The sequence below is a fragment of the Fusarium falciforme genome, chromosome 2, assembly GCF_026873545.1.
Source record: "Fusarium falciforme chromosome 2, complete sequence".
Classification (NCBI taxonomy): Eukaryota; Fungi; Ascomycota; class Sordariomycetes; order Hypocreales; family Nectriaceae; genus Fusarium; species Fusarium falciforme.
In genome coordinates this window covers 67490-305272 of record NC_070545.1, presented here as the reverse complement: position 1 = coordinate 305272, position 237783 = coordinate 67490, and the positions used below count along the sequence as shown (strand labels likewise).

At 49.6% G+C, this 237783-nt stretch overlaps 58 protein-coding genes and 3 pseudogenes across 61 annotated transcripts, besides 3 other annotated features; 32 read left to right on the top strand and 29 right to left on the bottom strand.

Moving 5' to 3' along the window:
* Positions 1-2077: 2077 nt before the first annotated feature.
* Positions 2078-6791, top strand: NCS54_00201400 (Hypothetical protein; the record flags this gene model as incomplete). The annotated part of the gene is made up of 4 exons (XM_053147623.1): positions 2078-2437; positions 2494-4123; positions 4184-4920; positions 4983-6791. 4 exons carry the CDS (start codon positions 2078-2080, stop codon positions 6789-6791), a joined length of 4536 nt encoding a protein of 1511 aa, XP_053003598.1.
* Positions 6792-6895: 104 nt separating this feature from the next.
* On the bottom strand, positions 6896-8920 carry NCS54_00201300 (Hypothetical protein; the record flags this gene model as incomplete). The annotated part of the gene is made up of 6 exons (XM_053147622.1): positions 6896-7514; positions 7582-7704; positions 7763-8015; positions 8072-8550; positions 8597-8818; positions 8877-8920. The coding sequence occupies 6 exons, from the start codon at positions 8918-8920 to the stop codon at positions 6896-6898; spliced, it is 1740 nt and encodes a 579-aa protein (XP_053003597.1).
* A 2747-nt stretch (positions 8921-11667) lies between these two features.
* Positions 11668-13713, bottom strand: NCS54_00201200 (Amidase; the record flags this gene model as incomplete). The annotated part of the gene is made up of 7 exons (XM_053147621.1): positions 11668-11795; positions 11850-11984; positions 12034-12108; positions 12160-12361; positions 12425-12472; positions 12534-13376; positions 13429-13713. 7 exons carry the CDS (start codon positions 13711-13713, stop codon positions 11668-11670), a joined length of 1716 nt encoding a protein of 571 aa, XP_053003596.1.
* A 1856-nt stretch (positions 13714-15569) lies between these two features.
* Positions 15570-16259, top strand: NCS54_00201100 (Hypothetical protein; the record flags this gene model as incomplete). The annotated part of the gene is made up of 2 exons (XM_053147620.1): positions 15570-15965; positions 16014-16259. Exons 1-2 carry the CDS (start codon positions 15681-15683, stop codon positions 16257-16259), a joined length of 531 nt encoding a protein of 176 aa, XP_053003595.1. The 5' UTR covers positions 15570-15680.
* Positions 16260-17083: 824 nt separating this feature from the next.
* NCS54_00201000 lies at positions 17084-18323 on the top strand (annotated as a pseudogene). Its single transcript has 2 exons — positions 17084-17247; positions 17294-18323.
* Positions 17084-18323: a sequence feature.
* A 2080-nt stretch (positions 18324-20403) lies between these two features.
* Positions 20404-21726, top strand: NCS54_00200900 (Hypothetical protein; the record flags this gene model as incomplete). The annotated part of the gene is made up of 1 exon (XM_053147619.1): positions 20404-21726. The coding sequence occupies one exon, from the start codon at positions 20404-20406 to the stop codon at positions 21724-21726; it is 1323 nt and encodes a 440-aa protein (XP_053003594.1).
* A 1358-nt stretch (positions 21727-23084) lies between these two features.
* Positions 23085-25229, bottom strand: NCS54_00200800 (Zn(2)-C6 fungal-type domain-containing protein; the record flags this gene model as incomplete). Its single annotated transcript, XM_053147618.1, has 2 exons — positions 23085-24978; positions 25066-25229. 2 exons carry the CDS (start codon positions 25227-25229, stop codon positions 23085-23087), a joined length of 2058 nt encoding a protein of 685 aa, XP_053003593.1.
* A 244-nt stretch (positions 25230-25473) lies between these two features.
* On the bottom strand, positions 25474-27859 carry NCS54_00200700 (Hypothetical protein; the record flags this gene model as incomplete). Its single annotated transcript, XM_053147617.1, has 2 exons — positions 25474-27634; positions 27681-27859. 2 exons carry the CDS (start codon positions 27857-27859, stop codon positions 25474-25476), a joined length of 2340 nt encoding a protein of 779 aa, XP_053003592.1.
* An 825-nt stretch (positions 27860-28684) lies between these two features.
* Positions 28685-30920, top strand: NCS54_00200600 (HET domain-containing protein; the record flags this gene model as incomplete). Its single annotated transcript, XM_053147616.1, has 4 exons — positions 28685-28862; positions 28914-29075; positions 29153-30643; positions 30700-30920. 4 exons carry the CDS (start codon positions 28685-28687, stop codon positions 30918-30920), a joined length of 2052 nt encoding a protein of 683 aa, XP_053003591.1.
* Positions 30921-31508: 588 nt separating this feature from the next.
* On the top strand, positions 31509-32789 carry NCS54_00200500 (Hypothetical protein; the record flags this gene model as incomplete). Its single annotated transcript, XM_053147615.1, has 1 exon — positions 31509-32789. The coding sequence occupies one exon, from the start codon at positions 31509-31511 to the stop codon at positions 32787-32789; it is 1281 nt and encodes a 426-aa protein (XP_053003590.1).
* Positions 32790-33007: 218 nt separating this feature from the next.
* NCS54_00200400 (HET domain-containing protein) lies at positions 33008-34258 on the bottom strand (the record flags this gene model as incomplete). The annotated part of the gene is made up of 2 exons (XM_053147614.1): positions 33008-33602; positions 33768-34258. 2 exons carry the CDS (start codon positions 34256-34258, stop codon positions 33008-33010), a joined length of 1086 nt encoding a protein of 361 aa, XP_053003589.1.
* A 2074-nt stretch (positions 34259-36332) lies between these two features.
* On the top strand, positions 36333-38633 carry NCS54_00200300 (annotated as a pseudogene). The gene is made up of 4 exons: positions 36333-36493; positions 36546-36721; positions 36771-37252; positions 37305-38633.
* Positions 36333-38633: a sequence feature.
* Positions 38634-39051: 418 nt separating this feature from the next.
* NCS54_00200200 (F-box domain-containing protein) lies at positions 39052-40557 on the top strand (the record flags this gene model as incomplete). Its single annotated transcript, XM_053147613.1, has 2 exons — positions 39052-39763; positions 39836-40557. The coding sequence occupies 2 exons, from the start codon at positions 39052-39054 to the stop codon at positions 40555-40557; spliced, it is 1434 nt and encodes a 477-aa protein (XP_053003588.1).
* A 3973-nt stretch (positions 40558-44530) lies between these two features.
* Positions 44531-50652, top strand: NCS54_00200100 (Chitinase; the record flags this gene model as incomplete). The annotated part of the gene is made up of 17 exons (XM_053147612.1): positions 44531-44607; positions 44660-45236; positions 45288-46110; positions 46166-46410; positions 46464-46996; positions 47048-47139; positions 47212-47271; positions 47332-47748; positions 47807-48277; positions 48330-48438; positions 48490-48546; positions 48598-49785; positions 49839-49983; positions 50041-50102; positions 50163-50196; positions 50251-50356; positions 50423-50652. The coding sequence occupies 17 exons, from the start codon at positions 44531-44533 to the stop codon at positions 50650-50652; spliced, it is 5226 nt and encodes a 1741-aa protein (XP_053003587.1).
* A 1748-nt stretch (positions 50653-52400) lies between these two features.
* On the top strand, positions 52401-53598 carry NCS54_00200000 (PKS-ER domain-containing protein; the record flags this gene model as incomplete). The annotated part of the gene is made up of 3 exons (XM_053147611.1): positions 52401-52930; positions 52982-53438; positions 53491-53598. 3 exons carry the CDS (start codon positions 52401-52403, stop codon positions 53596-53598), a joined length of 1095 nt encoding a protein of 364 aa, XP_053003586.1.
* Positions 53599-54570: 972 nt separating this feature from the next.
* On the bottom strand, positions 54571-58124 carry NCS54_00199900 (Phosphoinositide phospholipase C; the record flags this gene model as incomplete). The annotated part of the gene is made up of 2 exons (XM_053147610.1): positions 54571-56442; positions 56493-58124. The coding sequence occupies 2 exons, from the start codon at positions 58122-58124 to the stop codon at positions 54571-54573; spliced, it is 3504 nt and encodes a 1167-aa protein (XP_053003585.1).
* Positions 58125-58894: 770 nt separating this feature from the next.
* NCS54_00199800 (Hypothetical protein) lies at positions 58895-63523 on the bottom strand (the record flags this gene model as incomplete). The annotated part of the gene is made up of 2 exons (XM_053147609.1): positions 58895-59658; positions 59710-63523. 2 exons carry the CDS (start codon positions 63521-63523, stop codon positions 58895-58897), a joined length of 4578 nt encoding a protein of 1525 aa, XP_053003584.1.
* A 963-nt stretch (positions 63524-64486) lies between these two features.
* Positions 64487-67060, top strand: NCS54_00199700 (Hypothetical protein; the record flags this gene model as incomplete). The annotated part of the gene is made up of 1 exon (XM_053147608.1): positions 64487-67060. One exon carries the CDS (start codon positions 64487-64489, stop codon positions 67058-67060), a length of 2574 nt encoding a protein of 857 aa, XP_053003583.1.
* A 484-nt stretch (positions 67061-67544) lies between these two features.
* NCS54_00199600 (Hypothetical protein) lies at positions 67545-68266 on the top strand (the record flags this gene model as incomplete). Its single annotated transcript, XM_053147607.1, has 2 exons — positions 67545-67621; positions 67675-68266. The coding sequence occupies 2 exons, from the start codon at positions 67545-67547 to the stop codon at positions 68264-68266; spliced, it is 669 nt and encodes a 222-aa protein (XP_053003582.1).
* A 2143-nt stretch (positions 68267-70409) lies between these two features.
* Positions 70410-72098, bottom strand: NCS54_00199500 (MFS domain-containing protein; the record flags this gene model as incomplete). Its single annotated transcript, XM_053147606.1, has 1 exon — positions 70410-72098. One exon carries the CDS (start codon positions 72096-72098, stop codon positions 70410-70412), a length of 1689 nt encoding a protein of 562 aa, XP_053003581.1.
* A 793-nt stretch (positions 72099-72891) lies between these two features.
* On the top strand, positions 72892-73722 carry NCS54_00199400 (Hypothetical protein; the record flags this gene model as incomplete). Its single annotated transcript, XM_053147605.1, has 1 exon — positions 72892-73722. One exon carries the CDS (start codon positions 72892-72894, stop codon positions 73720-73722), a length of 831 nt encoding a protein of 276 aa, XP_053003580.1.
* Positions 73723-75208: 1486 nt separating this feature from the next.
* Positions 75209-76459, top strand: NCS54_00199300 (LDB19 domain-containing protein; the record flags this gene model as incomplete). The annotated part of the gene is made up of 2 exons (XM_053147604.1): positions 75209-76320; positions 76441-76459. 2 exons carry the CDS (start codon positions 75209-75211, stop codon positions 76457-76459), a joined length of 1131 nt encoding a protein of 376 aa, XP_053003579.1.
* An 8927-nt stretch (positions 76460-85386) lies between these two features.
* Positions 85387-87165, top strand: NCS54_00199200 (Hypothetical protein; the record flags this gene model as incomplete). Its single annotated transcript, XM_053147603.1, has 1 exon — positions 85387-87165. One exon carries the CDS (start codon positions 85387-85389, stop codon positions 87163-87165), a length of 1779 nt encoding a protein of 592 aa, XP_053003578.1.
* Positions 87166-87372: 207 nt separating this feature from the next.
* On the bottom strand, positions 87373-90744 carry NCS54_00199100 (annotated as a pseudogene). The gene is made up of 5 exons: positions 90484-90744; positions 89691-90436; positions 88625-89642; positions 87885-88571; positions 87373-87834 (listed from the first exon to the last, which is right to left on the bottom strand).
* Positions 87373-90744: a sequence feature.
* Positions 90745-91420: 676 nt separating this feature from the next.
* Positions 91421-93083, top strand: NCS54_00199000 (MFS domain-containing protein; the record flags this gene model as incomplete). Its single annotated transcript, XM_053147602.1, has 5 exons — positions 91421-91606; positions 91658-91794; positions 91841-91984; positions 92038-92267; positions 92314-93083. The coding sequence occupies 5 exons, from the start codon at positions 91421-91423 to the stop codon at positions 93081-93083; spliced, it is 1467 nt and encodes a 488-aa protein (XP_053003577.1).
* Positions 93084-93652: 569 nt separating this feature from the next.
* On the bottom strand, positions 93653-95288 carry NCS54_00198900 (Hypothetical protein; the record flags this gene model as incomplete). Its single annotated transcript, XM_053147601.1, has 4 exons — positions 93653-94236; positions 94286-94664; positions 94724-94996; positions 95130-95288. The coding sequence occupies 4 exons, from the start codon at positions 95286-95288 to the stop codon at positions 93653-93655; spliced, it is 1395 nt and encodes a 464-aa protein (XP_053003576.1).
* A 1416-nt stretch (positions 95289-96704) lies between these two features.
* Positions 96705-97762, top strand: NCS54_00198800 (Hypothetical protein; the record flags this gene model as incomplete). Its single annotated transcript, XM_053147600.1, has 6 exons — positions 96705-96822; positions 96875-97033; positions 97087-97224; positions 97276-97389; positions 97440-97577; positions 97626-97762. 6 exons carry the CDS (start codon positions 96705-96707, stop codon positions 97760-97762), a joined length of 804 nt encoding a protein of 267 aa, XP_053003575.1.
* A 1688-nt stretch (positions 97763-99450) lies between these two features.
* NCS54_00198700 (Hypothetical protein) lies at positions 99451-101511 on the top strand (the record flags this gene model as incomplete). Its single annotated transcript, XM_053147599.1, has 9 exons — positions 99451-99644; positions 99691-99804; positions 99854-100009; positions 100058-100165; positions 100215-100322; positions 100370-100497; positions 100544-100656; positions 100702-100954; positions 101000-101511. The coding sequence occupies 9 exons, from the start codon at positions 99451-99453 to the stop codon at positions 101509-101511; spliced, it is 1686 nt and encodes a 561-aa protein (XP_053003574.1).
* A 192-nt stretch (positions 101512-101703) lies between these two features.
* On the bottom strand, positions 101704-102746 carry NCS54_00198600 (Hypothetical protein; the record flags this gene model as incomplete). The annotated part of the gene is made up of 4 exons (XM_053147598.1): positions 101704-102337; positions 102385-102553; positions 102604-102656; positions 102712-102746. The coding sequence occupies 4 exons, from the start codon at positions 102744-102746 to the stop codon at positions 101704-101706; spliced, it is 891 nt and encodes a 296-aa protein (XP_053003573.1).
* A 1837-nt stretch (positions 102747-104583) lies between these two features.
* On the bottom strand, positions 104584-105471 carry NCS54_00198500 (Hypothetical protein; the record flags this gene model as incomplete). The annotated part of the gene is made up of 1 exon (XM_053147597.1): positions 104584-105471. The coding sequence occupies one exon, from the start codon at positions 105469-105471 to the stop codon at positions 104584-104586; it is 888 nt and encodes a 295-aa protein (XP_053003572.1).
* Positions 105472-106779: 1308 nt separating this feature from the next.
* NCS54_00198400 (M20-dimer domain-containing protein) lies at positions 106780-109535 on the bottom strand (the record flags this gene model as incomplete). Its single annotated transcript, XM_053147596.1, has 2 exons — positions 106780-108450; positions 108501-109535. The coding sequence occupies 2 exons, from the start codon at positions 109533-109535 to the stop codon at positions 106780-106782; spliced, it is 2706 nt and encodes a 901-aa protein (XP_053003571.1).
* A 3428-nt stretch (positions 109536-112963) lies between these two features.
* NCS54_00198300 (Hypothetical protein) lies at positions 112964-113749 on the bottom strand (the record flags this gene model as incomplete). The annotated part of the gene is made up of 1 exon (XM_053147595.1): positions 112964-113749. The coding sequence occupies one exon, from the start codon at positions 113747-113749 to the stop codon at positions 112964-112966; it is 786 nt and encodes a 261-aa protein (XP_053003570.1).
* Positions 113750-114013: 264 nt separating this feature from the next.
* On the bottom strand, positions 114014-117295 carry NCS54_00198200 (Hypothetical protein; the record flags this gene model as incomplete). The annotated part of the gene is made up of 8 exons (XM_053147594.1): positions 114014-114763; positions 114809-114927; positions 114978-116098; positions 116147-116505; positions 116552-116641; positions 116691-116771; positions 116822-117106; positions 117158-117295. The coding sequence occupies 8 exons, from the start codon at positions 117293-117295 to the stop codon at positions 114014-114016; spliced, it is 2943 nt and encodes a 980-aa protein (XP_053003569.1).
* A 1510-nt stretch (positions 117296-118805) lies between these two features.
* Positions 118806-120857, top strand: NCS54_00198100 (Hypothetical protein; the record flags this gene model as incomplete). The annotated part of the gene is made up of 1 exon (XM_053147593.1): positions 118806-120857. The coding sequence occupies one exon, from the start codon at positions 118806-118808 to the stop codon at positions 120855-120857; it is 2052 nt and encodes a 683-aa protein (XP_053003568.1).
* A 663-nt stretch (positions 120858-121520) lies between these two features.
* Positions 121521-123490, top strand: NCS54_00198000 (Hypothetical protein; the record flags this gene model as incomplete). The annotated part of the gene is made up of 2 exons (XM_053147592.1): positions 121521-121927; positions 122041-123490. The coding sequence occupies 2 exons, from the start codon at positions 121521-121523 to the stop codon at positions 123488-123490; spliced, it is 1857 nt and encodes a 618-aa protein (XP_053003567.1).
* Positions 123491-123679: 189 nt separating this feature from the next.
* Positions 123680-124137, bottom strand: NCS54_00197900 (Cytochrome c oxidase-assembly factor COX23, mitochondrial; the record flags this gene model as incomplete). Its single annotated transcript, XM_053147591.1, has 4 exons — positions 123680-123718; positions 123790-123817; positions 123866-123973; positions 124031-124137. The coding sequence occupies 4 exons, from the start codon at positions 124135-124137 to the stop codon at positions 123680-123682; spliced, it is 282 nt and encodes a 93-aa protein (XP_053003566.1).
* A 7549-nt stretch (positions 124138-131686) lies between these two features.
* Positions 131687-137138, bottom strand: NCS54_00197800 (Hypothetical protein; the record flags this gene model as incomplete). The annotated part of the gene is made up of 2 exons (XM_053147590.1): positions 131687-131767; positions 131817-137138. 2 exons carry the CDS (start codon positions 137136-137138, stop codon positions 131687-131689), a joined length of 5403 nt encoding a protein of 1800 aa, XP_053003565.1.
* A 4814-nt stretch (positions 137139-141952) lies between these two features.
* On the bottom strand, positions 141953-143443 carry NCS54_00197700 (Hypothetical protein; the record flags this gene model as incomplete). Its single annotated transcript, XM_053147589.1, has 2 exons — positions 141953-142368; positions 142420-143443. The coding sequence occupies 2 exons, from the start codon at positions 143441-143443 to the stop codon at positions 141953-141955; spliced, it is 1440 nt and encodes a 479-aa protein (XP_053003564.1).
* A 3656-nt stretch (positions 143444-147099) lies between these two features.
* NCS54_00197600 (Hypothetical protein) lies at positions 147100-149233 on the bottom strand (the record flags this gene model as incomplete). Its single annotated transcript, XM_053147588.1, has 3 exons — positions 147100-148593; positions 148646-148936; positions 149012-149233. 3 exons carry the CDS (start codon positions 149231-149233, stop codon positions 147100-147102), a joined length of 2007 nt encoding a protein of 668 aa, XP_053003563.1.
* A 921-nt stretch (positions 149234-150154) lies between these two features.
* Positions 150155-151339, bottom strand: NCS54_00197500 (Hypothetical protein; the record flags this gene model as incomplete). The annotated part of the gene is made up of 1 exon (XM_053147587.1): positions 150155-151339. Exon 1 carries the CDS (start codon positions 151262-151264, stop codon positions 150155-150157), a length of 1110 nt encoding a protein of 369 aa, XP_053003562.1. The 5' UTR covers positions 151265-151339.
* Positions 151340-152508: 1169 nt separating this feature from the next.
* NCS54_00197400 (Rab-GAP TBC domain-containing protein) lies at positions 152509-154688 on the bottom strand (the record flags this gene model as incomplete). The annotated part of the gene is made up of 2 exons (XM_053147586.1): positions 152509-153012; positions 153066-154688. The coding sequence occupies 2 exons, from the start codon at positions 154686-154688 to the stop codon at positions 152509-152511; spliced, it is 2127 nt and encodes a 708-aa protein (XP_053003561.1).
* Positions 154689-156406: 1718 nt separating this feature from the next.
* NCS54_00197300 (Hypothetical protein) lies at positions 156407-158566 on the bottom strand (the record flags this gene model as incomplete). Its single annotated transcript, XM_053147585.1, has 3 exons — positions 156407-157275; positions 157327-157471; positions 157532-158566. 3 exons carry the CDS (start codon positions 158564-158566, stop codon positions 156407-156409), a joined length of 2049 nt encoding a protein of 682 aa, XP_053003560.1.
* A 66-nt stretch (positions 158567-158632) lies between these two features.
* NCS54_00197200 (Hypothetical protein) lies at positions 158633-159332 on the bottom strand (the record flags this gene model as incomplete). The annotated part of the gene is made up of 2 exons (XM_053147584.1): positions 158633-159162; positions 159221-159332. 2 exons carry the CDS (start codon positions 159330-159332, stop codon positions 158633-158635), a joined length of 642 nt encoding a protein of 213 aa, XP_053003559.1.
* Positions 159333-160093: 761 nt separating this feature from the next.
* Positions 160094-161867, bottom strand: NCS54_00197100 (CCT-beta; the record flags this gene model as incomplete). The annotated part of the gene is made up of 4 exons (XM_053147583.1): positions 160094-160153; positions 160208-161579; positions 161631-161782; positions 161865-161867. The coding sequence occupies 4 exons, from the start codon at positions 161865-161867 to the stop codon at positions 160094-160096; spliced, it is 1587 nt and encodes a 528-aa protein (XP_053003558.1).
* A 532-nt stretch (positions 161868-162399) lies between these two features.
* NCS54_00197000 (Eukaryotic translation initiation factor 3 subunit B) lies at positions 162400-164754 on the top strand (the record flags this gene model as incomplete). The annotated part of the gene is made up of 3 exons (XM_053147582.1): positions 162400-162671; positions 162733-164266; positions 164320-164754. The coding sequence occupies 3 exons, from the start codon at positions 162400-162402 to the stop codon at positions 164752-164754; spliced, it is 2241 nt and encodes a 746-aa protein (XP_053003557.1).
* A 1609-nt stretch (positions 164755-166363) lies between these two features.
* On the bottom strand, positions 166364-167298 carry NCS54_00196900 (Hypothetical protein; the record flags this gene model as incomplete). Its single annotated transcript, XM_053147581.1, has 2 exons — positions 166364-166865; positions 166919-167298. The coding sequence occupies 2 exons, from the start codon at positions 167296-167298 to the stop codon at positions 166364-166366; spliced, it is 882 nt and encodes a 293-aa protein (XP_053003556.1).
* Positions 167264-169424, top strand: NCS54_00196800 (FAD-binding PCMH-type domain-containing protein; the record flags this gene model as incomplete). The annotated part of the gene is made up of 6 exons (XM_053147580.1): positions 167264-167277; positions 167462-167639; positions 167700-167716; positions 167768-168173; positions 168227-168407; positions 168460-169424. 6 exons carry the CDS (start codon positions 167264-167266, stop codon positions 169422-169424), a joined length of 1761 nt encoding a protein of 586 aa, XP_053003555.1.
* Positions 169425-172357: 2933 nt separating this feature from the next.
* On the top strand, positions 172358-176207 carry NCS54_00196700 (Non-specific serine/threonine protein kinase; the record flags this gene model as incomplete). Its single annotated transcript, XM_053147579.1, has 2 exons — positions 172358-175019; positions 175066-176207. 2 exons carry the CDS (start codon positions 172358-172360, stop codon positions 176205-176207), a joined length of 3804 nt encoding a protein of 1267 aa, XP_053003554.1.
* A 405-nt stretch (positions 176208-176612) lies between these two features.
* Positions 176613-178998, bottom strand: NCS54_00196600 (RING-type E3 ubiquitin transferase; the record flags this gene model as incomplete). Its single annotated transcript, XM_053147578.1, has 2 exons — positions 176613-178550; positions 178606-178998. 2 exons carry the CDS (start codon positions 178996-178998, stop codon positions 176613-176615), a joined length of 2331 nt encoding a protein of 776 aa, XP_053003553.1.
* A 1335-nt stretch (positions 178999-180333) lies between these two features.
* On the bottom strand, positions 180334-181352 carry NCS54_00196500 (SWIB/MDM2 domain-containing protein; the record flags this gene model as incomplete). Its single annotated transcript, XM_053147577.1, has 4 exons — positions 180334-180522; positions 180589-181038; positions 181128-181267; positions 181340-181352. The coding sequence occupies 4 exons, from the start codon at positions 181350-181352 to the stop codon at positions 180334-180336; spliced, it is 792 nt and encodes a 263-aa protein (XP_053003552.1).
* Positions 181353-182617: 1265 nt separating this feature from the next.
* NCS54_00196400 (Hypothetical protein) lies at positions 182618-183709 on the top strand (the record flags this gene model as incomplete). The annotated part of the gene is made up of 3 exons (XM_053147576.1): positions 182618-183316; positions 183364-183526; positions 183576-183709. The coding sequence occupies 3 exons, from the start codon at positions 182618-182620 to the stop codon at positions 183707-183709; spliced, it is 996 nt and encodes a 331-aa protein (XP_053003551.1).
* Positions 183710-188813: 5104 nt separating this feature from the next.
* Positions 188814-190295, top strand: NCS54_00196300 (Hypothetical protein; the record flags this gene model as incomplete). The annotated part of the gene is made up of 1 exon (XM_053147575.1): positions 188814-190295. One exon carries the CDS (start codon positions 188814-188816, stop codon positions 190293-190295), a length of 1482 nt encoding a protein of 493 aa, XP_053003550.1.
* A 370-nt stretch (positions 190296-190665) lies between these two features.
* NCS54_00196200 (Hypothetical protein) lies at positions 190666-191982 on the top strand (the record flags this gene model as incomplete). Its single annotated transcript, XM_053147574.1, has 4 exons — positions 190666-190767; positions 190820-190982; positions 191034-191554; positions 191605-191982. The coding sequence occupies 4 exons, from the start codon at positions 190666-190668 to the stop codon at positions 191980-191982; spliced, it is 1164 nt and encodes a 387-aa protein (XP_053003549.1).
* A 2224-nt stretch (positions 191983-194206) lies between these two features.
* NCS54_00196100 (Fungal-trans domain-containing protein) lies at positions 194207-195880 on the top strand (the record flags this gene model as incomplete). Its single annotated transcript, XM_053147573.1, has 1 exon — positions 194207-195880. One exon carries the CDS (start codon positions 194207-194209, stop codon positions 195878-195880), a length of 1674 nt encoding a protein of 557 aa, XP_053003548.1.
* A 1642-nt stretch (positions 195881-197522) lies between these two features.
* NCS54_00196000 (Class II aldolase adducin domain protein) lies at positions 197523-198575 on the bottom strand (the record flags this gene model as incomplete). Its single annotated transcript, XM_053147572.1, has 4 exons — positions 197523-198022; positions 198107-198245; positions 198299-198323; positions 198400-198575. 4 exons carry the CDS (start codon positions 198573-198575, stop codon positions 197523-197525), a joined length of 840 nt encoding a protein of 279 aa, XP_053003547.1.
* Positions 198576-199405: 830 nt separating this feature from the next.
* NCS54_00195900 (Hypothetical protein) lies at positions 199406-201337 on the top strand (the record flags this gene model as incomplete). The annotated part of the gene is made up of 2 exons (XM_053147571.1): positions 199406-200216; positions 200292-201337. 2 exons carry the CDS (start codon positions 199406-199408, stop codon positions 201335-201337), a joined length of 1857 nt encoding a protein of 618 aa, XP_053003546.1.
* A 676-nt stretch (positions 201338-202013) lies between these two features.
* Positions 202014-203104, top strand: NCS54_00195800 (NADPH-dependent 1-acyldihydroxyacetone phosphate reductase; the record flags this gene model as incomplete). Its single annotated transcript, XM_053147570.1, has 4 exons — positions 202014-202054; positions 202120-202151; positions 202247-202415; positions 202471-203104. The coding sequence occupies 4 exons, from the start codon at positions 202014-202016 to the stop codon at positions 203102-203104; spliced, it is 876 nt and encodes a 291-aa protein (XP_053003545.1).
* A 3179-nt stretch (positions 203105-206283) lies between these two features.
* NCS54_00195700 (Fungal specific transcription factor domain-containing protein) lies at positions 206284-207869 on the top strand (the record flags this gene model as incomplete). Its single annotated transcript, XM_053147569.1, has 2 exons — positions 206284-206802; positions 206940-207869. Exons 1-2 carry the CDS (start codon positions 206512-206514, stop codon positions 207867-207869), a joined length of 1221 nt encoding a protein of 406 aa, XP_053003544.1. The 5' UTR covers positions 206284-206511.
* A 9215-nt stretch (positions 207870-217084) lies between these two features.
* Positions 217085-218362, bottom strand: NCS54_00195600 (Beta-phenylalanine transaminase; the record flags this gene model as incomplete). Its single annotated transcript, XM_053147568.1, has 1 exon — positions 217085-218362. The coding sequence occupies one exon, from the start codon at positions 218360-218362 to the stop codon at positions 217085-217087; it is 1278 nt and encodes a 425-aa protein (XP_053003543.1).
* A 1250-nt stretch (positions 218363-219612) lies between these two features.
* Positions 219613-224324, top strand: NCS54_00195500 (HET domain-containing protein; the record flags this gene model as incomplete). Its single annotated transcript, XM_053147567.1, has 9 exons — positions 219613-219749; positions 219813-220590; positions 220645-222281; positions 222334-222966; positions 223051-223190; positions 223482-223655; positions 223712-223770; positions 223842-224144; positions 224202-224324. The coding sequence occupies 9 exons, from the start codon at positions 219613-219615 to the stop codon at positions 224322-224324; spliced, it is 3984 nt and encodes a 1327-aa protein (XP_053003542.1).
* Positions 224325-224954: 630 nt separating this feature from the next.
* Positions 224955-226805, top strand: NCS54_00195400 (HET domain-containing protein; the record flags this gene model as incomplete). Its single annotated transcript, XM_053147566.1, has 1 exon — positions 224955-226805. One exon carries the CDS (start codon positions 224955-224957, stop codon positions 226803-226805), a length of 1851 nt encoding a protein of 616 aa, XP_053003541.1.
* Between the last annotated feature and the right edge of the window lie 10978 nt (positions 226806-237783).

Here is a 237783-nt window from a genome sequence, read left to right as displayed (position 1 = left end):
CTCCGATGCCGTAAGCACAAGGTTGGCTGTGACCGCCAATCACCATGCAGCCGATGCGTCAAGATGGGCAAGGTGGGAGAGTGCATCATCCCTGGAAAGGATACTCCAACCAAGTCACTCGACATTACTTCCGCATCGTTTGATAGAGGGTGGAACCAAGAGCGTTACCGGAACGGAGCGCACTGGGTTAAGTTACTTGACGAAGTAGGTTAACCGTGGTTTGACTCTAGCACACGCTGATTGAAGTGAAAAGGTTAGCAAGCATGTGGCACCGCCGGCCCCGATCTATGAGCCGATCGTTCGTGATCCGTGTATGCGATCGACACCCAACAAGTCTCGGTCCATGAACTACCCTTTTGGCGATGATACCCAGGTCTTCACCTCAAGGGATGTGCTCCTCGCCAGCTTCCCGTCGAGACAGGCCCAGATGGTCTACGTTGAGCACTACATGGACGCGATCGAAGCAGCGTACTGCTTGTTTGACAAGGTCTCGCTTCACGACGAAGTCTCGGCCTTCTGGGACAAAGCCTCAGAGACACCTGACGATTGGCTGGCGCAGTACTGCACAGTCCTGTACCTTGGCTGCCAAGCTCACAATTTCGTATCCCAGTGCGGCCCCGAGGAAAAGATGCCGGGCCAACTCTTGCAAGCCGCCGAGGCTTTTCTCCGACGGTCTCCGTTTCTGTTCCGGCCTACACCGGCCACCATCCGTGCGCTGTGCCTCATGGTCATCGCCAAACAGGTGTACGCCATGTCTTGTCACGAAGCCGACACGTGTTGGCCCCTGACGGGCATGACACTGCGGCTGGCCATGGGCATGGGCCTGCACCTTGGCCAAGAGGATGCGCAGCGGAGGCTCTGGGCTGCAGTCGTCTACTTTGAGATGAGACAGACACTTGTGTGCGGTATGCCCTGTATGCTGCGGAGCGTAGACCTGGCCTCTTCAAAGAGCTATGGAGGTATTGCAGATATTGTTCTGGGTAATTTTGGCCAGCTCCTGCTCCGTGCTGTCTACATGGCTACCTCAGACGAGGACACATTCACTTACGACGAGGTGGTCCAGCTTGACTTTGACATCCGTCAGCATCTACGAGGTAACGCAAACCAAGTAGTACAGGCTGACATGCTGATCCGACAGACTCTCATGGCCCTCCACTCAACCTTTGCGCTGCGTCCATCTGCGCCGACAGAGTACCCAGTATCTCACGTCTCGCTGTTCGAGAGCGCCCTATCAACGCTCTCGCACCAGCGAGCTCTCTGCGAAGGCCCATCATCGGCGTCGCCGAGGGCGTGGTTTGCGGGCTTCTTTCGGCACGAGTTCTTTACCGCCGCCATGTCTGTGTGCTCGCAGCTCGTGAACGGGGGCCTACCGAGGGACGATACGTCTATACATGACTCACATGGCATTATGCTCGATGCGCTGCGGTCGTGCAGAGATGTGTGGAGCAAGGAAAGATGTGCGTCTGTGTGTAACGCGAATGCGTGGGCTATTGTGGACAAGCTGGTGCGCCTTCTCGAAGATTAGCCATGGGCGGTGTTGGTGTCTATCATAGATTTTCTCAATCGTTGTGTCTTGACTTGCTGGAGATGTCAAGATGAAGGGTTATAGCTGAAGCCCGGCCCTCGATGTGATAACTGAACTAGAAGACCCTCTTGTTCATGCAAGACTGACGAAACGGAGGCGATTCATCTACAACTTCCACGATAAAATTAGGGTAGGGATTATCCTGCAATCTCAAGATGGCTCTCCATGTCAAGTACCAGAGAGCAGCATGGTCCCTTGCAGCATCACCACGTCATCCCCACACCACGCCAAGGCCTCTATCTCCGCGCTAGCTATATCAAGAGCTGCCTTCAGGGTTCTACCTATGAACCATGGGACATCTCATCTGTCCTTTGCATGCCCATCAGCCGCCTTTCCTTGTCCGATCATCGGAAGTGGATGACCTTCAACATCCTACTTGGAGAGGCTACCTACGTCCAGTATGAGTAAGATTATCTTTTACACTCGAGGCCTATTGTTTTTGCACGCCATAGTCTCTTCTCTCACTACCTGTGTTTCACTTTATTTCCGACCATGCTTGTCTCAATCTTACCAGAACCGAAGCACGTTGCCATGTTGACATGCCTTGCTCTCAGTGTCCTCTTGACCTTTCCAGCTTTGCACAACCTGTACTGCCGCTTACGGAATCATCGAAGATCGTGTCCAAGGGCACACGGCGCTTTGTACCTTGACGACGACGACGCCGACGACGACGACAACGACGACGGAACAAGCTCGCCCAGGGCTCAAGATCAGTGCCAGAGTTCAATAAAGCACCATATCCAGCTCTTCTGGGTATTCTGCGGGTTTTGTCTTTCCATCGCCACCGCAGTCCTTTCACTATCGTCCGTTCCTCGGTCGCCAGTGACAGCCCAATGGCAGCCTGTATCATGGGTAAGACTGTTCTGTCCCCATAACTCGCGTTAATATCGTACTAAACGAATTCTTAGCTCTGTCTGCTCATACAATCTATGGCATGCGCACTGGAGCAGCACCATCCCCACCGATTCGCCTTAGCCATGTTTGTTGGCACGTCTACGACACTTGTTGCGGTTTGCATCTCCTTGGATATGACCCTCCCGACGCATACGCAACGACCGAGAGCGCAGCACATTCTGTTGGTGTGTCAGATTGTTCTGGCTACTGCTACTGCAATTACATGTGCTCTCATGCCTCGTCGTCCACTAGACTTCCATTCCAGCAAAGCTGTCGACCGACAATACACTGTATCATTGTTAGAGCGTATATCTTTCTCCTGGGCTGGACCTGTGATGGAGTCAATAATCAGCAACCCGGATATTGGGGACAATGAGCTTCCCCGTCTCCATCATACGGCCCAGTCTGCCACGCTTGGCGAGCGATTTCGCATATTTGCAAGCCAAAAGTCCTTGCCCGCAGCGTTGGCTCGAATACACGTGTACGGAATATTACAGACAGTGGTGTTCCTCTTGTTATTTGCCGCCCTTTCGTTTACACCGCAGCTTGTGTTTTTCATGCTGTTGCGGTCACTGGAAGCACGAGAAGGCCATTTGGACGCCCATGACTATACCTCCTGGGGATGGGTGCCGACTCTGGGACTCTGTATATTACTGTCCTCAACCGTCGAGACCTGGTTGAACTGGATCTCTGCGTCTAAGCTCAGCATCCCGCTGAGTGCTCAGCTGTCTACAGCCATCTTCAGCAAGGTTACCCGAATGTCCATCACAGCCAATGATGCTGCCCTGAACACAACCCAGAATGGAAGCTCTTCTCCGAAAGCCGGGATACCAGATGCAGATACTGGCAGCAGTAGCAGTGCAACTCTCATTGCTTACGATGTGCAGCGAATACCCGACTTTGCAGCTATAGCTCCCATGCTGCCGTTGACGATTCTCAAGTCCATCATGGCGTGCATTCTCTTGAACTATCTCATCGGTTGGAAGAGTATGCTGGCTGGGGTGGGGACATTCCTCGTCACCTTTCCAGCCAACATCATCATGTCAGGCAGATATGCCGCGGTGCAGATGAAACTGATGGCGTTGCGAGATAGCAGGACAGCAACCACGACTGAATTTCTACATGGCATTCAACAGATCAAGCTCTCTGCGCTAGAAGTCCATTGGAAGACCGCCATCGCGCACGCTCGCAACCTTGAGCTGGCAAGTCAATGGGTCGTGTTTCTCTGGGAGACCAGCTTGATCTTTGTCTGGGTGCTGGCTCCAGTCATGCTGTCGGCTGTCTCACTAGCGACTTATGCCCTGACTCATGGGCCACTTCCGCCGTCGATTGCATTTACGGCTCTGGCAGTCCTCGGCGAGCTCGAGATCTGGACTGCTCTTCTCCCTATACTGTCGGTTCAGCTACTTCAATCCAAGGCGAGTATAGATCGCATTGAAGCCTTTTTGAAAGAGCCAGAGATGAGCAAGCTAGATGACGACACCGAGGATATTTGCTTCCGTAAAGCGGCCTTGGCTTGGCCGTCAAGGAGAGGTATCGAGCATCGAGAATCCATCCTTTCGGATATCACTCTACGGATCAAGCCTGGCGAATTGGTCGTGATTGCTGGAGGGACTGGGTCAGGCAAAAGTTTGATCCTTCAAGGTATTCTCGGCGAGTGTCATGTTGTTGAAGGCGCGATCTAACGACCGCATGCAATCCAAGATACGACTGGAACTCCGGCTCAAGATAATTGCTGGCTACTGAAAAACACCACGGCTTTCGTGTCACAGAACCCCTGGATTGAGGCTGGTGCACTGCGCGAAAACATCCTGTTTGGTTTGCCTTACAACGAGGGCAGATATCACCAAGTCTTGTATGCCTGCGCGCTGCTGCCAGACCTCAAAGCGCTGTCAGATGGCGACCTGACAAACCTGGGTTCCAACCGGGTGAATCTCAGCGGCGGCCAAAAGATTCGTGTCGCTCTGGCCCGAGCCCTGTACTCGCGTGCTGACATTTTGGTCCTCGACGATATCCTTGGGGGTGTTGACGTTGGTACGAGACATCATCTGGTGCACTTTGCTCTGACGGGGGGCCTTTCCCGAGGAAGAACGCGTGTTCTGGCTACGCATCACTCAGGGGATTGCCTGCATTTTACGGACCATGTCTATCGTGTAGAGAACGGCCGCGTGTATGAGGAGGACAAACAGCAGCTCCTGAAGGGATTTGGCAAGCAGGTTACGAGGGAGCATCCCAGTTCGCGACCACAGCCTGAACAAGATACACATGAAGACGATATTAGAGGCGCAGAAGAACAAGTTATCGCGGTCGATGAGGAACGATCGAGTGGGCCCTTCAAACTTGGAGCACTGACCAAATTCGTGCAGGCTGGAACCGGCATTGTGCTGATCACCATGATTGTGGCTACCTCAGGAGCATACCTGGCACTATTCCTTGGAAGGGTATGTATTGTTCGAACGGCGCTGCTACTGTGTGATGGATGTTCGCTAATATATCGTTTCAGGGGCTATGGATTGCTTCTTGGACAAGGACCGCTCAGGGACCGCCCACAAAGCTTGACCTCGTCGTCAATACATACGTGCAGCATGGTACGGACCAGCCTCACGATAACATGTTCCATCTCCAAGTCTATCTCGCTATCTCTCTCGGCATGTGTTTAGTGTCTACAGTTAGATACTTCGTCCTCCTCAAGGCCAACCTCAACGCCTCGCGCTACTTGTTCGATCGGATGCTTGAGGCAGTCATCAGCGTCCCCCTGGCCTGGTTCGATACGGTGCCTATTGGACGCATCATAAACAGGTTCACTGCAGATTTCCAGTCTATTGATTCAAATCTCGGAAAGAACCTTGGCTCTGCAACATCTGGAGTACTGCAAATCTTTGGCATCGTCCTGGCTGCCACGCTAGCGCTGCCCGTCATGTTTTTACCCGCCTTGGCTTTGCTGGCCGTCTCGGTGGCCGTCTGCTATCGGTATCTGAAGGCAGCACGCGAGATAAAGCGCTTGGAAGCGGTAGCGAGGAGTCCGGTGTTGGACCTTCTGTTATCCGTGAGCGAAGGCCTTGCCACGATCCGTGGATTCGGTCGAGTTGCGTGTTATGTAGACAAGATGCACCAGGCGGTAGACCGGCGTACACGCGCCCTCTGGCATCTCTCGCTCTTCAACGCCTGGCTCAGCTTCCGGCTGAACATGATCGGGGCCACATTTGCCACGCTGGCCGCGCTTCTCATCGTGCGGACCCGAAACCTTGATGCATCCGTCGCCGGGTTTGCTCTAAGTTTCGTGCTTCAATTCACCGCCGCCACCGACTTTGCCCTACGACGCTATGCCAGCTTGGAACTTGACATGAATGCTCTCGAGAGGGTTCTAGAGTTTACCCACGTCGAGACTGAGGCTGAGACCGAGACTGGAGGTATCGTGCCCGCCACCTGGCCCACTCAGGGGCTCGTGCAGGTGTGCAATATCACGGCAAGATATAAACCGACCGGCCCGGACGTGCTGAGGAATGTCAGCTTAACACTTCAGCCGGGCCAACGTGTTGGTATCGTTGGTCGCACGGGAGCAGGCAAATCATCGTTGATTCTTGCTCTGTTTCGCCTGTTGCATTTGTCGGCCGGCAGCATCCTGGTTGATGGTGTAGACATCTCAACAATCCACCCGCGCATCCTGCGGAGTCGGCTGGCTATCGTACCACAAGACCCGATGCTTTTTTCCGGTACGATACGTTATAATCTCGACCCGGACGACCAGTTTGAAGATTCAGAACTGCTGGATCTGCTGCGTTGGGTATGGCACAGTACATCACAACTTCAGAGTAGCAGACCTGATGGTTACGACGACGCTCCGATTCCCTCACTGGACACCCCTGTTAGCCACGGGGGTGCAAATTTCTCCCAAGGCGAGCGCCAGCTCCTCCATCTCGTTCGAGCTCTCATCCAGCGGCCGAAAGTTCTCGTTCTCGACGAGGCCACTTCCGCTCTTGACTTGCACACTGATGAGCACATTCGGCGCATTCTTCATCCAGAATCCATCCGTCGATATCTGGGAGGTCTGGAGATGGGTGTGCTTGTCGTAGCGCATAGGCTTCGCACAGTGGCCGGCTTTGATCAGGTCGTTGTTTTGCAAGACGGCGAGGTGGTCGAGACGGGGAGGCCGAGGGAGTTGCTGGGGGACATGATCAAGGACCAGAAGCAACAGACTTCTGCAGGCCGACGTGGAACGGGGACACAGAGACGAGGGTACTTTAGACAGTTGGTTCAAGAGAGCGGGGACCAGCAAGTTATTAAGCGTATTGCTGAAGGGGAAACTATGTAATACTAGATGAGTTGGAGGGCTGTGACTAGGCTGAACTTGGTCAACGAGCACTACTTAGGTGTTTCTTGCCCCCCCTCCAGTCTGGATACTGATTTACTCTCTCCCTACTTTTCCGAGATAGCCGCAGTATCACCCCTGGTTTGATGGGATTGCTCCAGCTCCGACTCTTCCTCTTTGGCATCCCGATCGCCAGCAGTGATATCGCGCATCATCAGAGCACCGACCCAAGAGACCACGGACGTCGCAGTGGCGACAATCATCAGGATTCTAAACACGCCCCTGTATGAGCGGATGATAGCATCCCTCACAGGGGTTCCAACGTCGTAGGACAATTGGACAATCAGGGAGCCGTAGATGGAGGTTTCTTCCTGAGAGGTCAGCCCCAAACCCGCAAGGTTAGACGCTAGTCGCCCCGGCAATGTATTAGTCCAGATGGCGCCCGAGATGGCGAGCGCGATGGAGGAGCCAATCATGCTGGACAAATAGACGAGTGCGAGCCGCATGGAGAGGGTGGACTGTGAAGCTCCGTCCAAGGCGCCAATGTTTGCGCCGACAGCGTGAATGCCCGCTGAAAGGGAGATGAGCACTTGGGACGCGATGATGCCTCCTAGGGCTGATGGTGACCCGGACGAAGTGAACTGGATCATCATCCCGGTGCCGAGAGTGTAGATAGTCAAGGCTGCCAGAGTAGTCGTCCGCGCGCGACCAAGATAGCGCATACAACTAAGAGGCGAGCGGCCATTGATTAGTATCAAACTCAGCTGCAAAGAAACCAATGAATTACACTTACATTCCAGCCACGACGGCTGCCACTCCCGTACCAACGTAGTTTGTGTTGGCCAAGTAGCCCGCCTCACCAATGCCCATATTGTGGACAACCTGGAGGTGAGACGTGAAATACGAGAACCAACAGCTGGCCGTCTAGTTAGTCACGTAGCGCCAGATAGCTTATTCCTCAAGAAAACACTCACAACAAACTTGTGTAAACTCCACAGACGCTGAGGCATGCACCCCATACAACTCGGTCTCTTAACAACTCAAACGGAAGAAACTTGGTGGGCGCGATAAAAGACTCGTATAGTACCAGCAGCACCAAGAGAGTCAATCCCACCAAGATCATGGAGATGATGGTTGCACTCCCCCAACCGTTCAATCCGGTTGCTGCAAGGTTAAACGGGAGGAGGAAGAGTGTCAGACCGACACACGCGAGGGAGATGCCGACAACTGCAATTTTGTATGAGTGAAACTCTCAGATGCGTGTTTCTTTTGATCAAGCTCACCATCAAAGTCCTTCAGGTAGCGGAGCAAGGTGCCAAAGAAGCCGCTCTTCACCTGCTGATTGTGTGATTCCAGAAACGAAGATGTGGCGCTCATCTTGGATTGGTTGTACAGGAGAATACAGAAAAGTGGCCCTGCAATCGAAGGCAGAATAATGGCAAAAGAACCAAAAGCCCATTTCGTCAGACCGCGGTTATAGAAGGCCTCTGCGGCCCTAGGCCCGGCAAAGGTGGTTGCGATGTAGGGGACCTTGGTGAAAGCAATTGCGAGGGGACGGTATTTGAACTTTGCGTTCTGCGTCACAAAGACAAGAAGAGTATAGAGGATGCCGCCGTAACCAATTTCATGGATAACCTGGGAGGAAAAGATGAGCGTTGGAAGCCAATCAAGGATAAGGCAATCTGAGGGGCTACTCACCACGGCTGCCGTATACATTTCTATGTTCCGGCAGAACATCATAAGCAGTAAACCTGAGAACCAACTGTTAGCTCACTCATGTCTTCTTTGGCTATGTCGTCGTCTTCTACGCACCTAAAATGGTGGCCAGAACCATGAGACCGAAACCTTGGGCCAGCCCCCATAAATCAACAAGTCGGGACACGGCCAGCGAGACAATGCCCAGAATGATAAAGGCCATCTGGGAGATGACCGGGATCAACGAATGGGAGGAGAAGCCACTAGTGATGTAAGGAGTCATGGCCATTACCACATGTTGCTGCATTGCCACGACGAAGAGAGTCAGATAGGCTCTGTAACTCTAGTCAGCTCACGTTCCTCTAGATGAAGCAACAACGGAGGATAACGAACCCTGTGTATGCAACACCAAGTAGCCATTTTGACGTAAACCCCATGCTGGTGTGTGTAAAGGCAGATATATAGAAGAGGAGGCGAGCTTGTGCTCTATTCGGAACGATCTGATAACCCAGCGCGAGAACGAGACCTTTTTATACACCAGACCAGGGCTCATGGCGGCTCAGAAGTCCTCCCGCGCACACATGGCCCGACTTGAACCACGGGCCGCAGGGATCTAGTCCACGAGCTGCCCTCCCAAACAGCACCGCCAATCAACTAGGATGTCCCCCATATGCTGGTGTTCCAGGATGTTGATCTTATCTCCGCGCTAGCCTGAGACGGCTAGTTCATCTTCAGCCACCCACGGGGTCAGGAACTCCAATCCTCGCTACCTTGCCCGACGTCGCAGACCATCTTTCAGCATCACTTTTACTGAAACATCTTTTCCGCCTGGCTTTTTTTAATCGAAATTTGGGGTATACTACTAATACACACACGCCCATCAATACCACTAACAAAGGGACAAGTCAGCCAATATGGCTTCGGCCGGCGTCTTAAAGTTCCAGGCCCCCCGGTCACAGAGCCGTTCTCGACCGAAAGCCGTCCAGCGGCGGCGTCGGACGTTGAACTGCATTCAGTGCAGGAGTCTCAAAGTCTCGTGTGACCGGAAACTACCCTGCAGTCGCTGCAAGTGGCGTGGGAAGAGCCATGTATGCTCCTATGTTGAGTTCCCAAACCAAGCCAGCCAAAGGGACGGCGAGTCTACCACGGGTTGTGGCCGTTGCGACACACAAGCCCTTTATTGTGCTGACGTCACATGTCCCATCACTTCTGTCTTTGACCATGATAACTCGGGACATGTCGACCTAGTCAACAGCCACTCTCTATTGCCGCAGCTGACTCTTGATTGGCGGCTGGCAAAGACCCTAACTGGGTTGTACAAACAGCTGTCTTCTGTCCTAGAGTTCCTGAATAACCCATTGGAACCACCCATCCTAGTCCAAAGAGGCCAGACTCATTGGCAAGCGGTTCTAGATCAGGTAACATACATCTTCTTACTCCTACTCCTGTCGATACAGTTGATTGACTTTTGCGGTCCCGAATAGTGCGCGACCAGCATTCCGACCCTCCTTGATGATCTGACAAATTCTTATTCCAAACCGAGCGGCTCATGCCCATCTACCTTTAGTCCCATAAGGTTCCCCAGCTTTCCATTTGAAATCGATCTTGACGGCCTGCCAGCTACCAAGTCCCAAATCATTGCTCGCTATCTTCCGTTGAAAGAAATCACCAAGACGCTGGTCAGGGCATATCTTGACACGATCGAGGGAGTCAACCGCCTCTTCCATGTTCCGACGTTTGAGCTAGAATTGGAATGCTACTGGTTGAATCCTTCTTCTGCCAGTTACGACTGGCTCGCTCAGCTTCTCACGATACTCGCGCTTGGTACTAGAATCACTCAAGAGAGGATGGGCCATGAGCTCGCCGCACTGAATCTCCCGTGTTCTATCGAAAGGTACCTCAGAGGGGCGAGTTCATGCCTCGCTCAACTCTCATACCCTTTCCACGCCAGCTTAGAGACGGTGCGGACTCTATGCCTTATGGCAACGGCGAAAAAGGCAAGCCTCTTCTCATGTCATGAGAGGGATGCCTGTGGCCCGTTGCTGGATACCGCACTCCACATGTGTCTGACACTTGGTCTCGATCAGAGGATGCGTGACGGAAACCTCACTCGGCAGGACTGGCTACGCACCGTCAAGGAGAATCGTGTGTGGACAACGGTGAGATACATGTATCTGCACCATTCAATGCATGCTGGCACGTCGGTGCTACTTTCGCCTTCCATCATGCAGCCAGGCATTCCCATCAATGCCAACGACGTCGAGATTGATTCGACGTGGACAGCAAATGACGACATTCACGACGTCGGCGAATGGACAGGCTCGTCAGCAGAGCTTCTGATTTCTAGATCGCTGCCGTTGGTCTCTGCAATCATCTCCCTAGCAAATCCGCCGCCTGCCACAGAACCCCAACGTGTGAACCTCATCGTGGGCGACGCTCTGATCAGGGACCTATTACGAGAGATAGAAATGGTTTTTGCAGAACCTGGTAGCACGTGGAAGTGCCTTCAAAGATGCATGCTTATCGTCTACTTCCGCCGTGTGCTGCTTACCATCTATCACTTGGGTTCTCGGTGCAACACCCCCAAGTCGGTCGTGGACACTACACGAGTTGCAGCATTTTCCCCGTTGGCCGAGACAGAATGCGCCATTTCAATCTTGGTGCAGCAGAGATGCATGCTTGAAGATGCAGGATTCAGCCGGGATGCAGGCCGTGTGGTTGCCGAACTGTACAAGGAGGACTTTTTGATAGCCGCCCTCGTAATTGGGGGCCAGTGGATGCGAACCACATGCTTCTTGTCGTCGTTGAGCGTGGCCAACCACTCTTCCGACAACTTGTCATCTCCCAAGTGTTGCCCCTCTGGAGAGGCACCCACGGTACTTGAGGGATTGCACTGGTGTCGGGAGCTATGGGCTCGAGATGTCGAGCATTCGATATGTAACTTTGCGGCACACTCGATCCTAGGGAGATTGTTGGATGTTCTAGGAGACAGTAAGGTATATCTGATCGGGGGTTAGCCCTGACTTCTGACCCCAGGCCGGAGAAGAGATATCCGCCGTAGATGGGGCACGTAGGTAAGCAGCACGCGCTGGGGCGGGCAGGCATGTCTCCTATGCGGCAGAGTAAAATTTCCTCAACATTAGCTATTAGAGCCAACAGGCGTAAGACTGGAATAAGAACCATGTCAAAAGGCATCGGTGCTCTGAATAGCAGTGTATACAATTCTAGCGATCGCCAGGGCCTTCTCCTCCTCAAACTTTCTCGCCACAACCTGGACACCGACAGGTGCCCCATGATAGACGGCTGGGGCATCTAAAGAACAAAGTTACTTCAAGTCTAACAAAGAGAAAGGTATCAGTTGCTTACAGGATTGCCAGTTGAGCTTGTCCATATCTCCCACTGGCTCGTAAGAATCGTCAAAGACGTCAATCCTCTCGTCAGCTTGCATCACAGGGATCACCGCGGCCGAATAGTTCATCAGATTTATTGCCTCGGTGTATGCTATCTCACCCATTAGCTTTCGTTAATTTCTCATTTGGATGCGACCGACCGGTATGGTAGTATTTTCCCGGAATCACGGCTGCATGGGGAGCAACAGGCATAATCACCACGTCAACTTCTTGGCCTGGCCATGGCAGTGTTAGACATGCACTTCGGTCGAGGGAAGAGAACTCACCATCTGCATCTGCAGTAGAATTCCAGTAGTCAGAGTACTCGCGCTCGTAGGCAAGGCCTTGGAGGGTTAAATCTTGGTACTCCAGCAGTCCAATTGGTTGCCGAAGCTGAAAGGACTGCCTTAGGTCCGGAATCAAGGGCTCTCCTGACAGGTCGAGATGTTGATGGATGTCGTAGGCACCATCAGCCATGAGAAAAGATACCTGTAGATGCTTTTTAGCTGGTTTCATCCATCAAACAGATAAGCACGAAGGGTTCAAGCTTACATGAACTCTCTTGGCTGTCGCTTGTGATGGTGGTTCCCAATCTACTACCTACACAACGGCGTTAGTGAGAGCGCTATCAGATATCGCCAAAACTGTGAGGGGAGAATACCTTGTGGCCAAGGTTCTTGAGGGCATCGTGAACAATTCGCAGACCTCGGAGAACAGGGGGGTGGGGTCCAACAACACCGTCTGTCCACAAGAAACCTATCTTTAAAGGCTTTGCAGTTGACTTGACATGGCCTCGCTCGTCTACCCGAGATGAGTACGAGTCAATCACTTCCTGGCGAAAAGGAATCGGCACCACCGAAGGGTCACGCTCCCATGGTTTCTTGCTGAGAACGGATTTCAAGAGAAGCTCCAGCGCATCTAGCGACGTTCCAAGGAATCCAACAGTCGAACGGTAAGTATTTTGACCAGGGTTTGTATTCGCCACGTCGCGGTACGATAGGCGCTCCGGGGTCGGCTTGATGGAAAAGACGCCGCAAAAGCCAGCAGGGATACGAACCGAGCCCCCAATGTCGGTGCCGACTCCGAGAGAACTCCCGCGGAGAGCCATCAGTGCACCTTCGCCTCCAGAAGAGCCCCCACAGGAAAGGTTCTGGTTGTGAGGATTCAGTGTCTGTCCGATGAGGTTGTTCTTGGTCTCGCCGAAGAGAAGTGTCTGGGGGAGGCTGGTCTTGCAGAACAAGACTGCTCCCAATGATAGTAACTCCGTGACAATCTGGCTCTCGACTTTGTGGATCTGCTTTGGCTCTGAGATGCCGAGATTGCTTCCGACCCAACCTACATAGCCCATCGTAGTGTCGACGCCCTTGACATGGAACTGGTCTTTGAGGCTGATAGGGAGGCCATGAAGTGGCCCAACCGTCTTGTTGTTTTTGGCGTAGTAGTCGTCCAAGTACTTGGCTCGATCGAGCGCTGCGTCAAAGAAGATTTCGTGGAGGCAATTGTTCTAGAAAATTTAATAAGTCGCGGGGTGGCAGCTGGAACATACTGGGACATACGATTTGATGGGCAACGGCCGCCGTCTTGCAGAAGGCAGTTATAACCTCGACCGCAGACAGCTTTCCACTGCTGATGGACTCGAGTATCGGTAAGCTATCCAAAGATGTGATGGAAACAGTCTGCGTGTCCAGGAGCCCGTTGATGAAGGAGCCGGTAAGGTCGCGCTGCCCGCTGGCTCGCTCCAAGTCTTCGGGCGCAAGTCTCCACGGCGGCGGGATCTTTGCGAGGGTCGCAGCTCGCTTCGCAGCAGCGCGAGCCTCCCACGACGATTGATGCGTTCTCATTGCGGTGGAGATGCGCCGAGAAGGTGCAACATCTCGTTGTTTGAAGCTGAGAGCGGGGAAAAGACACCAGTTGCGAAAGTTGGGCTGCGAAACACAGACAGATAAAACTGTGTGCAGAACATGTGACTTTTCTTACGAAGGGTCATGATTGGGCGATGGCGACAACAACATTTTAAGGGTTCTTAGTAGAGAGTTGAGAAAAGTCCTTAGGGGAACGGAGACTATGTTTAGGATAGGATTACACCAGGAAGGTTGAAGTCATCATCTAAGCCTTGGGATTAACTTGGATGCACTAGTTCTGTGGTGAATTTTGAGCTCCACAAGGATCCCCCAAGGTGTCGCTCAGTGGAGAACTACTCCTCCAGTCAAAGCTCAGGCTTCTTCTCAAGAATTATTCCCAGGTTGCTGAGTAGCTCAGGAAGGAGGACGGCGTTTGAAGTGTGCAGTCCCTGGTGGGTGTTGCGACCATTCCGTTAACATCAGGAGGTACGTATTATTCGCCTTCATCCCCAAGGCACCAGATGTCACCTTGTTAAGCTGGTGATGTCCATACCACTTTGAGCCGAGGGACGCAGGGGTAGGGAACAATCAGGCGATTCGTTATTTTTAGCTGATTCATGAAAATTCTCTCCCCGCCTAGCCAAGGAGCTACCCTGCACCTCAATGCAGTGCTGACATTTCTACTGGGAAATGGGAATAGGAGGTCTTTACGAGTTGTAGGTCGTTTGCGGCAAGCCCGAATATGCATGATAACGTTGTAGTTTCGTCAAATGAGTCTCGAGTTGATCTCGTTCGGCGCGAGCGCATCATCGCCGATAACATTTGACTCCCCTTTCACTGCGAGTTCATGATGATATGACGGAGAAAAGGCTCATTTCGAGCAATATGAAACAAAAAGCAATATGAATATCACGTGCTTGGCGTCACCCGTATCATTCATGCCAAGTGCGCAAACAGAGGGCGGAAAGTTCAACGCCGTATCAATTGCGATGCTCCGCCGAGATGCGGAGCTGATAAGCGATGCGGGGACAAGGCAGTTTCCCGTCACCAACCTCAAATCATCCATATCCATGACGATCGCGGAATGAAGAGATGCCAGCTCGGAAATAGCGTCACAAGGCTCCTTCACCTTGTGCCGCAGTCCCGAAACAATCTCCTCTGTTTTCTAGACGTCAAATTTTTTTTTTCATCTCCACCAGGGGTCGAGGCAGCCTTGCCAGAGATGAGAAAACAGCCATCTGGTGCTTGGACTTGAGCCCAAGGCATATGCCGTTTACCCTAATTTACCATTGTCGAAATTGCCCTGCCGGTTATCTGCCAGCCCGGCTGTGTCAGGTTTATGGGTCCTCTTCCCCAAGCTGCATGAAGCCAGGAAACAAACAGTCTAGCCTCTCCCAATGGATGGGTGACATGAACCCACGAGTGCGTGGCTCACCTTTGGGCTCCTGCAAGTGAAAGGAGCAAAAAGCTTTCTATTTTCTCCAAGCTAACCCGTGTCTAGAAACTGCCGGTTTCATCAGGGACGCCTTGTGAGTGCGGCTGACGGGTAGCGCATGCGTTAGTCTAATTTCACGGCTGTTGTTAAATTGGGTGGCGCCTCAGCTTCACGGCAGACGGTCAAATCAGCTTCTGCCAGCGGGTCACAGGGCTGAACAGGCTCCAATTACACTGTGGTCTCCAAGCCTCGCATCCGTGCTGTAATCTTGTAATAGTCGGGCGAACAAAACGCCTTGCTTACTAGCATCGTGCCTCGTCGGACTAGATTCACCTTGGGCTGCGAACCGTCGAGTGCCACTGAATCTTCTGCGAGGTTCATAAGGCCAAGGACGTCCTGCTGTCAGTAGCATTCCTTTCACCCATCAACCGACTCTCCTTGGCTCTCATTCTATCTCCTCTTCACTTCAACAACCTTGCCCAGCGCATTTTCGTCACTCTTTCAACTTCTCTTCAAACAAATACCTTTCACAATGGCCACCCCTGCTCAGAACGCCAACAACAACGGTCCCATTGACCACAACGACCTCAACGAGTGGAAGGACCGCTTCAACGACGTCCTCGCCCGCCCCAGCGAGCATGTCAACTCCAAGTCTCCCGAGTCTTCCCAGCCCTGGCACAACGCCTTCTTTGGCTGCTTCGCTCCTATCGATACCTGCCTGATCACCTGCTGTGTCCCCTGTGTCACCTTTGGCAAGACCCATCACCGTCTCCGCAAGAACGGTAACCTCGATGGCTATGAGCCCATCAACACCTCTGTATGTCACGCTCTTGAACATCGCGTTGTCCCTCACTAACACACATAGTGCCTGATGTTCTGGGGCTCCTCCTGCTTCGGTCTCCACTTCATCCCCCTCGCCCTCCAGCGTGCCAACCTCCGTGAGAAGCACAACCTCCAGGGCAGCTGCCTCGTCGACATTGCCACCGCCTGCTGCTGCGGCTGCTGCGACCTGATCCAGCAGGACAAGGAGGCCGAGTACCGCGAGGCCCAGGCCTCCGGCGCCCAGGGCTACAAGGCCAACGAGGGCATGTCCTATCCCGCCAGCAACTAAAGGGTTTGACATGTCTTTGACGGTGTTTGGATCTAGTCGAGTTTTGCGACGCTTTTGTATTGCCATCGATACCCCTTTGAGGTTATAACATGAGCGGTGGTCGAAATACCCTGTTCTTGTGTGTCTCATGTCCAAGTCTATATCTCTTTGAATGGAACATCAATGTCTAATGGAAAATATTGTCAACTGTTGCTTGCATCAATTGAGCGAACCTCCAACCTGCCTATTTTCAGCCCCAGCTACAAGCAGTATTTAACCTTGCTGCTGGCATGTGATTATTTCTCCAACGTCGCATTGCTGCAGCACAATCTGTACCCTTCTTGACTTTCGTGGCCTCTGCCTTTTTGTAGAGTTCATCCCACAAACGTTATTGCCCTTGCATAAAAGAACACATGGCGGCGTTTGACTCAAAAGAAATGGCGGCGCCTCCATGCTTTTCATTCCAAGACAAAACCCACTGACAACCCATCAAATTGCCATCCACAGTCCAAACGTGGAACACTTCTAGAAGTTCTTCCCGATACATCCCCCGGAGGCCCGACTTACGGAGAATTGTTTAAACGGCGGGGAAACTAATTCACGGCCAACCTCCTGAAATAGTAGTTCGGAGCATTGGCATCGCAGGCTTCCCCTGTCAAAAGGTCGTATCCGTCTAAACCTCCGCCGTGCTTGTTTCGTCATTGGTGGAGTAATAGTAGTTGTCCGCGAACAGGTGGGGATGGGACCCTTGAACAGGGGGATTAAGGTTGTCTCCTGGCCTGATGGCTCTGGACTATAAAATATCAAGATTACCTCGATAGAAACTTGGGGTTCTTCATCGCAGCTCTATACTGTGGACTGTAGATAAGATGCAGCTTACCTTGTTGCCTCTCGTTGCGCTCCTCGCGGGCCCGGCCGTTGCCCAGGTCAAGGGTACCCCTTCTGGTTTTGCCGCTGGGACTACCGGAGGTGGCACTGCTAAGCCCCAGTATCCCTCCAGTCTTAACGAGTAGGTTCTATGATCGTCAGTACTGGGACATTCTAACTTGATGCAGGCTCAAGACTTGGTTGACGGATAGCACTCCCCGAGTCATTATGATTGACAGGACCTGGGACTTCCGCAACTCGGAGGGCACCACCAAGACGCGATGCTGCAGTGACAAGTCGACCACTGTGTGCTCTGGAGGCTCTTCCAAGGGCCAGCTCTGGATCCAGGACACCTGCAACTCACCCAGCACCTGGGCCGACTGCACCTACGATAATGCAGCCAGAAAGCCAATTGACCTGGGAAGCAACAAGAGTATCGTCGGCGTTGGAAACAAGGGAGTCATCGTTGGCAAGGGCTTCCGTATCCGGGGGGGAGCAAAGAACGTCATCATCCAGAACATCCACATCACCAACCTGAACCCTCAGTACGTCTGGGGTGGCGATGCCATCACCCTCGACGGCGCCGACAAGGTCTGGATCGACCACAACAAGTTCTCCCTCATCGGTCGACAGATGCTCGTCTCTGGCTGGGGAGCCGCGGGACACGTCACCATCTCCAACAACGAGTTTGACGGAAAGACGACGTGGTCTTCTGGCTGCAATGGAAAGCACTACTGGACCATGCTGTTCATCGGTGAGAAGGATTACTACACCTTCTCTGGCAATTGGGTTCACGATGTTTCTGGTCGTGCTCCTCATGTTGGAACTGACGCCACCAAGAGCGAGATTCTCTTCCATGCCGTCAACAACTACTTCCAAAACGTTGGCGGTCACGCTTTTGATGTTGATACCAACGTCTGGGCTCTTCTGGAGGGCAACTACTTTGACAAGGTCACTACGCCCATGACCTCTGGATCCAGCACCAAGGGCGCCCAGATCTACGACGTCATCACCGTTGACGATGCTTCGGGCTGCACCAAGTCTCTGGGGTACATCTGCGAGTGGAATCGTCTGTCTGGATCTGGCACTCTGCCTACCCTTAAGAGCTCTGCTGCGCTCTCGAAGCTTGGGCAGTACAAGAGCAACCTGGTTAAGCATATTGGTGTGGCTGATGTCCCTGCTTCCGTCACCAAGAATGCCGGTATTGGCCGTATTTAGATGAGGTTGGATTTTAGATAGCTGAGATAAAACGGGTATTGGGTTGAGACGCGTAACATGAGTAGTGAAGTCTGTGGAGCTGTGATAAATTCAAACAATGTTAGTTGATGCAGATCTCTAGTATTCCTTGCATGCGTGACGATCAGAATAGTACCTTCTCAGAAACCCAAACCTCTGATCCACCGGCTTACGACGCTCTCAGACAGAGAGATGTCTCAAATGTCAAAGACTATGTCTGGGGCTGTGTTTAATTGAAGAAGGATTAGTCGCGGTAGATCTCTAAGGGTTCCTCGGCTATATGGTGATCAAAATAGAATATTTTGAGACAAAAGAGATTCTGAGACGGAAAATTACGTCGTTATCAGTTTTGAATGGAGATGTTTCGAATACGGGAGTGAATGCTGTGGAGCAGTTGATTCATGCAAGATTAATCGAGGTAAATCTTTCAGGTCTCTCCGTTGCATGACGATCAAAATAGCATCATTTCAAAAAATCTTTCCAGAAAGAAGATATCCCGATATCATAGCTTACGCCATTATCATTAAAATGAGCACGTTGTATTGGCTATCCATTAAACGTACGCGTGTTCGCACGTGGCTTTGACCAACGTCTATGCTGCTCAGCCTTCACCTCGGTGAATCTCTGAAGGTTATTATCTACACCAGACGATGAAAAAAAAAAGGAGCTTCCAGGGTAAGGCACCCACCTGGACGAATTATCAGACAGAATAAAGGCATGGCACTGAAGATGATACCAGGGGCTTTATCTATGCTCATTAAATCTCGACAGATCAAGATGACGAACTTGATTATCAAGGCCCACAATGTTTAAGAAAATTCTTCACTTTGGGCGTCGATTGTAAAAAAACCATCGCGATTCAGGCATCTAGAAAAAGATCAGTGCACGATATCCCTTGAATAATTATGCGGCCGTTGCCGGGGCTTCAGAGACGAAACTGGCGATTGCTGTATCGGATCCACAGAATTACTCGGCATTTTAATTTCGACAAAGAGGTTGGAATCCTTGTTTTTGTTAGACGTACCATGTCCCGTTGGGCGGCGAAGCGGAATCGCCGCCGATGCTGGGAGAGTATCCACTTTCAACCTTTTTTCACCTTCGGTGAAAAGTCTGTTTTGACCGAGAGTCGCGGTGAGGGCCGTGATGCTTTTTTCAGAAAGATATACTACGTACCAAGGTGAAACATCCATGGCGCTCTCTGCAAATCTTCATGCCACGTGATGGCCTTGTCTGTTCATAAACAGCAATTGCCAACGCATCAGGTTCAAATACGACAAGAGGCCTCACGCAAAAGACGCGCCTTATCAACGAGAGTCGAGCACAGCCTTTGTGGCGAACCCTCCTTGGGCACATCATTCAATTTTGAGGCTCGGTCTTATCTGCCCTCCCCTGGCTGTGTGTGCATTGGCCCGACCACTTGGGACCGGGCCCGGCGGCCCGGAACACGACCCGCGCAGCCACTCCATCACGTTGATGCTGCCGGCATTGCCTGTCAGTAGGGTGATGCTCACCCATCCAAATCCCGGACCCGAAAACGGGTGGGGGCACTCTCTCAGGGGTAGGGGTGATCCCCCCTTGTCAACCACCCAGGTCCATGGCGCGCCGATGAGCCTCAAACCAACGGCATTTGGAGCACGACATTTCCCTAAACAAGACGATACGTCGAGTTTAACCTTTGTAATTGGGGGCCGGGGCCCGCTTCGGGCACGCATCATTATTCCTGCCAAGATCTGACTTTTGTTCCGAGTCACGGCTTGCGTATCGCCTTATCACGAGATTTTGCCATATCATGATTCGTACCTATCGTAATCACCCCTTTAGGCGAGGCAGGATGATCCGACTGGGTCGAGGGGCCTTGTCAATGAACAACCTCACCTTAACAATTGCTCCCTTTTTAGGTTCTATAAAGGGTGCCTGATATCCCTTGGATTTAGGGTTTTGCTTCATTGTACATTAGACTCGGATCAACACTGATGATTGAGCATCAGCATTCACTATTAGCTTCGGCACTCTACATTCGCTGAACCTTTCTCCCTGACAGAAACAACAAACAACAACAACAATGGCACATCTAATCCGAGACCTCGACATCTCGTGGAGCGACTCCAACGCCCCCACAAGGCGAAATTCGACTGCATCTCTTCCCGCCATGACGATTTCGCCCCCGGAAAACGACTCCAAGGCCATTTTCGACGACACAGTAGTCAAGGGGAACGATGTCTCCAAGGACATTCCCTCGATGCTCGAAAAGGGCTGCAAGAACCCGTCCTCCGAGGAGAGCCTCGATGACTCTCAACGCAAGCTCCCCATTCGAGAACGGTTGCACTACTTTACCTGGTCGTGGTTTACACTTCCAATGAGTTCTGGTGGTCTTGCTTTGCTCATCCACGTGCAGCCGCATCAATTCACCGGCCTTCGAATCATTGGCACCGTGATATACGCTGCCAACCTGGCCATCTTCACAATCTGCTGCCTCGCGATTTTGTTTCGCTTCTTGTTCAATCCTGGTGATTTGACCAAGTCGGTGACACATCATCGAGAGACGATGCTCTTCCCTACATTTTTCTTGGCTGTCGCTACACTCATCACCAGCACTCAGCGATATGCGATTCCCCTCAATGATGCTTCGTACGCTTGGGCTACGCAGACTATCTTTTGGGTTTACGTCGTTGTCACTTTTGTACTTGCTGTCTGGCAGTATTCATTCCTCTTTGCTGCTCACAGCTACGACCTCCAGACCATGATGCCTGGATGGCTGCTGCCCATCTTCCCAGTCATGCTGGCGGGTACTGTCGCCTCTGTCATCCTCGAGACACAAACACACATCAACCCCCTCCCCATCATTTTTGCCGGCCTAACCTGCCAAGGTCTAGGTTTCTGCGTCTCAATGATGATGTATGCACACATGATTGGTCGTCTCATGCAGTCTGGTTTTCCAGATCGGGAGCATCGCACAGCACTTTTCATGAACGTTGGCCCTCCCGCTTTCACAGCTCTCGCCCTCATCGGCATGGCCAACGCCCTCCCCAATACCATCTCAGGAGCTGACCACCTCGCCCTTAATGTCGACACCGTCCGCGCCGTAGCTCTGCTAAGCGCCGTGTTCCTCTGGGCTCTCAGCCTCTGGTGGTTCCTCATCGCCGTCGTCGCAATCGTCGCCTCACCACCAAAGGAGTTTCATCTCGGCTGGTGGCCCCTCGTCTTCCCCAACACAGGCTTCACACTGGCCACTATTTCCATCGGCAACGAATTCAAGTGTGAGGGTCTCCTCTGGGCTGCAAGCGGCATGACAATTATTCTCATCATTACTTTTTCTACCGTCTTCTTTTTCAATATGCGGGCCGTCTTTACACGGAACCTGGTGTATCCCGGCAAGGAGTTTTAGAGAAACAGCCAACCACTTGAGGCATGCAGTAATGTAATTTTTATTAGGATAGATACCACGGGATACAGGAACTGGCATAGACAAAAAACGGGATACGATAGCGAATGGCTATCTGGATAAAACAGGTTTTTTTCGCATTTCACAAAAAAGCATTCCAACATCTTGTCTCCTATTGTGCCATGGAATTTCCCGGACACGTCAGTCCGGTTCCAGCCGGGCCAGAAGGTTCGGCGCCGCAACGTGGTTACGTCAAGGATGGCACTGGCCATCAGCTTACAGGGGCGAAAAAACAGGGATTGTTTCCTATATCGGCCCAGATTCCACGATCCCAGGGATCGTATTAAATGCCTGACAAGGGATGTTCTCGGGCGGCCTTGTACCTCCGTTAGCAGACTCTGAGAGATTCTCCCCTATTCCATAAGCGAGTGACTCTCATCGTGTCCGATACTCGGGGGCTTCCGCCAAGATCCGTGTGCTGTCGAGTTTGGCAAGTACAAGTCCGGTCACCCAACTTATCGGTCCGGGGAATTTTTTAAAGAGAAGCTTCTGGTCTCTCGCTCCTGTTTCGGCCCAGGCGTCTGGCGATTGAGGCCCTTTAGCGATATCATTTTTCGACTTTTTTTTTCCTTTGTTATTTCCAGGACCGGTGAGTCAAGAATGGCACCATGTTTCGTGGAATGCTGTTTCAGTCGCTGACTGTCAGCCAACTTCTTTCGCTTGACTTGAGATGCTGTCACTGTATTGGTTGCCATGGGCCAGTTTCTTTTCTTTTGGGCCGCGCTGCGTTATCTCTTTATCAATGTGGAATGTCAAGGATGATTTCGTCAGAGCTTTTCTGAGGACAACTAATTCTGGAACAAAGTGCAACTGGCCTTTTGCATCTGAGTGAGAGAAGAGAAAAGTACACGTTTAGTGCATCCAGACAACATCACAATTATCCTTCATAGGCTACTCTAAACACCGAGTTTTAGTCTAACTGGCACAATATAGAAACAGGAATACCTTTGCACGTGCTAAAGAAATCCTTCATAGATTAAATGCAAGATTCTGCACCTGACGCCTTCCGTCATGTGACTCGACTTACAGCAAGCCCATGTCGGATTGCGACCCCTTGCGATGCACTCGAACCAGGTTAGAGTTGCATGATCTTCGCCCCTCTTCAAGCGAAAACGGGACCATCTGAACATCTCGGCAAGCAAACTGTTTTGGCCGCTGCATTCTTACACCGCTACCCTTGTGTATGCCGATAGTTCACCGCGTAAGAAGACACTGAGAAAGACTTGACACTCCAGCAAAGTCGCCTAGTTGATTATGAATTACATAGATAGCTCTCTGATACGAATTAACCAAAGAGACGGCTACAATAAGTCCGCCCAGCTGCTGATATTCATCCAGTCCTGATCCGAAGCAAAGTTTGTAAACGGCTGCAGTCCTTCGCCTCCTAGCAACCTATTCCAATCCGGCGGACTCTCTGGAACCATGACCTGCTCGCCCTGCAGATGTTGAGTCACAAGCGTCTGATATTCGCGGTGAAGTTCCTCAAACACGCTATGCACGGCTTCTGCATTGGGCCAGTATTGTGCCAGGAGCATGGCCGACCTGAGTAGCCGAGCTAATCTTTCCAGGGCATTGATGGCGACTAAAAAGGTTTGCGAAGCGACCGCTGCACGGATCTCGGCTGCAAATTGTATGCCTGCTGCTGTTACGGCCCCCACGGCAGTGAAGTGACATTGGCGGAGCTCGTCGCGGGAACTTAGCTGTTCCAAAGACGTGACGATGGCTTGGGCAGCAGCTGAACAGATGGACTGGCTGCTTAGCTCGTATAGGTTTCGGTGAAGGTGTAAGAGAATGAGGTTATAGTGCATGCGGAGATGACAGGCCCAGGCATCATCGTCGTCGGCAACTGAAGAGATACCAGAGTGCAGAGACCAAAGGCCAAGCCTGGCGTCGATCGAGTTGACATCTATGTGACGGTCTTTTGAAGGTGAATTGAGAGAGATGATGTCCAGACCGATATAAGCCAACTCAACAAGGCGGTTGAGAAAATCAGGGCGGACCTCGGGGGGATCAGTCGACGACATGGCCGTACCCGGAGTGTCGGTTATATCGTCGTCGCAAAGAGGCTGCTGATCTATATCCTCGGCTCGAACTGCACACGGTCTTCCAGTCTCCAGTGCTGAAAAGACCTCGCATACAAATACCGACCACCAACACCGTCTAAACTGCGACATTTCTATAGCCGGAAGCTGGGAACTCCGTCGATGAGCGCCAAGACCGCATCCAATGCGCACCGCGATGCCTGACCAGTACCATGGTCCGCCAGCAACAGTGTCTCCATCTCCGACGTGCCAAGTGAATAGGGCGGCGGCTTGTAGAAGATGTATTCTATCCGTTTCGTGCCTCATGTGGTATAGCATACTGGCCCGTCGGAACAGAATATGTTTGACTGCATGACGATTATTGGCCACAAGCGGATGAGAGCATGCATGTGCTCCAGCCATGAGAACGGCCTGGAAGAGTAGCAATGGTGGAGGCTTGTCTGGTGTGCGGTAGCTGGCTATGAACTCGGGCATCGAGACGATGGGAAGAAAAGGGTGGATGTGTTCAAAGTAGGCCAACACAAGAGCATCTCGGACCTGTTGTGCGGGAAAGGATGCCACCTCGGTTGCCAGATCTTGCGTTGTCGTCCCCCAGATATCCGCTGAGGGCTTCCATGACTTGATCTGTCGGATCGGGGGATATGGATAGTGAAGAGGTTTTCCACCACCCCACTGGTCACTGGCAGAGCTTCCCTCTTGGGGCGGTCCTTCGAGTGAGGTATTCGTTTCAGGCCCGGTGTTTTCTGAGAGCGGTCGATTTCCGCCTCCGCGGATTGAAGAATATGGTTGACGGAATGAACGGTGTAGATCTACCAGGTGGACGAGGTTGGACACCGCTGTACCCACATATGCTATGCGGAAGCTCTTTGTGGAGGCAAAGACAGCCCAGGCGGCAGCGCCAATACCATGCTTGAAGAAGCGTGCAAGACCCTCACGGGCAAGCTGCTCCTGACCATTGGAATTGGCTGCATCCTCAGAATTCTTGCCTTGTGTCGGCGAGGGACCCCCGGGTCCGAGAAGCGAGAGATGATTGTCTGTGGATTCATCGGCTCCGAGTTCCGGTTCCGGCAGAGATGCCTGGGGAGAGCTGCCTTCGCGAGTACGTCTCGGAGCAGTAGATCCACGACGGGGTGTTGCCCATTTCGCCGTTGAACTAATTTTTTGTTAGTTTATTGAGAAGTGCATAAAACTGAAGAGCTCAGGTGTTGTTGGGAGTCAGTGCTGGAAAAAGACCACTTACCGACACTCCAAGCCTGACTTTTCACAGACGGAGCAGGGGCCTTCGGGACGTAGCACAATGTCGCATCGGACCTTGCGACGACGGCAGACATCGCAGGCCTTGCGTTGTTGACGTCGCCGGGGCAGGCCCTGGTGATCTTGCTGCTGCTGCTGGTTGGACTCCATGCTGTGAGTGGATGAGGAGGGATCGGAGCCGGTGATTGAGAGGGGGTGTCTTTTCTTGTCACTGTCGGAGCGTCGGCTCTCGGGAGCGGGGGAGCCGAGATGCGGAGATAACGTGGATATAATGATGCGCAGATACAGTACATTTCGGCATCAGTTGCGTTCACACCGAAGAGGACGACGAAGAGTATAGGTAAGTTGTATGTCCTCTACTAAAATCAATTGAATGGATGTATGGTCTATCCTTCTAGTTGAAACTGCACAGCTTAACACCCTCGTTCACGGCCTCGCCTTCCTTAACATTCGACTCAAACTTGCCATCCTTGGAAGCAGCAATAGTAATCTCCATCTTCATACTCTCAATAATCATGACAATCTCCCCCGTCTTGACTTCATCTCCCGCCTTTTTCAACACCTGAAGAACCTTGCAAGGCATCGGGGCGTTGATACTACCAGTGCTGGCTGGTCCTCCGGCGATGGCGACGCGCTGGCTTTCGTAGTATGACAGGACCGAGTAACAGTGGTACTCGAGAGGTGTTCCGATGGCGGGGAAGTGGCAGAAGATTCTTGTAAAGTCTCCGGTGTCTGACTCGCTGGAGATGTGATTGCCTGTTGCGACGAAGCCTAGGATCTTGTTCCTGCCGATGGTCACTTCAATGCGACCCATTTCACAACCTGAACCGTTCCCAAAATCGAGTCGTCGAGTTTGGAGGGAATGAATCTTGATAGAGAAAGTCTCAGAATTGGGGAGAGTCTCGGCTCGGAGAGATGCACTCAGTGCATTATAGGTCTTCGTGACAACTGCTGCACCATTTGCGTCCTCTTCAGCCTCAAGAGCCGCTGAGGGAACAGGCGCAGTCTCGACAATGAAATCATTTGATGCGGCCTTGGAAGAAAAGAGAAGGCGAGAAACCCGTGCATCTACAGTCGTTCCCTTGACAGCATCAAATCTTGTCACAACATCACAGGGTGTGTTAATCTTGTCGAATCGCTGATTTCGAAAACCCAGCCGGACGTTTCTAAAAGTGCTCCGTGATTTGTGCTCATCTCGAAGTTTTCGTAAAAACAGACTCGGGATGATGGAGTAGAGGTCCATTGGGACCTGTCCGTTGACGGAAGTAGGACTCTTGAGTAGCGACTCGAGATTGGTTGGGATGAACGAAGTGGTGTAATCTACCCGTCGGAACCCTTCGTGGAGAAGACAGGCCTGAAGAAAGTGTTGGTTTGTTGAGACTCCCATGCATACCGTGTCTGATAGAATGCGTGCCATTCTTTGGATAGCCATAGATCGTGTAGGAGCCCAGACCACGACCTTGGCTATCATCGAGTCAAAGTAGATGGAAACTCTGGCTCCACTCTCAATGGCCGTCTCGAAGCGCACATTCTCCCGGCTCTCAATTGTTGAAGGAGCCCAAACTCGGATAAGACCGTGTTGGGGGGCAAAGTCGCGCTGAGGATCTTCTGCGCAGAGCCTGCACTCGATGGCATGTCCGTTTTGAGGAATGGTTTGCAGATGGGGTACGCTCTCCAAGCTTCCACCAGAAGCTACAAAGAGTTGGAGGGAAACGAGATCGAGGCCGGTGCATTCTTCTGTGATGGGATGCTCGACTTGAAGACGTGCGTTGACCTCGAGGAAGTAAAAATTTCCAGTCGCAACATCGAGAATAAACTCGACGGTCCCGGCTCCTTCGTATTTCAACAGTTCTCCAATCTTGACAGCTTCAGCGCACATGGCTTCCCTCTGCGACTGATTGAGCCAAGCACATGGTGACTCCTCAACAACTTTTTGGTGCCTGCGCTGGACCGAGCAGTCGCGTTCCCACAGTGAGATGACCTTTCCATGGCTGTCGCCCATGATCTGGACTTCGACGTGTTTTCCTGCTTCGATGTACTTTTCCATGATGCAGTCGCTCAAGCCGAATGATCGTTGCGCCTCGGACTGGGCTCTGTTGAACTCGGATTCCAGGGCCGACATGTCCCGGACGATTCGTAGTCCTTTTCCACCACCTCCAGCTGAAGCCTTGATCATGACAGGAAGACCAATTCTCTCAGCCTGAACTTGCAAGTCTTCGAGCTGGATTCCACTAGAGGAGCCGGTGAACCCGGGAATCAAAGGGACGCTCGGCTCATGCTGGCTGAGGTACTCCTTGGCTTCTCGCTTATCGCCCAAGGTGTTAATGGCGGATGAACTGGGCCCGATAAAGATGAGGCCAGCAGCTCGAACTGCGTCGGCGAATCGGGAATTCTCACTCAAGTATCCGTATCCGGGGTGAATGGCGTCGGCTCCAGCGTTGAGGGCGATATCGACGAGGAGTTGAATATTCAAGAAGGGGTTGCCATCGGGATTGTCCATGGAGCCAAGGTTAATGGCTTCGTCAGCTTCTGACACGTGCCTGGAGACGGCATCTCTGGGAAATGGTTAGACACGGGCGCTGATGCGAAAGTTAGACTTACTCGTCGGCATAAATGGCAATCGACTTGATCTGGAGTTTGCGACAGGTGGCAATGACCCGACAAGCAATCTCACCCCGATTGGCAATAAGAACGCTGTTGATTCGTCTGGTGCCGTCCTGTTGGAGAGGCAGAGGAGCTACCCACAGAGGGCTTCTTGTTGGATATGCGCTAGTCTCCATGGCGATGTGTAGGCTCGAGTTGTTGGAGAACGAGTGTTTCTTAGCAAATCAGAGGTGATTGAGCTTTTAAGAAAGGAGGTAGTTACTCTACCGGCATTCGGCTTGGACATTTCTCGATCGGAGCGGCTTTCAAGGTCCGCTCTGCTCTCGCACCGGCGCGGACCGAAAGTGGGGCCGTTCCCGAGGAGGCCGGTTGGATAAACCAAGAGCTCCGGAGAATAGTGGTCAGTGATTCTCGATGGGAGAAATATGAAGCCGAAAGACTTATAAAGTCTTCTCAATCACTCCGGTATCTTCAACTATAGTTCGATGTCGATTGGAGATAGTCCCATTGATTTGTCTGAAGCTGCATAGGTTAACTGGAAGCCTGGTGCAGGTGCGTGCCCCGCAGCTCGGTCCGCATGCCGAGGCCGGCGAAAGAACCAAGTATCATGGGAGACAGACCGAGGCAGATTGAACAACTTTCACATTATCTCATGTTCCAAGCAGAAAGCACCTACACAGCCATGGCTCACTGAATCAGTGGCTCTCGTGTAGTAGATCACTTGGGACTCTCGGCTTCCGTCGCCTGTTGAATCGGGTCGTGGAGGGCACAGCCAAACCATGGTATTCCCTCCTGGTTATTCTTTTTATTTTCCCATAACTTCATACCAGAAAGAATAAAATATCGATAATGGACGAGCATGGAAGAGAAAAGTGGGCAGAGATGTGCCCTTCATTGGTCGATTACCCCTCATCAACCTGCGTGTTTTAGCTCTGCACGAGCGATCTGACGCGGCATCTTACGACCATCACACTTCAACACCAGCTAGTAAATAGCCCGTCATGCTGTGCGAGAGATGCGACCAGCTTAGACTGGGCAACCTCGAAAAGACCCATGCGTCGTACTCATCCGAGGGTGGCAAGAGAGTTGTGGATTATCGCGCAGTTCAGGACTTTGCCTATTCCTTTGTGGACAGAGCTCCTGGCTTTCCATCCCTTGAGGCATCTGAGAAAGTAGGATGTGAGCTTTGTGCCTTGCTAAGATCAGAGCTTGCGACAAGCCGTCTGAAAGACTACGATGGGGAGGTCAACGTCCGCTACAGATATCTGTTGCAGGATGCCTATATCCAGGGACCAAAATACCCTGGGGCGTTGGTAGTCAACGTTGAGCCTGATGACCCGTCTCAACAGGAACTTGGAAACGTATACGTGTTTTCAATCCATAGTCACCAAGGTTGGTATCTTTTCCAGATATATGACGTCTGGGTCGCAAGCACTACTGGAATGGTTGGCTGATTGTTGCTTGTGTAGAATGCGTCCAAGAATGGCTTCAAACCATTCCATGGCCCGAACGGGACGCGTTGTCGGAAAAGTCTCTCGAGTTCATCAATGAATGCCTGGAGACTCCACTTCGCTCCGAACCCGAGACCGACAAGGACTTTAACCCTACCCGCCTTCTCGACCTTGGGGAAGGGGAGAATCCGATCATCCGTCTCATCATCACTAAAGACATTAAGACGCAGTTAAAGTATGCGGCTTTGAGTTATTGCTGGGGCCCTCCCGAGATCGCGAAACATCAGTCCATTACTACGGCTGAGTCCCTGAGTGGCAGGTTAAAGCACATTTCGCTAGAAGAGCTTTCGCCGGTGATCCAGGATACCGTCAGATTCTGCAGAGGGATTCGAGATCCCATACGTTACCTCTGGGTTGATGCACTCTGCATTATCCAGCGCGACGGTCAAGATTGGCAGACTGAGAGTGGACTCATGAGTCTCATCTACAAGAACGCTTTTGTTACGCTCTGTTCCCTCGGCTCATCTTCATGCAAGCAGAGCTTCCTCTCAAGGCGACTGCCCACCGTAACTGTCGACTATCAATCTCCGTCCGAGCCCAATATCAAAGGCTCTTGCAGCATGGTCTTAAGGGGCGAGGTCAAACTCCCAACAGCCGTTGAGATGATTGATGATGGCATCCGATGCGCCAATCTCTTTCAGGATCTCGACATTTTCACGGCCTCGTGGCTGACAAGAGGCTGGACGTTTCAAGAGTTCCACCTGTCTAAAAGGAGACTCTTTATCGGTCGAGCCGGCACGCACTTTTCGTGGAATGGCGACAGCAACACTTCAACACAGAGCGAAGACGGCATCTCAACCATTGGTCCGGGTCTTGTCTCGTTTGTGATAGACAAGGATGAGTGGAAAGCCACACTGGAAAAACTTGGAGAATTCTGGCACAAGGTCCTTTATGAGTATCGTCAGCGCCAGTTGACGAACGAATCAGATCATCTCCCTGCACTCGCAGGTCTTGCGAGATGGGTAGCAGACTCGAGTGGTGCACGCTATCTTGCTGGTATCTGGGATACTCACTTGAGAACTGGTCTCATGTGGAGTTGCACGTTGGACAGTCCTGAAAAAGATGTCGATCAAGAACGACCGAGCTTATCTCATCTCCTCCACAATCTGCGGACAAAGTCTTTGGCGCCTTCTTGGAGTCCCCTTTCCCTGAGAGATGGTAGAAACGATTTCTTGCCTTGGTCCTTAGCCATACCGATGGATGATGGGGATGCGCAATTCGAGCTGCTTGATGTCGGTATAGATGTCGTCGATAAAGTCCGCAACCCATTCGGCGCTGTACGCTCTGGATTTCTCAGACTCGACGGATTCTTCATGTCTCTGGATGGTACTGTCTTTTCACGTGGAGGTTCTAACAATGATAACACGAGGAGATGGAACGTTCGGACTGAATCGGATGGCGATTATGTGGCGCACGCTTTGCTGGATTTTACCCCGACCAAGGAGAAGGGTATGCAACGCAGCTCTTGGGTGTCTGGATATTACAATGCTGACTTTGGTCAACAGTTAAGATGGAGAAACTCGGCTTGCTGCTAACTTCAAGTACCCGGCCAGAAACTGCATGGGTACAGAAAGAAGGCCTGATCATATATCCTGCAGAAGGCACAGGAGATAGCGCGTACAGACGAGTGGGTGTTTTCGTTATTAGCGGCTCGGATACAAAGGCGGAGAAGAAATGTGTTGATATTGTTGAGCGATCTGAGAGGAGGACTTTGACACTGATTTGAATTTCGAGCGGGTAAACCAGGTCATCGTGTTCGCTTTGGCTTGGACATGTCGCCGTTCTAGATCATATCAAGAACACGAGGTTTCTACTCCCATATTTCCTAGACTTCTTGTCGGTTGAATGAGAAGTACTGATCTCTCCATCTTATGAACCCTGCTCCTGGTCGAACCATATGTTGTGTCCCCTTTCCAGTGTTTGCACCACCTCGGGCCGTCCCGAAACAATAAGTTTCACATCCTTGATGTTTTGGATATTCTCTTCGGCAGTGACGCGTCCTTTTTGGCCGCTTTAAGTTGAGGCTAAGCATAGCTTACGCAAAAGCTACTGATTCGTCGGGATGTGGGTTGGGTCGACACAAGCCTTGTGGCACGATGCGGGTGGGGATATCGTCGCTATATGCGAACCTACTATTGCAAGAACATGCCTAGCTATAACTGCGAACGCGCGTGCCAATAGGATGGAAAGGCTATAAAGAAGACGTTCCCCAGGCCATCTCTGCTGTTCATCTCAAGCTCAGTTTACACAATAACTCTTACAACTCTTCACATCTATCTCACCTATACATCTTTGTTCTACCTGAAACAGCAACATGCGCGCTCTCGTCAAAGCAGGCCTTGGACTTATGGTTGGCGCTGTCACCGCCCAAACCTCCGCACCATCACCACCTCCTGGCGGCAGCCCCCCTGGAGGCAATGGAGGATCCTCCACCGTCAACAGTGGCAAGGGTCTTTACGACCTGACCAATGGCCAAGTAGTTGAAGGAGGCACCTACTCCTGCAGCGATAACGACACCAGCGTCTTTGTTGCCAACAACACCGTCAGCGCTTCCCTGGTCGACGTTACCGTCATCAAGTCTGGCAACACCTCCAACGATGATGCCAGTAGCTTTTACGGTCTCAACGCAGCCGTTCTGGCTGTTGGAAACTCAGTTCTCAATATCACCGGTGGCTCTGTCGACGACGTTGGCCAGGGATCTGACGGCGTCTTTGCCTACGGCAACGCCACTATCTACATCAGCGGCACCAAGATCAATGTTGAGGGCGGAAACTCGGGTGGTATTGAAGTTGCTGGCGGTGGTACCATGTACGCCTCAGACTTGACTATTGACTCTAACAACAAGGCCGCTATTCGCAGCGACCGTGGAGGTGGCAAATTGGTTGTTGACGGGGGTGTTTATCGCACCTCGGGTCCCCAGGGTGCACCCGCTGTTTACTCGACGGCCAACCTGACCGTCAGCAACGCCATTTTGAAGGCCTCTGGATCCGAGGCACTCGTCATCGAAGGACTCAACGAGCTGACCATCAACAACTGCACTGTCTCCGGAAATATGGGCGTGTCAGGAACTCAGGAGCTGCACAACGTAATGCTATACCAGAGCATGTCGGGCGATGCTGAGGAGGGACTTGCCGAGTTCGTGATGAACGGTGGCTCTATGGAGGGCTTTAGTGGTTGCATGTTCTACGTCACCAACACGGCTGCCTCTGTCACCCTCATTGGTGCTGAGCTTACCTTGAGCAGTGACAGCAACTATCTCTTCAACGTTTCTGGCAACGATGCTTCCAACGGCTGGGGAAGCGTTGGCTCAAATGGCGGCAACGCCACCCTGAACCTCTCTGAGCAGACCGTCACCGGCGACATCTATGCCGACCCCATTTCCACCCTGGCGGTTAACCTGGCCAAGAACTCCCAGCTCACCGGCGCCATCAATCCGGACGGAACGACTGCTGCTGGTCTTGCTGTTGCTATCGATTCTTCCAGTACCTGGACCCTCAGCGGCGACAGCTATATCACTTCTTTCAGTGGTAGCTTGACCAACGTCGAGCAGGGATCGTACACGCTCTATGTCAACGGAACTGCAGCTTCTGCTTAACCCCTATATGTTGAATCATAACTGTTTGCGTTTTGAAAAGGAGCACGGTTCCGGAAGACACACTGGTTCTTAGAAAGACCGCAAAACTTAGTACACCGTGTTATATAGTCAAGTCACTTTTATCATAGCATTTACTCAAGAACGAGAATACAATTATTCATTCTCCCGCAAAGAGTTATTCCAACAGTCTGTAACATTTCGCAATCAATACAGCCTCCCTAAAATATGCGGATAATTTGTTTCTCTTTCTCACGTATATCAAAGTCAGAAGTTGCGGTCTTGAAATAGACGGTAGCATTGCCTAATCTTTCATACCCCGCATTATCTGACAAAGAGCCCAATAAGAGACACCAAGTTATAGTTTGATTAAGGTTGAAGCCTTCAGTAAACAATGGCATGAAATGAATAGGAGTGTCGATGAAGGCCTCCTCTCCGGGCTGATGCCCACCCGGTGTTGTGGGAAACTGCCGAAGAGTAGAAATCAAGTCGTCCTTTTGGGCGATACGCTTGATAAGGCCGTCTACCTCTACCGTAATATAGCGGACGTTTGGGATGCAGTCAATATGCAGCTCGAAGCCTTGGCCGCCCCTCACGTTAGAAAGGCGGGCTGGAAGCAAAACAGCTTTTAAATCAATGTAGGCCTCAGAGGCACCACCGAAAGTGTCATCGGTTCGATGAACGATGTCCTGTAATACCGGACAAGCAAGCCAGTGCGGCTCTGGTCCGAGGCTGTATGTCTTGTATCTCACTGGGCCGACCACTGATACCCATGAGAAACTGGGCGCGATATAAGTTGTTGGAAAATAGGTGTCTCTGTGAGGCTTGTTAGCAAACACAGTCCAGCACATCCCCTTAACCAATGAATTACTCCAGAGGCCCGCGAAATGCTCCGAATCAATTGACGTCGACACTAGCCTTGCGATCGCTGACAGCGCAGGAAGCCTATCTTTCACCATTGTAAGGCTACGCTTCGTGTACCCGGCCAGGAAGATCTCCCACGCCATGTTGGGGTCCCAACCTGGGTTCGCCTTGGAAAGCTGCTCTCTGATGATCTCGGAGATGGTTTTCTCTGATGGAAGACCGCATTCGCATGTCTTGGAAGTTCGGCACTGCCACTGTACCTCGGCCCCGGTGAAGACGACGGCCCGGTTGGAAAGGACGCGTTCTTGCAGCGTCCATGCTCGATCGTCGATAGGATCAACTTCTTCGCCGTATGACTCGTTGAACCGAAGATAATGGCCTCGTGCTGCTGTTCTGAGCGCTTTGATGCAAACATCTCCAGGACCACTCTTTGCCAAGGCAACAGAGCCTTGTCGCATGCTGCTTAGGAAACTTTCGTGGCAAGAATGCGTTGATGCCGAAATGATGGTAACAAAAGCATTCTGATACACGTCCCCCATTTTCTGAGATTCCTTGTCCCAGACGTTCGCATCATCTTGTATGATGCACAGGGAATCAATCCATAGCATGTTTATTCCAAGGCGTGAGCAGACAGCAGCAGCATCCCTCAGAGTTGATGGTAATTATGAGACGTCGATTCCTCTCCGCATCTGGTCAAGGCTCTTCTTTGTAGTAGTCAACGGCGGGCGGGCTAGAGTATGGCCCCAGGAATAGCTAAGCTCTGCGTATTCCAGGGGTGTTGAGGAGTTTAGATCGACGAGACGGACCATTGTCGCTTTTCCATCCGATGTGAGTTGTAGAACTCTAGAGGGCAATACGAGCGTGGCATCGGAGGGCTTCTGATTGCAACCAGGGTGATTTGAAACACAATCTGCTATACAGCGAGATATAAAATCCCATGTTTCTGGGCATTCTGCCATCTGCGGCACTTCTGGGAGAGTCTTGATATCTCGAAGGAAGCTGTATACTTGCGGCAAAGACGCGAAGAGGCTCGGATCCGAGCGATTTTCTTCATCTGGATTCTCGTCAGACAACTGTTGCGAGTAGAGAGGGTATGATACGAACTGCTTAGCAAGTAAAAGTCTACCCCCTCACACGGAGGAATATCGAGAGTGGATAGAGTAACGTGAGGCCGATGGCTTTCCTTGGCGGGCGCGAGAAAATAACGCTCCGAGTCAAGTTCGATCTTGTCGTGGATCTTGCGGTTTATGGATTCAAGCAAAATTCCACAAAAGCCGCACCCTCTCGCATGGGAATGTTTGAATTCCGAGATGCTGAAACTAAAAGGATCCCGTCTTCGTTGCGCCTGTGTTGGATCGGGCAGAGGACTGTGACATATCGGGCAATCTGAAGATGCCTCGTCATCCATGTTGGAGCTTCGTCCGGATTGAATTGGGAATCTGTTGTGTTGCCAATCGATGCCCAACATAAAACCTCAGGCTGGTTGAAAGATACGGCCGCCGCTCGTCACGTGGAGCACATGCACGCGATCTGCAGGAGATACATTTAAGCATTGGTAAGAAAGTCGCACAACGGTTCGAGTTTTGCCGATTTACTTGTGGTAGAGGCTCCCTTTCACTACGAAATCCATCCGATGGGCCTGGGAACTGTAGAAAGTTCAAGCGCTAGTCGCCCTCCTAGAAATACGTGTTCTAGTCTCAGCAAATTATTGAACTGCCTTCGATCACGATCTCGTGACTCAGTTAACCCATCAAGGGCCGGGCTTCAACTATAATAAAGGACACATTGTCAACACATCATAGCATCATATCCCAATGCTAACACAGTGACAACGACGTGCAAAGAGCCTTTAGAAACCACGGCAGAATGGACTTCGGAGCTGATTGCTGCAACTTGGATTCCCGCATTAGCCTTGGTTCATAAGGATTCGGATATAAAGAAAGCAAAGGGTAGCGATAGTGCTAAGGAGACTGAGAAGACTGACGAAGGAGAGAAGAAAGACGACAGTGGGGCATTTAGGAAAGACGCAGGGTCCATATTTGCAGTAGCGGTGGGAATACTCGCTGGTGCGGGCATGTTGTTATCATGGTGATGGGAGAGGTGATCCGCGTAGCATTCGCGGATCCTACCTACTGTTTCTAGGCATTGGTGATAGACACGAGCGATTGATATGAGCAAGCAATACCCCTGAATTCGTCAACTTGCTGCTAACCCGAGTATAGATCTGGTTTATCGATGGGCTGAGGCTATTAGGCTTGTGGTTTCTGCTCTTTGTACGCATTTCTCGGCCAGATTTCACCAACTCAAAGAAGAAGAAAAATAGAGTCCATTTCTCAACTTGTGATGAATGCTGCAGTCCTTTTCTTCACCTACTTCTCTGTGGTGAACTTTACTTGAATCGGCCAATCAGCGCCCTCCATGGGTTTCGGCATTTGAATAGCCGGACTCGGTCCGAGTCAAGCCCGTTCGGTGCCGAGTAACCGGCCCCACACCCGCCGGGAGCCGGTCCGCCTTTAGCATCGGAGCCTTAAGAGTAGAGAGGAGAAGATGACCTTATCGGCCAGATAACCCCAGGTTTTTTGGGCACACTGGTATTCATTACCCACACTCAAACATCTTGTCCCTTCGACTGACGCAATGGACGGTGGCAATCCAGAATCGAATCCCGAGTCTCCATCATGGCAGACAGAGCCACGACAAAGAAACAACAGGCGCCGAGCCCGTCGAGCTTGCCTTTCCTGTCGATCTCGCAAGGTTAGGTGTGACGTTGTTGAAAGGTTTCCATGTGGAAATTGCAGATGGGATAATAACGAATGCGTCGTTGTGAGCCGACGTGGTGGAAGGTAGATCAACAGAAGTTCTTCTAAGAACATCAGACTAACCTTACCTTGGCAGATGCATCAGAGTACACCCTCCGGCAAGCGCAACTGAAGATTCCAGCGACCGAAGAAATACCATTCAAGAGGCGGACACAGATCCATCAGCAAACGACTCGAGACCGACCAACCCTGCGGCCCCATGTTCAACTCCAACAGACCACTACGGCGTCGGCGAAGACATCGAGTACACGAGTAAGCTTTTATGGTGATCGTTTATACACCTGGCTGACTGGAAGAGCAGCTCAGATGCTACGTCTTGTGTCTGGCTACACTGGTGACCCTGGTATGAACCTCGGAGCTGCCTGGCCAGAGCCCGACAAAGTCGTACAAACGGCCAATTCTTATGCCTCGAGCAATGGTACCACAGATTCCGAACAATCTAATAGATTACCTGGTTTTATTAAACCACTATCATCGTGCATTGACAGAGACGACATCGCCTACCTACGGTCTAAAGGAGCCCTGTCGGCGCCAAACGTGCACCTCCAAAACGCCCTTCTCTGGTCCTTCTTCGAATACGTATATCCTTTCATACCCGTGGTAGATGTCGAAGAATTCCTCGGGTCGGTGCACGACCGAGACGGTAACTCTGGTCAAGTCAGCCTCCTCCTGTACCAGGCCGTCTTGTTTGCAGGGACAGCACACGTCAGCATGGATCTTCTCAAGAAGTCTGGCTTCAACACCCGCAGAGAGGCGCGCAAGGCCTTCTTCCACAGAGTTAGAGTAAGTCTGATCCTATAGTATCTTATGTAGCTGTTATTGACTTTGGACTTAGCTTCTCTACGACTTCAACGCTGAGCCAGATCGGGTCGTCATCATCCAAGCGCTTCTACTCATGACGCTCTGGTACGAGACCCCGAACGAACACCGAAACACATGGCACTGGATCGACGTCGCAATATCACAGGCATTTGCCGCTGGCTTACATCGAGACCCGCCGTTCCTCAGCTCTCCACCTCTGATCCGCATCCAAAGACTCCGTCGGCGGATATGGTGGACCTGTCTTATGCGCGACCGTCTGGTGTCTTTGGGCATGAAGCGACCACCGCGGATCAACGATGAAGATTATTGCGTCACCATGCTCGAGGAGGCTGATTTTGGATCTGCCGACTTGCCAGAAACAGAGCGCGGCCAATTACGAGACATGTGCTCCTACATCCAAGACAGCCATAAAAGAATGGCCCTGGCTCGGCTTTGTATCGCCAAGGCAAATCTCTGCCGTCGTTTGAGATACTATCTCAGGTCACGATATTCTGTTTTCGCCGAAAACGCCGGCGACGAAGCCGCTGAAGCTTTCACCATTTCAAGACCAGACGACAAAGCTGCATATGTCTCGTGCAGCGAGGATCTAGTTGCCTGGCAGAAAGCGTTATCGAATGACTGCAAGTATCGGACCCTTTCGAGTGATCTCGTGGCGCACGAGGATAGGACTGTTGCTCTTCACCGCACAATCCTCCACATGATCTACTACGCTTCAATATCTGGGATCCACCGGTCTAGGTTTACTCTGCTCTTGCATGATAAAGAGTCTTCACTATTCGATCAAGAAGTTTCAAAGATTTGGATGCAGCATGCAGCTATCCGGGTGTCGGACATGGCTGGGGAGATTCATCAGCATGGTCTTGATGGGTTTTTACCGACTTTGGGCTTGAGTGTTGTTGTTTCGGCTGCTTCGGTTCATCTACTCGAGATAAGAGGGGTCATTGATGCTGAGAGAAAGAGAGCATACGAGGGATACCGAAGATGTATGGTGGTGCTCGACTCACTAGCGGACATGTATGTGGCTGCAGACCTGGCAAAAGATGCCATGGAATGGGCTTTTGTCCAACCGTCTGCCAGAGCATCCGAGCCAAGTGACGAGGTCGAATCAATGGTGCAGTCCTCTCAAAGCCCTACGGCTGTAGATGCTCCCGTTGATATCGACAGCCTGATAAATGGCAATCGTCAGGGGTGTTCGACGCCGAGAGAGAGTGTTGAGCTGGACCATGATGATATGGGCTTGGGCGCCCCGGGAGCTGATTTTGAGGATGTGTGGATGGATTATCCAATGGGAGAGATGGACAAATTTGAAAATAGTGTTATGTTTAGTGACATTGACTTGTAAGGACTTGATGGGTTGAAGAGAGGGGTGGGTGTATGGAAACAAACTTCAGCGGCTACCTATGGAGATATCACTTGGTGAATCTCGGGGATGAACGATAATATAATATTCTTTTTAATAATACGTGCCATATTCATTTCATACTTGGCCCCAAAATATAGCCGGTTCAGGATGACCGTCGTACAACACAAGTCAACTCAGGCAGACAGGCAGCACAGACCTGTCGCCTCGTTTACTCAGGGCAGGCTTGGGTAGGATGCCGGGTCTCCACTCGGGCAGTGGGCTCAGGCTGCGTGAAGAATGCTCACGTGACTGGTGTATATATCAAACATCTGTTGGTCGACGCTTCCAGCCATCGTCTTTTCCCTCAACCAATTCAAATCTCTTGGTTGTTTATTTTGGCATAAGCCAAGTCATGACGATGGATAAACTTCCTCCCGAACTACTGCGCAGGATTCTTTTATATCTGATCACAGAATGGGGTTTGATCCATGAGATCCACCACCGTGTTCCCAAAACTTCGCTGGCTGCATACGCAGCCATCTCTCGCAAATGGCAGAGTATCGTGGAGACTTTTACGTTCCAACACTTATTCCTAACTCCTATGAGACTTGGTGTAGCTGAAGCCTACAACTATCTCACGCCACCTCGTCTTGCCCATCTCCGCCACGTCCGCTTCGAGATCGAGTTCCCCGCTCATGACCTTCACGTATCCACCAACCCCGAAGATTACGACGACCAAGCCGTGTTCAACAAGGCCATCACGCAGATTTTTGCCCTTGTCGCACGGGTTCCACGCCGCCAAACACCCCTCATCAGCCTGACACTCTTGACGTGGCCCTCGAGGGAGCACTGTATTCCTTGGGATGGCTACAGGAAATCAGAAAAGCGAAAGGTTTTCTCAGGTGAGCTCCGGAAAACATACCTGGAGCTTTCTGCGGACTGGGATAGAAACATTCGAGACCTTTCCGAGGTATCTTTTTTCCGGGTAGAGTTGCATTCACGAGCCCTTGTTTTCGCTCCAGCCTCGATCAATCTTATGGCCAGTAAGATGACGCGCTTAAGAAAGGTTGAGTGGCGGCTTTGCGACGCGGAGAAGATAGATGCTGAACTCCGGATCCGTCAGAGAACCGGTACGTATAGCAAATCGGGATGCCCCCCTCGGCTTCCTCCCGATTCTGGGCATTGCTCACAGGTTTTGATAGAGTTTGCGCACACATTGGGGATTCTACCAAGATCAATAGAGAGTTTAACGCTCGAATATATCCGGGAGCCTCCCACAGACAGGACGTTCCAGCCTCCAAGTATTGTGCCGCCTGATGCTACGAGCGATATTCTAAGCCAGGAACTGCGACACTTCTCCCAAAGGGATGGCCTGCAACAGTTTTTGGTCGATGCCAGCGTCGATAGCAACATTCTATGGCCCGAATCTCAGGATCCTGAGAGCAAACTGCCGACCTGGCCCAACCTGTCCGTGTTTCACGTGGAACTAAACGCCGTCTTGCCCTCAGGCGAGTGGATCCAGATGCGACACCCTGAGGCTGAAGAAGACGAATTTGACGGCAACTTTGATTGGGACGATGCCCCATACAGCGAAATTCCCGGCGAGGAGTACGAGAAGCGGTTCGACTGTACGTACAACCCGATACACTTTGAGCGATTCGCCCTGGCCACCGCAAGAGCTGCGAGCAGGATGCCAAAGATAAAGGAGCTGTATGTCACCCACCACAGCATGGCTGCAATGGGTGTCGGGTTCGTCACTAGGGGTCTCGAGGAGTCTTGTTGTCTGGAATTTACGGGAGACCCACACCCAGAGCCCAGCGAGGAGATATTGGATGCTTGGCGAAAGGTCGTTGACCTCCACGGCATGGAATGGAACGTGCATTTTGCATATGGCTCGGATGCATACTATCTCGATACTATCTAGACCATAGGGGCGTAAAGCTAGACAAGGTGTGCTCAGAGATTGTATAGTTGACCGAAATTGAAAGTCATGTGCTTCCAGTGTGTGTTGTGGGCTCGACACACAACAATGCTACGTACTACCTGCATGCCACACGTGGTCCAAGTGACTTGCTCAACTCGACGTATCATATCTTGCCGGCAGAGACGCAATACGCCTCTTTGACCCAAAGGTTCTTACAGTCGGCTAGGAGGGGACTGGTTAGCTGGTTGACGGCGTGAAGGGGACCAGTAGGCAGGGGCGGATGGATCCGCCACAGTACTGAAGCAGAGAATGGAGAACTTACTTCCAACTGCTGGATTCCACTCGTAGAATTGCTTCAGAGTGATCTTGAACCGATCCGCAATGGCCTGGCACCCATCACCCTTCTCGGCAACGTACCACTCCTGACAGTTCTCGACGATTCCGGACTGAGTGGGGGCGGGAGGTCCTGGGGCGGTCTTGGTCGCCGTGTTCTTGGCAGCAGTCTCGGCCGTGTCCTTCGCGGTGGAGGCTGTAGACTCCTTGGAAGTTGGTGTTGTTGCAGAAACCTCCTTGGTAGCTGTACTTGTGGAGGTGGTCTTTGGGGCCTGAGTAGCATATATGTCTATAGTCTGCCATCCTGGGCCCGCAACACAGTACGCAGCATCGACCTGCATCTTCTCACAATTGGGGCCGACGCTTGGATTCCATTCGTGAAGAGCCCACATCGGTATCTTGTTGTCCTCAAGAACCTCCTCACACGTCTCACCCTTGCTAACCACGTACCAGTACTCACATAACTTGGTGGCGTTTGCGGTGGCACCAGTTGGTACAGGCTCGTACTTGTCCGGCTTTGCAGGCTGCACCTTAAGGGGATCCCAAGCGATAGCGCAGTATTGGGTATTGTTCTCCAGGGTGCAGTTGTCAGGGACATAGTGGTCCGAGCCACCCAAGACGCTGGGGTTCCACCTCAGCCAGTAGTAGAGGTCAATGCCGTAGGCTCTGGCCGCGACCTCGCAGGGAATATTGCCATAGTCGTTGTTGAACTTGACCTTGCAGCCCTGGACTGATCCACTGGCCAGTGGAAACCCCGTCGATGTCGTGGTAGCTGACCATGGGATGTGAGTAGCTTCTGGCAGATCATTCAGGTTGATGGTCTTGGTCTTGGCCTTCTTGGTGGTGGTTGCAGTAGCAGTGTTTCCACCGTAACTGGCATACGTGCTGATATATCCAACCGCCTTGACGCAGTACATGGTGTCTGGCAAACTCATCAGTGGGGTTTCAGAATCTTTTGGAATATAGCATAAACTTACCGGCCCACATGTTAGAACAATTTGCATTGATCTGAGGGTTGAGGAAGTGAAAGTCATTAAGAGTGATGCCATTGCCGTTGGCCAGCTCGGCACATCCTGGAAACATTAGCACCTTGTTCGCTACTTTGAGGTATCTCGACGTACCTTGGCCTTTCTGGGGCATATACCACTTTCCGCAGTTCTTGTTCGACTCGGGTTGGGCATTGGTGGGTAATGGAGCTGCCGTGGTGACTATACCGGCTCCGGCTCCGGCTCCTGGAATCTTCACCTTGGGAGGCTTGTAGCCAGAGGGATCGCTGACGCAAATGACGTGACCAATCTGCTGTTCCCAGTTCTTGCAGTATGGGTCGATGAAGTAGTTCCATCGCAGCATCTGAGTTTGAGTGATGCCGTGTGCCCTTGCTACCTTGGCGCAAGTATCTCCCTTCTTAACCCTGTAGGGTTCGCAGTTCCCCTCAATGCAAAGCTCAGGAGACTCTCCAGGCCAGTCGACACAGCCGCCGATGAGGTGATTGATTGAGAGCAGCCGACTTGTGCTAATGTTGTGCGCAAAAGCAAAGTCATCGCAGGACTGTTTATCCGGAACAGCCACGGATGAGCCTGAGCAGGTGGCCGTTGGCTGGTCCTTTGTGGTACTAAGAATAAGTCAGAAACTAGACAAAGAGGGACATGACTATGAAACCAAATGCTTGCCTCATGTCATCGATAAAGACCGGAGATGGTGTCGTCACGGGGGCGGCTGTTGTCTTGCAAGACGTAATCAAGGAAGAGTACTCGCTGAGAAGCTCTTCGTCAAAGGTTGCCGCATCTTCGAGGTGTATGCGCATAGCTCCAAGATTGCACGAACTGCAGTCGTCGAGCGTCGAATTGGCCCCGTTTCCGGTTTCAGAAAAGCAAAAGGTCTTGGATTCACTGAAGGAGCACCGATCTGGTTAGTATAGGTTTATCTACCTCAATGCCAATCAAGACAGCAAGACATACTCATCTTTGAGGCAAATGCCCTTGTAGTTGACAAAGTAATAGTCTGCTAGGGCGATGGGCCTAACTGGGGCGCCCCTGGCGTTGTAGATGTCATTTGGGGTATTTGTGCCGGGCACATATCCCTCAGTGTTGACTTCAGGGTCTGTGTAAACATCGTTGGCACAAACCTTGATCACCTTGGAGCGGTAGCTCTCAATAGACTTGGAGCATGTGGAGGTGCATAGACGAACAAGAGTCTGGTCCGATAACCCGTCCCAAGTGTCGAGCATGTCGTCGTCCAAGATGTAGCCAGAACACTCGAGTGGTGCTGCCAAAGCGGCGATGCAGGCTTTGGATAGGGACGTGTCCGCCAAGGTGGTGACATTGAACAAGGTGATTGAGCCATAGTCCGCCCTTTTCTGGGAGTGATTGTGGAGGACATGGTGCCGCGGATGAGGGCTCGCAGCCACGAACAGAGTGAGAGTGGAATACTTGAGAAGCAAAAGGGACACCAGGCGATGAAGCATGGGCGCCATGTTTAGTGATTGAAAAGGTTGGGTTTGTTCAGCGACAAAGTAAAAGAGAAAAAGGCTGGAGCGGGTTTGCACAGCGCAGTTTTGAACAAACTCTTAAGGAGTAGTTGGCTCGAGACGTAAAGTCCATCCAGATCAATCAGTAGATTTTAGTTGCGTGTTGCCCTGTGACCGGTCTTGTGACGATTACGCGGAGAAGGATGAAACGCTGTTGTGGATGGATATCAGTCCTCCCCAGGGACAGTCAATTATGTTGGCATGGTCAATGTTCTCGTATTAATATAAACTCAAACCACAGCCATTTATGCGACGTTTCAACTAAGCCGGACCGAATTTGAGGTATTTTGCAACCAACAAGCTTCAAATGTCAGTGTGTCATAGGCCCTGGAAAAGGGTGGTTGTTGGTTGTGCGGTCGAGTGGCCCGATAGGCGAAAAGGTTGTTGGTTGGGATGTATGGGCGACGGCTGCGCCCGACGACGACAGCAGGGAGATCCTTGTCATGTACAAGAAGACATGCTCTTGTTGTGAAAAGAAAAAAAAAAGAATGAAAAAAAAAAGTGTTTTTGTTGATGTGACCAGGCTGTCTCCCTTACAGGACTGGTAACGAGGTAAAAGAAAAAGAAAATATTAAGACATGGTAGTTACTTAGACTACTTTAGAGTTTGATAATCACTTACGGAGTAGCCAGCATTCATACCGCAATACAGTAACTTGTCAGCCTCGGCTCCCCCTCGGCCTCAGTGGCGGTAATCTTAGCCTAGATACGCACGAGTGAAGCTGCCTGCTCGGACTGTATACAGGCTTTCTGATCATGACTGTTGGCTTGGCATGTTGCCTTGAATCTAAATAACATCTGCATGTTTCGCCAGGGTCCTCAACCTTGCCTATCAACCCGGGGTGACCCTCGCCAAGGACAGTCGAACCCAGGGTCAGTCCCAACTTTGTTCAGGCGAAATGGCTTCGGGGTAGACTTAGAGTCCGAGGGTATATCTGAGAGGTTACTCTCTGTATCAGGATCTGTAAAAAAAACCACCGATCTTTTCAACATACTGTCTTTTTGTAGCAAACCACCCTCCTTTTCTGCCAACTGTCGCTCTTTTCTACCAAACAGTTCTTATTTTGTTTCGATCCTTTCTGAGCCCTTGACGGACCACAGTATTGCGGTCATCATGACTCCAGTATATCTCCGATATCCCTTTCTTTTATCATGTATCGTTCTTACACTCTCTCTCTTCTTCATCTCTAAGTATGAACTCGTTGTCTGTTTCCTACGGCCACTGTTGACTGTGGGTTTCTAGGGATGCATCTGTTGTCCAATTTGCAACTTCTCTCCAGGAGAAGCTACCATGGCCGTGGGCAGACATGTCTCGGCGTGCCGACGACGAGACCCCTTCTGGCGACAACCCCATCGACCAAAGTGGACCAGACAACGGCAACTCGGTCCAGGAAAGTGAACCGGATTTTACTTGTTCCAAGGATAGGAAATGCTCCAACGGCGCTTGTTGCGGTAAGGATAACTGGTGCGGCTACGGACCAACCTACTGTGGCAAGGGCTGCCAGTCCAACTGTGATGCTTTTGCCGAGTGCGGCCAGTACGCCAAGAAGCCCGGCCAGACATGTCCACTCAATGTGTGCTGTTCTGAGTTTGGATACTGCGGCACGCAAACCAACTATTGCAACAACAAATGCCAGTCCAACTGCGGTGCCCCAACTCGACCCAAGGGCAAAGGTGGCGACGTCCGGAAGCATATCATTGGCTACTATGAGAGTTGGAAGTCGTCTGGGGAGAATTGCGGAGAAATGACCCCGTACCAGATCCCGGCTGAGCATCTTGATGCTGTCAACCTCGCCTTTGCATACATTACACCCAAGAATGTAAGTCGAAGCTCCCATGGCCAGTCGGAAACATGACCTAACAGACCTCAGTACGACATCGTTCCAATGGAGAACCAGTCCGAGTCCATCTTCCAGCAGGTGGCAGACGTCAAAAAGCGCAGCCCAAGTACTGAGATTTGGCTCTCAGTGGGTGGGTGGACGTTCAACGACAACCACACCGCTACCCAGCCCATCTTTGGCGAACTTGCTGCTGATAGTGCCAAAGCAAAGGGCTTTGCGCATAAGCTTGTAGCCATGATGAACCACTACGGCTTCGACGGAGTTGATCTCGACTGGGAGTACCCTGGCGCCACAGACCGAGGCGGCAAGAAGGAGACGGAGCTGAAGAACTTCCCAACCCTTCTGAAGAATATCCGGGAAGTACTTGACCAACAACTCCAGCGGCCCAAGATTTCTATCACCGTCCCGACATCCTACTGGTACCTTCGTTGGTTTGATCTCCCAGAGCTGGCCAAGCACCTCGACTTCTTCAATGTCATGAGCTACGATCTTCACGGCACCTGGGATTCTTCCAACCCGATTGGTCCATATGTCTATGCCCATACCAATCTTACCGAGATCAAGCTCGCCCTTGACTTATTTTGGAGAGAGGACATTAGCCCAGACATTATCAACTTGGGTTTGGCTTTCTATGGACGATCCTTCAAGCTGAAGGACCCTTCCTGCTCTGACCCTGGCTGCGGCTTTGAGGGCCCAGGTGAGGAAGGCCGATGTACTAAAACCGCTGGTATCCTATCCTACCGGGAAATCAACGAGCTTCGGGGGCCAGCAAGCACATACAAAGGTTCATATACTGTTCATGACAAGGAAGCTGGGGTCAATTACATGGTGTATGGCGAAAACCTGGAGAACTGTGAGTCTACTGATACACAACTGGGATGCGACTTCTGACTAATAGCTTCATTTAGGGATCTCCTTTGATACGAAGGAGACTTTCGAGCAGAAGATTGACTACGCAAACGAGCTTGGTCTTCGCGGTCTCTTGATCTGGGCCATTGATCAAGACGATGATCGATACACGGCACTCAAGGCTGTAACTGGAGATGAAATCAGCCCCAGAGTGGAAGAGAGCGAGGTAATTGGGCATTGGGATGTCAACAAGTGTTACGTGACCGAATGCAAGGTGGATTGTCGGGATGGGTTCACCAAGATGGTAAGAGGGAATCCGGGCCTGGAAGCAAGTTTGCTAATATGGCTGGCCTCCAGACAAACTTGAACGATGACGCCAAGACCAAGAAAGGATGTGGAGGCAACCACAAGCGACGAACTCTGTGCTGTCCGTCCTGGGGCGCTCCGGATCCCTCGACATGTTCGTGGAAGGACTGTCGGGGGACATGCGATGCAGGCGACATTTTATTCGCCACGGACCATTACGGAAACGGAGGCCGTCAATGCTGGAGTGGCACGAAGAAGTTCTGCTGTCCGGCAAACAATGGCAACAGAGCCGTGGCATCCTGCAGCTGGTTCAGCAAGGACTCGTGCCCCAAGGAGCGGCCCCAGAAGCTCTACAGCTATACCGAAGGCCAGCAGCTTGACAGCGAGACTGTCTTTAGTTCGCGAACTTTTTGCTGCCCCGAGAAACCGAAGTTCGAAAACTGCAAGTGGTATGGCGATGTGGGCTCGTGTAACAACAACTTCTGCCCCAAGGACAAGATCCAGGTTGCGGGCAGCAGTACTCGCCCCGGGGGAAGGTGTAGCTATGGCCGCAAAGCCGTCATGTGCTGTGATCCTCCAATTGGGTAAGCAACGTACGGTAGAGTTTAGGTGTGGATGGCTAACTGGAATCCCAGGGACGATCCTATCCTTCCCGTGGCTCTGGAAGATCTCTTTCCCTACATCATTCCTGAGGACAGCGAGCCAGTCTATTATGAGTCCATCGACAGTGAGTTCCCCACCGACCACCATCGCAGCAGGAACACACGATGTTGTGATGGCATGCTTATCTTAATTTTAGGCACTTCTGACTCCGTTCCAAACACCGACGACCTGGAAGACCCCAATGAACAACCCTTTGGTAGGATTGAACAAACACAGTCCCTATCGCTACTTTTGGACTTGCTGACACTGTGAGCAGCATGGATTATCATGGTTGGCGATGAAGAGGATGTGCAGTCCCTCCGCAAGCGCGACGGGTCCCATCTCGAGCTCTTCGAATGTCCCAACCCAACACAAGACGACTATCAAGTCCAGAAGCTCAAAGCGGTCTGTATGTCGGAGGGAGAGGGAAGCAACTGCGAACATCTCAAGCTTGGTGGTGCTCACGGGACAATCGCGCGTCTCCCAGAGCACTGTGGGCCTGATGAATGGGTTCGCGTCGTCTCGTTTGAGCCAGTTGAGGATCACCCGATGCCGTCTCACCTACAAAAGCGTGCTCCCCAAGGTGCTAAGATCTATCAGTTGGAGTATGACTACAACTTTCACGAACGCCGGGAAGACGGCGGAGAGGTATTCGTCCGCATTGACGGCTCTACTCATCCGGGCTACTGGGATCGTAAGCCGCCTAGTCCACAGACCCGAAGGAAGACCAAGCATGCTAACTATTGATACAGAGATCGTAGCCTCTAAGACAGGCCAGGGAATCACTCGCCGGAGCCCAGAAAACTGGCGACAAGACGAAATGGCCTGGTTTGCTGAACGCGGATTTGTCCACAACCAAACAGAGACGACGAAACGTGGTGAATCGCCATCAACGGGATGGTGGGTGAAGCAGTTCAAGACTCTGCTGGACGAACACAGCGACTATGGTGTCCACAAGAAGTTTAACTACAAACAGGTCCTGTACAACGCGAACAAGACTTGTCGGTGGACAGGGGGACTGGGCCAGGCTTCTCTCGAGGCCAGGCTAGAGGGCTCACTCGAGACGACTTTCGACTACGGCATCTCGCTCATCGGCACTTTGAAGCAGTTCAACTTCGACCAAGCTTATGCCTACTTCCACGTAAGCAATTTTGACATGGAAGCCGTGAGCGTTGTGGATGCATATGCCGGGATTCAGATGCAGACCAGAAAGTCGCCTATTCGTAAGCACCTCTGCTGGATATCAACATCTTTCCAAGGCTAACAGACAGACAGTGGGCTGGCTGGACCTTTTCGGTGCAAACTTCAATGTGAAAGGTCTCGTTGAAGTTGGGCCATTCTTTGATATCCAGGCGCAGCTGCGCGCGGCGCTCAAGTTATCAGGGTGGGTTTCGGCCGTGCTGGCTGCTTGATTCCCTGACTGACTAGATGCTAGCGAAGCCCGTGCTGGCCTGACATTCAAGTCTAGGGCTATCACTTGGATGTATCCGCAGTAAGTTCTTCCATATACAATGCTCAAGCCTTGACTAACGTGTGTTGTAAGGGCCATGGACGAATGGCCAGACACGAACGCATTCACCACCCACGAACCAGACATTGGACTCCGCCCTAAGAGAGAGATCAGCGTCAGGGCCAGTGGCGACCTCACTGTTGCTATCAATCCAGCTCTCGGCTTCCAGGTCAAGCTCACCTGGCTCGGCAAGCAGCTTGTCAATCAGGACATCCGCCTCAACTTCCAGACTGACTACACCTTCTCTGTTACTGCGCAGAAAGGTGGAAAGTCGACCTGTGATGGGCTGCTGATGGGTGTTGACCTGCGATATGGACTCACCATCGACATGTCCAAGCCACTCCCAGGTTGGGGAGGTACAGGACTCCATCACACGGTTGTCGCGCCGAGATCCATTCAGCTCGCAGAGACCCAGTGCAAGAAGTGGGAGACCCCTGAACTCGACCCAACCGATGGCGATGGCAAAAGAGCAGTCAATTCCAGACATCTCTTCTCTCGCGTTGATGATATTGAGGATGACGCACTCTTTCCAGACACAGCAGGCGCATCACTCAGGTGCCTGGAGGACTTCAACACGCCTACTGGGGACTGTCAAGACCGTACCGCCGACGATGATGAGCCAGAGAGTGAGTCTCTGGTGAAAAGAAACCTCTTCAAGAGAAGTTCCAAGGACATTTTCTCCATTTGCGACGGCGTCAAGAAAATCAGTATCAACGGCGTGACCTTTCCATCTTCTGGTGTCATGACCAAGACAACCGGCAAGTATAAGGACACGGAATTCGAGACCTGGGGACCAGAGGACAAGACAGACTGCGACGACTACTCCTTCGAGAAATCCGACAAACCCCCACCCGGCGAGTCCAAGTACTACGAATCGGAGCATGTGCTGGAATGGCAGACTCTTACGGGCTTTCTAGAGCATATGGGCGATATCAAGGACACTCCGGGCAGCACGCCACACGTGGCCAAGAGCCCATTCAAAGGCTGGGACACCAAGAATCCAGTGCCCTTAGAAGTCCGCGAGGGAAACAAAAAGTACGCACAGACCGAAAAAATCAACTTTTGTCACTACGTTTGGCTCTGGTGGTCGCAACGGAAGTTCCAGTACAAGGGCTATAACAAGCCCGCCTTCGACCATCTCGTCATGGCGATCCCCAACAACGCTTTCTACACGGATGAGCTGCAGCTTCTCTGGAAAGGATCCAATAACATTAAACAAAGGTATGTCGAAAGGGCGTATTGCCTAAGAACAAGGCTGATATTAGTGGTTCAAGTTTGTGGCAGCCCGCCGAGACATACGACATCCGTTCGCCCGAAACAATGGAGGCTTACTTGCGAGGCGACAAGGTGAATGGAAAGAAGAAAGATGTCAATGATGCCATAAATGTCCTCCGGAATCTCATGTTTGCCGTTCGATATGTAAGCGGCTTCATATGGCGTTGTGGCTATCTGGGCGAGGCTAACATCATGGGACAGATGGCAAAGCCAGATGTGAAGAGGGTCATGTTCAACCAGGCTGACCGAATCTACAAGAGACTGTGAGAGGCTCGCGGATGCCCAACAAAGAAGATACTCCCACTGACTGACCAACTTTGCAGGAATGAGTTTGAAGACATGTTTGTTGCAGAAGGAGTAAGTAGCCCGGATCCCAAACCTTGAAGCCCTCCTGACATCTCTTTCTACTAGAAAATTGAAGGATTCAGCGAGTACGTTTACGAGAAGCTCGACCTCGGTGAGAAATGGCAGAAGTGGTGCAAGGACTCATACACAACGGCGAATATGAGGCAAAAGGGTAACAAGACATAGACACCGAGTTCTCGTTGATTTGGACGACAAGGCTAATGATACATCACACCAGACTTTTTCGAGCTATGGATTCCGAGACTGAAGACGGATTACCTGGGCGATAAAGACGAGGGCAGCGATGGAGATGATGAGGATTCGGGCAGCGAGAATGCAGGGTCCGACGCGGGGTCTAAGGGAGGGACTGAGACCAACCAGGAGATCATAAAGCGAGTGCAAAAGCTGGTTGATGCGTACGAAGAGTTCAAGCAGAATCCATGGACCAACCCATTCGACTGGGATTAGGAGCTGGGCGAGGTTGTCGGGGACATAGTCATACAGCCCTTGCTTGTCATACTGGCTGCTATTGATTGAATAAAACTAGATGGATGACATGTTACAACATGATCAATAGATGCAGCTTCGAGAAATGTAGACAAAAAAGCCAGCGTGTCCCCAGCGCACATTCGTATCATGACTACACATGATTTTCAGCTCATCGTCACAGCTTTGCACCCAACCAACAGCATTTTTCGTAAACCCCTCGCAGTGACCAGGTTTCAGAGTCTCATCAACTCCACCGATAAGCCAAATGATCCCTCCAGCGCGGTGGATATCGCGAGTTGCCTATTGAGAAGGTCTTGTGTTTATATCAGGTCATATTTTGTCCCACGGCCCATAAAAACAACGATTTGTGCGGCTGCTGCAACGTTGACGCCAGGCACAGCAGGGTAGGGATGTCAATTGCCTCACTGAATCTCAAGTGCGGACCACGACATGCTGTGCACTGACTGATGCCAGCGCTGCTGCCCTTATGCGAACAGCCTCCCTGAGTAGATCACCCAGTCAAATAGGTAAATCGGCTCCGGAGATTAGTGGGGGGCTTTGGCTCGGACCTCTTTGCCGAGGGGCCATCCTGAGCTATCAATGCAAGCGGCTTGCGTGTCGACCACGTGGACGAGCTGTCAAGAGTCCTACCCGACAAGCCCCCTTTTCTCAATGAAACGTCCATACACGTGGTTAACCGAAAACAAGTCGCGGAAAAGCGAGTCCGGGTCGCGGGAAGCTAAACCCCAGTCCCCAGCTTTCTCCGCACCAAAAAGATCCACCAAAATCCCTGTCTCGTTGCAAAGTGAGATCATCTGCCTTTTGCCCGAAACAAGCGCCCGCTGTGGACACACGTCGTGCCATGAGCATCCACCGACAGCTGGGGGATCCTGGGGTTTAACCTTAGAAACTGGCATGATCGGATGCTGCGGACCGGATCCGTTGCGGGCCGTGACGGGGGGTTTCATGAGTCGTGCTCTCTTTTGTAGGCAGTCCTCCCTCTTGAGCCTGCTTGATCCTTGGCCGCGTTGGCGATTGTGCAGGTTCCCTGCAGTGTAGCATCTTGCATCCCTCGTCGTAAACACCTGAATCAGTAGGCTTGAATCCTTTCGACAATGACTCGAGATGTGCTGATGCCTAGAGTCTAGAAACACTGTGAATGTCGTGATACCCTCGTTTATCAATGCCTCTTATCAAGGACCTCCCCAGTAAACCCACAAATTCAAAAGTGCCCCCCCTCCTTGAGGCTCTGACAGATCACGTTTCCCTTCTCTCTTCCCCGCGTTTTGCAGCCGTGCGTTCCTCGGACGTGCGTTCCTCGGTCCACTAACGTTAGAACATGTAGATCAAGGGGGAGGGGTATTTGGCGGCTGCGCCTTCGGTTCAAGGAGGGGGTTGCCAGCTTCTACCAACGATATTCAAGCATGAAGCGAGTTGTTGCAAGTTGACCCACTGCGTGCTTCCATCGCTGCCGCTAGCTTCGTGGAGGTTCAGGTGGCATGGTTGTTTTGTTCCCTGTTCGCATAGAGCTGGCATGCCAAGGAAACCCGCGGACCGAAGATGAAGCTGAAAATCGGCAGGGCCACCGGTAGTGGTCTGATTGTAGAAGCTGGAGTTGGAGGTATAAATCTGGGCTTTGTCCTGACAATAGACCTATTCTTCTACTCATACAATCCATATCACTTCTATACATCCGTCTCCTTCCCGCACACTTCACTCTACACACAATGGCTTCCCTCGAGGTTCCCGCTCAGCAGCGTGCTGCCATCCGCCAAGGCGTCGGCCCCGAGTCAACCACCTCCATCGAGACCATCGATGTCCCCAAGCCTGGCCCCGGCCAGATTCTGGTCAAGGTCAACTGGTCTGGTCTCTGCGGCTCAGACAAGTCTCTTCTGCACAACGAGTGGAAGGACTTTGGCCTCAGCATGATGGACGTTACCAAGGGCATTGCCGGCCACGAAGGAGCTGGTCCCGTCGTTGCTGTTGGTGAGGGTATGGAGAAGCGGTGGAAGGTTGGTGACCGTGCTGGTGTCAAGTGGATTGCCAGCACCTGCGGCGAGTGCGAGTTCTGCCTCAATGGTGTGGACGAGGTGCACTGCCCCAACCAGACAAACAGTGGTTTCTCTGTTCCTGGAACATTCCAGGAGTACGTCATCGCCGATGGTCGGTATACTACCAAGCTCCCCGACGGTGTCCTTGATGAGGAGGCTGGTCCCATCATGTGCGGAGGAGTCACAGCTTACAGCGCCTGCAAGCGGTTAGTACTCGTGAAAATCAAAGAAAGCTACAAAGTACTAATTGTTCTTAGATCCAATGTCAAGCCTGGCCAGTGGATTGTCCTTCCCGGCGCTGGCGGTGGTCTCGGCCACTTTGCTGTCCAGTACGCCAAGGCCATGGGCATGCGAGTCATTGCCATCGATGGCGGAGACCACAAGCGCGAGCTGTGCACGAAGCTCGGCGCCGAGGTCTTTATCGACTTCAAGGAGACCAAGGACATCACAGCCGAGATTATGAAGATCACAAAGTACGGAGCCCATGGTGTGATCGTCACAGCCGCCACCCGAGCAGCCTACGAGTCTGCTCCCGGATTCCTCCGCCCCAACGGCACTGTTGTTGCTGTCGGTCTTCCTCAGGACAGCACCATCATTGCTGGCTGTGCCCCTATGACCATGGTTCTTCGACGGTTGAACGTTGTCGGAAGTGTCGTTGGTAACCTTAAGGACGTCGAAGAGGCTCTCGACTTTACCGCCCGAGGTCTCGTCCGCGTAAGTCTAACCCCACAACATCTCAGAATTTCAAATACTAACCCATAAATAGCCTATTCTATCAAAGGGCAAGCTTGAGGACCTCGATGACTGGGTCCACAAGCTGGCCACTGGTCAAGTTGCTGGACGCTGTGTGCTTGAAGTCACCGCCCAGGCTTAAGAGACGTGTTAAATGTATAAGTAGAAAGTGATTTGGCGTAGCGAGTGGAATTAAGCATATGAGAAAGCGAGCGTTGTGGTGTAAAGAAGCAGCCTGTGGGATTTGACATGCTAAAGCGAAATACGGGCAAGATATAGTCAAAAGACTGGATGAATAAGGAAATCATCATGACCAAGACCTAATCAAACATTGATCCCATTTTATTAGAAGCCCGGAGGTCCCAATCTACTTGTTTACTGAAGCTTGGTGTTTATCTCGCTATGCTGATATTATGCAACGGCCTATGGTGCAACCGCGGCGAGATTTCACAGTTCCCAAAGGTAGCGCCATAATTCTGCTTCTCTTTGTGTAGAAAGTATTTGAGATACTTACCAGGGCCCCGAACTACATTTAATGAATTACACGCCAGGGAAGGAGCGTCAGAAGAGCAAATCAGTGCCCAAATCCAGAAGAGTAAATGATTCTCCCATGAAGGGATGCCTCACAACCGCCGAGGAGAATATGTTACATCGTATGCACACCCCACCTCCCTTTTATCTTGCTTTCAAAAACAAGGAGGAATTCTCCTGCCAAGAACTGACATGAGATTTAGGTTTCAATCGATCGGCCAAGCCCCATCTGAGGTACCATCCTTCTGGAACACCTTGATGGTTGCCAACCGCCTGATGCAGATCTTGGGTAGCAGCCAACCCTGGCTAGCCCACAGCAGAAAGGAACCAACAAAGCCAAACAGCCCGACCTATAATGTCCAGGGTGCATTGTTAAGTGGTTGCAGCTAATAGTGTGCCACAATACGCCACCTAGGTTAATGTTGACGACATCTGCCCACGAATAGCCAGGAACCGAGTTGTTGACTACAATCCCGCTAACAAAGTGTATTTTCACGTTTACGAAGATAGATTAATATGTTTCATTCAGTCATTCGAGTTTCTACAAATACATGATACAATGCAATCGCTAATTGGGCCTGCTTCAAACCAGAGTGTCTCGTTTTCCAACACCTTGACTTCCTGCACCATCCTGATCGCAGAAAGATTTATCCAGCTTACAGATCAAGTAACCGCAGCCCTCCTCGTCTTGAAAAGACTTCTTCAAAGGCAAAAGCCGGTAACCTTGCTTGAGATTCTCAAGCTTGGCCATCCCCGAGGCTAGTGTAGATTGACGGGGGTAACCCTGAGTGTCTGAGGACAGCTTGACAGACCATTTCAGAAAGACGAGGCTTGGATACTGAGTCTTGACTTGAAAGCCAAGACGAGAATCGAGTATCACGTCGTGTCGCTGAAGAGGGATGCTCCTGGTCCGAAGTTTTGTCTGGGATGCATCCTGTTTGTGTGCATCGGCTACCAGAAGCTTGATCTGGACGTATGTCGAGGCATTTTCTGAAGTTGTCTCTGGCCAGCAGAGATCTTTTGTCATTAGTACATCGATGGAGAACCGTAGCTCCTGGACGTGGTCTGGGATGAGCTCTGGAGGCTGACGCAGTCTCTCGGGCTTCAACACGTAACCAGAATTATCAGTGCCGCCATTAAACATGGCCTGATTAAGTCCCATATTCAGGTCGTTTGTTTGGTAGTTCAAGGCTGCCATCTGCACGCCGTATCGCCAATATTGAAGAGGGCTCAGGTTAGATGAGTCTATCCGACTCGCGTCTGGATAGACTCGCACCATGTGTTTGGCGTTAAGGAAACCAAGTGAGCTTTCGCCGTGCTTCTGTTTCAGGTAGGACTTGAAATTGGCCTCTGAGACGGAGTAGATGAAGTTTCCAGTTGCTTCGACTTTGCTCGGGCGGGGTAGCCGTTTGCCTGGTCCGTAGACCGCTAGCTCCTCCAAGGGATCGTTCGCAGGAGGTTGTGGTTGAGAGATTTGGCTACAGGCCTCCTGATTGATAGTAGAAGAGTCGATAGTGGACGTCGAGTCAGTGCTTTCTGCCTCTGTCAGGCTGCCGTGATCCTGCGACGATCTCGTCGAGGCGGGAATGTCATTCGATACTCGGGGTTCTTGACTAGACTCGACGCCTTTTGCAACTTTTGCCTTGATCAAGATTCTCCCTCGCAGCTGTGAAGGGGATGGAAGCGGTCCCAAGAGGTCAGACAGAGGCTCTGTTACCAGTTTCGACCCGAAGGTGTCCCTCATTATCTGAGCCATGATGCTTTTCTGACGAGGGCTGCAATGCACCTCCAGTGAAATCCAAAGAGGAAAGTCTGAGGCTAGAAAGGCGTATTGGTTGATGGTATCTATCACATCTTGAAAACTGATGGACGCTGTCAAGCTGTAGCCGTGCTTAACAATCGGCTGTCCATCTCGTCCGTCCCAACAGTCAACCTCGATAGATCGACATCCCTGAGAAAGTACAGAGATGTATCCTTGGACTGTTGAACGTGTGAGAACCTGGCGACCCATAAGGTATGTGTTGTGCGAGCTGCAGATAAAATACTCGTTGATCGGTCGGTCAAGATCATATTGACGTAGCGTTTTTCTGATGGCCAGGTTCTGCTTTGACAAGAAAAGCTCACTGATCCCACTGATAGATATTTTGGGGGATTTTGAGGATACTTGAGCTTCCAGGCTGTTTAAGTCGGGGACAGAATCCGAGCTAAAGAATGATGACAGTAGTGAGGACGTCTCAAGCTCCAGATCTTCGCCCTGGACATTCTTCATGAACTTCAAGAAGTCGGTAACAGAAACTCCATCGCTGAGGCTGTGGGAAGAGGCGCGTAATTCTCGACTTAGAATTATGTCGGCCAGATACTGGCTATGGCTGTGTGTCCCTGCAGCGGAGAACAAAAAACCTGCAGGGCCCTTTGTAGAGCGGTCGGATTTAGAGGAAGAAGAGACACGCATGGCCTGATACCGGATAAGCTGGGATCACAACACAGGGTGCAACGTATACTTACAGGAGCCGTCTTCTCAGGGTCCGTGACGCCAGCTTTTGATGTCCAACCTGCAAGGCTTCGGTGCACAAGTTCCAGAAATATGGGAATGAGAAAAATGCCAATGAGAACAGCCAAGTGCCATGAAAGAATGATGTACCCGAGTAGGATCTTGGAGGGAAGGTCAGTGACTCCTGGGAGAAATGCCGTATGCAGTGAAAAGAGGACCAGTCTCGATCCGTATAAAACTCCCGAGAGCGAAAGCAAAGAAGAAACTCCACTCCAATACGCCGTGCATATCAAGTGTAGAAGTTCGAGCCCGAGCAGATTGCCAAATTGGGTGTGAGTATGCTCTTGTAGACCTCCAATGATGATGCCACGGAGTAGCATCAAAGAAAAGATGTTCAATGCGTGGTATTTGCGTGTCCGCTCCTTCGAGGCTTGACCGCGAAGACGGGTCTCTCCTTGAATAACGAAAAGCCCAATGTCTGCCGAAGAATTGGCATGGGTCCAGGTCCACCAGAAAGAAGACAGTAGGAGCACGAGGGCAAGGATGGCGACAGCTGAGTTCTGCAGGATCATGCGATTGGAGAGTTGATATGTAGACCAGGCGCTCAAGGGGAGCAGAAAGAGACTAAGAAACAGTCTCGAAACGGCCCAAGATCGTTCTTTAAAGCGTGACAAAGGCTTTTGACTGGTGTTTGTCAAGTTGGGGCAGCCTTGTTCGCGAAGCAGCTCCCGGACATGAATAGAGACAAAGAAGAACAACAGAACAATAAGTGCAAAGACGATGGTGTTGAACCAATTCATTGACATGCCTGGAGAGCTCGTGATCTGCGATAATATCACAAAGCCTGGCGCACCAGTAAGTGTCCCATTGGTCTCGTAGATACCATCTCTGACACCGACGTATCGCGATTGGTCCGAGACCGGGCCTGCGGGTAACATTAAGGTCGACCAGCTGCTGAAGCCGATTAGGGGTTGAAGGAAGCCGGGATATCGGAGGCTGAGTGCGCCAGAGAAGTAGATGAACTGGATGTATGCCAGCATCTCGGAAGCTCTGGCCATGCGGTGGTTATTCCTGTCTTGGGCATCCGAGAAGACAGCGTGGTGTTCAGTTTGCTGCAAAGGCCAAGAGGCAACCAGAGAGGCCACGGAAAAGAAGAGCACGGGAAGCCAGAAACTGAGGAGTTGTGTCCAGGGTCGAACTTCGGGTGTCAGGTTGGCCTCGACACACAGCAAAGGAGTGCCATCGTGTGTCATTAAACCGAGTGTGATCTCGAAGGTGTCGAGTAAGGTAGACCGGTTAAAAGTTGAAGTGATCTCAAGTCTCAGCCTGGCCTCTAACGGACCGTACTTGGCGCAAGACGTGTTGACAATTTGTCCGGGGTATTGATGGGCGCCATTATAGTCGACCACCGTGAATATCGGCACAAGATCCAGAGGAGACGTGGAGTCACATTCGGTGCCGTTGGCATAGTTTGCAACTAGGTGAAAATCGGTGTCGAAAGTATCGCGGCTAGCGTTGACGGAAGCTCGAAGACCCTCAGGGATTAACCTAAAGTCGGCAGTATCGGTGGAACAGTCCCGAGATTGAACATATGCCGCATGGCTCGTTGTAGCCAGCAGCGCCCAAAGGGCAACGCTTGGAAGCATTGGAATTGAACCAACGCAAGCGCTGGTTGAGCAAAGCTGCCGTGCTACCTTGAATACATGGAAAAAGCGGTGATGTATAACAACGAAACCCTTTGAGGAAGAATTTCCCCATGCCGATGGAACCGATCCATTACTCAGCAGGTATGATGAAACAAACTAGCCCCAGGTTGTCCAATGAAAAGAAGATGCCAAGGTTCGTATTCCCAAGTGCTCTTTAGCTTGTGCTATAATTGGGTCTGACTAGACGAGTCATGGGTCCCTGTAGTCCCTTCTTGGACCCTGTATCCTCGGTTGCCTCTCGATGGGTCGATCATGATAGCATTTACTCGTATACTTGCTGTTTGAGAACAGCTGGGAGATTCTCCAGCCAATGAAGTTTATGAAGCTGAAAGCCGAGACGCAAGGATAGGGCTTATTGATAATGCGCACTCCCGAGAATGTATCCAAGCTCTATCGGGTAAGGAGAGGAGCAAAATCTTGTAAGAAGTCATGAACACCAGGGTGCCAAACAGAAGAGGTGAAAGGTAAGAAAGGAGGATGGGGGCCCTTCTCGAGGTGGGCTGGTCATCCTTATTAGCTGGTCATTTGGACTGCTTTGCGGTTAATGCCTGCAGACACTACCACCTGCGTGGAAGAGTTTGACGATGACAGTACATAGAAAAATATCATTTGTGACGACTAGGTATACTCTCTTTCCGTCCCTGAATCCAAATACGCCTCGCCGAGAAAACAACCGTCAATTCATATCACACATCAATCTCCCACTTCCTTCAAGTCAACCCCTGTCCCGTCAAACACTTGAGCAGCTTCTTCTTCTGCTTATCTCCAACCTCAATAAACTCCTCCACATACTCACAAGGTGAGTAATGCAGCCCTGTCCTATCAGTATACAGATACGTCTTGTCCTTATCCGCCTCATGACGGATGTCCAACGCGTCGAGCATGGCCTTTGTCACCTCGGGTCCATTCTCTAGTGCAATGTGGAGGACCAGCTTTTCTCTGTACCGCCACGTCTTTCGCGTCTTGGCGATGAGGATCTTCATAGTTTCTCGAAGGCGGAGGTTCCAGTCGGATTCTTCATTGGCGATCTTGCACCAAGGGAATGGCTTGGAGAAACACGCCAGACCCAAAGGTACCATGAAGCCAAAGTTCTCCTCCTCATAGTTGGCGTCATGCGTCTCCAAAAGCCAGGTCACAAAGTCGGGAAGGGCCAAAAGCGAAGCCAAGTGGAGTGTTCCATCGTCTGGGGTGCCCTCACCCGCGAGCAGCTTGAAGGCATCAATGTTACCCAGGAAAAGAGCAGCCTCCCGGGGAGAGATCTCATCCTCCTCTTCAAAAAGGGACTGGAATTGGGCCTTGGGCTGCTTGGGGTAGCAAGCAATCTTGCTAAAGTCTGATCCTGAAACTGTGCTGTTGAACATATCCCCTGGCGCGAGCTCGAGAAGGGCTTTCAGCACAGGGGTTCGCGACTTGTCGAGTAGACAAAGAAAGACCGCCGACATCTGCGACTGCGGTGTCACATAAGTGGGTAGAGCTGTTGAACTATTAGCACAAAAGTATGGATAGGTTGTTGAATGTGACTCACCTGCATCCTCCATCTGCAGCAGCCGGAGGATAACGGCGTTATGGATCTTTAGAGAAGACGATATAGCCCACATCAGAGCTGTACATTCCTCCGGCTCCCACATTGGTCGGAGGTTGTAGATGATCTTGGCTGCAGCAGGCGCTCCGTGGTCAAGCAGAAATCCCAGGACAAGAGTCCCCTGTGGGAACTTGCGCATGCACTTGAACAATAGCTCATCCTCCTGAACTTTTGTTCCGGCGGGCTGTTCTTCAAAGAGAAGAATGAGCCAGTTCATGACTTCCAACTCCTCCTTGACGTGGTCCAGAAGAGCAGGGAGAACTGCAGCTAGGTCTGCGTGCTTGCTGAGAGCTCTAAACTCGTCTCGCGAGTTTTTCTTGCACGCCAGAACGAAGCAGTTAGCCTCTTCGGCGTTGGGGTCCGCACCATGCTCCACGAGCATGCTCACGATGGCGGTGTTGGTAGCAGCGCTCTCCAAAGCGCCGACGAGAGCCTTATTCAGAGACTCCTTACTGATGCTGAACTCTAGCAAGCAGCTGTAAATCTCGAGTCGAACATCTGAGTCGAACGAGGAGTTGTTTGACACGTAGTCGAATGCGAGAGTCGCGGCGCTTTCATCGGCCTTGACGAGATGTCGACTCAATGTCCGCACGAGGTTGAGGTTGCTAGACTCAAAGGCCATGGTAAAAGCTGCTCCATCTTTGTAGTTTACAATAGCTCCATGCTCGAGCAACAGATTAGGAGTATCCAAGTTGTCAGGATCAGACTTGATAGAATCAAGAAGAGCCTCAGAAACCTCATCGGTGTCGATATCTTTGTCGACGAGAGACTGATAAGCAATGAACCTCCTCTCGGAGTCGATGTCTGAGTTTCTAATGTGCCGAAATAGTTCCTTCGCCATTGCCGGTTCCGAGATGGTTCGCGATAGTGACAGGAACATGTCGACGGGAGATGATTCTAGCGCCATCTTGAGGGTGTCGATTTCGACCTTGCCATGATAAGACAGTAGCAGCTTGGCCAGAATAATGTCATCGGGATGCTTGGAGACGCTCTCAGTAAGAGACTTGGATACAGCATCCACTGATACTTGGTCCGTTCGGAGCAAGTGTCCCAAGATGACAGCTTTCGTATGGGAGGCCACGGAGGATGAACTACCAACTATGAATGCCTTCTCAATGGTCAAAGCGGTAGGGTTGGCAGCGAGGAGCGTCTTCAAAACCTCAGGTGCGCCTTCTGCTGCCGCTTCCTGGAGGGCCCGTCCACCTTGGACATCGACCGATGCCTTGTGGTTGAGCAGAAGCTCAAGTCCAACCATGTCACCAGACAATGCGGTCTTTGTCTCTTGGGGAAGATATTCAGACTGTCCAATCTCTGCTGAGGCAGCGGCCTCCAGGAGAAGCTTCATAATCTCCAGTTTGACATCTCTAGGGTCGACGGTGATGGCTTCTTGGAATGCAGCAGCCAAAGACGCTGTTTGAGGTTTCGAGGAAACGAGCGTGTTAAGAAGAGCGACATCCATGTCGTGGACGGCACTGCAGAGCAGCATTCCATTTCCAGTATCAACGCTGAGACCATGTCGTACCAGGCAAGGGACGACCTCGGCCAGGTTCGGATGTCCTCTCAGAACGCCTTCGATACTTGCAGGGGCCTGAAGTAGATGAGATGAAGGCGCAGAGTCCAGCAGGAACTCGATTGTTTTCAAGTTGTAGTATTCTGGCCTCATTGCTGTATGAAAGACGACGCTGAGACTCTGAGGGCTTGGAGGACATCCTGAACACAATATTTCCAATAGCTCAAAGTTTCCTCTCTCAATTACGTTGGTGTATGCGACACCAGAAGCGTAGTTTGCGTTGGCGCGGTGCTCAACTAGAACACGAACCATGTCCAGTCGAGTATCCTTTGACGACGCTTCCAGTAGCGTCTGATCAACGGCTTTACCGTTGGCTCCTTTTTGAAGGAGTAGTGTGATCATGGCCAGAGCACTGTCGTAGCCAAACTTCTCCATGGCTTTGAAAGCAATAGGAACGGCAACAGACAAGGTTTCGGTTCTCGGTCCTCCAGTGCAGAGCATCTGAAGGACTGAAACGTTGCCTCGTCGTGCCGCCACCAAAACGGGGTTTCCATCAGCCGTGTTGGATAAGTCCACAGGAGCGTGATACTCAAGGAACAGCTGAATGAGGTCCGAGTCGATATCTCCATCCTCAGACACCACTTGTTGTAGAGGAACGCCGAGAACCTGGCTGTGGACTCCCTTCTGCAGAATAGACTTCATAGCCCGCAGCCGACTGTCCCTCGGTGAGATGCCCATTGCAGCTGGGATAGCGGCCGAGAGAATCTCTGGCGAGCATTTTCGCTGCAGAAGCGCCTTGAGCATATCAAAGTCCACAGCTTCCAGGGCGGCCTGAATCGCAGAGGCTTGTTCATACTCGACAGAGGCTCCGCAACGCACTAGGGTCTCAACAAGCCTCAGGTGCTTGTTCCGTACAGCGCGGACCAAGTGAGCGTCGAGATATTCACCAGATACTCCCATGGGACCGAAAATGTCCATGAGATGGATCAAATCTGGCTCTGAGGTTGACTCCGGCACGTAGCTCAGTGCAAGTGAAACAGGTGAAGAGAAAGCGCCGTTTTTGAGCAACTCCATCATGACAAAGTCCATTTGCGAGACGGCCCATTGCAGGGCGTTGTGTGGAGGGATATCAACACTAACGCCGGCTCCGACTAGAAGTTTGGCCAGGGGTATCTGATGAGCTTTGACGCTCTTGACCAATTCCTCGCGGAGGACGGGATAATCTCCAACGAGCCCAGCTTCGGCGAGCAACGTGAAGAAGGGAAGCTTTTGAGTTGAATCTGGTACCAAAGTGGCCAGTTCACAAGCGCTCTCTCGTACGCCAAAGAACTTTTCGTTGGAACTCGCATAAGCCAGAAGCACAGCCAAAGCGTGTAGGCTCTGCGCGCGAAGAGTCGCGAGGAGCAACGAGTCGCAGACGAGATCTCGTCGATTCGCAACGCACAGCAAGAGAATTTCGAGGGAGAATCCTGTTCCTGCTATCACACGAGCAAGGTCCTTCTCAAGGCACTCGAGCCAGGCTCCAGTCGTCATGGCCGTTGGAGCCGACAACAAGAGGCTCACCAAGGCAAGATCGCCAATCCTGATGTGTTGGGTGACGGCGTCTGGATAGGAGGATGCGGCGGCACCGTAGCTCAAGAGAAGTTTCATGGCGTCGGCTGAAGCTTTTGACAAGGAGATGCCGAATGCTCGAGTCAGAGCCTCTTGGCTGACTCGAGTTTGACACAAGAGATGGATGTAGTTAATGTTGTCGTGAGAAGCAGCCTTGTCCAGCCATGTGATTCCTGGAGGGAAAGAATCTGCCATTGTTGAAGACAACCGATTCCTCTTCATCCTCTTCTCGAGCTTTGGGTCGTGTAGGTGACCCCATAGCTCGTCCAGCGACGTCAAGGTCGTATACAGCAGCAAAGCCTGAGCAACACCAGCAGCTGCCAAAGGCTCAGTAGAAAGAAGCAGATCAAACGCCCTCGCGACTTCATGCTTGGTAAAAGTCCAGCTGGCATGATTAACCGCCTCCTCCTTCTGGTGCTTGGTCCTGAAGAGGTTGCGCTTCTGCTCTGAAGGCGGCCGGTAGCTGGGATCAGCCATCCGCTGCTGGACGAGAAGCTGACGAGCTGCATCTCGGTTGGCTTTGACGAACGGCTCATAGTCCTGAGCTGGAGGTTCCACCAGGCTTGGGATCTGCTGTGGTGGCGGGAGAAGTCCAGCTCTGCCAAGAAACCACTCTATCCGACGACTGTCGGCCATTATGGTTTGATGTCTCTAATGATTTGAAATGTGATAGTAGACGAGGAATAATTGAGGGGATAAAGATTGGGGAATGGCTTCAGCTGCCATACTCCAAACGCGACAGAAAGAGTACCGAAATGAGGAACTTCCCCTCCCACCTCTGCAAGATTCGGCTGAAAGGCACACATTATGTACGTCTTGAGCCATCGGACGAGGGCCCCAATAAGAAGCGGCATAGATACCGGACAGGGGAGTGTGCTGGCAGCCTCGTGACTTGGGATGGCGCAACGCAAGGCAGATTGTGTGTGAAAGTCTGCATACCCCGCGTTAGGCACCACGGGCGAACCATCCGATGGACGTGAGATGACTGTCTGAGCTTCCTGTTTCTAAGTAAGTGGGCGATTATGGAGTAAGGAGGCTGTGCTGGAGTAGCACCATTCTTGGATAGCCTGTATTTGTTAGTAAACAAGATGAAATACCACCAAACCAAAAACATCACCGAGATCAGGCTGTATCGATAACAAAGAAACATGAGACATTTCCCTCATCAAAGTCAGCCTCAATCAGGCAGACACCCACGCCAGAAACTCGTACAGTTTTCCAAACCTTCCATGATTGGCTTGGCATCGCAAGGATCGGCACTACCGCAACTGCAAGCACGCCCTTTTGCCAAACCAAAGCCCCTCGTGATTGGCTTATCCCCTATCACAGCTACTGCGGAGTCTGCTGGCACCAGTTGCCCGGCTTGTGTGACACGGCATGGCTGTGATTATCGATGCGCCTCGCGAGGTAGATACTGTTTTTTGGCCGATTGAGCCGCTATCTAAATGCCTTACACCAGCTGCGTGAAAGGTCATGTTTGAAGCATATTGTGTTCTTGTGATTTACGCCCATTCTCGAATATACGTGCAATTCATTATATAAAGTTACACTTGCTGCCATTCGTTTGACATCTCCAGAGTCACATCGTCAACTTCAAACATGGCTGCTCCTCCACCCTATTCGCCTCCGGCGTCTATTTCCAGACATCGCACGGGATCGGACGACGTCCATTCCCTCGCCGATGCATTGCTTCGTACCTCTGTCTCCTCGGATAGTGCTACTTCGACATCTACCACATCCACTATCCTTCCACCCTATCCAACCTCAAGGGAACGCTCCATCGCATCGAGTTCTTCCCCCTCGTCCGGTCGTAGCGATGATTATACAAGCGGATCTTTGCCTGGCCACCTCCACAGGCTGAGGTCTCCGGGCTCAGCCAGTACCTCGGGGACCACTTCAGGGACCCGAGAGCGGCTCCGCCAGATAGAGATGGAGCGAGACGAGCTTCGGCGTGCCATGGACGGTGAACGCGCCCAGGCTGCTGAGATGCGTCGTCTGGCAGAGCAAGAACGTGCCATCTCCGAGCGTCTCAGGATGGAGGCTGCTCTATCTGGCCCATCTGCTGCCGATGCTAGGCGTCGTGTCCAAGAGCTCAAGCGTGAGGCACTTGCAGCGCGCTCCGAGAAACCTAAGCGATCCAATGATGGCATGTTCAAGAAGGCCTACGCGACCGATCTTCTCTTCCTCATGGACACCACGGGTTCTATGTACAGCTACATCAAGGCTGCCAGAGACCAGGTCAAGAGGATCATGGACGACATCACAAAGGCCTTCTTCAACGAAGCTGAAGTGCGCATCGCCGTCGTGGGGTACAAGGACCACGCCGACAAGCCCAACATCCAATTCCTAGACTTTACAACCTCCATTGACGACGTTCGGTCGTTCATCGACAAGTTCACGGCCTCAGGCGGAGGCGATGCCCCTGAAGATGTCCTCGGAGGCATTGACCAAGCCATCAACGCCACATGGAAGAACCAGACGCGATGCATCATACACATCGCCGATGCTCCAGCCCATGGTCGCATCTTTCATGACTTTTCCGACTCGGCGGATGACTACCCCGAGCCTGGGAGCGAGCCGCATCGTCTTACTTACCAGCCCTTGTTCAAGAAGATGATTGACATGAACATCAACTATGCTCTACTGCGCATCAAGAATGCTACAGACCGCATGGCGTTGACCTTTATGAAAGAGTACGCCGCCATTTCGTCCGACTGCAAGCTCCTCGTGAGCAACCAGTACTATGACGAAGGCCTCAAGGCAACCCTAGCTCTCCGTGGTGCCAGCAGCTCCAAGGGCACCGCCAAGGGCGATCTAGTCTTTGAGGAAGCCGAACTAGGCACCTCTTACAGCGCGCTGCGACATTTAGTCGTCAGGAGTGTCACCACTTCAGCCTCTCGCACAGCAGTTCGCATGTCAACGTCGAGTTCTCGAACTGGCGGCAAGGGAGGCACCAAGAACCCCTTGACCACCCAACTCCAAGCCATTGAAGAAGATGAAGACAAGGTCGAAGAAGCCAGCGAAATGTCACTTGAAAAGGTTCCACCACAGTGGGATACTCCTGGCTGGCTCAACGAGAAGCTCATCCTCGAGGGCTTCTCCCCTGATACTGTGGTGCACGGCGCAGACACACTCAACGCCATGATGGCGCATGACGATAACATCAGGCTGAGCATCATGGAGCTCACTATCAACAAGCGGTCGCGACCATTCTCCCAAGGTGCCCTTCGTCTCACGGCGTATGCTCGTACAGCTGCCTCGACAAACCGCTACGTCGTCAAGTCGTTTAAGCGTGACGGTAAGCGTCTCGCCCATTTGGCAGAGGACATGAGATGCCAAGCTCTCTGCAAGGCATTTGCCCTAGAGTTCAACGCCTTGGTCGGTGATAAGCACGCAATCGATTTCATCGTCACGACATGTCTCAGGGGCAAGACAACCACTTCAGGCACTGACTGCATGTCCCTCGAGCCATACATCGAGGGCGAGTACGTCAAGTACAACAACAACTGCAGCTACGTCAATGATGATAACCCCAAGGATGAGTTCAACCAGGCCGCGCAGGCCTTTTCGCACTTTACCTTTGAGCGGTCCTGGGGCAGCTTCCTGGTATGTGATCTGCAGGGCGTAGGCCACGTCCTCACAGATCCCGCCATTCACACACTCGACCCAGAGCGATTTAAGCTGGCCGACACAAATCTCGGCAAAGATGGCTTCAAGTTCTTCTTCGCCACGCACGCATGCAACGAAATCTGCGAAAAGCTCGAGCTCAGGAGCACAGCAGCAGGCATCGCAAGCAACAACTGCGAGTTTAGAGAGTTGTGGCCTAGCATCGACAACACCGTCTGCTGCTCCAACAAGCTCTGTGGCAAGATCGTGCGCGTTTCCAGTGCAAAGAAGTCAGAAGAGTACCCCGGTTGTCACTGGTGCGATGTCTGCTGGCCACAGTTGAGCTCATCCAAGGTCAAGTGGATGTGCGTGGCTCCAGGGCCTCACCATGAATTTGATGTCTCCAAGTTCTACTACGAGTCCCAGGGACAGATTCCGCCTCGGAAATGTCCTGATCATCGTGAGCGAGACACAACTGTTTCCAGGACAGCTGTCATGGGTGGAAGCTTCTTTTCTAGGCTGAAGGGTGCTAATAAGCAAAAGAACATCTCTGGGAAGGCTTGGTAAGGGGTTTATTGGGTTACTTGTGTTGCTGTTCTTTTTGGCCGGGCGTTCATCTTTTCAGTGTCTTTGTTCGAATATCCAGTGGCCATCCTAGGCTTGAGCTCGAGGGACCCGAATAGCGACCTACGCAAGGGCGCTCTAAATGTCCACGATTTAGCAAAGTAAACGCCGAATTTGTCTTGACTACACCTACTGATGGCTCAATGCTTATGTCCGTTGTTAATACTACAGAAGGGCCCTCGTTCTGTTCATGTCGTGTCCGACAAAGGCATAAAAACGTGCAATACACTACGTCACTCCGATTCTTCCTTAATCTGCCCAAATAGTAATAATGTTAGCAGGCGTTAATCTGCAAGTGCCCCAACCAAAAGGCCTATGATAAAGGGCATGCGGGTCAGCTGAAGCTGAGTCAGGTTGCATGCAGAACCAGCCACCATTTGTTTTTCTTGGTCGCCAGCCGTCGCGTCCTCTCGACAACAGCATCAACATGTGCCCAGTCGACACATACTGTGCCCTCTGCGGTGTCCTCATCAGCCATAAAGGCTTTGAGTTTGAATCTGATGGGTACAACCAGGCACGACTTGCAGAGAGCATGGAGAGTCTACACGATCTCGCAGATTCTATTGGGACCCAGCTCCTCCGCAGAGACGGTTCCGGGAGGCCAGCATGGCATACGGGCGTGGAGTCAAGTACATTGACGAGAGTGGTATCCTCGGGACCTTCCCGGATAAGGCGACCATTATCTCCTGGCTAGACTGCGAGGGCCTTCTGAACTCCATCCGAGCCACCTTCCGCCAGGACACCAAATCTTCACAATTTCCTCTAGTATCGCTATCGCTCACATTTGCGAATTCACACATTTCCACAGTCGGGCCCTCAGAGTTTCACCCAGCCGACGACAACGAGCAAGACGGAGGGTCGGGCTACACGCACGATACCTGGGAGATTCAAGGATCACGGCTCAAGACTTTGCGTCTGTGGACAGATGAGTGGCAGACTCTAACAGGGCTACAGTTTTTGGAGCAGAACGGGGCTCAAAGTCCAAGATGGGGAGATTGCAAGACGGAAGGTCCTGTCGAGCTGGATCTGCAAAGCAGCACTGGGGGATGGGCCAAAGGACTGAAGGTGTTTATTGACCCGGATGACTCTGTGGTTGTGAGGGTTCAGTTGATAGAGATCGAGAGTCCACGTCGGGGCTCAATTCAGTAAGTCGGGTCGTCACGTGACCCGTAGTCATGTCGTCTGGTCACGTGCGCCGTCCCTCGGGTCGGGGGTAATTTCAACAGCGGCTGCGATGGCGCAAAGGGCACAACATCACTAATGACCCCGTTTCTGCGCAAGTACAAATAAGCGCCTTTCTTTATCATTCTGTGAGCGCCGCCCTTCTCCTATCCCATATTGGAGCCTAGCCATGAGTACAAGGCCGGGAGCATGCCACAACTGTAGGCGCAGCCGCTTGAAATGTGACCGATCCCTTCCGCACTGCCTGAAATGCACCAATAGGGGCCAAAGTTGTCTAGGCTATGGCATTCTGTTGCGGTGGGAGAAAGGTATGGCGAGTCGTGGGAAATTGACTGGCGTTACATCCGACGACATGAACAAGATCCAGAAGGGAGATACGACCTCGACTCTACAAGCGCCATGGCCTTCTATCGTGTCTACAAGGCAGCCCCCATTCGCAGGTTCTAAGCCGAGCTCTCCTCAATCGTTACCTCGTTCGTTAATAGACCCGCTTGCGCGAGATCTAGACTATCGATCGAGGAGATATCTGGACTATTGTAGGCTACCTTCGTCCGCTTGACTGCTCTTCATACTAATATTCTTTGGTAAAAGTTGCCAGTGATGTTTGCAGAGACCTCGTGCTCTATGACATCCCCCAACATAATCCATTCCGCGAGCTGGTTCCGATGGCATACCAGCACCCCATGTTGTTGCAGGCGATCATCGCCAGTTCAGCTTTGCACATGTCAAACGCTTGCCAACGGTCATCAAGTTCTTCCAGTATCTTTACAACGACAGCCTCAACTCAGAGCAGCACAAGCTTAGTGAGCTCTCTATCGATCGTTCCATATATGACATCTCGCCCGGAGACTTTCCATGACGCACTCAGGGCCAAGCAGCAGGCACTTTGTCTGCTGAAGTCTGCTCTCGAAGACATGGCTTCAGCGGATGTTGATGTGATTCTCGCGGCGGTTCTTCTCCTCATTGGGTTCGAACTCATTGACTCTGGGCGAGGCAGCTGGATATTTCACATCAATGGCGCGAGAACGATCATTGACAAGCTGATCGCATCCGGCCCGGGGATGGAGACTGCTTTGACCCCGCTTCGCAGCTGGTTGGTGTCAAATTGCTTGGTGTAAGTCGTCCTGTCCAGTAATTGATGGCTCCTGACTTAACACGTACTAGGTATGATCTTCTTGGGTCAACATTCGCAAATTCTTATCTACCGCACAGTGGTGGGCTATCGACGACTACCATGTCACTGCTTCAAGATGCAGAAGGCAACCATTGCTCGTCATTTCCGGCAGCCCTCCTTCCTTTGATACAGGCAGGGTCTCAACTATTAAAGATGAACGACGTTTCCGCGTTTCAGGATACCTTGATCGATTCAGGACAGCACGATGCGCTTCATCTCTTACACGCTGCGAGGTCATTCGACCCGGCTGTCTGGGCCATTAATTTACAGCCACGCTCACCGGCTGATGATCTCCTCCATCGGACTATAATTGCATCTGCACACAGGGCAGCTGTATGTGTCTATCTCTCGCGCATTATTCTTGCTCTATGGCCCAGCACAGTATTGCCAGATGATCTGGAAATCCTAGCAGCCGAAATCATCACCCACCTTTCAAATATGAACCCCGGAGATGCATTATTCACAGCAACAGCGTGGCCAGCTTTCATTGCTGGCCTGGAAACGGCTGACCTTACGAATCGTGCTTGGGTAGTGAGACGATTCCAAGAGCTCTGGGAAATGGAGCCTTGGGGACTTAACAGAGAGGCTCTCGAAGCATTGAGGACAATATGGGATGGGAGGAAGAATGAGGATGCCGTAACGAGCGGCAATGACCGACTCTACAAACAGGAAGAGAATTGGAATTGGATCGAGAAGCTAAAGAACATAGGCACCGACTGGCTGATTGCATGATTGTAAGGCGATCCCGGATGATCTATCATGGTGGTAATAGAGATACATTGCCCTCTGACCGGGACTATATAGGTAACCACTACAATCATGAGAGCAACCACCGGGTAGTCACCAGTTAAATACCACGTGGTCTAGCAACAATTCGTGAGCAGAGGTCTACATGTGGGATCATGCATCTCTCAGAGTACCACCCCTGTTGGCTGATTACCTTCGCTGCTCTGTCATTGCCTCTTCCAGGAGTTCAGCCTTCTCATCCGCGGTCAAATCACTGCTGGCCTTAGGTACCTTCCCCCAGATTGCCAGAATCAACAAACTCGCGGCTGCAGCACCCACTCCAAACCAAAACGTGTTCTTATAACTCTTCCCCAATCCTGCCTCTTCTACCGTTGCTGATTGGATGACGTCCGTCAAAGCAAGGACGAAAGCTACACCTAACTGCAGCACAGAATTAATAACACTCCCAGCCAACCCCTGCTGCGCTGTAGGAAACGTCGTGGTCACGAAAACTGTCATCAAGATCGTGGACAGATCGATTCCCACGGTGCTGAAGATGACTGCAGGGAAGATCCATGCCCAATAACTTGCTCCAAGCGGAATCAGAGCTATGAGAAGCTGTGACCCTACTGCGCCCAGGCCGGAAATGATCAACAGCACACGTCCTGGAACCAGGTGCAAGATGAAGCCTTCGATGACGCTGAGAATGAGGCCTGCAAGACCGAGAGGCACATACCAAGCTACCACCTGCAACGGACTGGCAGACATAATGTTCTGGAAATAGAGTGTGCCATATACAGAAAATATACCCCAGGTGCCGTAAAGCAGGAAGAGGGCCAACAGGAGAGGGCTCATGCAAGGAGTCGTGAAGATCGAAGTTGGCAAGAGAGGCTGAGCAGCGACGCGCGTTTCGATGTAGCCCGCAGCAAGGAGTGACGAGACACCAAGTATGAGACAGACTGGAATATATGGCGTTCGCCAACCTGCAGGGGCGTGTGCTGATTGCAAGATGGAAAACACGACTAGAGTGAGGCCACAGACGATCGTGATGGCGCCGAGGTAGTCCATTTTGGCTTTGCTTGGTGGTTGGTCCTTTGAATGAGGACGCGGAATGGACAAGACTGAAGATAACAGCGTAATTGCCGTCAGGATGGCGCCGATCCAGAAGTAAAAACCCCAGCGCATGAATTGACCTACGATCCCTGCCATGAGAATGCCACCGAAAAATCCAAATACCGCTGAAGTACCGTATACTGCAAAGACGAGATTCTTTCGTGGCCCAGGACGATACAGCGACCCCATGAGCATAACTCCGGTAGGTAAGAATGCCGCAGCTCCCAGCCCTTGCAGAGCCCGGCAGAAGTCGAGCATCAGCGGATTGATGCTGAACCCGGCTATTATACTCCAGGCAAGAAGCCAGGCAAGGCCCCAGATGAAGACGGGATATCCTCCCCACATATCACCCAGACGGCCAAAGACGAGCAAGGTGCTGGCGATGACGAGGGAGAAGGCGGTCGCTGGCCACACACTGGCTGCTTGCGGGATGTCGAGCTCTCTGATCAGTGTTGGGAGGATGACGGTGAAGCCTGAGACGAAGTATTCTGTCAAGAATTGGGACATGGAGATGCTGAAGACGAAGATTATCTCGCTCCAACGGGTTATAAAGATCGGAGGGCGCTCGCGGCCAAGACGTTCGATTCGTGCTTGGAGGGACTCGTCAACTGCGGGTATGGATTCTGCAAGGTCATCGAGATGCGGCGAAGGGTTGTCGTTCGGTAAAGGATTAACAACTTGAGCTTGAGCCCTGGGGCTACATTCTCTCGGCGGGATAGTCGGTGTTGCTGAGGTGTTGCTGGGAACCCGCTGAGTCGGTGATGAAGGTAACGATGGGTGTGTCATTGTCTATCAAATATCGGCCCCTGAATATGCAGAGATATGTAACGAGCAGTGGCCGGGCTATGAAAGGACCAGAGCAACAGATCTTATACAATGTTTTTTTTTGTTTTTCATTCTGGCAAAATCATCATTACATTTGTAATCAGAACATCCGAAGATGTGAATTTTCGGAGAATCGAGGTTGGATGGTAGCCTGAGTTCACCGCCTGTAGCTCTCAAGGGTTGGAAATGCTATTCAGATACTACCGTATTCGTACCTGTACTTATTCCGCGCAGCCGTCTCGCCGGGTGGCTTTGTATCTATCTGTTAATCGTCAAGTTCCCGACTAACAACTGAGCAAATGATAACCCATTAGAAATCCCCAGCAGCCTATCAGCCATCCTTATTGCAAACTAATAAAGAAAACCACCTTATTACAATTCCAACCCCTGAAACCTGTAAAGCTTGCCAGATGAGGCGTCAGTGGATACAACGCTTATGCACGACATGCGTCTTGGCTGCCTATGTGGGGTTAGCTCCAATCGATCTGCCAGCATCCTGATTGGTTTGAGTTTCATCCGCGATACGGCAAGGACTACCTAGAGTAATTACCGACTTGTGTTGAGACCAGCATTTGTCAGTACGGAGTAGAAATGCAGGCTTATTCAGCAGTCTAGTACTGGATGTATGTCTCGCAACCCCAGACCGGTGTCTATATCTTAAGAACTGCGATTTTGTCAGTAACTTGGCTCTTTGCATCATTCTATATTACATATCTCTCCCAAACAAGGCCTTTCTACTTCTGCAAATCTCACAATGTCACCAGTGATTCATTGTGTCCGCCATGGACAGGGCTTCCATAACGTCGGTGCCGGATGCTACACTCTTCCTGATCCTCGCCTGACTCCCTTGGGTGAAGAGCAGAACATGGCTTTGCGCAAGACGGCCTTCTCAGATCAGTCCAAGATATCGCTTGTCCTTGCTTCTCCGCTTTGCCGAACACTCCAATCTGCCTATCTAGTGTTTCAACCAGCCCTCACGGCCAGCAGCAAGTGTCACCCTGAGATCATCGCCATCCCTGACGCTCAAGAAACCTCGGATGACCCGTGCGACGTTGGAGCTGATCCATCAATCCTCTGCAGAGTGGTAGCCGAGAGCAAGTGGCCCGTCGACCTCTCTCTAGTCAAGGACGGCTGGAACGTGAAAGCTTTAGGGACTCGCTACAGCCCAGAAAGCAATGCCATAGCAGCCCGCGCCCGCGACGCCCGCATCTTTGTCCGACAGAAGATCCGACAACTGATCGAGCAAGGCGATACAGACCCTCAAGTTGTGCTCGTAACGCACGGCGGTTTCCTGCACTACTTCACCGATGACTGGGAGGACTCATGGCTGAACCCTGGGACGGGATGGCGGAACTGCGAGACCCGGTCCTACGTATTCAAGCAGGACGTGATGAATGATACAGATGTGGAGGCTAGGCTCACTGAGATGATGGAGAGTCGACTGAGGAGGGGAAAGGGCAATCGAATGCCGGCTGAGGAAGAGCAGGCGGTGCTATTTGAGCAGGCGATGGAGAATTGGGAAAACCAGGGGCTGCAAAGACCCGACAGAATAGGACTGCATCTCGAAACGAGTGTCATTGCATGATGGAATGCCATCTCATAGCGGTCGAGCTCTCCCTCTACGAGGACGGAGTGCTCGACTTTCAGGGTAGAGAATCACTCCACGACTTCCACGACATTGATCAATTTATCGACTTCAATCCAAGTCAACGTCAATCCACAAGGCCAGTTGTCATGTAATCAATCCATCCACTGCAGGGTGCGGCAGCCTGCAAGGCGTACTGTGTCAAAAATCAAGTGCTGCCGATGGCCAACCCAGAGTAGACTGGGGCAATAACCTGATAGCTGCGTCGCCAGGCAACCACCCCACCCGCCACTCACAGCGCAGGTCTTGTGCGAGCTGGAAGACATTATTAGTCGGTGAGCATACACTTCGGATGATAACACAGGGTGGTCATGGCAAGCATCATCTAGACTACCCGTCGACAAATCCGGAAATTACCTAAATAGGCAGCCGACCGCGACCGAGGCGCTTAAGAAACCTACAGAACCGTTGGACGCTTCGAAGAAATCGTTAGGTTACTCAGAAGCCAAGCCCACCCCCCACCGCTTCTTCGAGCCCTTGACCAAGCGTGACGCGCTGGAATTGTCCCAGATATCGTCAAATTTAATTTGTAATCGCCAAGTTCAAGAGGTGCCTGCTCAAATCTGTTCTGGTCGACATGTAAAATTCGCCAGTCTGCCAGTGGTGAGTACATCTTCGAGACCAGTGCCCAAGATCATAGATGCCACCAGGTCATAAAATTTCGACTGTGCCCGTTGTATACCGAGAAATGTGGGAGTTGAGTAATACGCAAGTTTAAATGAGTTACAGCTTTTTGTACTTTTAAAGCCTGCCACGACAAGCACAACTTGAACAGTACATGTTCATCCCGACTGTGCTTGAAAGACGTTGAGTCAAGAGCCGACTGCGATGGTCACTCTTCGCCCAGCCGATGCATTGATTACGAAGGTACGCTTACAAAGCTGGTGGACGACATACCTAACTTAACACGCCAAAAACCAGCCAAGAGCGGTATAGTTCCTTGGATCAACTCGGGGCTGGCAGCTCTCTCCACCGCCGGCCCAAGGGACCCGGAGCCTGGTCAGCCAGACATTGGGACCACTCCGGGGCGTGCAATAGACAGACATAATCGAGCGACAATCCTGTTTGGGGAAGAACGGCGAAAGGTGCTAGGCCTACTTTAGCTTCTCATTCCGACACCTGAGACTTCCCCAGGTCTGCTCACGTTTGCCAGATACAGTGGTTGTTGACTTAAGGGCGTGGCCTCCACATAAAGCACCAAATGTCCCAGGGAGAGGTTCTTTCGATTGCTCCTCACTTCAGCTCCAAGACATAATACCATACCTCAAATTCTCACGGGCAGTTCTTGATAATTACTCCAAAAGACGCTTCGACGCCTTCCGATAGTACTTCGACGCCATCTCAGCGCATTTCAGAGACACATCAAGCAGAACGATACCGTGACGAATTCTGGCATTATCCAACATCTTGCCAGTGGTCAACAGACATGCCTGAGCTGGTCAACCTTGTGCGGCCACTTCGGAACCTTGCCTTGACCAATATATCCAGGCCACGGACAACCTTGGCAGTATCGATCGACTGGGAAATCGAGAGTTCGCCCACCATCGTCATCGGAACCGATTCCGACAGTCTACCGTCATTCTTGTCCGGAACCCTGTCCCTTAATGTAAACGAACCCCCGGTCGAGATTGGCGGCTTCACTGCTGTGCTCAATGTCCACACAGTCCAGAAGAAGCCGGTCAAGAATCGCTGCGCGAAATGCAAGGCCCAGTACTTCGAGATACACCACTGGTCCTTTCTGAACCAACATACTGTCCTACAGAGCGGCAGTCAAACATTCCCATTCTCCACCCTGATACCAGATCACCTACCAGCCTCGATGGATTCACCTCTGCTTTCCATTTCATACGAGTTCCACGCCGAAGTTCACTTCAAGTCTCAAAACACACAGACGAATACGCCTCGAACTGTGGACTTTAAGCGAATCTTGACCGTCAGACGCCGGATTTCCGTTCCAAACCTTCCTCTACAAACGACTCGCAATTTCCCCGCCGAGGGTATAAGAGTTGAAAGCTCCATCAACCCCATTATTCGTCCCGCCGAGGTCAACAACGTCTCCCTCTCGCTAACTGGCCTCCTCGTCTCCCCGGGAAATGGCCAGAACGACCATCTCTGGCGGTTATGGAAGGGGGCTTGGAGGCTGGAGGAGAATATCGAAGCCATTGCGATCCCCTGCGAGCGACACCGATGCTTAGTGATCGAACACGGAAGCGAAGGTTTTGTTCGCAGGAAAACCCGAACGCTCGGCAAAGGGGGCATATACAATGCCTGGGAGGAAAACGCGGCCGAGGGAACTGCTGAAGTGGAGTTTGGTGTTAACATCCGCCAAAGCTCCAATGGCCCCGGATCTGCCTACAGCTACGACACAAAGAGCCTTGACGGTACCAAGGTGACCCATGCGCTAGTTATCGAGCTTGTATTTGTCAAGGAGCATTTCCCACAGGGACAGTTTGATATGGCAATCCGAACGGGCGTCGGAAGAATTCTCACATTAACCTATCTGGTGGTCTTGGCCGATGATCAGAGTATAGCTCCTGGGTGGGCGATGGAGAGTCTACCGTCGTACCAAGACGAATGGGTAATGTCACGGCCCAGGAAACCTCCCGGCCACGTGACCAAAAGGGACCCACGTCATCACACTAATTAGGAACGGATCAGAATGGATCATGTCCTGTAGACCTTGATCCCCTCTGATCCAACGAGTAAGATCATGATGGCTTAGGCCCTATAGGCTATGATCTATCATGATCTGCTTTACTGCACAAAGTATATAAGACGCACTTATTATACTTTCTTATATAATAGCTACCTTAGCTATTAATATAACTTAGTTATACTTAATACCTTAAGCATATTACTAGATATAACTTATACTTATTATTACTTAGATTATACCTAGTACTCTCTATTAATATAACCTAATATAACTAGTTTATCCCTTAGGAAATATATAATTATTATATATTAATAGCTCTTATTTAGTAGTATATTATATATTCTAAGTAATATTATTACTATAGCGCCTAATATTAGATCCTTTTTTACCTCTCGTAATAAGCTATTTATTATCCCTTAATAAGGATAGCCTATAATTAAGCTAAAAAAACCTAATATCCTAATAGATATAAATAATAATAATAAGAAATATATTATCTTAGCCTTATATAAAAATAAAGTCTATAAACTTAGGAATAAATATAATTATTTAATTATTTAATATAATAACCTTTTAGATAATATATAAAATAATATTAAAATTACTTAAGAGTAATTTATAAATATAAAAATATTTATAAATAATATATAAAAATACTTTTATTAAGCTATAAAATAGTAATAATAATAATATTAATAAATAATTAATAAATAATAAAACTAAATTAATTAACTTATTATATTCTAGGCTTAATAAAATAACTTAATATAATAATAAGTTTATAATCTTAGTAGCTTAATATTTAAATATAATATTATTAATATTACTTATAAAAATATTAATAAGATTATTAAGCCTAAGGACTTAGAGTTATTTAATAAATAAGTTATTTATATTAAGATATTTCTTATATCCCTTAAGGCATATTAATAATATTTTTTTACTAAGATAACTAATATAAAAAGTAAGGTTTTATATATTAATAAATACCTTATAAGTAATATATTTACTTAGTTTAAACCTAAGCTATATAATATTCTTAGAAATAAACTTATTAAAGAAATATAATTTCTTTTTATTAAATATAAAAACTTTAAGAATATAATTAGGTATAACTTTAAAATTATTAATAAAAAATAATAAGCTATATAAAAACTTAAAAACTTATAATAAATAAAAGCTATTTTAACTTATATAGCTAAGTTTATATAAATTACCTTATTTCTTAATTAAGAAATAAGTGCCTTTTAGATTATATTTTATAAGACTTAAAAATAAAATTAAAAATAAACTCTATAAAATAAAAAAACCTAATAACCTTTAGGATTATATTAATATAATTATTAAGATTAATAACTAATAATTTAAATAATATATAGAGAAATCTAATAAGAAATAAATCTAAGGTAATAAAAATAATATTAATTAATCTTAGAAAAAGAAATAAACTAAGGGTAATATATCTTATAAAACTTATATAAGACTTATAGAACTTAGAGTAATATAAAAGAATAATAAAAATATTAAGTATTATTATTTTATTATTTAATTTAGGTGCTTAATATAAAATCTAAGGTATTTATTTTAAGTTTAATTTATTAAGATAAATTAAATATCCTAAGTATTAATTTACTTAAGATAAGTTCCTTAATTATATTAAAGGCTTTTTTTATTTTATCTTTGAATATAAATATTTTATTTTTTTTATAAGGTTAATTAATAATATAATAATTTTCTTAAATTATTAAAGAAATTTATAATAGTAATTAATAAAACTAAGAAAGGCTTATATTTCCTTAATATTTATTAATTCCTTTTAATTCCTAATTACTAAGACTTTCTTAGGGTTTATATATTTTATTATATAAGATAATATATCTAAGGAATTTTACTTCTAAGGCATAGAATTTACTTTTCTTAGGTTTTATTAATAACTTAGTATCTTATAATATTTATAATACCTTATAAATATATTTTATATATTTTTTTTTTATTTTAAAGAAAATAAATATATTATCTAGGTAATATATAATAAATATATCTAGATATTCTTATAATATATTATTAATTATTTATTAAAATATAATAAATATATTAATAAGTCTAAAAGGTATAATTAGGTACTTAAATAGTTTATACTTAATATAAAAAATAGTTTTCTATTTATATCTTTTTTTAATCTAAATAAGATTATAAGCTTCTTTAAGGTTAAGTATTATAAAGTATTTTATCTTAAAAAGTTAATCCTTTAACTTATTAATAAGGGGTAATAATATATAATCTCTAATTATAATAATATTAAATATTTTAATGTTAATATAAAATTAAAGCTTTTTATTCTTTTTTAAGATAAATATAATAAGGTATTTAATAAATAACTTACTTTTCTTAATATATCTTTTTTATAATATATCTTTAATATATTCCTTTACTATTAATAATTATATTTTATTAAGTAAATAAAGTTTATTAAAGCTAGGTTATTTCTTATTAATAAACTTAATTTTAAGGTTATAATATATATATTTAGGTAGACTTATTTTAAGTTTTTTTATAAAGAGTTTTTTATAAATATAATATTATAATAAAATATTTTTAAGTTATTTTTTTTTTAGTATTTTCTTAGCTTACTTAAGGTTTTTTTTTAACTTATAGAATTATTATATAATATATATAATTATTTATTAGTTTTATTATTTTTATTTATTATAATATTTATATTATATTCCTTTAGGTAAAAAAATATTTTATATTTACTTTTACTTAGCTTCTCTAATATCTCTAATAAAAGTTTAAGATCTTATATTTAAGTTATTATTTAATATAAAAGGTATCTTATTATTAAAAGAAAGTACCTAGCTAGTTTTTTAATTAAAATATAGGTTAAATTAATATAATTATAAGTACTTAAGTATAAGGTTATATTACTTATTTAATATAATATTAAATAATATCTCTTAGTTTTTTTTTTTAATAAAAACTTTAAAGTAATTAATCTTATTATTAATAATATTATTATTATAATTAAAAGAGGTTCCTTTTAGGTTAATAACTAAATAAGGTATTTATTTATATTTTTATAATAGCTTAAGCTTATTTATTATTATTAGGTTAAAGTAATTTTACTTAGCTTTATTATTTACTAAAGTATTTAATTATTTTCCCTTAATTTATACTTTTAGTTCTAGGTAATATTACCTATATGCTTTATTTATAAAATAAAGGGCCTTTTAAGGTAATTTCTATCCTTATTTATTTATCTATTACCTTATATTAAATAAGCTATCTAGTTTTTTAAGATTATATAGTTAAAATAATTAAACTTATATTTATTATTTATATAGGCTTTATAATTATAATTATTTACTTAGTTATTAATTTATTCCTAATAATTTTATTTTATAGCCTTATTATTATTATATTTATAATCTAGTTATTAGGTTTTTAAGTAAACCTTATTAAGGTCTCTATATTAGATATATTTAATATATTCTTATAAGACCTTATCTATAGGTTTATAATTTTTTCTAAGGTATAATTAAATACTTTTATATTATTTTTTATTAATAGTATTTTCTTAATAAGTTAAGAAATTAAATCTTTTCTTTATTATATATTTTAGCTAATTATATATAGCTAATACTTATTATTTATATTATAAGTATATTTCTTTATAGTAAAAAGTTATTTTTATATTAAGATAACTCTTATTTAATACTTCCCCTTACTTTATTATAATTTACTATATAATAATAATAATTTATTATTTTAGGCTAATAGCTCTTTCCTTTAAGGGGTAAAGGCATAGCATAGTAATATTAAGTCTTTTATATTATTTTTTTACTTTATATTAAAAGGTTTTATAGGCTAAGTAGGGTTTAATATTAGGCTAAGGTAATTAGATTAGAAAATAATTATTTTATTATTTATTTATAATATATATATTATAATAATAGTTTTTATATAATACCTAAGAGATTTTTTTATATTATAGGTATATAGATATTATATATAGGTTATCCTATAGGTTATAATAAGGTTTAGGCTATCTTAGGTTTAGCGCTATTTCCTTATAATATATCTATATATAGATATTTTCTATATTATTTATATTTTATTATTTTCTAGCTAGTTAGATATATTAAGTAGTTATATTAAGTTAATAATATTTATTAATCCCTTTATAGACTAATACCTTATAGTTATCTTTTTAAAGCGCTATATATTAGTTATATTATTATTTATAGATTTATATAATATCTTATTTTTATTATATTTATACTCCTGCGGAATATTAATTATAGTTAATAGGTTTATAATATTTATTTAGCTAAGTAATAGTAATTATTTATTATTTATTAATAAGGTTTTTTTTTTTATTATTTAGTTTTAATAAAGGGTTTTATATATTTAAGTTAATAAGGTATAACTAATAGGCTCTTAGGGGCTTAATTAGTTTATAGAGTTATTTTTTTATAATATTACTAATTATATAATTATTAATAGCTTATTTTTCTATTAGGTAGATAGCTTAGTAGGGCATAGTAATTTTTTTAGGTTAAAGTCTTATTTTATTATATTTTTTTTATATTATTCTTAGTATTTTAATAATATAAATAGCTATCTAGGGGTTATTATCTTAGTTAGTTATATTTAGGTATTTTTTATTTTTTAAGAGGTTTTATTATAGCTTTAATTAATAATATTTTTCTTTAATATCTTATTATTTCTTTTAATATTTATTAGCCTTATAGCCCTTCTTATAATAATAATAAAAGACTTTTATACCTTATTATATTTTACTCTTATAAGTTATATAAAATAGAATTTAATTATTTTATTTATACTAAAAAGTTCTTTATAATAATTAATACCTTTAAGAAATTTTAATATTATTTCCTTAGAAATAAATACTAGATTAAGGTATATATAGATTATAAAAATATTACTTACTTTATAAAAACTTAAGAACTTAGTAAATAATAACTATAATATATTAAATATCTTTTAGAATTTAATTATATTATTATTTATATTAAAGAAATAAAAAATAATAAAATAGATATTATTAACTAATAACTTAACTTAAATATTAAAAAGATTAAAATAAAAAAATAGCTTTTATAATTTATATAAAAAAAATACTTAAAATAATAAATAATTACTTATATTAAGTAATAAATATTATTATATTACTTAATAAATAAATAAAAAAATAAAATTATTACTAATAATACCCTTAGAAAACTTAGGAGACTTATAATTAGATAAGTAGATTAAGTAAAAAGCTAATAAGAAATAATTATATATTAGAAATATATTTTTATATCTTAGAAATATATAAAAGAATTTATTAAATATTATTATTAAACTATAAAATATAATAAAAAACTTAATAATAGAGACTTCTAGGAAATAATATATTAATATTTTTATTAAGAAAATCTTAATATAAAACCTAAAAGCTACCTTAATTATAAAATATATTATAATAATATATAGCTAAGAAATAAAAACTTATTAAAATTATATAAATATAACTAAGTTATAAAGATATCTTATATTACTATTAGAAATACTTATATAATAAAATAAAATAATTTACTCTTAAAATAAATCTAAGAATATTATATATAACTCTTAGATAATAAGAAAATTAATAGGTAATAAGTCTTAGATAAATTATATTATAAACTTATATGCGAAATATATAGTTACTTATTATATAGATATTAAGGAATTAATAAAACCTTAAAGTAAATTAAAATAATATTTATATTTCTTAATATAAAAAAAATAATTATAATAGTTATTAAATAATATAACCTCTATATAAAAACTAAGGCATAATATTATAAACCTTATAAAGAACTATAACTACTCTTAGTTATATAATAGCTATAGGACTTAATTACTATAGACTTTATTATAAAACTACCCCTATTAGAAGAACTAGCTATAAGAAACTTTTATAATAATATTTTTATTATTATAAATAGATTTATAAAATTTTTTTTATTTTATACCCTATAAAAAATTAATAATAATAAAAGAATTTACTTATTTTTTTTATTTTTATATTATTAAAATATATAATATATTACTTAAAATTATTATAAATTAAAGATTATTATTTATTTTAAAATTTTAATAAAGCCTTATAAGATATTTAGGAATTAATTATAAACTCTTTATTATATATTATAAAGAGATAAATAAGTAAATAAAATATATAAATTAAATACTAAAATAATATCTCTAATATTATATTAACTATAAATAAACTAATTAAGTTAAGAAATTACTAGCTATATAGCTAGCCTATAATATAGTAATAAATAAAAATATAAAAATTATATTAACTTATATTAATTTTAGATTTACTTTAAATACCTATTAATAAATAAAAAATATAATTATTAACCCTAAAATAATCCTTATTAATAATTAATTAAAAAACCTATATAAAGAAATAAAAGTAAAATTAGAATTTATTAAAAATAAAATAATAAATTATATTAATAAAAAAAAAATTAAAAGATTAATTTTCTTAAAAAAAAATATAATTTACTTTATAATAAAAAATATTAAAATAAAATAATAAAATAAAAAACTTAATTATAAATATATTAAATTATATAAAATTAAATAAAAAATCTTAAAAAATAATTATAAATTAGACTTATTACTAAAAGTTAAGCTTTACTTAATTATTTATATTTTATTATATAAAATAATAAAAAATATTATTTAAATTAAAATTAGAAATAAATTAGAAACTAAAGTTAATAAATTAAAAGAATATATTATAAAAGCTATTTTTAATATAAATAAAATTAATAATAAAATAATATATTTTATTAAATAAAAAAACTATCTTAATTCTAAAAATATATAAAAACCCCTAGAATATCTTACTAGTATATAATGCCTTCTAAGGGACTTCTATTAATAATATTAAAAGGGAAAATAAACTTAAGGCTAATAATACTTTAGTTAATAATATCTATAGCACCTATAGACTACGCGGCGATTATAGCCTCTAACTCTGCCTTCTTAGTTACCTCTAACTTATCTAAGAAGCAAAGTCCCTAAATAGCTATCTTAATACCCTTAGTATATAGCTAATATTTCTAGCGATAAAGCTAGGTTAAATAAGCTAAAACTTTATTTATCCTCGCTTAAGCCTCCTATATCTCTTATTATAGATATAAAAAGTCCTCTTTAATATATTCTTTTTTAAAATCTAAATAATTAAACTCTTAGTAGATATAATTTACTTAGGAAATTATTAATAATAAAAACCCCGCGAGTAAGAATATATAAATAGGCACTAGAGATATTTACTAATATATCACATAAAAGGCTATAATAAGTATATTTTCTATAATAATCTAACTTCTTAGGTAAAGCTAGGCAATAAAGGCTATAAGAATAATAAAATAAGTAAGATATAATCTTAAATCTAAAATAATTAATAATATTACTTAATTTAATAATAGCTAATTACTTTTTAAAAAAAATAAAATAATTAAATATATTAATAAAAGATTTTTATAAGTTAAAAATTAATATATATATATAAAATAACTAAGGTTATAGATATAGCCTTAAGGATAAGACTAATAGAGGGGAAATATTATATTATAGCCTAAAAAACCTCTTAGCTATATAACTAAAAGGGACTTATATTATTATACTAATTAAGAATAGATTAAAATAAATTATATCCTATAGACCTTAATCCCCTTTAATCTAATAAGTAAGATTATAATAGCTTAGGCCCTATAGGCTATAATTTATTATAATCTACTTTATTATATAAAGTATATAAGATATACTTATAATACTTTCTTATATAGTAACTACCTTAGCTATTAATATAACTTAGTTATATTTAATACTTTAAGTATATTACTAGATATAACTTATACCTACTATTACTTAGACTACGCCTAGTACTTTCTACTAATATAAACCCAGCATGACTAGTTTATCCCTTAGGAAATATATAATCGTTATAGGTAAGCCTACTAGGCTATTTAAAGGGAAAGTCTTTAACTGAGTTAGAGAGTTTTAGTTTTAATAATATTATATAAATAGCCTTTATTTAAATAATAAGATAAATAAAGACTTATACTTAATAAGAGTAGCTTTAAAAAAAGTTTAAATTTATTTATAAAAGTAATTAAAATAAAAGAAAATAATATTAATATTTATAAAATAAGATATAGTATTATTATTAATATTTTAAAATTATTTTAAAAATATATTTTTATACTAAAAATATCTTATTATTACTTATTAATTATATTACCTTAACTTTTTTTTTAAAAAAATATATAAAATTAAATACTTTATTAATCTTATATAGCTTTATCTAAGCTTATATAATAATAAACTTATATATCTTAGCCCTTATAGTAATATAATATAAAGAAATTCCTTATATTTTATAATAATAATAATTATTTTAATTTTAATAAGCTTTAATATAATAATATTATTATATTTATTAATATAAAAATAAATTTAAAATTAATATAAAAATATAAATTTTTAATTATAAAAAATTAAGAAATAATAATTTTAATTTATTAATCTATTACTAAATATAAGAATAACCTAGTATTTATCCGATCTCGGCGTTATCTCTGTCAAGTTTGCAATTCATTCCCTTTGGCAGCCCCACTTGGCCCGCGGCTAGATCCGCCGCTATTGGGTATCTTATCAGATGGCCCCCGAGTCGGCGCCTTGCTGGGTGTCACAGGACCATGTCAGGCAATCACACAGGCAGGCAGCAAAGAAGGCTGTGTGCCCTGCTGCCTCATCTTCCATCAGATGACACGCTTTCAGCCTTGAGCCTCTTTGTCGGGTACATTTCTCTCTCCTACATCAAACAACAGGGGTCCACGTCCCTATAGGATCAGACAAACACGCTACAAACCATGAGTTCATCGTCTGAAGCGACGCCCCTTTTAGGCGCCGCCGTGGGAGATACCTCGGCTTCGTCGAGTTTATTACCTCACCGACCCGAAAGCGACGGTAGCCGCGCCCAAGACAAGAGGCTATCCGCCGGCGTCGCCCGCATGGCCGTCGTCTCCAAGAACCTCACCACGGCTCATCGCGTCTGGCTGTTCGTCGGCATCTTCATTGTCGGGTACGCCTATGGTCTCGAGAGCCAGGTGCGCTCCGCGTACCAGCCCTACGCGACTTCGAGCTTTCATCTGCACTCGTACCTCAGCACTATTAACGTCTTGAGGAGTGTCATTGCTGTGGCGGTTCAGCCGACGGCTGCCAAGGTTGCTGACGTGCTCGGTCGCTTTGAGGTTATTGCGATTTCTACCATTTTGTACACGGTCGGAATTGCCATCGAAGCGAGTGCGCAATCTGTTGAGGTGTTTTGCACTGGGTCCATGATCTACCAGGCCGGATACACGTGCATCGTCCTCCTCATGGAAGTTCTCATCGCCGACTTTTCGTCCATGCGAGCGCGCGTCTTTTTCAGCTATCTTCCCGCTATTCCTTTCCTTATCAACACTTGGATCAGCGGAAATATTACCTCGGCGGTTCTGAGCGCGACATCCTGGCGCTGGGGTATTGGAATGTGGGCAATCATCTATCCCATCGCTTCACTTCCCCTCCTATCTTGTCTCTACTTCCTTGAGCGTCGCACCTGGGAAACTGAAGATGGTAAAGAGAGCGAGGAGACTGCACCGCTGGTTTCGCTGCGAACCAACGAGGGCCGATCTAATCTCTTCGACCAGCTCGACGTCGTCGGCCTCCTCACTCTCGTCTCTGCCTTCTCCCTCATTCTGGCCCCTCTGACTGTCGCCGGAGGAACAGTGAGCCACTGGCGCAGCTGGTACATCATTCTCCCTCTAACTCTGGGTCTTTGTTCCATCATCGCATTCGTCCTTTGGGAACAGCGAGGCGCAAGGCATCCCCTTATCCCCTTTCATCTCCTTCGTGATCGAGGCGTCTGGTCCGCCTTGGCTGTTCGGAGTCTGCTCAACTTTGCATGGTATACCCAGGGTAACTATCTCTACACGGTTCTCATCGTTGCATTTGATTTTTCGGTCGAGAATGCGACCCGCATTTTGTCATTCTTCTCATTCTTTGGCGTCATAACTGGAGTTCTTGCCGGTCTCGTCATTTTCAAGATTCGTCGCCTCAAGTTCATCATCGTTGGAGGAACATGCCTTTTCATGGTTGCATTTGGCGTTCTCATTGCATATCCCGGCGACCCTTCCAAGACTTCGCAGTATGGAATCATCGCGGCACAGGTTCTTCTCGGAGTGGCTGGTGGGTTCTTTGCCTATCCAACTCAAGCGTCGATTCAGGCGTCTGCATCTCGCGAGCATGTGGCCATTCTCACAGGCCTTTACCTTTCCTTCTACAACGTCGGCAGCGCCTTTGGAACCTGTCTATCCGGCGCCATCTGGACTCAAACCTTATACGGAACTCTAAAGTCAAACCTAGACTTTCAGTCAAACAAGACGCTGGCAGAGGCCATCTACAACTCACCATTCTCTATTGTACCTGACTACCCAGTCGGTACAGAGATTCGAACGGCCATCATCGACAGTTACAGCTCGGTTCAGAAACTCCTTTGCATTGCTGGGATGTGTGTCTGTATTCCCATGGTTGTATTTGCATTGGCCCTTAGAAACCCTCATCTGTCGGAGCGCGAGGTCCAGATTGAAGATGACTGCGAGGAGGCTTAGGCATTGGACATGAGGCTTGTTTGCTTGGATTTATTCATCATTTGAGCTTTGGCTGAACAACTGAACCCAGCTCAGGCTGGTAACATGCATCAACAGCAGGATAGAATGCATTATAGACAAGCATTTAACTTAGATAGTATTTGCTGCATTATCAAGACAGTAACATAGCTTGCATTTAAACATCATATTCTACACCCAGTAAACCAATTATAGTCGAGCCCTGTTCTCTTCCCATCGTGCCTTTAATCGTCCAAGCATCATCCCAACATACTTGACATCAGTAACATCAGGAACGCTCCTCAGCGTCTCACTATCCTCCCTCGACTTTTCAGTCAGATAATCCAAGCTTCCCTTCTCAGCAGAAGAGGCAGCCTTGGGACCGTACTTGCCCTCGAACCAATCTAGTAGCTTGATCGGCGGGTTCTTTGAGGGGTCTCGGTCAGAGTTCCTCAATCTGTCCATCCACTCACTCGTGGGGAGGGTTTCGAATTTGAGACCTGCGCTGGTCATGGAGGGGAGCATATCTCGGGACCAGTGGAAGCGCTTGGGGTTTATGACGTGGTATACTAGGTCCGCGTCAAGACTTCGGTCAGCGGGTGCGTTGGCGCCGAGGTTGGCCAGGTCGAGGATGGCGCTGGCAGCGAGGTTCACGGGGAGCCAAGTCATTTCCTAGCAAGATGTCAGTAACAGCGCATAGAATTTTTCAACCATGAACTCACCTCGTTCAGAGCGGGAAGAGCACCGAGGGTCTCGGCCGTCTGAATCATCAAAGGAATACCCTCGGTAGTATTCCACTCTCCAACGTTCGTGTCACCAACCAACTGTCCAATACGAAGAACCCTCGCAGGCGCACCAGCATCCTTCATGGCATTTCGTGTGATATGCTCCGCAACGTACTTTGAGCGCGCGTATCCAGTGTGCTGAGCATGGGCAGGTGATGGGACATAAGACTCGAGAACAGAACCAGGTCGAGGTGTACCTCCTGCCGATGACACTGAAGAGCAGAAGAAAAACCGGGCAGGTCGAGGGGTTTGCACTGAAAGAGTGAGTTGGATCAAGTTGTGCACGGCCTTGATATGCTGATCCTCAAAACTTGAGACGGAAATGTTGAAGTTGACGGCCCAGGCGCTGTGGATGACTGTCGTCAACTTGGTGCTCAGCTCTTGAATTCTGGACTCTCCGAGACCAAGGTCTTGCTTGCTCAAATCGCAAGGCAGGGCAACGACCTTGCTCCTCTGCTCTTGAGTCAAGGTTAATCCACGAGTCGCAAGGGAGCTGTCGACTCTGTCAGAGGCTGCGGCCTCGTTGGATGCTCGAACCATGGCCCATACGGCTCCGACACTGGGTCGTGCAGTCAGTTGAGCAAGTGCATGAGCTCCCAAGGCTCCTGTAACACCAGTAAGAAGCTAAGATACTAGTTAGCCCTGTGAAATGTGAATCGAAAAGAAGAGATACTCACCACAAGCTCCTTCTCAGGCTGTGGAGCAGATCCAGCAACATGAGGCTTGAACGAAGAGTACTTGGCAACCAAGTTCTTCATAACCTGCAACTGATCCTCAGCCTCACTATCCTCACCCGTCCTCAACTTCTCCAAATGACGAGCAAGAAGCTTCACATTGCCCGTCTCATAGAGAACATTCTGTCCCAGCTGAGACTGTCTACCACCGAGATCAATCTCTCTCTTGATCAGACTCCACATCTGGATGCACTGCAGACTGTCAACGCCAGAGGCAAAGAAATCTTCCTCCGGAGAAGAGAGCTTGGCGCCGCATTTTTCGTTGAGTTGGCGGATGAGGTACGTCTCCAGCTCTTCGCCTTCGAGCAGCAAAGCCCCTTGTTGCTCGCCTTGTCCTTCGTAGGCGGCATAAGCAGCCTCAATCTCCTTTTCAAACTGGCGATACACGGGAACACGGATAAAAGTTCCCTTGTCCGTCCTTGGATATGCCGTATCCGCCTGAACGATAATCACCAACTCCTTGGGCACTCGGGAGAACGACTCGGCTCGTGAATTGGCGTCTTCCACTGCAGGCCAGATGCGTTCGAGGAACTCTTCGTCAGACATTTCAGCAGCCCTATCAGCCTTGACGATCAAGACTCCAGGATAACTTCGTCCCTCACCATAGACGATGGCCTCTTTGACAATCTCTTCTTGTCGGATTCGGCCTTCGATGGGCAGGGGGAGAACCTTTTCGCCGTTGATAAGAGTGAAGCGATCGTCGAGACGGCAGGCGTACTTCCAGAGCTTAGGTCGTGTCGGGTGTCGAGTGAAGAGATCTCGTGTGCGGAATGAATTAGGCGGGTCGTCAGAGTTGATGGTGCTCTTTGATGGGAGACCGTCCAGGGCAACGCATTCGTAAAGGCCAGGGGCGACTTCGTCCATGAGGCAATAAGGCTCAGCTTGGGGCAAGAAACGAAGATAGCTCCACTCCTTGTCGCCTTCTGGGCGTGTCGAATTCATGAGTCTGCCCGTTTCAGTTCTGTCAAAGAGTAAGCATACTCATAAGCACTGGTTCTCTGTCACTCACGCTCCGTAGTTGCCAACCAGGTAGACTCCATTCTCTACCAGTCGATCTCCAAGATCATCAGGACAACCACTTCCAGCATAAAGAACCAGCTTGACACCAGCCAAAACACGGATACCCTCCTCAGTCTCAGCAAGTAACTTGATGACATACGGAACCGAGTGAAGAATCTCGGGCTGAACCGTGTCAATCATCTGGATGATCGACTCCCTCGTCAAAGGCAAGTTGTAGTTGCAAAAGTAGAGTGGCTTTCCAGAGTAGATGGACCGGAAAATCTCGTAGAAGCCGTGGCTGTGAAACATGGGCGAAGTGAGCAAACCTCGCATATCCATGTTTGTGGAAAATGCAGCGATGCAGCTTCTGTTGGTCAGGTAGATGGGCTTGGGAAGACCGGTTGAGCCGGATGAGTGGATGATGACTGCCACCTTGCGGGACTCGGCGTCTGGGTTGTAGTCGCGAGCAAACCTCGGTGCGTCGTAGTTGCAGTAGTCTGAGTGTTGCAGCAGTGGAAGAATCTCGAGTGGTCGGTTCTGTTGGACCTCCTTTAGGACTGGGTGGAAGTTGGGTGTGGTGAGAATGGTGTGGCAGTCAGCCAGGTCGAGCAACTGTGTAATTGCTGGACAAGCAAGTCGAGTAGAGATCAAAAACGAAGAATATCCAAGCCGGTTAAGAGCGATGATCTGGATGACAATGTGAATACCAGATTGGGCGAGCATGCCAACAACAGGAGCCTTCTCAAGAGTAGGATCCTACACCAGTAAGTCTCAATCACCATCAGAAATACACTTATACTCACCACAGACTTGAGACCCATCTTCTGAAGCTTTGCGACGGCAGCGTCGGCGTATCTGTCAATCGCAATCGCGCTGTGCTCCTTGTAATCATCAACCCCCGCCTCAGGAAACCCGAGCAACGGAGCATCCTGCAGCTCCGAAGCCCTCCGCTTGATCATCTCATCAAGCGTAAACATCTTGGCCTGGAGGTCAAAAGACTGGATGGGCGGCGTCCTGGCCGCCTCGAAGCCGTTCACGTCGTGTCTGATGGTCATGATGTCTGTCTGCCTTGTCGAAAACAGGTAAGCACATGTTGAAGGCAACTCCCAATAGAATGCCTTTGCTCTATATATCTCAGAGATCCGGTTCCAACGGCGACCCGCTGATCCCGGAATGATATCCGAGGTGTTGCAGGACCCGGCAAAGGACGGACACCTCTTGGTATCACGTCTTTATCCGGCACATACAATCTCAGCCCCAACGAATCCCAGCTTCACACCTTATCCTACCCTATCGATTCGCCGATCGTATGCCAGACGCTTCTTTATCCGACACGACGCGGGGTAGAATGCAAAAAGCCTCCAATGGGGGCGACGGATCCACCATGACCAAGTCGGATTTGCGCCGCTTTTCCGCTCATGCTCCGTTTCCATCACAAGAGTTATCGGCTATCTCTCCTGTAAACTCAATCTCGATTGAGGCTGTAGACGGGGCTTCGGAAAAGCGGCTGTAGACGCAGTTTTGCTCCCTCGCGACGCTATCATGGTTGCAGGCCTTCCCCATGGGGTAATGCAGCTATGGCGTCTCTATGATGAGAGGGCCATTACTAGGAGAATGTATAGTTTGTAGAGCTTGGGTAGTTTTTATACGTCTATAGCCAGATGAACTATATCAATGTTGTGTCCATCGGTTACGGGTAAACCTCACCGTCCTCATCGCCACCCTCCTAGAATTATCACAATGGCTACTCAAGAAACAGCAACCAACAATGTCAATCCCAAGGATGAAGCGACAGTTGATCATGTTGACTTTCAAGAAGACATGATGAAATCCACTGACGTAGAGCAGCACGACAAGTTTGGGTCCCACGCCAAGACGGACCCAAAGGAGATTGCCCTCGTCAAGAAGCTCGACATGTACTTGATGGTGAGTTTGCTTGTAAATTGCACAGCTGTGACTATGTTGACAGCTGTCTAGCCTATTCTCTGGATCATGTACTTTCTAAACTTTCTCGATCGAAACGCCATCGTCAACGGGAAACTCAACGGCCTGGATAAGGATCTTGGCATGGTTGGATCCCAGTACAACACCTGCGTCAGCATCTTCTTCGTCGGGTGAGTAAATACGCAGTCTGCAGGTTGAAAATGCTAACTCGTATAGATACATCACCGGCATGATTCCATCTAATGTCTTGATCACCCGCATCAGACCCTCTTGGTACATGTCCGGGTGGATGATGGCGTGGGCGATTGTATCGACTCTTATCTGCGTTGTCAAGAGTTATCATGGCATGCTAGCTTGCAGGTAAGTTCAGAAACCCTATTCAGAGAGAGCGTACTAATATGATCCGTCTCCAGACTCATCCTCGGTATGACTGAAGCTCCCTTCTACTCTGGTGCCTGTTACCTTGTCAGTCTCTTCTACAACAGAAAAGAGACGGCGACTAGACTAGCAATATTCTACACGGGCAATCTCCTCGCGAGTTCATTCTCCGGCTTGATCGCAGCAGGTGTCTTTGCTGGTCTCGACGGACGATACGGTCTAGAAGGATGGCGCTGGCTCTTCCTCATCCAAGGTGTAATCACTGGTAAGTAACCACACCCCCTCTCACTTTACCATCTAACCTCCCATAGTGGGAGTCGCCGTAATCGCCTTCTTCATGCTCCCCAACGCTCCCCTCCAGACACGTTGGCTCAGCCAAGAAGAGCGCCAACTCGCCCACTCTAGAATTGCCAACGACACGACCGAGAAGCGACCCGCTACAGGCAGTTGGTCGGGTCTCTGGGATGCTGTTAAGGACTACCGGACTTGGATCTTTGCGCTGCAAGGAAATCTCCATCTCTCTGCCAATGGCTTCAAGAACTACATGCCCACCGCTGTCAAGTCCCTCGGCTTCAACACCACCATCACTCTCGTCCTTACCTGTCCCCCATTCCTCATCGCGACAGCTACATCAATCCTCGTCTCATACTCATCTGGTCGTCGCAACGAACGGACATGGCACATCACCATCTCAAAGCTCATCGCGAGCATTGGCTTTGCTGTAGCTACTGGAACCCACAACATCGGAGCACGATACTTTGCCATGGTCCTCTTCGTCGGCGCCACATACGGAGTAAATAACATCAACATCGCCTGGACATCTGCAACTCTCGGTCAGACAGACGAGAAAAAAGCAGCAGCGATTGCCATTGTCAACACTCTAGGTAATCTCTCATTTGTCTATACTCCTTACCTTTGGCCAGATAGCGATGCGCCGTTGTTCCGTCTGGCTATGATTGCGAGCATCGTCTTCTCCATGGGCGTTGTGGCGACGGCTTGGGTGATGAAGTTTGTGTTAAAAAGGGCGAACAAGAAGATCAGGGCATCGGATAACGAGGCGGTTAATTTTTACGCCTATTAATTATGTTCAATGAAGTTGGAAGAAGAAGCGGCACAGCTTTTACCATGCAGGTTATGAAACAAGTACGTGTGGAAGCTAGCTATGGTCTGGGAATGAGATGGGAAATTGGGCAATGAATGCCTCTCGGGGCAGGCGTGGCTCTTAGTATCTAGGATGAAGTTAAAAGGATGGGGGATTTGGTACCAGAGAGAGCCATTGTACCTGACCAGATGCCAATGTTTGGATTGAAAGCCTTTTCAACTCGAAAACAAAGTCCAACAGGCCATCTGGGCTACCACTTGCCCTCTGTTGATCTCTTTATCTTCGCCGCTGTTGGCATAAATCAGGTGCCTTAAATCAATACCGAGTTCTGAGCTTAGGTTCCAATGCTGTTGCAGTGTTAAAAGTCGTACTCTTTGCTGCTATGGTTAACACTCTCGGCCGTCATGCAAAGGAAAGTCTGCCAGCAACTCTACGAACAAAGGTTCACTACGGCCACAACAGGAAAGTATCCCAAATGCCTTGTCTATCGCTCTAGACCTGATGCAAATGTACATGTACAAGAAATATCTACTTTCCAACCCCAGACCTTAGTCCTTCATAGACCTCTTAGCAACCCAAAACTGCGCATTGTACGCGCTCTTGGTCAAGGCCTTGTTGTTGAATCCGTAGACAGCCTCCATGCTCCTAACCTTTCTCTCCGGCAATGTCAGAGGCCCACATGATTCATCCGTGTCAAGATACTCAAAGCCCATGACCTCGGTGATCCTCAGCACCTCATCCAGTGACAGCTGCACGTACGGACCAGATCCATAGAGGAGAGGTCCAAGGTTGATCCAGTGACCACCGGTCTTGAGCACCTTCTTGATTGTGTCGAGGTAGCTCATGAGGTTTCGGGCAGTGTCGATGAAAAAGTATGTGACAACGACGTCGAACTTGCCCCTCTTGCCAATAAAAGCGGTAGTAAAGTCGCCCTCAACGAGGACTACAGAGCTAGCGTTGATGCCAACATCGGGGAAGAGAAGTTCTCGGGTCATGTCTGCTTCGGAAATGTGGTGTGACCAGCCCTCAACAAAGGGGTGCCAGGACATGGAGTTGCGGGCTCTGTTAGCTTCGACAAGGCGGTAGGCGAGGTTCATGTACATGGACCACTCGTTCATGGTCACTTCGAAGCCTAGATGCGTTGTTAGAGAGTAACCATAAAAATACAACATGGATCTTACCTCCGAGTCTGGCAATATCATGGCCCAGCCTGCCAAGACCAGATCCTGGAACCAATGCCTTGACAGGAGCAGCTCCATCTCGCTCAGGGAAGAAACCTTCCAGGGTCTTGATCAGACAAGAAAAGGGCCCATTCCTCTCGGAAGCACCCTCCTCAGTCCAGTCACGGACATAATGCTTCAGAGCCTGAGAGACAGAGATCCGGTCGGCAGTCTTTCCGGAAGCCTCAATTTCTTTGGCATGCTTCTGGAACTCGTCCTGGCCAATTTCGTAATACTCCATGGCATTCTGGACAATACGGTTGCAAAGGTCCTGGTTCTTGGTGAGGAGAGTATCAAAGCGGGCAAACTTCTTGGAGTACTGAAGTTCTTTTTCAAGTAACTGGTCGCGTGCAAGGGTTAGAAAATCAAACAGAATTTTCAGGCACAGAGTTTGCTTACAGCTCGCTGAGCCTTTGTGACATGCTTGTAAAAGCCTTCGAACCGATCAAGCTCAACCTTCTGACGCTCATGGTACTTGCTGAATCCGTAAAGAGCATCGAGAAGGCGATGTCGGGGATGATTCTTGTTCCAGGTACCAGCATCCCGGGCCATGTTGCCCATCAGCTTCTTCTTGGCCTCTGCATGGCGAGGCGTGTTGGGCTCTCCGGCGAACTGCTCCAGAGTGACAACAACTTCGTGGACCACCTCAATAGGAGAGCTCAGGGTGCCAGACTGTAATGACGTATATGTTAGCTGAGGTTGCAAGGTTGTTTCTGTTGTCGTCGCCATCTGAGTAAATGACATTGCGGTTGTGGTGGTGGTGGTGAAAGGGTGGGGACGGGATAAAAGAGAAAAGAGGACAAACCAGGTCGGAGGCGACGTCAGGCCCATTTTGATTCGTGGCAGACTCAACCTTGATGTTCTCGGCCTCGTTGGCGTCCGCAGCCGTGCATAAGGGGCCGATGGAGAGAAGCAGCAGGGTGGTGGACGAAAGGAGCGCCGTGGAGGCGAGCTGAAGTCTCATGGTGATGATTGATTGAGGTGGGATGTTTTTTTCTTGATCACAACCACAAAGTCCAGAGCCCAATACGGAGGCTCCTGTCTGTAATATGACTTTACGTGATGAGCGAGAAAAGAGGGCCTCGAGGAAAAACGACTATGTACTCTGCCCTGGACGCCACGGTTAGTTTATCAAGGTTACAAGGTTGACAGGGTTGATGCTGGTCGGTTGTATCCCGCGAGCCGTGAACCGTTCCACCAACGGGGGACGGGGTAAGCGACGACGAACCTGGAGAGATGTTCAAGGTGTGCGTGCAGGGGAAAAAAAAGAGAAAGAGGAAGAGAGACAAGACGGCTCTGCATCATGCAAACCAGTCGAGAGATAATATCCAACACTTTCACTCTAAAGCCCGAGCCTCACAGCGGCCCAACCTTTTTGTTCTGTCAACTGCTGGTACGTTTTTCGGTCGGTGGCCTGAGGTTCCTTTGGATGAGAGACTTGGCATGAGATGGTCTTTTTGGCGAGTCGCCGCTTCCAGCGTTTGTGGAGGGGCACACACACAAGAGCAGGAACACGAACAGTGGGGGAAGGCGCACCAGCTGAGCTTCCGGTCGGGGCAAGCGCGGGAAAAGTGGGGTCCGGTCCTTGTGCTTCGCTTGCCCGGGATTTGAGTCGATTTAAGGTGAGGACCTTGATGGCCCTGCCAAGACCAAGCCTCGCGATTTCGTTTACCCACGCACGCATCTCCACGGGCCAACAGGGGACCTCACAACCTCTCGTCTCTCTCTGTACGACATCTCCACGCCGGTCTCTGATCTACCCTAGGCTCGACCGAGGAGCCAATGGCCGACTCGGTGTTCTTTGTTCTCGCAACCTTGTGCAGCATAAGCATACAAGGGCCCTGTCCTCTTCCCGTTGAGCACATTCCAACCTGCTGCATACTACTCACACCCCATCCATCCCATGTCTCTCTTTATATCCGTAGCCTCTACTCTATTTCTCGTAGTCTCGCCGAATAATTACTGTATCCAAGGATCTAAACATTGTCCCCCCACGTCGTCTTGTCCGATCTTCAGCTTCGAGCGTTGTAAGACACCCCTCGTATCCACGCCCACAAACGGTTTGTCAGGCCCCAATTGCCACGAACCTTGATGCATACAGTCGCTGCAGCCTCCATCTCTTCTCTTGGCGATCCCGTAGAGAGGCAGTGAATCACAGTCACTAATCCTCACGCCCCTCCCCCCTTGACACTTCAGCTGTCAGTGGCTGCCACTGCACCGTCACTGACACCGTCACCTACGACCTACATATAAAGCTCCCCTCCACACCCGTTGCCGCCTCCCGTTGTTGTTCCTGCATCCTCATCCTCACCTTGCTGTCTCCTTCTGACAAAAGCCACTCGTTCTCAAACACCTCAACACCACCAAAGAACAAGTCAAGATGAAGACCACCACCTTCGCCGTCGCCCTCCTGGGCCTCTTCCCCGCCGTCATGGCCGCTGAGTCTCTGGCTCCCTCCCCTACCGAGTCCGTCGGTTGCGAGCCTCATGGCGACCACTGTTTGTTTTCCCTTCTGACACTCCCTTCTGGCAGCATGATCTAACAATCCAGGGCACTGCGAGGCCGCCCGCACCACTCTCGCTACCGCTAAGGCTCCCGCTACCACCGACGAGGAGGATCACGATGATCATGACCACGAGGCCGGTGAGAGCGAGGCCCTTGCTCCCTCTCCCACCGAGTCCGTCGGCTGTGAGCCCCACGGTGACCACTGTGCGTCTTCTCTTCTTCGCTCTCCATGCGCCAATGCTAACTCATCTCTCCAGGGCACTGCGAGGCTGCTCGCACCTCCGTCGCCGAGGTCGACGCCAAGACCACTACTTTCGACCATGCCGCCGGTGCTACCGAGTCTCGCGCTCCCTCTCCCACCGAGTCTGTCGGTTGTGAGCCCCATGGTGACCACTGTACGACTTCCCTGTTCCCTCTGCAACATCAATCAATCTAACAATCGCTAGGGCACTGCGAGGCTGCTCGCACCTCTGGTGGTGCTGCCGCCGACGCTGTGACTTCCGAGTCCATCGCCCCCTCTCCTACCGAGTCCGTTGGCTGTGAGCCCCACGGTGACCACTGTACGCATCCCTCCAGCTTCACTTACTCGTCTCCATTCTAACCTCTCTAGGGCACTGCGAGGGTCCCCGTACTGGTACTGACGTCGCCGCTGCTACCACCGAGGAGCACGACCACTCCGCTGGAGCCACCGAGTCTCTGGCCCCCTCTCCCACCGAGTCCGTCGGCTGCGAGCCCCATGGCGACCACTGTATGTTCCTCAATTGCTCACTCTTGCAATCAGCTAACACATATCCAGGGCACTGCGAGGGTCCCGCCACCGGTGCTGCCTCTGGCACTCCCACCTCTTCCCCCGAGGTCACCGTCACCAACGCCGCCGGCATTCAGATGGTCCCCGTCGTCGGCCTCTTCGCCGCGGCTGCTCTGGCCCTGTAAGGGACCCTGCGAGGTTGTACAGTAGGCATCCAGGGGAGTTCTTTGTCGTGTCGGCCCCTGGGATCGCGAAGCAGCGGATGATTAGAAAGGACATGGCAACAATTCACACCACCACCGTTACTTAGGTAGTTTCGTTCGATTCAGCTACACCTTGCTAGCTCGATTAATCAACTTCTTCCCACCTTTTTACTCTGCTTGATGATCTTGCTGTTGGTGATGTCACAAGACATGTTGCCCGAATTGGGCGAGCCTTGTACCAATTGGCTTGTTTCAAACTTTGAGAAACAAGACCATGTGTCGCTGCTGTGCTGTGTTGACCGGGTAATTGAAGACCTCTGGTGGTTCAGATGGCTACATTGTGGTCAGTTCTACATGGCCATGCCTTTGTGCAACCCCCAACAGCACAGAGCCAACAGTATTGCCATTCAAGCACATTTGTGTCCATGACGGCCAACATCCATGATGATCAATCTCATCTCAGCTTCATCGATTCCCCATGACGCCTCATCTGCTTGCGCCACGCACCATGTGGTGTGCGCCTTCCCGCATGAACAGCGCCGACGTAAATTATCCATAAAAGTAACCTTTTTTTCTTGAACAAGCTCATCCCATGTCTAGCATGACACTAGGAATTATTCCCGCAGAGAATTCCCTGTTTTTTTCTCTTCTCGCTCACAATGGGGAGGGGGGACCCTTCACCTATTGGTCTTGGCGCTTCCTAGCCTGGCGGTTCTGATCCATCCAGATAGTCTATCAAGGTTCTCAACCTCGCTTTGCAACTGCCCACTCGCTCACTCGCCCACGCCGATGCAGCTAGGGCAAGGGTTTACGTTGACTGTGCATCGGACCTTGGTACCTGAGTAAGGTTCGTATGCATCGAGGCCGTGTCTCTATCAAGATGCAAGGTTGTGACGGTGACCTGGGTAGGTAAGATGCAGGTAAACTAGACAGCAGTAACCCCCAACCTTCCCAATGGGTCGCTCCTTCCTCTCGAATCGGAGCGTTTGCTTTCCAACTCATGGCATAACCGCTTTTTCCCCGGCTCCGCTGAGATCCATATCCCACGCATCCACGGCCTTGGAACTGACACATGAGGTCGCGTACCCGGTGCACACCCTTCTCGCAACGATATGGACCCTTGAAGAAAGTCCCCCCATCGAGAAGGAGGCGCCGCCAAACTGACCGAGGATTGCCCAGCCTGTTGGTCATCGGAACGTCGCCGTGGAGCCTTCTACCCATGATTCACCTACGACGTGCCTAGCACCACAACGCACCGCAACGCAACGCACTACATCCCCGCCTCGTTTCATTGCACATGAACTCAGCATATAATCCGTATTCACTCCCGTCCATCAGCTACGCCAAGCCAACCGGATATCCATCCAGGTCGATGCCCCACGGTTCTGCCCGCCTGCAGCTGCCCGCCACTGACAGAACTTTGTTTCTCTTGGTCAATGAGGACCTTGATATCCAACCCTCCATCCATTAGAGGAGGGGACTTTTTATTCACTGCAAACTCGGCCCCCACGCCGACGGACGTTTACATATATTAAGCTTCTTTTTTTCCACCTCTTCTTCTCTCCTCCTGCCCTCGTCCAGATCGATCATCCGCAAGGCGCAACCTCGCTCTTCGGTCAATACATTGCATGCTCTCCCACCGCTGCATACCACTCGCTCTCCGAACCGCCATGACTCGCACCGGTCGTATTTGCGGGAGCCGTCCCGCCGTGGTGTTCGTCGGAGCACTGCTCTTTGCCGGCATCGTGTCGGCCTCGATCAACCCCGGCGCCATCAGACGCCAGGCCACGGCCACCAGCGCCGGAGCCGAGGCCAGCATGGACTTTGAGTCCCTGACCGGATGCCACATGCATGGGACGAAGCAGTATGTGCTCTCGAAAAATGGGATGATGGTTATTGATATTCTCTAGGTACTGCATGGCGGACTCTACTGAGTACCAGATCGTCCCTGAAGCCGCCGAGGCGACGGCCACCGAGGATCCTCCCTCTTCGTACACTGCCTGCCACAACCACGGTTCAGACGTGCAAGTTCTTTCGTCCTCCTACGTCGATACGCCTCTGACAATCGTCCAGTTACTGCATGAACCCCAACGGTGGCGAAGTTCAAGTTCTCGCCGAAAACGAAGCCGCCCCTACTCAGACTGCGGCCAAGGAGACTGGCAAGAGCTCCGCCGCTGACTCGGACAAGATCACCGCCGTCACTGAGTGCCACATGCACGATACCTCTCTGTGCGTTGTCTCCGCTGTGCGCAGCTGATATATGCTAACATGGGATAGGTACTGCATGGGCCCCAGCTCTACCGAGTACTACGTCCAGACCACCATCACCAACACCGAGGAGTTTCCCGCCCAGCTCACCGATTGCCACAGCCACGGCGAAGAGACGCAAGTTCTTCAGGTACTCTGGAATTGGGCTATAGCTAACACTGCTCAGTTACTGCATGTCCGACGATGGTGAGGCTCCCATCATTCTCGCTGAAGATGTCGAGTCCGGCGCCGCTGATCCTGAGGAGGAACACTGCCACTTCCACGCCGGCGTCGAGTAAGTCGCTCTCCAATCCCGGTCTGTTCCAACGTTAACACGATTAGGCATTGTGTCGGAGGTAGCCACGGCTCTGAAGAGGAGGGTGGCCGCTCATGTGGAAAGGTTGACCGAGACTACAAAATTGGTATCCGTATTGGCATGCTTTTCGTTGTTCTCATCGCCAGTTCCATCGGTAGGTCAAATTCTCATACTGAGAACCCTGAACTGACAGTGTCTAGGTGTCTTTGGTCCCATCTTGATGTCGACTTTCATGCCCGTCAAGTCCAACCTCTTCCTCACTGTCCTCAAGCAGTTCGGTACTGGTGTTATTATCTCCACTGCCTTTGTTCACGTAGGTTCCCCTATACCCCTATGTCTTTCCTACTAACCTCGACAGTTGTACACCCACGCGTCCATGATGTTTGGAAATGAGTGTATCGGCGAGCTCCAGTACGAGGGTGTCACCTCAGCCATCGTTATGGCCGGCCTGTTCATCTCGTTCGTGATTGAGTATTTCGTTCACCGAGCGATGCGATGGCAGGAGAACAAGGAAAACAAGTCCGAGGGCGCCATGTCTCCCCAGGCGCTTGCGAAGGCGGAACTTACCAACGTGACTATCATGGAGGTTGGTATCATCTTCCACTCGCTTCGTAAGTGCCCACTCATTCCGCCATGACGTCTACTAACTTCTCTAGTCATTGGAATTACGCTTGTCGTCGCTGGTGACTCCTTCTTCATCACCTTGTCCATCGTCATCATCTTCCACCAGCTCTTCGAAGGTATCGCTCTGGGTACTCGTATCGCGGCGGCTGGCTATGGCCAAACTCCTCTGGCCCATTTCCACTCCCACGGGCACTCCCACAGTCCCGCTCCCGCGGTGGACCGAACTGGCACGTCGACCGTTTCCCTGACCAAGAAGCTCATTCTTGGTGCTGGTTTCGCCCTTGTCACCCCCGTTGGCATGGCCATCGGTATCGGCGTCCTGAACGTCTTCAACGGCAACAACCCTTCCACTCTGATCGCCCTAGGAACTCTGGACGCCCTCTCGGCCGGTATTCTCGTCTGGGTCGGACTTGTAGAGATGTGGGCGCAGGATTGGATGTGGGGAGGCGAGCTCACCGAGGCTGGCCCTGTCACGACTGCTCTGGCCCTGTTTGGTCTTATCTGCGGTATGGTTCTGATGAGTTTGCTCGGCAAGTGGGCTTAAACAAGCCTTGGATACCCCCCTTTCGACATACTAGTCGAAGCTTGGAGTCTCGAAGATAGTCCTCCTACAAGATGCAGTGTTAAGAACATTGCTTTCGCCCCGTAATTACCACGATTAGATATACCAGAAAGTAACAGTACTCTTCACTTCTTTCACAAACAAACTTAATCGCACTACACTTTTTCGCTTCCATCAGTCCTTCTTGGCGCGTGCCTGTTGGATGCGTCTGCTCATGCTGCCAACCTTGAAGAAGATGCCGATGATGCCCTCGCTCACCCACCTGGGCAGACAAGACAATAGCCAGACCCGTCCAGACATGCCTCCAGCCCAGTACCAGTCAGGAGTACCTCCAATCAAGCCTCCAAACCATCCCTCGCCCCTGAGAGCCTGTCCAACCAGCTTGCGCGCGTAGATCTCGGTCGGCACCGTCGCCGTGTTCTGGCTAAAAGTAAGGCGACGAACAAACACGTCCTCAACAGGCTTGTACAGCGAGTTTTCGGGCAGGGACCGGTGAGTGCGGCTAGCAATGTTGGACCTAACTGTGCCGGTGACGGCCGTCATGACACGCACGCCAAAGGGCTTCAGCTCGAGGCGCAGAGCTCGGCCCCAGACGTTGATGGCGCCCTTTGTGGATGAGTAGATTGCGCCAAAGAGGTAGGGCACCATGGACGATGTGCTCGAGATGTTGAGGATTAGGCCGCGGGCCTCGATGAGGAGCGGCGCAAAGATCTGAACCATGGACATGGGGCCAAAGACGTTGACCTCGTACGTAGCACGGACGTCGTCGAGGTCCATGTCAAGAGCGGGGATAGTGTGCGTTCGGCCGCTGAGGAGTCGTCAGTATAGGAGTTATGGTAGGAGATGGGGTCTTACGCGTTGTTGACGAGAATGTCAAGACGACCACCGGTGAGCTCGGCGACCTTGTTCTTGCACTCGACGATGCTCTCGGGCTTTGTAACCTCCAGGGGAAAGACGCTGATGCCGGGCGCCTCGAGGTCCTTGATCATGTCGGTGTTTCTCACAGTGGCAATGACATGACAACCTGCAGAACATGGGTAAACGATCGTTTGATGCGGAATATGAGAAACTGACCTCGACGATGAAACTCGGTGACCAGGGCATGTCCAATGCCTCCAGGCGAACAGCTACCATCAAGCTCAGCATCTCAACTCAACACGTTCAATTTGTCAAAATTCCTACCCTGTAATAAGCACAAAGGTCTTTCTCTCAGCCATGATTACTTTTAAAGTCTGGCACAGAGTCGTGATTCGTCAACGTTGAGATGACAGAACAATGATTGCTGTCCACAAAGACAATTCGTAAATAGCTCTCGAGGGATAGAGAGGGAGCATGTGAAACCTGGCGAGAAAGCTTAGCTGTGGTGGTTTGTGTGGGGGGAGCCGAGGCTTGTTGAGGTGACGCCACAGCTCAACGGTCTGCGCCACATCCGTGTCTCGCAACACCAACCTAGCTGATGGAGGGGGGGTGGCTGCGGTTTCATCTCGAGTTCAGATGGGACTTGTTATCAAGGCCCTGATTGAGAGAGCCATCTAACTACCTCTACAGATCGCTATTTGATCCCCAGCCAAGTTAGTTGATGGGCAATTCGAGACGATCGTGATCAGCTTGCCTCTAGGGTAAATGAGTGATGTGACCATGAGCCTTCGACATTGAAGCCAGATGCTTTTTCACTGGACAAGTTAGCTTTCATTCGACTTTCAGCGGAGAGAAATGTCCAAAACTGCACCGATAGAATTCTTCTGGAAAATTTTGAACGACTTGGGTAGGGTTGGTGTGGAGGAGCGACCAAGTGTCATGGTGCAATCCGATGAATTCACATACAGGAGGAGGATAATTGCTCCGTCACATTTCCAAAACAGGACTTCAATTTTGTTCGAGCATTCAGCGGAGAGAGCGAATTTAGGGTGTACCCTGGAATAGACATTCGTCTCAGCGGGACTGCACGTTGATAGACCGGTTGTCGCCTATGCGCATGGAGAGCCAATGGCCGGCGTTGTTGTCGAGATGCTCTTTTCTAGCGCGGCTAGGAGTTGCCAACCCCTTGATCGATAACATTGCATGGTACTCAGCATAACACTAGATTCCAGATGCCGATCGAGACAGAACTGTTTCGTTATCCTGTCAAGGACCTGTTAGTCCAGCCGTGCCGAGCAGATGGGAGGGACTCACGAAACTCGTCTTACTCTACCTTATTGCTAGTAATAGCATGAACGAGTTTGCTTCTCATAGGATACTGGCGCGGCCAGTTCAAATGCCGTCCAGCTAATGGAGAGTGTCCATGATCTAGCCCCAGGGTCCCCGGCGCTTCAGAGGGTGGAAGTTGATGGCCCGGAGAGATGTGGCATGGGCTCTTGAAAGATGATTAGACGAGGACAATATCCTCGAGAGAGTAGCGCAGAGGTTATTGACAGCGACGACACTTGGTCGTATTACTGAAAGTCCAACGTCTTGGGCGCATCATCCGAGAGGCGCTCCAAGTGGATCACTCTTGAGGACAAGGCAGAGCCCATTGTATATGCCGCAGTCGTACGTGGTTTCTAATAGCCTGGGTTCGGCTACCTCGGATACACAAGAAAGAGAAGACTCTGTATTGCGGTGATTACTGCTTACGCTTGAGAAGCCCCAGTTGTCATGGACAGGTGGATCATCATCCATGATGAGGGGCGGCTATACATAGAATCTGGCCATGGGAGCTTCTGCTTACTTGACATGGTGAGCCGGGTTCCTTGGAGTATGGTGGACTATTAATGCCTCGCTTGCCAGATGCTATCAAGTCTTACTTCCAGCAAGTCATCAAGAACAGTGTAGAAGATGATAAAATATAATGTTCAATATCGCCATCAGTGATATACAATCAGCATGACGCAGAATCTCAAGTTGACCCAAATCAATGATTAACTCCTCGAGGCCCCCTACCGGAGTGCCTCATGTTTGTACATCCAACCGTTGGACGCCAGCCATCCCGAGTATATGGCCATTATTCCGTTCCGGTACCAATCCAAGTTCCTCCAAGACTCCCAATCCAATTCCCCTTTCGTTCGTCGTATGTCATCACCGTCCGTGTCCGTGGCCGTGTGGCGTTGTCCCGGGCATCTCCATAACTGGAGGTGGTATGGAACCGTCCATCTCGTAGACGAGGTTGGGGTTCGCTACATCTTGTGGCTTGGGAGGGGCGTAGGCGCCGGCATACGGATGGTTATAGCCTTGTTGGTTGGGTGCGGTAGTTGCCCACGCCGGCTTTGGCTCCGAGGGCGGGTATGTTGATGCGCCAGCGTACTCGTGGTTTCCGTCGTAGTTGGGAGGAAGCATTGGGTGAGACTCTTCGGACTTTCGCTTTCGTCGTCGCAGGAGGAAGAAGACACCGGCGCCAATGAAAGCAACTCCGACGAGAGCGGCTCCGACCGCGATTCCAATCGTGGCGCCAGTCGACAGGCTCGAGTCATCGTCCTTGGTAGTATCTTTGTCGTCGTTGCTGTTGTCGCTGGTTGCGACGACGGTGATTGTCCTGCCGCCTGATGTCGTAGTGAAATCGGCCGTCTGCTTGCTCTTTGTTGTCGTCGTGCTCGTGGTCGTCGAGCTGTCTGCTGTTGTCGTCGTCGTCTCGCCTTCCTTTGCAGCCTCTTGGAACTCCTCCTTGGTCACCTTCAGCGGCGTGGACGAGTCCTTGCATGCCTGTTGCATGGTGTCAAAGGTTTCATCGACATCGTCGGGTGATTCCTGGCCAACGCATCGTGCGGAGCCGAGGATGAAGTCGTTCTTGTAGCTGCCCTGACCGCAAAGACAATAGTTGAGCTCCTTGGAGTCTTTTCCGGTGCAGTCGGCATCGTTGGCAGCCTTGTAAAGACAACTCTGGGCGCCCTTTGGGTAGAAACCAAAGTCGTTCTCGGCGGCGAGGGCGGGCGACAGGAGGAGGAAGAGGGTGAGCCACCTCGACGCCATGATGGGCAAGCGAGTGTGTAGAGTCGTTTTTGTCGCGGTGGATTCAATCCACTAGATGTTCGATCGCGCAATCAGACAACGTTGAAAGAAGTTGGATGCGACAGCGAAAGAGCGTGGTCCAAGGGATGAATGAGCGTTGGGCGCCCGCTTTCAGCTGTCCAGCCACCCCAGCCTGGTTTGTTCCCAAATGGTTGGCGATGATTGAATAAAATTGCCGAGAAATCCGATAGTTTCCAAGCCTCAAAAAAAGCAGGTCACACAAAAAACGAATGACAACGTCGCTAGGATCGGTAGAGGAAAAAAACGAGTGACAGAAGTCGATTCGCAAACTGTTTTTTCTTCGCTTTGATGGGTGTAAGGAGGATGCGTTGGTCGTACGGGATAAAAAGAGGAGAAAAACAACGCGCGTGGCCAGGGCTTGGATGGAGGGGGGTCAATAAAGATGGATCAGGAATGATGACGACGGGACAGTGCTTTTATTAACTTGGTGCATCCAAGGAAGGAAAGGAAATATGCAAACAGGCAGTGACGATCGCCCGGTCAGCACCAAGCCAGGAGGGAGGGAGGGAGGGAGGGAAGGAGCGACCCCAGCCTTCTTTCCAACTTGGTGGGAACGGGTATGGGTACGTAGTGGCAGGATCGACCTAGCTTATCTCCATTCCATGAAAACGCTCAGTGTTCCAAATGTGCCGCAATTCCCGCTGGGTCGGGCACAAGGCACAAAAACAAACTGCGCTGCACTGCACTGCACTGCACTGCGAGCTGGCAGACAGACAAAGAAAGACAAAGAGCGAGAGGCAAGCTCAGCCTCAATGCGGCGCAGTTGCATTGCAGCATCCCCAAGGCACTCACTGGCGTCGCGTGGTTGGCTGGGGGCGGGGGTCTAATTTTAGGCCCGTGATCGTGCAGCAGGGAGTGGAGGGGATGATCGTCGAACCGAGCTGGGCTGAGTGGAGGGTCGCATTCTCTACCAACCGAGAGATGTGTTTCGGTAAGCTTTGCGGTGAGATCATGGTTATCGTGAGACCGCTTCTTCACAGCCCTACAAGGCACAGGCGAGGCAAAAACTCTTTGAAGGTGACGGGATCGTTGGTTCCGTCGTCGATCAACTTTAGTTTCTCCCAGTAACTCGGTCGTGGTGGCGATCCGAGTCTTGGATCTAGCGTGGCAGATGCAGTAACACCATCAAGCAGTGAAACAGGGTATCATTTTCTAGGCATTTCTTTCGACAAACATCTTACATCTCTCTTTCACGACCCTGGCGCCCGCTTGCTTGTCTCGTCAACTCCTTCAAATCCTCTACCCCGCTTACAACCGACCAAACACCTTGGCAAAAATCTCACGGGCCTTGAGCAGGTTCAACAGACAGATCCTTTCATTGTCCAGATGCGCCGAGTCGGTTGACTGCCCGCATGGCAAGTGCGCAGCCGGTGCCCCAAACTCCTTCTCCAAGAACCGGATCGCTGGGATCGAACCACCCTCGCGGATGTACAACGGCTTGCGAGGCTTGCCCAGCTTGGTCTTGACCGAGAGGACCTCATTCTGCTCAGGCGCGACATCTGGTGTGGCATCGCCTGAAGGAGCAGATGTCTCAAAGGAGCCCTCCCAAGTCTCCAGGATGGCCTTTTCCAGGGTCTGAAAGATGGCGTTTGTGGGATCACCCAGCCACGGCTCGGCTCTGTTGTCCACGTTGATGGTCAGCCTGTTCTGTGACTCGAGCTGCGAAAACTCGTTCTCCAAAAACGCCGTCAGCGCCTCAATCACGCTATCCACCTCTTGACCCGGCACCAGTCGCAGACTGATGTGGGAACTGGCGTGGCTGCTCACAAGGCTGCCGTCCGGACCAGACACCTTGTATCGATGGAGCGTCAAGTTCGGCTCTCTCCACCGTGCCATGAGGGACTGCTTGAGCCTCTCTTCTGGGCCCTTCTCAGGGTTGCTGCGGATTAGAATAGAAGCAATGTCGTCATAGCGCGCTTCCTCTTCCGGAGTCACAGGAAGGATTCCCTCGTAGAAGCCAGGGATCTGTACCCGGTTGCCGGGGCCCTTGAGCTTGGAGAGGATGTGCGTAAGATCGGTCAACGGCTCGTTCAGCATATAAGAACCGTCGACACCCGAGTGAATGTCAGGCCGAGGCGCATCAACGCATATGGTCGTATGCAAAACACCACGAAGACCATACGTCAAGCAAGGCACCTCATCGTCCAACCAATAACTGTTGGCAAGCAAGATGTAGTCCACATCGCCAATCAGCTCCTTGTTCTTCCTGACAGCCTCTTCAAAGCCGAGCGACCCGAATTCTTCCTCGCCCTCGATCAGGAAGATGACATCGTTCTCTAGCTGCTGAGCCTCCATCAAGTCCGTAACAGCATAGAGCGCAGCGACAATTGGCCCCTTGTTGTCACTGACACCACGACCGTAGAGGTAGCCATTAGTTCCTTGCATGGTAAATGGGTCGTTGGTCCAGTTGCCCTTGCGGCTGTCGGCCGCAACGACGTCGTAGTGACCGTAGAAGAGGATGCGCTTCCGCGTCTCGGCCGCCTCCTTCTTGGCCGAGAAGCGAGCATAAACAACGGGGTTGTGAGGCTTCTCGGTGCTGAGCATCTCGACATGCCCGCCTAGACGCTTGAACAGCGCACCGAGATACGTTGCTCCCTTACGACAGTCCTCGGCAAACTCTGGACGGGAGGACACGGTCTTGTACGACACAAAGTCTCGGAGGGTCGACAAGAGTAAGTTGTCCGAGGCTTGAGAGACTTCCTTCTCCTTCTTGGAGCAGTCGTCAGGGTCAATAGCCCAGATTGAGACGTTGTCATCGTTGGCGCCAGTAATGAAGTACTGCTTGTTCTTGTAGGTGGTGATAGCTGAGGCCAGAATTTTGCCATGATGAGCGTGCCATCGCAAGAGGCACTGGTACTTTTGGGGCACGGTTCCGGACGACGCATGCTGGTATTTGCCGTAGTGAGTTGTACTGTATTTCTGCTGGATGTTAGCGAGATGAACTGGAGAGGACACTGAATAATACTCACACTGGCCCAACCGTTAGTTGCGGCTGTCCACAAATAACCCCAACCCATCTGGATCGACATGATGTCGCAATCATGCGCCTTGATGACTCTTAACCGTTGAGATGTGTCAAGATCCCACAGCTCGACAACGCCATCCAGCTTGCCAGCGTACAAGAATGAGCTGTCAAGAGCCAGCGACAAGACAGATTCGGCGTTGTCGGAGCCCAGGGTCATGATCTCCTGGATACCACCTCCATGCTCTTCGTCCTCACCGGCAGCATGCCCCAAACTCCAAAGCTTGATTGTTCCATCGCCAGCACCAGATATCAAAACATCGTCATCGGTTCCGACCTCCACGGTGGGGCCCTTGGCCATGATCATGCAGTACACATAACCGTAGTGCGCAAAGTTTCGAACACAGCCCGAGTGCATCTCGAGAACGGTCTGGGCTTTGGGGATCAAGCCCCAACGGTCATCGTTGCGCCGCGGCGTGCTCGTACCGCCGGGGGGCTTGGAGTCAAAGAAACGGTGGTTTCGTCGGTCAGGGTGTTGTTGAGACTCGGGGGACACACGAGCAGTTGTGTCGTTGAGACCGACCCATTGGATGGTGGCATTCTGCGCTCCAATGTAGAGGGTCTCGTGCTGAGGGCTATACGCGGTACAGAAGATGTCGCCGACGTCGTAGGAACCGTAGATCTCGTATAGTCGAGTCAGGGTCTTGGGGTCCCAGACGTTGATGATGGGGTCTCCAGCGCTGGAAAACAGGAGGGAGGCATCGGGGGAGAGGGAGAGCGACAGGACGCTGCGCTTGTGTGCCTGGACACGATGGACCTGGTGAAAGGTGTCGAGAGACCAAGCTACAATCTCGCCATCCTGTGTACCAGCATAGATCATCTCATGCTGGGGACTGACGGCGAGAGCAAGGACGGTGCTCTCATGGGAGAGGTTGTGGATGAGGTCGGGTCGGGTCGCGGGGTCTTCAGCAACTTCGAGGGTAGAGAGGATCGGAGACGAAGGGGCGGGCGACATGGTCGGCGAAACCGTCCGGGAAGGCATCTTGTGGGCGCCTAGGCGGTGTCAGTTCTGTAGCCAAGGTGGGAGCATATTCAGGTGATGTTGAAGATTGAGGGGCAGAGGGAATGCAGGGCCAGTAGAGAGGACAGTTTTCGATGGAAGAGGATGAATTCGCAATATGAAGCACATACGTGAGCCAACGCCGTAACTATGAAGACTGAATCGTGGAGATGAAGCTGTCAGGGTAGATAGATGCTTGTTGTTGAAGAGTCAAGCCTGGGAAGGGCCTGTCACTACGCCGAGGCCGGGGAACCACCAAATTGGAGCTATGACGCGATTGCGCGATGCCAGGGTCTTTTCTTCCGGCAGAAAAAAAGTCAGGGGATTAGGCGAAAAACAGCCAATGAGTCTAGAACAATGAAAAGGACAGAAAGTTCAATAGCTCGGCCGCATTGTGCAACGGTTGGCTGAATGTTCGCAATTCAAGGGGGGAGTGTCCAAGTGTTGACCATGTCTCAATTGCCGCCACAGCCTTGTGCAATAAACGGGTACTGATTGGTTAACGGCTGAGCCAAGCCATGTGAGTGCCAGCCTTGCCGGTTCACCAGCCACCTTGCATGTGGCACTAGCCATCTGGGGAATTGTTGACTAACCGTTCAACTCAACACATTACCGTAGCAGAAGCTGAAATAATGTGAAGGGGATCGGTGAACTGGGTTGGAAATCATACGCTGAGTTGGAAACGATACCGTTGTCTTCATCCCAGGAAGCAGCCACTGGACCCTGACCGGACCGGCTTGAGATTGGTAAAGGCGGTATACACTTGTACACAAGGAGCGTACATCTGAGCCTGCTTGGTATATAAAGATGACTAGACATATGCAACTTACTGCCATTTTCTTTGACGGTGACGCCGTTCTCATCCCCCTTCTTCTCATCCTCCAAGATCTTGGCGCATCCCCGACAGCCGCCCGGCTCGGAGGAATCAGGACTCATTGGATAACAAGGTAAAGATACGGTAAAATGCAAGTTTGTAAAAGGAAGAAAAAGATAGAGTCAAAGGAGAGAAGAAGAATGGAGAAGATGAGAAAAGGAGTGAGACAAGGAAAGTCGTGGCACGGGATATGATGTGCTGGCCTGGCCGCCCGCTCGCTGTGTCTTCCCGTCAGCCGGCCAGGGCGTCTACGATTAGGTATGACGAAATTCCCACAGATACCACCTCACGGAGCACAAAAAGAGCAACACAGTAAACACAAACTTTGATCAACACTCTACACGTTGCTTTGTGCGGCGCGCCTCACCGATGTTTGAGGAGAAGTCCCCCCCTGTCGACACGCCCCTGGCGCACCGCTGAGCCGGTGTAGGACAAGGGTCCATGCCGGGGTCCGGCACGGCGATATCGGGGCGGCCGGGGCGGGAACGAGAGCCGATGGATCCTCCCTCCGTGGGGGAGCATGGGATGGCGTATGTTGTTGCATGTCATTAGGCAGGTTGGGCACATTAAACGGTCGCGTTTCATAGAGTTTGGTGTTTATTCGATGGATGCTTTATTGGCTACGCTCACGCGGGTTGAGAAATAAACGAGAGTAGAACGGCAGACATCTTGCATTCATACACTATGGCCCAAAGTAGTAAAAATAATGTGATAATACAAGATAAGGCTTTAGATCTCTTTTACTTACTATATTCTTATTCTTATTCTACCTTATTTGTTCCCCTTAGTGGACGATAAGCTAATTAATCCCTTTGTACTGGTGTCTCGTTTTTTCCTTTACCCGCGTGCTGTCCAGTCATACATGTCGTGTGAGATGACTCACTGGAAATCGAAACGCTTCATCTCCGTCTCTACAGAGGCGCTCATCTTCGGGGAGCAATTTCCCGATACTTTTGCGCCTGGGTTACATGCCTTGATAACTCACGGATCGAGATGATGTTTCCTATCTGGGCCGAGCAAGGATGGCATATCGCCACTGTTCCGAGAGGTCCGCATCCCAAACCCAATCAATGCTCTGTGGTAGCAATCAAGTCCCTTATTGCACGAAATTTCACTCTAGGATGCCAGGACAGGCGCTTCTCTAACGGTAAAGTGGCGGTTATAGATGCTTCTTCGTCAATCTTTGTTTTTCATCACGGGAACGGTGTTAATGATCTCTGCCAGTTGAACGGCTCTGTAGGAGAGGTATATTGTCCCGAATTATTGGCTCATAATTCTGTTAGATGAAGCATGACTCAGAGCGACTGAAAGCATGGGCAGCCCAAGAATGACTCGAGGTCAAGGAGAAGGGCAAGTGACAAGCCACACACGGACAGCGACGCGAATTAGTTAGCCCTTGAGGGCGCACCTTTGCCTACTATACCAGTAGTAGGGGCGGGCCGAAGTTGGAAGACCTTGTCGCTGCCTTAATCGGGCCCGTGTTGTCAAAACTGTACTCTAGTTGCAAAAGCTGGATATCATCGCCTTATTTACCTTCTTGGGGTATGCCTGGACGGGCTGGAAGTCAATTGCTCGCATACGGTCTGGCATCGATAGAGCCTTTCGTTGTACTACTTATTGTCCACGGCCTGCATCAAGGCCGTACAACTCGATGGTGTGGGTGAGGCGGAACTTGAGTGCTTGGTGCTAAAGGCCAAGTCCAGCTGCAACTGAGAATGTTCAGCGTCACGCCGATATCTTCTTAGCTCCCTGCCATGTCCGGCCACTTGTTCGAGGGATGGAATGGTTTCTGTGAGAGCTCTACTACGATACTTGTCTCAGACATCGTCTCCTCCGAGGATGCGGTGTCACTTTCTGTAGATTGTAGTTTTACTTGGAGCTTCATGGGTCTTGGCGCCGCCTCCCATAGACCTTATGGTGACCAAGATACTCGCCCTAGGTCCAGCAGTGCTCATTGTAGCTGTCTCCTCGGTCCTAGAAGTGGGCTTGGTTGTATTGGAGCTATCATTAGAGAGCAAAAAGTATTCACTTGCCACCTCATGCTTGACATTTCGTGGCCCCTATTACACAAGTCCCATGCTCGATGGCGTGCGTTCTGATAGTTTCCTGAGCTGGGGTGTCTAGCTCTTCGGTATCTGGCCTGCCAACGGAGGCGGAAGAGCTCTTGTTTGATGCTACAGGATCAGTAGGGCCAAAGTGGCAACACCAGACAAGCCAGATGAAGCAATTCGAACTGAAAGAGGTGGTTGACGCGCGGCCATTTCTGTCTTCAGTGACCGTCAGTAATATGGGTGGGAAACTGTCAACACTGGATCGCCCGATGTACCAATGAGGGTAAGTACAGTCGATGCTGTATCTTCGTGCAATCTGAGACCGCTGTACCAGCAAGGGCAGTCCAAGTTGCCATGTCTTTGGATAAGACTAATCCGCCAGCGATTCCAGACATTCCCCCGACAGGATCGCTTCGGTAGCAGCCTCGGGGGGGTTCCCTAGCCTGTTAGAGGTAGAGGCTGCATACACTGAGATTCAGGATGCCTCAAACAGCATCTACACCTCTAGCTAACCTGTCAAGCCTCAGCCTTTCGAGGCAATAATATCGCTTAATTTCATTGTCATAAATCCAGTTGAGATCCTTGAAAAGAACATGGACCGATTCCCAGCCGAGAGCACCGAGATCCCGTAGGCGTTTCTCAAAATCATCAACCGCGAGTGGGTAGATGATGTCTCTGCCCATGGAAACAGCCCTCCTCTCGGTGCGCTTGAACCTAGCCTCTAGCTCCTCACTCTTCCAGTCGTGTAACCACACGCTTGCCAGAGCCTTGTCGCCGTTCCAGGTCTCTGGCTCGTCGACCCATCCAAACACCGGGGGCTGCTCGTAGCAGCGACGGCTTGGCCTCCTAGACGCTGGTGTATGGACGAGCGGCTCTGCCTCCCAGACTGCGTCTTGTATCTCGGGAGAGAGCGAGAGGGGCCAATACGCGGTCAAAATCTCCGTGTTGGGAGTCGATATGGAGCCAAAGTCATGGTTCTCGAAGATTATGATCTGAGTGTGTGGTTGGGTCGAGTTAATTCCCAAGTTGTCCATCAGCTGTTGGTATTCGGGGGAAGCTTTGAACTCTTGGTACGTTTCGGGCGAGTTCCAGCCGAGACTCAGGATGTAGTCTTGGGGAGACTCTGTGATGCGCCCGTAGGTGGGCATGCGGATGGAGTGACTCCAGGTGTAGAGCGGGTCAAAGATGAACTCATCAATAGGAGCGGGTTCTGCTTGGAACTTGGTCCACGTGCAAAATCCGGGCCATTCAGAAGTCCTTTGGGCACACATGGCGGTTGGTGGTCAAGATAAGCAGGATGCGCTGTGGGGGACGAGGTTAGAGAGCAAAAGTTTCATGTTGGCTCTGGCAGCGGGCGGATGGAGCCTTTATGCTTGGGTGTGACGGCAACCAACAGCCGTCGAAGTGGGATTGGTCGAAGGAACAACGGATGGATCAAATTGATCGCTTTCTCATAGGCTAGGAAGATGCCTGCATGACGGACGTGCTACATGTATTGGTTACATAGATCTAACGTATGTCTATTGCCAGCCCATCTAACTCCATTGAACGTGCATCCATCCCTTGACGTTCATCTCCCAGCTCTTGATAAGCTTCCCAGTGGCACTATCTCCCACAACTTCCAATACATCATCGGCATCCTCAAAGATCCATCTTCTCACCGATGGTTCAAAGTCCCTGCCAATGACCTGGCCCTTCAGCTTGTCCACACAGTCTTTGCCCTCCTTGAGAGCTGCTGTTGACGCAGTGACAAGGTCCTTGATCTGGACCATGACCTCCTTGGGCAGGTTACTCTTGCCGGAGCGGTCGCGCTCCTTTTCGCGGTCGTTGAACGAAATGATCCAGTTGGCGCTGTTCTTGATTGCGCCGGCCGTGTCGCGGAGGATGGCGAGGGAGTGAAGCGTGCTCAGGGCAGTGACTTGATTCGAGACGTCGGATGGATCCGTTATGTCGAGCTTGAGGGTCTCGAGAGCGATACTTAGAGTGTCCATAATCTGTGCAAACTCCTCAGGGATAGTCTTTGTTTTGCCGATGTTCGTGACAAAGGGAATGAGGGTGCTCAAAAGGCTAATGACCTCAAAGTAGGTCGCCTCCTGGGGTGTGACATCCTTCTTGGGTCCCTGGAGGAACTTGGTGAATGAGTTGCTCAGCTGGCTCAGCGTTTCGAGCACAAAGATCTGGTCGGGTATCGCGGCTGCTGCTGAAGCCTTGTAAATTGCTGGAGGCTTGTAGCTGAGTATCTCGTGGAATGCCTCGGCAAGAAGCGATAAATGAGCACGGCGGTTCTGGACCTGTTAGCGAGCACCTAGGTTTGGATGTTTGGGACGCACAGATAATGCTGGACCAACTCGAAGGCGAGAGTACACAGGCGGTTGAGAGCTACAATCCCACGAGGGGAAAGACCCATAGTCGATGGTCTCGACGAGCTGGGTATCATCAGTCACTTCGACTAGGATCCGTTAGCACCACACCAAATACACAACGTCTGGGAAGACTCACCGAAACGGGGGTCGATGAGAACCTCGGAGAAATTCTCTCCTAGAAGTCTCTCGGTCCTAGTCTCCTCCACCAAGCTCATCGCCCGGGTGCAACTCCATCGTAGATCCTCAATATACTGAGGAATGTCGATAACGCTGCTGTAGCTGCCTGACTCGAAGGCATCAATCAACCGCCTAGGCATGCGAAGCTTCAAAGACACGCTAAAGTGAGATTGAAGAAGCTCCATGAGATCCCAACCCCAGTTATCGGACGGGGAAATCAGGGCCGGGGAAAGGGTAGATAGGCGGTCGTAGAAAATGGGGCCGAGGGAGTCCATGATGGTGCGTTTCACACCAAGCGTCTCCCAGATCTCACGCGCTCGCGGCGATGAGCCCGTGAGGAGGTGTAGCTGCACAAGAAGGAGTGAGATGATTCCATGCTTGGGCGTCAAGGAGAGCTGGTGCTCTAGCAACAAGACAGCACGAAGGAGCGGTGCAAAAGAGACAGGGGAGTTGGATATCTCTGTTGAGGGAGGGAATGCCAGCTGGATGTTGCAGAGGGCAATAATAACTGCCAGCTCTGGCCTAATCTCGCCTTCAACGGATGGATGCTTTTCTGTAAGCTCAGTCAAAGACTTGTACACCTCCAGCGCATCCTTGGCAATCGTGTTGAAACAAGGCGCTGGTGAGCTGGCGTCAACCTCGACGTCGGTAACCACACATTTCCTCAGAGGTTTCTCTCCGGGCACGTTGGTGTACATGGAAGGACAAGTAGCGGCGAAGTATTGCAGCTTGTAAGAAAGGGTTCTTATCCTAGCCGACTTGAGTTCGTCTTCCATCTCGTCTCCCAGCTTGGGAACAAAGTCATAGGCGAGATACGACAAAGCAGGTGGGGTGAGCACCTCAACAAGGGTCTTGATATCATCGAAACAGGCAGCGTTGATGCCTTGGTCTTTGATGTAGTTGATCAGCTCTTTGAGTCGGAAAGATGCAGGCTCGCCATCGGCAAGGTCGTCTTTGTCATTTGATGCGAGGTTGAAGGCTGCGGCGACACGCGCCAACAAGATGATCCGCTTGTAGATGGAGCGCAAATTAGGTGACTTGACAAACTTTAGAAGAAGTTTCTGAACAGTCTCCTCAATGCTAGGGCGAGTCAGTCAAAGATGGGTATGGAGGGAATGGTTGACTAACTCTGGCTTCACAGTCTTTACCTGGGCAGCTGCATCAATAAAGTGCTTCCAGACCTTCCAGTCCGCTCCCAAAAGGTTTGGTTGGCCGTTTTCGTCCTCTGTCGACAAGCAATCCTTGCATATTTGGTAGGTGGCTTCATGGTCTCCTTGGCGCTGGTGTTTCGAAATAACTCTCAAGAAGAGCTCCTTTCGGCCCTTGCGGAATTGTACAAGTGGACAAAAGACGGGGCTAGAAACAAGCTTGTCAAAGTCTCCTTCTGAGCCATGCTTCTCTACAATGTCATAAAGTAGCAAGATCTCCTCCTCCGTTTGGACACTTCGCGGTTGGGGCTTGGCATCGTCCCCCTCAGAGCTCGCGGCCTGGTAGTGTTAATGCCAGACTTGTTGGCGTGAGCAGGGAAAATACCTGTTCAGAAAGCTGTGCAGCACGCTGGATTTGTTTCAATGCGAGCATACCGTATAGCTTCTTCTTCTCGGGTGGCGATTGAGGGCTAGTCTTGATGGATGTCAGCCCGCGACAGGCAGAGGTACACGAACGACATTACCGCCAATAGATGTGTAATGACAATGTTCCAAAACATGAATGTCCGATCCTGGGGGAACGATCTGTCGAGGATAGCCGCAACCTGGGTAGCAGGTCAGCCTCCGGGTCAGCCGACGATGGACTCTGTCATACCTGTTGGGCACTGATCAAGTCCCAATGCAGCAGACAAGACTCCAAGCACCGGCTGGCGCCAATCCTATCCTTGGGCGAAGCCTTGACGAGGCGTGCCCTCAAAGGACCCAGAGTCTGAGAGAACTCATCCTCGGTCGTTAGGCCCTGCGTTGCCCACTCAAGGAGATCGATACCGTCCACGTCCTTCACAACGGTTCCTTCTTTGACGAACTTGTCGATGGCCGTCACAGCAGCAAACTTGGCACTGGGATCATCAAGCTGGCTTTCGGCACATATTTTGACAATCTATCCATACTTAGTGTTCTTCAATACCTCCGGGAAAGTCGAGCTGCGCACCTCATAATACTGATCATTAAACGTTCGAGCTCGCTTCTCAGCCAGGCGGATCACGACAGCCCAGTTGCCATCGTTAAAGGCAGACTGGAGCTGGAGATCGACGCCGTTTTTGAGGACCGGCCGCTGTTGGCGATTCATGAGTGCGCCAAGCTTCACGCCCTTTTCCACGCTCAGATTGGCCTAACGAGGGTGAGAATGAGTCCAGGGACAAGCGTGAGATTGTCGAGAGCTTTGGAGGGGCACAAATTGAACTTGAGAACGTGGGGCAGAAGGGAAGCAGCGGTGTGGCGGTGCGGATGTGGTGTGTGTGGCTGGTGGGAGCTATGCCCCACTTGCGCTGGTCATCACATGACCACCATGACCCTGAGTTCGGTCTCACCAACAGATGGCAAGCCCCTGTAACTCGGCAAAAGCACAATAGCAAAGAGTCCAAATGACGCTTCATCTAGAATTTAGTTTCAATGAGAGAGAAAAGATCGCATGGCACCCGAATCCGGACATTTAGGCCAACACGATCGTCAAGAAACCGAGCCACCTCAACGTCGTTCAACGCCCAATAGAACCCCTTTGACCGACAGTACCGACCACGGTCAGGGCAGCCATCCCGATTCACGAAAGGGTTGGATAAAGCCTTGGTATGATCAAACAAGACCAGCCCGTCGAGCTCTACTAGGTCATCGTGAGTGTCCGCTCGGGCTGCTTAGAAAAGACTCCGATGCACTTCGTTTGTCCCTCGTGCACACCCTGCGAGTTTCTCCCTCAGCAGGATTTTGTCACCGATTTTCATGAACAAAACTGAGTACAAACTTGCGGCTCTGCTCTGCCCTATGAACGCCTCTTGACACACATGCCGAGGGCTCCACGTTACCTGCTCCCATCACATGGCACGCCGGTATGACGGAGTGGTGGACATGACATCGTATTGGGTCAGCAAATAGGGCTGAGAGCAGAATAAATTCTGTGTGCCGGAGATGCGCCAGATCAGGCCGAGGGAAGAATGTGAGACATCGGAGCTTCTGGTCTTGGGTTGTCCGAGCCACTCGGGGTTTACAACTAGCCTGGATCCGAACGGTACAAGCATCCTTCTCAGCCTCAAGAACAAAGGAGAGCTACTACTTTGCCAAACATGGGCCGTTACGAAGGAGTGCAATGGGAGGCAGCATCGACACTCTGCAACAAGCTACAGCCATGGGAGTTCTTCATCAACGGCAGCCATTGTTTATCATGTCCCTAAAGAGGTTGTCTAATCGTCATATCTGGCCTGCCGAGGACTTGAACTGTCGGTGTGCTTAGCATCCAGGCACTATCCACCGCCTCGAAACATCCCAAGGTAACCTGGGAGGGTCACGTGCAGGTTCTGTTCAACATCGTCCATGCCTTGGGAAGGACAGAGGCGGCTGCGCCATCCAGCCTCGACTTGTACAACGATTAAGAGTCCCATTTTCAATCGTTCGTTTACAGAGGAGAATGATTGGGGCCTGTGTGCGCTTGTCTAGTAATCCAGCAGGTATAAAGAATCGCCAACCAGACCATAGAAGGCCTCAAACACTCACAACTTGGCTTTGAACAAAACACCACTGCATTCAACCTGATACTCTCACCTCTTCTCTATTCTCGGATGGCCTTTCAACAAGAGTCTCAGCCCCCTATGGCGATATCTCGCTCAGTGTCACCTGCGACTGCTGTCACAGAGCAACAGACACCGCCAGAACCAACCGGCACTTCTTCAACAGCCACAGCCAAGCAGGATAGTACTGAAGATCCCATCCCAACAGATGCCCACAATCCATCAGTCACGGGCGACGAGGGCAAGTCTCAAGAACAAGCCGAGTCCCCCCCGGAGCTAGTTACCCCTCTTAAGAAGCACGTCCGATACTCCATCATCATCATCGCCATCACCGGCCTCTTCGCTCTCTCTGCCGCCTGCTGGCTGGTTGCGTTTATACAAACTAAGGTTGACGGGGGCTATATCAAAGCTGTCCGTATCGGCGGGAACGTCAGCTCGACGTGGGCGAAACTGATTGATGCTGCCGCTTCCATGCTGGTGGCTCCCGCGATACTCGCAATTGCCAACTGGCACATGTTCAAGCTCGCTCGTCTCTCTGCGGTCAACGAGCACGACAAACGGGACTCGAAAGCAAGCCTCAACGTTCTTGTGGAAGTTGCCAGCACTGACTGGGGATCGACCAGCCCCCTCAAGTTCTGGACGTTTCTTCAATCACAAAAGCCTCGGATCATTTGTCTGGGAGTTATCTCCATCCTTTCAGCTTTGAGCTTCTCTCTTCTAAGCAACGTCACCGCGTACGAGGAAGCCGGCAGCGTAAATACGACAACGACTCTTGAAGCCATGCAGGGGATGCAAAATTTCTTGAAGCAACCCCTACCCTTGGAAATCAGTGACACCGAGCGCTTGCAGATTCTCAATGATCTTGAGAATCAGCTCCAACGTCTACAAGCAACAGACCTAGAGCCAAGATCCAACGGCTTCCTTGGCGTCAACATCTCGAGCCGAGCACGCCTAGAAATGCGCCCGACAATCGAACAGCTATTCAATGTGCCTGCCTACCGGATATCGGCATCATGCAAACCATCCAACCTCTCGACAGTGTCAATTGGTTCTCCAGACAAGAACGATTCGCACGTCAGGTTCAATCTTGAGGAAGCTGCCTCATCCTCGGTGTCTGGGTCTACACGATTTCGAGCAGACTTTGGCATAGTCGAGGAGCTTCTTGCAAGACAGGGGATGGAAGCTGCAAGAACAAACAGTTCATCAGTCAGGTACCCCCTCATCGCATTCAGCGGAACAGCGACTTGGATCGGAGGATTCAGTTATACTGGGAATGAAACTGTCGACTTGACGGAAACAACGCGGTACAGCAGCCTAGTCCCATTCAGAGCGAAAGAGGTCGTTCACAGTCCCTCTTGCGCTGAAGGGAGCGAGTTTAAGAGCGAGAGCTACGACTTGACTTTCTGGGGCGTAGTGTGCAGTCTCAACAGATGGTCTGGAACGGCAACGGCCAATCTCAATGGAACAACCTTGTCATTGGCCCAATCCAGGCTATATGATGAGAAGCTTGAAGCCCAAGATGAGGCAACAATACTCTTCCTAGGACAAAAATTTGATACGTTCGAAAGTAGTCGTGTAGGGAGATCGCCAGGTATCGGCGGCTACCTCTTACGAGCAGCTCGCAGGGCATACCAGGAGGCAGACCGACCTGCCTGGGGTATCGAAACACTCGTTGATGCATTCGTCTGGTATGAGGTGGCAGTGAGGGAAGCAATCCAAGGCGACAAGAGTGATGCCAAGATCGAGCGTCTCGTCTCCCAGGTCGAGGTTTTGGAGAAGAAGCCGGACACGTATACCATGACATTTGTCCCATGGATGCTCCTCTTTGGCCTTGTCGCCCTAGGCGTCGCCTGCGCTCTAACAGTTGCTCTATCGCTTGACTCGCTGGGAGTGCCGTCTTTCAGAAGCGGGAGGGTACTGGACGCAGTGAGGTTGACGGCCGACCTGGGCAGGACGCTGGGCAAGACTGCTTTCGAAGAGACTTACTGGATGAGCCGGCAGGAACTAAATGACTGCGCTGAAGGTGCCAAATTTAAGTATGAACCTGACAGACGGCTGGACATGAATCGAGAATCGTATGTGATGGGGGTTCGTCTGCGACTGGTGTCTGTTAGACAAGGTGGCGAAAGGTAGGCTTCTCATGGTAGCATATGGTCTGACATTTTGACCTTGTATGTATGACGGGGATGGATGTAGTATCACCAGGTTATCCTAATTCGTCGAGGTTATCATCCATGTTTCTCTGCCTGGCACGCGGGTAAAGAAATAAACGGGACGCCAGAGTATTAAAAGGGTTACCTAACTTCGCATAAGTATAATAAATTAATTTATAAAAAATATTATAAAATAATATAATAATCTAGAAGATTCTTATCTATTTTTTATTATATTTTATTAACTATATTTAGGGGAGGTTACTCTAATATGTCTATCCTTGTGTCTTAATTTTTTCCGTAACCCAGGTGCCTGGCTTGGTTGAACAGACTGATGAACAAGGTTAGACGCGGCTACATCTGATACGGGCAAGGAGAGAATGTAACGTGCTGTCAAGGCTACACGGTAGCAACATTTGCCAGCTGGAACTGAGTTCAGCTACCTTGTATTCCGTTGAATGCCTTGTCGGTCTCAGTGGCTGTGCTTCCTGCAGCTCTCGGCCATTCACACGAGGCTCCGAGACTTGGCGGAGGAGACGAGGCTCACTCACTCCCGTCGGAAATGCGAGCCAGTTGGCCTCTTCAATGATGGAAATATTGTTATTACTGTCTCAAAACTCTTTAGCTTCGTCGCGAAGAAGAAATGACATCGCAAGAGGTTGCGGGTTACGACAGGCCAGTGTCACCTCTGTCCGTCGACGAGCTGGCATCGCCACCTCCAACAGTAGCCAACGAGGCAAAGACACAAGCGACTGTCACGAATATCTTGCTACCCAAGGACGCCGTGGATGGAGAGGAAGAACAGGCTGAGATGCCAACCTATCACCGGACCAGCAAAACAGTCCTCATCGACATCGTGATGATCGCTATCATAGCCTCAATCGCCATGTGCGTCTCCTTCGGCCTCATCTTCCACATAAAACTCAACACTCACAAGGGATTTACACAGTCTGAGCCCATCAGTTGCCGCTTCTCTTTCATCTGGGCCAAGCTCATCGACGTTGCCTGCTCCATCTTGATCGCCCCGGGACTACTCGCCCTGGCCAACTGGTACATCTTCAAACTAGTGCGCCTCTGTGCAATCAGCCAGGGAACAGTTGGGGATCGTCCCGTGAACCTCAAGGCTCTCACGGAGCTCGCCGGCACAGACTGGGGTCGTACAGTCCCCTCAAGCACTGGACCTTTGTGCGGACGCGCGATCCCCGACTCATCTGCCTCGCTACCGTGGCCCTCCTTTCTGCCTTGAGCTTTTCATTCCTAACGAATGTCCCGGCGTACGAAGCTATCGGATTCAACATCGCCAACGTGACACAAAAAGTCGAGACGCTGTATGGGCCGAAGGATGATGCACCTTCAAAGGTGATCTCAGACATTCTCGACTCTGGTCAAGACATCGAACTCTCAGCACAGCTCACCAGGAGCCTGCATAATATTCCCCCCGAGATTGGAACTACAAACACCAGTCATCAAGTCGTCCTCAATGTGTCAAGCCAGTCTCTGTCTAGGGTCTCAAAGTCAGCGAAGAGACTCTTCAATGTGCCCGCATATCAGCTTGCAGCGTCCTGCAAGCCCGCCGATATACGAAGTTTCCAGGTCCAGTTGGATTCCAGAGAGGAGAACTATGCCGAGTTCCATATAAGGATCAAGATCGCGTCAAAGTTGGCCGATTTTAAAGGCAGGGGCAGGAACATGGCCCCTTCGCTGAAAGGGCAGTCAGACATTGGAGTAGCGCGCCCTCTTGTAGCCTTTAAAGATGAAAAGATCTGGATCGGGTGGTTCTACTACACCAAAGAAAAAGACACCGCCACGTATCTCACGGACTACGGGCCATTGGGCACCTACCGCTACTCCCCTGAGAAGGACGACCAAGTTTTGGACTGGACGATATGCGGAGTGACTTGCGAGCTAAGCATAACCATGGGCACGGCAACAGTCAACCGCAAGGATTGGTCCATCTCGAAGGTCCGCCTTGATGAACAAACTCACAGGTTCGAGGAGTGTCGTCCCCTGTTGTACAGTCTTCAAAACAAGTGGGAGATCGCGTCATCAGCTTTCTATAAAACGCCTGGTCTAGGTGGGCACCTTGCTGATGCCGCTTCCGTTTCGGGATCTGGTATCCAGATGTCAAATATCCACTTTATCGTCAAGGCCTTTGCGTGGCTCGAGGCCAAGATGAGGGATGTGGCATATAACATGGCGGAGAGGGACAGCGGCAGGAACATGGACGTTGAAGTCATGGTTGAGGGGAACGGCGAGCAACTGTACACCATGACTTTTGTCTCCTGGATCCTGCTAACGGGCCTCTTGGCTCTTGGGACAGCAGGCCTGCTGGCCATCGGACTGGCGCTCGATTTCCTGCGTACGCCGTCACTGCGCAGCGGAAGAATGCTGAGTCCGGTTCGACTGATGATGGACGTAGGTGCTGTGCTGGACAAGCATGTCCTTGAGCAAGCCTTGACGTGGGATGGAGATGAGCTAGATGCTTGGGTTAAGACTGTAAAGTTTCAGTACGAGCCCGCAGAAGGTCACGGAGAAGCCAGAGTGACGGAGGATGGCGACTATGATTGCTGTATGAGACTGCGCCAAATCTCTCAGTCCAATGCTAGGGACTGAAGGGTGTCCCTTGGATCCCAGTATGGTGTTCGGTTGTGCTCGTTTTGCAACTCCCCAGCCTGAATTCAATCTATCCGCCATATATCAATATCGTACAATGTTGGTGGTGTTTTCTTCCGTATAATACAGTTCTCGGGGTCGAGTATTCGATCGTTCAGCACGTATCCGTCTCGTTTCGAGTCGATCGTCCTAGAACCAGCCGCCGCCCTCCTTCCTCCGTTTATCAGTCTGCGGAAAACGTCAGTCGTCATTCAAACTCGATATCACCGATCCCTCGACGTCAATTGACTCCGACGTACCCATGCTTGCTTGCAGTCGCGATACGCCCTGCAAAGCCGTCAGCTCATTGATCCTCCCAACCACGATTCGACATACTGGAAGTACTCTCCACACATTGACTTATCCCCTCCGTTCCTGAACAAGCACCGATAACTCCTCTGCGCGGCCTCCTGGCACGGGTCGTAGTACTCGCTCTTCGATTTCCTATCCACGTTCAGCTGGCCGGCTCTCGTCGGGTGGCAGCGCACGGCGGTCGCTCACGTCTCAAACTTGCGGCGCTTATCGTCGCTCCAGGCATCCGATCCAGCCTCGGTCGGCTTGGGAGCCTCGGCGGCCTCTTGTTTGGTGTCTTGCGGTGTTGAGGACATGGCGATGACGTTTTTTAGAGACGATGGAGCTGGGATGTTGCGGCTGCATGACCGTCAGAGAGAATAGTGGGGGTGGATCGGCGGTGCCAATCTTCTGATGATGGTGCTAATCCTGACCATTGACACTATGCTTACACCAAAATACCCCGTGCCAAACTGCCGGGAGCATCATTCCTACAATGTTGCATCTATTTTTAATGTCAACTTGTGTCTCCCATATGACTAGGGCAATTTGAGTTTCAAAGGCTAGATTTCAGTCCGTGTGGATGAATTGAGCCGTGAGTGGCACTCGACATTCGCCCATTCAAGTCCCCGGCGCCGTACAAGAATCGTCCACCATATTGTTGGCCCGAGCCATGTGGGTGCGGTAAGTTAGACATGAAGGAAGAGATATCCATATTTAGACTATACATGTAGGTAGAAACAGTACCTAGGTATTGATTCTTGGGTTCCTACCGAGACAGTTGACTGCCTCCGACAGACATTTCTTGCTAGCCTCGGGCAATACCAAGCAACCCCCGAAATGAGGTTATGGCTGGGGTAATGAGCCAGCCCGTCGGTAGGGTCTAGAGTTTTGCCCAACTTCTGATTTCAGGGTCCTTCGTGGGCCGACCTGGGTTGAAGGCATTGTCAGGTGGAGAGTTTGGCTAGGGCGGCACATCCGTTAAACCACAAGTGTCCCAAGGGAGGCTCATGGAGAACAGAAATCTCCGGAAGAACAAAAGGTTAAAGGCCCCCTTGAGTTTGATTTTCAACTTGAGGACGATATGATGCCCAAAGCCCCCCTCCATTTCCCTGGAGCAGAGCCTGCCGTGACTTGACACCTCCAGGAGTCGAGAACCTGGCGCTTACATCGACACTCTTCTCGTGCGGTTCAAGTCTGGCAGTACACAAACCAGAGGCTCAAAAATGTCCAGCTGAGGCTGATCCAGGAGAAGCAGCCCACTTGCGTCTTCGAGAGTGTTGAATGGTGTTGTGTCCGAGTGCCTGTCTGGAGGTAGCCAACGAAAGGGGCCGATGGGATAGAATAAGCAATCATAGATCAAGGAAAAGCCAAGATCAAGGCATCTAATAATGACAAGGGAGGCGACCTTTAGTCCCGGGAGGTCTTGGGGGAAGTGAATAGACAAGAATCGCCGTGACAGGCTGTCAGTGAAACTCGGGTCAGCAGTATAGGCTATTCGACATGGAGCGCTTCTTTAGATTTGGTATAGGTAGTGAACAACGGCTACCGCCGTCCTGGAATAACTGCTGTCTTCTGGGCTGTGGCAGCGTGGATATCGACTGGCATGGATGCGAAAGTTCCTTGTTCGTCGCCCTCTTGATCCGGGTAGCGACAAGTCTAGCAGAAAGGCCATCTCCTGAAGACCGTGTACAGACACATTTCTTCTCAATCAGATCTCACCAAGTATTCCGATCCTTTGCTTCTTTCGCCAATCCTCAACGCAATGGCTCAGCGCCTCGGGCCTCCTGTCACCACGGCCTTGTCAATCAAAGAGAGGAGGCCTTTGCCGTCTTACAGCCATTAGAAGATACCTCGGTCGATCGATGAGAAACACTGGCTGAGTTAACTTCCAGATGCCATCTTTATCTACCCATTTAGCAAGCAAACGTAACGACAGCCGGGCAAAACAACGAGTCTCCTCTTGGTACCTGCCTCGGAGCATGTGGAGCGTAGTCACTTGATTCTGACCGAGCTTTCTCGTCGCCGATGTGGCAAAGATGGACAACTTTCCTTGGATGATGCTTTCCGATAGGTTGTCATTTCGCGGAGATGGGATCCATCACACGTAGGGCGAGTTGACTGCTTCGGGCGTGTCGTACGGTCTATAGTACGAGGCTCATGTCTAGACTCAGGTTAGAAAGGTGCAGTGATATCATCCTCCAGTGATCTCTTGCAGTGATTTTGGTCAATCGATTTGCCATGAGGGGGATGAAGCAGCCAGTATAGACCACGAGCATAGAGCCCAAGACTGCGATGGAGAACGAGATCCCAATGAACCTTGAAAGCCCGCACGCAGCGTGTCCCATCAGCGCCCTGTAGCAACTTTGTGGTATGCTTGAATGGGACTCCTCTAGAGACATCGCCATCCTCAGGGTTTGTCGGTTTCTGGCAAACAAGTCAGCACGCGGCCAGGTTAGGCGCAGGCAAACGGCAATGAAGTGCGCAAGCACATGCGAGATCGTCGCAAGGCGCTTCAGGTCAAACTGAGCCCTTTGTTGCCGTTCTTCCTTTGTCGATTTGCGGTAACAATCAATTCCCAGTGAAGCATGTCCTTGAAGGCAGCACGCATACGCGTTGATGGTGGGCGAGGGTGACCGACCTGCATCTGAGGGGCTGCCCCGACAACGCGATCACGAGAAGGAAGCTTCCCGCCTTTTTATTAGGTACGCAGAACAATTCAAAATACGATGAGCGACACAGGCAAGCGTGGAGAACAAATTAACTGTGAGAGAAGGAACGTATCCCATGTGATGTGATTGATGATGACCTTGTAGGTATTCAACTCCAGGTAATCCCCAGCCATGATGCTTCATTTCAAAGACCCAGACAAACAATTTCCAACCCATGTACAAGTATCCATAAACCAAATCATTTCCCAGTTCCAAATCCTTCACAAATTGTACAAAGACCAAAGTTCATCTTCCCCGCCCCAAGTCTTGAAGTGCAGCTAGCCCGCAATCGGTGGTGTGTGTTTGTTTGTGTTTGTGTGCGTGTGTTCGATCGGTGTTCTCGCAATCGGGTGTGTCGATCGGTCGTGTGTTTTCGGTCGATCGGTAGGTTGGTAGGTAGGTAGGTAGGTAGGTAGGTAGGTAGGAGGAGCTGTCACTGTGATGTTTGTGGTTTCTCAGGCTGGTCAGCAATTGGTATCAAGGTCAGAAAAGGGAAAACTCACTCTCTTGGGGCAGGGAATCAGCTGGTTTGCCATCGCCCACCTGAGACTGCTGCAGCTGCATGTGTCGACCGAAGCCATGACCAAAGAACTGCTTTGAGGAGGTTCTGCATGTAGTGAGGCCTTACCACGCTATATGCCAGCGAAATCGCACACGCAGTTTAGACCAGCTGGGACAGGGAACGAATTACCGCCTCCATGTTACTGACCAAAAAGCAGCTCTCTCGCCAAGGCTTCTGTCGACACAATTAGCAGGCAGGCAGGTCAGGTGGACTTACTGTGATGGCAAACAGGTAGTGGTTGTTTTTTCGGATGATGTGACAAAGGCATCGCCCACCAGAGGACGACTGCAAGCTTGTGTCGGTAGAAGCGATCGGGGAGCTGCATGAGGGAGGTTCCGCATGGTGATAGGTCTTACCACGCTATATAGAGGCCAATCGCACACGCAGTTTAGGCCAGCCAAGACAGGGAACGATTTTACCGCCATCCATGCTTACTGACCCAAGCAGCTCCCCGGGCTTCTATCGACACAATTAGCATGCAGGTCAACTGGTGGACTCACAATGATGGCAGGCGTGTGGAAGGTGTGTGTTGTTGTTTTTTTTTTGGAGGAAGCGACAAGTGTCGCGAGGCTAGAGAAGGTCAGCGTGACAAAAAGAGAAGCTAAGGCGCGTTCATACTTGAATGGGAGCCTGCCATCAAATGCCAAACGTCAAGTGATTGGAGACATGTTGAGTGTAGTGCGATCAACAGTCGGGTACTGGAAAAGAGGTCAAAAGGTAAGTTCGCGATGAGTCAGACCTGTGCAAGAGTGAGAGCTTACGGGTTTGTTTGTTTGAAGTGATCATCTCTGCCTCGACAGAAGCGCAGAAGATGAGGGGCGCGTCATGTTGTAGTGGTGGTGGAGGTGGAGGTGGAGGCGGCAGAGAGTGGGAGTTGTTTTGGGAGGAAGGCAGGTGCAGATGCCTTTGTTGTTTGAAGAAGAAAAGAGATCATCGAGGAGATGGTTGTTTTTTAGTTTGTTTGTTTGAAGAGAGAAGAGAAGAAGAGGTTGTTGAAGAGCCAGGATGTTGAGGCTGCTGGATGATGATGAGGGGAAGAGAGGAGGGGATTAAATAAGTGTGAGTGGGTCTTGGCTGATCTGACAGCTGATCTGCAGGAACCGCTGGCCCATGCGCGCGCGCCCGAATTAAAAACAATCGGGCGCAGGGACGCCGGCATTTTTGGGGTGGGGCGCGCATTTTTTGGACGCGTTTTTGGAGGACGCGCCTATTTTTTGTGCGCGCCCCACCCATTTTTGGAAAATTAGGCGAGCGCAGTTTTTTTCCGCGGGCGATTGCCGACACAGGGGACTCCCGGTCGCGCGCCCGCCGTCGCACGCCTCGTGGATCCGGCTTGATCTGCCAGACCTCACCGCCCGCCCATCGACTGGGGTTGCCTCGCCCACGTCGCACGTCAAGGTGATCAGGGCATCACAGATGGTAGTTGAAATTGTCAGAGCTGGCAAGGGCGCATGGTAGATTTAACTAAGTAGCGTGAAGCAAACAGTCCTGGGATTACATTTATTTCTACTTGTGTTGCCTTTGAGACTTCGCATTCAATGCCTCGCAACCCTGCTTGACCGTTGGCGAAATGACCTGGCTGCCGACGAGAGTCGACTGCCGCTGCGGCAGCTGGACGTTCAACGCTCCCACGCCAAGGTGGGGTTGCCCAGCGATTTTCAGCGGCCACGAGCCACGCGCCCAACAGGGTCGCTTCGTCCACGGCTGTGCTTGCCGAGAACCGGCAACGGCGCGAGTCGGGGCGGCCACGACATTGGTCAAGCGTTCTGCAGCGCAAATCCGTTGGGGGGCGACAGACCTCAGGAAGAAATGCACGAAGCAAGGCTTGACATAACTCAGAGAACTGGCCTTCGCAGCTGCTGTAGAAACGCTCGGGGATTAAATTTATAACGTGGACTGGGGTTCGGCCGTTGTGAGACAGCCCAGGCGTGCCAGGCTAGTTCCCGCGTTTCCAGGGTCCATCGCACGCCTTGTGGAGTGGTACCGAACCTTGTCTAGGATCATGTAAGACAATTGGACAGCGTGCCACATGGACTTTGATGTTAAATCTGATGCTCTAGTTTTTGATTTGATCTCTTCTCTCCTGTGTTGAACGGTCAGATGCGAGACGATTGGGAACATTCTGTTTCGCTGGGCTCTTTCTCTCACAGTGATGGCTAGACGTACTAATCTCAGCCTCCTCTTCCCCTTTTCCAGCCAAATTTTGTCAAATTGTATCTTTTCTATTCATCAAAACATGCCAAGCATTCCATCTATCAATTGAGGCCGTAATCTCGCCACAGCTTCCTCAAACTGTCTGGGCATTTCTGGCTCTAGGGTATAGGGCATTGCATCGCAGCGGACGCTCTTGCACAAGGCACGTGATTGTAACGCTGCCGACGAAAGCCGTCAGTTGACAGCGCAGGACGGACTGCCAGTCAATAGGTAGACATCAAGGAGTAGGTATGGGAAGAAAAGGGCTGGCCTTCAAGCAACACAGGAGCTTTTATATCCGCCGTTAATTTATTCAGGTACTCTTCGCTCCGCCCCGATGTGCTTGTTAAGACCCTACTTGATGTTCGCTTCGACACTCAAATGGCACCGATGTTTCACCAACGAGACCAGAACCCAAAAGATGTCCACGCAGACCGCGCTCAGTTGAAAAGAAAATCAATTCGAAATTCAGAAAAGAATATTAAATATTAAATCAATCTCGACTTCAAAGTACGCCCCCTGGCCCAGAAAATATAAGAAAGCAGGCAAGGGAGTGACAAGCTCGTAAACCCTCCACCTATTACCCCAAGCCTCAACCCTGGAATGAATATTAAATAATGGTTTGGCACTGTCCACTATTGCACCGACATGTGATGCCGGGAATGAGACAGCTGCAGTCCTGATCAACGGCGCACTCCGGTGCCGGCGGACTTCCTCCGAAACCGCAAACACCATTGACACAGACGCACAAGCCTGGAAGAATGCAAACATCGAGTTGTGCGACACACGACGCAGCTCCCGTGCAACTAACCTGATCAACACATACTCCTTGCTGGCATAGTGCGCCAGCGCTGCATTGTGCGTTCGTTTCGCAAGTCTGGACGTTGGGGTCCGGTGTACAGAGCGCGTCAACACAAATACACAGCCCAAGGACGCAAAGAGGATTGACTGAAAGAACGCAGTCATTTGCGTCAAGACACGGATCGTTCCCTCCCGGTGTAGGAGTGCTGCAGACCCCATTGTCGCAGGTTTCCCCACTGTTGCAGTCAGAATCGACGTTACATGACTGTGGTGCTGGAGGATCGACGCAGAGGCTTGACTCGCAGATCTGACCTCCCGAGCAGTCAGCATCGACGGTACACTGTCCTCCAGGCGTGGGAACGGTGCAGACTCCGTTAACGCAGGTTTCCCCTTGGCCGGTACAATCAGAATCAACAGCGCATGATGGAGGATCGACACATGTATTCGATTCGCAGATCTGGCCTCCTGAGCAATCGGCATCAACGCTGCACTGTGGTCCGGTAGAAACAGTGCAAACTCCGTTGACACAGGTTTCCCCTGGGTTGGTGCAGTCGGAATCAACAGCGCACGATGGAGGATCGACACATGTATTCGATTCGCAGATCTGGCCTCCTGAGCAATCGGCATCAACGCTGCACTGTGGCCCAGTGGAAACGGTGCAGACTCCATTGACGCATGTTTCCCCTTGGCCGGTACAGTCAGAATCGATGTTGCATGATTGTGCTGGAGGATCGACGCATGTACCCGATTCGCAAATCTGACCTCCCGAGCAATCGGCATCGACGCTGCATTGTGGCCCGGTGGAAACAGTACATTCCCCATTAACGCAGGTTTCTCCTTGGCCTGTACAATCAGCGTCCGTCGTGCATGACTGCTGGGCTGGAGGGTCAACGCATAGATTCGACTCGCAGATCTGACCTCCAGAGCAATCAGAATCAACAGTACATGACTGTTGTGCGGGGGGATCGACGCATAGAAGTGATTCACAAATCTGACCTCCCGAACAATCAGCATTTGTATTGCATGCTTGTTGTGCCGGAGGGTCGACGCAAATATTTGATTCGCAGATTTGTCCTCCCGTGCAGTCGGCGTTTGTCGTGCATGACTGCTGCGCTGGAGGATCAACGCACACATTCGAGTCACATATCTGACCTCCGGAGCAGTCAGCATTTGTAGTGCATGACTGTTGCGCAGGCGGGTCAACACATATGCTTGACTCGCAGACCTGGCCTCCTGTGCAATCAGAATCTGCAGTACATGCCGTCGGCTGAGCCGCCTCCTGGCATAAAAGATTAACACAGATACAGAGGCCCTGAGCACAAGCTGGATTAACATCCAATAAGCAGTCAGAGTCTGTACTACATGGAGATTGCGATGGCGGATCAACGCAGACGTTTGAGTCGCAGATCTGGCCCCCCGTGCAGTCCCCATTTGTCGTGCATGCTTGTTGTGCTGGAGGATCAACGCAAACACTTGATTCGCAGATCTGGCCTCCCGTACAATCGGAATCTGTTGTGCATGATGCGGGCTGGGTCGCCTCTTGACACAAAAGATTGACGCAAATGCAGAGTCCCAGAGTACAAGCCTGAACATCAGTGTTCAGCAGACAGTCAGCATCTGTAGTGCATGGAGATTGCGACGGCGGATCTGTGCATATGTTCGAGTCACAAATCTGACCCCCTGTGCAATCAGAATCTGCCGTGCAAGCTTGTTGTGCTGGCGGATCAACGCATATGCTGGATTCGCAGACCTGACCTCCCGAGCAGTCAGAATCCGCCGTGCATGCCATGGGCTGAGTCGTCGCCTCCTGACATAAAAGATTGACGCAAATGCACAGTCCCAAAACACAAGCCTGCACATCAGTGTTCAGTAGACAGTCAGAGTCTGTAGAGCATGGGAACTGTGATGCCGGATCTGTAGGTTCAACCACATCCGAGGTTGCAGTTGTGACCTGAGTGATAAAACTCGTAGGAATGAGTGTATCTTCGGTAATGGTATCAGTCCCGACTGTCCCAAGAGTAGACGTTGTTGCACCAGGTTCGCCGTCTTCAGTGTTGCCAGGGTCTGTCGTCCGGACGCATACCGCGTTGATACAGCCGCACACGTTCAAGCCCCCAACAACACAAAGCGAGACGTCGACAAGACAATCACTGTCCACAGAACAAGGTGTCAGAGAAGTGGTGTCAGTAGGGGATACTGCCGAAGATGTGGTGTCAACACCTCCTGGGGCAGGTCCAGTCCCGGCGTTGGTTGTCTCAGCAGTCGGTTCGGGAGCCTCGGGGTCTGGCTGGCAGAGTAAATCCAGGCAGATACAGACCGAAAGTGTGCAAAGCCCTCCAGTTACCCCAAAGCAATCAGCATCCACGCTGCAGGGGACGAGGTCGTTTGTCTCCACAGGGAGGTCGCTTGTTGTAGATGCCTGGCTGTCACCCGATCCAGTTCCACTTGCGACGGTGTTGGTAGACTGGCCTTGAGATTGCCCCGTTCCGCCTCCATCAGAGGTCGCTCCAGTTTGACCTGCAGTGGTCCCAGGAATAGAAGTCAAGCTTGTGACTTGCTGACAAGTTGACTGAATGCACACACAGCGCCCAGGGGGGCATGCACTGGAGGCCAAGCAATCGGAGTCCGTCACGCAACGGATTTGCACGGTGCCGTCGTCTGTGGTAGTGGGACTGGGCTCGGTATCGGTCGCGGTGCCATCCGGGTTATCGGTATTGGCTTGAGAGTTGCCAGCGTTCGTTTGAGAGTTGCCAGCGTTCGTTTGAGAGTTGCCAGCGTTCGTTTGAGAGTTGCCAGCGTTCGTTTGAGAGTTTCCCGTGCCAGTTCCAGTTTGTCCAACTGAAGCCGCTGTTGAGCCAGTGTTGGTTGCGCCCGTACCCGCAGACCCGGTGCCACCTTGTGTCGCCACCGTCGAAGGATTCGTGCGGGAGGGGTTACCGGTTGACGGGTTGGCTGATGGATTGCCAGCTGTTGACTGACCAGGTCCTACCGAACCAGAGTCTTCAGTTGAGGACGCCGCCACAGGTCCCACGAGGACGCAGAGGCTATCCAAGCAAAGCTCATCATCCAAGCATTCAATATCCTCAGAACACCCTTGTGGTCGGATATTAGAGCAAACACCGTTTTCACAGATACCGGTGAATCCTTCTACCGAGCAATCTTCATCCGTGATACATCTGACGCCGATGACGCATATGGAATCGCGGCAGATCTCCTCCTCCAAGCAATCAGAGTTGATGGAGCAGGGAGTACCGCTACCAGGAACGCAGCGCCCTTGGAGGCACGTGTCTTCTGAGCTTTGGCAGTCCGTATCGACCTCGCAGCTCTGGAATCCTTCAACGTTGCCTCTCACCCCAGACGTCGTGGCCGCCGCCGCCGGGTTGGTGGTCCGGGATGGATTGTTTTGTTGCGATGTTGCTTGGGTGCGTGTAGCAGACGCCAAGGCTGTGTCTCTGGTCAATGAACCCTGGCCGGTTGCTGCTCCAGTCGTTCCGAGTTCATTGCCATTTGAAGGACCTGTACGTGGGTCTTCTGGGAAGCAGAGGTTACTACGACACCTCTCATCTGCTGCACAGTCGGAATCATCGATGCATGGCGTCAATAGCGGACTTTCGCAACGGTTGTTCCTGCAAATACCTCCGAAACAGTCCGAATCGGTGGTACAAGCGATGACCGGTGGTGTTGAAGTTGGAGAGGCTGTCACTTGGCCGCCTGCCGACAAGTTGTTGGTCTGTCCCGAAGATTGGGAAGTTCTTGAACCTCCAGAAGGGTTCCCGTTTCCGGAACCTGTATTACCACCTGAGTTGGCAGTACTTGGGCCATTGGAACCGTCGTCCCCGTCGTCACCATCGTCAGTTCCAGGGCCCAACGACCTCACGCATACTTGATCCTGGCATCTCTCTCCGTTTCCGCAGACAGACGACCCGCAGAGAGCGCTTCCCGGGAGGCAGCCCTGGTTGTCGACGCATACCTGGCCGCTCTGGCATGATGTTCCGGCACAGTTGGTAGGGTCTGTCAAGCGGCGGCATCTTCCATCATAGCAGATTTCATCTGTGCCGCACGTGACTCCCTCGCATCCGCCGAAACCCTGCACCTGAACAGGGCGGCAGTTGCCATCCACGCAACTTTGAGACAAGCATTCGGAATCGTGAGAGCAGGAAAGAGTTGCTCCTCCCCCGTTGTTTGATCCATTCCCTGAGCCGTTGCCGCCGGTATTTCCATTTCCAGACCCAGAGCCGCCAGGGTTTGATCCGCCTCCAGAGCTTCCGTTGGAGCCGCCGCTGGAGCCGCCGTTGGAGCCGCCGTTGGAGCCGCCGTTGGAGCCGCCGTTGGAGCCGCCATTCGAGCCACTCCCTGGGCTTCCATTCGAGCCTCCTCCGCCCGAGCTGCCATTTGAGTTCCCGCCTGACCCTCCGTTGGAGCCGTCTGATCCTCCGTTGGAGCCATCACTGGAACCGCCATTCGAGCCACTCCCTGGGCTTCCATTCGAACCACCGCTTGAGCCGCTGCCGTCAGGGTTCTCCGTTCCTCCTGAGCCGCTGCCTCCAGAATCGGATCCGGTTCCTGGCGATGATGAGCCTCCGGAACCGTTGCCCGATGAACCGTTGCCCGAGGATGAATCTTCTCCAGAGTCATCGCCTGAAGAGCCGCTGCCCTGAACTCTCCCGCTCTGGTCCGAACCGTCATCTCCTGATGCATCTCCAGAAGAGCCATTTCCAGAAGAGCCATCTCCAGAAGAGCCATTTCCAGAAGAGCTACCTCCAGAAGAGCCATTTCCAGAAGAGCCATTTCCAGAAGAGCCATCTCCAGAAGAGCCATTTCCAGAAGAGCCATTTCCAGAAGAGCCATCTCCAGAAGAGCCATCTCCAGAAGAGCCATCTCCAGAAGAGCCATTTCCAGAAGAGCCATTTCCAGAAGAGCTACCTCCAGAAGAGCCATCTCCAGAAGAGCCATTTCCGGAAGAGCCCCCATTAGATGAACCATCAGAAGAAGAACCGGTGCCCTGAACTCTCCCACTCTGATCAGGAGACGAATTGCCACCTCCCGAATCAGATCCGGAAGAGCCATCACCTGGAGAGCCGTCACCGGAGGAGTCATCGCCAGAAGAGCCGGCGCCTGGAGCTCCTCCACTTTGATCCGGAGCAACGCCATCTCCTGAACCAGACCCAGATCCAGATCCAGAAGAGCCGTCTCCCCCGTCGTCAGAGCCTCCGCTCCCGCCAGAGTTGCTTCCTGAACCGCTTCCTCCGGAAGAGGCACCCCCCGATCCTCCATTATTGGTAGACTGGCCGTCGCTGTCCCCAGACCCAGTTCCTTGCGAGCCAGATCCGTTCGAGTCGGGCCCTCCCTGGCCAGATTGGTTCCCATTGTCGGAGGATCCGTCAGGCAAGCCATTGCCATCATTGCCGCCACTGCTGCCAGAGGAGTTACCCCCATCAGCATTTCCGTCTCCGTCTGAGGAGTTGTTAGCTCCATCAGAGCCGCTGCCGTCTGAGCCAGACCCTCCCGGGCCGTTTTGGCTATTGCCACCAGAACCATCCCCAGGCGAGCCAGATTGGCTTCCAGAATTGTTGCCTGAGCCAGTCGAGCCGGCGCCCTGGGATCCTGGGCCAGACTGCCCTCCCGAGGCATCACCTGAAGCACCACCACCTGGGCCTGATTGACCTCCCTGGCCACTCTGACCCCCAGTGACATCTCCATTGCCGCCTTGGCCGCCGTTGCCGGAAGTGCCCTGACCGCCCCCAGGTTGTCCAGATCCGGATCCATCATTGTCTGTTCCCGGAGCCGAGGAGCTGTCGCCTTGACCGCCAGACTGGCTCCCGTCAGAGCCATCGTTGCCTCCTGCACCTTGGCTGGAGTTTGACGAGCCACTGCCACTGGACTGGCCTCCAGATTGCTGATTGCCCGAGTCATCATCATCGTTGCCCTGACCAGCTGATCCGCTACCATCTCCTTGACCTCCGGCCTGGCCTTGACCCGATGAGTCGCTGCCGTCTTGCTCACCCGCACCCCCTTGCCCTTGTTGTCCGGCTCCCCCCTGCCCAGGAAGGCGACCACCAGGGCCTCCAAGACCAACAGCACTACTGCTGCCGCAGCCAATCGGCGGGACATCCCATGGGTGTGTCAAGTTGCCGATACAACGTCCAGATACGCACACTTGACTGCTATTGCACGGCTTTCCGTCGCTGCCACACTGTGAGAGGTCGGCGGAGATGTGAATAGGCAGACACTTGTTCTTCCAGCAAAAGTTACCAGGCTCACAACGCTTTTTGGAAGATCCGCAAGTCTTGTTCTGAGCCGCTTCAGAGGTAAAGTTCAGAGACTTGCAGCTTCCCGAGACGCAGAGCTGTCCAGAAGTACAGTTCTTCTTGCCAAGTCCCTCGCCGCAGTTGAAGGGGTCGGTTCCGATGAACACTTGGCGGCACCAACCCTGTTGACATGACGAGCCAAGTGGGCACTGGATACTCTGGTTGCAAGCTTGCACATTTGTTCCCAGAACGAACGGTTGGCAGCTGCCGTCGAGGCACCAGTTTCCAGGGCCGCAGGTCTTGTTCAGGGGTCCGCATGAAGACGGGTCAGATCCAATGTCAATCTTCTGACATCTGCCATTGACACAGAGCGATCCCGGACGGCAAGGCTTTTGACCATTTCCGCAGTGGCGAGAATCAGCGAGGATCTGGATCGGATCGCATTTGCCTTTATTGCACCACTGACCAGGCAGACAAAGCTGGGAGCTGGTGGAATTGCTGCAGTTCTTGTGGCCCACGTCGTTCGATCCAAGATCGAGGGGGTAACATTGCCCGGCAACACAAATCGCTCCGGGTTCACATGGATTGTCCGACTTTCCACACTCCCTTGGATCGAGCCCAATGGTCACATTGGTGCAGCTTCCCCAGGTGCAGACATCAGGGAGGGGACATCCACCGCCATAGAGTCCCTGTCGGGAGAAGAGTGTGTCAGGATGGTTTTGGCGCGGGATGGCAGATGCAGAGGCTGAAATAGCCAAAGCTGCTGTTGTCAGCAAGACTGACCAGCTCATGTGCTGAGCCATGGTAAGTTGTCGATTGAGAGGTGAGGTGTTGGCATTGATCGACCTTGGTGAATGATGATCTGAAAGTCTAGGCGCGGTCACTCCAGCTCTATATATCTCTGAAACCGGGGCTTGACATCTGAAGTCGATATGTGCGCGTTCAGCTTTCCTGTTTTCCAGGAAGTCCTATCCAGGCTGGCGGATGTGTCGTCATTCCATTCATCCATCGATTACTCCAGGGACAGCCTCCAAACTCCCGGTTGCGAGGGAATCAAGCCAAGAAGTCTAATTGGGGTGGACTCCAAGCTGCCTTGTGACCTGTCATGGAGGATGCTATCAGTGTCGCCAGCTCTGTTGGTCGTGTATGTCTGAGTTGTTGGTTATTCCCTACCAGGCTAAAAGGAGGCTAACTTGCCCCAGACAGAACAAGGTTTCTCAACCACCGCATCAGATTATGAGCCTCCTGAACAAGAGACATGCCCGGCATCGAAGGCTAGCTTCCGGGTCCATCGTGCTTCCGAGCAAGGCGCAAACTTTGAGGCCCTCCTATCCACAAACCGTCGACTCTTCATCTATTCTTTAGTGCCCGGTGAGGAGCTTGAGCTGAATGCTTGGCCTGGTGGAGAGCTGCAGGGGAATGCACAGGTGCGAAGATCCGGGAACAACCGTGATCCGCAGAGAAGGCTGCTGCTACATAGGCGACCGTGGATCGACCTAAAACGGGACTCTCTTGGGGACCGGGAACAAGAAACCCCCTGCGACTAGCGAACGCCTCATTCCCCAGCCTTGGCATCATCGTTTAGGCGAGCTGCCGTTTTCGACGGGAAACGGTACACTACACCCGGCTGTGGTGTTATGGTTGCCTCCGGTAGAGGACGCTTCCGCTGTTGACATGGCGGTGATGTAACACAGGCTCAGAGAGGTTTGCCAAGAGCTGAAAAATCTGAACCCAGCAACACTGCCCGGTCTTGATCTGGGTTCCCTCCTGTCGGCTGCAATGTCGAGAGGTGATGATCGACAAGGACACACAGCCATGTTTGGATTGCCAAGCAAAGGAGCGGTTACCCGGCCGGCAAGCTCACCGAGTACGGGGTTGGAATTTTGGTTTGATATACGCTGACCGAGTTGACCTGGCAGGAACAGACATCAAAGGAATAACCCCATGTTTGCTCAGGACTGCCTTGCCCTGGAGGAGAGGGCAAGCTCCAATGCTCCTTTGCCACGGTCAAAGAACCAACTTATCAGATCTCACATCGATCGATCGAAACTGTTTGAGATCAGGGTCTCAACATTCATATTAACCGTTGACCTTTGCGTTGTGGCATAACAGAGCGCCCTTTCATCAAACTTGTGTTGACCCTCTCGCACGCCCAACCTCCAGGTCAGCTCCTCCTCTATGAGTGCATCGCCATTATGTGGAACACTGACAACTACCCTATTCTTCGAACACCCTATGATGTCATTTGCGTCTTGACGCTTTCACCGATTCCTTCTGCTGTGGCTTTACTCCTGGTCGGCCTCGTCCAAACTGGGGTTTGTGGCTTCTCTATATTGAGAGCAAGATTCCGAGACAAGATCACGTTGACCCCTGTCGCCTCGTCTCCTGAGCTTAAACCGTCGCAACAGGACGCCCAGAGCAGCGTTTACGGGAATAAACGTGGGCGATCCGTGCCTTTGCGAAAACGCCCAAAGCCACGCGCAATCTTGAGTGGCATTCCCGCACCGCAACGGCTATTGGCAAGGTTTAGCGGCTCCCCACACACTTGTTTTGTCTCTCTTTACAATGAGGATCAGGCACAATGGCATGGAATCCAAGAGATTGGGGTCTGTGACAGGTCATTTCTCACTGTGAGACACCGGGCGGATGTCGATGCCGGAAGACACTACGATAGGGCGCTGCAAGGGGCAGAGAGGGCGACCATACCGTTACCACGTGTGTACGCCATTGACCCGTCGATCTTTTTCCTGCCTCGTCTGGATCTTGGCTCAAGAGATCATCACCCAGAATGTGATATCTCGTCACTCAGTTTGGGTAAATAGCAACACTCGTCACATAGACAACGGAAGCGCTGTCCACGCGAATATTAAGAGATGTGAATGAAGTGGGGATATTAGTGTAAGCTTGAGTGAGCATCCTCACGTCATAGATTATTGTTTCGAAATAATTCGATTGCCTTGCTCACATCTGGTTACTTGTTCAGCGTGCAACCATGAGTCACTATCTATAGGAAATTTTGAGATCTTCCAGCACTACATGCTCGCCAATTGAATAGAAAAGACTAATATTAAACTAACAGTACCAGTAGGGAATCTCACTTGATAAGCTCACAGCGTAAATACGTTTTTAATTCGGAAGAGTTAGAAGAACAGCGAGCTTAAAGATGGAGGTGACATCTCTCAAACGCCGACGGTTCAAAATCAGCCCCCATGACTGAATGAAAGGATCCAAGCGGTAGAGTAAATTTCAACTTGATTCGTCAACCAGTTCCCAAGCCTCTTACATCCTATTCAATCTGAGCAGCCAAGAGTGCACACCACCTCCAGGTTGGACCTTGGACGGTTTCTTCCGTCGTTCATTACTTTCATACACCAGGCTTGATCTCTTCAGCTTGTAAAGCCGCTTGTTCTCTGCCTCGCTACACCAAAGTGTTGGCCTGATGTCAGCTCTTGGACTGGAATTCAATGACGCACCGAGGAAGAGGGACCAACAGTATTCTGCCTGTGACCCAACGTCCAAGCCCAGCAACTCTAAATATTCAGTCTAATGCGGGAACCAGCAATCCTACTAGCAAGTTCTCTCGCTTGTCAGATTCTTTTCTAACGTTCCAATGGCCAAAAACGTCATTCACGATCCTGGGCCGTCCTCCGTTGAGATCCATCCTATGCCAAGCTTAGTAGCTTGCACTATTCCGGATAACTCTCTAATTCCAAAGGGGACGTCCAAGAAAGTTCAGCCTCAGCTCTTTGAAACGGTGTCCAAGTTTAGATTGCGAGGCGCCAGGACGGCATGACACTTGGCAGTCCAACACACAAGGCCATGATCTGATCTCTAGCTTTGTAAACTCATGCCTGTCAAAGCAGGCTGCGCCAGCTATAGGTGCAATGATTCTTTCAGGGGGTTATTGGGAGGGTCTTTCTCAAAGAGTGGAATGAAAACAGAGTCCATGATGGAATCGCCAAGTTTTGGCTGCAAAGCGCTCGACACCCATGTTGGACATCACGGGTGGATGTTCTTCCTAAGAAACCTGGTCTTATATCTCCTATAAGACGGTATTGTCGCTTATACGTTGTGTAATTCTTGATTCCAGGGGGAGCAAAGACAGGATCTCAGTTACAAGCCCTCCGAGCCGCCATTGTTTTTCAGCAGTGATTTCATTTCTTTGTTTTAATCTATCCATGTTGCTGAGCCTCCAAGAGGATTCCAGGCAAATCGAACTACGAAAGAAAAAAAAAAAAAACAGTGGCCGAAAGGATGCTTGAAGCCAGTCTTTGGTGAGAAAGTACGTGATTGGCTGGAGATGTTGTCACCGAGCACGTGTGACCGAGCACGTGTGATCGAGCACGTGACCACCCGTGGCTTGACCATTGCCAGTTACCACTTAGCTTGGCAAATCCTTGGCATATCCTCCTCGGTACGGAGTAAACCCTCCAGTGATACATTTTCAAGACCGGAAGCCGGGGTTCCTCTGCCCGTGAACCCGTTCTTGCTCGGCCTGATCTACATCAGCTCGCTCAAAAAGAATGTCATGTGGCTGATTGGCTGTGTACCTTGCAGCCTGTTGGTTGTCAAGATGTCATCTTTGTGTGACGGTTGGATTCACCGCTTTTGCTGTTTGGCCAACCTTGGCCAAGCAAACAGATCATATTGTGTCAAGCTTTCGGGATGTATACGTCATTCCCGTCCATGGTTGTCCGGAGGAGGAACGTAGTCAACCGACAAGCGAGATAGTCCTCGTGACGTGAATGCATCAATACAGCCTCAAAGTTCGGGCAGGGCATATGTTGCAACCTGGACTATCATGCCCGGAAATACGAAGCTGGTTGAACCTCCTTGCGCTGGCTTCAAGTCTGCAGGATCTAGACCACAGTCCAGACACGGGAAGCTAAAAGGCGATGCACAATGTTCTCCTTGCTGGCTGCAACATGGCAGTAGGGAGCTCCTGTTACGACCAACAGCCGCAACATTGAACGCCTCTTTTCCAAGCCCCAAGCCGCCATTAATCTCCCCGTGAAGGTCATGGAACGCCCATGTAATGACCCCTGAGCTTGAGATGGAGCAACTCGCGAGTTGTTATCCCAATGTGTTTTCCTCCACCATTACCTCGGTAGAAATGTCCAAACCACCCAACGGCAGTTCTCAAACCCCACAGAAACCACCAAATCACAATCTCGACAGCTTCAAGATAAACACTTTCGGTGGTCGGACTCCAAATAGGACCCGTGAGCACGTGTGGCTTTCCCCGCATCAGATCACTTGATACTCCGGGGCATCCGTCATTTCAGCGTCAACAAGTCTCAAATATCACGAGACAGACAGTCCTTGATCCAAGAAATTGAGTGGCTTCGTTAGGTTTCATATCTTTGCTGCTCTCTATCATCTAGTTCATCACTCTTGAGTCTTTGTTCCTTCGATTATTTTGCCTCCTCTTCCATCCTCCACCATGTCCATGGGCCATATCAATTTAACCGATTGGCAAGACCTGTTCATGGACGGTCTTGCTCCGTCCCAAACAACCGAATACGACGACTCCCATGACCAAAATTGGAACAATCAACGCTGAAAGAAAAGATCTGTGGGCGTGCAGACACCCTGCGAGCGGACCGATATAGTACCCTTAGGCGGCAGGAGGGTCGATAATGGCAGGCTTGGTGCCCAGGCCGTTGCGGTTGCGGAAGAAGAGGATGTTCTTGCCAGCACCCTCAGCCTCAGCACTGGGCTCGACCCACTGGCACATACGGGCGCTGTTGTACAGGGCACGGATGAAGCCACGGGGGCCGTCCTTGACATCGGCGCGGTAGTGCTTGCCCATGACAGGCTTGATGGCCTCGGTGGCCTCATCAGCGTTGTAGAAGGGGATGCTGCTGATGTAGTGGTGGAGGACGTGGGTCTCGATGATGCCGTGAAGCAGGTGTCGGCCGATGAAGCCCATCTCACGATCGATGGTGGCAGCGGCGCCGCGGACAAAGTTCCACTCCTCGTTGTGGTAGTGAGGGAGGGTAGGGTCGGTGTGCTGAAGGAAGGTGATGGCAACTAAACAGGTCAGTCTTGATCAGCAAGCGAAAGTGGACGAGAGGAGCTTACCCAGCCAGTGGTTGACCCAGAGGTAGGGAACAAAGTACCAGATGGCCATGTTGTAGAAGCCAAACTTCTGCACGAGGAAGTACAGACCAGTGGCGACCAGACCAATACCGATATCGCTCAGGACGATGAGCTTAGCATCACGGTTCTCATACAGAGGGCTGCGGGGATCAAAGTGGTTGACACCACCGCCGAAACCGTTCTTCTTGCCCTTGCCGCGACCCTCGCGCTGGCGCTCGTGGAAGTTGTGGCCAGTGACGTTGGTGATGAGGTAGTTGGGCCAGCCAACGAGCTGCTGCAGGACCAGCATGAGCAGAGTGAAGGCGGGGGTCTCCTCGGTGAGGTGAGCGAGCTCGTGAGCCATCTTGCCGAGACGGGTGGCCTGCTGCTCCCGGGTTCGGGGAACAAAGACCATGTCACGCTCCATGTTGCCGGTAGCCTTGTGGTGCTTTCGGTGCGAGATCTGCCAGCTGAAGTAGGGGACGAGCAGGGACGAGTGGAGGACCCAGCCGGTGATGTCGTTGACGAGGCGAGAGTCGGAGAAGGCGCCGTGGCCGCACTCGTGAGCAATGACCCAGAGGCCAGTTCCGAAGAGACCCTGGAGGACGGTGTAGACGGCCCAGAGACCAGCACGGGCGGGGGTGGAGGGGATGTACTCGGGGGTCACAAAGTTGTGCCAGATGGTGAAGGTGGTGGCGAGGAGGACCATGTCGCGGAGGATGTAGCCGTAGCCTCTGAGGGCGGAGCGCTTGAAGCAGTGCTTGGGGATGGCATCGTGGATGTCCTTGATGGTGAAGTCGGGCACCTCGAACTCGTTGCCGTACGTGTCGATCAGACGGCCATAGCCGGACTTGGGCTTCTCAATGTCCACCTCAGACAGAGAGGAGAGCGAGGTGGAGGAAGCCGAGGGACGAGGGGAGTCTGAGGGAGAGACGGCAGCCGACGACTCGGAGTCGGTGGCCGTGGTAGAGGTGACGGTGCGTCGAAGGGCAGGGTTCTGCCTGGGCACAGCCGTAGACGAGGCCATTGTTGCGGGAGGGGGGAAGGGAGGACGGCCGACAAAGAGAGAAGAGTCAATTGGTCGGATGGGCCAAAGGACAAGAGTCGAAGAGAGAAAGAGGGGAGGTGAAGAAGAAGGAGGAGGCTGACGGGAGTGGGCTATAATAAGGGCCCGGGGGGGTTGAAGTTTTATGGATGCAATGCGATTCCGCTTGCTCGGCAGGAACGTTTTGTTGGGGGAAGTGCCGTGGAGCCCACTCAAAGCCTGGCAGCCACGGGAGAACGGACAAGCAAGCAAGCAAGCAGTGAAGCAGGCACAAGAGCAGAAGCCGCAACAAGTGGGACGATCACTCAATTACCGCGGCCAAGTGAGACAGGGAATGAGAATGGTCACAGATGATGATCCCTTGGGGCAAAAACCGAGAGAAAGAGGTAAGAAGAGGGCTTGGAATTGACAGAGATTCATGACAAGCTCCCTTTTTATTCCTGACAGACAATTCGACGCCTTCAGCTGCAGCACAGGTTTGTCTATTGACCTACGTGCCACTGATGTTCTAGCTATGCACAATCTGGTCGATCTTGAAAAAGAGGCGGCCGCTTCAAGGGAAAAGATAGCTGAGGCAAAGTACCTACCTACACTCACGCCCGACTCGAGTCGCGACCACCAGGACCAAAAAAAAAAAAAAAAAAATACCCCAGGAAAAGACGCTAGAAAACGGGTCGTGCTTCTAAACCCCCCCCCCCCTGACGGTGGCCATGGCCTCCCTCTGCCGTACCGGTAACAGTGAGTGAGTGAGCGACTGGACAGGACAGGACGGGGTGGCCGGGGTTGAGGTGGGCGGGCACCTCAATGTCTCACAGCAGGGGAGCTTCCACAAGCTTGACTTGTCCACGGAGGGGAAGGGGGCTGGCTGAAACTATCGCCAAGATTCTGCACTTTGTACACTGACAGACGACTCCAGGCTCGCTGATGATAGTCTACCATGGTCATCAGATTAGTTTGCTTTCCAATTGGTATCACTCAGATGCTCTCATCATCCTTTTTTTACCCAGTCAACACTCTACCATTTCACGGCCGACGTTGCATCGTCACAATGCCGAAGCCCGGGCCCGGTCCCCGCCCCAACTCCGGCGGCGGGATTTCAACACCCGCAGTGGCACCATGCTCCAAGACATGGAAGACAAGACAACCACACAAAAAAAAACTGCTGCGCCTACACGCACGCACAGTGAGAATGACCTGCACGCTTCAATCGATGCGGCGTCCCCCCTTCTAAGCTCGGGTGCTCACCGCCTGGTGGATCAACTTCTTTTTTTGCCTCTGTGCCCGCGGGACAAGGCCGACGGGATGGCGGCGGCGTATCAGATTGGCTCCCCCCTCTGACGGGCAACCATGCCGTTGCAGAAAATACTCTACCTAGGAATCGGCTTCTCAAATTAAGCAGGCGGCTCAAGGTTAAGCCTCCCGCTGCAAGTGCACCCGTCTTTTATGTCGAGCATGGTCAGTGTCCACCTGTTTTTGGGGCCTTCCAGCCACCACCCCAAGCCTTTTGCCTCCATACCCGTGGCCGGACCAGGCCCCGGCGCGTGTCTTGGGGTCGGGGGTTCCAGTTGGGGAGCTTGGGGCGCTACAGGCCAGGTGGCTCCGGGTCCTGCTTAGGGCTGGAGATCATCGACATGTGAATCAAGTCAATGAGGACAGACGGGGGGAACCGGGAGCCCTCGTCAACCACCGTGAGGGGGGCAAAGGAGGGGCGTGCTTAGCGGCCCAAGCCCGATGTGCTTCTCTTCTTTTTTTGTTGACGATGTGAATTGGATACGAGTCGATTGGTTCATGAGGCCACGCATGTTTGATACCGGGGGGAAATGAGAGACATGGGACGGAGGTGTTGATGAATCTGGTGAAGGCCAAAGCTAATCAACCCCAGCTCGCAGTGGAGCAGCATCGACGGCCGTGGAGAGATGCCCGCCATCCGCCTCGAGATGACTCGGATCAGAGATGGGAGGGTTGATGGCTGAGTGAGCAACCTGGCGTTCGTCCACATGTAAAATGCCCATCGACGACGAACCGAGGTGAACATACCAAAGTGTGCTAAGATAACCTTACTTGGGCTGAACCGATGTACATGTACATCCTTACCTTGACCGGTTCTGCCCAACGCTGTTGTGCAACTTGGTCACGCATGCCAGGACACTGTCTGTGAGGAAACCTGGGGAATGGATGATGAGATGGGAGGCGTAAGGAGGGGGAAACCATCATGCCACCATCCAGTTGACGAGCCGAGGAAGTGTCTACCTTGTTCTGGTCACAGTTGATCACTTTTACCGCTGTTCAAGGGGTTTGTTCAGCTCGGCGGTTGCAAGACAACAGCAGCACGCAGCAAGCCTCTGGCAAGCTTTGTGTCAGTGGGGACCAAAACGGACAAACCGAATACGCACGTCCCCATGTCTTTCAGGCGCTCTCTGTTATCAGGGCCACAAAAGATGGATTATTCTTGTGAGCATCAGAGACGAAGCTTGATATTTTTTTCTGTTGGGAATTTTGTTGAGCTGAGGCGGGACCCCTGGTCTTGGCAAATCCACGGCCCAAGGGTTCAGTTTCTGGTTCAAGATGGAGCGGAGCTGGTGGGGAAGCGAGCGGCGCGATACGACTCGCTCCCTTTGCCCCCCATGTACGGGCGTGGCGCAAAAGACAAGGGGAATCGGATGGAACACCCGTCAAGAGGCGTCCCTTTTTTGACGTGCTTGACAGCCAGCTTGCAAGCGCTTGCCAAGATACAGCCATTTTGACTGTTTTTTCTTTTCAGCCAGGTTACTGAGGAATTCGGCTAAGGGTTTCATTCACGAGGCCAGCCATTGGCTCAAATGCTCTTCCATCAAAGGTCATCGCAGGCTTTCAAGCTCGTCAATAGCTTCTGAAGGAGCTTTTTTTCCCCCTTGCTCTAGGGTCCAAGCGCCCCACGTGTCTTGCCCGCTTGGCATCTTTCCTTTCCAGTCCCTGGGCGGCACTTCTTTCGCGGCTCTTGGGTTCAAACCCCGCCATCGTCAGCATCCATCACATCGTTGGAGTCGACTCCTTGCAAATCGCGAGCTGAGCCGCTTTCCGAGTCAGGTCATGGTGGTTCGATATCGGGAAAATTCGAGGGCCGCAGTTTCGTTCTCCCCTAAGGGTAGTTGGTAGGGTATCAATAGAATAACACCAGTGTAATGGAAGACATTGGCTTGGCCCAGGTAGCTACGAAGTTATCACAAGAACGACAAGATAATAAAAGCAATCAGAGGATGGGCTTTTTTATACAACGTCTCTTTTATTTTCCAGGTATTTCCAGATGAATTATTGTATCACAAACAGTAGCACTCAAGGGGAGTTGGAGCCTCATTTGCCCATTCAATGTTTCACTCAAGTATCTCTTGAACCCCGTAGGTGGTTCGATATCAGACTTTAATCCGTACAATTTCCTACTTTCGCCTCGATCCTTGCCTACCTACGCAGCTTCATCTCTGCAGCAATTGTTGAGACGGTTGTTGAGATGTATATACATGGGTTCCAAACACCAGTTCTCTCCTTCATCCGCCAATCTTTCATTCCTCCCTTCCATTCCTCCCGAATCATCCATGTTGGAAGTATCAAGCTAACCGTCCATCAAGAAACACTCACACGTGACACCTCCAAAACGACGGCCTCTACCGTTTCTTCCCGTTCTCCTGGCGAGTCTCCTTTAGAGCCTTGTACAGCATGTCCATCCTCGAGTCAGGAGTCATGTTGTTGAACTCTGCAGTCTGCTCGCGAAACCGGTTCGGCGATCCTTGAAGATGAGTGCCCTGGCCTCTTTGCAGTGGTTGAGGCGTCTCAAACGGATTATCGGGGGTATCCCGTGCCCGAGCTGGCAAAGAGCCCCGTGCCATCAGCCGACTCGGGGATGGGAACTCGGACATGCCCTCATCCACACGCCGACGCTTCGCGCCAGACCCAGGGTCATATCCTGGCAAGTCTTGGGTTCTGATAAGAAGGTTGCCTGTGCTGGGAGTCGAGTGGCTCTGGTCTGGCTCCTTTCTCTTTCTCGAATACCACTCATAGCTACGGCCAGCCATTGGAGGTGAAGAGACATGTTGATCGTAGTATCCTGGGGCGCGTCTATAACCCGTAGTCCGGGTTGGAGTTTCAATGGACGGCACGACTTCATCCTGCGTATGCTGATAATAGCCAGTAGCCTGTCGTTGACCAGTTGATTGAAGCTCACCCGAGCGCTGGTTGTTGTCTCTGTGGCCGTCACTTCCAGCGTTGCGAATATCATCGCCAATGGCACTGCGCAGTTGCGGTTGAAGATCCAGCACAAGCGACATGAGGGCCTCTGTCTCACGAACTTGCGTCGCATCACTCTGGCTCGTCGCCTGAGAACTGTAAAACAATCGCCTGACAGGATTGTCATAGTCTTCAGGCCTTGTGTTGTTTCCGAGCACACGTCGCGTATATCGGTCGAGTTCGTTCATCCGCCTTTCGAGAGCGCCGGTGATCCAAGTCCGGATCTCTGACTGCATGATCGACATGACATGGCCCTCGGCTAGAGGCCAGAGGTTGCTCTCGAAATACCCTCGGTTGATTGCGCAGAAGCGTTGTGCAAAGACCCGGTTCCACTCATCGATGAGCCGGTCGAGCTCTGGCTGTCCCACGGACGGAGCGGGCAAGTTGTTCTCTCTCAGGCTCGTCCGACGGGGCTGGACCCAGACATCGACATGATATCTGAGGTCTTTCCAATCTTTAAACTTGCCCTGGGTAGCATGGTTGAGCTCGATGTTCTGGAAAATATCGTCCCAAAAGGGCTTCTGATCAAAGCTCGGCGAAGGAGTCATGTTCAGGTACGTGTTCTTCGATGCCAGGCAGAGTTCCATGACCTCGATCTTGCAAGCCATCGAAAAGTTTCGGCGTGGGGTCTGGCTGTTTGGGGCTTCCGTCGCGGCCGGGCCTGGGATGGATGGGTCTGGGGCAGTTGGACCTGGGGCAGTCGCAGGCTTTTGAACTGGTTCGGGATTTTGAGGGGGGGCAGGGCGTTGAAGGGATTCAGAATTGGAGGTGGCACCTGTTGGTCGCGCAGGGGCAGCGGCTCTCTGATGCCCTCCCTGGAGCTCCTTCAAAGGAGGGACATCACCTCGTCGGCTCTGAGGCTGCGTGAGTCCATACTAGATTCGGGTCAGCAACGGTACGTGTCAAGACTGGACAAGTCAAACAAACCGGGTTGTTGTGGGCTTGGGGTCCCCTGGGAGGCTCCCTTGTGGTGGACGTCGAGCCTGATTGAGACGATGCTGTGGCTTGGGACGGGTTGTTTGACCAACGTCCCTGCTGGATTCGCATTGCCTTTTCCCAGCGAATGCCCTGGGGGGTTTCCACAGTAATACCACTGTCCCGTCTCAGAGACTTGTGGCGAAAATTCCCCTTGGACTTGGTCAAGTAGTCGTCGTGGACACCAGTACCAGCTCGTCTCCAGTCTGCGTTTGGGCCCCGAGGGGCCTGAGGCTGAGAAGTCTGTGAATTGTCAGTGGCCCAGACCGGACTTTCCATCTGATGATTCAATTCAAGGGAGGTGAGCAGTCTACTTACGCTCTTTTCACCGGGGCGGCTGGTAGGAGGAGGCATGGCTGCCTTGTCGGCGGCGCTCTTGGCCGGGGAGTTGGGAACCGAGTGCGCATCGGGGCAAGTCGAGGGTGACGAGGCTGGACCAGACGACGGCCCAGGGGAGCTGGTGAGGTCGATGGTATTGACATCCTTGAAGGTCTCCTTGGCCTTCTTGTTCTTCTTCTTCTTAGACTTGGGTGTTTTCATCTTGAGTGGTAGGTATTTGACCAAGAAGCCAAGATGATGCGGGTGAGGTCAAAAAGGTGAGTGAATCCAAGAAGTTTGAGGGGAATAAGGAATTAGGTATTGTGCGCCTACTGCGGAGTGTTTGACGACAGTGAATCACGGTCATGTCTCTTGCAGCTGCCTCGCACTGGCAAACAAAGCCCCATGCACCCACCCCCAGAGCCTCGATGGTTTCATGGAATTCTTATCAAAGGACCGTCAATTTGACTAAACATTTATTCTTAGGCAGAGCAAAGTCCTTTTATTTCATTAATCCTCGTCATAAGGCATCCGGCAGGTGGTAATCTATACGTCAAACCCCCCAGTTGCGGCAGATGTCCAGTACCAGGCCCCTGAGATGGAACTCGGCTGTATTTCCCGACCGCGAAGGAAGTCAATGGTTGTAAATATTTTCAGGGCTTCAAAATACGTTGCAATTGCACTTCTAGGCTCGATTCCGTTACCAGAGGTAGGCAGGCATTAGTCTGCTCAACCGTCGATTCCCTGGTGTCCTGCGACGTCCTCCAGATGAACATGTTGCGCTTCTTCCATCGCCCAAGCACAATAAACAGCCATCCCTCTACTATTTATCGATCATGCTCGTGGTCTTTTGCGCACTACTACTGTTCCAAAAGCTTAGACTTGTGGTTGTAAAGTGCCTGTCTGTCCTAGCCCGTCCGTCGTGCAAAGGGGCATTATCACGGCCAGTCACTGGATCCCTGACCCGAAAGGCATCACATACAGTAGAGAAGCTATGAGCTTTTTTATTTTCCTTATAAACCGTAAGAATAGAGTACCAAACATTCCTTCATCCCAGTCATCGAGTTTTCTCATCATAACACACCATGCCAATCATATATACGCCAGAATCATATAAACTCCCAAACACCCCCTTAACCCCCATCACCACGGAATCAGTCCCCCATCACCTTCAATCACCTGCCTCAGACGCTGTGGCATGAAGTCCACCCACATGTTGACCCTCTCCATCTCAAACGACGCCCAGGCATCACGCACCATCTTCTGCAGCGTCTCGTCCTCCCAGTCCTTGGGCGCATCGAGCGTCCACTGTTTGCGTGCCGGCCAGAGTGAGTCCAGTGGGTTCAGATCCGGGCTGTCACCACAGCTAAAGTAGTATCGCAAGCCGTGCTCGTCCTTCCACTGCTGCACCGGGTTGACCTTGCTCGCAGCGCCGTGCGCAAATGCCTCGCTGTCCTCCTCAAGAATGAAGCTCTGCGAACCTATGCCGGTGAGCCACGGCTTGACTGTCTTTTCGAGGATATGGTCCTTGTACTCCGTCATGGTCATGACACCGGTGCAGTTGGGGTTGGTGGATTCTTCGTAAAAGACTGGTTCGCTCTTGAAGCCGTGTCCCACCGCAACCCATACGTGAGCCTTTCTCAGATCGCGCGGCCATTCAGCCTCGGGAGTCTCTGAGCACGGGGCGCAGAATCTCTCACCGGGTCGTGGAATGAGGCGCATCTTGCCGTCGAGGCCAAAGCCAAAGTGAAGTTCGAGGCTGAAGCGTACGGGTCTCCAATCCTGGGGTTGAGGATACGCCTCGAGCATCCGTCTGGCGTACTCCACCCTCTTTTCCCTGGCCTTCTTGTGCACCCAGGTCCTAGAGCATGCCAGGCATCTCCGGTATCCAAGCGTGCCCATAGTCCGGTGCAGGGTCCTCGGGTTCACGTCGACCTCGACACCTGCCTCCTTGGCCAGGCCGTGCCAGTTCAGGTTAACGTTGACATAACGCTCATCCCACAGGATCTTCTCCATCTTCTGCTGGTCCTCCTCGGAGATCTTGAGGGGCCTCCCGCGGGTCTCCTCCCATTCGGGGTCATTGCGCTTAGAGGCAGGGATGTTGAGGGCGGCGTAGCCCTGGGAGCGTGAGAGGTCAAAGTGGCGGAAGATGGCAGACTTGTTGACGGGCAGGCCCTGGGACTCGAGGTACGAGATGGTTCCCCTCACCATGGCCTTTTTGGGGGTATCTCCATGTTTGTATCCTGACGGCATCTTGAGTGCGGGCGAGGCTGGGGCACCAGCTAATAGTGGGCGGGTTGGGCCTCGTATAAGTGAGGTGGAGAGAATTGTTGAGCGGCGGTGTTTGGATGTTTTTGTCTGCTCCCTCAGAACTGGTGGTCAGCGGTGAGGGGTCAGAAGTTGGTGGTGATCACGTGACGAGGCTGGGTCAACATGGCCGGCGCGTGAAACAGAGGGAAGAGGTTGCTCCTGGTGGTTTCACAGCGTCATGCTAATGCATGCTGCAACGCCGTGGCTTGGTGTCTTGGATTGGTACCAATTTATATGACAGAGAGGGCCGAGGCATTCGGTGGTGGCTGAAGGGAATTGCGTCAATCGTGGTGTTAAGGAGATGGAGCTGCCTTTATCGCGGCACCAATGATTGACTTAATCTGGCGGGGACAAAGGGATAGGTGCTTGTTAGAGATGACTTGGCGTATGATATTTGCCTTATATGAGACTGTTTCTTTTCCTCTAGAGCTGCCATTATGATAGAATAAGTGCTCAATGAGCGTCGACAAGGATCTACCGAGCTTTCAAATGAACGCGTGTAGTGTGCCCGAGTTAGCACGCTCAATGTCTGCGCCCTGATCAAACAGGGCATACAAAGCAGACTCATGTCGTGATGCCAACTACCTCCAGAAATCGACAAGATCTACAAGTCATCCCCCTAGATTTGACAGTTTCCAACACCATCTAAACCTCGCCTCATACAGCAGGATGCTATCATGGATCAATTGCTCTCAATACGTTGGGCCTACCCTGCACTCAGCTCTGACGTCGGCCCGGATTCCCGAGGCTCACAGGAATCATCACCAGCTCCTCAGACAACAAACCCAGACTTTGTTGAATCTGTAGGTTGTTTGTTTTTGTTTATCTGGCACCCAAACCTCCCATGTTGTGGAGTTGCCAGCTCACACATCACCTTCGCCCCCAGCATTTTCCAGAATCAACTGTTGATCATCAAAATCATATAATTCAGAACCTTGTCTATCCAATTCATGGACGACGGTAATTACGAAGATAAGCACCGCTCTATGGGCCTCCACAGGCTGTTGTCATCCCCAGACATTCACAAAAATGTCCTCCGCAATGTTCGCTCCACCCCATATGTCCAAAATGCCACCCGTGTAGAAAACGCCGTGAAATGGAGCCGCGTATGTCCCCATCTATTCCAAAATGTACATGTTGAGACGTGAGTCTCAGCCATCTTTGTCCTTGTCCCCATCAATAAATCCCTAGGCTTTGCCGGCTTCGCGGACCGAGATCATGAACTTGTCCTCGGCGCCGACCTCGCCAGCAAGCCTTGCTGATGACACCTTGGCGTTCCTTACCGATAGAATCGCCTTGATCTCGTCGGCCGTCTTTGCGCCGAGAAGAGTCATCTCTCTGCTGAGTAACAAAGCCACGGCGGCCCGGATGAGGAGCGCGTCGCCTTCAAAGACATATACATCCCATAATCGCGCCGCTTCGTCAATGGCGAGATGTCCCGTAAACATTCCAGTCAAGATTGACGATAGAGACTCCTCCAGGTTGACGTCTTGGACCTTCTTGGTCAGGTGCTCGTGCAGAGGGGCCGACTTCAGAGACAGCGTCTGGAGCACCAGGTTGAACGCTGAGGCTTGTGCGCCAAGGTCACAGGCGTAGAATGAGAGAGGCAGTGGGCGGTTGAGGACATTGGCGAGTGCGACGAATGCAGACCCAGCGTTGGGCAGGTTCAGAAGTAGCAGCGCGGCGATTGTCTGACGGACTTGGTTAGCATCTCAAGTGGCACACAGTGGCTTGTCATACTCACATTACAACCCCGGACGTAGCCGATGTCACTCCTGTACATGGCATACGCGCTCAGTACGTCGACAAGACTCTGGTGTAGAGGCCCCTCCACTTCGAAGATGCGGAGGTCCTCCCATGTCTTGTTGGCTGCGTCCTTTCGAATTTCTTGAAACCACTTTGCTCTCTTCACATCCTCGGCATCGCCCTTGTCGTCTTTGACTCTGGCTTCCACCTCCTGGGCTCTCGCAAGAGCTGCCTGGAAAGAGGTTTCTGACAGACCCAGCTCGTTGCCGATCGCTCGCGTCCAAACAGCTCCTCTGCTGCGAGGCGCAATGCCCTTCCACCAGAGTTCTCTTGTTCTGCGTTCTCGAATAGCATCGTTCCATCGTGGTAGGACATCCTTCTCCCAGATGTGCATCAGGTTGTCGGCGGCGCTGTCCCGTCCTTCAATCTTGGCTCTGCGGGAGGCTTCACGTCGCTCATCAGCCTTGGCGCTCGCTGCCATCATTTTCTGATACTCCTTGAGATGTCGGCGCTCCTCTGCTGGATCCTTGGGTGGTAGCCAAGAGGGACGTGTTCGGCTGAGAACAGCTTCCTTCTCCTTCGAGATGGGTAGAGGATCGATCATGATGTTGGACTTGCGGAGGGGTGGCAGCTCTGGTGTGGATTTTATGCGCTGCTTCTTCTCATATGAGGTATCGACAGATCTTCGAGACGAGTTCCAGGTGTTGGGGCGCTGACCTGCAGGACGCTTTGCCTGCTGTTCCTCCATCTCCCCGGCGTGTTCCTCGAGCTTTTCCGTCAGAGTCTTGGCCTCAGCATTCAGGTCTGCGAGCGCCGCGTTCCAGCTGTGTGCCCGAGTTTTGACTGGGCTGCGAGGGGCTCCGTCGGTCTTCCAGGTTGGCGATCGAAGAGACCCTTGCGCTTGAGCAACAGCAGGCGTTCCATTGCCGATGCTTCGAACGCGTTCCTTGGGGGCTCGGTCGGGAGAGGGCGATACTGAAGAGGGGCGACTGGGCGTGCGCTCCTGAGGTGGACGAGGAGAGAGAGGCACGTTGTCGAGGACAAGACCATCGGGGATATCATCGCCATCGTCTTCGTCGCATTCTCGCTCGAGATCGGTAAATGACTTGCGCTCGCGGCCGGTTTGCCAGCTGCCCCGACGCGGCTTTGGGGGGAGACTCGGATCTCTCGGGTTGAGGGAATACCCGGGGCTGGGACTTCGGTGTCGTCGAGGAAAGGGGAGAGAGGTAGAGGATGGGCTGGTCAACTGCTTGGAGCGCGTGGCCGAGGGGGGCTCTGTCAATGAGCTCAGGTTGGTGCTGCGCGGGTTGGTGGTGTAAACATTGGTCTGGAGACTCGGAAATGGCGGTCGAGCTTTGGAAGCGGTCTTTCCAGCTGCAAGAGTTCGACTCGAGGGAGCTTTGGGGTGACTGGGACGAATGTCGACCTGGGATGGACTCTTGAGGGTTACGTTGTCGTCATCTAGTCCGATCTCCTCAAAATGACCAACGTCGGCCAAAACACTGCCATCATCGCTGCTGAAGGACTGGAAAGACGACGATTTGGAGCTCTTGGAGGCCGTCATCCCTGGCGGAGAGTCGGGGCTGGGGAGAACACTGCCGATATCGAGGGTGCGGATCATTGTCGCATCGCAGGGGGCAGGCAAGAGTTTGTATGGACGAGAAGACTCTCTCCTCGCCTGCGCTGCGAACCGGTGGGCGATCTAAACTCGGATGGTGTCTCGTCTGTTGATCGGCCGTCTATCACGCTCGGGGGCTCGTCTCGACTCTTGCGTCTCGTGAATGCGGTTGACGTCGTTTGGCTCCCTCTGTCGGGCGGCCTCGCCTCTGTTTTTGTTCGGATGGACCGAGCTGGGCTATGCTTGGCTCCAGCTGTGTCGGTGTTGCTATGCTGAGTATGGGGCTGAAGGAGCGGTTTCAAGATTGCCAGGGTTCGAGTCCACACCCAAACGACCGGGCTAGGAGAGCCTGTACTAGGCAGGTCTGGAGCGAAAAAGGGAGATGAGGAAGCGAGGGTGCGAAGCGAAAGGGGCGGGCCCGAGATTGAAGGCTGTTATGCCGGGAAGAGCGGTATAACTCAATCGATCAACGATGGACTGGGGTCGACGAGCTCAGAGGGGCACTCCCATAACGAACGACGGGGAGGCACGGGAGATGGGTTTTCGCAACCCCAGAGGGCGTCTAGCGGTCGCGGCCGGGATAAGGAGATATTAAATTAGGCGCCGGGCGAAGGTTTCGTGTTCAAAATAGAGGGAGATTAAACAAGAAAGTAGAGTGATTTGGGGGGTTAGAGGTGAAGAAAGAAGCGAGAGTTGAAGTCAGCAATAAGCAGAAGGATGACCAAGAAAAGAGAAGAAACGAGCGAGATCAAGGAAAAACCGCGAAAGCAACAAGCAAGAGGCAGGTTTAAACCGGGAAGTGGATGACGATCGCAAAGGAGACCTTAAGCGGGAGACGACGCCAACGCAAAGGAGGTGATTGATCCAACGCCCACCCGCAGCATGCAGTAGAAAAAAGGATCAGATGTATGTATCTCGGTATACAAAGAAATATGCGGAGTGACTTGTCTTTGATGGCATGGCTTTTGGCGCTACTGTTAGTGTGTCTTGTCCCCCGCCTATGGGGTGACGAGCATTGATGTTTAATTATTTCTTGTGGCAAAGTCAATGGCGATTAAGAAGAGAGCTGGCAGATGATACCTTGGCCTATGTGACATGTTCCTTTACCTGTACTGATAAAGTCCTGTCAACATTGATTCTCTTCTCTCTATGCAAAAGTTCCCCCAGGTACAATCTCCGCTAGCAGCAGCACAGTTCTGTGCCGTGTGGCATCCTTGGCTGTGGTGTGGCATGACCTTATCGGGGGGCCAAGCCATGCCAGGGGAAGCAAGAGGGTCACACAGTCTTGCTTCGAGATTCACTGTGTAAGCCCACGCCAGCAATATGGCTTGTACAGTGTCAACACCGTCCCCGGCCCCCTGTCGCTCGTAATCTCGGCCGCATATGCGCGGCTAATAACCAACCTCAGCCAATCACGCCTCACGTCGTCCATCGTCCATCTTGGTTGAGTCTTTGATGGTGGAAACTTGGCATTGTAAACAAGCAATCTCGGGGGTCCATTTTATCGCATTTCATTGTGAGCCCTACGAGCCTCTCTCTGGCCTCTGCGCCTACGGACTCGAACTAGCAACATTGGTCCTTGAGCCTCTGTCTCATATAAGGTCCTTGGTTCCCTTGGCCAGCAAGTATCAACTCTTCCAAAACATCTTCCATAGTGACTTCATCCATCCATTGCTCACTTGGTACATATGGATCCATATCCCCGTGCCTCCAATACTTGTTCACTTGAGATATCCGCAGCTCGTTCCAACCCCGGTTAGCATCCTCTGCTTCTTCTCGTCAGCCTTCATCTTGGCGACGAGAGCCTCCATGTCAATGGACTCGTCCGACTTGCTCTCCTCGTCAGTCTCGTCTCCTCCACAGAGGAGGAGTGCCTCGACTCCTTGAGGTTGCTTTTTCTTCTCTTCTTGCTGCTTCTTCTTCTTTGCCTTGCGCGCCTTCCGCTTTCTGCGCTTCTCGTTCTGCAACGCCTCCTCGACAACGTCCTCGAGGGCCTTCTTCTTGGCAGTGAAGAGTGGCACGGGCGAACCGGCGAGGTTGGAGTACTTCATCGTGAGGTTGTACCAAAAGTTGGCGTATTGTCGATCGGTCTTGATGCCACGTTCCTCCAGTTCCGCGGCCAAGGCTCGTGAACTGCGCTCCGTCTGAGGAAGAGGCGTGCCCCAGTCGACCTCCCAGTTGTACTTGATGTTGGAGCTGTCCGTCTTGTTGTAGGCGAACCCTTTGCCTTCGGCCATCTTCTTCTCGAAGCGTGCGACCGTGGACTTGATTGCGTGCTCCGAAACACCGTCTCGGATGATCGCTGACTTGATCTCTCGGGGTGGTTTGACCAAGCTGCTGTGGGTGATGGGCTTGAGTTGCTTTTTCTCAACTGCCTTCTGAGCCTTCTCGGGTGTCGTCTTCCGCTCATCCCCGGATGCTTCAGCGTCCGATGTCTTGTGGCGGGTTACAGCTTGAGTAGGCTGTTGCACTGTAGCGGAGGGTCGCTTGGCTGGGGGCTTTGAAGGAGTCTCTTGGCTCGAAGTTGAATCATCACTGACACGCTCCAGGCTTGCTGGTGGGATCGGGATCAACGGAGTCAATTGCTTCTCTGGATTTAGTGTCAGCGTAAGTTGTTTTCTGGGGACTCTGTGCCACTCACTCTGAAGTCTCCATCCTCGAGGCTGCTTTGGGCTCGGAGTCTTGGCTCGCTTGATGACGTTTGGCCGAGGGGGGAGCCAGCTTCTGGCCCGAACAAAAAGTTTCGAAGGTACTTGCTTCTTGATAACACCGGCGACTGTTGCAAGCTTCGACGCGGGGGATTTTCGGTGCCGGGTTGGTCCCGTTCGAGGCTCATTCTATGAAACCTTGCGAGAAGAGGGCCGAAGAGCCTTGGCTTGCTTCTTACTGCCCTGGATGCGCTCAGTTGGGGACGAACTGACACCTCTGGATCGTGAAGGGGGCGAAACGCTGGGGGAAGAGGAATACTCGGTGTCGTCGCCACTCGCGCGCGCCGAAGACGTCTTGGATCTCTTGAGAATGCTCTTGAGGCCGATGAGGGAGTCTCGGTGATGAGGCTGGAAAGATCCAGGAGTGCCGGACTCGCTGGTCTCGGAGAGCTTGTCGCCACTGTACACGGGCTGAAGCTTGTATGATGCAGCAAGTCGCTCGTTGAAGCTGGAGACTGAGGTGTTGAGCGTCTCATCATTGAAATCTCCCGTATCGGACAGCTCGGAAGAATCAGAGTCGACGGCGTCCTCCATCTTGACTAGGGTAGGGTTATCCTCATCAAGATCATCGTCAGAGCCTTCGGCACCAGAAACAACCTCCTTCTTGATCGGGCGAGAGTCCTCTTGGGGCTCAATCTTGGGGGGGTGCTCGAGGGCGGTGGAGAATGGCTCGTTGTCATCAGAGCTTGGCGAGGTTTCCTTCTCCTTCTTCATTGCCTCTAGCTGACTATCAAGATAGTCCATCAGTTTGCCCGTGATGTCATCCGACTCAGGGTCCGACTGGTGCTGAGACTGGGAGTTCTCAGGAGATGGGGCAAGCTCCGTCGTGGTGGTATGGTTGGTCATGCTTTGCTCAGGCTGGCTGCTCTGAGCAGTATGTTCTCCCTGTGCGGGAAGGGGCTGTGCGACCTGAGCTGTAGAGTGCGAGGCCTCAACGGCAGACGAGTCGGAGTCAGATGTGATCAACTGGGAGAGATCAATGACCGTGCTCTGATCAACTCGGCTGCAGACGGGAGAGGACGTGGCAGCTGGTTCCTTCATCGCAGGACAGTTGTCGGCTGGCTTCAACGGAAGAGCGCGTCGCCTTGTTGGGGTCGCGATCTTTCTTGGGACCCGGGGCTTAGCGCCGGCTGGGCGCTCATCATCAGCATCGCTGTCGGTAGAAGTGAGCATGGTCAAGGACAGGCGATTGGGAGATGGCTTGATGTGGGCAATCTCGCACTCAGAGTCTTGACTGTTCTAGCGGCTCTCTTCGCTGACAAGGGCCGAAGCGTTGCCGGCGCGGTCGATGCGTCTTCTCTTGCCGGGCTGAGGCTGAGTCTGTTGGCGTCGCTTTGGTGAAGGAAGGACCTTTTCAATGAAGCAGTCGGAGCTGTTGTCAGACTGAGGGAGAAACTTGGCTTTGACGGCAGGTTCGGCCTTTGAGGACACCGAGCTGCTGCGGCTTGGAGCTGCGGCGCTCGAAGAGGGTTGAGCCGGAGCACGAGAAGGGCCAGAGGCTTGGGAAGTCGGTTTCTTGTTGACAGAAGCAGAAGTCACAGGAGGCGTTTGCTCGGTCTTTGCCTTCTTGCTGGGCTGGACTCGCTGGTCCGCCGCGGGGAGATTACGCTTTCTGTTGGGAGAAGGCTGAATATGCCGAATCTCACAGAAATCGGACTCCGAACTTTCAGAGTCGGATGAAATGTCGAAAGGGGTGTTGGGGGAGTTAGCCTGAGCCAGCTGGGTCGCTCGGGAAGGGGTAAGCTGGGTTGCAGTGCTCATTGTTTGTTCTGCGCAGAGTGTCAGTCGAAAGCTATTCCTGCAACCTGGGCTGTGAGGGACACTTACCAGAAGGGTTGGGCTGCGATGCATTCGCGCCAATATGTGAGGGCGTTGCTGGTTGCGGATTACGGGTGGTCGACCGTTGGCCCGAAGGCCCCTTGGGCGGCGAAGAAAACATGTCGGTTATCTTGCGTTGCCCCATCGTCGCAATATCTTGACTTTCTCTCAAGAGCGATGAAGAAGGGATGCGGTCCGAGGGGGTATCGGAGAATGAGGCTGATGCCTTGCGCAACGGGGTGTAAGGATGAGGTTCTTGAAGATGTGGGGTGAAGAGGGATGGTCAGAATGTCGGAAGGGACGTAGAAACGAGGCAGTCAAAGTCGCAGATTATCTCGAGAATGATGGTTGGATAAAGTGCGTTGCATGAATGCCACGAAGAACTGATGATGTTGTTGAAGACGAAAGGGGAGGTCAGTGAATGTGTGGGGGGCTGAAGTGAATGCGCAGGCAGAAAGAGACCTCGAACAGGTGAATGAATGAACAGACACAAACAAGAACAATAAGATATCCACTTTGAAACAGAGCAAATTGGCCAATAAATCACCCAATCGGGAATACTAAAGTGAGGAGAGAGTGAGGTTGGCAGAGATATATTGACCATCAGGGGCTGCCAGCTGTTGACACTGGCACATCGGAATAATACTCTCAAACCGGAACAAAGACGTCATACCATTGTTCAGAACCATTGTTCAACAGTCACTCCAGATTAAGTAGATAGAGGCAGAGATCATTCAAGGCAAGGCTCATCATAGGGCAAAGAGCTCTCTCACGATGGTCCTTTTTTGTATTTCCATGCCGCCTCCGCATCTATGGTATCATTACAGATCATCATGGTCCATGCACATATGACTCGTCCCCACCAGCTACCCGAGCATGGCCTTACATGCGCTCTCGTCGACGAGGAGCTGCCCGGATGATGTCGTCAACTCGGAGGAGAAGCTGGGTTGGATTGTTAGCAATGTCTTCGTAATACAAACAGTGACGGGATCTTACCTCTGCAGCCTCGCTGGCCGAGGACACTACAGCCTTCTTCAGCTTGTAGCTCTCAATAACACCGAGATCCCGCATGTCAGCAATGCCGCCACCAGGGGTCATCAAGTCAAGACCGTAAGTGGTGAGACCATCGTAAAGGGCCTTGCGCAACCTCGCGACAAGGTCACCAGAGTCGAGACCAGCGTTGTCGGCCAGGATAGTAGGTAGTTGTCGCAGAGCCACGGCGAAGCTAGAGACAGCCAGTTGTCGCTTGCCCTCAACACGGGTAGCAGCACCCTCCACAGCCTTGGCCATGAGCATCTCGGCACAGCCACCGCCCAGAGTAGTCCGGGGTTCCTTGACAGTCTGGGACAGGACGGCCAGGGCATCGTGCAGACTTCGCTCAGCCTCGTCGAGCAGCTGTTCTGTGGCACCCCGAAGCACGATCGTGCAAGCCTCACCTGCTGACACACCCGAGAACTTGATAAGAGTGTCCTCACCAATGATAACCTCCTCAATCACGTCGCAGTGACCAAGCTTGACCTGGTCGGGGTGGTCGAATGTCGAGGCGATCTCACCGCCAGTCACCAGAGCCAGGCGCTCAATACCATCAAAGTCGGCGTGCTCAATCGACATGATGCCGGCATCAGTGAAAAGCTGCTCGGGCCAGTTGTAGATAAGTTGTCGGTTAATGAAGCAGTTGATGCCGTGTGCCTTGATCTTCTCCACCTTGGCCTTCATCTTCTCCTTCTCGGCCTTTTCCAGCTCGGCCAGCTTGCTAGTTGAGCCAACCTTGACGCGCGCGCCAAAGATCTTGACCTTGTCAGTATCCATGGAGGTGTTGGCCACCAGGATCTTGGCCTTCTCCAGCCGCTTGGGCTGGTTGACACCAATCTTCTTGTCGAGGATAAAGCCCTCGTCGAGGTATGAGTCGCTAAGCTTGCCTCCGCTCTTCTTGATGATCTGAATGTGGTTGAGGTCGGTAGTCTTGAGTCGGAGGACGGCATCGACAGCCAACTGGGCGAACTGATCCCGGTCCTGGGCAAGGACCTTGGAGCTAAGGGTTGTTCGGGCGATCGCGAGAAGGTCGTTTCGGAAAGCCTCGGGGCTCTTGCTGTGGTCGACTGCCGACTCCTCGAGCGCCTTGAGCGCCGCCTGGCTGGCTATCCGGTAACCCTCGATGATGGTCTGGGGATGGATCTTCTTGTCAACCAGCTTCTCCGCCTCCCTCAGCAACTCGGCGGCAAGAACAGCAACCGAAGTGGTTCCGTCGCCCACTTCGTCATCCTGAACCTTTGAAATGTTGACCAGAACCTTTGCGGCGGCGTTATCGAGGGCGATCGACTTGAGGATGGTGGCACCGTCGTTGGTGACCATGATTTCGGCGGTGGAGCTAACATGGTGTCAAAAGGGGGTGTGCAGGCACAAGGTTGGCGCAACATACGCTGACTGAAGGATCTTGTCCATACCCTTGGGACCAAGAGTGCTCTTCACAAGATCACCGACGGCGATGGCGCCGACAAAGGCAGCGAGACGCGCATTCTCGCCCTTCTCCTCGGTGGTGCCCTCCTCGAAAATCTGGGTTGGTTGGAAAGACTAGGAGGGGCATGTTAGCACATGGCGCTCGTTCACCTCACGAAGCTCTTGGAGCTCTCAAACGGACAAGGCGGATACTGACCATGACGGGCAGGCAATCCGACTATACACACGGCGAAACCTGTCGGGAACGTAAATGGGTTGTCGTCGTCGTCAACGTCGAATGCTTCAGCCTTGGGGTAAACGTTGCAGCCTTTTTTTTATCTGGAGCTCCCAGCTAAGCATGGGCGGGCATGGAAACACCAAGCCCCTCCAACCAAGGGGCCACTCGAACCCCCACGTGACTTGCCCCGCGGTCGGAGTATCGTCGGCGGAGGAAGATCGCTTCTCCGACGGCGCACACTTTGTGGGAAGAAACGAACACCAAATTTATGCTGCACCAGGTTGGCACCCGCAACATCAAGACTCCGCACGTTCCCGAGCGACGCTCTCCGCGGTCAAACTTAAACCCTGCGTGTCTTTTTAAGGCCATATCTCCCGCGCGCAGATAGGTCTTGCTGCTTCCCTCGTGCCCGGCGCCCGATCCCTCCAAAACCCTCGAAAAACATTCAGAAACGACTGAGAGCGGGGCATTTTTTTCTTGCACCCCTCCAACAACCCACCAAAAATCGCCCATCATGGCGCCCTCCTTCGACCACCTCCGCGATGCCGACCTCGACGATGACGAGTTCAACGAGGATGACATTGATATTTCCGACCTGCGAGAGAGATTTGAGGTGCAGCTGGAGCAGGGCTACGACAGCTTCGTCGTCATCGACGGCCTTCCCGAGGTCACGGAGGAGCAGAAGCCCAAGCTCGTCAAGTTCTTGTTGAAGAAGCTCAACACAGTTGGCAAGACGCGGGAGGATCTGGTTCACATGCCCATGGGCGACAACGGAAAGTCTCTTCGGTAGGTGGTTTTGGTTCTGGCTGGACGCTGGTCGTCGACTTGATGCTGACCCTCTGTCAAGGTTTGCTTTTGTTGAGTACTCTTCGCCCGCTGAGGCTGCCGCCGCCACTCGCCAGCTCGACCTGGTCCCCCTCGACAAGAAGCACACCCTGCGCGTCAACAAGTTCACCGACATCGAGCGATATGGACGAGAAGGCCGAGTTGACGAGACCTACCAGCCCCCCCACATTGACGAGTTCACCGAGAAGGAGCATCTCCGATGGTTCCTCAAGGATCCTTCCGGCCGAGGCCGTGATCAGTTTGTTATGTACAGAGGCGAAAGCGTCGGTGTCTACTGGAACAACGAGAAGGACCAGCCCGAAAACATTGTCGAGCGACAACACTGGACTGAGACCTTTGTTCAGTGGTCTCCTCTTGGTACCTACCTGACCTCTGTCCACGCCCAGGGTGTTCAGCTCTGGGGCGGACAGTCCTGGTCCCGACAAGCCCGATTTGCCCACCCTTTCGTCAACCTCGTCGCCTTCTCGCCTGGTGAGAAGTACATCGTGACCTGGTCTAACCGCCCTATCTCGATCCCCGACGAGGGCCACCCGGCACTTTCGATTGATGACCACGGCAAGAACTATGTCATCTGGGATATTGCGACTGCTACTCCTCTCCGATCCTTTGCCAACCTCGATGCCCCCAAGGGCGAGGAGGGCAAGCCACCACCCAAGATGCAGTGGCCTGCTTTCAAGTGGTCCGCCGATGACAAGTACGTCGCCCGGTTGACCCAGGGCCAGTCCATCTCCGTTTACGAGCTCCCCCGCATGAACCTCCTCGACAAGACGTCGATCAAGATTGAGGGCGTTATGGACTTTGACTGGGCCCCCGCAACTCCCAAGCGTGAGGGCGTCAAGACCTACGAGCAGCTGTTCTGCTACTGGACACCCGAGATTGGCAGCAACCCCGCCAAGGTCGGATTGATGAGCATTCCCTCAAAACAGGTCGTCCGATCCCTCAACCTCTTCAGTGTCAGCGACGCCAAGCTCCACTGGCAATCTGAGGCCGCCTACCTCTGTGTCAAGGTCGACCGACACTCCAAGTCCAAGAAGTCTCAGGCCACCACTCTTGAGATCTTCCGCGTCAAGGAAAAGGGTGTCCCCGTTGAAGTTGTCGACACCATCAAGGACACCGTCATTAACTTTGCCTGGGAGCCCAAGGGCGACCGCTTCTCCATCATCACCACAACCGAGCCCGTGGGTGTCACTGCCGTCCCTCCGAAGACTGCCGTTTCTTTCTTCTGCCCCGAGAAGGCCAAGGGTCAGCACGTGGGCAACTTCAAGCACCTCCGGACTCTCGACAAGAAGAACAGCAACGCTATCTACTGGTCACCTCGAGGTCGCTTTGTTGTTATTGCCACCATTGCGAACCAGCAGAGCTCCGACCTTGACTTTTTCGATCTCGACTTTGAGGGCGAGAAGCCCGAGGCCGAGAAGGACCTCACCGCCAACCTCCAGCACATGAACACCGCCGACCACTACGGTGTGACAGACGTCGAGTGGGACCCTTCAGGCCGATTCGTCGCCACCTGGGCTTCTGCCTGGAAGCACTCGGTAAGACAGGTTCACTTTTTTATGATGATGAGCAGTATGCTAACGTATTTCAGATGGAAAACGGTTACCACATCTACGACTTCAAGGGCGAGGCTTTGCGAGAAGAGCCCCTTGAGAAGTTCAAGCAGTTCTCTTGGCGCCCCCGGCCGCCGACCATGCTTACCAAGGAGGAGCAGAAGGCTGTTCGCAAGAACCTCCGAGAGTACAGCCGGGTCTTTGAGCAAGAAGATGCTGACCGCGGCGCGTCCGCCGACTTGGCCGTGGTGGAGGCCCGCCGCACCATGCTCCAGGAGTGGCACAACTGGCGCGAGGAGGTTGAGGCCGACACATTGGAAGAGCGTGAGGTGCTCGGCCTACCAAAGGATCCCCATGCTCCTCTGCTAGAGGCTTATACAAAGAGCCTGGAGGGTACGACATCGGAGGCGGATCGGGTGATCGAGGAGATTGTGGAGGAGGTGCTCGAGGAGAGCGAGGAGGTGCTCGGTTAGGGAGCTTCTCTTTCTTTGCAGGATTTTGCAAGGGAGTGATTTGCTTGTATCTCGGTAGAAAACTGGTCAGGGCGAGGGGTCACGTAATGAAATTCTTTGTCACGTTCACGAGGATAGGTCCGGTTTTGGACGATCGAAAAGCATTCCACGGAGTCAATACATGTTGGTCCGCTTTAAGGGAGAGTGGCGATGGTTGTCTGCACTATGGACAAGCACCTGGGGACACGATATGAAGTATAGACTTGAGGCGGCGATGATATTTTTATCTTATGCCTCGGCGCTCCCTTGACTGGGTGTTTGTGTGAGGACGGCGTCCTGTTCCGGAACTCAGTCTTTGCTAGGTCAAGGTGTCGAAATATTATTACTTTGTTCCATACCCAAAGAATGGACTAAGCAACTCAGCAAAAGAAGTAGAGTTGTGCTCAGCGACAGAACCAGCGCAGCCTTGGAGGTGATTCTCAAGCGTGAGACGACAAGATAGTGTCCCATGACACGTCTGTAAACAGTCAGCTTGTGCAGACATGCCACCATGGTTCCAAACAGGATGGCTTGAAGGCAACACTTTCGTGTGGAGCTGGACGACGAGATGATTTCTCCTGAAATCCGCAAGGAAGGTGGCAATAATGAAGTCGGCGTTGTTACGACCAATGAGCCAGGCATGCACCAATATCGACGTCTTGTGAGTTTCATCTCTCTCAGCTCACCCAGGTCAAACATTCGCAGGCCCCTCCCCTGCCTAAAGGGAAAGGACAGCATGATCGCCAGACGACAGAATCAGTTGAAGTTGACGAGACTGTCACCCGGTCTATCACCATAGCTGAAGCACTCGAGCGCGCTGGGGAGCTTATTCACCAGGTCTGAAAGCCCAACATCAGCCAGTTGGGTAGTTAATCATGTGTTGTCAAAGAATTTTAAGAAGACCGTCTCCCTTTAGTACCAGGGCAACGGCCTGGGTGAGTAGGGGCGGGTGGCCTGGGGACATCTCCATGACGACAAAGAAGAGCTTTCCTAAGAGGGGACGGTCCCACGGGAGCCAGCTGAGCCATCATATGGTGGAGAGATGCTTAGCCCAAACCTAGCCATCATAAAGTTTGTTGAGAAGAGTATTGAGTCGCAGCAACCCTGCCGCTTGCTGGCCAGCTCCCGTCACAGCATCAGGAGAATCGGCCAGCACTGGGACCATGGCCTCTCTGTCGCCTTTGCGGGCAAATGTACTTCCCATACCCAAGAGCTCCATGCCATGAGAGACGTGACCCAGGCATGGGAAAGCGGCGCCAGGCCACGAATGTCGCAGTCTGTGCCGCCGAAGAGCAGCGCCAGACCGCTTCGACGTTGCCCGAGACTGCACACCTAGGATCTGAAGTCCACTTCTAATGATCCCCGGGTCCAGGTTCTAGGCCTATTTCCAAGGATATCTTTCAAGCCAGGCTCACAAGCTTTGCGACGACTGTTGTTCCCGAGAACAAGGGCGATGTGAAAGAGTTCCCTCCCTCGAGTGTTGACAAGACTCTCCTCAGCATCAATGAAAACGGTTTCAAAGTTAGTAGAAGCTCAGGGATAAAGTCCCGCTGAAAATGAATTCCCATATATTTCTAGCTTTTGACAGGTATTACACGGCTTTTAAACTGCTCGACTGCGTCGTCACTGGCTGCTTCATGTTGAAGCTGCCCGAGTCTCGCGAATTCGTGGTTGTAGGACCAGCCTGTGAATAAGACTGATGGACGTCCATGGTCCGAATGATACCGTTGTACGTCGTAATCTCCTCCTCAGATCTAGTTGGGAACTCGCTTCGAATCTCGGTATGATGGCGCGAACTGCGTATGACCTTGGGTCCGACGTGATCCGTCGTGCGAGCCCCAGTGCGCGAGGCTTGGCCGTAGTACATTTGTCCGCTCGTGTCGTATTTGCCCTTGGCTGAGCTCCCAAAGAGCTGGGGAAACCAGTTTCGGACTAGATATCGTAGGGCGGAGACGGATGCGGAGATGATTGCGAGGTTGACTTCGATGGTCGAGTATACGATTGTGATGGAGTAGAAGAAGTCGTCGGTCGGTTTTGAAGCGTAGTAGATCTTGCAGATCTCGACAAGTCGAATGGGGGCCACGATTACAACACTAGAAGCCATCAGTTTGAGTCTCAGAAGTGCTAGACCGAGAGTGCAACTTACACGAGACCAACCATGAAGACGCCGATAAGCGCCACCTTTGTCCCCATGGGCATCTTCAGCCCCAGGAAGATCCAGAAAGGAATACCCAGGACAAGAAAGTCGGTCAAAATTGTCAGTATACTCGCGATTACGTGGAACTCCCTTGCGACGCAAACAGCATTGGCTTTGACCGCAAAATCCCAGTTTGCCTCGATCGGCAGACACTGCAGAAGTGCCACAAAGAAGACTGAAACGGCATGCAGGACATTAAATATGTTCAAGCCGTGGATACTCCATCTCACGGCCTTTTTCTGACCGCCCAGTCTCAGGAGAAAGACCAGGACGGACGCCTTAACGAAGGCCAGGATGGGAGGTTGTTTGTAAGTCACGACTGCCCCCATGCCCCTTTGTTTGCGTCACTACTCTTGTTTGAAGTTTTCTTTGCTAAGGGAATATCTGTCACAGCCGCAAATGACGTAACAGTTGCTCCCGCTGCCGAGGCAGTTGGTGGTGAACTGCAGTTGACTGACGCAGTGCTGGCCAACCTCACTGAACTGGAATTAGACCATATCCAGCTGTTCCAGTTGCTGATGAGAACGAGGCTCTCAACAGGCGGACCCTCTCGGCTCTGGCCAAGTGCAAGTCCATGCCCGGTGACCTCCTGTGGCCTGGCAAGCTCGTGTGGAAGGTCTTTGACCTGCTGACTGGCGGCGCTCTCATCAAGACGGTTCCCTTTGGTGCTGTTTGTTTCCCTGGCGAGCGTTACGATGCCAACGAGTGCTCGCGCATCGTGGACAACTAGACCAACTCGGACACTCAGTAAGTTTAACTGATATTCTTTATCGGGGAGTGCCTTACAGTGATATCCAGCGATGAGGATCCTACCGCCAACATGTATCCTCTCTACGAGGGCAACGCCTGTCTCCCCCAGGATGCCGGAAAGGAGGGGGCCAAGTGCCAGCTCGGCGGTCTCTCCATTTACTCTGTCAAGGCCACCAGCGTCTCCCAGATCCAGCTCGCCGTCAACTTTGCGCGCAGCCTGAACCTTCGCCTGGTCATCCGCAACACTGGCCACGACTTCCTCGGCAAGTCAACCGGCGCTGGATCCCTTAACATCTGGACTCACCACCTCAAGAATATTGAGCTTCTCAAGGACTACAAGTCCGCCGGCCCCTACTCTGGCCCTGCCCTCAAGATCGGCGCCGGTGTCCAGGTGTTTGAACTGTACGAGGCGGCCAACAAGTATGGGTACACTGCTGTAGGTGGCGAGTGCAGGGTGAGTACACCGCTCCTTTCTTTGCTGAACGTGTAGCTGATGAGACACGGCAGACTGTCGGTGTTGCTGGCGGCTTCACTGCCATGGGTGGTCACTCTCCCATGTCCCCTATCGCCGGTCTTGGATCCGACCAGGTCCTCAGCGTTGATATTGTCACCCCTGACGGTCGCTTCATCACCGCGAACGAGAAGCAGAACGCCGAGATCTTCTGGGCCGTCCGTGGCGGTGGTGGTGGTAAGTAGACCTCTTCCGTAAACAAGGCGTCAATGAGAGCTAACATTTCTAGCCACCTTTGGCATCGTCACTTCGCTGACTGTCCGCGTCTGGCCGAAGATGACCTTCTCCGGTGTCACTTGGAGCCTCTCCAGCGAAGAGGCTGGCATTAGCAAGGATCTCTTCTGGGAGGCCATGCGCATCTACTGGGCCAAGTTCCCCGAGTACAACGACAACCACACCTACGGCTATTCGACCCTCTTCTCTGCTGGCCCCGGAAAGTACCTGTGGAGCATGAAGCCCTGGCTCGTCCCCAGCATGGAGCTGCCCGAGTTCAAGGCCATGGTGAGCCCCCTTTTCAAGGAGTGGAAGGAGATTGGCTTCGAGATTGAGCCCGAGTGGTTTACCCACGACAACTTTTACGACACGTGGAAGAATCACTTCCCTACTGAGTCTGTCGGCGCCTCCACCGTCCGAACTGCCTCTCGTCTTATCCCCCGCAAGAACTTTGAGGATGTCGAACTTCTCAACAAGACCATGGACACGGTTCAGTCCATTGTCGAGGACGGTTCCGTGCTCATCCAGTACAACATCAACGGCGCAGCTCCCAAGAACGTCGCCTCGAGCGCCCTCAATCCCGCATGGCGAGACGCGTCCATGTTCGCCATTGTCGGCGCCGGCTGGTCGCCTGATAGCAGCCCGGCCGAAATCCTCGCCACCAACAAGAAGATCACCAACGACTGGATGGAGCGCCTCCGCGAGGTGACTCCTGGATCCGGCGGCTACGGTAACGAGGGCGACGTGATGGAGCCCAACTTTGGCCAGGCTTTCTACGGTAGCGAAAACTACAAGAGGCTATACGCTCTCAAGAAGAAGCTGGGCCCCTGGGGTGTCTTTTACGCTCCCACTGCTGTTGGTAGCGAAGACTGGGAGATTGTCAAGGTCCCTGGTCTGCTGGATGGTCTGCTGTACGGTGATCTCCTCGAGACGCTGAGCAGCTGGTTGACTCTCCAGACTGGCCGTCTCTGCCGCAAGTAGAGCTCTTACTGAATGATTGCATTCTTCAGGTGTATATATACCATGCCATAGACACTGTACATATTATATACTTGTCGTACATCATGACGGGACCATATTTTGCTTTTGTCGTGGTTGAAGAACACGTACGCTTCAGTTGGCTCTTTTCTACACACACTTTCGGCAGTATCCACGACGTCAATGCCATGTCCTGCTTGGATGTCTCTGCCGCGTCTGTCTAGCAGTGCTAAACGTCACTCCGTTTAAAGCGCTTCCTTAGAAACACTCTAATCAGACCAACCCGTCCAGCCCGCTCCCCGTCTCAGCCATTCCTGTAGTGAGACCGCAAGGCACATTCTCCATCATCGGACCGACGCATTGCAGGGCGGCATGATAAAGCTTGGGGATATAAAAGGCGGTCACTGGCGCACGGCGATGATGGAAACACATGTCAAGATTGGTCCATATCCGCCTCTGAGCTTCAAGTTCCTTCCAACAATGATCATGCGCTCTGTGTTGGCTGCATTGGCCTCGGCCATCGTGACAACTCAAGTCCTTGCTGCGTCGAATAATGTGGTTACTCCGAGGACGTTGTAAACTCTATGAAGGACGTCGACAAGCTGTCCGCTGATACGCACTCGCACGCCAAAGAGATCGGTACCGATTTCAACAGAAAGCACTTTATTCTTGGGGCATGTGCCTCATCTGGAGTTGATGCCAACGCCCAAACTAATACCCTACCCAGGACACATACCTTAGCTGTCGGGTTACCATCGAGGGGGTTGAGAAGATTAATAATGAATTTGAAGCCAAACCCAAAACGCCATTCGACGATAAAGGCCAAAAGAAGATTTGCTCAGCGTTTCACCGGGTACTTGAAAGAAGGCATCACATCCTGCGAGTATAGCCATTGGATTTACGTTGTATGGCGGTTTGAGCACATCCAATTCCTCCTCGTTGTCGCCCTGATCAATGAGCCAAGGAGCATAGAGAGTGGAGGGTTCGATGGCTACTTTGAAGACTGCTTCACATAACTTAAACCGACCTTGACCGGGTTCATCCGACGACTGGCAGACTATGCCCCCAGCTATCGAGATAAAAGAATTAAGAACAATGGCCAGCTGGAACGAGCATTCGACGATGCTATCAAAAAGATCAAGCATCGCTGGGACCGTCGTAAAGCCATACCAGTCGACATTCCTGTCTCCTTGGACTGAGGTCATCGATGGGCTGCACCTGTCTGTGGCCACCCGACATTGGCGTCACCGTGTTGGTCGCACTTAGATCCTGGGTACTCTACGCGTCCTCGGACATTGCATCGTACGTGGCTTGGGCGCAGGGTTGACACAGATCACGCCCTCAGGAGACTCGTGCCCTACCTTCACACGAGGAATTCCATACCTCGTAAATTAAAACACTACATTGTGCACAAATGGGTTGACTTAGACGCCCGCCTTAGATATTCGACGCAAGACATGGAATAAGACTCTGCGCGATAAAGAGCTGGTTCCTTGTGCTCGACGTGACTGAAGTTCCATTTACCCTACAGTACATGGACGGAGGTTTAGCGCCGGGCTCGGCCGCACCCCTTCCGTCCGTCCCAGGAACTTGAACGCACGGACCAACGAGATCTGGGGTACGTGCGGCCGTAAGCGAGCTCACAAAAACAAAAACGCAGTCTCGAATCGAGAAAGAGGACATCCTGAACCTGATACAGAGCCTGGAGTCTGGAAGAGAGTACGAGGGCAACGCAAAACTTTCCCTCGCCATTATCTACAATTTATACAATAGTCTCACCATCTTACATATTGCATCTCGATCTCAAAAAAGGCGATAGCTTAGATTTAATACGCAGCTCAATGGGCTACAAAGGTGGATTATGCCAAGCCCATTTGGGCCACTCGATTTTGTCCCCCCAGCTGTGGGATGTACGTACTGTGGGTGAGCAGATCCTGAGGGGAGACCACTCACCCACTGCAGCACAGATACAGTGCGGGTCATCCAAGTCAGCATTATCAAGCGATTATACAGCTCAAGAGCTCTCAAATAAAAGAATAGTAACCGCAATAACCACATAAGCCTAGTTTTCTAGCATTTCCCATCCCTCTAGAGATAGGGCTCACCATGATTGTGCGAAGGAAAATGCATTCGCTACTGGGTCTCGATTGTGTGCTGAAACACCGTATTCTCGCCTCAGTCGTCCCGTCATTCAAAATGTAAGGGAAATGCCCCCTACGCGTCCATGTCTCAAGCACCCAACCGCATATTTCGCACAGGAGAGGAGGCTTGTTCAAGTTATCCAACAATGAGCACGATTAGGGCTCCCTTCAACTGCACATGTCTCAACGCGACCCCTCGATGGATTCCAGACGCCCACAGTAATGCATTGACATTCGTACAGTCCACATACCTCGCCCAAGCCACAATGCTCCCCTCCTGCCATCCATGAGTCGCCCCTGCCCGCTCCACACTCACTCAACGTGCCTGACCCCCCGAGCAAGTGGTGTCAGCAAATCAATCGCTGCAGGGCAAGGAAGGAGCGTTACGAACCTCCCTGCCCAACCTCCCATCCAGTTCCTCCACCATCACCGATCCCTTCAACTACGCCATTTCATTTCTTCTCCTTCAACCACGATTCTCTTTTTCCATCGACATCGACATCGATATTTATCTTGACCTTCGAGACGAGCGAGCCTCCGAGTCGACTTCGGTTCACCGCCCCTCTTTTACCGCCGATTCCGATCCCGACTCCGCAACGGTTTTCCCTCTTGGCTCCAACCGCGTGGTGTGACTTCATCCTGCATCTGTATTGCAACTGAGCAATCTCGAGATCCCGTCCCGTCATCTTGTTGCATCGCACCTGGCATGGCCATTGCCGCTTCACGACGGCCACCGCCCTAAATCCGCCAAACGCGACCGTGGGTTCCATGTGAACTCCAACACCGCCGACCCCGATGAAAATGCTGCGACGACCTCCCGGCGAGGGACGTCGGCCCTCCCAGCAACAGAAACTCCTTATCGCCTTTGCCATCATCCTTCTTCCCTGGATCCAGCTTGTCGATGCCCAGCAGCAGCACCGGCCAGCCGCCGATCCAGCCCTACAACCGCTGCAGCGCCCTGGTGGCAGCAGCCAACAACTAGCCGACGATGCCGCAGTTCATCAGTGGGCTGCCACGCCCATCGACGCCGCCGAGGCCGCGTACGAGACGGCCGAAAACATCAAGCGAGCATCGACCCTAAAGGATCGCTCGCCTCAGCAGAACCCCTCGAAGCGCAAGAACCGAAAGAATGAATACCAAAATATTATTATCCCTGACGATGCGAGCGCCCTCGCAACTTTGGCTCCGGCTGAGGCCGTAAGAGCACCAAACCCTTCACGACATCTTCGGCCCCGAAGCGTTCCTGCTTCTGGGCTGGCGTCGCCGCAGTCTGCGCGGAGTCTGAAGGACTGGGAAGCGGAGGACTTTGTTCTTCTGGCGACCGTCGATGGAGATTTGTATGCCAGCGACAGACGAACCGGAAAGGAACGCTGGCACCTCGAAGTTGACCAGCCCATGGTCGAGACAACGCATCACCGCGCCGATCAATCCATCCTCGACGAAAGCTTCCACCCCGTTGACCATTATGTCTGGGCGGTCGAGCCAAACCGTGATGGTGGGATTTACATGTGGATTCCCGACTCCAATGCAGGCCTTGTCCGGACAGGTTTCACCATGAAGAAGCTCGTCGAAGAGCTAGCCCCGTACGCTGACGAGAACCCTCCCGTGGTCTACACTGGCGACAAGAAAACTACCATGATCACCCTCGATGCAGCCAGTGGAAGGGTGCTGAAGTGGTTTGGTTCCACAGGCTCTCATGTCAACGAGGCTGAGAGCTGCCTGCGGCCCAATACTCTGTACGGCGTCGACGACGAAGAGTGCAGCTCCACCGGCACCATCACGCTGGGCAGGACCGAATACACTGTCGGCATCCAGCGACGAGATGGCCGTCCCATTGCCACTCTCAAATATTCCGAATGGAGCCCAAACAACTATGACAACGACCTTTACCAGCAGCATCAGTCCTCTCTTGACAGCAAGTACATCACCAGCCAGCACGACGGCAAGGTCTACGCCTTCAATTATGCGCGATCCGGAAAGCCCGAGCCTATGTTCAGCGAAACCTTTGCTGCACCTGTTGCTCGCGTGTTCGATGTCTGTCGGCCTTGGGATGCCAACATCGAGAGCAATCCGGACTTGATTGTTCTTCCCCAGCCGCCCATGCCCGCGCAGGATGAAATCAATGCCCGAATTCGGAGCAACAGCATCTTCTTAAACCAGACTCGCTCGGGAAGCTGGTACGCAATGTCTGGCCGATCGTACCCTCTCATTGTCGATGCCCCCATTGCTCAAATTTCTAGCCCTGACTGGTTGGACATTGCCCCTGCTTGGGACACAATCAATCAAACTCGACTATCCAAGGCTTTGGTGGGCACGCACTTCCTCAACAGCAACAAAGGCAGCAAGCAACACCTTCGCAGCCTCCCTGCTGGTTCACCCGTGGCATACGAGGAGCCTGACACATACGAGGAGACTGACAACGATCCCCGAGTTCCCCAAGCAGATGTAACACCAGACGAGCCTACCATTTTCAAGAAGGTTAAGTCTATTCCCCAAAAGGCCGTCGACAGCGTCATCGAGTTTGTCAGCAACCCCATCTTGATACCCATCTTCTTGTTTACTCTGTTCTACAAGCAAAGTAGCCTTCGCCGGGCCTATCGCCAGATTAGGCTCAAGGGTTTACACAATCTACAGTTCGGAAAAGACGCAATTTCGGATGATGGTGACGAAACTCAAGGTAGCGAGAGCGAATCTGAGGGTGTTGTCAATCGGAGGGGGTTTGTTGTCAGGGAGAAGGTGCTCGAACAGCTCAAGAAGCCAGAGGACGAGGGCAAGACGCAGGTGAAAGAGAAGGCGAATGTCACCCCCACACCAAACCCGGAGCATCGAAAGGTTCCGGATCTAGACAAAGATCTCCCATCGACACCTGTCGCCGACGTGGACTCGACAGACGGGGAGGCGACGCCCAGGCCTCACAAGCACAAGGCTGAGCCCAAAGTTGAGTCTCCCACTAAGGGATCCGCCAAGTTGGATGACCCCCGAGACGAAGCTCAGGCCTCGGCCGCCAACAAAACTCAGAACGAACAACCCGACGGCAATCAGAATCGACCAGCCCCCGAGAAAAAGAAAAAGGCCCACAGGGGGCGGCGCGGAGGGGTCAAGCACCGCAAGGGTGGTCGTGCCGCTGAGGCATCACAGTCTCGTGACGACGACCCCGGCCCAGGGACTGTGGAGGATGCCGTCAAGAATGCCAAGAAACTGGGTGATCGTCCCAGTCTTGAGCCTGATGTCATGACTGTCGCCAACGACATGCAGTCCGTCACAGGCTCCATCATTCGTCTGGGTAGCATCGAGGTCGACATGGACGAGCAGCTGGGCACGGGTAGTAATGGAACCTTGGTCTTTGCTGGCAAGTATGACGGCCGAGAGGTGGCTGTCAAACGCATGTTGATCCAGTTCTTCGACATTGCCTCTCAAGAGACCAAACTGCTTAGGGAGAGTGACGACCACCCAAATGGTAGGTTGCATATGTCGTCTTTCAGAGCGACTGCTAACAAAGCCAGTCATCCGATACTACGCTCAACAGTCACGGGACGGGTTCCTCTATATCGCACTGGAACGCTGTGCTGCCTCGCTGGCCGACGTCGTGGAAAAGCCCAACTACTTCCGAGACCTTGCCATCGCTGGAGGACGCGACCTTCCCAACATCCTCTATCAGATCACCAATGGTATCAGCCATCTGCATGAACTTCGAATTGTCCACCGAGACCTCAAGCCACAGAACATCCTGGTCAACATGGCGAAGGATGGCAAGCCAAGGATGCTGGTGTCTGACTTTGGACTTTGCAAGAAGCTTGAAGGAGGCCAGTCATCTTTCGGTGCGACCACTGGCCGGGCAGCTGGAACCTCTGGCTGGCGTGCCCCTGAACTCCTGCTTGATGATGATGCCCGAGGCAACGTCATGAACGATCTGAGTACACAGAGCGGTTCTGGCTCGGTTCTAGTGGGAGACGGCATGATGCCCAACAACCGACGGGCCACGCGGGCCATTGACATTTTCTCGCTTGGCTTGGTCTTTTTCTACGTCTTGACAAACGGTTCGCATCCCTTTGACTGTGGCGACCGATACATGCGGGAAGTCAATATCCGCAAGGGCAACTACAATCTCAATCTCCTTGACTCCCTGGGCGACTTCGCTTTTGAGGCTAAAGATCTCATCGAGTCGATGCTTCAAGCCGACCCAAAGATGCGCCCAACCGCCAAGGACATCATGGCTCACCCTTTCTTCTGGTCCCCCAAGAAGAGGCTTGCTTTCCTGTGCGATGTTTCGGATCATTTTGAGAAGGAACCGAGAGATCCACCATCGCCCGCCCTCGCGGAGCTTGAACGTCACGCGTCAGGTGTGACCAAGAATGACTTTTTGCGTCTTCTGCCACGAGAGTTTGTCGACTCACTTGGCAAGCAGCGCAAGTACACGGGCTCACGACTCCTGGACTTGCTCCGCGCCCTCCGAAACAAGAGGAATCACTACGAAGACATGCCCGACACTCTCAAGCGTAGCGTGGGACCACTCCCCGATGGGTATCTGTCGTTCTGGACGACTCGATTCCCCATGCTGCTGCTTGTCTGCTGGAACGTAGTGTACAACGTGCAGTGGGATGACTCGGACCGGTTCCGCGAATATTACGAGCCGGCAGCTCTATGAAGAAAGATTGGGCGTTGAATTGCGGGTTGTGGGCTTTGGAACATTGGGTAAAGATGGAAATGACTTGTTGGCACCTTCATGGAGATGGGTTGGCTGGGATGCGTTGTTTCAACCTAGTGTACGCGGCTTCCAGGCAGCTTAGTGAAAAAGTACTGCTTATATGTTTAATGAGCTATGGCACTATGTCTTCGACCACTACCGAGTTTGGCACGGGTTACTTCACATCTTGATTAACCCATGTCTTCATGCAAATGACATCAATTACAAACTGTAGATAGATCCATATGCATCCTGGCTGGCACTCTGGGATATCTTGATCGCTAATTCTCCTCATCGCTACATGACCTGGTATCCCCAACACGACTCCAACAGCAGCATCATCACACATCAATTTTCATCATCATCTTAACCCCATTGCACCAAAACCTGCTTCTTGCCCTTCTTGCCGCCCTTCTTACCTTTGCCTCCTGTTTCCTCGGCTCCGGCAGCAGGCTCCTCGGCGGCGGACGTGCTTGGTCCACTGCCCCATTGGAAGCCCGTCTCGCGTTGTCCGTAGTCACGCCGGACGGCACGCCCGTTGCCGTAGCCAAAGATGGTGGTCGTGGGCTTTGGTGCGGCAGGCAGAGCGGGGAAGGCGTCCTCGCCTGTTGGACGAGGAGCCGGACGGGGGCGGTTGAGGGTTGTTGATTGAGAGGACGAAGGAGCAGAAGAGGCTGTCCAGTTGGGGCGGGAGGATGAAGAGGAGGAGCCGGCAGCCGAAGGGAGAGATGGAAACGCGGACGAGGAAGAAGTTGGAGGAGTCGCCGCAGGACGGCCGGCCCACGATGAGGGTCCCGCCGAAACAGGCGCAGGACCTCCCAGTCTCGTGCTGTTCTTGAGCTTGAGCACGCGGTTCGAGTGCTTCTGAGAGGGCGCCGCGTTGGGCAAAGCCGGGTTCGCGGTGGCAGCATTGGCCCAACCGCTAGAACTCGACGTCGCACCGTGCATACCGCTCAGGCCGGGCAAGCTTGGGTAGTCCTCATTGATGGCGCGCCAGTCCTGCCAAGCCTTGCGCAGGGCGTCGGCCTTGGCCTTGTCCTCGTACAGATCTGCGACTTCTCGGACAAGCGTTCCGAGCGCGTTGGACGATGTGTCGGCAAAGAGTGTGAAAAAGGCATCGATGAGCTGCGGCGCCGTGAGGCCGCCCTGGCGGTAGGACGAGATGTGGTTACGGAATGTGGCCATGCGCTGGTTGTCGTTGCCGAGGAGGTTGGAAGCTCGCTCCACCACGGCGCCGTGGCGAACAAGTCGGGCACGTTCTTCAGGTGCGAGATTTGCCGTGTCAACGACGGTGGCCGACTCGATCGGGTTGGCGAGATTCGTCTGGCTTCCTCGAGGCGTGGTTGATGAGCTGCCGCCGCGAGGCTGTGATGAGGCAGCAGCTGGTGTGGGCGAAGGAGCAGACAGCGAGCCACCAAAGGTCCGGTTCGACACGGACTGGGCCGAATGGATGGCCATCTGGCGCTGGAAAGCAATCTCGTCGCGTCGTAAAGGCTGGGCAGAGCTCAAAGGGACCGTTTCCGCGTTAGGGTCACGGCCCCTGTTGCCTCTTCGCCCACCACGTCGTCCATCTCCATCACGTCCACTTGGGCCTCCTCGCTCTTGTTGATAGGGCGTTCGAAGATCGAATCCCGACATGTTGACCACTCGTGCATCCCTTCCTGCCGTCTTTCCACCATGCTCGCTCAGCTGATGAGCTTGCAAGTCCATTTCCGACTCAAACACGACAAACTTCTTTTCCAAGCATTCCCGATCTTTGCATAGGAAATGATCCTTCTTGAAGTGTTCCTCGAGTGAGTTGTAGTCGAGATAATAGTGTGGATGTCGCGAGTCCCGTCTGTCGCAGATGAAGCATCGTTCGTGCTTCATCCTACAGTGCTCGTACAGCTTATCGTCGTCGTAGAATCGTTCTCCGCAGAAGCCGCAGAGAGGATGGCCCTTGAAACCGGTCTGGTCCGCGGCGCCGGGCTTGTCGTCGCCATGACGCATGTGCTTCTCCAGCTCACGGTCCCCAAACAGCTCGTGCTCGTGCGTGAACACCCTCTTGTTACGAGTGCAGAGATCGCACATGCGCTTGCGGTGGGCGGACTTGACATGGCGGTGCAGATCGGGCCAGCCTAGGCCAGCAAAGTCGCAGGACGGGTCAGGGCAGTTGTATCGTAGGAGGAGGACTGTGTCGCCGACGATATCCTCGTTGGTGTACTTGATTCCGATGTTGCTGTCGGTTGTGGTGATGTCATTTTCCGAATAGTCCTCGAAGCGCTTCTCAGCATCGTCCGTGAAGATGACAAAGGGAGCCGGAGTCTAGTAGGTTGTCAGCTATTCAGCGCTCGACAGAAGGCCAGGGAGGGAAACATACGCGGCAGTGTGCGCAGTCCTTCGTCTTATAAAGGGCTCTCATACGCAGACCACAGATGTGACATGTCGTGTGGTTGCAGGGCGCAATCGAGTGGTGAGCGACTGGGTTCGCGCAGATAAAACAGACTTCACCTTCGTCATCGTCGTCGGCAGCTTCCGCCGTCTTGCCCGCGCTCATAGCATGGGCTCTGGATGCTGCGGCAGCGACATCTTGGGCTGCTGGGTTCGCGGGCACTGAGGGGACGTTGGCGTTGTTTCCGCCTCGTCCACGTCGTTGGCCTCCTCGCCGACCCTGGTTGCCTTTGCCCCGTCCTTGTCCTCGATTGCGAGAGGCGTTGCCTTGGTTGTGTGGCTCAGAGGCAGCTGCTCCAGAGTCTCCGGCTTGTGGAGCCATAACGGTCGGTTCCCAGTGCCTGGTGGTAGGTTGATCTGTCGCCGTGGTTGAAGTGGGAGGATAGATCCGTGGAACTCTGGCTTATGTCGCTCGTCGAGGCGCTGCTACCCAGCCAGGGAAGGTGTTTTGGTTTGGGTCGAGGGCTTGAGCAGAGAAGAGTCGACTACGTCGCGGGCAGTGTCTCGATGGTTCGCTTTAGTCGTCGGGTGTGGTGAAGTTATCGTGGTCGAGGAGAATGGCTGAAAGTGATGTCCTGGGCGATGATGTCGACCAGATTTTATTTGGGGGTGGCCTTGGGCCTCCTTCTTCTGTTCGCAATGGCGGGGCACTTCCCCGACTCGGCGGGCGGGCAGGAACCGCCAGGCAGGTACGTACCTCCGGCTGGGTGCCCTGCCCTGCCATCTCGTATGATGCCGTGGGGGCGTTGTGGCTTGTGCAGCCACTTCTACCCGTATCCGCGGCTGAGTAATCTCACCCGTCCGGGGCTGAAGAGCCGGGGCGATGCAAAACTGAGGTGCTTGATTGGTTTCTTTGGGCGTCGTGCCATTCAAAGAGTCACCGGCCAGAAAAACGCCGGAGTTGGCGAGATTGGCCTGGGCCTTTATCCCTGAGTCATTATGATGCGGGTGGTGAAGCTCTATCACAAAGACAGACACAGAAAGGAGTCAAAAGGATGTTTCCAATGTGACAGTGGTGTGCCTTGTCTTGATGATTCACGCGCCTACTTCCGCCTCAGGCATGACTCTTTGTTCAAGCAAGGCGCTCTTTGCATGCTCTGGATATCTCACTCGATTATCTTTATGGTTAGCGGATTGCACTCTTCACCAGTCCCGTCACACCTCTATGCATGAACAATTCGGCTTCGATTTATCTGGCGCTCATGGAGCAACCAGTCTGTTTTTTTTAAGCCATCAGCGCAAGCTGTGGTGTAGGAATTCCTAGTATAAAAACATACTCCTCCCGACCAGCTGTGAAGTGCTATGTGGACGCCAAAGGGCCCACCAAGACGAAATGTCCTTCACTCCCCAGCAACTATAGTGCTCCTATCCTTTACTTCCATCTCCCAACAGGTCATAAATATCCTCGGAGCACTTGCTCAATGACCTCTGCTGAACCCACGGGCAAACCCAGAGTCAAAGCATCCGACTCATCCAACTAAAATCACCCAGTATGCTCCCCTGTCCATATGCTGTCATTGCCGTCAAGGGGAATAAACAAAACCTGCAACCCATCAATGCCGGTTACGCCGCTGCGCGCCTAAAACGCTGTCATATGAAATCCTCATTGACTTTCCTCATGCCGATGCATGTGCCTGCATTGCCATCCTGTCGTAGCTCACTCTTCTCCAACCGGGTAAAGGTGGTTTCCAATATCCTTGTTCATCCGGAACATGTCCACCCTGGCCTGCTTGAAGACTGCCTGCATCTTTTCGTCACATATAATTTGGCGCTTGTCCTTGGGATCTTGAAGATCGTTTGCTTTGATGTGTTCCCAGAGCTTCTTGACAACTTGGGGTCGGGACAGCTATGACATCTATGTTAGTTCACCCGAATATCTTTACCTGGGCGTCAACCCCGACACGGTACATACCTGAGTTTCACCCACAAGCTCTGATAGAGTAGAGCTCAGGTTGAACGGCTTCTGGAAACCCCCGCCAGCCTTTCTCTTCTTGCCCACCTCGGCGTCCCCTGTGTCCAAGTCGCTGTCGTCATCGGCTTTGACCTTTCTAGCGCTCTTCTTGCGAGGCGCAGCCTTCTTTTTGGTAGGCTTCGCCTTGTCCCCTCCCCGGGTCTTGCGTCCTCGAGCTAAGCTGTTCTCCTGCGCCTGTAGCTGAGCGGCCAGGCGAGCGTCGGCGTCTTCAGCCGAGGATGACCGTTTGACCTTCTTTCGCGAGGGTTCAGGAGTCGCCGACTGTTCGGTCTCGCCAGCATCGGATGTGCCATTGGTGGCGTACGGTTCGACAGAGGAGGGGGGCACGATGCCGTTGTCGGCTCCAGAAACGGCGTCAAAACGAGCCTCGATAAGGCGCTTGATGGCGTCCTGTCGTGCTGAGTTAGCAAGACGGAATGAAAAGGTGGTTGCAGGAGGCGGAAGCTAGCAAGCGCAACACTGGTAGAGAGGTTGCACACCTTCTGGTCGCTGAGATCCTGCCCGCCGAGGGCAGCCTGTAAACCCTGTCGAATCTTCTTTCGCGAGATGGTCTCAAGGTCGGCCGACTCAAGGATTTCATCAATGATGAACGTGTAGCGCTCACGCTCGTCGGGAGTCACTGGGAGTTGCGCATTTAGCATTTGATGCAGAGGGAGAGGGTCTGTGCCAAGGGGGTCGCCGGGCAACTTACAAGGAACACTCATGATGGCTGGCTAACGAGATTCGCGGGAGACGACTGCTGTAAATTGCTTCGGGTTGCACAAGGAAAGGAGGTTGACCCGGGAGCGGAGGCGGCTCGGATGAACTTGTCACGACGAGAGAGGGGGCTGCCTCGAACGGCGGGGGTATGGCGCAAACAAACAGGAGGATCGATCGACGGGCAACAGCAGGCTGTTGACGACAAGGGAGAGTCAAACGCGATCGCGGCAGAGGAGGAAGAATGCGCCGTGGTCGCCGATATCAAAGCATATCCCAGGGCAGCTGCGCAGGTTGCTTCTCGGGAGGGTCAGATGCGATCGGAGGATTTCGCAGTCAACGCGGTTCAGAGGTGATGGACGACGATGGTTGGTCGCGAAGGGTCCGCGGTCGGTCGATTGCACCGGACGAACCGCGGCATGAGAGAAGGGAACAGTGAAGACGGAAGGCGGCCGGTCGAGGTGAATGCGCGAGACGAAATTAACGAGAGGGATAGAAGAGTTGGGCTTGGAAAAGGCTGAGGGTGACGTTTTTGTCCGATGTTATGGCTGGGGCAAGTTGACGTCCACCCGAAATGGCAAGCCACCGATCCCCAGTCCGATGAGGCTGATGAGGCTCACCCGAGGTGTGGCTGAGCGGGGGCCAGGGGACGATGCAGCGAGGATGGCCAGTGGCGTTGGAGGAGACTTGGGGGACTTAGCCCGATGGGGAAAAGCGTATTTCGGAAAGAGGGCGCCAATCGACAGAGGGGAGCTTCATCCAGATCACGATGGTTGACGAAGCTTATTCTGTGTTGTGTTTTTGGTCTGGTCAGAGTCGAGTCTTTCATCCTAACCGCGTGATTCTTTTATTCGTGAAACATTGTCATTCCCAGCACAATCAGCCTTTTTCATTTCCTTACAAATCCATGCCAAAGCCAGAGTAGGTCAGTCCGTAGGCAAATCAAGTCACACGGGCATGCGCCAAGGAGGGCCCATACGTACCGTAAGCACTTAAAAAAAGGCTCCAGGTCATCTATCTCCAAGCTGTTTTGCAAGCGAAATCCTCCCTGAGGACGGTATTCTCTTTGAACAATGCACTTGCTTCCAGCACGTCAAATATACGGGCAAGAATGTCTTATCTGTCTCAAGAGCGCCGAGTCTCCGGCTCCTCGGCTCGTTGCCCCGCGCGGCCGAGAGTTGTCCCGTGATATCCGTGCCGCAGAGGAGATTTGAGCCTTCAGCCATCAAGACAGTCTCAGGAATACCATCAACCATTGATCAACGTTTCAAAAATGGCGCCCCTTCCAATAATGAATCCAATCAACGCCCTCAGCCAAGCGTTTCCCCCAAAACCACACTTCACAGAGTCTTCAGTGCCTGATCTGACTGGCCGTGTCGCCCTTGTGACGGGCGCCAACACGGGCGTCGGCCGTGAGGTTGCACAGGTGCTCTACAATAAGAACGCCACGGTCTGGGTCGCCAGTCGCAGCGAGGAAAAAGGTCGGGCCGCCATCGAGACCATTAAGCAGCAGCATCCATCGTCCAGCGGCGTACTGAAACTGCTCAAGCTTGACCTGGCTGACTTGACCACTATTGGTACCTCGGCAAAGCAGTTCCTTGGAGCTGAGACCAGGCTTGATCTCCTGTTTAACAATGCAGGCGTTATGACGCCCCCCGAGGGCTCAAAGACGAAGCAGGGATATGAGCTTCAGCTGGGGACGAATTGCGTCGGCCACTTTCTCTTTACCAAGCACCTCACGCCTCTTCTTCAGGCCACAGCCAAGACAGCGCCGAAAGACTCTGTCCGTGTCATCTGGGTGTCCAGCTCAGCTGCCGATGCATTTTCACCCACAAACGGCTTTGACCCCGATAACCTCGATTATAATAAGCCGCGCACGATCTTGCACAAGTACGGTGTCAGCAAGGCTGGCAATTATTACCATAATGCCGAATTTGCCAGGAGGTACAAAGAGGACGGGATTGTGAGCGTGGTAAGTCTCTTCATTGCCCTCATCCAGCCAGTTTCTAATATACAAAGGCGCTCAACCCCGGCAACTTACACAGCGAGCTTGACCGTACCTCAGCCTGGTGGTTATACTACCCTCGAGTCGTAACTTGCTACCCCCCTATTAATGGAGCTTATACCGAGCTCTTTGCTGCATTTTCCCCTGATATCACAATCGAAAAATCAGGAATCTGGGGTAAGTGACCCAACTCCTCGTCGAGGGCACGGTTTCTAATGGCGTCTAGTTGTCCCTTGGGGTCGATTTATGCCCATCCGCCCAGATCTACAGGCTGGCGCCTTGCTAGAATCCGAGGGCGGAACGGGAATGGCAGAGAAGTTTTGGATGTGGTCGGAAGAACAGATAAAGCCATACCTGTAAGCTGCAGGATTTTGATCATGACTTGAGCTAAGTCCGAGACAAAGATCAAAGGCTTCAAGATATGCTTGCTTCGTTTAATAGTATGAGTTCTGCCAGCGTCTATAGAATATGGCTTCGCTTCAGGCCACTGATTGTCTTTCGCCGACACCAAACAGACATGGTTTACAACTGTTCGTTCCTTGACACGTCGCTCCCAGCTTCCCCCCCCTATCTCAACAACAGGCACCACTGCCACTCGACAACACAGAATGAAGACTCGTTTGACATTCAGCCGATTTGAAACGTTTGGAGCCCCGCATCTTGATTGCTTAAGAGGCGAGTTAGGGATTTAAGGTTCATCTCCTTTAAGGGGGAATAACCATACCAAACCAGAGATCTCAAGAATGAACAACTTGCTAACCAAGCGTCTGCCCATGGTCACAGACATTCTTAATGTCAACACAGTTCTCTGTACTTCGACGTGTTTCTAGCTTCCCTCCCCAAGCAGGTATCACAAGCTCGTCGCAAACTTCCCTTCCCTTTCCTACCTTTCCTTTGCATCGCACTTCTTTACTTGCAGCTTTCGCAAGGTCACCTTCTATGCCTTTACCTCCACGCCGAGGTCGTTCCTCTTCTTCCGACACGGCGGCTCTTCTTCATCCCTCAAAGCAGCCCTTCCTTCTTCATCCCTCAACAATTCTTCTGCATCCCACTGAGCAGCTCTTCTCCTTTACCTCGCAACGACTCTTTTCCATTTCTCTCAGTAGCTCTCTATCTCCCACGCAAGGTTTCTTATAGTATGTTCTTCCATCTTCTTTTATCCTCTGTTTGGTCAAGTGCTAACGTTTTGTTAAGCCTCTGAAGACAAATCCACGTCACTCTTGAACTGCACGTCAGGTTGATGAGCTTGACTGTTACTCTGTGACGCAAGTAAGGACATATTCCCAGAGCCTTCACGTCCTATTAACCTCTGCTCTAGGACAGATTACTAGCGACCCAACTCGCGGTCAGGCTTATTTTACCCAAATCTTGATCCTACATTACAGGTATTTACTTCCTGTGTGCCTGTAACTTTGCAGTAATAGCAACTAACACTTCCTTCATAACTAGCCTTCCCACCAGACTGTGACTACCTTGATTCAGCGACAGCGTAACGACCCTGCTGACCCACGAGGAACAAGCGTTGCAGGCACTGCAGTTCCAGGTAGTTAAGCGTTCCATCGCCAGGACCCAGGCTCTCGGCTGCTTGGGCCTGAATGGCATTCTGGATATCCAGACGCATGGCCTCTTTGAGGCCTGCGCACTCGCGGCTGATGACCTCCTGGATGTTGGGAGCGGTTTCCTGTAGATCCTTGCTCTGGCGACGTAAGGCATCTCCCATGGGTGTCACGCTCCGTGCCACGATTTCCGAGGCCCTTGCCTGCCTGCGAATTTCGGTTTGTAATCGAGCGGTCCGGCGGGAAAAGCTGTCGACGACAGGAATGGCTCTGTGCATGCCGACATGCAGACCGTCAGATCTTTTGCCCATGCTGTCAAGTGAGATTCTCTACTGGGTCTTCTGGTGACGAGAGGCTTGCTCCAACGACGTGATCCTTCGTTCGAGGGGATGAGCTGCTGTAGTGGCTTCCAGGTTCTCTTGGTTCCCCTTCCAGAGGTCCTCCTAGTCCACTCTGGCATCTACGCCAGACGAATTCAAAGGGAGGAACATAGGCGAGTTGCGATATGACGCCCTGGCATTATGCTATCAAGGAGCAAGGGTCTCAGAATTTGCTCAAGGCACCCCATATTGAGAGAGCATATTAAAGCTCAAGTTTTAATTGGCGCAATGGTAGGTTATTATGTCTACTGGGATGGTACAGAGCTTTAACGTGTAATGTACTGATGTTTCTTGTGAGCCTTGTTAGGCTTGTCGAGCACGCACTTAGTGAGAGACCGATTTGCCCGCTTCTCGCACCACGGCTGGAGAGGTGATCTTCAAAACCAACCCGACGCAAACTCCGACCGATTTCAAGGCTGCTTTCGTCCAGCGTGTGCTCCCGAAGTCTGTCGCTTGGGGATCAGACCATTTCCACTTTGCCATCGCGGCCCCGACTCTTCTTATCCTCTCCGCTGGGGCTTTTATTGTCACGCTTTAGAAGAGCGAGCTCCTCAAGCATAGCGTTGTCATGGAGGCTTTCAAAGATAAGACGGCCAGCCTCTTCGAAGACATTGAGGTTCTTCAGGAAACTCTGCGGGCCTTGGCTAAGGAATCGCAAGAGTCGAAGAGAGATTCCCGGCGTGAAGGAACAACTCTTCTTCAGGGATTTAGCTTGTCGATTCAAAGCGCATGGGTCGCTCGTCGTTACTTGGCGAAAAAGCATCAGCTCGACATGACCATTAACAAGATCAAAGATGCCGCAGGGGTTACTGACTCAAAGTGGCCAACAAAGGGAGGCTTGACGCCCGCCCTCTGCCGAATCATGCTTCTCTCCTCGCAGGTAGGCGTACCCCTCGAGTTTACGCTTGAGGTGGAAAGCGTCGCAGAGAACAACGAGATCCTCAAGGATTGCAATGGATTCACGCCACAGGATGAATGGTTTCATCCTTTTGGCGGCACTCTGAGCATTAAAGATGCAATTAATGCTGTTGTAGAATAATATTACGGTACGGAATGAGGGGAGAAGGCTAAAGGATCTTCACGACGCAGTCGCAAACGTCACACTGCAGCTGGTCAGAATGTCTTCGACTCGATAGAGATTGAACCGATTCTACTTGGCGAAGCTGCTCATACACTCAGGAGATCGCGTGTAACTAACATCTCTTATTGATTAGTGTTGCTCACGCTGGGAAGAGACTGAAGAGCTATCTTAATCTGGTGTCTATAGATGTCTGGAAGGATGTTGAACGGCAAGTGGGTTTGTGGGCGTCACAAGAGGGCATTATTCCCTTGATGGCAAAGAGGAAAGGTACAGCTTGTACGGTAGCTGGGGCAGTGGAAGGAGGAGATCGTGATGCATTCGTCTCGGCGGCCCTGAGGTCCTTCGCGCGTCCAAAGAGACTAGGGTCGCGACGAGTGCTTTGTGAAGCCATGGCATCGAAGGTGGCTTTGGGGAAGTGCTGCTTCGTCTTGCAGGATATTCATGTTGAAGTGCTAACGGCAGAGGATGCGATGTAATTTGTCGATATCTAGATGGCGAAAGCATTCGAGCAAGATTTCGACCCGTTATGGGTGACCTTGTGCATTGGGATTTCGCCCCCATGAAGGAGGTAATAGAGCATCACGGTAGCCGAGCCGTACTGAGCCTCGCCCTCGCCACTGAGGAAGACGGCGGCGACCTGGAAGATATCATCTGTAGACATGACGCCGCAGATGTTGAATGGCAGTAGACTCAAGTGGCTGGTCTTGTAGGTGCTGTCGCGAGAATGACGCTGATAAAAAAGCTGGACCTCGGTCGTTGTTGAAATAAAGAGGCGGGCCACATAACCTTCAAAAGTTGCGAGTCTCTAAAGGAAACGACTGAGTTATCTTCCTTGAGCTTAGCATAGAGCTATTTGACGGGGGCGCGGTCGCTGGGCTCCTCAAGTGTGGCAACAGAGCATGTTGCTGAGATCATCCTTGCCTGACAATGTGATTATGGTCACTCCCCAATCTCGCGAGGACCCAAGCAGGTTGGGAGCCAGAATTCCAGCTCAAGATAACATCGTCTTTCCTCTCCGCAGTGGCCTTAACGCGAAGGCCCCAGACCAGAGAAGGCCGTGGTTATTTGTGTTTGGCCTTGTCCTTATCCACACGGTTGAGCACCCAGCTGGCCGGGGTGGACTTAGCGACGAGCTTGTACGGGCAGGTAGCCAGTCGCCCGCGAGTCATTTTTCGTCGCTCACTCTCATCCTCGGCCCTGGCACGTAGGCATAACCGTTACAGCATCGCAGCGTGAGGTGGTTCGGCTTTCTTTAGTAACTAGAACCAGGGACGCCCTGTAGGAGGGAGCGAGGGGACCAATGGCCTCCTTCGCCGCATCAAAGGCCAGAGAGGAGCAGCCAGAAAGCGCCTCCATCGCGAGCGGGACCTTGGTGGAGGTGTGCAGTCGCGATAGCCTCACTTCTGGCTGTGCATTTGCGATCACCCAAATGCCGGGTCACGTGCGTGAAAAGAGGCCAGCCCCATCTCGGTCCTAATGCATCTCTGCCGTTGGTAGGTATCAACGCGTTGTGTTCTACGAGCAAGACAAAACTAAGACATTGTCTCAGTCTAAAAATACAGACAACACTGTGCCTGGTTTTCGTGATCAAGTAACTGGATGTTTGAGAAAGAAACAGCGTGTGTCAATAACTCACAGTCTCAATTTGCAACAGTTGTGCTGTCCTCGATTTATCAATTGTCTTATCGCTTATCTCTTATCGCCATTGCAGCATCTGGCCAACACAGCGCTCATGATAGGGGGCGGCCGTCCCCACTTTTCCCACGACGCTTATCATGATCCAAGAACCATGACGTCGGCTCCGTCAGCAGGAATGCGGTCCAAACATGGGGAAAATGAATCAGCCATGCATGACACTTTTCAGCTTCGCATTGCATGTCGAAAGCAGCGCAACACAACCTGGAACCTGTCTTGTCACTGCTTCGGGTTGTGGGAAGTCACGGGTTTATTGCCTGCCGCTCCGGACATCGTTCGGCCCCACCCCCCACGCTTTTAGAGTTGTCCGCCCCCTGGCGGGCGACCTTGGAACCCCGGCATGATTTCTTCACCTTCGATTTGTCTCTCTCCTCGTCTTGTCTTGCACATCAGCAGTTTGCGCTTTGGGGTACATATGTCTTGATGTCTTTCATATTGCTTTCTTCTGCCTTATACCCATTCTTGGTTATATTCTCACCAGACGGACTCGTCCTTCCGATCCATCTCCGCCCAACCTCCTGACTTCGTGTTCTGAGGTGATTGCGACATCTCCGAGTGTACGACTCTTTTCAACTCTTCCTCTGATAGAACCTACCGCTCAAGCTCTGTTGCAACGAACAGTCGAGATCTCCTTCACTCCCGCTCGATCTAGATAGCACCGCATCGAACCCACAAGAGCTGTACGCCGTCGGCGACGTCATCGATTGTCTCGAAACAATCGCTTGGCGGTGTACCCGTGTGGGAGGTTGGCAATGCCATCCCGTTACCGCTCCGGTCGGCGAAGAATTGCTGTCACAGCATTCGTGGTAGTCGCAGTCTTCTTCCTCAACCTCGGAGGATTCATTTCGCTCCCGTTGCACTTCGACAAAGCGAAGGCCGACCGCCCAAACCTTGCTGTCGCCCCGTCTTGTGCCTCGACCCTCGATCACCTCCGTCGCCCTGCCTACGGCCTCACAAGAAACATCGTGTATCAAAAGCGATGCATTAGGCCGGTCATCAATGCCAAGCTCGATAGCCAGGTTGTGTCGCAGAACCCCAATCCCCTCATCAAGCGCGGACAAGTCGTCCAGCTGGACCAGGCATGCGAGGGCTGGACCGAGTCAAGTTGCGAACCAATCACGCTCAATGTACCGCCGCCATACCCCGTCCAAGATTACTCTGGCTTCCTATTCGGTGTTGCCACCAATCTCGATCGCTTGAACGAGTCGCTGCCGCAATTCGAGAGCTGGCTCGGAAACACACACGCTCGACTGTTGGCGGTGATTACGGACCCTGGCGACGAACCCAAATATGAAGTCTTGACGAGGCAGTTTCACGATCGCGGAGTCGAGCTGATTATTAAGAGCCCATGGAACGACAAAATCACCCCCAACGAGCAGCACTTTGCCATTGTACGTGACCTGCTCCGTTACGCGACCCCCGAGACGAAATGGACGGCCATCGTGGACGACGACACCTTCTTCCCTTCCCTCTACCCGATTAGTCAGATTCTTGGCAAATATGATCACAAGCTGCCGGCATACGTGGGCGGCTTGTCGGAGAACCACGACGCCGTCAATCACCATGGATACATGGGCTTCGGTGGCGCAGGAATCTTTCTCAGCCCAGCACTTCTTCACGAGCTAGACCCGCATCTCGAGGCATGTCTGACAGCGGAGCATGTGCCCCAGGGCGACGGTCTCCTCAAGCAGTGTATCTACAGCAAAACCAAGACAAAGCTCTCGGTTGTGAAGGGACTCCACCAGCTGGACATGGGCGGGGACATGAGCGGCTTTTACGAATCCGGTCGTCTTCCCATGAGTCTTCATCACTGGAAATCGTGGCACCAGGCCCCCGTCGACAAGATGGTCAAGGTTTCCGAGTTTTGTGGAAGTTGTTTCCTGCAGCGGTTCACGTTCGGGTCCGACACGGTCTTCACCAATGGCTACAGCATCGTCGAGTACTCCGCCGGACTGGAGAGCGTTGATCTGAACAAGATGGAGGGCAGTTGGGAAGGGGCCGCAGGTTTTGAGTGGAGCATGGCTCCGATGCGATCCAAGATGGACCGTCGCCTTAAGAAGAGCTACCGTCTTATCGATTCGGAAAAGGTGGGAAAGAATCTGCGGCAGGTGTACGTCCACCGTGTAGAGGACAATATACCTGGACGTGGTAAAAAGGTGGCGGATGCTAAGAAAGCTCCACTGAAGATAAATGAGATGAAGGACGAGGTGATAGAGCTTTGGTGGGAGCTGTGATGGATTAGATTCAAGTTGATGATTATCGAGAACGGATTGTATATATGATAGACGATACCAGCCATGTGGGATAAGCTAGATGGACACTTGCATTGGCCATGTAATGTTAATGAACGTTTTCCTTATCTCGTCGCGGATATGAGAGTTGATGTGGTGGAGTGTACTAGCCCAATAGGTACAGTACCACACCCCATGATCACGTCTATCATTGTCAAGACAATCATTCGGGATTGAGCGAGTGGCGTTCTCCGCGATATCGGAGTGCGGAGTAACCTGAAATAATGGTCATAAAAAGGGCAGCGTTCATATGTTGGAGTTGCTGCCAGAAGTCGTATTCTTGGTCGTCTTACTTCCATCACAACATCTCAAGATGAACCTCAGTCAAGAACTTGACCATGTCCTGCGGCCACTCGTCCAGTCGATCGCTCTCCCCGTCGCTGCGTCCTTGACACTCTGGGCCTTGGGAGCTTTGGTCTGTTTTGCACTGCTTCTACTTGCCACGCCCCCGTCTAACTGTGCTATAGACTAAGCAATGGATGTGCCGTCGGAGAAAACACTCGCAGTTGGTCAAGGCGGTCATTTCTCGAGAAGAGAAATTACACATTGAGTCTCTGTACGGCTTTGACTGGAAGAGTTCCGAGAGACGAAAACTGCGTCCGTTCAAGCCTACGTATCACATCACAATGGGTATGTCTAACACTTGAGGATAAAGACGTCAGACTGCTGACGCTCTCGCAGCGATCAAGGCTGATACACCGTCGGAGCTCATCACCATCGATCAAGACTATCTGGACCGCATCAACCTTCGACGGGAACTCATCGCTCAGCATGGTTCTACTGTCCATGGCTGTATCCCCGAGGGCGACGCAGCCGTGCGAGAAGTCTACACGTACCTCTTATCTGAGTATCTACCAACTCGCTTTCCCACAATCTTCCAACTCTCCTCCGACAAGTCCGCGTGTAGAAATATTGTCACGGGAATGTCTTTTCCGACCACGCCCATGGCCAATGCCGAGGTGGCCCTGCGCGCCCTGGGCGAGACAGTCGAGGAAGATTTCTTTCTTCTTCAGCAATTTCCCGATGGTCATAGATCTGTCGCATTCATGTGCTGTTTCCCTTCGGGCTTTGACCCATCTGCGAAGCTGGGGAAGACACTCCAGGAGATCCATGCACCGGTGCCGTCGTATGACCGAATTGGAGCTAGCATGGAGAGATTCTTTGGGAAGCTGGAGGTTGGCAAGGGAGTAAAGAGGACGAACGTGAGTTGCTCTTCATACAGTTTGAGATTCTTATGTTGACATGGACGCAGTGGTCGGTTCAGACTCATGCGGAGCTGTTCAACTCAAAGGGGAACCATATCACCGGAGACGACACGTACGAGGACGACCAAGAAGTGGACATTGAAAAGGTGCGGTTGATTTGTTTCACTGCAAACACCGGAACTGATACTGGGCAGACATTTCTCCGCATTGAGCTACAAACTCTCACTCGCCTCCCCAATACGGGTGCCATCCTCTTCTCATTCAAGACGTACCTCTACCCCGTGCATCAGATTAAAGAGGAAGGCATTGAAAACGCCTTTGCAGATGCCATCGAGGGCCTCGCCAAAGGGAATGCGCCAGGGATGTGGAAGTACAAGAGTGCTGTGCGGTGGGGGAAGGGGGTGATAGATTATCTACGATCATGACTGGATCTTGGCCCATCTCACGAGGACAGGATTCCCCACACGGCATTAAGACAGTAGACGGCGATGGGTATTGGGCCAAGAGACCTACCCCGCATTGCGCCGGGTTGAGCCTGGAGGAGGTTATCTCTTGCTCTCTTTTTAACTCCCGAATTGGGAAAGCCGGCCATTCGAATAGAGGAGATGGCGTGGACATTGATAAGGCCGGTCATTTCAGAACATGGGGGAATATTGAGATAGCCATGAGATAAACTAGACGGAATCTCACTGTTAAAAGGAGCAGTTAAACTGAGAGCAAGCAGTGTTAACCTCGGCAAATTCGTCACTTGTATAGTCCCGACCACCCTCAGATCAATGATAACCGTAGAGAAATGTCACCTTGAACCTCCCGCTGTGGGACATAACCGTTGCGGTGTAATTCTTGTGGATCGACACCCTCTCGTCGTCGAGGATCCCCAAAGTGAACTGCCTGGTCTGTTGGTCGTATCCATCCTTGTCAGTCGGCTTCAGCGCTGGACTCTGGCTGTCTTTGATCGTTCTGCACTCTTCCGGTGCGATGGGGATGAGATTATTTGGGAAACCCATGACCGGGGCCCCGGTGTCTTCGGACTGGAAGAGGATAGCTCCGTCGTTGCCTGGATGATGTTAGATCCCGGTCTGACTTCCAGCACAGCGTTTCGAGATACCTTAAATGACAGACACTCCTCCATACGCTCGTGGGTAGTTCTCCCAGTTGATCTCTGTCCAAGTGCCCAGATTATGAGCTCGGCTGTCGAAGTTAACAATTGAGCCGCGTACGATTCTTCCTGAAAAAGAGCGACAAGACATGGGAACGTTGGGCCTCAACCCAAGGGCAAAGTGTGCAATATATATCAAGAAAGCCAAGTGAATCTTCATCTTCTGCAAGATCAAGTGTCCAGTGGTGATGCGTCGGATGAGGACAAAGGCGTGATAATGGCTGACAGCCCCAGGCAGGGCCAGCTTTCAATAACTTCCCCTCCGCATTTCCTTATCCCCAGGGAGGACAAAACAGGCGAGGGTGCTACCAGTTGTCCAGGCCATGCGCTTCTTTGGCAAATTCCGAGTTGTTTGTCCCGCTGGACATCACAAGAAAGGCAAACAAGCTAGGGTACCCCCGAGCCCGGACTTGAACAGCCTGCAAACGACGCCCAGACCCTAGTGAGCAGAGTCTTACCTCCCAAACATATCTACGATATGTCTTTCCGGCATTGGGCCTTGACAAAGACACGCAAGAACCACAACCGCTCAATGGGAGACACAGCATTGACAATTCAAGGGTGGGGCCCTTCCGCAAGGAGTTTTCGGAGCATCTCCGATTTCCCAATCCAGAAACAGAAAAGGGCATGATTGGCCGTGATTGTCGGTAGGCAACTCAGTCTTGGCAGTTAAAGGGTATCGGGAGATCATGAGGAATACGGGCTCAAGATGATGAATCTAGATTTGGGATTCATTAACAACATGATTCCCAGCTTTTAGACACTCAGTGTCTACTTTTCCAGCTGGTTCAAGATTGTTTGTCGCTGTATCATGGTGTTTGCCACGCCCCGAGACGAGGAAGCTGACAAATATGGGGCATGACGCTAACAGGCCATTGAGCTCACGTCTGGGAGTTGGGCGGACAGTCTGCATCATCCATCTCCACGGACGGACACACAAGTCAACCATCGTCAAAGACTTCATTCTTGGGCCCCTCATCCTTATATCTTGCGTCGTACCTTCTTTACCCTTCGCTCAATGTTCACCACATTCGACATCACGACGCCAAATTCGCTCTCGAGCGAAAAACCTCCGTCTCCGCCATCCCAACCCCGCACAAAGAGAGCTCAGGTCTCCCGTGCGTGTGACTGGTGTCGCTTGACTCGGGTAAAGTGTGACTCGGTGCGCCCGTGTCGCAATTGCAAGCAAGTGAAGCGAGAATGCGTCAATTCCGGTCGTGATGACTTCAAGAGCGTTGCGGCCGCGACTCGGTAAGTTGAAGCCCCATATCATGCTCACATATGGCTGATAAGCGTGCAGGGAGGTCCAGCGGCTGAGGAGTCAGGTCCGAGAACTTGAGACAAAGTTGATGGAGCCGTCACCGTCCAGTGTCAAGAGAGTTTCCAAACGCAGACGCTCCCCGAGATGGAAGGGGACACGGATGAACGGAATTTACTATGGCCCTTCATCGCTCGTCTACTTCACCCATCGGTTATCAACATTCACCAAGATGGACTTTAAGTCCAACTTTCTCTCTGCTCCAAAATTCTCACCCTCCCCATCTCACATAAGAACCTCCAGTCAGCTGCAACGCGAGCAGCAGGACGCCTTACTCGACCTTTACTGGCAGGGTTATCACGCCGTCTATCCTGTGTTAGACGAGGCCGATTTTCGGCGTCACTATGATACTCTCTGGCATAGCTCAACGGGAAGAAAGCCCTGTCCCTTGGTGGACATCGTTATCGCGCTGTGCGTTCACTTCGGCTCCTCTTACACGGCATCGGACGCTGTGTCTCTTCCTGATCAACCAGGATACGGCTTCTACCTCCAAACTCAGCAACTTCTTAGTCAGGATCTCGAAGTCCCATCCTTGAGCACAGTTCAGTGTTACTTCTTGAGCGCCATCTACCTCCTCGCCCTCGGCCAAGTTAATTCAGCCTCCATGGTGACCGGGTCAGCGATCAGAGCTGCAGAATCGCTGGGTCTTCAATTCGGGCATGACCGTGACGAGATGTCTGAGGGCGAGCCAAGATTATTGACGCCAGACTCGAGAATCTGGACGTGTTTGATCACCCTCGATACACAGCTCTCATTGTATCTGGGCCGTCCATTCGCGATCCAGGACTCCCAGGTATACAGCATGTCGCAGCCAGAACCAGACCAGGTTGCACAGCTTACCGGGCCAACATTTACCCTCGCAGACGTCAACTGGCTCCGCTTCCAGTACGAAAGGCAACGACTCTTCCAGATAGTTCGTGAGATCCAAACCGAGTTGGTGGCCGTGTCCGAGGACGTCTTGGAAGACATAGACTCTCCAGACTTTTATCAACATCCTTCATCACGCGAGAAGTGCGCCCAGTATCTCTCGCAACAGCTCAAACGACTTAAAGTATGGATCCAAGAACTTCCAGAAGCACTCAAAACACCACGAGTACAGGGAGTCCCATTCTCTGTTGACCGTTCCGCGTTGAACCTGAGTCAGACAGAGCCTCTTTGGCTACAGAGACAGCGCCTGATCCTCGAACTCGACTATCACACACTGATCATGATGCTCACCAGGACCTTCAACTCATTTCTGCCGACACCGGCCCTTGGCACGTTCTCTAGCGACAACCACTGCATGACCTGCGTTAACTCTGCCATTATGGTGACCAACATGTTGCACCAGGTGCTGAACGACTCAGAGATCCTTTCGGGCTGGTACCAGGTTATCGACTGGCAACGAACGGCAACTTTTGCCCTGGCTGGCTTCGCCTGTGGATATCCCATTTGCCCACTGTCTCCCTCAGCACGTAAGGCACTCACTCGGGCTGCAGGAGTGTTCGAGAGAGCTGGCTCCAGGGACATGGTGCAGCTGGCTCAAAACCTCAAGACGAAATGCCTGGACATTGTCCAGGCGTTTTGCGCTCGACTGGGGATAGTCACGCCCGCAAACACGCCTGCTGACCAACAGACCAGCCCAGAGACTGTCGACGAACCCCCTGTCCCGAGCACCTACAATGTTATGAGTATTGGGGAAGAGGTGTTGGCCAATATCGAGCTGGACAACCTACCTGACGATCCATCCTGGGCGGGAGAAACGCCTTCTACCCTGTTATGGGGAGACTTGATGAGAGACTTGGACTCAGGGTTGGCATCTTCACTCGGACATATCGGCGTCACTGAGTCGTCGAGCCAAATATAAGTCATAGTTCGATCTGGAAACAGTGGTTTTACTCACGATGAGAGGCCTTGGGCATCGTATATGATACGAAGCAATGAGGGGTCTTGAGTTATGGAAGATCTTCCTGCTCTTCCCTATTTGACGGCTTGCCGAATCTGTTCATTTGGGCCAATGACCCCTTCACCCGGCGAGGGGGTGTTTTTAGATTCTGGCCTTATGAATGAAAAGGATTCTATAGATATCAGACCCTGTGTTATGAATTCCATGGCTTTCATGTGGCAATTCAGGCCAGCCGTTGCTTAACGACCAATGGCATCCATGACAGCAGGAACTCTGCTCATCATAACGTAAAGGTGGTTTGTCTGAAATACATATGCTAAGAAGGTCACTCTAGTAATATGGTCTAATCCAATTCACGTAATATGATCTACCTTGACAAGGCTTAGGCCACTCTTTAAGCAGCACTGCTTATTCGAAGACGTCGTGTTAGTAACACGCGCATATGACTCCTAGCAATGAAACAGCTGCGCAATGTTCTGCCTGAGAGAGGACGTGATTCCTAATATTACAAGAAGACACAGGGGGCTCCGGTTCAACCTTTGACACTTCGCCAATGCTCTTCTTCAGATTACACAAATAGACGCCAGAGCCCCTTAACGACGAAGACGCCGAGGTACAAGACTCCCCTCTTCTGCATGATCTTGGCTAGGCAATTCTGCTTCTTGAAACGTTCCCATGACAGCACGAGTTTAATTTGTCTTGTCTTGTGAGCGACGCGGCAGTGGGCCAACAATTTCTCCACATTGGCTGGATCAGCTTCGGAACTTGTCTCCGCCTCTCATCCACTGATAGCCCATGCTTTCTGCGAAAAATGGTCAGTCTTTGGATAGCATGATGATGGACAACACACTTAAATAATTCTCGCCGTTGAGGCCCCGAATCATGAGGAGGCTTTGACTGAATGAACGGCTCGATGCTTGAAGAGGGGTTTCTGCAGAACCATCGCAGTAAGAACATTGAAGCAGATATTTCAAGAACTATTGACACAGTTTAGCGCGTATGGCATCAGGCCATCATGATAAGGGTGTAGTCGCCTTCATCGATTCCCTGGGTTTAGGCTGGATATACGAGCTATCATTGACGATTGCTTGATTCTCCGACACAACACGACAATGATATATTTGCTAACAATACTGCTTCAGTAATGGAAAAGAAACAGTAGCAAGACCAAAACTTGGTACGATAGGGCATGCTATATACACCAATTAGCTGGTTTCAGATACATCGGCAACTTGGCCATAGGACGTCTTAAAAACGCTGATTGCTTTGCGACGTTTTCTTTCATGTTATGGGGCACCCTATGCCTCTCAAAGGTTCAAAGAGTAAATGCTTAACTTTTCGATCGCTTGTTTCTTGAGTCCTGTTTTCTCGACCTTCTACTGATGGTCCTCTAATACCTATATAGACGACTGGCATTAGTTTCTATTAGAAGGGCTTCCCTTCTGATTCTAGAGAACGTTGCGAAAAGGTCAGGGCTAAGACGTCAAATTTGATCCATTAGTGTTATCAGGTTGTTTAAGATATTCCGTTTTAGGCTTTCAGAAAGCCAAACGTCTCAACTGACCATTTAACAAGCAGCAGTCCCTTACACGCCAACAACGCCTCATTCCAAATGATCCCCCTTGCTCTCCCTCTCTATCGCAAAGAAGGTCGGCTTTGCAGAAAACCAGCCGGCAAGCTCCGTGCCAACCGTTTTGTAGGTGTACTCTGCCTCTTGATCGTTCACCTTGACAACCTGCTCTCCTCTACCAGCAGCGGCAGCGTCGGCAAGAAGCTGAACGCGGCAGCACGTTTCCAGGCTCATGAACCAAAATACGGTGCTCTCGACCGTCTTGCCGCAGGTAAGCAGGCCATGATTTGCTAAGATAGCAGCCTTCTTATTTCCTAGGCTTTTGGCGATGTTGGCGCCCTCTTCGGCTTCAAGGACGATGCCTCCAAATGACTTGTAGTGGACGATGTCATTGTAGAATGCGCAGGCATCCTGGGTGATGATATCGAGTGGTCGGCCTAGGGTCGAGAAGGCTCTGCCGTAGACGGAGTGCGAGTGAGCGACGCAGTTGACGTCTGGGCGGGCCTCGTGGACAGCATGATGAATCATGTATGCTATGCCGTGTGAGATGGAGGACTCTCTACGAATCCGAGGAGATTTGAAGCAAATCGACCAAGAACGCTAGGAGGAAGACTAACCGGCTTTGTTCAAGAGCTTTACTGGACCGCCCTCAATGACCTTGCCTTCGCCATTAACGCGGATAAGGTCTGAAGCCTTCAGCGTGGGCCATGCAACTCCAAAGGGGTTGACCCAAAATGTGGAAGGCTCTACAGGATCCTTCGGGGTGGTTAGTACGTAGGCCTCTTCTTGGGAATCTAGTGGGTGCATACTCTGATGGTGATGTGGCCAGCTACACTGGACGGATGGACCAGGATCAGCATGGGCAATAACAATAGAGAAGAGCTGGGGTCAATTCATAGCCAGCACGTACCCCTCATCAAACCCCTTTTGGGCGAATATACGGAATGCAAGTGCAAGCCTGCCCTTGAGATAAGCGCGCTCTTTGTGAGGATCATCAAACGAGGGCATCAATTGGACTCCGGCCCTGGAGCCCATCGCCACGGCGTCAATGTTGTCGGCGCCATTTCCGTTTTCGATCTCGGGCATGCTGAAGAGAGTATGAACTACGAATCTGCAAGACAAGATTAAGGATAGCGAGGTTCGTATGCGGACAGTTAAGAGACTGGGGTATGGCCTAGTGGAGCTTCAGGTCGAAGCCAGGGACATCTTTTATCGTCTGCATAGTATCACAGGCAACCGCGGCCTAGTAGGGCTATTCGGCTTTCAGAGCGTCGTGGAACCATCTCCCAGAAGAACAGAGACGCTTGTTACTGGTTGCCCTTGTCTTCCGAGCCGAGGCAGGCTAGCGATGAAGAGGAGAGCCGATGACCCGTTGTGCGGGGTATCTCCAGGGGCCCCTGAGAGAGGGACTTGATCTGGGAAGAACTCGTATCATCATGATGCGTTAGTGCGGCTAAACGGACAGCGTGTTGCGGGGGAGGGGCCGAACTAAGCGCGGAGCACGACGTGGGCGACAGACCAAAATCAAGAGGATGCCAGCGCCTAGGTCCGCATTGGATCTAGGCGCTGAGGTCTATCCTAGAGCATCTGAACGCTTAACTGGTTAGAGTTGAGCCCACATCGTGTCGGGACATGGTTATCATGTCAAGAATTAGCCTGGAGGCGTCACGATGGATCTAAGCGCTCGGGATCTCCATGTTACGGATAGCTCTACATGGCATTGGGAAGAGATATCCACGATGTCCGCGGAGCCCGGTAGGAGGTGGCGGCTGAGAATGAATGAGTAACTGTGATGGCCGGTCTCATTCATTTAAGATGCTTCGGCAGCCGTCCATTCTCTTGTCTTTTTCAACTCAGCCAATATTGTCCTTCTTGATCCAGCTTATACAAAACTATACTGGCATATACTATTCACCATGACAATCGACGCCAACGGCCAAGCGGCGGAGGACACCTTTGTCCAAACCCTAGCCAAGTACGAGCTGGAACGGCAAAAAAGACAACGCCCTGATGGCCTAGCCCAGTACATCGACCCTGGCAAGTCGGACAAGTTCAAGCACTACGGGATCGACCCGTGGATTGAGCTAGATAACAAGAAAAGGACACAGCCACTACCTCCTGTTGCAGACGGGGGCCATGCCAAAGTTGTGATCCTTGGAGCGGGATACGGAGCCCTCACTTTTGCGGTCCGTCTCATCCAGACCGGGGTCTTCAATGGAGAAGACTTTGTCTTTGTCGATGCCGCAGGTGGTTTCGGCGGCGTGTGGTACTGGAACCGGTATCTTGGGCTCATGTGCGACGTCGAGAGCGCCAGTTATCTACCTCTACTTGAGGAGACTGGATACGTTCCCAAGCATCGCTACGCCTACGGGCCCGAGCTAAAGGAGTATGCGGAGCTTGTCGCCTCGAAGTGGAATCTTCAAGGTCAGGGTCTATGGCAATCCACCGTTCAAGATTCCACCTGGGATGAGACCTCTTCCAATTGGGTCCATACCATCTCGAGGACCTCTGGCGGCCAGACTGAAACCCTCACAATCCACAGTGACTTCTACATTATGGTCTCTGGAATTCTGACACGCCCCAAACTTCCTGGCTTCCCAGGCCTGATCGACTTTGGCGGCCATGTCTTTCATACCGCCCGCTGGGACTATAACTACACGGGTGGCTCGCCGGAGGACCAGACTCTTTCCAACATTAAGGATAAGAAAGTCGCATTCCTCGGCACAGGTGCCACGGGCATCCAAGTCGTCCCTCAGCTGGCCAAGTGGGCCAAAAAGCTCTACGTTATCTAACGAACTCCAGCGTCCGTGGCTGAACGAGGCCAACGACCCATCGATTCTGAGGAGTGGGCCAAGGACACGGCCGAGAAGGGCTGGCAACGAAGGCGTCGTGAGAATATGTCCGCTCGACTCTCTAACGACCCAGATGTCAAAGAGGATCTCGTCAGCGATAGCTGGACCTGCTTCCTTTCCTTCTCGGGCATTGTTGGTGGCCCGGGTGCAGACGGCCTCACAGCCAAGACGGTGGAAGGCTACGTGGGCTCCCTTCTTGCACTCGATTTTCCCCGCTCTGAGGCTATTCGCGGTCGGGTGTCTTCTCTGGTGAAGGATCCCACCGTTGCGGAGGCGTTGAAGCCTTGGTACCCTGGCTGGTGTAAGCGGCCCTGCTTCCACGACGAGTATCTCCAGGCTTTTAATAACCCAAACGTCGAACTTATCGATACGGACGGCAAAGGTGTGGAGAGGTGTACTCCAACTGGCCTTATCGCTGGAGGCAAGGAGTTTGACGTGGATGTTCTCATTCTCGGAACGGGGTTTGAGCCTTGGACTGCTGGTAGCCCAGCATACCGCGCCAATATCACTGTTAAGGGCCGCGGTGGGCTCGACCTGGACCAGAAATGGAGCGAGGGCATCGGAACCCTCCACGGCGTCTTCACTAGAAGCTTCCCTAACCTAATCCTGCCCAGCTCGACGCAGTCTGGTGGTACAGTTAATATCGTCCATATCATAGACATTGCGGCGCAGCACGCGGCATATGTTATATCTGAGGCATTTAGGCAGCAAGCTGCCCAGGGCAAGAAGAAGGTCCTCATCGAGCCGACGGCTAAGGGCGAGGCAGAGTGGGTTCTCAAGATTGTGCAGGGCGCGTATGCGTTGGCAGGGCTGTCGATCTGTACCCCGAGCTACACTACCAGAGAAGGAGAATTGACAAATGTGACGAGTCCGGAGGATCAAATCAAGATGGCGAAGGGTTCAATTTGGGCCAAAGGGGTCAATGACTATATTCGTTATTTGGACAACTGGAGGGCGAGTGGAGGGCTCAGGGGGATCGAGATCAAGGGTGTTTAGCTTGATACATGTAGTCAGTCTTGCAATTCAATATGCTTTCAGTGTGTGGCATAAAACTCCTAACCCAAATACATGCAAAAATAGTATGAAATAGTGTATATTGATTCTTTCCTCTTCAATTTCCATCTTCATACTTTTATCACTAAGGCTCTTCCCACCTCCGTCGCCACAGCATTGTCATCCCGGACGTCTCATAAAGCAGGATTCTATTACCTAGACACAAAAATCTCCTCTGTGCTCCGGGCCATGTTCTGTTGCCTGTACTCCCTGACGTGAGACGCCTTGGGCATGTATGTCTATCTCCCACCAGACTTCACCGAACATCGACTCATCCTACGTATCGTGGATTTCTGTATTGTCTCCCGCAAGGCCGAATGATAAGCGCCGGGAAAATACTTGGCGCTTGGAAGTTTCCGATTATAAATGCAGCAGGCCGCCCGTGCTCCGAGCCTCAATCTAAGCGCGGCCGATCCCAACGGTCGCAGACCGAGGTCGGGGCCCGGAACCCGCGGAGCCCACCGAATCGACGAGGCCGGCCGGGTTTCTCATACAATATGGGCCAGAAAGGCCGGCTAAACAATGACAGGCAGAGCTGAAAATCTAATAAGAGTGCTATCTGAGCCGGTTCGCCTTGTGTTGGATCGTAACCAGTGAATACCCAATCACTTGCATCATAATGGCTGATAAGGGGAGAAAGAAAACCGTTCTCATCACCGGGTGAGCTTTGCTGCATCATATCTTTCTGCTAACAAAGGATGAGTCCGAAGCTAATTAGCATACAGCTGCACGCCGGGTGGTATCGGCGAGGCGTTGTGTAATGAGTTTCATTCAAGAGGCAAGGGCTGATGCCATTTTGTCTTCGATCACAGATCATTCATCAGCACTCGTTACTTACTGACTGTGCCCTAGGTTTTCATGTCATCGCTACAGCTCGGCGCTCGCATCTGTTGGGTAGCCTGCGAGATGCGGGCATGTCTGTTGTCCCCTTGGATGTGAGCTCGGCCGAAAGCATAGCTGCCTGCAAGAAAGAAGTCCAAGAGCTCACCGACGGATATCTGGATATCCTTGTAAATAATGCGTGAGTGCTATGCAGCTATTCAACACTTGATTACGTCTCTTAATGGTTGCTCTAGCGGACTCACCCATACCGTCGCAGCCACCGATATCAACATGGATGAGGTCCGACAAACGTTCGAGGTCAATGTATTCGGCATCATGGCTATGGTTCAAGCTTTTGCGCCTCTGCTTATCAAGGCCCGTGGCCTCATCATCATGATCAGCAGCTTGTCCTCCCTCTCGCCCTACGTATTCGGGTCCGTCTACTGCGCAACCAAAGGTGCGCTGAACTCATACAGCCGCACCTTGCGCCAGGAGCTGCGGCCTTTCGGGGTCAGGGTTCTGGTGTCTCTGACCGGAACTGTGAAAAGCCAGATTGCCAAGGCTCATCGCTCGTTACCTCCTGATTCTATCTACCTCCCCATCAAAGAGGACTATGCGCGGCGTCTGCTATTTTCCCAGAACAATGCGACGGTAGAAACTGGGGACTATGCCAAGAAACTGGTTGATGAAGCTGTCAAGGGAGAGGGATGGCTTGGGGGCTGGATTGGAGGAGCAGCCAAGTGGTTTTGGGCTGGAGGGATGACGACCCAGATCTGGCTCTCCCGGCTGCTCTTCGGGGAGTGGTTGCTAGATAATATGGCCTACAAGAAGTTTGGGCTATCCAAGCTTGAGACAATTATTCGACAGAAGGGCATCAAAGTGGAATAGAGTGGAACTGCAGAAACTGCTTCTTGCTTCTTCACGGGCAAGTGTGTTTCTATGATAATACAGACTATTTTTTTTTCTTTTTGTCCAATCTTCCTTTCCTTATAGATCTTTGACGTCATGGCCTGTCCCGGTAGTTGACCTTGGTCCTCATTTTCTAAGCTGCTAGTACCGCATCGTTCAAGCACAAGGGGGGCAGCCCAACTACTTTCTCGCGCCCATCTTGCATTGTAGGTCTCCTCTTAGCATGCCAATCATGACAGGAAGGAAGAGGGTCCATGAGCATATCAACGTATTAACAAGATGCATGGGAGAAGTTGTTCCTATACAAGGCAAGCATCTACTATGTATCCAATGTGTAGCATCCACACTACTGTATCTTCATAGTGCGAGCTCTAAAGTCTGATTTCATACATCACGGAACCCGGGAGACGTGCGCACCGTCAAGCTTGAACCCAGCACCTCTTAGCTTCTGAAATACCCGATCGGGATCATACTCCCGTGACACTTCCTCCAAAAACTTCCCAGCAGCAACTGGAGCCCCATCGGCGGATTTACCAAACCCATTCTGAAACTGGCTGGCGTAATTGATGTATATGTAATCAAAGACGAGTCCAAGGCGTTCAGCTTCGGCATTGACCTCATCAGCAACAGTCTTCATGGCACGGTACACGCGCCAGCTCTGCCCGGCATCTTTCCAATGTGGTTCGATATTGAACATGAGGAATGGTTCATTGTCAGGCATACCGAGCCCATTCCCGCCTCGTCGTCTGAAGAAAGATGCCGTCTGGGAGGTGATAAGCTGGACGACTGCGGTCATTCTGATGCCGTCTATGTCAATCAACTTGTTGCCTTCGCGCTGCCACGCAGCAGAATAGAGCTTGATGAGCCGCTTGTCCACTTTGGTGCAGAACACCCACATGGTGTTGTATTCGGCCTCTGGGTATGACTGGGCCATTTCCCAAGTCTTTTTGGATAGGCTTTTTGGCCCAGCTGTCTCAAAGATCGACGGGATCTCGTAGAGCTTGTCGAATACCGAAGGCCGCGTGGTGACCCCGTCGCAGTAGAACAAGTCACCGACCCAAACCCATTGGCCCTCGTAGAAGTGAAGAGCGGGTAGGAAGGAAGGGTTAGGATCATTTTTTACGTTTTCGCCGTAGTGTAGGAGGGCGTCGATGACGGCGTCTTCTTGGTCAAGCGTGGTCGCCCATTGCCCTCCCCAACCGCCCGTGTAGGGGTATGTATCGAGCACGAAGGAGGTGACAATGCCAAAGTTAGCGCCTCCGCCTCGCAACGCTTTGTAAAGCTTAGGATTTTGTGTTGAACTAGCAGTTGTAATCGTGCCATTGCCGAGGACAACCTGGAACTCCTTGATATTGTCCAGACCCCATCCGTATTTGTTCGAGTGGAAGGAAATACCACCTGATTTTGACTCAAATTCAGCATAGACATATCATCAGGCATTGGATTTCCGTAACTTACCTCCTTGGAGAAACCCCCCAACTCCTACGTATGCGGAGCGGCCTCCAATCACGGTCAAGCCAAGAGGCTCAAGGGCAGTGTACACATCGACCCATCGATTGCCAGGGCCAACGCTCAAAACTTTACCATCCTCGCCTAGGTCAAGGTGAGAAATACGGGCAAGGTCAATGGTGACGCCCCCATCTATCGAGGACTCGCCGTGCCATTGTCCGTGGCCACCGCTTTTAATGGCGAAGGGGGTGTTGGTGTGTCTGAGGATGACGAGTGAGAGCGATACTTCTGCCGCAGAGCGAGGCTGGAAGATGCAAGCGGGACTTGAGTCTCGTTGGGAGCGGTCCCAGTACTTGGCCCTCACACCCTCGTAGGCGGCCGTTCCGGGCGGGAGGGTCTCGCCTGGTTGGATGGTCGATAGCAAGTCGCACTGCAATAAGAGCGGGCAGTATGCCACAAGCATCAGCCATCTACCATTGAACCAAAAGATAAGGGCAATTCATTTTTACAGCAGCGTTTAAGGGCACTGATACACCACCTGAGGCATTGCCCGAGATTCCGATCCAATCCTGGAGGGACTGGAAGCCGTCAGAGAAACTGCTGGATTCGCCCAAGCCAGCAAGCAGAGAGAGTGCAACAAATCCAAGCGAGATCCGCCGAGGAGGAAAATAATTGCACATGGTAGGTGAGAGAACGTCGAATCAAACTTGGAATGTGTGCGGCTAGTGGCTGTTGGGCAAGGAGGTGCCTATTGCAGTCCTTATAAGCCGACAAAGCCGACAAGGCATGCCATGGGGGAGCATCATGAAAGGCCCCAGATGGAGCAATGGAATTCGTATTCGTTGCTCGCCAACAGCATCACGCAAAGTTGGACCGACGGTCAAACGGCCTCCGCGGATGCTCGGGCCTCCCTAGGAGTCTGGGACAAGAGAGCCGGCACATCCAAGCGACGGGCATCTACCGGTTACGCTCTTATCTAAACGCCCAATGACCGATAAGAGTTGCATTGAGATCGCCAGAATGCCGGGCCAACAGCGAAGCCGAATTGAGCTCCATCTAGCTAGATATAGCTAGAGCATTGGCACTACCAAGACGCAGCACGGACAAGGCAGCCGCGGGCCCCGGATCCTCCCTTCCCCCCCGGATAGCATCCGAAATGCGGGGGAACCGAAGCTTGTCGGCTTCGGATTGGAATGTTTGCCATTCTGCCTGCTATGAATCAACGGAGGGGGCACTCGATCTCTGGCATCCCTCCTCAGCTTCCGGAGTTCACACGCAGTTCGACCCAGAAAGGAAGCGCCGACCGCATCGCCATGCCTCCTCCGGCGCTCACAAACGTCCGCCCCTGGCGCGCGCGCTCTAAGACGGGCTGCCTTTGCTGTCGCCTGCGGCGCAAGAAATGCACTGAGGAGAAACCCATCTGCACAAGCTGCAAGAAACTTGGTCTGCCATGCTCATGGCCGCAGTCAAAGGAGTTTGCATGGCGCCTCAATCTGGGCATCGAGGGCGACACACCTGCGCGGGAGGCTATCCAGTGTCTTTCCCAGGTGTCGAGTCAGATGAACAAGACGAGAACGCCTTCAGTGTCGGCTGCTCCGCCGAATCCTTCCTCGCCGACTTTTCCTCCTTCTTCTTCAGGTTCATCGACATCCCCGCCGTCAGAAATACCCTCCCTGGACTTTGACGTGGATTCATTCATCGAGGACGTGATAGACCTCGAGTCTCCCCTTTCCTCCGCTTCACCAACCGTCACAAAACCACCATCTATCTCGAGTAGCAGTTCTGTATCATTTTCATTAACCCAACCATCCAAACGAGCGTGTCAGGGAGATGAATCACATCCTCCCCTTGTCGCCTCGCTTGGCGGGACATGGTCCACCCTCGACTCCGTGTCCCAAGGAGTCCTTCGCTTCTATCTCGAGTACACCACCGACCGAATGATGTCGCAGAAGCCCGGTGCCAACAATGTGTGGAAGAGCACTGTACTCCAGCTAGCAGAGTCGGATAGGCTTGTCATGAACGCGGTCCTCGCCGTGGGCAGTGTTCACTTGGCAGCTGGCGTGACGGACAATCAGCTTCAAGGGATCGAGCAGGCGATGACCAAGTATGTCCTCCGTTCGATCACCGGCCTTCAGCTAGCCCTGCAACACTGGGGCGGTAACGGGTCGACGATGAGTGATGATACTCTGCGCCTGATGCTTGGGACATGCCTGTTAGCCGAGCACGAGGTGAGCTTGTCCAGTGTTCATGCCCCCTCGCCCCGGCTTATCTTATTCTGCCACCTCTCTTCTGATCATGGCGGCATCTCAGTTCTGCAATGAGTTGTACCTTCACATCCTACGATGCCATTCTAACCTGCAATTAGTGCCTCGGCGGAAACTTCGACGGAACCTTGCAGCTACACCTGCGAGCAAGCTACCCCGTCGCTCGCGTCCTCGAATCCAAACACACAGACAGCCAAATGGAACTCGTGGCTCACCTCCTCGAACACACAGCTCACTTCCAGTTTCTCTCCAGTCTGCGCTTCCCTCGACCGGGCGACCGGAGCGGCAACGACTCGATCGAGCTGGTCAAGCTAATCCACGAGGGCCGATTCACGCTGCTCAAGAGTTACGAGACATTTGGGGCGTATTTCGGGTGCGCTGCCGATCTCTACGAGATGATTCCCGCTCTCCACAAGTTCTATTCGACGCGGGAACTAGAGATTTCGACGGGGAGGGATCTCGGGTGTGCGGCGGAGTTTACGAGGCTATTGCGTCGCATCTCGTCGTGGGAGCCGCTTCAGGAGCCGTGTGAGATGCATTATAAGCATACAGAGACATGGTTCAACGCTCTAGGCGGTTTCCAGGGACCAGAGGAGAGAGCTGCGCGCGAGGAGGTCGAGACAGCTCGTAATACGGACATGTCACCTATGGTTGCATCAGCTTATATCATACAAAACTCCCTCTTGCTGTTCCTCTACTCGGCATACCTACGGCATAAGGAGGATCATGACCGTCTCGTTGTGGCGACGCAGCCAATCGTTGAGGAGTCGCTCGATATGATCGATCGGGTGGCAGGGACAACCTGGGAGAACACCACCTGGTGGCCGACGGTTATTATTGGGTCGTACACGCAGTCTCCAAAGCAGAGGCAGAGGCTTCTGGCGAACCTGGGAAAGTTTAGTCCCCCGATGGGGATTGTGTCCAGAGGGATAGAGCTACTGAAGGGCATTTGGGATGCCCCTGATGATGTGTTTGGACTAGATGGAATATCGAAGACTGTTGGAGAGAGCGAGGCATATTGCTTTGGTTAGGGAATGGGTGATATTATAGGTACTAGTTTCTGGTGCTTCTGGAAAGCCACGGCCATTAGTCGGTCTTTATATTTTGTGCCTTCTGTTCCAATTAGCCAAGCCATGTGGGCAGTTTTGTGGAGCAACACTTGGTGGTTTATGGGTTAATGAGGGCGTCGAAGCTCGCCATGCACCTTGGTCTCATACTGTGAACAGGGAGATGGTGATGCCGAGATGAGTATGGCTCGATATTTGAGGAGCCAAACCAGCCCATATTCTCACTTTCCATACCATCTTCATGAGAACTCGCGCTATCTGGCTCCAACTTGAGATTCCTCAATAGAGCTCGGAAGACAGCAGGAGAAGGACCGTTGCCAAACAACCTCATGCATGGGTGATAGGCCAACTCACTAAACTACACAGGGTCGTCTCCTGTACCTGTTGGCCTAAGTCGTAGCTTGTCAAGCTGAGTGGATACAATTTAAGCGCTGATCGCTTCCATTTTGTTACGAGAATTTGACCAATCGAACAGGGCTCGAGATTGGATCCCGAGGGTGCCGTGAAGTGGAGCATATCTAAGCGCCATGTCCATTGCCAGGGGGATAGGGCGGGAGGGGAGGAAATCGTGATGCAGCACGGGTATATAGGAGTCAGAGTTCTGGCGTTAGATGATCCAGCAAAACCCGAGGGTCCTAAATTAATACTCCGCTCTGAGCGCCTCCCTGCCTTACTAGTCGCGTCTTGTGTACTATCCCGATAGTCTATATAATGGTCAAGTCACCGAAGAACAAGCTGTCATACGGCGGCTGGCTCTTAGCCATGATAACACAGTCATGTCAACCAGGCAGAGCCGCCGACCTTGACCAGCAGGTCGTATTTCCAGACCAACCTCTCTCTTCCTTCGCCGACTCTTCTTGTCCTGTCGCGGTACGTTACTCGCCTGCGATTTCTTCCTTCCTACCGTAGCTACATCATCTCTTTACTTCATCTAACAGCGCCCTATAGTGTGACCTCCTTTCTACGATCCGCCCCGGCCAAGTCCACTACCCGAGCACAGCAGCATACGAGAAGGCACGTTACACCTATTGGGATAAGGCACAAGCCACGACCTCCCAGAAATGTGTCTACCAGCCTGCAAACGCTGGTGACGTATCCCTCGCCGTCATCGTCGCCCAATATGCATCTTGTCCCTTCGCCATCAAGAGCGGAGGCCACGGTAGGTTCAGCGGGGAGTCGAGCGTTGACGGAGGCCTGGGCATTGATCTTGTGAAGCTTGATCATATTGAGGTTTCAGAGGGCCGCGATACTGTCACCTTAGGGCCAGGGTTGCGGTGGGTGGATGTTTATACTGCGCTTGAACCACTCGGGATCACGGTGATTGGAGGGCGTGATGCGGATGTTGGTGTTGGTGGCTTTCTACTGGCAGGTAAGTGGGCAGATGTTGAGCATTAAAGCGCTGTCTTCATGAGACTGACCATATTGACCGAGTCCAGGCGGAATATCCTTCTTATCAAATGAATACGGTTGGGGAACGGAGAACATCCGGTCGTACGAACTCGTCCTCGCCAACGGCACAGTCACAACCGCAAGCGCAACCCGAAACGCAGATCTATTCAAGGTCCTCCGTGATGGAGGCGCCAACTTCGGCATCGTGACATCCTTTACGCTCGACTCGGTCCCATATAAGGGCATGTGGGGTGGCATGAGAGCCCAGACACTGGAACATCTCGATAGCCTCCTCGACGCCTTTCACGAATACGCTACTGTGTCAACGAGAAAAGACCCGCACGTATCAGTCGTCATAAACACAGGCCTTTATGAGGGCAATTGGATATTCGCAAATGATTCGGAGTACGGAGTTGCCGTCAAGAACTCTCCACCCGACATGATGAAACCTTTCATGGCTTTGCCCGCTGTTGTCGACGAGACGGGCATACGCAATATGTCTGATCTGACAATGAGCATGTCTAATCTCTCCCCTCGTGGCAACTACAACTCGTATTGGGTTCTTATCACCAAACACGACCCTGAGCTTCTCCGCTTCTACGTTGATACCTTCATGGACGAGTCCAACAAACTACTCGCCACTGGCCAAGTCGCAGGATTCTCCCCTACTGGGTGCATCCAGACAATTTCACCCAACATGCGTCGCTTCGCCCGCGAGCGACATGGTGGCAATATCATGGGGTCTCTCGGCGAATCGGACGAGCCCCTGCTCTTGTTCAACCCTGCGATGCGGTTTGACGATCCCAAGGGTGCCGTACTTGTCTACAAGCTCATCCACAAGATTCTTACAGCAACAAAGAAGAAGGTGCAGGATCTGGGAAAGGATAATGAATATCTCTACCTCAACTACGCGAGCCAATTCCAAAACCCAGTGGGCAGCTACGGTGCCGAATCGCTCAGGCTGATGCGGGAGGCAACCGCCAAATATGACCCGAAGGAACTGTTTCAGAGCCTTCGGGCTGGAGGATTCAAGCTCGATCAGCCCTACGACTCTTTGGTTTAAGCAAACTTATTCCTTGGATACCTTTAACGACTGGGTGTTATCGATGAGTTTGGGACTTCCAAGTGTTTATATCGGACGAGAAAGGTGGCAACGTCGACAGTGACATAGACTTGAGTAAATTTTCGATGCTACCCTGTAGGGTTTTGATGGCCCTCCAGTACGCATCATTCATAGTTCGTCGGGTTAACACAAATCGTCTGAAAACCGGAAGTAGAGTCTTGTCGAACACGTCTCGAAGTGATTTGATGATGCTGGAGTCTTCATGGATAACGTTGCGTCTTAACTTCAACAAACATCTAACTTGATGCCTTGCATTTTGCAGCATCCTCTGGCCACCCTAGAGAACAATGTCTACTCCTTAAAACACATTCTGAAAGCGTGGTGTAGTTTCAAAGCAGTCACCTTGTCCCGCCACCAGTGATGATTCTGTCGAGCTCGGTTGTTGCCGGATGACCCTGGAGGGTGCGTCGTTTGCTCTTCGGTGTCCACGGACCCCGGGTGTGAGCACTGACTGCATGTCCCCCGCACGCAACGGGAGCTCCTTTGCATTCGGCCGGAGGAAAATGCACGAGGCGAAATCGCTACCGTACGGCGCTTATCATGGTCCTGGGCGGGGCGAGATCTGCGAGTCGTGAACCCCTCCACTCGGCTCCAGACCGAGGATGTTTAAGCGCCTGGCACTAGGCCGAATCGGCTTCACCATCAGCGTCGCAACGTGATCATGTCCTCAGTCCCGCATCATCCTTGCGGAGATCTGGGGGCTGCCAAAGCCGAGCCTTTCTCCTCGGAAGCCCGCACAGCTACGGAGATTCACGAGATTCTCATACTCTGTCTCCTGAGGCCCAGCAACGAATCCTGTCTCACCGTGCCAGCCCGTCAGAGTATCCTCATGATATAACAGCCACTGTCCCACTCAGCCACTGCGTTTGTCTTCCTCAAGCACAAGAGTCATTCTAGGAATCATTGTTTGGTCAGTCTAGGTCTACTTGCCTCTTGTACTCATCGTTTGTCTCTCACTTCTTCCATCACCTGAAATGCCTGACCAGTCTGTGTCTGTTCTTGGCCTTGGCCTCATGGGCACCGCCGTTGCAAAGGCATTCATAAAGGCTGGGTGGAATACCACAGTCTGGAACCGAACCATTGCAAAGGCTGCACCTCTCGAGGCTCTCGGTGCGACGGTCGCTCAGACCGCTGCTGAGTGCATCCAAGCAAGCCATCTCACAGTAGCCGTCATCGTCAACCCGGAGGCACTCCACTCAGTTCTAAAGGAGCTGGACCCATCAATCACCAAAGGTCGCACCATCCTCGACTTTACCACTGGATCGCCAGCTTTGACAAATGTGTCCGTCGAAGCAGCTACTCAGGCTGGCTTTTCTGAGTACCTCCATGGTGCTATTCTAGCCATGCCGCATCAGGTCGGCTTACCAGAGGGAATCTACCTCATCAGCGGCACGAATGAAACGTTCGAGAAAATCACACCAGCTCTGAAAGCTCTTGGAACACCCCAACATCTCAGCACCAACACCGAAGCATCTGCACTCCTAGAGCTCATTCTCGTGGCCAATCTATATGGGATTGCATCAGGCTTTGTGCAGAGCGTTGCGATGCTCAAGAAGACGTCTCTGTTCAAAGAAGAGGGAATCCAAGGGTTCATCAAGACACTGTTCATTCCCTATGTGATTGGTAGTGCCCAGGGGTTCTTCGCCGACACAGGGAGACAATTGGATCAGGGTGATTTTGTAACAAAAGGAGAAGGGGCAAAGTGCAGCCAGCAGGTCCATGCGCTCGAGAACGTCGTCAGGACAAGTATGGAACTTGGTGTTTCGGGAAAGCTCATGGAGCCGATACTGGAGTTGTTTAAGAAGCGAACTGAGCAGGGGCATGGTGATGACGAGATTAGTGGCCTTGTCCAGCTGGTCTAGGAGGTTGTGAAAGGGAGAGACCGTCATGTTGAGACTTGGTATCTGTACAGCAAAACCACGGACTTCTGGCTCTAACAATGAGTTAGAAACCTAGCTATTATGGAATGATGCGATGCTGTAGAATTTGCTAAGGTGGATATCATGCTATGCACGTCAAGTCCTACTCAATTCACTCTCTCTATGATCTGGCTCACTATTCATGAAGTCTGACACCGTATTCCCGCCAGGGGAGTCAGAGGGCGAATATGCTGATATTTGATGGTGGTCCTGGATATATGCGCTTAGCTGCATGGAGCCCATTCTCCTGTCAACCTTTCCATCATACGCTCCTATCTAACCGCTATCTAAGGCCACTTCAACGATGAACCTCATTCCTAAAACGTGTTTCCTAAAACGTGTTTGGTAGCTCCAGTTAGCATTCATTGACAAAAAGTGGGCACTATTCACTTCCTATTGCGCATGATGCCGAATAAAAAGCCTAGAGAAATTGATCGTGCCTCTATAATGTCATCGCTTGTAGAGGTTATGTAAGGAAACGCGGTTTCATATCAATTTTGACTGGTACTATCCTAGACATGCGTTCTTCTATCTCAGCCTAGTACTTGTTATATCTGGGCGTCACCTTGTAGCACACACAAAAGTTAGGTGTGCCAAAGGAGATTTTGCTACCTCGCGCGATCCAAAAAGTATCGCCCGCATTCAGAGTGACGGTAGTGCCAGTTTCGTCAGATATGATAAAAGTTCCTGTCAAAGAATATTCTGCATTAGCCACAAGTCGATCATTGCTTGCGAAGACAGCCTGGCTTGGGTATGGTCATCTCCATCTCTCTCTCGGCGCGAGCTTTGAAGTGTGAGACGTCAGATGGCAGGTTATAGCCTCCCATTCACGATTAGAAGAGAGGAATAACACAAACGTACCCTTCAAGACAATTCCAGTCTCATCGTACTCATATGGAGGGCTGGCTACAAGCTCCTTTGTGGCTTCCATGACAAACATCATAGCTGAGAGAGGGTTTGCGGCTTTTGTCTCTGGGTCGGTACCAAAGACATCGGCTGAACAGCAATCGGATTAGATACACAACCCTGACCTGTAGCAAATGGGGACACAGATCTGAGGAGCCATACCCATGAGAATCTCAGCAGGGGCATCGGGAATCTTGGCCGACAAAGGAGGGACCTTGTAGAAGGCAGACTCGCGCTTGAATGTGATGGGCATTTTGGAAAGCTCTAAGAGGGTTGAGAAAGGACTTTTCGATATTATCGCCAAGATGGCTTCGCTGCAGGGTTGATTTGGGAGCGGTGCGATAGCGATGATCTTATTATACAACTCGGGGAGAAGTGATAAATCGGGTATTGCATGACAGTCGCGCTTAACTATAAGCCTCGGAGAACACTTTTGTCTCGGCCATATCGGTCAATTTCCCGGCTACATGATACTTCTCGGGCATACCAAACCAGGTGTTCGTCAGTAACTTTGTTCGCAGGCTCTCTGCGCTTAAGTTAGCCGAGCACTCTATCTATCCCTTTAGATTAGACAGCCGAACGAACCGCTTGTTGACAGTTCAAGGTGCTTGGTTGAATGCGGTATAGACTAGGAGGAAGCAGCCGAGACGATAAGGCCTTGGAGGGGTTCTTATCTAGGCGCTGGTAATTACGGTAAACAAGTCTAGCCCGCATGACGGACGGGCTCCTCCCACCCCTTGATGAACACATCCAGCGCAGAGGAGGGTTACGCCACCGCCTTGCTCTTTCTGAGCAAAGTCTTAAGCGACCTTGCTAGAGGGGCCGAGTGATAGATTTTGGCCGACAAGGGAGACCATTGGGCTGCTAATTAGCGGCCATTCGTATCATCTCCATAATCCCTGCTCGATCCCACGGCAGGATTGATGCTGCCAATCGATCAACTTGCAAGGACCTTATCGGGGCCTCCAGGAGAAACTCGATGCCAATGGCTGCAGTTGACCCCATTATCTGGGTCAAGCGAACCCGAGGGGCTCATCCATGATTATCAAGATTGCATCTTGAACCTGGGCCTCCACAGATAAACCCAGGAGCCAGCCCAGAGCGACTGGGTTGTCCCTAGTGCCTTACCCCGCTCTTTGCCACCAGCCATGGGGGACCGGCGTATAGCTAATGGAAACGAGATAAACGGTCAGCCACTCTTCAATCGACAGCGCTAGGGGAAGCCACCAAACCTTGCCTGGCTTGTCTTGGCCTGTTGTCGTGACGGCGCTTAGATTGATTGCGAATGCGGGGGAAGAATTGGGATTTGTGATTGGTCTAGGCCTACCGCTACTTTGCCTAGACCTGGATCGTTTTGCGTGAAGACGGGCTTGGTAAAGGGGGGCAGCGACAGTGCTCGAGGCTTACACTACACAGGCATCTCACTGATCAGTGATTAGAACGGCCAAGGCCATCGCTAGGACTCATCGAGCACATATTTAGCTTCCAGCTGCTATTTTGTCGCGGGCTTTGAGCACCTGAAACCAACAACTCTTCCATCTACAACCGCCCTGTTGCCTGAAGCATTGTCGCTGCCAGGCCACGACCATCTCCCCCGTCTACAACTAGCGCTGAATACATACTTCGTCGATCAACCATCACCATGTCGGCAACTGAAAAGAATCCTCTCCCTGACGATATCAAGCCCCAACGCACCGCCGAGTCATCCTCATCCACCGTCGAGCATGTCGGCCAAGTCTCAGAGCCTGTCCACCTCGACCGCACCCGCTTCAGTGTCCTTGGAGCAGTCGGCGTCCACTGGTCTTCAGCCGCAGCTCCCCTCTCCATATGCTCGAGCCTCCAACTCGTCATCGGCGTGGGAGGCAGTCCGTTCTACTTCTGGGCTTTCTGCGCAGCAGCTTTCTTCCAGTTTACCGTTGCTCTGAGTCTCGCTGAGCTGGCTTCTGCGTATCCGCACACCTCAGGTAAAGGCTTTGTGAAGCTGTCTGGCACCTCTTGTCTGACACGTGGGCAGGTCAAGCGTACTGGGTGACAAAACTAGCTCTTTCGAAAGTGTCCCGATTCATGACGTACTGGGTTGGTGTCTGCACCTTCTGGGGGTGGCTATTCGGTATGGCTGGTACGGTCGCTCTTGGTGCCGAATTCATCCTCGCGCTCGGCACCTTGACTATCGGTAACCCCACCCGCGAGCTGTGGCAAGTCTACCTCGTCACTATAGCCATAGGTGCCGTGGCTCTGTTCATGAACACGATAGCCATCAGGGTTCTCCCTAAAATCACCTTCCCCAATGTCGTGTTCCTCAACGCAGCGACGCTCTTCATCTTCGTCACTCTCCTAGCCAAAGCCTCTCCCAAAGCGTCTGCCTCGACTGTCTTTGTGGACGTTCTCAACTACACAGGCTGGTCATCAGATGGTGTGGTCTTTCTGTTGAGCTTGCTTCCTGGGTCTGTGGCTATCAGCCTCTTCGACGCTGCCACGCACGCTTCAGACGAGATGCCGCGACCAGCTGAGCAGGTCCCCAGGGTCATGATTGGTACCACGATCCTCAACATTGTGTCGGTATTCATCATGCTCCTTGGTATCCTGTTCTGCCTCAACAAGCCAGAGAATCTCCTTGAGCCTCTGGCGGGACTCGCATTCATCCAGCTTTGCTGGGATGCCTGGCCGAACCTTGGCTTCGTCACCACCGTCGCGGTTATCTATTCCCTTCTCAACATATTTGCCGTCACCACAATGGTCTATACCTGCAGTCGCCTTATCTGGTCCTTTGCCCAGACTGGCGGTTTTCACCGTCGTAGCTGGCTCGTTGGTGTCAACCGAAGGCTTCAGGTCCCTGTCAACGCGGTCTTCCTGACTGTCGTCCTACTCTTTCTCGTCAACCTGCTTATTCTAGGTCCTTCGACAGTCCTCAACGCCATGTTTGGGGCTGGCGGTTTCTTCTTCGTTAACTCGTATTGCATTCCAATTCTTCTCTTGTTGATACGCGGAAGAAAGTCGCTACCTGAGAATAGGAGCTTTCACCTTGGACGTTTTGGCACGGCTATCAACGCCACCGCTGTGGCCTACTGTGCTGTTCTTGGGACCATTATCAACTTCCCTACCTTCATCCCTGTCCAGCCTTCGACGATGAACTGGACATCAGCATGTGTCGGGGTGTGTGCGGCTGTCACGGTTGGGAACTGGTTTATGGCTCGCCACTCATTTCAACCCCCTGAGCCCTTTTACGAAGGACCAGATGCTTGTAGAGATGCCCCTACACCATGTGTCTGAGATGGAGCTTTGGCTTGGTCAGTCGGGTAGAAAGATGATCCTGGTAGGATGGGAAGGATACGTGGCTAGGTACCTAGTGTCAATGAAATTCCTGTCTTGGGAACGAGTCCATGGCGTAGCTGAATCACTGGCCCATAACCCTCTACAACTAATGTTGTTCATTTCGTCACGAGCCATCTCTTGGCAGACGCTGATTGAATTTCCGTCTAGGCGCTTATCCACTCTGTATCAGATCAGTCTTGAACGTGGCTAGGGAGTTAAGGGAAGGGAGCAAGTATAGAGCACCCCAGCCATCGTAACTAGCACCTAATTTTAGCACGAACAGCAAGTGAAAGCGGCCGTCTGTTTGCCCCAACCTGACTCCAGTTCCAACTCAGACGTAGGGAACCAGAGGTCGAATACCTAATATGGACTATACCTGCTTTCTCACCCGCTATTGCTCGTTACAGCATGTTATTACTTCATAGGCTTCTGTCTGATGTGCTGCTAAATGTAATGACTGCAACCCTCTACCGATATTTGAATCAGCATCATCTTATCCATTTAATCTTCATACAGCTTAAATGACTCCGTCATTCTGACACTAGACCCAAAAACTCCTCGAAGGCATCAGCTACTCTGTCAATGTGGTCCTGATCATGCGCAAAATTCAAGGCCAGGAACCCTCTGTGTCCAATGTAAATACCCTTTGACAGTAGGAAGTGGTAAAACAGATCGCGATGAATGGGTCCCGAGGGCGAAATCCACCCCACACCTAGGATACTTCCAAAGCCTGCAATGATAGCCAGCTTCCTGGAGGGGTCCTTAGCAGCCAGTATGCCATTGAGACGCCCGCGAAGCTTGTCACCGAGAGCATTCAACTTCTTGAGGTTCTCGTCCGTCAATAACTTTGTGCCGACGACACCCACCTTCATACTAAAAACATTATTGTTAAAGGTTCCCGAGTGGTGTAAGTGGCTCGGTGAATGAGGGTCAAACTGAGCCATGATGTCTTCCCGACCACCAAAAGCTCCGAAGCTGAAGCCACCCCCAAAGTGCTTGCCCATCGTGGTCATATCCGGAGTAACGCCGAAGTGGGTTTGAAGGCCTCCGTACACGAACCTCGAGGTAATAGTTTCGTCGAAGATGAGTATGGCGCCAATGTTTATGGTAGCCTCACGCAGGTACTCGAAGAATGCCTTGTCGCCAAGGTTCGCTCCTCCGGCGCCCTGCATCAGCTCGACAATCACCACGCCGATTTTGCTGCTATCGGGACCCTCGAGGACTGCCTTCGTCTTCTCAATGTTGTTGAAGACTCCGAACACGTAATCATGCGGGACGTTGAGTGGGCTCTTGTCCCCGACAGACGCGAACGACATGCCTCCACCATGGTAGCCGTGCTCAAAGACGAGGACGTTGGATCGGCGGGTGAAGTTGAGCACGGCTGCCACAGCGAATATGTTGGCTTCAGACGCTGAGTTGCAGAATCTGATGCGGTCGACGCTGGGGAATCTATCCACGAGCAACTTGGCCAGCTCGGCCTCGGCTGAATGGGGAGAGCCATAGCTCAACCCGCTTTTGGCTGTCTCTTGGATTGCCTCGAGGATTTTGGGGTTTGAATGACCGTAGATCCCTGCAAAGTACTCGGAGACGAAGTCGAGATACTTGCGGCCGTCAACCGAAGTCAATTCGGCGCCTTGGCCGCTTGCAATAACCAAAGGAAAGGGGTCCTGGTGTAGGGTCGCTCTGGTTGTTCCACCAGGAAGATACTGTGATGCATCCTGGATGGTCTTTTGCGATTGGGGGTTCTCGGCCTCGTATCGGGAGAGGTACTGAGCGAGGAGCTGTTCGACCTTGGTGGTTGCACTCATGGCTGCGACAGTGAATGAGAAAGACATAAAACCTGGTCAGAGATTACTCAGGAGCGGATGTATGGTGGACGAAGTTATTCACAGAACAAGATAGTGCCTGGGATTATATGGTCAGCTGGCATGTCGAGCATAGGTACATCATCCCATTTAAGTTAGCAACTCCAATGCAGATTCGGTCATCTGAACCAGACCTTCGTGGTCCTCGGCCTCCGTTCTCCTCTGCCTCGCTACTGAGTGTCGATTAATCTTGGCGCTTGGGCGCCTCTTGAGACGACTGTGGGGACGAGGTCTATACGACTTCCGATGGCGCTTAGATGCCATTTTTCTCTCATCTTTCAAAAATTGGCTAGAATGCTACTATCTCCGCCGGGGGAGCGGAGATCGTCGTCCGCGGGACCCGACTCAGGCCCATCAACTATAAGCCCAAGTGCGGAGTTAATGTGAAACGATGGCGCTTATTAAACCTGTTCGCATTCTTTAGATTCAGGCGCTTAGATAATTACTGTTGGATTGGAACCTGCACAAAGCTCAGAAGGTGGTCACGTGCCTTCCATGGCCGGTCGGGTGATCTCCGGCTCTATGACGGACTAGGCCCAATTAGGAAGGCCATGTTGCGGCCCAAAAGGGAAAGAGGGAATTATCATCAAGAACAACAACAGAAGGAATACACACAAATTGAGGCGATCCACACGGATAGCCCTGTTTTGCGACAATTAAGAGTGTCAGAGGGGCGCGTTGCGCACCTATAACTGCCGAAAAGGGCTAGCTTGCCACCCTGAAGAAGCCGAGGCTTCGATCCCCGGGAACGTGGTTTGGAAAAGAGAAGTACCAACGTAGCCCGTGGATGGCCGACGCTGAAGGGGCGTGTTGAATTGGCAATAGGCTACGGAGTATAATAAGGGAAGCACCACTAACTAAAGTGGCGCGCTACGCTTTTTGGCTCAGTGGTGACTTTCCGACATATATATTCCTCTAAATGTGAGCCCCTACTAGGGCCTAATATACCTAATTAAGTATTAGCTATCTATCTATATAAGTTGCACCGTGGCCTCGTCACGTTCCCTGCCGCGACCTATTTTCCTCGCGGTTCGCCTGTGTTTTGTTGCCTCGTTTTGGGTTGCAGCTGTGATTGCCTTGCTCCGCCACCACCATGTCTTGGCAAAGTGGTACATCACCTGGGCCATGCCCTTCTGACCTGTTCGTCCTGCGTCCAAACATTTCATTCTTGTCTCGCTTCAGCAGCCGGCACCATGGATTATCCCCACATACCGGATGTCTTCGCGGCTAGGCAACTCGTCGAGGAAATCTGGAGGGAGAACACAGTGAATGGCACGATCACGAAACACAATTCGCCTGTGGGACGTGTCATAGAAAAAGCACTCACAGTGTTGGCTTTCCTCCCCACCTGATTGTGCTCCATGCTCTGGATGCCTTGCTAACAGGCATGCAGCTTGTCTCGTCAGCTCTACGACAAGGAGACGCACTTCCTACTCGAGCTGATTCAGAACGCCGAAGACAACATCTATCATGGCGTGACTCCCAGCCTCAGCTTTACCTACAAGCGAGGCAGTCTGCGCGTTGACTGTAACGAGACTGGCTTCACTGAGAGCAACGTTAGAGCAATTTGCAAGATTGGCGAGAGTACCAAGGCTGGCCTTGGCCGATCTGCCCGATACGTCGGCGAGAAAGGCATCGGCTTTAAATCCGTCTTCAAGATTGCGAGCGAGGTTTACATCTCCTCGCGCAGTTTCTCTTTCAAGTTTGATCAAGCGCAAGCCGTTGGTCTCATTGCTCCCATTTGGTCTCCATTTCCCGAGCCCATCCGGCCGGGATATACATCATTTTATCTCAAGCTTTCTGAGGACTGCGACGAAGACCGGATTGCCCATGACATTCAACATCTCGACCCCACCATGCTTTTGTTTCTCAGACGCTTGAGGGAGATCAATCTCAACATTATGCTTGCCGACGGTCAAATGTGGACACGGACCCTTCGGCGAAAAGATACACTATCCCGGGGCGGCCTCATCACCCAACTGCATAGAGGACTCACCATTTCCGACTACATTGTCGTGAAGCATCTCGTTTCTGATCTCCCTGAAGATAAGGATCGAGCTGGGGTTCGGGAATCTGAGATATCACTCGCACTTCCTCCTCTATATGAGACATTTGAAGATCATACCTACGCAGTTTACGCCTTCCTCCCAGTTCGCGACTACGGTTTCAAGGTACATCATTTCGTGCCCGCACTCTTGTGTAAAGTCATGCTAACTTGGGGGCAGTTCCTACTTCAAGCTGACTTCCTCCTCACTGCCAACCGAGAAGACGTTCTGGACAACCCATGGAATCGTGCTCTTCGTGAAGCCTGTGCCGATGCATTCGTTCAGGCCATCCACCATTTGAACTCTGGACCTAGACGCTACGCCTGGACCCGTTACATTCCAGGGCAGCACATACTCGGATTTTTTGAGCCACTCAGAGACATGATCCTCGACAAACTTTCCCAAGAGCCAATACTGGAGGCATGTTCTGGTAGGATGGTTGCCCCAGCAATGCTCACCTACGTCCCCTCCCGCTTCATCGATAATGTTGGGTCCCCTCTGACGCTATCGCCAAACACCAATGACTCGTACCTGTCTGACTCATATCTTGGACTTCCAAGTACTTTATTGTCCCGCTTAGGCACTCGGACACTTGATGGCGAGGGCTTCCTTCAGCATCTGAGCTCGATCATCTCGAACAACCCTCAGCTTTTCCGCCAGAAATCCAGGGCATGGCATGAGAAACTAGCCAACGTCTTGCTGAGTCTATACAAAGAAGAAGGGCATTCTGATCTCATCCAAGGCTTGGAGATTATTCCTTTGTCTAACAACGAATGGGTATCGGCGGACATGGGGCCAAGCCATTTCAGCCAAGAAACCAAGCACCTTAAAATCCCAGAAACCGTTCCAATACGCACTGTCAGTGCATCCATCGAACACGATCCCTCAAGAATCAATCTACTTCTTCATCTCGGCGTGAAGCCACGACTGGACGTTGCCGATGTATGCTTTCTCATCATGAAACTGCATCGCCAAGCCTCATTCAAGCCAGGCATTCTGACACCTGCGCAGCTTGCAGAGCATATTGTCTTTATGTTCAGAGCGTCGTTTCATCCATCACCGGGAATCGACTTGTGGTTCGCCACCGCAGACAATCAACGTGTCAAGGGATCGTCATTATACATGCGTGCCAAATGCAAACCTGGGTCCTTCGAAGACCGGATTCGAAACCATGTCGAGACAAATTATCCGCTCCTCCACGACGCATATGTCGACGCCTTTCAGTTAGACAGGCTACAAGAAGTTACCTGGACCCGATGGGCTCTGCGATGTTTCAATATTCAGCTATCAACCTTTCCTAGGATCTGCACGGGGGCTGCCAAGCGTGGTCGAGCTGGCACTCTCCACCTTTCCGACGAATTCAGATCTCTCTTCAAAACCTGTAGCTCGTCTGACATTCTCGAACTGCTCAGGTTGCGATGGCGAGATTACTCACAAGTCATCGAGGAGGTGTATACAATCAATGGCAAGGACCTGGGAAATCCCGTGAGAGATGAGATTGTGGCAATGAGCGTCAGATGCTACACAAACAGAGGATCCAAGGACGCCTGCTTTCAACGACTGGGGGACACCTTTCTTCCATCATTAGACAAGACTGTTGACCAGGGGTCTTGTATACCGCTGCTGGATGTCTCTGGCCCCCTGAAACAGTGGGAATTTCTTAAGATATTCCAAGTCTCAGTGCACCGAGACATCGAGTATTACTTTCGGTGCCTGCTGGCTTTGAAGAGCTCGGCCATAGAGCCTTCGAAGGCAACAGTTGTGCACATTTACGAGCGAATTCAAGGCGACTACATGGACAACAAAAAAGTGATCTGGTAAGAAAAGCACTGTTGGAGCGAATGATGACTTGGCTGACATTAGACGCAGCAAATGCTTCATGCAACAGCCCCTAATATACACTTCTCTCTGTTCGTCTGGGAGTGATCCCAAGATGTGCTGGATCAGCGGCAAAGAATGCCTGGAAAAGAACTTGGACATTGTCATCGAGTATGAGAGCAGTGCTACCTTGTTTCGCAATATCCTCGGTGCTGGAACAAACGCCGTTGAACGTCGGGTTCAGAGCCTCCGCGCCATCACAGAGGAAAGCAGTCTGAGCGACATTCTGACATCCTTCGTCGAGATGGACCGAGTTATCCAGGCTCAGGGTTCTCAAAAGTTCAAAGATGCCGTTGAGAAGTTGAACAAGGGGTTGCAAATATTTCCCATTTTGAAAGAGAAGAGCGACAACGAGTATGACGCACTCGCACCTCTCAACCCAGCTTTTCCACCCTGGTTCATTGCCGATCGTCAGCACCTGCGCGATAGCTTTTCTGGATGCGTCGATATTCTTGCCGTATCCCCCCGCGATATTCCTTCCATTGAGGAATTGCTGAAGGTCTTGGATCTTCAGTCGCGGGTCCTCTCCAGAATCGTCAAGATCGAATCCAGGCCGTTGGGCAAGCCGAAACTACACGCACCGTACACGTCGTCTTTGCGGCGTAAAGCCGCGTTTATTACTGCGTAAGATATTAAAACCTCTGCTTTATAAATAGCCCCGATCTATTCCGATTGGCCTCTTGTGCTGATCGATGTGCCGGTGAATAGGTTGATACCGAAACAGCGACAAGGCCGAGATGATCTTGTCGGGGAGTTTTTCCGCGTTGAAGTCAACATTGCCGCTAAAATTGTGCAGAAATACACATTCAACTACGGGGGTCGCTCGTTCTCGGGTGCTGACGGTCCAGGTGAGGTTTCCCTCTCGGAGCGGAACGGCAGGTTACAGGTGTTCATGACACAAGGGAGAACATTTCGGCGACTATACCTCCTCCCGAGCTAGGAAACAAGATAAGTGATCGGTACGGCATCGTCAATCCAGCTCACCGTAACTTGGTTCACTTCACCCTGGGCGAGGACAACCCACAACGATTATCGAGCACTTTCACAAGGGAAGGGATCCATGTCCTTGACTCCCCTCAAGGAGGTATAAATGGCCTTGGGTTCGACATGACTACTGTCTGCTAATCACACTTATTCAGATTCGGATGAGTTTTCTGCACTCTACCGCGACGAATTCCTAGATGTGAGGGCAACTGACGGGGAGGATGAGGCGGAAGACGACTCCAAAGACAAGTTCGAGTCGAAATTCAAACATATTCCAGAGAAGTTTTCAGACGAAATTGACGAACATGATCGACGGCTCCCGCTACAGTGTTTCAAATGGTCGGAAAGAATTTTGTTCGCAACACCTCTTCTGATCCGGGCACAGATTACCGAACGGTGCTCCGGACGGAACCAGCTCATGGCCAATACGCAGCAGAGGTCCTGGTGAGTGCCGATTAAGTATGGAGCCATGTACTCGTTACAGTTTGATCTAACAATATGGGGGGAACACCTAGACATCAAGGTTTCTACAGCACGAATTGGGCAATTTATACAAGCCAGACGACCATTGGACCAGCCCTCAGCGCTACAAAGCTGGCTACCGCAGATTCCCTCACTCAGTTGCGTCCTATGCCACGTTCACCATCGCCGACCGTGAGGCGAGCCGTAAGTTCTCAGATGTTCTAGCTCAGCGCGGTTTCAAGGAAGCAAGCGACTGGGCCTGGGCAGCTAGTGATCCAACGTATCATCTTGACATGGCCGTTTCATCAGGGGGGCCAAAATCAGACTTTTCCTGGACAAGCCAACAGTTTGAGAGAGTGAGTGCTGTTGATGCCGTCAGAGAGGTATACTGACGACTTGGCTACCACTCACAGATGCGCGCTTTTCGGGCAGATAGGCAACAAAAGGCTAGTTGGAAACTCAAGGATATTCACGTCCTAGTTCGCGTCTCAAACGTATTCAACAGTCCTTCTCTTGATCTGTTTGTCGACTCGTAGCGCCTGTTCTCCTCAGAGAAGTTTGCTCTACACGGCAACTGGACTTTTGCGGCTACTATCCTCGATACAAGCCCGGATGGCAATTTCGATTCATCATGCCCCGATAATCAGCAGCCTCCAATCCAGTCGTCACTATCACCATTGCCATCACTTGCGACTTCTCAAAGCTTGGACCAGTACGGAGACTCATCAAGACAATCATTCTGGACCAGTTCCTGCAACACACCTCTTAATCCGATGGGCAGCGAGGGTCCCTATATGCCTCCACATTCAAGTTTTCGCCCGCAGTTGCCACATCAACCGATACCAGCCTACGACTGGCCACCGCAACAGGCTTGGAAGGGGCAAGGCCATCCATTTTCGAAGCAGGAAAACGGCCAGTGGTTAGATCCATGGCAAGCCAGCATCTCTTATCAGCAAATGCCGATGGTCCATCCTGCACATCCGACACTGCCCGGGCCTCAGTATCAACCCCAGCACCACCACTTTCTAGGAGTTCCAGGACAATCCAGTTTTGGAGGAAACCATGGCGGATCGACCAATGACTCCCACCCGTGGTCAGCATCCGGTCACAGGTCCCCAGGCGCGGCCAGCCACATTCCCCCGTGTATTGACAGTTGTCCACCCACGATGTCTCAACAATCACCGAATTCTACTCTCAATCCATCCATTGTCCCTCTCTCTGTTGGTTTCCCGAGCAATGACGCCGGTGCCGGTCCCGAAATTTCGTACAAACCGCTAAACAAGGGCGACATCAGACTCCTCATGCTCCACCCAGGTCAGGAAGACTCCCAACTACGAGCTGTTGTTTACCGCTGCCCACTTCTTGTCGCAAACAGCTTTCAAGCAATTTCGTATACATGGGGCAGCAGTGAATTGTCGCATTCACTATGGACTCCTGAGGGTACCATCAAACTGAGCGCCTCTCTTCACGCTACGCTGCGCTGCCTTAGGCACGAGAAGCAGCCAGTACTTCTCTGGGCTGATGGCGTTTGTATCAACCAGAGCAATGAAACTGAGAAGTCTGAGCAGATTCGGCTACTACCACAAGTCTTTCAACGTGCGACATGCGTCTTGGTATGTCTTGGAAGCGATAGCAAAGGCGATAGCGCCATGGAAGCGCTGATGCAGATTCGCGTCCATGACACTCTAGCCACGCTAGGCGAGGAATGGCCCAAGGATCTTGCAAAGATACCTAAGGCCTGGGGGAAGGCAAGCATACCACCACCGGATGATCCAATCTGGATCGACATCGGTGTCCTTTTCGAGAGACCTTGGTTCGAGAGAGCATGGATCATCCAGGAACTACTTGTCGCTACCAGTGTTAGGGTTATCTGCGGGAAGTGGATGATAGACTGGAACGACCTCCTTGCCGTGATCAAAATCATCACACGCGAGTCCCGGGCCTCCCTTAAACAGGCCCTTGGCAAGGCTCAAGGCAAATTCATCCGGTTCTCAACTCTGGCGATGCTTCGCGAGCGCGAAGCCAAGCACGAGCGCCGTCCGCTACTTGATCTTCTCGAGGAGTTCCGAGACTCCAAGTCGTCCATCGACCACGACCGCTTCTTTTGTCTTCTCGGTTTGGCAATAGACGGCAACAACAAGGACTTTGTTGTTGACTACCGTCTCAGCTTTGATGTCATCGTCCGTAAATACGCTTGGGCCTTTATCGAGCAAGGGAAAGTCTTGGAGCTTCTCCACCGAGCGGGAATTGATTCACGCAAGACGGACTATTTCCCATCCTGGATTCCGGATTGGACGCTTACAAAACCGAGCAGTCTGCGCACACTGGAGGCATGGGGCATGCCTTGTGCGTCGTCGAGACGTTCCAAACCTCGCCTTGATGCAAGATCGATGAGCGATTTGGAACTACGGCTGTACGGCATCAGGGTCGACGAAATAGAGATAATCAGCAAGACTTCAAATGTCGTGGATGAGCTGGGTTTGTACATGGATGAGATCGACAGGATGATTGACTCTTCATCTTCCCATCTCGAGGGAGACCTCAAATGGGAAGTTCCCATCGCCGGGGCATGGCGCTGCAGACATGATGGCCACTCTATGAAGGAGTCGTACTCGGCATTGCGAAAGCACCTGATCATGGACAGAGGCGATACCGAGGCAGGCAACGCAGGAACCAAGACACAAGAATTGTCTGGCAATGGCCCGCGCCACGTCGACGATCCCAGGGGATCTCTTTGGGAGAAGAGTCAAGACTACTATCTCGCCCTCCAAGGGAACTTGACTGGTTGGAAGTTTGTGGTCACCAAACGACACGACGTCGGCATTGCTCCGCCTACAGCCCGAAAAGCGGATATCGTGTTTGTCATCGACGGCGGCGTGGTGCCATTTCTGCTTAGGAAAGAGGAAGCCTTTGGGGGCTCCTTTTCCCTTGTGGGAGAGTGCTACATTCACGGCTTGATGCATGGTGAAGCAGAAACGCTCCGTGCAACATCAGAGCAAGTAATTTCTCTGCGATGAGGCTAACCAAACGGAAACGACGTTGTCTGAGAGTGGCTTAACGAACATTTCTGGGAAATGTAGTTTAACAACTACTTAGATGTAATATCACGCAAGACCAAGGAATAGTGTGAAGGACTCGGCGTTTAAATATTAACATAATAACAATTTATAGGTTGCGATGTTTTTGGCATTGGTCTTTGATGCTGGCATGAGTTAAAAACTATATTCTTTGCTATTTTATTAGAAGTGGCAGTAAGTTTACTATATTTATATTATTTTTCTTACTTTTACTAAAAGTAATTACTTCGCGCTGTTCTTACCTTAGGACTCTTATTGTTTATAAAAACTATTACTTAAGCTATTAATAGTTTTTTTTTATAAATGAATTTTTTTATCTTACTAAGTAAAACCTGCTTATATTTAGTATAGTTAGGCCTAGAATTATACCTCTTTTAAGTTTTATTTTATTTTTAAACCTAGAAATAAATATTTATATATCTTTCTTATTGCTAAACTTTTAAAATCCCCCCTTTAAACCTAGGGGTAAATATTTATATTTATTTATTACTTTTTAAGCCTATTATAATATTAATTATCTTACCCCGAGGTTTAATTATTTATACTTACCTATTTTTAATTCTTATTTATTGACTTTGAATATATTATTTAAATACTTTATTTATACTTTATAAAGAATAAAAAAATAAAGGAAATATAGTCTTTAAAGACTATAGGGTAAGTAATAGAGATAAGAGGTAAATAGGTAATAAAATTAGTCCTTATAAAAAGCTAATTAGCTAAGTAAAGAATTATAGAGTAATAAAAGTAAGGTAAATAAATAATAGGGTTAAAATATAAAAGACTAGCTTTTAATTAATATTTTTATTATTTATGTTAGTTAAAGATCTAAGTAGCTATTTTTAAGAGAAGATATATAGCTTATATAGCAAATTATTTAAAATCTATTAGCCTAATTTAGATAAAAGCTATATTATTAGATAACCCTAATTCTAGGCTTTAAAACCCTCTTAGTTTTACTAATAATAAATAACTAAAAGCTAAGTTATAGTATAATAGATATTAAAACTAATAGGGTTTTAAATTAGGATCTTTAAAACTAAATAGGAAATACCTTATAAAAAGAGATAAGTTTAATAGTATTATTAGGCTTATAATAAAGCCCTAAGTCGAAGATTATATAACCTTTTTAAAAGGGAAATAAGTCTAGAAGGGGCAGTATTAATACTCCCTTATATCTTATTTATCTAAGTATATATTACTTAGGTAAGTAATTTAAAGGAAAGTATATAAGTTAAAGTATAGGGTTATAAAATCCTAGGCTTATATCTTATAACCTTCTTTTTTTAGTATTTTATTTATAAAAGATTTTCTTAATAATAAAGTATTTTATATATTTTTATTAATATTAAATTTATTATAATTTAATACTTTTTTTAATAATGTATTATATTAATTAAGATATATATATATAACGTACTTGATAAGCGAGTGTCACAAACAAGCGAGTGTCACAAAATACCCTATAGTGAGATTTTCTCTTTAAAGAAAATTACCTTACAAAATTCTAGAAAAATTAATTAAAGCTAAAGATAGCTAAGACTTTAAGGTTAGCTTATTTATATTAATATAAATAATATATATTTCTTTAGAATTTTTAAAAAAATCCTTTATAACGTAGTTTTAAAAAAGTATATTCGCACTGTATAAATAGCTATTTCTCTATAAAGAAATTTTTTTAAAAATCTAGAAAAATTATAATAAGATTCTAAAAAGAGTTAGGTTTATAAAAATATACTTTTTAACTTTATAGCTACCCTATAGCGGATTTTAGAAATTTAGAATTCGCTATTTTTAGGTACACAGTATGCTGTGACACTCGCTTGTTTGTGACACTCGCTTATCAAGTACGTTATATATTAAATATAATAATTAATTAAGTAAAATAAAAATCTTAATTTTTTACATTAATATAATAATAAAAAGAATATAAATTAAGTTATATATATATATATATATTAAATATAATAATTAATTAAGTAAAATAAAAATCTTAATTTTTTATATTAATATAATAATAAAAAGAATATAAATTAATTAATTGATTAAAATTATTTAATATTTTTTTTTCTTAATATCTTAATAATTACTTAATATATTTTTATATTATAATTAATCTTATTATAAATATTATAATATTATATCCTTAGTTATATTATTCTCTATTAATTATTATTTCTTAATAATTTAGCTACTACTTATATAATAATATTTATTTAATTTATTACTTATTCTTTTTCTTTATTATTATAACTTTCTTTTTTATAATTAAGTTTCTTTTACTTTTTAATATTAATTAAGTATTTTATTTATTTTTTAAAGGTTTTTATTTTTAATAATTAATAAAATAACTTAATATATAATTATTTTTATTTTTTTTAAAAACCTTAAAGCTTTAAAGATTAATTTTAAAAAGTTATTTTAATACTTTTTAATTTATATTTTAAGGTATATATATTAAAATCTAGCCTTAAGTATAATACTTAAAATCTTTAAGATCTAAGAGATAAAAACCTTAGCTCTTTTTTTAATAAATATTAAAGTCTATAGTTATATATTAAGCTTTAAGATTATAATTTTTAAATTAAAAAAAATAGATTTCATTTTCTTAAAAGTCTTTTTAATATTTTCTTTATTATAATAATTTTATATATAATTTTAAAAATTAAAAAAAACTTAATTCTTAAAATATAAATTATAAAATATTTAATTAAATATTTTATTTTTTAATTATAAGCTTATTTTAATATATTAAAATATTTTATATTAAGATATTAAAAAAAATAAAAAAAAATAATATATAAAATCAAATACTTTTTTTTATAATATCTCTTAAATTTAATAAATTAATAATTATTATAATTAATAGAAATTAAAAAATAATAAAAAAATAATTAATTAATTAATTATATATTAATTAAATTATTTAAATTATTTAAAATTAATTTTACTATTAATTAAATTCTTTTAAGTTATTATAATTACTTAATTATTTAAAAAAATATTTTTTAATATTAATTAATTAAATAATATTAGCTTATATTAATAATAAATAATTATGTTATTTTATTTTTTATACTTATTATTTATTAATATTAAAAATATTATTATAGTTATTATTATGTTATTAAAAAAATATAATATACTATTTATAGCTAAAACTTAAAATATTTTTTTTCTTTAAATAACTTTTTAATAAGGGATTTTATATATTTCTTTATAAGTTAAATATTATATAAAAATAATAAGAATAATTAATTAATTAATAATAATAAAAGTATTTTTTAAGAAAAGAGCTTAAAGCTTTTTTATTCCTAAATTAACCCTAAAGAAACTAATAATAATTAAAGGTTAAAGGCCTCTAACTTCTTTTTTATATATAAGAAATTACCTAGCGGCCTAAAATAACTTAGTATTTATTTCTCTTAACTTATAGCTTTTTATAAGACTTTAATATTTATTTTTATAATTCTTAAAAAGCCTTATTAAACCTATCTCCCTTTCTTATATATTATTTTTATTATATTTTACTTAATATTATATTAGGCTTATAGCTATTATAAATTAATTAATTAAGTATTTTTATTTTTTTATTATTTTTTTATTTTTTTATTTTAGTTTTTTTTTTAATATTATAATAAGTATTTAAGGCTAAGTAATAATAGCTAAAAGCTTATTTTATTATAAAAGTCTTATTATTTTATTAAAAGAATAATATAATTATCAATTAGTAATTATTATATAAGCTAATTATATATTATTTTAAGTTAATTCTTTTCCCTTAGGTTAATTAATATAATTCTTTTTTTATTTTAAATATTTTTTATTTTTATATAAATCTTTTATTAATTTTATATATTAAGTAAATAAAATCTTTAATACTATAAATATAAGATCTTTTTTTAATAATATAAGAATATTTATTTTTAATTTAATTCTATTTATAATTAATTATTATTTAATTAAATAAACCTAATAACTTTTACCTTATAATTATATCTTTTATACCCTTAGATAAAAAAAGTTTTTATTTTATTAATACTTAGAGCTATTATTTAATAAAAGTTATAGTTATTTTATAATCCCTAGGGATAGAATTTAAGAGGCTTACTTAGGGTCTAAGGCTAATTTTTTTAATTAAGAAATATAAAAATTAAGGATTTATTAATTTACTTTTAAATTTTAAGTCTTAAATTAGCTAATTTTACTATTAATATTTTTATTTTTAAGTTAAGCTTATTATTATTAGCTAAGATAATTATTTCTTCTTAATAAATAAAAAAGTTATTTATAATTTTTATATCTTAATTAATATAATATTTAATTAATTATATAAAGAGGTTAAGAAATATAACTTTAGAATTAAAGTTATAAATAATTTTAATTCTTAAGAAAGTTTTATTATATTACTTAGATTACCTTGGGAATTATAATTAAATAATAAAATTATTAATTATTAATATAGCTAATATCTCTTATATTTATTAATATATATCTTCCTTAGTTAATATAAAGCTAATCTTACGGTATCTTTTAAGTAAATCTAATTATATTATAATTAATTAAATCTATATAAAGGGATTATTATTTTATTATAATTTTATTATAAATATTCTTATATTAAAAATAATTATCCTTAATTCTTAGCTTATTAAAAATTATAATTTAATACATACCTTAAATCCCTTTTAACCTAGTATTATATAAAATATCTCTAGGCTTTTTTCTCTTAGTTTATAAGTCTAATAATTAATTATAGATTAATAGATTAAATAATTATAAAAGTATTTCTTTTTATTAATATTTAAGGCTATAAAAGAATAAATTATAATTAATTTACTTAAAGTTATTTTTATAAGTTTATTAAAGGTTTAAAAAAAGTAAAATATATTAAGGAGATTATATTTTTATTTTTTTTATTATATAGTTAAAAGACTTAAATAAAAATTAAAATAATATAATTAATTAATACTTATAAGGTATTTTTATTAGGAAATAAAAGTAAGTTTTATATAAAGTATTTAATTAATTAATATTATATTAAAATAATAAAAGTTAGTTTTAATTTTATTTTATATATATATTATAAAGTATTTATTATATTTAAATCTAAAAAATCTTATAAAAATCTTTTTTTTATAATCCTTATATTACTTTTAACTCTCTTTAAAACCTATTTTATAATTTATTAATACTTTTTTATAAGTATTAAGAAAAAAAATTAAAAGCTTTTATTAATTAAAATTATATTTTAGCTTTTTTTTTTAGATATTAATTTTATATTATATAATTATAATAACTTTTTTAAGGCTATTCCTAAGTATTTATAATACTAATAAGATTAAATTATTAAGAAATATCTTTTTATCTTTCTCTAGGTCTTAATATAAATACTATAGGGCTAAAATATATTCTTTTTATAATATATTATAAGTAAGGTTATTATAATAATATTATTAAAACTTATTTTTTTTCAGCTTTAATTTAATTAATTAATAATTATTTAATATATTAAGGTATTTAAAGATAATAAAGTCTTAATAATCTTATTTTTATTATAACTAAAACAAAAATAATTACTTAGAGTTATATAGCTTTTTAATTATATTAAGGCTATTTTTATTTTTCTTAAAAAAGCCTTTTATTTCTTTAAAGTATTTAACTTAAGCTACTAAGTAAGTTATTTTTTTTTTATAAATAATAAATAATTAATAAAAATAAAAAAAATAATTATATAAATAAAGGTATTTTAAAGGTTTAAAGTATACTTAGGGATATAAAATTATTACTTTTAGAAAGTCTTTTTATTAATTTATATATAATATATATAATATATAATTATTATATAATTATATTTTATATAATTAAATAAAAAGAAATTACTTAGTTTTATAAATTTATTAGTTTTAAAATATATAAGGGCTAATCTTAAGGTTAATTATTAATTAATATTAATCTTATTATTAAATATAAAACTATATTTTATTAAAAGGGATAAATATATATTCTTAAATAAATAAAAAAGGGCTATATATTCTAATTAAATAATTAATATAAGTAATTATAAATAAAAAAGGATATATATCTATATACCTTAAAGAAAATAAATAATAAGCTTATTTATATATAAGATATAAAAAAAGATTAATATATTATTCTTCTCTTAAAAGACTATTTAGCTTTTTTAATATATATAAAGGGTAGCTATAAATTATAACTCTCTATATAGAAGTTACCTAAATATATTACTTTTCTTTTTTTATATATTTTAAGCTTATATATATATAACTTCTATATATTTCTTATTTTTCTCTTTTTTAACTTTGTTACTTTTATTTATACTTTTAATTAGTTAGTTTATTATATTTATATAAATTCCCTATAGGATCCTTATAAATAAGTAAGAAAATATTTTTCTTAATATTTAAACTCTTATTTACTCTTAGTTTTTTTATATTAACTTTTAGAAAAATATTTCTTTTTAAGAATATAATTATTATAAGTTTAAAGTAATTCTTATAAAGGCCTAAATAATTAATCTCCTTAGGGCTAGTTTTTATATCCTTTTTACTCTTAATAATCTTTCTAATTAAATAATTAAATAAGTCTATAAATACCTTAAGATCTAGATTTATTTTTATTTTATTTTTAATTAAAATAATTTCCTTTTATATATTAAGCTTACCTTTAATAATAAAAGCTATAAGAACCTAAAGGCTATTATAAAATATTTCTTTAAGTATTATAATACTCTTAATATAATTATAAGAGAGCTTATTTTATTAATATTTAACTATTTTTATTAATTTTATTTATTTTTATAAATAATTCTTTAAGTAATTAATTATTTACTTAAAGTATTAAAAAACTTTTAAGATTACTTTCCTTAGGTTTTATAACCCTATCTTTTATTAATATTATTATTAATCTTACTTAACTAATATTTATTAAAATAAAAAATATATCTTTTATCTTTTTTTATTTATATCTTAATTAAGGGTTTTATAGGTAGGAAATATATTAATTATATTTAATATTAGAAGCCTTATAAGTAAGAGTTTTTACCTAGGTATTAGCTAAAATCTATTATTAAAAGTCCTTTAAATTAATCTTTATAAAAAAAAATACTTTAAAAGATCTACTTAATAAGGTTAAACTTAATTAATTAAATTAAGTATTTTATTTTTATATTTCTTATTTATATCCTTTTAAGGATTAAATTAAAAATAAAACTATTAGCTTTTTTAAGAAATATATTAATTAGCTCTTAATAAAAAGGCTAATTCTTTTAGGTTTTAAAAAGAAATAGATTTTAAATCTGAGAAGTTTTCTTATTAAGGGATAAATTTTAAATATAATAAAGTATTATTATTTTTATTTAACTAAAAGTAAGGTCTAACTTTATATTTATAATTATTTTTAATTAATTATTTATTTCTTATTTCTTATTAATTTTCTTATAAATCTTATTATTTAGCTTTAATTATCTTATATAGGCTATATATTAAATATATTTCTTATAAAATAAGAAATTTAGATATTATATTTAAATTATAATAAATAATATTATTATTATTTTTTAATATATTTCATTTATCTTAGATAATATTTTTAATATCTTAAGTAGTATCTCTAATATCTAATTAAATAATTTATATATTTTTTATAAAATAAATACTTAAATTTATTAAAAATTATAGTAATTATATTATAATATTAAAATACTTTTTTATTATTTTTTTTTATTATAAACCTAAGTATCTTTATAGGTTTTTAATATTATTATTATTTTGTTTTATTTTATTTTAAAGGTTCTTATATTAAGTAGCTTATATAATAATAAGGCTAAGTATTAGGGAAATCCCCGGGAATTATATGACTGGGAAATCCCTGGGAAATCTCTAGGATTTCCCCGGAAGGTTAGACCTACTTTTCTAGGTAACCTCTTAGAGAATTCCCTTATAAGAACCCCTAAGTAAACTAAATAATTCCCTATTAAATTCTTACCTTATTATTATCCCTTTTAGAAATCTATGCCTTCTCTAAGGACTTATAACTTCTAAGAGACCTAGTAAGAGATAAATAAGTATTATTATTATTATTCCCTTATAAATAGTAATAATTAATAATACTATTACTTATTATTAAATTCTTATTTTTTTTTATTTATACTTAAAGAGGAATTACTTAGAAGGTATTTTTACTTAGTATATAAAACTAATAAATACCTATAGAGCTTTTTAAATCTTATTATTAAAAAGCTTAAAAAATATAAAGACTTATAAGTAATAGACTTTATTTATTTTAAGAATTAATTTTCTTAAGGTATCTCTTTATTTATAATTAAATAATAATATATTAGGGCTATAAAGTAAGTAATTTTATTTATTTCTTAGGAAAAATAGCCTATAGCTATAGCTAAGAATATAAAATAGTAATAAATATATTATTAATATATATATATTTAAAAGAACTTATAAAAGTAAATAAATAAAGATATAGCCTCTTAATTAAAATAATTATTTATATTTCTTAGGTATTTCTTATTATTAAGATTAGCCTCTCTAGAAATAAGACTTTATTATAAGTCTTAAAAAATTAATAATTTCCTTATTAATTAATTTATATAACTCTCCTTAAATTAAAATTACTTAGCTTTAATTTAATTAATTTATTAAATTTTATTTATTTTTATATATATTTAAACTTAAAACTTAATTTAAATAAATTAATAAGTATAAGAATTTATTAATATTTTTATTACCCTTAAAAGGTATTTCTTAAATTACCTCTTAATATTAATTTTAGAATTAATTACTATAAATTAAATTAAAAGAGTTAAATTCCCTAGGCTTATTTATAGTAATTACCTCAGTTATAAGCTTTAAAATAATAAGAGGTCTAGAAATAAAACTTTTTAGTAATTATAATAAGATAATAATTACTTAGTTATAAAGATAAAATATAACTCCCTAATAAGCCTTAGTTATTAATAAGAATAATTAAAATAATATAAAAATATAATTATTATTATATCTAGGGAGTATATTAATAAATAATAATAATAATTAATTATTTATTAATTTTATTTTCTTAGATTAAATTTATTAAAGCCTAAGCCTAAATAATAATAATAATAATAATAGCTAGCTATAGCCCTTACTAGTATTATATATTTTTAGCCTAAATTAAATAAAATAATTAATAAGTATTATATAAAGATCTTATTAACCTTAAGTTTATTTTTATATTAAGAATATAAGAAAATTTTAATTAATTAATAATTATAATTAAATTTATAATAAAATAATTATTTAAGGTATTTATATAATTTTTTAAAATATAATATAATTTATTAATACCCTTAATTAATATTATACTTAAAGCTAAGAATATATTAAGGCCTTTATACTTAATATCTTATTTATATTTCTTAGGATAATACTAAAATAATATATTAATAATATTAATATAAATAAAAGATATATATTATAAGATATATAGAGCTTCTAGAAATAAAAAAGACTTTTTCTATAAATAATTTTACTTATAATTAGATATAATATTTTAGGCCTTATTTAAAGAAAGATTTATTATTAATAATATTTATAAGAAATAAGACTTTTATAACTAAGTAATCTCCCTAAAGTATATAAGAATAGAGGCTAGGTAGCCTAACTTATAATTAATTATATAAGCCTATATTTAGCTTAATAATTACTTAAAAAAAAGCTTTTTTTAATTATAATTAATAGACTTTTTTAATAATTAGATAAAAGACTATAAATAAAAGATATTAAATATCTATATCTAGGTAATAATAAGAGATTAGGCTAATTAAAAGAGTACCTTAACCTATTAACTTATAGCCTTAGTAATTATATAAACCCCTTACCTTCTTAATTTAGAAAAAGCTAATAGGGATACTAAGCGGGTCTATATATTTAAGGCCTAAATAGGCCTAAGTAATTACTATAACTTAATAAGCTTAGCTAAGGGCTATTAACCCCTAGATTATATAAGAAATATATATAATATTATATCTTCTTAGAATAATACTTAATAAAATATTTCTTAAGCCTTTATATTAATAACTTAAGTATTTATTATTATTAAAAAAGTATAAAAGAATATAAAAAATAAATATTTTCTTATTAAAAAATAATAAATTACCTTATAAGTTATTATTAAGAGTAAAGAAACTTATATATATTTTACCTAGGTAATATTTAATTATAATATTATTAATAAATTAGATAAAAAGGTAATTAATCTAATAATAAAAGCCTTATTAATAGCTAAGATCTTAGAAATTATAAATTTTATACTTAATAAATAATAAATAAAATTTATAATAAAAATATATAATAAGTTAACCTTTATTATTATAATAAAATATAAGCTTATATATATTATACTAAGACCTAGCTAATTAGCTATTTATATATTTATATAAATATAAATTATAAACTCCCTAGGTAATAAAACTTAGAGAGAAATCTATATTAATATAAGAGCTAGATAATTAGTTATTAAATAAGACTTTTTCCTTTTTTTAATAAATATATAATAAGACTTTATTTAAATTAGTATTTTTTATAAAATAAGGTAATTATATATTATTAAATAGGCTAAGTTTACCTTATATATCCTTAAAATAAAAAATAAGTAGCTTATTATAACTAAAGCTAAAATAAGCGCCTAGATTATAAACTAACTTAATATAGGATTACTTCTAGGATAAGAATTTAATACCTTATATAGATTAGATATCTTTAATAATAAGAATTATATTTATATTAGATTAGCTAAAGGAATTCTAGTCTTAATAACCCTAGGCTAATTTAAATAATTTTATATTTAATAAATTAAAGCCTAAGTAATTATTAATATATTAGCTTATAGCGAGGTATATATC